Source organism: Heloderma suspectum, chromosome 1, assembly GCF_057233095.1.
Source record: "Heloderma suspectum isolate Gila_16-S chromosome 1, 16-S_ref, whole genome shotgun sequence".
Taxonomy (NCBI): domain Eukaryota; kingdom Metazoa; phylum Chordata; class Lepidosauria; order Squamata; family Helodermatidae; genus Heloderma; species Heloderma suspectum.
The window spans coordinates 362,469,112-362,757,469 of NC_139458.1; the positions used below are offsets into that span (position 1 = coordinate 362,469,112).

Sequence of the window (288,358 nt, forward strand, 5' to 3'; positions counted from 1 at the left end):
GGAGCCTCTCCCAGGGAATGTTTTTAACAAAAAACCTATCTGCCATTCAGTGCCATCTGGTCAATTGCAAAGAGAAGCAAGGGGGGGAGGGGGGAACTCTATTCATAACTCATCTCCTGCACAGATGCTTTGCCATTATCCTGATGTGAACTCCATCAGCACTAAATTATTCCAGACTTACCTGGAACAATGCACACAAATTGTTTAGCTGCATGACTGAGAGCTCTCAGCTGCAAATGTATGTGGCCATGTGCTTGATATTGCACATAAACTGGCACTCACAATGTACAGTCATTTTCTACATTGAGAAAAATTAGACTTCTGGCAGAAATCTAATTAATTTCTCCCTTAGTGGTCCTGACTCTATTTAAGCTGCAGGAGCTTTGTGATTCTTGAGCCAAGCTGTACCGCTCTAATGCATCCTTGGAAAGAGAGGTGTGAAGCAAAGTTCTTGGCTGTTTGTTGTTAAAGACCTTTATGGCACTTTTCACAGCAGCAGATGTGTTATCTGAGCTCTAGTTTTTTGGCTGAGTTCCTCATTTGAGCTATTAGATATTTACATTCCCATGCAGTTTTAATTCATTTAGTTCAGCTTTCCCCAACCCTGTGCTCTCCAGATGTGTTGGACAACAACTTCCACCATCCCCATTAGCCATGAACATAAGAACGTAAGGAGATCCATGCTGAATCAGACCAAGGTCCATCCAGTCCAGCTTTCTGTTCACAAAGTGGCCAACCAGCTGCCTGTGGGAAGCCCACAAGTAGGACAGGAGTATAATAGCCCCCTCCTGTTTGCCTTCCCCCGCAACTGGCATACAGCCTCCAATACTGGAGGTAATACATAGCATTGTGAGTAGTACCAATTGATTGCCTTCTCCTCCAGGAATTTGTCAAGTCCCCTTTTAAAGCCATCCAAATTGGTGGTCATCATTACATCTTGTGGAAGTGAATTCCATAGTTTAACTATGCACTGTGTGGAGAAGTCCTTCCTTTTATCTGTCCTGAATCTCCCACTAATCAGCGTCATGGGATGACCCTATTGGGTTCTAGTATTATGGGAGATGGAAAACAGTCTCCCTATCTGCTTTCTCCGCATCATGAATCATTTTGTACATCTCTATCATGCTAGCTGGGTTGGTAGGAGTTGTTGTTCCACGCATCTGGAGGGCACCAGGTTGGGGAAGGCTACTTTATTTCATCTGGCACATCCACCACGTGTCAAAGCTTCTGCCCTTCTGTTTTGATGCTCTAGAGCTGCAGCCTCCTCTGGTTAACTCTTTTTCACAGAATCCCTGCACTGGCACTGGCACCATGACCCCAGTTAGCAGACTGTGCGCTTTTCTACAAGAGGCATTTATCATGCATTTGTCATTCCATACTCATGGTTGTTTACAGGTGCTTTAGATGATGACGTGACCCTCCAGTTTCACTTCTGTGTCTAACCAGCACTTTGGGTGAGTTTCTTAGAGCAGGGAGAATATGGTACTATTTAAAGAAAGCAGAAGAATATGCTATTTCCACTTGGACACAACTTAACGATTGAAGAACAACAACAACAATTTGCATTATTCTGATATACCATAGTACCACCCAGAGGTTATGTAGCAGAAAAGCAGGAAAGGAAACACTCCTCGTGTAGTGCTGAGATCTCAGATTCTGCGACGAAACCAAACGTAGATACAGCAGATTAACAGCGTCGTGTAGAAAAGCTCTCTATAATCTAAAATGGTGCATGTAACTATCTTGTCCATCCAGTAGACAATTCAGGGAAGAGAATGGGCTTAAGCACCCAATTCACGTGAACTGAAATGAACACTGGGTAGATGTCCCTCCCTCCAGCAGAAGCAGCATTGTGGTTGAAGGCTAAAAGGTTGCCACGTTATCAAGGCAGGTCCTGAATTCAGATTAATTGACAATGAATGGAATAATCCACTGGGCACATCTACTGCACATATCCCATTAAAACAGGAGTGGGCAACTTCTGGGCACCCAGGGGCCAATTTTGCCTCCCTTAACCTATCAAGGGATGCAACCCTGTCCCTACTGTAATTGCTGCCAAATTGGCTGCTGAAATTTGGCAGTGTGGCAGCAATACAGCCACATTTTCCCTTTAAAACAAGGTGTGTGAGGAGCCTGCTACCAGAGAGGTATTTGAGTGGAGATGTTGGGGTTTGACTGTGGGTCCTTCTACGGGCAAAATATGTGTTCTACCACTAAGCTTTCCATCCCTGTAACTTAAAAAATGCTATGGCACTGTGTGTTTCCAGACCATCCACTAGGCCCAAATAAGCTCGGTGTTCTTCCCCCACCTCTCCTATTTCCTTGGGTAGTTGGTCGTCCATGTTCTGACAGTGAATGCAATCCTCCCAAAATATGTTGGCACCAGATAGTATTCCCCCAAAAGCATGCAAGCTAGAGCCGTTTTCTCCTACAAGTCTCTCAGATTATGCTTAGAAACAATTGGGGAGATCTGAGGATCATTTTCTCAACATCCTGTACCCTTGCTGAAGGGATTTGGTTTCAAATTCCCCCACAAAACCCCAGAATATTTTCACAAAGCTGCTTCTGACTCTTCCATAGCTGGAGCCTTTCTAAAGAGTGCAAGATACCTTTTTTCCTCAGGGGCACTAGCTCGTATTGCAAGGAGCCAATCATTTGATAAAAGGCCGTCAACTCCAGAGAACATGGGCTGGGCTGTCACTGAGATGCTTTTCAAAGAGGCATCTGTGCTTAGCATATGGCAACTATTTATTATAGCTGTTGCATTGAGAAACAACAATCCCCATGACAATTGTTTCTCATATATCAAGATGCTTCCATTGCTGTTTCCCACAACATTCTGCTTGTCTGGGATGCGTGTGCCAGTGTTACCGTGGTCCTAGCAGACAGTTGTCTACGTTTTGTCATTACTGAGAGTAAACAGACATGACTTGAGTAGGGAGGTGACCTGCTAATTTAGTCTGGCTTTAATAACGCACTGTGAATGGGGTATTTGAATAATTGGTCTGCAATATTTACCAACCTCCCTTTTGCTGCCACCACCCTTTTCTCCAAAGCAGGCATTTTTTCTGAATCTTCATGCTTATTATTTGGCCAGAATGTGGTTGCAGAGGCACAATACCAGAGGGAACCTTTCATGTGCTAAGAGTCTGGGGGCAATTCATCTCTGTAATCATTTCCCCCACCTTCCAAAGAATAAATATCTTCCATTGTGTCTGGGGTGCAAAGGTATACAGAATATAACCACCTTGGTCCTGCAATGGAGATCAGCACGCCCAGGTGATATGCACACCATTGCAGTGCTCAGCCATACCCACTGAACTTTGTGGACACATCTAATACAGATGGGAGATGCACATCCTTTTCTGGAGCCACAAGTTGCATACAATAATGCACATCTAGAGCTGGGCAAATTTAATCCACAAGGGCAAATCTGAACCAGTGGGGCCAAGATTCAAAGACATACTTGTCTAGTGTTAGAAGCTATTTTGTTTCTAGTGGGTTACCGTACTAGGGAATGAAAGAGAAAACATTCAGGTTTGCCACTTTTGCTAACAGTGAATGGTCGATTTTGTTTATTGAACTTTAAGTTATCTTATAATTCCCTCAATATCTCAGAAAGCTATTTTGATGTTTTAGTATTGTGGACATTTATTTAATTTTAATTGAGTAATTTGGGGACATAGGAAACTGCTTTATACTAAGACAGACCATTGGTCCATCTAGTTTGTCTACGCCAATTGGTATTGAGTTTAATGGAGCTTACTCCCAAGTGTTTATAGGATTCCAACCTACATTAATGGTGAAGCCAGCAGCTTTAATGCAGCCATACCTTATTTCATTCTTATCCCGCTTTTGTTGATCCTAGATTGGTTTATATCAGGAGTGAACAAGGGTTACATCCAATAGAGGCTAATGGCTCCAATTTCCGTGGGGCTCTGTATCTATTTTGGGGATAGGGTTCAGCACATTGGATAGCTCCTTTAGAGTTCTGGTTAGTTCTGACTGAAACCCAGAATGGATTTACAGCCCTACTGGCTACATCTCAGGTATGCTGGGGGGGTTGGGTGTGGCACATGCTCATACACACACACGTATGTGCACACACACAAACTTAATTCTTACCAATTTGGATATTTTCCTACAAAGCATAGAAAGCATAGCTCAATTTTATGCATGTCTACTCAGATGAAAGCCCAGTTCATATATAAATGTATATATGGTAAACAGGTAGAACCTGCAACACAATGTTACAGTGTGGAGGGTTCCTGTTCAGTGTGCTAGCCAGTCAGCCATGCCTTTCTCCATGGTACTCCATTCCATTTGTACCCCCCAACAGTCAGTCATCATTCTGTGGCCACGGAGCACATTCCATCTTCATTGGGCTGCTTTGGGGTTTCCTTCCCTTGTATACACATGCCTTGTATTTCTGAAAACCTCGAAGTTCTCCCAAGACCGTTGATACCTCCTTGAGGTAGCATATAGCCATCATGACCAGTAGCCACAGATAGCCACCAAGTACACTGATGACCATTGATGGCTACTGAACACCTTTCTCTACCACTGAGCTCTGGTCCCTTTTAGAAAAGGCGGAAGCTGTGTTAGCCAGATGGTGTGACATTTGCAAGAAAGGAACACCCCTCACATAGAAGGAGACATAAAGCAAACAGCTTTTGGCTAGCGAAGGGCATAATAATAAATGGCCCCACAATTTTGCTCAGTCTCACTTTTGATATTCAGGGCTATGGAGAGCAAGTCTGGATCTGCCCATCTCATATTGAATTAATCTCATAACACAGCATGCATTAATTTAGCTCCTACACGCTCCAATTTAGCTCATACACACTTCAGGGTGTGGGGGATAGCACATTCTTATTCTGTGTCTCAGTATGGTCCTACATTCATGCTTAAAATTGGGATTTGAAAACAGTCGAAGAGCCGCTCCCCTTGGCACGGCGCAAACAGCTTTTGCTAGAATCGGTGGCAAAGCAGCTCCGTGAGGCAGGATGAATATGTAATCAGCAGAAATAATAATGAACCGCTCGTCAGTCAGCTGCAAAGTGCTGCTTGGTCTCAATATACACATGGCACTTTGTTTAGCTGGCACATTGCTGAAGTCTATTAAGTTAAATTATGAGAAGTGTTTTGAGGCCTTTCAAACCAAATGGGGAGGCTTTTGATGCCTTATTTACATGTGACAATGTAGATGCATGGAAGATTTTCAACCCATGAATTAGCTCCGGAGGAAAACAAATCCACCAAAATAGACACACACACACACCCCCACACAAAAAATAGAGAGGTTGGGGTTGTTTTGCTTTGTTTTGGTGTGTTTTTATTTCCACCCTAATCCCAAAGTCAAGAAACATCCTCATAGAATTTTCTGATTAATTTATTCAAAGAGCTTAATTGATGTATCGCAACATGACGGCCTCATTTACATGGCATTAGAAAATGTAATTGCAGAGTTCTTCAGATGGACAAGCAGCCAGCTGAGTGAACCATCTACCATGTTGGCTTTGGTAGGGTCATTTCTCTGAAATCATCACATATGCCATTCTTTCAACTTCACCCCATACTGTTATTTTTAATAGCATGTGCAATTGGGAAACCTTGTTTTAAATGGCAATCCACTGCCTCTTCATGAACAGGTAATGTACTTCCTGAGAACAGCTGTGGAAACTCCCAGAAACAAGTATATGAAACACCCATTTCTTTTATTGTATTGATTAGCACTGTTTATAAATCGTCTTTCAACAAGCATTGAACGCTTGTTTGCAGAATAAAACCTGTGAAAACATCACTGAAATTTTTAAAAATAGCTTAAAACACTAACAACTGAAAATAAGTACCAGTAACCAGGAGTGGGTGGTGGTGGAGAGAGATTAAAATTCAGTTCTCAAAAGTTTGGCAAAATAAGAGTGTTTTCACTTGCTTCTGAAATGAAACAAGAGAGGGACAAATGGATCTTCCAGGAAAGAGCATTGCATAATTTTGAGGCCGCCACTGTGAAGGCCATGTTCCTTCTAGATGGCAACTGGACATCCACCAAGGATGATACTAGGAGCAGGACCTGATAGACCGATTTTATTTGGGATGGGTGGGTGGAGTGGAATCATATGGGAGAAGTCAAAGCTGCCATCAGTGGTAGGCTTGGTTGTGCACCTGCCAAGAGCCCTTACTCCAACAGGGGCCTACTGACAAGAAGCCCCTCGAGCTGCTCCTCTTCACCTTTGCAAGCTCCTGGCTTGCCCACTTCTAGCTCTGGCCCAGAACAACAGTAGTGGTGAGAAGGAGCAGCAGCAGATGCCACCGCTATTTAGTCGCTGGCTCTCAGCTGGTGAGAATGGTGGTGAGAAGGTAGACCCACTGAGCGAAGGGGCCCATTGGGGGTGTCTTGCCCAAGAGCCCTCAGAAACCTGGAGCTGGCATTGATCAAGATGCAAACTTTCAAAAGTGTCCTCCTGAGTTCTATTTAATGAGTTACTAATGGCACATACAGACAGTGGGCTGGTTCGCACGACACAACAGCCCACCATGAGTTATTTAACTCACAGAGAGGCTGAGGCGCATGCAGGGCACATGCAGGCATCGTTTTGCATATCCAACCCTGCTCAGGAGTTGTCATGTTGTGCAAACCTAGTGAGCATGGATGATGCGAGGGTTAAACAACCCTTGCATCAACCTAGAAGAGAGCATGGGTTATGTGAGGGTTGTTTAACCCCTGCAACCCCCGAGCAGGGGTTGGATATGCAAAGTGGTGGCTGTGGGCACCACTGGTAGCCCTGGGTTAAATAACCCAGAATGAGCCTCGCCGTTGTCGTGCAGACCAGGTCTGTAGATCCATGCCTTACTGACTGGGCAATGTAGGAGAGCAGGAAGTGTTCCAAGAATGGGCCACAAGTTTCCTCCTGCGGACAAGATTGCACTTACTGCAGGAGGCCAGCCAAGTGAACTTTGGGGGTATCATTCTGCCTATATTCTGTCCATTCTGTGGACCTGCCCAGGCTGGAGCATCCTACATATCTGGATAGCAAGGATCAAAAGTGATGAAATAATGCCTTTAGTGCCTACAGCTTGAGTTGTTCTAGGCCAGGGGTGGGCAACCTGATACCCTCTAGACGTTTTGGACTACAACACCCATCAGCCCCAGCCAATGGTCAGGGGTGGTGGGGGTTGTAGTCCAAAACATCGGGGGGGCGCTGGATTGCCTACCCCTGTTCAAGGCCTTAAATTAAGTCATTCTATATTTGTTCCCCTAATTTGTTCAGAAAAAAGCATATAGCACAGCCCCATCAGGGACAGTCTCACTTCAGATGCAAGTAGAAGATCATATCTGAATTCTCTTCCATTGTGAGCTGAAGTATATCTGGACAACAGTGTGGTACAGTAGCCAGGATGTCAGCTGCAGATGTGGGAAGCCCAGGTTCAAACCCTACAATGCTCAGCTCCAAAGCTCTGTGGGTGGGCCTAGGCAAGTTAGCTAAACCTGGGAAACTATGAGGCTAAATGGCTATTTGAGCTCCTTTGAGGAAAGGCGGGATACAAATGTAATCAAAATGGGGTTTGGGCTATATGAAGCAGCACTCCTAATCTCTAAAACAGCTTTCCCCAACCTGGTGCCCTCCAGATGTGCTGGACCGCAACTCCCATAATTCCTTTGCCATTGGCCACACTGGCTGGGAATTATGGGAGTTGCAGTCCAAGGTATCTGGAGGGCACCAGGTTGGGGAAGCTGCTCTAAAAAAGATGCTCCCTACCGTTTAGGGCATTTCTACACCAGCCTAAAATCCTGCATTTAAAATGAGGTTTTCTGCTTCTGTTTTAAATGCAGGATCACAACGACTCCCTTTACACATGCTTCCTTTCCCCCCTCCCCTTCCCCCCTCCTTCTCCCCGTATCTGAGTCATCCATTATCTTCCATTGATTTCGCTCCACTTCTTGCCGCTTTTCCTCTTTTCACAGAAGGAACTCAAGTGGAACACAACGGGGTAATTTGATAGCTTATTATCTGCGATCTATTTAAAAACAGAACGAAGGGCATTTAGTGCAGGGGACGGTCGGTCATGGCATCATGTAAAGAGCCCGCAAACTTTTGTGAAGGAGCAATCTCAATCGCAGGAGAAAAGGTCAGTGTGAAGGAGCCCAAGGTGTGGAGAGTGCTTGGCCTAGTAGCAAATGGTTTCTCCTGAATGGGGTGGGGCAGGCAGAAGGGCTAGAAATAACACTGCGCACCTCATGTGCAGACGCATGAGAAGTTGGCAAGCCGTTCAGGGAGAGCTGTCGGGGGGGGGGGGAGAACCAAGGAGAATGATGAGTATGAAGTGAGTAGACAAGGTCACGCAAAGGGCAGAAGTGCAGAAGGGGAAAGAAAGCCTGACTCACAGACTTGGCCAACATAACATCTTTGTCTTCTTCCACTACTTTTGGGTGCACCTTGTTGGTTTTAAATCAGGAGACGAAGTTCGGTTGTAAAATTTATTCTCTGCCCTCCTTTCACACTTTGAGAAGTTGACATGAAGCTCACAGCAAGGCAGACCAGTCTTTGGTCTGCGACAAGATTGTGGTGCTGACTGCCATTGTTGGAAGGCGTTAGGGTAACATTCTTGTGCTGATGACTTCTCTCTCTCCTTCAGGATCCCATCAATGGAGATGGGGACTTCCGGGGCTTTGAAATGCTCCCCCCCTCACCTCCTGTCACACACATGGCAAGTAGATTATTAGAAGTGGAAAGAGAGAATGCAAAGCTGGCAGCAAAGAACTGAATGTCACACCTCCAAATAATATAACTTGTCAGAACTTAGGCCTAAAACATGGCAAGTGGAAGAGAATAACTGAGAAGCAAGCCAGCCAAGAGTCTCCTTCACCCCTGCTTCAATCCCCTACTATCCTAAGACAGGCTATGCACCCACAACAGACTCATCCTGTTTAAACATTTCTCAAAATGCTCAACAGAAAAAGATTCTAGTCTGGTCTGCCGATAAATGTTATTACTATTAGAAAGTAGAATGGCTCTTGAAAAGTGTTCAGAAACTTCAATTGGTATAAATTTCTGTTTCCAGGAACAATTCAAAGTCTGGATAAAGCTCTATATGGTTGGGGACCAGGCTACCTGAAAGACCTCCTTCTCCCAGACGAGCCTGCCCAGGTCTTAAGATGTTCAGGAGAGGCCGTTCTTTTGAGACCACTGCCATAGGAGGCACATTTGGGGGGACACGAGACAGGGCCTTCTCAGTGGTTGCTCCCAAGCTCTGGAACTCCATGGCAAGGGAGGAAAGTTGGCTTCCTCTCTGTTGTCCTTCCACCAGCAGGTGACAACGTTTCATTCAGGCAGGCCCTTGGCATATAAGCTGATCTACTGCTGCAGCGCTGGTGGTAATTGGTTGGTGCTATTTATTTCTTTTATTACTGTGTTTTTAACAGTGTTTTTAATTTATTTATTTTCATGTTATGTTTAAGAAAGTTAAGATTATGTTCTTAATCTGGATTTTATCGTTAGCTGCCTTGGCATTTGTTGGTGGAAAGGTGCAATATAAAATGAATAAATAAACTGATGCTGCCAGGTGGTTGGTTGGTTGGTGTGAGTTGAGTGGAACACAGCCCTCCAGTTTTGTATGATCTTCTGCACAGGCCGTCTCAATGCCAGTCCGTTTCCAGGTTCAAGCCAAAGTCCTGGTTCTCATCTTTTAAGCCCTAAATAGTGTGGGACCTGAGTACTTTAAGATCCAGCCTCGTCTGGATGTGTACCCCACCTGTGCTCTCTGTTCGACATCAGAGACCTTGCTCCATGCCCCACTGACATCAGAAGCTTAGGGCTTCATCACACGGAGCGTTTATCCTGCAATTGAGATTGCTCCTTCACGGACGTTTGCGGACTCTTTACATGACACCGTGACCCTCCAGGGCATCTCCTGCACTAAATGCCCTTTGTTCCATTTTTAAATAGATCACAGATAATGAGCTATCAAATTACCCCATTGTGTTCCGCTTAAGTTCCCTCGTGAAAAGGGGGAAAGCGGCATGAAGAGGAGCGAGATCGATGGAAGATAATGGAAGACTCCAATATGGGGAGAAGGAGGGGGAAGGGGAAGGGGAAAAAGAAGTGGGTGAAAAAGGGAGTTGTTGTGATCCTGCATTTAAAATGGAAGCAGAAAACGCCGTTTTAAATGCAGGATTTTAGGCTGGTGTAGAGATGCCCTTGGTGGGTCTCTGCTAGGAACAGGGCCTTTTCAGTTGTAGTACCTGCTTTATGGAATGCCTTCCCTAAGGAGGCCTGTTAGGCCCCAACACTTTGGTCTTTCAGGGGCCAGGTTAAGAACTGGCTCTTTAAGGCCGTTTGGGTATGAGTTATCTGATGCTGCTTCTGGTTTTTGCTGCTTCATCTTTTTCTGCTTTTGTTTCAGTTTTTACTGTGTTCATAATGTGTAGTTTTTGAATTGAATTTTGAATTCTGCTATGGATTAAGTTTTGCATTTTGTATTTTTTAAATTGTTTTATTTATTTATTCTTGTGAGTGGCTTTATTTCGTAAGAAATGTGGGACATGTTTTAAAACATAAATAAATAAAATTTAAATAAAATCAATCCCACCCCCAGGTTTAATCTAAATTTGTTTATATGGAATACAAACTTATTGTTAATCCTCCTGTCCTTAGGTATATTTGAACAATATTAAAAAAAAGGACAAGAGAAGAAAGAAGACCTGGTTCTTCCTGTGTGATCTATGAGGTGAGAACCGGTGTATTTCTCCCAATGAGATGTGTGATTTCCAGATTCATATAGAACTCACACATCTCTCTGCTGAGAAGATTCTTTTTTCCATGCTCCCAAACACATGCAACAAGAAGATGAGCAATCTCTCTGGTGCTGCTTTTTTTTGGTAAGCTCCAGAACTTCTATCAATGGAGACGGTGTACAATTATCCTTTCTTCTTTCTGACTTCCTTTTAAATTGGGGGGGGACTTGTGGTCCTCCAGATGTTTTAGCCTACCACTCCCATGCTCTCTTACCACACAGCTGGAGACCTTCATGGAAAGAGGAGCCTTTCCACACGAGGCAGTTATTGTGTGCTCGTCATTCCTTACTCACAGGTTCTTTAGACGACGGTGTGACCCTCCAGTTTCACTTCTGTTTTTTAAGAGCACTTTCCCTGGTTTTTTTTAGAGCAGGGAAAATGGAGTATTATTTCTGAAAGCAAAAGCAAATGTATTTTCCTACTTGTGTAATTGCATTATTCCACTATAGCACAGCACCACCTAGAGGTTATGTAGTGGAAAAGCAGGAAAGGAAATGCTCCTTGTGTAAAGCTTGGATTTTAATTCTGTGATGAAAATGAAAGTACATACAGCAGATTAACAGCCTCATGTAGAAAAGCCCCTATTCTTGACTTGCTAAGAAGCTTCCATTCATTACTAAGAAGCTTCCATTCTGGTACGGTAATTCCTTTACGGGTGCTGTTTTTCTTTTTATTCAAAGGCTTATCTAGAAGTACACAAATATGTCTCAATGAATGCATTTCTAAAATGTCTCCATCAGATAATCTGAAACATTTCATGCCAGAGTTAATTTGACAACTCTATTTGCTACTGACCTGTGAGACTAACTAATTTTGAAGTCACTAGCTAGCAAGAATAAATACGATTGAATGCCCCTTGTGGTAGTTGTGCTAAGATAGCAGAAATTGTCAGATCATGTTTTCTTAAGGAGATGGATGAAAAGAACCCAGAAAAATGGCCCACATTGGTATTGTAATATATATGACCATTCATATACACAATCATTTTGGCATGGTTATGGTGCCTGTGGCATATCGCCAATGTTAATTCCTATTGGGGATATTTATATGTAACTAAGGGCACAGTTCAGACAGAAATAAGTCCTACAACTCCCAGCATCCTCCAGCCAGTACCCTAAGTAACCCACTTGTAATAGACAGTAGTTGTTTTCCCCCACTATGCAATCCTGATGCTAAAGTACTTATTTAGTATTTATAGACTACTGCATATCTATTTTATGATGGCCTTGTAGGCCCCTTCCAACCCTACTATTCTATGATTCTATGATTCTCCATTTTGCACACATACTTTGGGATCTGGAAGATGTACAGTTTTAATGGTCAATTTGCAACTTTATAGTGGCTAACATAATAATCCTGAATTTTTTACGAAACTGGTGTCTCTCCAAATTGGATTTCCAGTTTAGGTGCATTAGCAGCCCTGAAGGAAATGGTGTTAAGCACAGTAAGATTACACAGTTTGATAACATTTGGATTTTTTCTCCTCTTATGCATTTCATTGTTTGATTCATTGAATGATTCTGTTTCTTTTTTCCTTCCTCCTCAGTTTGTCCAGTTTCCCCCAATTGAATTTTTGTTATCTAAGATCATCTTTACCAATGAAGGGAAGCCTGAGCTGTGGTGTGTCGATATAATATAAAAGTTGTTTGTCAGTCATAGCTGTAATTGTATATGTTGCTATAGTTATTAAGAAGTTATCAAGAAGTTAAAAAATAAGTACCGACAATAAATACTCTTAAAATACACTAACAGGGATCCAGAAGGTTCTTTGCACAAATGGAATGTACTTCCATTTGTGCCACACACACACCCCGCTCCAGTTCTGCAGATTCCTCCCTCTATCCCACAGTTTCCCCTGACTCTCAGGAGTGATTTCTGAATTGCTGAGGGCAGGAGGGGGCTCAGGAAAACACCATTGCACAAGTAGAATGGCCAGTCAGATCACATTACACCAGTACTTTTCCAGCTGCACCAGCTGCCAGTCCATATCCGGGCCGATTCAGAGTGCTGGTATTAACATTCAAAGCCCTAAACAGCTTGGGGCCAGATTACCTGAAGGATCTCTTCCTCCAATATGTACCTGCTCAGACCCTAAGATCTTCTTCAGGGGCACTTCTCCAGGAGCCCCTGCCAAAGGAAGTGAGGTGGATGGTTACCAGGAAAAGGGCCTTTTCTGCTGTGGCACCCCAGCTGTGGAACGAGCTCCCTAGAGAGGTTCACCTGGCGCCTACATTATACTCCTTTCGGTGCCAGGTGAAGACCTTTTTATTTCCCCAGCATTTTAACATTCTAGTCTTTTAGCTCTGCTGTTTTAAATCTGTATTTTAAATCTCTGTATTGCTGCTAGGTTTTATTCTGGTTGTACTTTCACATTGTAGTTTTAAGCTTTCATGTTTTATATTGTTTCATTCTGTACCTTCTGGTTTTAATTTTTGTGAACTGCCTAGACAGCTTTGCCTATTGGGCAGTATAGAAATGAAATGAAATTAATAATAGAATCCACTTCTACTTCTCTGGATTCAACCCAGCATTATTTTATTTTGCTCGTGGGTTGAATCCAATGGTGTTATTCTGCTAGCACAAACTTTCTACTGCTTGCAGAAACCCCGTTTTCATCTTTGGCCAAAGGTCGAATCTCATATTTTGATTCTGCTCGTGCAAGCTGTTGCACAAAGCACTGCACAAGGTGTCTGGCAAGCTGTTCCACAAACTGTTGCACAAAGTGCTGCACAAGGCATTCCACAAAGCATTGCACAGTTCATTACGACTTCATCAGGGTAGGTTAGGTGTTGCTTGCACCAGTTGTGCTATTGTTGTGCTAAGGGTTGTGTAACTGCTAGCACAACAGTGCCAACTCTTGTCATTTTTCCGCTAGCATAACATTGGATATAACCATTGTATCTTGAATATATACAAAACAAGCCTTTGAACTTTGCTGGGAATCGTGCCACTCTGTATTGAAATATTTACACACAAACACACACACATCTGAAATGGTTCCTCTGTTTATCTTAGTCCAATGTGATCCTTAGACATCTTCACACTTGAAGCGAAAGGACAAAACAAGGTCCCTTTTATTACTTATATACCCTTTCATTCTTTTTCCTTTCTAATAGCCTAGATCCATCTTTCCTCTACAGTGATATATATGTTATCTGTAGCTATCCAATAGAGCAATGTTATTGACTGGGCAATTTGTTAAATAGGTATTATGAAGTTGGTTACCATGGTGCAATGAGATAACAGAAGCTTTATTCTGACTGGCATTCTCTTTTCTGTTTCTATGTTCATCTGAAAACACAATAGGTTGTACCCAATGTTAGTCTAACTTAAATCCCATTCATTTAAATGGGCCAGCTCTAAGTAGGACTAACGTTGGATACAACCCAATTAAAACAAATGATGGTCACTCACCCAGACCTACTCCAGACTGGATTTCAAATTATTATTATTATTATTATTATTATTATTATTTTAAAGGACACACAGAAGTTTGGGACATGGGGCCCTTTCTGGGGTCTCCTCCACAGTCACCCATGGTGAGGCCTCCATTGTGTCTACACCACCAATAACTCAGATGTTTTCTTACCTCTTTTATTACCTGTCTCCTTATTCGACACCAGGATAAAGAACAGCTTATATAAGGAAGGACGATGACAGGCTACTGACCCTAAAACATGGCATAATGCAGTGCTACTGAAGAGGGGAGTGTGAAACAGAAAAGCTAAATTTAGTGAAGAGCAGCCTCCTGCTGGCATTCGAATGGCAGCTTTATCCCTCCCAGTGTATAATGAAGCTAATACAGGTTCATCCATTCTTCTTTCGGTGAAATTAGAGGGAGCCATACAAACAGAAAGAGGTGTGCAGGCATTATAACTTTATCATGACTTTCTAAAGAGAGTTGGCTCCCTGCTGTGGGGCTGTTCTCACAGCAGTGTGAACAAACAACACCCTATCACCTGCAAAGCTTTAAGGTGAGAATCTGGCAACACTTCACTATTCACAGCTCTCCTTGGAAAACCAAAGGGGAACATTGGTGAGGAACACATGGGGAGAGAAAAGAATACTGCCAAAAATGCAAGTTAAAAGGTACCAATGTTCTCCCTTTCTTAATGAAGGGAAGGTGAGGAAAACGTTTGAAAGGACACAGAGTGACTTCACACATCTAATCCCTCTGATCTCTTTCTATCCATCAGTCTCTGGTTATAAAGACTGGTGAGAGCTGGTGTACTGGGGCAGCAAAGAATGGGAAGCTGGCAAGTTTATTTATTTAAAATATTTCTTGGCTGCCTTTCAGGGCAAAAGCCCTCCCAAGGCAGCTTACAACAGTAAAATACATAAAAACAGTTAAAATGTTAAAAGTGATAAAACATAACAGCAATAAAAACAATAAAAGCCAACAATAAAACCAACAACGTTAACAATAATAGCAGTCATATCAATAGTTCTGAGTTCAAATGTCATCTCTCAGCCAGGGCCTTGGGCCAGCCACTATCTCTTGATCTCATAGAATCATAGAATCATAGAATAGTAGGGTTGGAAGGGGCCTACAAGGCCATCGAGTCCAACCCCCTGCTCAATGCAGGAATCCTAGTCAGAGCATGCCTGACAGATGGCTGTCCAGCCTCGTCTTGAAGGCCTCCAGTGTGGGAGAGCCCGCTACCTCCCTAGGTAATTGGTTCCATTGTCGTATTGCTCTAACAGTCAGAAAGTTTTTCCTGGTGTTCAGCCGGAATCTGGCTTCCTGCCACTTGAGCCCATTATTCCATGTCCTGCACTCTGGGATGATCGAGAAGAGATCCTGGCCTTCCTCTCTGTGACAACCTTTCAAGTACTTGAAGAGCGCTATCATCTCTCCCCTCAGTCTTCTGTTCTCAAGGCTAAACATGTCCAGTTCTTTCCGTCTCTCTTCATAGGGCTTTGTTTCCAGTCCCCTAATCATCTTTGTTGCCCTCCTCTGAACCCTCTCCAGTTTGTCTGCATCCTTCTTCAAGTGTGGTGCCCAGAACTGCACACAGTACTCCAGATGAGGCCTAACCAGTGCTGAGTAGAGGGGAACTAGTACTTCCCGGGATTTGGAAGCTATGCTTCTATGAATGCAGCCCAAAAGAGCATTGGCCTTTTTTGCAGCCACATCACATTGTTGGCTCATATTCAGCTTGTGATCAACAACAATTCCAAGATTCTTCTCGCTTGTAGTGTTGTTGAGCCACGTATCCCCCATCTTGTAACTGTGCATTTGGTTTCTTTTTCCTAGGTGCAGAACTTGGCATTTATCCCTATTAAATGTCATTCTGTTGTTTTCTGCCCAGCGCTCCAGTCTATCCAGATCACTTTGAATTTTGTTTCTGTCTTCCAAAGTATTCGCTATCCCGCCCAATTTTGTGTCATCTGCAAATTTGATCAGCATCCCCTGCACCTCCTCCTCCAAGTCATTAATACAAATGTTGAAGAGCACTGGGCCCAGGACTGAGCCCTGCGGTACCCCACTCGTTACCTCTCCCCAGCTTGAGAAGGTCCCATTGATAAGCACTCTTTGAGTCCGATTCTGTAGCCAACTGTGGATCCACTCGATCATTGTTTCATCTAGCCCACTTTGAGCTAGTTTGCTCATCAGGATATCATGGGCACTTTGTCGAAAGCTTTGCTGAAGTCGAGGTATATGATGTCTACAGCATTCCCACAGTCCACAAGGGAGGTTACTTGATCAAAAAATGAGATCAGATTCGTCTGGCAGGACTTGTTTTTGACAAATCCATGTTGGCTTCGAGTAATCATGGCATTGTTTTCAAGGTGCTTCCAGATGGATTGCTTTATCATCTTCTCCAGAATTTTCCCAGGGATTGATGTGAGACCGACTGGTCTGTAGTTCCCAGGTTCCTCCTTTTTACCCTTTTTGAAGATAGGGACAAGATTAGCCCTCCTCCAGTCATCTGGCACTTCCCCCGTCCTCCATGATTTCTCAAGGAGAATAGACAGCGGTTCTGAGAGTTCTTCTGCCAGTTCCTTTATTACTCTAGGATGCAGTTCATCTGGCCCTGGAGATTTGAACTCATTCAAAGTAATTAGGTGTTCCTTGACCATACGCCTATCGATCTCAAGCTGCAATCCTGCCCCTTCAGCCTGTACTTCGCCTTTGCTAGGGGGGTCATAGACCCTCTTTTGGGAGAAGACTGAGCCAAAGTAGGAATTGAGCACCTCTGCCTTCTCTTTGTCATCTGTTATCATTTTGCCATCCTTATTTAATAGCTGAACAACCATTTCTTTCCTCTGCCTTTTACTATGCACGTAGCTAAAGAAAGCCTTTTTGTTGTTTTTAGCATCCCTCGCTAACCTCAGCTCGTTCTCAGATTTAGTCTTCCTGACACCATCCCTGCAATTCTGTGCTACCTGCCTGTACTCTTTCTTTGTTACTTGGCCTTCTTTCCACTTCCTATATGTGTCCTTTTTTGTTTTCATGTCATCCCAAAGCTTTTTGTGAAGCCACATTGGCTTCTTCTGTTGTCTTCCACCTTTTCTTCTTGTTGGAATTGTTTGTAATTGTGCTTTGAGAATTTCCTTTTTTAAAAACTCCCACCCATCTTGGACTCCTTTTCTCGTTAGCTTCGCTTGCCATGGGACCTTACTTATCATTGTTCCGAGTTTATGAAAATCAGCTTTCCTAAAATCGTTTAGGAATTTTAAACGTTTGACTACCCTTGGCTTTTGCTTCCCTTAGAACCAAGAACTCAAGTACAACATGGTCACTTACCCCCAGAGTTCCTGTAACTGCTACTTTATCCACTAAGTCATCTCTGTTGGTTAGGATCAAGTCAAGGATAGCTGATCCTCTAGTTCCTTCCTCTACTTTCTGTAGGAGGAAGTTATCCGCCACACAAGTCAGGAATTTCCTGGAGGGGCCATGTTTTGCAGAATTTGTCTCCCAACAAATATCGGGGAAATTGAAGTCCCCCATTACTACTACATCATGCTTCCTTAAAACATTGGCTATTTGCTTTTTAAAAGTTTCATCCTCGTCTCCTCCTTGATTGGGTGGCCGGTAGTAGACTCCGACCACCAGGTTCTTTTTATTCTTTGCTCCATTTATTTTGATCCAGATGTTCTCGATGGGGCTACCAAGCTCATCCTCCTGTATTTCTGTGCAGACGTATGTATTTTTCACATACAGTGCAACCCCACCTCCCTTTCTGTTCCTCCTGTTCTTTTTGAACAAGTAATATCCTTCAAATATAACTTGTTCAAAAAGAACAGGATGACTTCTCAAGAGTCATATTGTCATATATTATGTCTTAAATTATAGACATTCCCAAAACTGTAATAAGCCTTCATCACAACTTCAGTCGGATATATATTATGACCACAGGAACAGCTGGCGTTTCATAAACACAGTGTGCCTTATTCAGCTTGAGTAACAGCCGTAAACAATGACCATATTCTTAGTATATCTGCAAAAGCTGGAGCACAAGAGGGATGAAAAGCATAAGAACAGAAGACAGGCCCTGCTGGATCAGACCGAGGATGCATCTAGTCCAGCATTCTGTTCACACAGTGGCCAACCAGCTGTCGACCAGGAACCCACAAGCAGGGCATGAGCGCAGCAGCACCCTCCCACCCATGTTCCCCAGCAACTGGTGCACATAGGCACACATAGGCAAACAAACAAACACCCCAAATATCTAGCAAAGCAATACTATCCTAGGGGCTTCTTGTAGACGTTACACTACAGCCCCAGTGTGGCCAGTCCTTTTCTAAAAAAATGGAAGAAGCTATGTTGACGTTGTCAGCAGACTCACGGCTGGACACCTTTTTCAACCAGCTCCAGCTACTCCAGAAGGAGGAGGGTGGGAGGGGAAAGAGTGACGTGGAATGATGGCTACGGAGAATGTAACGGTAATGTATTGGCCCTTCTGGCTTCAGCAGGACTGTGTTCTCCCTCTCCCTCTAGTGCCTCAGTGCAGAACCTCAGGCTTGGGGGCCAAATATGGCCCACCTGGAGTGCCAATCTGGCTGGCCAGAAATTCTCCAGATGGCCACGCCCCCGTTTCCCTGACCACTGATCATTTGGTGTTTTCCTGTGGTTGTATAGGTAGAGGGAATGACCGTTAGACTCAGCAGGCCCCAAACTCAACTGTCCTTCATTTATCACATACAGAACTGCAGACCTGCGCAGAAGCTGCGCCCACTGCTGCTGCTCCCAACTCTACAGGAGCTGCCAAGGTTGAAAACAATAACTAACCCACAGTACTGCCCACCCCTAGAATATATAACACCTGTCTTTTGTGCTGTTTTCCCCCACCCTACCCGCAAACTAAAAGAGTGAAACGTCTCTCCTAAGACTTTGTTACTGCCAGTAAGAGCTTTAAGGTCAAATACCCCAATGTTTTTGGTGTTTTAGGCCATACCCCTTTTACTTTTGGCCCTGCCCACCACTGGAATATGGCCCCTGGGAGCTTCTCCAAAATGGAATTTGACCCCCAGGCTGAAAGAGGTTCATCGCTCTAGTGTAGTGGGGCTCAGAAGCATCCCATCCTCGTCGCCAGTGAAGTGGTCATGAAGGGAAGACCTCACTGAGCATGCGAAACCAACTTTAATGATTCATGTTTACTGAGGACAGGCCACACAGAAGGCTGAATAGGAAACTGAAAGCTAGAGAACTGACTCTGGCACTTCCTGGTATGGCAAGCTAGGAGGGCCAGTACACTACAGTAACATTAAAACTATCTCTCGCAGGCGCACTCCAAGCACTGCATTACAGTCTTAATATCTGTATTTGCAGCAATTGTTCATTAAGCAGCAAAAGACAGAAACTGCTTAGGCTTTTCCTCCTTAAAATTCTTCAAGAAAAGAAGCTATTTCTACACTGGAGAAGTCAAGGGAGATTATACCAGTGTGGCTTGTTATAAAAATTTATACTTTTCTGTTTCAGGTTATCTGCATTTTCAAACTAGTTTTTGGTGCTATTTTTCTTTTAAGTGAAATGTCCTATCTCCACTCCCCGCAACTTCACCCTTATGCGTCTATTTCTCATGCCTTCCTCCTCCTCTGTTAAGTGTGGGAAAAGCCCTCATTTTGCCAGGGTACAGCTCGCATTGTAAAAGTAATTCAATTTTACACCATAGCAATGACATGATCAAGGGAACTCATCACAGGCTTTGTGGCCAGGAGCATTTAACAAGGATGTGAAAAGTTCTCAAAGCACCTCCAAGAAAGGCCGATTATGACAATAGAGCAGATTACTAAGAGCAGCACAAGGAAGGTTTTACAGGAGTGGACTAAAGTGATTTTTTTTAAGGCTTTTTAATATGATGGTTTTGCTGAAGGTCTGAAGTATAGCTCTGATCCCACCAAAATGGTTTGATTTATGAATTAGCAATGTGGGGCTCCCTACCACATTTGGGGTGCAGCTTCCTGCACAACGTTGAGTTGGGTGCTGGAGTCCCCAGGCTGCAGCATAGGGCAAGCAGCTACAGTTAGGTAATGTTAGACTCTGGATGTAATGGTCTTATGGGCCCCTACCTCTTGAGATGGTAGTGAGCATTATTTCACTGACTTCAAATGTGCTAAGCCAGCCCTGCTGTGCTTGGGGGTCCTCCTGTTCATGCTGCTGAATAGGGGCCCTGATGTCTGCCCCAAAGTCCTGCCCTGATGGCGCCATTGGATGCAGCCCTGAGCAGGAACATGCCACCAGTTGTGCATGCTGAAGTGTACACTTCATGCTGTCAGCTGCATGGAATGGCCAGAATCAGAAGCACTGAAACAGTCCAGAGTTATCTGCCTATGCTTTGGGTCTCTGCACGATGATCCCAGAGAAATCCATAAAACTAGAACTTGGGCAATTAACAGCACACTCCTATACATGTTTGCTCTGAAGTAAACACCATTGCATTCAATGGGGCTGATTCACGAGGAGGTGTGAGTATTGCTGCCTAAATCTCAGCTGCACCAGTGTTTAGAGAGTAGAAAAGTGGTGACCAGCTCTTTTGGGGGCAAGCGTGCCACAAATCGAGTAAAAATATGAAAAACTGCCACCCTAATGTGCCCTACATTGAAAATGTAGCCATTTTCACTTTATTTATTTATTTACAATATTTTTATACCGCTCCATATTTAGAACAGATTTCAGAGTGGTGAACACAGAAGACAAAACAGTAAGAGCATAAAAAGATTAAAACACCACATTAAAACTACACGTGTTTAAAAACACAATGCCAATAAAAACCATAACTGGTCAATTAAGGAATGCCTCTTGGAAGAGTGCTGTTTTCAGGAGGCGCCAGAACCAACACAGTACTGGTGCCTGCTTGAACTCCAGGGGCAGGAAATTCCAAAGAAAGGGGGCCACCATGCTGAAGGCTCTTCTGATGGACTCCAATTGGGCCATAGGTCCATGTGGAACCACCAGGAGCAAGCCCTCCGATGACCAGGCAGGTTGGTAAGGGAGAAGGTGCTCTCTCAAGTATCTTGTTCCCAAGTTGTTTAGGACTTTGGGGTGATCTTGAATTGGGGTGATCTTGCTACCAAGCTGAGGAAAGGACCCAAAGTATCAGGGTAAGCAGAAGAGTAGATCCGTCTCTTTGCCATAGCCAGGATCAGGAACATGCCTGCTTCTCTCTCCAGGGCTGCCACACACTGCCCCTGCTTTTTCCACTTGTGGCACCTGGCTCTCATATGGGCCACCAACCAACTACCACTTCCTTGTGTGGGCAGTCTGTAGCAATATGATTTACTTTGTGTGAGATCCATATGCCACATTACAGTAGCTTCCCAATCAAAGAACATCACCGAAAAGCCAAGATGAGCTGGGTAAAGATGATAGCTTTTCACAGTGGGAAGGCTGTAGAACAGACTCATAGCTGCCCACTATGAACATTTCCCCCCTGTTCCTTTGTGGCAGGGGTGCACAACACATAGGCCAAGGGCCGTATTCATCCTTCATATGCTTCCGGTGTGGCCCACAGAGCCCAGAGTTTCCCTTGTTAGTGCTAGTGCTGGCACTAGAGCTTATTATAAAAACCTTTCGCTTATCTCCACTCTCCGGGAAGCCCTTCATAGGGACTATGGCCAGTGGGCAAAGAGATTCTCCAGATGTTTGCAATGCTTCAAAAACTCTTCAAAGCTCAACCCAAGATGGCGGTGGTCATGTAATGATTTCATAGCTCCCTCAGCTTCCATGTCAGCTGACATTCTGGCTGAAATAAAATGGCACACATATCCATGTTGAAGAAATTCAAACTCAACCTTCTCAGTTTTAGTTAGCTGTTAGCTATTAACTTTTAACAATAAAGATCCAGAGTTTTATTTTGCTGGCGGGAGCATCCCCTATGCAGTGTTCTGCTCAGAATGGTCTCAGATGGGGAGGGGGGAGCCAAGGGGAACCTCCCCTGCTGAGTCCCCCAATCCTGCAGAGCAGATGTTCAGAACATAGGGGACTATAAGGGGAGGGAGAACTGGCAAACATCACCTCCCCCCCCCTTCAGTCAGCAAAAAAGCTCCATTGGATCAAAAGCCTCCTGCTGATGAAAGTCTTTCCACCTACAGGCCTTTGCTGGATCCAACCCAAAGAACCTTAAGCTTTCATAAATATTTTGGGATATAATGTTAAGTACTAATTTGCCAAACTTATTCACTGACACTGTGGGCAGTATCCAACGCTGCCTGCATGCTACTGGGGCCTACTATCACTAGCATAATGGGAAGCTAGCAGTTCATAAAGCAATTGGAAACTAGCGGAAACACTTGTTCCTGTAACGGGGCAGGTCAGCAGAGCTCACAGGAGGAAACTCCGCTGGCCTGTCCAGTTCCAGGAACAAGTGCTTCTGCTTGATTCCAAGGTTGCTTTAGGAAGCGCCAGTTCCTGTCGTGTTAGTGCTTGGTCATGCAGGCTCAACAGAGCGAACAGAGGCGCAGCGGCAGGATTGGATACTGCCCGGTGTCTTCTCTAGACCCAGTGGCATCCAACAGTTATGCTTTTTTCTAAATCCAGCCCTCTCAACGGCAGTTGGATTAGTAAAATATAAATTTGTGAGGGGTCTTGCATGCAATTCTGTGTTGGAACATATGAAGTTGCCTTATACCATGTCAGGCTATTTGTCCATCTAGTGCAATGTTATCTGCTCATGCTGGTGCCTGGTGGCCGCTCTTTGGGGTCTCGGGCAAAGAGATTTCTTTCATATCATCACCTACCCAATCCTTTTAACTGGAGATACCAGGGATTGAACTTGGGGTTTCTGCCTGCACAGCACACTCACCATCACTGAACTGCCTTCAAGGTATGCTCACCATCTCTCTCCTTGAAAAACCTGAATTCAGAGAATTTCCCTGAACACAGAGCACATAGTTAAACTATAGAATTCACTTCCACAAGATGTGGTGATGGCCACCAATTTGGATGGTTTTAAAATGGGTCAGACAAATTCCTGGGGGAGAAGGCTATCAATGGTTACTAGTCCTGATGGCTCTATGCTACCTCCACTATCAGAGGCAGTATGCCTATGTACACCAGTTGCTGGGGGACATGGGTGGGAGGATGCTATTGCACTTATGTCCTGCTTACAGGTTTCCCATGGGCAGCTGGTTGGCCACTGTGTGAGCAAAATGCAGAACTAGATGGACCCTTGGTCTGATCCAGCAGGTCTCTTCTCATGTTCTTATTTCTTCCCCAAATTAATTTCTATGCTGAACCACACAATTGTACTACTACCCAATGTACTTTAAGCAATTTTGCAGCAGCACAGTAAAGTTGGATTGCAGATGTACATAGTAAAGCTATCCCAAGACCACCTCCAGGCTGAAGTCTGCACAGCTCTTGTTAACCAGCATTTTCAACATAACTCTTCCTCGGTTCCATTCGGTTGCTGTGAATTTGGAGAATTCCCCCTCACACCAGTCTGTATCATTAGCGATAATTCACCCTCTCCCATGGAATGGTTTCATGAAACGTATTCCTTTGCCAGGGTTTATTTTTGAACGAAGCCATGACACAGCTTTTTCACATGTGAAAATATTTTGAGTAATTTTTAACATGAATGAGGAATGGTTTTGAAAACAAATCAACTGACTGGATATGACTCACAGTAAAGCTGAAAGAAAACAACCCATCTGTCTATAATACCTAAATATGCACATATGTCACTATAGGCTGTGGGAAGAAAACTTGCTTTTTAATATTCCCAGTTTCTGCAACATGGCCGATTGATGAACAGCTTAAATTGTGGTGGTGATGATGGTGATGATGACAGTTCCTAGCATTGTACCTCCCATTCTGTCCTCGGGACTTTCTAGGTTTGCTTTGAGTGGGCATTCTTAGGACTCACACGTGCTCATTTTCATAACTGATGTCCAAGCAGGGCCTCCAGGCTTCTGTGACATGTTAACAGCTCAGCCATTGGCCAGTGAGAGCTCATGGCATGGCAGTTCAATGTGTTTTGTCCTCTTTTCAAGTTCCTCTGAATTTGAGGAGGGGTCTACATGCTCTGGACTTTATTTTGACACCACATTAGTATCTACAACCAAAGGTGATTCTCTTAGATATCAGTCACACACATGGATGTATTGACAGGAGCAAATATATTGAAAAGTGGGGCCAATGTGTTGTAGAGGTCTGGGACGCGGGAGATCCAGGTTCTAGTCCCCACTCGGCCATAAAGCTCACTGGGTGACTTTGGGTCATTCACTGACTCTCAGCCTAACCTACCACACAGGGTTGTTGTGAGAATAAAATGGGGGGGGGCTATGTAAGTCACCTTGGGCTCCTTGCAAGAGGAAAGAAGGCGGGATATAAATGTAATAAATAAATATTCTACAAGAGCACAGGGAATGCTAACACATTTGCAGAGAATCATTGCAAGCTCGACTAGGAAGATGTTCAGATCAATGTGAATTGAAATCTGGGGCTAATTCACGTGGCCACACTTTCCTGACAAATCTCAGAAGCTTGGTTGCCTGGGAGTGCCAGAAGCATAAGGTTGGACAGAAAGATGGCACAATTATTTCTGTTGGTTCTCAGTACAGTTTCTCATCAGAAATAAGCGATGGAAATAAGCAGTCAGTGCAAATAATGATGCCAAGGTCCTATCTCTAATTCTACCCCCTCTAAAGGGGCAGCCCTGACTTGAGGTATTCTGAGCAGTATCCAACTGTGTCGTTCCATTAGCTGGAGGTATTCTGAGCTGTATCCAACTGTGTCGTTCCGCTAGCTGGAGGTATTTTGAGCAGTATCCAACTGTGTCATTCTGCTAGCTAGCGCAAATGAAGTTGCACTAGTGGAAACTGGGTTCTGAACTATGTGCAAGAGGGGACTCTGACTAAAGACATGATTGCACAGGCGGTTGTGCAACTAGCTGCGTAAGCAGCTGTGCAGCCGCCGCCAAAACTGCTTGCCCAAGGAAGGAAGAAAAAGGGAGGGGGAAGCGCTTGCAGTTGCACAGTGGAAAGATTCGGCATGACTCGGGTAACGCCGTTTTTGTGGAACGACACCAGAGTTGGCAGTGCCATTTGCAGAATGACACTGTTGGAATTCTGCTCTGTCTGCTAGTGGGGCAATAATGATGGCAGCCACTTAGGTTGCTTTAGTCCTATTGACGTGACTGGAACTCAGCTAGTCAGTGCATTTTCCCATAAGCCTCTTAAGGAATCGTTAAACATAAAATTGTTTAATATATACAATTCCTGTTTATCAAATGGCAGACTGTAATGAAAAGCCGGAGGACTGCTCTTTAGCCATTTAATCTGCGTAATGTTGATAATTTCATCAGATCACAAGGAATTGCAAGAGGTGGGAGGCGGGGTTGGGGGGGAGCTTCTACAAGATGAGGACAAGCAAACAATACAGATCAAGCACATTTTAAAACCCTGGACAGTGCTTGCATACATAATCTCGGGGGGGGGGGGCAGTGGAAGGAAAGGCAGAAGTAAGCGGATGGAATATTTTTGAAATCTACACATTCATAGGAGATTAATATTAAATATTGATGGGCGGATTCAGCCAATGTGAAATACTTTAAAATTCCATCCATTTTGATAGGAAAGTTGTGTTTAACTCTCTCCCAGTTAAATCAAAGGGACATAACATGCTGAATTATGCACTTACATATTAGTTATGATGACAACCTTGCTCAGACTTCAAACTGCAGACCACTTTGATTCCTTTTCATCCCACTGCCTAAAATGGAATGAAGTTGAAATTTAGGGTATTTTCTCAAAACTGTATTAAATATATTGAGGCGTGTATAAACCCAAAGGAAATTTCCCTCCTTATGTTTAGTTAAGTCCTAAACCATTCGCCTTAGTGATTATAAAGGCATGGTTTTCTCCCCCTCTCTCCCTCCCTTCCTCCCTCCCTTCCTTTTGTGGTTATTGATAGTTTATTTCTGATTTTTCAGGTTGGTGGTTTTTTTTTTACAATGTTTAACTACCTACACCTCACCGACTCCTAACTCTGTGTTTTGCCATTTTGTGTTAGTGCAAATTGCTCGTAAGACTCAGTTCTTACAGAAAGGGGAAAGGAGTGGGGAGAAATATAGAGAAGGGGAAGTAAAGAGTGAGAGGAGGGAAAAGAGAACAGGAAAGGAAAAGGGAAGGATAGAGTTTTAACAGGTTCCAAAGCTCAAGTCTTATATCAATAAGCTAAACAAACGTCCTGGATTTTTTTAAAAAAAAAACACCAAACCATTGTCATCATTTGGGAATCTATGCCATGATTTTTGTTTGTTTTGCTTTGTAGTCTGGTGTCTGAGATGTGTGGCCTGTTTTGACTACAGTATTATAATAGATTTCTTGGGGAATGATCCACCAGGTATTCCTCCTTTGCAGGCCCATTGAAGTGAATGAGAGGTGCACAAGAGAAGTTCCTAGAACATTTGGTGCCTTTGGGTTGCCATCCTGTGCCCACTTACCTGGGGGTAAGTTCACATGATCACCGCAGCCCACTGTAGCTTATTCAAACCACAGTGGTTTGCAGTGTGTACCAGCAGCCATTCTGAATATTCAGGCTGCAACGAGTGGTCATTATGGCTTATTGTGACGTTCGAACCCAGCAAGGGTGGTTGTTGGTGTGGATAACAAACCACCCATAACCCATAGGTTTGTGGGTGGTTTGTTGACCACAGCAACAACCCACACTTTCCAAATTCAGATGTCATGATAAGCTATGAGCACAGCTTGAATATTCAAAATGGCCACTGGAACACATTGCAACCCACCATGGCTACAATGAACAGCAGCGGTTGTGCGAACCAGCCCTGTGTGACTTACTTTGGAGTAGACATGTATAGGGTGTTGTTAGTAAATTATAAGATGCATTTCTGAGATGGTATTTTGTTCAAAACTAAAATTTCCCAAGTGTATCCCAATCTTACAGTCTAAAGAAGCAAATATTGCCATTCTTCTGCCCATTTAAGGAGCACAGAGGTATCCCACATCCCACCCCGATCAGAGTTTACATATTATTTACACATCCACCCTTCCCAGAGCCTATTAGCAATGTTAATGCTGCACTGGCCTTTGTTTCGTAAATATTTTCCCTCTATTATGTTCCCAGACTATCTGAAGGCCATCGACACATTGCTGATGATCAACTGGGAATCTTCACCTTCTACAATCATCACCTCTTAAATGACCCATGAAAGAGTCTTTGGAGATCAAAAGATCTGCTTCAACCCACCCACCCCCACCTCTCATACCTCTTTGACGCAGCTACTGATGGGATTTAGCACCCATGTGAGATATGGATATGGTCCAGGAGCTGAATTACTTGAAGGCAAGATGAGATGGTGTTGGATTTCTTTCCACTTGGTCCTTTAGTATCACTCACAACATGATCAGAAGTCAAAAGAGAAGGTGATTTGTTTCTAATAAAACTCTTGGCACATTTTGTCTTGAGTCAAAAGTACATTGATTCACTCTTGATTTGTGATCTCAGCTAAACAGTGCAACTAGAAGTTCTCAATTCAGACTTTTCTGCAGAGATATTAATTGGCATGCCTCACTGTCCAAGGCCCAACAAAGTGTTTCCAATGAATGTTGGTTTTCCTTCCCTGCTCATTATGTGGTCGGTGTTTTTAGAGGAATAGGTAAGAATGGTTTTGTAATCCCATATGCAATGACATTGTGAGGGATCATCTGAAGAAAAAAACGGCTTTAATTATCCTCTAATAGTATACAGCAAATCGATTTGGTGAGTCCAATTGGTTTAGATCAAACTTATCACAGACTTTTTATAGACTTATTTCAAAAATTTTCTTAGGATAGCAGCCTTAATGTTGTCTTCAAGGATTGACAAAGAATCCATTCATGTGACCTAACATTGGCCTTGACTATGCAACAAACTCAAATCAGATTACAGCTGTCAGTACAGCAAAGTTTTTATCTGATTGTTCGATCACAGATCAGTTTTTCACTGCACAGTGAAGTGAGTAGAAGAAATTACTCTGGGGTACATACTCAGGATCACTTAATGGCTTTTGTATATCTGACTGCAGTTCCTTCTCCCCCCAGTATCACAAGCTGAAATCCCACACCTGACATTCCTGTGTTTTCTGCACTCTTAAGTCTTTACTGTAAGGAAGTAGCAGGTAGACATTATCCTGGTTTAATTAACCTTTTGTAAAAGTGTGTGTGTGTGTGTGTGTGTGTGAGAGAGAGAGAGAGAGAGAGAGAGAGAGAGAGAGAGAGAGAGAGATGCCCTGGGCTGCTGAGCCAACTTTTCAAAATAAACATTGCAATTCTATGCATAGTCTTATTGAGTTAATTGAGGCCTACTCTCAAGTATATGTGTATAGCAGGGGTGGTCATTATGCAGCCCATTGGCCACATACGGCTCTGTGGCTGCGGGGGGTTGGGGGGGCTATTCCTGCCCCCACCAAATTTCCCACCAAAATGGTGGCAGAAAAACAAAAACAAAAAAAGCAGTGCTTTTGGAAGAAAACAAGACATGTTAGAAGCAGAATTGTACTCCAGAAGCCCCCCAGGAACGTGACTCTCCTTGTAAACAAGGTGCATGTTCCCTGCATGGCATGTTTTCTTCTAAAATTGGGGGGGGGGAGGTTGGGTTGCTGCCATGGTGGCAATTTCAGCTGAGCAGTTACAGTGGTGGCAGGTGCAACCCCCCAGTGGGTTGGCAATGCAGCTCCCCTGACCCCTAGAAGTGGCCCACTGCTGGTATGCAGAACTGCATCCTAATGCAGCTAGGAAATCTGAAATAAGGAGGCTCCATCATGTTTTATGAAGCTGCCATGTGTGGATACTAAGAACCATTCTGTCAAAATAAGGAAAGGGCAACTGAAAGGAAGGAAACCGAAAGATGGTCTGGCCTAAGCGTGGACACCACTCCACTGATGGAATCTGATGAAAAGGGTTAGGGGGTATGTTTTCTCGGAAGCATCTCAAAGAAAATGTCTACACCAAGACCCCAATGTATAGAGGAGCCAATGATCACTTGAGGCCTGCAAGATTACCGGGAAGAGAGACGTTCCCTGTGACACACCTCGTACCTGCAACGATGTTGGCATTGAGTTGGCTTTCGGTCGGGGAAAGAGGGAGTGTGAGAGAGCAGCAGTTACGTTCCCAGCCCAGCGGGTCATTTTTATACGTGCCCCCACCCCCAGCAGAGGACAATGGCTCCTCTTGCTGTGAGAATCCCTGGGAAGCTGGTGTCTGACAATAATGCCCCAAAGCTGTTCTTTTTTTTTTTTTTTTTAAGTGATTCAGTTAGGAGTCATCCATTTTTACCACTTTCCATTTATACCAGCCTCGTCCTCCACCTCGACCCCCCTCCACATACACATACATTTCCCCCCTTTGTTGGCACAGGGTTGCCATCCACCAGCTGTTCACAATTCCTTCACCCTTCTGCCTTTCAGCACCACGCTACCATGAAACACACTTAAGAGCAATTGCTTCCACTTCAGCAGGCCTCTCGGATTCCCCTGCTCATTGAGCTGATCTAATAATAATAATAAAACACACACACACACACACACACACACACACACACAAGCCCAACCTTTTCTCACTCCAAAGCTGCCTTGCCCAAAAGCCACTGCTTAACTTGCAGGGGAAGTTATTATATTTGCTATCACAGCACAATTCAGATTTGCCAGTCTGTCGTCGTCTAATTGATTTAGATTGATCTCTTGAGTGTTTCTCACAGTCTGGGACTATTTGTTCTCTCCTCCGTCTCTCGCTGGTGAGCTGACCTTATCCACAAAGTGAAACATTGGAGTTTTCTGGAAAAGGTTTCTCCCACCAATTCATAAAATACAGATTCTCTCTCTCTCTCTCTCTCTCTCTCTCTCTCTCTCATTTTTTATCCTTTTCTTCTCCCCTCCCCTCCCCTCCCTTCCCCTCCCGCTTTGGTGGTTGTTGCTTCAGTATAATCAGATTTGGGCTCCGACTAGAATTGTACTCAGCATTCCCAGGTCTTAATCAACTAGTCCCAAAGAAAAATCACATGGAATAAAACCTGTAGTCAAGAACCAATGACCTTCTCAGGCTCCGCAAATGACCGGCAGCATAGCAACAGCTATGAATGTATAGGATGATCCTGAGACTCGACTGGCATCTAGGGTGGCCAGGTGTCCTACTTTACAGTGGACAGTCCTCTATTTGGAGGTGACAGCTGTTTGATGGGCTTCCCGGTCCAAGTCTGGTTTAAAGTCAAAGAACCATCAGAAGGGAGAGGCAGCAGGGGCCTTGAAACTGCCCATCAAGAGTTAGCTGGTCACCTGGTCAGTCTTCCTTACTATGGTGAGATGTGTTGTGTGTCAAATTATAGTTATTATTTCTAAATGTGCATTTATACACATACATTACCATATGCAAATGTTATGCAAATTGGTATCCTCTTTGGTCCTCTTTTTGGCGATGTGTCAGCGGCCACCCTGCTAGCACCTGCCATTTTTACTGAAGCCTGTAGTAGCAGAGATAGCACAACATGGCTAGGATCCAAATAGCTAGTTCCATATGCCCAAGGGCACTTCAGGTTGGTGTTCCTTGAACAGCGCCTCCCATGCTGTCCCTACCATTAAGCAGACTGAGGCAACTGACTGCCTCAGGTGGGGGATGCTGGAGGGCGGGGAGCAATGGCAAGGTGTTGGAGGACGGAGTTGTGTGTGCCACACAGACTGCCCTACTTCCCCTAAACTAGCTTGCTGTCCTCAAGTTTGGTGGAGGATGCTGTCTGTACATGGAATAGGGAAGAGAATGCTGTCTTTCACCTCAGGCAGCAAAATATCTTGGGCTGGCCCTCTTGGTTCACACAACACAACAACCCGGAGTATGGGTTGTCATTGAATCGTGGGTTGTTGTGTTGTGTGAACCCCGCCATGCTAACAAACCATGGTTTGTTAATCGCAAACAACCCATGAAGAGAACCCATAGTTTGTTTTTGGGTTGTGAACTGTGGGTTGTTTGTGGTTGGCTGGGTTCACACAATGCAACAAGCCATGATTCAACAGCAACCTATGCTCAACCCAAAGTCTGGGTTGTGTTGTGTGAACCAGGTCACTGAGGTAAGAGGACTTTCTAAAGCAGTTTGACATGTGGCACAGGAATCACTGTTAAAATGTCAAGAAAATCTGTTGGGCAAACCTTAGATGGCACAGAAGTCAGTCTGTCACTCTCTCATTTTAATCTTACCTTTCTTCCAAGCAGTTCAGGCTGGCATCAATAGGGTTACCTTGTTTTATCCTCACAACACAACTCTGTGAGGTAAAGTTAGGCAGAAAGTTGGTGGAGAATGTCACCCAGTGAGCTTCATGACTAAGAGGGGGGTTGAACACGTTATTTTTGGTCACTTGTGGTTTTACATGGTTTTCCTTCATCTGAAAAATCATGTGTAGACCGCATGTGAGTGCCAAAGGAGAACATGAGAGAGTGGCATTGTGGCATTGTGAAAGAGAGGGAAGAAGTAGGAAGGCAAAAAAAAATCTTTCTTCTCACAGCATCTTTCTGGAGAGAAAAATATTTCCATTTTAGTTGTCTATATCACCTGGAAATCTCAGCTAGAAATAATTGTTTATCTGACACTTCAGAACCATAAAGAACTTGTGACAACAAATCTGTAAAACAAAGAATTAAAGCAAATTATATGCCCCGTGGGAAGAAAATGGCCATCCACATTTGAGTGCAGAAAACAAATATCTTACTATATATACAAATGAGAGAAGAGAAGACAGGAAGCCCACTTGAATTGTGCTCACATCTGCATGTGCAACTTCTTGCACATTTGAAGGCAAAGTGGTGGAGTAGCTTTCCCCTTTCATAGAGAACGCTCCCGTTTTCCATAAACAGCAGGATCCTATCTTGGGTTGCATGCACATAAGACAGATCAGCCCTTTCCCTGTATGCAGTGGAACTGTGTAGGTTTAGGTTACTGTGTTCTGCTACACTATGCAGCTTTTCCACTACTTGTAGTTAAGGGATCACTGACCAGAGATTACTATTTTCCTTATCCTCTCCCACAGTCTTTGTACAGTGTATAAAGGGCTGTTTGTATACAACACTCCTGAGTATTTGAACTTCTGGTCTTACAAACTTTCTGACTGACTCTGAGGTGAGGTGAACAAGTAGAGTCATACTAAACACAGGGCAGTAAGACAGTGCCGACTTTTTGAGGGCCCTGGGGCAAGGCACCTCAATGGGCCCCCTCCCTCAGTGACTCTTCCTTCTCGCAGCCATTGCCACCAGCTGCTGTTGGTCCTCATCCTCTTTCTCAACATTGCTACCACTTGCTTGCTTGACAGGCAGACAGTCAGGGAGCAAGCAGGCCGTGGCATCTCCTGCTCCTCCTTCTCACCACCAGCATTGTCTGGGCCAGAGCGGGAGGCAGGTGAACAAGAAGTTTGCAGGTGAGGAGCAAGTCCAGGGGTCTCTTGTCAGTGGGCCCCTGCTGGGGTGTGGGCCCTTGGCAGGAGCCTGATCATGCCAACCCTTGATACTGGCCCTGCAGCAAGATGTCATGATCTGTGCCTTGTTTCTATGCATAAGGCCTCAAATACTGCTATTTATTAACTAGAGCCGTGTTAAAATAACCTTGCTTCTATTTGTCTAAACCAGGGGTAGGCAACCTGGTGCCCTGAGGGAACATTTGGGATTATGGAGTGAAAATTGCCTCTGGTTTTTGGAATATAGAGTTGAAGCCAATTGTGGCAGTTCAACTGATGGAAGCAGTTCCATCAGTGGAACTGGGAGGGGGGGATTCCCACGAGGGTGCCATTGGTTTAAAGCCATCGTATGGAAAGCACCCAGTGCAAATGAATGAAAAATGATTAAAATATTTATTGTAAAAATGAAGAAGACTATCACCCCAGTTTTGGGGAAATTATACATTTCCCAGATACGAATTTAAGCCACAATTTTCCAAAATTAGGAGGAAGAATGCTTGTTGCCTACCAACACAATATTACGAATTCTATAGTTTCCCATTTTTCCTTTAGGCAAAATATATGTGTAGTATGTTTTGTGTTCGGGAAAACAGATATTCTATATAGCGTCATATATTGTCATATATCAATAAGAAGCAGCTATTTCTGTGTGATTTCAGAGTTCACTCTTCTGATTTTGATCGTTATGCGCTACAGTTGTGTTTCAGAGATATTCTGAATTTTTAGTCGGTACGCTCCCCCTCGCCCCCCACCCCGCCCCACATGCACACTTCCCTCTTTTGTTTTTTGGTAACAGCATTTGGCATTTCCCGGACAGCCCGGACTCCATAAGGTCTCAGAGTTTGAATGCTAGAACGGCTTGAACATTGCCTGCTGAGACTGAAGAAGAACTTGAGTGAAAATAATCCTCTTCTTTGTTCTGCTTGGTTTGCTTTTTGTTTGCCTGACAGATGTCCAGCCCCTGTGCGTGTGCACGGAATGGCTCCTCCGAAGGGTTGCCAGGCCTTGTGATCAGTCAGCTTATTGATTTTGGGATATCCCCGTGCTGCTCATTGCCACCACTCAAGGCAGGCGAAGCTTCTAGGCCTGAAACCGCTTGCTCTCTCCCTTTCCCTTCTCCCCACTCCCTTGACATACACAGACTGACACATGATTCAGGGAGACTTCCTATTGTGAAACTCCAGAGGAAAGCAGGTCTCTCCTTTCTTGAGCCTACTGTGCAACTTTAAATGGCAGTGGGTGCCTGATGGTGATGGTGGTGGTGGGGTGGGGGAGGAAATTCTGTCAAACTGGCAGATGTGATGATGTGTATTGATGTGCCATGACATGTCATTTCAAATGGGATGGAAAGCGCTGGGGCCACAAGAGGCCATGTGGTTTGTCTAAGCCTGCCTTTGCTTGGTCTGAATAATGGATGTACGGATGGATCAAAGGTACCATTCGGAATGTGGTGGTGCACCCCCCCCACACACACACAAAGACTCTAGGCTGGATATATCTGCATCCCATTTATTTATATCTGTGACCCATTTACTGATATCATTTATTTAACCCATTTATTTATATTTGCGTCCCATTTATTTGTTTACTTGTTTATTTCTTTAAACAGTGCCACTTTTTGCTGCTCTCAAATGACAAGTCTACTGTTTCAGGAACATAGGGCTGGCCCAAGGCATTTTGCTGCCTGAGGCAAGCAACAAGACGATGCCCCTGCCATTCCATGTGCAAAAGCTGACTGGGTTGGGAGTTGAATTTTTTTTCAACATTGACAATGGGACAGTATCCTCCACCACACCTGAAAGCAGCAGGTTAGCTTCAGGGACGCAGGGCAAACCACATGGCACACAGTTCTCTCCTCCAACACATTGCTGCTGCCTCCCTGCATTTGCCGCCTGAGACAACTGCTTCACTTTGCCTAATGGTAGGGCTGGCTCTGCAGGAACATGAATGTAAGAAGAGCCATGCTGGATCAGACCAGAGGCCTATGTAATCCAGTATTCTGTTCTCACAGTGGCCAGCCAAATGCCTATGGGAAGTCCACATCTAGGACATGATCACAATAGCACCCCCATACACATGCACACGTGCGCGCGCGCACAGATGTGTTCCTCAGCAATTGGTACTAAGAAGCATACTGCCATTGATTTTGGAGATAAAATATAGCCGTCATGACTAGTAGCCATTGATAGCTAAGCTAACTAACCACTGATAGCTACTGATGAAAGAAATTGCCTCAAATTCTCTGTAGATAAAATGAAGTATTCACTATGTGGTTTCCCTGTCAACATCTAACAGGCCACCCCTTTTTTGAGATATATTTATAATGGCTTAGAACCAGGATCTGCCTCCATGAAGGGAACGAACCTTCTGCGAAAAGAGGGGCTCTACCTGCAGAAGGTCCCTCTGTCTGATTTTGGGGGATCCCCCACACACCACAGCTTACCCCTTTCAGCAGGGCCTTCTGTCTGTCTGTAGCATTTTCAGGGGGCTGGAGGGGCTGCCATGGGAAGGAACGGGGGGGAATCCACTTCCATCTGCCCAGTTGATCCAGCATAACTCTGGATCCAACCCCCTGTGTATCAGAGGTTCTCCCAGACAATGAACCCCACAGGTCAAAGTGGCAAGAGCCACTGGAGCATCTCCTAGCTAGGAAATAGTCAATCAAGAGAGTGAAGGGATTCCAGCCAGCCACAGGCCATGTAAGGTCTAGGGAATCCATCATGTTAAGCAAGTCCAATCCGGTACCAGCTTCTGTAAGGCCTGGAAAGTTGCACCAGTACGTGCTGGCTTGATATTAATAGTCTTCCCAGTGCTGCCAAAGTAGAGGCTCCAATTCTGCTCTCAGTCATCTGCTCTGTCGTTGATGGAGCCTTGCATCTAGGTGTGTGTTCTGCATTCTTTGCACAGCTTTCCCTTGGTTCTTGTGGTGTTGCCTCATAAGAGGGTTACATTCTGGTGGGCTCGTGAGCTGGAGGAAGTAGACTCTCTCAGCTGGTGGGGAGATATTCCAGTCATCTGTGACTCTAAGAAGTAATATCATGGGGAGGGCCTGTCTGTATAGAGGACTTCATGTGCCTGCCTCTAGACTTTCATACTGCTGACTCAGGGCTGGTTCACACATGCATGTACATCACTTGATTTCTCTACGCTGGATCACTCAACACTTGCTGACATCCCTGTGGAATGTCTGAACTGACTCCATTGACATAAGCCATGTTTGAATGTAATGAGAAGTAGTGTGAGAATTCTGTCTATGATCTTAGGTCTGCAGTGGCTCATTCACACATGCAAGCCATCACCTGATATTATACAGAAGAACATGTGTGGTGCGAACATCTCAGCATCTGATATGGTGGGCTCTTTGACAAAAAGTTCTCATGCCCTAGTCTTTGCAGGCTGTCTAATATTCCCAATATGGTTTAGAGCACAGGTGGGCAGAAAATAGACCTCCAGATCTTTTGGACTTCAACTCCCAGCATTCCTGATCATTGGCCATGCTGGCAGGGGTTTCTGAGAGTGGAAGGCTAAATCATCTGGAGATCTACCTTCTGCCCACCCCTGGTTTAGAGGAGGTTGTATACTAACTTGTACAGCAGAGTGCACATCTCATATGATTTCAAAAAGAAACATAAAGAGATTGGTGATGGGAAACCAAACAATATCCCCGCCATGAGAGAGCAGACCACTTACCAGGGGTAGTATCCAACTGTGTTGTTCCATTAGTGCAAATGATGTTGTGCTAGTAGAAACTAGGCTCTGAACTATGGGCAAGAGGAGAATCCAACTAAAGTTACTTTTGCGCGAGCACAGTTGCACAAGCAGTTGTGCATTACTCTTGTACCGTTGTGCAAGGGGTTGTGCATTCTGCTTGCATAACCCATTTTGCAACCAGTTACACAAGTGTAATGGGCAACCGCTCGCAAAACGGAAAGATTCAGAGGACCTCTGCTAACGCTTTTGGAGATTGCGGAATGACACCATTGGATACTGCCCAAAGTGTCTGTTGAACTGCTCTGGATAGGATACTCTGGTAAGGAATAATCATTCAGATATGGACTACAAAATAAGAACAACAATTGGAGAACTGGGAGGGGGGGGAATACCACTGGAGAATGCTTGTGCAAATATGCCCTTTATTGCCCTTCCGAGTGATTGTGTCCAGTTCTGAGTTCTTTTATTGTTTTTACTAATTCTTTTTAATTGGAGTTGCTATAGTTGACTTTCATTTATCAGTTCAGTTTATGATATGCAGAGCTCTCTTATGTACTCAGGTCCAGACTTACCACAAAGCAATCCTAGGTGGCTATGTAGGGCAGCACTTTGTAGGGGGGCAGCATTTTGCCGCCACAACAGGGCTGGATACGTGTGTGGATGGTGATATGACTATTATGAATTTCATGGTCATCCTAGAAGAGACAATGATCCGGCTCACACATAATGCTAATTCATTGTTTATTTAACCTATGGTTAAGCCATAGTTTGTTGCCCTACCCAGAGTTTGTCTGGCAAACGATCGAACAAATATTGTTTGTTTCACAACTCCTTTGACCTCTCCCTCCCTGTATCCCAAATGCAGCACTATACTACTGGAATGTATAGTGGTTGAGTTTTTTGCCCACCACCTCTATAGCTTGGCAAAACAATCCAGGAACAAACCATGGTTCTGGGTTCACATAGGGCCAAACTAACATTCTTTTAATTACACATAGCTGAGCTATGTGTGGTTGTCTCTACTCTCCTGCAAGTGCACATAGCCCCAATTTGGATCAGGACTGTGGCACTTCAGGAGAGTTTGAGCTTCCTTCCCCACACCCAATTTTTGTCCCAAAATTCTATCCCCCTGCCCCCGCACAGGGAGGTGAAAAAGAAAAAAGAGTATTCATTGAATGAAGACTTTTTCTTTTTAAAAACCCTCTGCGGGGATACACGTGTGTGTGTGAAATTTCAGGATGAAAATGGGCTTAAACCCTCCTCTCCTCAAGTGCCATGGTCCCAATCTGAATTTCAGGAGTGTAGGGAAGGCAATCACGTTTAGTTCAGCAATGCTTGATTAAAGGGACATTTAGTTTGGTCCACTTAGACCCGGTTCACATGTTATGGCCAATTCCTGGGCTGTTTAACCGAGAAATTAGCAGGGTGCACAGGAGTGAGCATGCTGCCTCCTTCCTGGTCATCACTTCTGCTTTCAGTTAACAACCCAGAAACATCCCATTCCTGGGTGGTTTGGTGATGTGTGAACCCAGAAACTTTGGGTTGCTTAGCCATAAACAACCTAGAGTTAATAACGACAGACCATGGTTTAAACAATCCAAACTTCACAACTCAACAACAAACCATGGGTTCTCTTTCTAGGATGTTCATGGTTAACAAACAATGTTTGTTAGCATGGCTGAGTTCACATAATATGACAACCCAGAATTCAACAACTCATACCAAGAGTTAACATTATGTGTGAACCCAGCCAATCTATTCAAAGCGTGCAAGTAGTGCCTTTTTCTGAAAATCCCAGCTGTTTTTTTTCTCTAAAAAACAAAAAATTTTAAAAAATTTGGTACAAAAAATGGGGTGGGGGCACAGTGGGGCAGCCCTTTGACCCGGAGTGAAGCCAAGTTGTTTCCCCAAACTGATCTTTCCAATCAGATTCAGCGAGTTGTGCCAAGGGACGCAAACCTCATTTTAATGTTGCACGTTAATGCAAAACAGGTGTCATCGTGATGATTGTAATGGGAAGAACAATGCCCTGCCAAAGATCCCTTTAAAAATACATTCCCCCTAATTCTGGTGAAGTCAAAGAGCCTCTAAGGACATGGTAGAGGGAGAGGCAGGGGACCCCTTTCTGTCTAGAGCAGCTGTTAAAACTGTCAAAACAGCCTCTACGTCCATTTGGCCAAAGTAGTAAATGTAGCACTAACGAGATTGTGAGTCTGCTCCACAGCTAGCAAATAAACACCTTCAGTGCTGACATGTTTGTTGCCACATCTGCTTAAGGGATGGGATTAACTATCTGCTTAATGTCACACTTCATTATGCTGCAGTTAAAAGATACCTCCGGCAACACTTGAGAGAGCGAGGGGGAAAACGACTGCGATGCTGAGATTGGTGAGAAGGGTGGGCTTCTCTGAAATCTAAGAGGAAGAGAAATACCCCATGCATGAAAGGTATGATAATAGCTTTGGTTGTTGGCATGTGAGTGATATCAAGTTACACTGAACCGCTCAGAATGAAAAGACCGCTTATTCGCAGAGGTGATAGAGACAGAGATCAAAAGTGGCCAGGATCCGAAGGACTGAGAACGGAAGGGTGTGTGTGTGCTGTGTGCACATTCCATGTAACTTTTAAAGCCCTCTGTGGTAATGGTATAGGGTACTTTGGAGCACTGGTCTTCAGATGGTGAGCCTGGGCACCATGGAGCTTTAAATGGGAAGGGGCAAAAATTGGGCCCCCAGACCTAGATGCCCCCAACACTGTGCATATATTTCTGCCAATTGAAGGTAACACTTCATGCATCGGATGATGCGGACTGGGTCCACGAACGCTTATGCTATCATAAATGTGTTTGCTTATAAGGCACTACAAGACTATCATTTTTTCTGCAACAGACTAACACGGCTGCCTCTCTGGAAACTGACGACGATGATGATGGTGATGATAAAAAATGAGGGAGAGTAGGAGAGAGAGAATAAAGGGGTGGGGGAGAGAGAAGATGAATCCCCCATGGAATCACTGCAGTTTCAGAGGATATAGTGGTGGCCCGCAATTTGGATGGCTTTAAAAGGCGACCAGACAACTTCATGCAGGATAAGTCTATCAATGGCTATTAGTTGGCTATCCTCCAGGATCAGCGTGCCTCTGCATACCAGTTGCTGGGGAACTTGAGCAAGAGGGTGCTATTGCACTCATGACCTGCTTGTGGGCTTCCCGGAGACAGCTGGTTAGCCACAGAAAGCTGGACTAGATAGGCCTCTGGTCTGATCCAGCGGGGCTCCTCTTACGTTCTTATGATACTGCACCCTAAAATACACCCCATTCTCAGTTCATATTGGGGCAGAGGCTGGACATCTTGGCCTTATCGGTGCTTTGCATGAACTGGGAGTGTTTCCCCTATAATACACACAATACTCCACTGTGGTTTTAGGGGAGGGACCCTGGCGCAGCGGTGAGAGCATATGTCGTGCATGCAGAAGGTCCCAGATTCAGTCACCGACAGCACCACTTAAAATGGTCAGGTAGCAAGCGGTGGGTAATACTAGAACCCGGGGTCATCCCATGAAGCTGATTGGTGGAAGACTCAGGACAGATAAAAGGCAGTACTTCTTCACACAGCACACAGTTAAAGTATGGAATTCGCTAGGGATGTATGAAACACTTATCTTGTTCCGTGCTGGGCAATCTGCGGTGAGGGGAGGCGCTCCGTCCCTCCTGCCGGAATCCTCCCCGGCTGGCTCCACTCCACGGCGGCTCCATGGCGGAGTTCCAGCTGCTGCCAAGCTGCTGTGGCTGCAAATGGCGGCCGTCATAGCGGCCGCCATTTGCGCGCTTGCAGTCAGCCGTGATAGGCTACATAAGTATTTATGTAGCCTATCAGGGCAAACAGCAGGGACGCAAATGGCGGCCACTATGCCATTTGCGCCCCTGCTCTTTGCCGCGATAGGCTACGTAAGTATTTACATAGCCTATCACGGTAAAGGCAGCAACACAAATGGTGGCCGCAGCAGCCTAGCAGTGGCCGGCCAGGAGACCAGCCGTAGCTGCCGCCACGGGATATACAAAAGTGACTTACCTTTCGCGGATTATGTTGATGGTGGGGGGGGAGGTGTTCCGACCCTCCCCCCGGAATCCTGGCCAGGGGGGGAGGCGCTCCGTTCCTCCCCCCGGAATCCTCGAACGGCCGGCTGTGCTCCGCGGCAGCTCCGCAGAGCAGCCGGCCAGGCCCGGCCCGGCCAGGCCAGAGCCATCCGCGGCCAGAGGGCTCTGGGTAAAAAAAAACAACAACCACGTACGCAAATGGTGGCGGCTATGGCCGCCACCATTTGTGTTCCTTCTTTTTACCGTCTTAATCTACATAAATATTTACATAGACTATGACGGCGAAAATAAAGGGGAACACAAATAGCGTAGCGGGCGCTATTTGCGTCCCTTTTTGATTCCCCGTTTTAGCCTACGTAAATCTTTATGTAGGCTAGAACGAGGAATCAAAAGGGGACACAAATAGCGCCCGCTATGCTATTTGTGTTTCCCTTTATTTTCGCCGTCATAGTCTACGTAAATCTTTACGTAGGCTAGAACGGGGAATCAAAAGGGGACACAAATAGCGCCCGCTACGCTATTTGTGTTTCCCTTTATTTTCGCCGTCATAGTCTACGTAAATATTTACGTAGATTAAGATGGTAAAAAGAAGGAACACATATGGTGGTGGCCGTAGCCGCCGCCATTGCGTACGCAGTTTGTTTGTTTTTTTTAACCCACCCAACCATGATAGGCTACGTAAAGATTTACGTAGCCTATCACGTCTTTTTTTTTTTTAAACCTAGCCATTATAGGATACATAAATCTGTACGTAGCCTATCACATCTTTTTTTTTTTTTTTTTTACACAAGCCTGGAAATGGCGGCAACGGCAGCTGGTCGGAAGACTGGCCGCCACCGCCGCCGGAGCCGCCGGTGGAGCTGCCGCCGCCCGGAAGATCCGCCCCAGGTGAGTCTTGTCCTGGGGGGGATTGACGGGGAGGGCGGGGGGCAGGCCGTTCCGCCACGGAGTTCGGGGGGCCCGATGCACTGGTATTCCGCCTCACCAAGATCCATGGCGGAATTCTCTGACATCCGTACCGCTGCCGCACCCGCTGCTGCTGTATCTGCCGCCACCACCAGGTAAGCTCCATCCCGGGGGGATTCCGCAGGGTGGGGAGGCCTCTGATTCTTTAGATTCTCTGATTCTTTAGTATCCGGCCTCACTGGAGTCCGTGGTGGAATTCTCTGACATCCTTAGAATTCACTACCACACAATGTAGTGATGGCCGCCAACTGGGATGGCTTTAAAAGGGGATTGGATAAATTCCTGGAGGAGAAGGCTACCAGTGGCCACTAGTCCTGATGGCTATATGCTATCTCCAGTATCAGAGGCAATATGCCTATGTACACCAGTTGATGGGGAGCATGGGCAGGAGGGTGCTGTTGCACTCATATCCTGCTTGTGGGTTTCCCATGGGCGGCTGGTAGGCCAATGTATGAACAGAATGCTGGACTAGATGGACCTTGCTCTGATCCAGCAAGGTTCTTCTTATGTTCTTATGGAAGAACCTCTGCCTGACACCCCAGAGAGACTCAGCCTCTCAGGGTAGGCAATACTGGGCTTGATGGAAAAACAGTCTGACCTGGTGTAAGGTAGTTTCCTGTCTTGCACGTGGCAAGGGAAGATCAGGTACTGGTGGGCCTGCTGTCTTTTAGGGAAGTGGCTCCACCACTCCTGGCCTTCTGATCAGGGAACCCCATCATTTCATGGGACACTTGTTTGCTGACAAACCTCTCTCCTCTGCCAACAACATATTGCCATACGTATTTGGTATCTCTTATCCCTTGAGAACAAGAAAAACACACCTAATGGTAGCAAGTGACTTTAGAATAATTCTTTTGGGCTTGCTTTCAAATTAATCACCCACTTCACTTTATATCTTGGACGGTAAGCTTATTTAACAAGGTTCCATGAACATAAGAGCAGGTGTAGTGATACGTTGAAGCAATACTTTCTCCCTCTCTCCTGGGGTCATCCCATGAAGCTGATTGGTGGGAGATTCAGGACTGATCAAAGGAAGTACTTCTTCACACAGCACATACTAAACTATGGAATTTGCTACCACAGGAAGTAGTGATGGCCACCAATATTGATGGCTTAAAAGGGGGTTAGACAAATTCCTGGAGGAGAAGGCTATCAATGGCCACTAGTCCTGATGGCTATATGCTACCTCCAGTATCAGAGGCAGTATGCCTGTGTACACCAGGTGCTGGGGAACATGGGCAGGAGGGTGCTGTTGCACTCAAGTCCTCCTTGGGAGTTTCCTGGGTGCAGCTGTTTGGCCACTGTATGAACAGAAATGCTGGACTAGATGGACTCTTGGTCTGATCCAGCAGGGCTCTTCTTATGTTCTTAAAAGCATGCTTGTACTGCTGAAGCCCAAGGCCATCTCTTGAGTGGAAGTATCTAGGGGTCACAACCAAATTAGTCTTTTGGACCTGGTGATGGGAGAAACCTAAGAGCTGGTTCACCAGTTCACGTATATTGCTCCGTCACTTGGTTTCTCAGTGCTTGATGACATGCAGATGAATGTGTGAATAGATGCCATGGAAAAACTTCACGACTGAGGGAATACGAAACCTCCATCTGTGGTGCTGCAATATCTTGAACACAGGAATGCGCGGCCATGCCGGCCGGCCAGACTAGAAACAAACAAAGCGACGATTCCCCTGGTGGCCGCTTGTACACATTACAACTGGAGTTGTACGGTGTGTGTGTGCGCGTGCGTTTATTAGCGTTCAAATGTGTAAAAATACAGTAGCAAATCAATGAATCATCGACTGGTCAAAAACCTGTGTGGACAGAGCCAAAGCAGGAGCAGAGAGGGGAACATCCCTACCTCATGTGATGTGCAGGAGCAGCCGATAAGAGGGGGGGGGCTGGTACCATTTCTGATGGAGGGTGGGAAGCTTGAATTCTGCTTTGCAGATATTATGCTGGGCCAGCATCAGCTCCTGGCATCCTTGGGCAACAGCCAGTGAACCAGGGCGCTGGCAAAGCCTCCTGCCTATGTCTGCCCTGGGCTCCCCTTAACGTAACCTTCAGGCCTTATGCTCTGAGCAGCACTGGGCAGCTGGGGTTAACTGCCATTTTGATTTCCCACAATGACCCCAACATAGCGTCGCCCTAGGGCAGGAAGGTTGAACCCCATTCTAGCAGGTTGAAATGCTGCTCCTAAGGTTTAGTGACTAGCAACAGGAAGCTACTCTAGGCTGGTATTCTGAGCAGCACTGGGCAGCTGGGGTTAACTGCCATTTTGATTTCCCACAATGACCCCAACATAGCGTCGCCCTAGGGCAGGAAGGTTGAACCCCATTCTAGCAGGTTGAAATGCTGCTCCTAAGGTTTAGTGACTAGCAACAGGAAGCTACTCTAGGCTGGTATTCAGAGTGTTTTTGCCCCGCCCCTTTTTGCCTTCAGCCCCGCCCATCACTGGAATGTGGACCCCAAGAGCTTCTCCAAAACTGAATTTGGCCCTTGGGCTGAAAGGGGTTCAACACCCCTGTCCTCCGCTACGTAATGGAGCCAAATCATGCGGTAAACTGTAAGGAGAGAAAAACACCTCATTGAAATGCTTTTTTTCAGTGGAATCTGTGTGACCAAGGGAATAATGACACTCATCTTGCCATGAAAACACCTGAAGAGCTAAAAGGCATATTAAGGCTCGGCTCACACATTCTGGGCAGGGTAAGCAGCTGCTTTGTTCTAATAAGTAGGCCAAATTAAACATTATCTCTGCAGCACTCTGTCCCTGGCACAGTCCAGCTCTGCCCCCTGGCCCAGAGAAACCCTCTATCCAAATCTTTTCTGTTAGGGCTGGTGCCCAGCTGCCCTGGGCTCTGTGTGAGGAAGAGTGGGATAGAAATCCAATCAATCAATCAATCAATACATGTCACTGGAAAAAAACACACACCTGCTTTAAATAGCTCCCTGTGACAGCTGTCTCCACTTGCATGGTGCTTCTGGCTAGGCAGACCAGAGAACTTTTTTCACCCCACTGCACGCTCTCTTTCCTTGCCCCCAAAGGTTCCGGGAGGTATTGGAGAAAGTCCTCTAAAGCATAGGGCAGTGAACTTTTGCTTCATGTAAATGGCTGTCTTCTTTTCTTTTTTGCCACATGGAGATAGCTACCACGGGAAGCCATTTCAAGTGGACTCTGCATAACAGACATTTTGTGTAGGGCTGTCATGTTTAGGAACGTAGGAAGCTGCCTTATACTGAGTAGACCATGGGTCCATCTAGCCCAGTATTGTCAACACTGACTGGCAGCAATGGCTCTCCAGGGATTCAGGCAGGATTCTTTCTTAACCTTACCTGGTGGTGGCGGAGGTTGAACCTGGGAACTTCTGCAGGCAAAATGATGAGGGTGTGATTGGGTTGCCTTGGGCCCCATCTACATGGAAGATTTCCTCTGGTTCTACTGCGCCTCACAGACAATCATGGCAGGTGACATTACCCCCACTCCGCGCGAAGTGCGGGTTTTTCTTCCTGAAAAGCCGCTTCTTTGCGAAGTCATTTTGCACTGATTTTCCCGTCACGGTGGCCTCAGTGCGGTTTGGGAGGCCGTGTGGTGGCTTCAGTGCTGGCTGGAGGGAGTGGCACTGATAGGCAGAAGGGAAAATTGTGCCATGAAAGGGTGGACATGAGGAGAGGTGTTGGCTAAACATGTCCCCTCAGAAATAATTAATTTTGTCCCATTCCATTTCACTGAGCATGCAAGTGGGGAGAGGGATGGGAACACGCCTGTTGTTTTAAATCTCCGCTCTTACAGAAGAGCAAAGATACGCAGGACTGTAACGATTTTAAAAGCTGATCACCCCCAAATGAACCTTATTCCTACTGAGAAAAGGTGGACACATGGAGAGGTGTTGGCTAAACATGTCTACTCGGAAGTAACTCTTTGTCTTCCATTGCACTTCACTGAGCACGGGAGTGAGGAGAGTGGTGGGGAGCAAGCCTCTGCTCATTCACTGCCCTGCTCCTAAGCAGTGGATGACATGCAGTTCTACTCACGGGACTCTGCCCACCCAACCCCCAACTAATGCGGTTTCAGGTACCGTTTGCCCTGTGAACGTGGGTTTTTCCTGATGTATACATCACATTAATGGCTATGTTTGCCACGGGAGGAGCAAACCCGATTTTATGAAAATCCGGACTTAAACGGAATTGCCACAAAAAGCATCTCCGTGCAGATGGGCCTTGGTGTTTACATAGAACAGGTTGACTGCTTATGTTTAAGTAATTCAGATGCTATTAGCTCTGTTTGACAACCATAATGACCTAGGATTGTTTGAAGAGGGACATTACCAGGTGATGGAGCCAGTCCTATTTCGGGCATATTTCAGTTTCCATTATGGAAATTGTTTGCACAATGGTGCAACAGGTGGCTACCAGGGAAAGAGCCTTCTCTGTAGTGGCTCCCATCTATAGAATGCCCTTCCCAGGGAGATCAGCTTTCACTGTATATGTTTAGACTCCAGGCTAAGACCTTCCTCTTCTAGCACGCATTTAATTTCTAATCTGGTGCTCTGATTATTAAGATGGCTCTTTATTATTAATAACATTTGAATATTTAATATTTTGATTCTTTGACTTGGACTCTTGCATTGAGCAGGGAGTTGGACTCGATGGGCTGGTAGGCCCCTTCCAACCCTACTATTCTATGATTCTATGATATTTTCACTGTCGTATTTATCATTTTGCTTGTTATTTTATTGTTGTTTGGGGATTTTGTTTTGTTGTTTAGGATTGTAAACTGCCCCGAAGGCATCTGCCAAGGCGGTACATACATTTAATAAACAAACAAATAAAAATGTTAGGCATGCCATTTTTACTTTGCTTTTGTGGGACAAATGTACTTTTTCGGTTTTTAAAGTTTTAAAAACTTCTACAAACGAGTCAATGGAGCATGAGGTTTCTGCATGCAATTGGGAACTGGATCTGGGTCAGGATGGGGGCGCAAGCTGTCCTGCCCTTAGCTGAGGCCAGAGAAGAATTATTCTGGCTTTCACAAATAACCTCCCAAGGGATGCTGGGTAAAGTGGCTGATGGCAGCCATACCTCCTTCCTCTCCCAGCAGTGATGCATATGTTGTTCGCCAGCACCACCACATTGTGGCACGGGCCCGGCTAAGGTACAACCCTTTGGTTGGCAGGTGGAGTACTACTTTGGTTTAGCAAATTGAGAGAGAATGGCTCCACCTTCTGGCCCACTGAAATCCTATCAGCTGGACACAAAAACCACATTGGGGTGTACAAAAGGCTCCATCCCCAAGCTCAACCACAAAACCCTGACGTGAGTTGAACCAAAAGTGCAAACTAACACATTAATTGTCCTGGATTCAGATCAGATTCAAAGTGGCCACTACTGCTAACCACACCACACCCTCCTCCCTGGACACATACTTTTGCGGTGACTGTGGACTTTCAAAGGAGGATAAATAAGAGCATTCATGTTCCCCTTCTCCCCGTGAAGAGCAGGGCTAACAGATGTGCCAACAGAGGCTGTTCTTGGGCCCATAGGCTCCTTGTGTAGTTTGAATTGTGGCTTGGTACCACGACAGTGTCCTGATGTCTGCTTCTGAGCACTTTGGCAGTGGAGTGCTGGAGCTTGCTATAATACCGTAAGATCATATTTTATATCATACGTTATGATAATATTTTAATCCTGGATATGTCCTAGTTGTTATAGCTGATGTTTAAAAACAACAATGACTGAGCTGTCGCGGCTTCAGCAGAAACAATCACTAGTGCAACATGTTTGGTAGTGGCAGACTGCCAGCACTGGATCTTGCCCAAGGTGTTCAGGAAAGGCAAAGAGCTGGGTCTAGATTTACTCACACATAGAGTAGACCCATGGAAGTCAATGGGATTGAATTATTCACGATTAATTTGAGCCCCGTTGATTTTGATGTGTCTGCTCTAAGTACTCTAAGTATGAGTAAGCCTGATTGTGGACACCCCGTTGTCCACAATTAAGACATACTGTAGTTAAACACATTTGTAAGGCCATATTTTTCAACGGAACCTCAGCATGCCAAACTGCAACCTGAATCGCACGTTGAATTTTAAAGATGTGCTCAAAATCTAACTGGGACTGGCAACCCTGTGGGCTGGCGTTAGATGAACGAGGAAGAGAATGGTGTGAATGCTGTACCATATGGCCTACTTAGGACGATGATCCATTAATGCAAAATAAACTCATTATACAATTAAAAAGTGGGATTTCTCTGTCCTCTGTTCCATAACTGTGATGAGTTTGCCTTGGTGTTGACATAGAATGGGCCAACTGCTTAAGTTTAGGGCATTCGGATGTTATTAGTTCAGTTTGACAACCATAACAACCTAGGATTGTTTGAGCAACAATGTTACCTGGTGATGGAGCTAGTCCTATTAAGGTTTTATGACAGCAGCAAATTGTTATGGTTTTAATCTTGCTATATAGTATACTATATGCGACATATAGACTATTAGAATGGTTAAACAAAATCAGGCACAATTACTTCATCATTTCTTCAACCGATTAGACAAACTGCTTGCCTTAGCATGTTTTCATGTAAATTGCAAAGGTAAATGTTGGAAGAAATATGTAGTTCTCGCATATGCATAAGAATCAAATATCGTGTCTCTGTTTGCATGTAAAGGCTCTGTTGATTTGCACTCACAAGGTATCAGCCAGAAATTCTTACTGTCTAGGCAATATTTATATAATTGTACAAAAGTTTATATTTTTTAATTACATTTTTCTCCCACCTTTCTTCAAAGAAGCTCAGGGTGTTATACATTAATCTTTTCCTCCTCACTTTATCCTCACAGCAACCCTGTAAGGTAGTTTAAGCTGAGAGATAAACTGGCCCAAGGGAAGTTTACTGGCTATATGGGGAACCGAAACTGGATTGCCTGGTCCCAGTCCTAGTATAATTTTATTTTTATTTTATTTTATTTATTTAAAACATTTCTATCCTACCCTATATCATTAAGATCTCAGGGCGGCCCACAGATAAAATCAATGTAAACAGTTGTTGTTGTTGTTGTTCAGTCGTTCAGTCATGTCCGACTCTTTGTGACCCCATGGACCATAGCACACCAGGCCTTCCTGTCCTGCGCTCTCTTCCAGGGCGTGCTCAAGTTCATATTCATTGCATCGGTGATGCTATCTAGCCATCTCATCCTCTGCCGTCCCCTTCTCCTTTTGCCTTCAGTCTTTCCCAGCATCAGGGTCTTTTCCAGAGAGTTTTCTCTTCGCGTTAGGTGGCCAAAATATTTGAGCTTCAGTTTCAGTATCTGTCCTTCCAATGAGCACTCAGGGTTGATTTCCTTTAGGATGGACTGGTTTGACCTCCTTGCAGTCCAGGGGACTCATAAGAGTCTTCTCCAGCACCACAGTTCGAAAGCATCAATTCTTCGGCGCTCAGCCTTCCTTATAGTCCAGCTCTCACAGCCATACATTACTACTGGGAAAACCATAGCTTTGATTAGACGGACCTTTGTCGGCAAGGTGATGTCTCTGCTTCTTACTATGCTGTCTAGGTTTGCCATAGCTTTCCTCCCAAGGAGCAAGCGTCTTTTAATTTCATGGCTACAGTCACTGTCTGCGGTGATCTTGGAGCCCAAGAAAGTAAAATCTGTCACTGCTTCCATTTCTTCCCCTTCTATATGCCAGGAAGGGATGGGGCCGGATGCCATGATCTTAGTTTTTTTAATGTTGAGTTTCAAACCAGCTTTTGCACTCTCCTCTTTCACCCTCAACAAGAGGCTCTTGAGATCCTCTTCGCTTTCTGCCATTAGGGTGGTATCGTCTGCATATCGGAGGTTGTTGATAATTCTCCCAGCAATCTTAATTCCAACCTCTGATTCATCCAACCCGGCATTTCTCATGATGTACTCTGCATATAAGTTAAATAAGCAGAGTGACAATATGCAGCCTTGTCGTACTCCTTTCCCAATTTTGAACCAGTCGGTTATTCCATGTCCGGTTCTTACTGTTGCTTCTTGACCCTCGTACAGGTTTCTCAGGAGACAGGTAAGGTGGTCTGGTACTCCCATCACTTTAAGAATTTGCCACAGTTTGTTGTGATCCACACAATCAAAGGCTGTAGCGTAGTCAATGAAGCAGAAATAGACGTTTTTCTGGAATTCTCTTGCTTTCTCCATGATGCAGCGAATGTTGGCAATTTGATCTCTAGTTCCTCTGCCTCTTCGAAACCCAGCTTGTACTTCCGGTAGTTCTCGGTTCGCATACTGCTGAAGCCTAGCTTGTAGGATTTTGAGCATCACCTTGCTGGCATGTGAAATGAGCGCAATTGTGCGGTAGTTTGAACACTCTTTGGCGTTGCCCTTCTTTGGAACTGGAATGTAAACTGACCTTTTCCAGTCTTGCGGCCATTGCTGAGTGTTCCAAATTTGTTGGCATATTGAATGCAGCACTTTAACAGCATCATCTTTTAGGATTTTAAATAGCTCAGCTGGAATACTGTCATCTCCACTAGCTTTGTTGTTAGTAATGCTTCCTAAGGCCCACTGGACTTCACTCTCTAGGATGTCCGGCTCAAGTTCAGTGACCGCACTATCATGGCTATCAGGGACATTAAGATCTTTCCTGTATAGTTCTTCTGTGTATTCTTTCCACCTCTTCTTAATCTCATCTGCATCTGTTAGGTCCCTGCCTTCTTTGTCCTTTATCATGCCCGTCTTTGCACAAAATGTTCCCTTGAGATCTCCGATTTTCTTGAAGAGATCTCTAGTCTTTCCCATTCTGTTGTTTTCCTCGATTTCTTTGCATTGTTCATTTAAGAAGGCCTTCTTGTCTCTCCTTGCTATTCTCTGGAACTCTGCATTCAGTTGGATATATCTTCCCCTTTCTCCCTTGCTTTTCGCTTCCCTTCTTTCGTCAGCTACTTGTAAAGCCTCATCAGACAGCCACTTGGCTTTCTTGCATTTCTTTTTCTTTGGGATGGATTTCGTTGCTGCCTCCTGAACAATGTTACGGACCTCCGTCCATAGTTCCTCAGGCACTCTGTCTATCAGGCCTAATCCCTGAAATCTATTCCTCACCTCCACTGTATATTCATAAGGGATATGATTTAGGTCATACCTGAATGGTTTAGTGGTTTTCCCTACGTTCTTCAATTTAAGCCAAAATTTTGCAAGAAGCAGCTCATGATCTGAGCCACAGTCAGCTCCAGGTCTTGTTTTTACTGACTGTATAGAGCTTCTCCATCTTTGGCTGCAAAGGACATAATCAATCTGATGTCGATATTGACCATCTGGTGATGTCCATGTGTAGAGTCGTCTCTTGTGCTGTTGGAAAAGAGTGTTTGCTATGATCAGCGTGTTCTCTTGGCAAAACTCTATTAGCTTTTGACCTGCTTCATTTTGTACACCAAGGCCATGCCTGCCTGTTATCCCAGTGATTTCTTGACTTCCTACTTTAGCATTCCAATCCCCTATGATGAAGAGGACATCTTTTTTTGGTGTTAGTTCTAGAAGGTGTTGTAGGTCTTCATAGAACCGATCAACCTCCGCTTCTTCGGCATCAGTGGTTGGGGCATAGACTTGAATTACTGTGATGTTGAATGGTTTGCCTTGGATTCATACTGAGATCATTCTATCATTTTTAAGATTGTACCCCAGTACTGCTTTTCCCACCCTTTTGTTGACTATGAGTGCTACTCCATTTCTTCTAAGGGATTCTTGCCCACAATAGTAGATATGATGGTCACCTGAATTAAATTCGCCCATGCCTGTCCATTTTAGTTCACTGATTCCCAAGATGTCGATGTTCAATCTTGCCATCTCATGTTTGACCACCTCCAGCTTACCCTGATTCATTGATCTGACATTCCAGGTTCCTAAACAATATTGTTCTTTACAGCATCGGATTTTCTTTTCACCACCAGACACATCCACAGCTGAGTGTCCTTTCGGCTTTGGCCCAGCCGCTTCACTCTTTCTGGCGCTACTTGGAAATACCCTCTGCTCTTCCCCAGTAGTATATTGGACACCTTCTGACCTGAGGGGCTCATCTTCCGGCGTCATCTCTTTTAGCCTTGTGATATGTTCCATGGGGTTTTCTTGGCAAGAATACTGGAGTGGGTTGCCATTTCCTTCTCCAGTGGACCACATTTTGTCAGAACTCTCTGCCATGACCTGTCCGTCTTGGGTGGCCCTGCACGGCATAGCTTATGGCTTCACTGAGTTACGCAAGCCCCTTCGCCACAACAAGGCAGTGATCCATGAAGGGGAATGTAAACAGTATAAAACAATAAATAATTTAAACGCCTAAAAACATATTAAGCTATTAAATAAGCTAAAACCAGTTAAAATCTAAAACAATAAAACAGTTAAAATAATGTGCTAGGGAATGCATTTAGCCCTCAAAGGCTTTGGTAAAAAGCCATGTTTTTACTTGGCGCTGAAGTGAGACCAATGTCTGCGCCAATTGGGCCTCCAAGAGGAGGGCATTCCATAACCGGGGTGGCACAGCAGAGAAGGCTCTCTCCCACGTCCCACCATAGTGTATGTCTCGCACTGGCGAAATGCAGAGGAGGGCCCTCCAACAGATCTCAGTCCTCGGGCAGGCAAGCATAGGGAGAGGTGCTCCCTCAAGTATCGAGGTCCCAAGCTGCTTAGGGCTTTAAATGTCATCACCAAAATCTTGAATTCCAACCGGAAGCGTATTGGCAGCCAGTGCAATTCCTTTAAGACCGGTGTTATGTGATCTTTGTGAGATGTTCCAGTCAGCAGTCTAGCTGCTGCATTTTGCACTAGCTGCAACTTCTGAGTCATCTTCAAGGGCAGCCCCACGTAAAGTGCATTGCAATAGTCTAATTGGGAAGTTACCAGCACATGTACCACTGTGGCTAGGTTATCCTGGTCCAGGAAAGGCCATAGCTGGCGGATCAGCCGAAGCTGGCCCCAAGTACTCCAGCCCACGGAGTCTACCTGGGGCTCCAGTGACAGGGATGGATGTAGGAGAAATCCCAAGCTACTCACCTGCTCCTTCAGGAGCTTACCCAGTTTCCAGACTCAGGAACCACCAATTCACAGAGCTTCCATCTTGTCAGCATTTAGCTTCAGTTTATTGGCTCTCATCCAGCCCATTATAGCCTCTAGGCACTGGTCCAGCACCTTTACCACCTCAGCCAACTCCTATGACAAGGTGAAATAGAGCTGAGTCTCATCAGTGTACTGTGACACCCCACCCCAAAACTCCTAATGACTTCTCCCAACTGTTTCATATAGATGTTGAACAGTATGGGGGATAGAATAGAACCCTGCAGCACCCTACAGCTTAAAAGCCATGGGGTAGAACAGGAATCCCCCAATACCACTCTCTGGAATTGGCCTGCAGGTAGGAGCAGAGCCACAGTAGCACAGCGCCCCCAACTCCCATCCCACAGAGCCAATCCAGTAAGACACCATGATCAGTAGTGTCAAAAGCCGCTGAGAGATCCAGGAAGATCAACAGGGTAGCACTCCCCCTGTCTTTCACCCGGAGTAGGTCATCAGTCAGAGCAACCAAGGCCGTTTCAGTGCTGTACCCTGGCCTGAAACCAGACTGAAATGGGTCCAGATGATCAGTTTCCTCCAAGAACGTCTGAAGCTGCCCAGTATAATATTCTATGCACTATACTACACTGGCTTAAATGTCTTCCAAGATTCACTTAGTACAGGGGTAAGCAACTTGTGGCCCTCCAGTTGTTTTGGCCTACAACACCCACCATCTCTCACCATTGGTTGTGCTGGCTTAGGCTGATGGGAGTTGTAGGGCAAAATATCTGGACGCCCAGATATTGCCCACCCCAGACTTAGCACATAGCCTCTCAACATTCTAGGCCAAGGTCTAGCACTCCATGACATCAGAGCAGGTAAGCCAATGGAAGCCAAAAGGTACATTAGATCTTTGACTGCTAAAGCCTTCTATCACATCAGCAAATCAGTTACTTCCTTCTAGTTTATTGATTTTGAATGTTCTAGCAGGTTATCAGAAAAGTCAGTTTCCACTAATACAACTGCATGTAGAGAAGGTATGCTGGGTGGAGAGTTTGCTATATGGTGAAGTTGTCAGGGGATTGCACCATCATATTCACAGCTCCACTCCCATTTACCATGTTGTTACTCAATCCATTTCCAATATCTTTGCAGTTGTAGGCTGAACAACAAGCTGCTTATGGAGTGAAGCAATCACATACTTAGTCTGCCAACTGCTAAATTCTAGCAGGTGAAAGTATAGCACTTAAAAAAAAAATCTTTGCAAGCTTTAACTATTCCCTTTTCTCTATACATTTCTACTGCCAAACTGATCAATCCAGCATAATCCAGTCCCATGCCCCACCCTGCTCCAGTATTTCTGCATTTCATCCCTCTGCAGATGCAGTGATATACCTTGCCTTTAGAAATGCAGCTCTTGAGCTGTATAGATACTGGCCAGACAGGTATATTTCTCAGCTAAGGAGAAACTGGAGTTGGGATGGCTTCCTCATCAGCCTGCGTTTTGTAGGCAGCTTAAGGTGCTGTGAAGGATGTCACAAATGTCCATTGTTTTAATTCTGTTCGTTCTGCTGAACTTGCACCCTTCATATTGATCCATTTATCCAGGCTAGGGCCTTGGTTTTTGCAGGTTTCCCCCTCTGGACTGCTGTTTTAAACTGAAATGGCTAGGCCTCATACAGAGCTAAAGACAGAACCTGCCCAACTGAAGTTCAAACCTTGTCTGTGTTAGATGAAACTGGAGATTTAAGTTCCCCTTATTTTGAATTCTACAGATTCTATACTAGAAAATTAAATCCTGAATAACAGTGGCATGATTGAGCCACACAGAATTTCCAAAATAAGAGCATAAGAAGAGCCCTGCTGGATCAGACCGGGGGTCCCTTTAGTTCAGCATTCTGTTCATACAGTGGCCAACCAGCTGCTGAGAGGAAACCCGCAAGCAAGACAGGAGTGCAACAGTATCCTCTCACCCATGTTCCCCAGCAACTGGTGTACATAGGCATGCTGCCTCTGATACTGGAGGTAGCATAGCATAGATACTAGAAATAGCAACAACTGCCCATGTTCGCTCTATGGGCAGTATCCCACAATGGGGCACAACTGATAATGTGAATTACATTGCACTAGCGTAGATTACCTCTAGCACAACACCAATAGCGTTAGGGGACATACCAAGTTTTTCGTGGAAACCTGGCAGATCAGCTAACTCTATTGGCGTCGCGCTAGAGGTAATCTACGCGAGTGCAACATAATTTTTGTTAGCAGTTGCACTCCGTTGGGTACTGCCCTATGTATGTAGCTACTGAATAAAGTCATCATTTATTATAGCCTGATCAAGCGTAATGGCCTAGGGTGAATATTCGCAATGTATATGAAATTATATGTAAACAAACAGTCTTGCTTAGGGGGATGTTAAGAGCAATACCATTTCTAGACTAGTATTTCTTCTACTTTATGAACTATTTGTTCACTCCAAACTGCTGCCCATTAATAAAGATCTTCTGTTTCTCTTAGCTACAGATACTTGACTGGGAAAGGCTTTTTCACTGCAAAGGGACAATAATGCCACCTGGTGGCCAACAATACTACAGCCTTGGTAGACTCTGTTAGCAAAGTATTGTCATTAACCAGAGTTCTTGAGTACAGATAACTTCTATTAAAAGTAACTGCAAAATGCCTTTATAATTGATCACTGCTCAAGAGGATATGGGTAGCCTGTTTTCTCATTCACAATTTATAAGCAGAAACATTGAAAATCTGCAGTCTTTTTATCACAAACTGGGTATGCATTCACTATTCCAGACAAGCAAGTCTTGGAGGAGACTCGGAATCTGCACAACCATGAAATATGGCGTCAAATTTTTTGAAAACAAACTCAACAACTAAGTTTCATTTAATTCTCTTGTTGGATTAAATTGGATCTTTTTCCTGTTTTCCATTACTATGACAGCATCACCTTTTTTGAGTCAGGGCATAAAGCTCTTTTTTTATGTATGAGAGAAACACTCTGCCTGCTACAAAATACACTATATTATTATTATTATTAATTTGCCTGTAAAAGCAGTTGCATGTTTCATTTTGTTCACCATTAGCATTCAATGGAGAACATATCTCACCAAAATCATTACATGCATGTTCAATAACAACTTACAAAATATTGCATCTTCTGATTAAAATGAAGCATTTTGTTGTTATAAAACAAGAACATTGTTTTTGAAAGTTGCCACTTCTCAGCTGAAGGCTAGAGGCAAAGGAAGCATATCCTACCCCTTGTGCTGAACATCTCTGCTGCACAACTGGGAATGACTATTTTATTAACAATGCCTAAAAGTTGTACCAAAAAAGGTAGCTCCAGATTTCATGGTCTGCCTTCCCCACTCTAGGATAAGCTCCAAAGCAGTTACATAAGTATACAGTAGTGTAAGGCCTATTACTAGAGATCTACCAGAGCAATTTTGCTCATTTTTGTTTTAAATGGAAGCTTGAGCAGTGTAGACATGCAGAAAATTTAGAAACTTTAAAAAAGCTCGAAGTTCAAGCTTTAGTAGCACAACAGTATGTTTCTTGGTTCCCTGCCAAACAGTCTCCTGTTGCTCTATGGTTCAGGGCTGGTTTATTTGCTCTCCACCAAACAGTGCCTGATCTGACATCATGTGTTTTCCACCTGAAACTTAAAGAAATGCTAAATGACGTTTTTAAAAAGAACATTTTTTTGGTTTCAATTTTGCCAGTTTGTGTACCAGACAGATTTTGCTCATTTTAGTTTTTTTCACCTTTGGAAAAACAGGATTCAGTGCTAGTTTTGTGTGTCAAACTAATTAAACTAATTTGTTCTATTTTCTCCCATTGCTCCAGCTTTTTGTGTACCAGACCAATTTGGCTCATGTGGGCTGAGATACCAAACCAAGAAGTTCCCAGGACTTCATGAGACTGTTATCTGTCACATGATTCATGGTCCATGTCATGTACTGAACCTGAACTCTGTCTGCATGACTGAAGGAACATGTCAGAAAGACTACCCAAAGGACTTTCAAGAAGAAATGAAGGTTGCAGTAGACAGTTACCTGAGATACAAGAGAAGTGAGACTGTTGAAATGTCAATCGGAATGGGAAGCCAGGCAATAGCCGCTGGGTTGTCCCTTACAACCCTGATTTACTGCTCAAATATGACGCATATATCAAGGTCGAGATTTGCACTAACATCAGTAGTGTAAAATATCTTTACAAATATGTGTACAAGGAACATGACAGTGCAACCATCAAGATCACACAATACAAAGCCATCCTGCAGACAGTTTTCTTGTGTTTGTCACTTCTCTGACATCAAAGTTCAAGTTATTGACACCAAATGCCAAGGACATAAAATGGCTTCACGTTGACCTCTAAATGTGTCTAACATTGTCTTCCCAGAAGTATTACAGTGATTTAAGATTTTAAGTTTAATACATCACTTCATTAAAAAAAATTATCAGTTGATTCTATGTAAAGTTGTTCCAGCTGCAAGGGAAACAACCAAACATATTTTCATCCAATCATTCTCAGACTCCTAGCACCCATGGAGACACGGGCTTTACACTAGTGTTGAGAGAATACTTCATAGGGTGCCAACATGTTTAAAAGACACTACATAGATATCATTAAATACATAGAGACCAAGACACATTGTCAGGGTTCACACAACATAACCCACACTCAAGGGTTGAGTGTGACTTGTCACTGAACTGAAGGTTTTGTTGTCTAAACCTGGCCATGCTAATAAACCATAGATTGTAAACCACGAACAACCCATGAAGAGAACCCATGGTTTGTTGGGTTGTGAACTGTGGTTGCTTGTGGTTAACAACCATGGTTTGTTATTGTGACTGGGTCCAGACAACATAACCACCATTTCAACAACCACCCACAGTTCAGTGACAACCCACACCCAACCTTGAGTGTGGGTTATCGCGTTATCTGAACTCAGTGACTGGGAAGCTCTGGCGTGGGCTGGTCCATGAAGTCATGAAGAGTCAGAAGTGACTGAGCAAATAAACAAAACAAGGATGCATTTGGCATGCAATCCTATGCATGTTTAGACAGAAAAAAGTCCTACAGCTCCCAGCATTCCTCAGAAACACTGGTTGGGGAATGCTTGGAGTTATAGGTCTTTTTTCTGTTTAAACATGCATAGGTTTGCACCCTTAATGTCATGTCTAGTTTGGCCCTCTCTTACCCATGATTCAGGGAAACAAAGGGAACTGAAGTCTAATCAATTCCCCAAAGTAATGGGCATAAACATTTGCTCCACTTCAATAGCTACCAAGATCTGAATACATAAAAGGAGTGTCATGACTTTGTGTACATCCATAGCGAGGTTATGCCTGGAAACCCATTGTGCCAGCAAGTGCTATTCGTGTTGCTCAAGAGGTAGATTACATTGTGCTAGAAGAAGCTTTGTTAGCAGTGGTGTTCTGTTGGATACTGCCCAAAGTGTTAAGGCAGCAGTGGGTCAAGTAGTAGGGCAAACTGAGCTGATATTATGATCTTTAAGAAATTCCTTATATACTGTGGTACTTAACACTTGGCATCTTACAAATGAACCTGTCCCATGAGCAAGATCACATGACTCAAATCCCATTTATATCACAAACAATGTGATATTAATGATGAAACAGACAACTTTGGTTCTTTTCTTTTTTAATACATCAAATGCCAAACCACTGGCAAACATGCATAAAAATTATGGTGAAACACTGAAGATCTTTAACTGAGCAGTGCACCGATTTAGTCTCTCCGCAAGGGAACAGTTTCTTCCTTAATTCCATCTTTTGTGATAATGCAGATTTTTAGTGCATCCCCAGTGTATACATCTCTTTCTGCAGCAGAAATAAAGACATCCTTTACTAGCTGCAACACCTTTTCCAAGGACAAAGACACCTGTTCCACTTTCTGCATGTTCTTGAGGCCAACCTTTTAAAAAGAAAGACATTTTATTCAACCTTTAAGTTTGTCGCTTTCATCTGACAATTGGGACGAAGACTACCGGGACTACTTTTTCATGCCGCACCACAACACCAAGGCTAGCAGGTATCTGGCCAGTTTGTGCCCCTCAAAAACCCAAGCAACGTACGAAGAAGCCGCCATGACACAAAATGGTGTGCGATCACTATATTACTTTAGATGACAGGGGTATGAGAAAGGAAACACAGGCCAAGTTAATATACTCACTTTGGCTCCCACTGCTGGGTATCAAACTACAGGTTAATCACATAACATAAACTGCAGCAACTAATCCCAACTGATCATGAGATTATAGCAGTTTCATATGTTTAGGTAAATCAAGTGATAAATGCAAAAATCACTTGAATGCAGCTTGCAAACACTTTTGAAGGCACATCAAGTTACCCTTGCCTCTGGATTAACAAAAATACAGACAGGGAGCATAAGTAAGGATGGAATTGCTCCTATTTTCCCTTCTACTTAGGACAGCGTTCTTCACTGCAAGGCCCAAGGGCCATCAGCAGCTCTTTGCCCCCCGCCCCTCTCTGCAATAGCTGCTCACTCTCAGCGGGGTCTCCTTAGCTTTGCCTTGTTCTTTGCTTTAGTGGTGGTCTGGCTGTTATCATCTGAGCTACTGGAGGGAGCCTTGGGGTGGAGAGTCAGGAGACTTGACCCTTGCTAGCTGTAAAGTGGCTTTGAGGGGGGGCAGGGAGGGGGATAGGAGAACACAAGAACAATCAGCCAATTAGCTGTGGCTTCTGTCTGGAAAATAGTGAGGACCACTGCCTGTGGCCTGAACATTCTTGTTCAGCCAGAGAACATAACCCCTTTAGGAACTCACACATCTTAGCAAGCCAGCCTACAAAAGCACCTGCCAACCTACTTGCTCACATAATACTTATGTTAGAAATCAGTAGGCTAAGAGGAAAGAAGAACCAACTTGTATGAAGCTACTATGTCTGGGCCTCTGCAGGCAGTTCTTGATCACCATAGGCAACCAGACAAGTGACCACTTAACAAGCCCATTCTCCTGTGTATACTTAGTTTGGAAAGTTAGTTGCTAAAGCTTTCCATTTTTTACTCTTAATTCTTACAAACGCCATCAGTAGCACACAAGGTATGAGAACGCCTTCTCCCTTATAAGGATGAGGCGCTCTTGGTGGTTCCACATGGACATGAGGTCCATTTACAGTCCGCTTTGGTACAGCTTTTAGGGTATTGGCTTCCTCTCTGCAGAATTCCCTGCCAGAAGATGTGACCAGTGTCCACTTTATTGGTATAACTTTTTATATATTTTTATTTTTCTGTATTCTGATGCTTTAAAAGAAACATTTCACCACTTGGTAATCTTTTTTAGATACAGAGCGGTTTATAAATTTTGTAAATCAATAAAATAACTAAACAAACATCAAGCATTTCAGGAATAACTGAACTACCACATGGTGATGTACCACTAACCATAGAGTCATGGCAGAACTCTCACCTGGTTGTCCAGCAGGGGCTGCAGCATGGCACTAGCTGATCCACCAGCTTTGAAAGTATCTCTCTGGTAGGAGCCTACTGGATCAAAGCTGTACACTGCACCCTTCCCTTGAGAAGTGAAAGAAGCAGACATTAGGATCACATGCAGCAACAGTGAAGCTAAGTTCACAGAAGTTCTAACAGCAGGATAATTCTACATGCACTCATTTTTCTCCAGCAGCTTAAGAGAAAGCAGCCATTTCACAGCTGAGGTGAAGGAATATGGTGGACAAATAAACAAAATGCAACCACCACAGGACATCAAAAGCGGAAGAGAAATTATGCAGCTGAGAACACAGTCCAAAACAATGAATTCTAAAAATCCAACCACATAATGTACGTATGAAGATTCCCATATCTCCTAAAAAGTCAGGTGGATTGATTTAAGTTAAGCTTGCAGGTTGTTTAATTCATACATTTCCTGGACAAGCATTAATACCAAAAGGCTGCAACAACTAAAACACACGAGCTTGTAAATAAATAGAACATTTATATGACCTAGGAGCATAATCCATACCTTTTGCACAACAGAGATAGTATCTGCTTAATGGAGCAAGGACTAGTAGCTACTGGGCAGAGCAGCGTTCTCCATATGATAGAGAATAAATGTCCATGCTCTTGGATAACGGTCTAAATTGGTCTTCCACAACCTGGCTGCCCTCCAGATGTGTTGGACTACAACCCTCATCGCCCCCAGCCAGAATAGCCATTGGCCATGCTACAATCCATGTTGTGTGGATCACAACAAACTGTGGCAAATTCTTAAAGTGATGGGAGTACCAGACCACCTTACCTGTCTGCTGAGAAACCTGTACGAGGGTCAAGAAGCAACAGTAAGAACCAGACATGGAACAACCGATTGGTTCAAAATTGGGAAAAGAGTACGACAAGGCTGCATATTGTCACCCTGCTTATTTAACTTATATGCAGAGTACATCATGAGAAATGCCGGGTTGGATGAATCACAGGTCGGAATTAAGATTGCCGGGAGAATTATCAACAACCTCCGATATGCAGACGATACCACCCTAATGGCAGAAAGCGAAGAGGATCTCAAGAGCCTCTTGTTGAGGGTGAAAGAGGAGAGTGCAAAAGCTGGTTTGAAACTCAACATTAAAAAAACGAAGATCATGGCATCTGGCCCTATCACTTCCTGGCATATAGAAGGGGAAGAAATGGAAGCAGTGACAGATTTTACTTTCTTGGGCTCCAAGATCACCACAGACGGTGACTGTAGCCATGAAATTAAAAGACGCTTGCTCCTTGGGAGGAAAGCTATGGCAAACCTAGACAGCATAGTAAGAAGCAGAGACATCACCTTGCCGACAAAGGTCCGTCTAATCAAAGCTATGGTTTTCCCAGTAGTAATGTATGGCTGTGAGAGCTGGACTATAAGGAAGGCTGAGCGCCGAAGAATTGATGCTTTCGAACTGTGGTGCTGGAGAAGACTCTTACGAGTCCCCTGGACTGCAAGGAGGTCAAATCAGTCCATCCTAAAGGAAATCAACCCTGAGTGCTCATTGGAAGGACAGATAATGAAGCTGAAGCTCCAATATTTTGGCCACCTAATGCGAAGAGAAAACTCCCTGGAAAAGACCCTGATGCTGGGAAAGACTGAAGGCAAAAGGAGAAGGGGACGGCAGAGGATGAGATGGCTAGATAGCATCACGGATGCAATGAATATGAACTTGAGCACGCTCCGGGAGAGAGCGCAGGACAGGAAGGCCTGGCGTGCTATGGTCCATGGGGTCACGAAGAGTCAGACACGACTGAACGACTGAACAACAACAACAACAACATGCTAGCTGGGAATGATGGGGTTCTCAGACTATCTGGAGGGCACCAGGTTGGGAAAGCCTGGTCTAAATATACATAATTTGCACAAATAATTAAATACAATACTTGGCTATTATGTTAAATTTATCAAGCTTGATGGCAAGTGTCAAATATTTTTACCTCTGGCTAGTTCTTTTGCATGTGCTTGGGTCATGGATTCACTTTTAAGACATAATGGGCTGGCTTCAAAGGAGGAACCCTTCTGTTGACTGAAGGGGAAGGAAACCTTTGGATCCAAAGCTATGAATGTATATTAATTTGAACTTAAATCTCTGCCCAATTTTCAGGGATCACCCCTCCCTCCATTCAGCTGGGTCCCACAACCCTTGGGAGAGGCACTTCAGGGGGCTGGGAGGAGAAGGGGGCAGGGGAGCCAGCTTTCCCCAGCTCCACTGCACACTTTTCTCTAGGTGGTGTTTTTTTTTTTTGCTCACACCATATTTGTTTCTACAGCTGAGAAGCACTTCATCCTTAAAAGATTTCTTGAGAGCAGGGAACTTTTTCCTTTGAGAAACGGAATGTAAATATTTGAAATGACATTTTTCCAAGGATGTTAAGGCTGCAAACCAAAATGCACTTACTAAGCCCCTCAGGAACACAGTAGGTCTTCCTTTAAAGTAGACATGCACAGGATTGCACCTTAAGTCACCAGCTGCAACTCATACTGCTTGTAAAAGTTGCTGCTACAATGTCTTTGATGGTCACCTGGCTCAATAAGATACTCTTTTTACAGGACCAGGTGAAAATGAAAGACTTCGCAGTAACAACTTTTATCTCATGCCAAAATGAATGCGGATATATTTATGCTAAGGTTTAGTTCACATTAGGAAACGTCTACCATTTAGAGATAGCTAATTTCAGAAACGTCTTAGGAACACAGGAATCAGACCATGGGCCCACCCAGCCCAGTAGTGTTGACACTGACTGGCAGCAATGGCGCACCAGGCAGGATTCTTTCCTAGCCCTATCTGGAGATGCCGGACATCAAGCCTGGGACCATCTACATGCAAAGCTCCACTGAACTACAGCCCGCCCCCTTGGATGAAGTGTCTTCTTTTCCCAACCTAAAGCTATTATCCATCATCTGCAGGAGAGCAGTTTTCCTCATGTCTCTACTGGGAGTGCACATTGGACTTTACCTTCTTCATCCAATCCACCAATTATGTTGTAAACATAGTAAGGGAAGAAGCGTCGGGAATACAGGATTGTAGAAAGCATGGCTGCAATAGCACCTGAACTCATCGTCTTGTTATTGGAATGCTTATACATCTGAAACCAAATAATAGTAATTTAATTAGTTAATTTATGATATTTTTATCACTAGGGAAGGAGATCAGAAGGGTATATTTAAACCTTCCCCATCAGGCAAAGAAATGTTTTAATCTGGCACTCCACTGCACATTTTGGTTACAAATTCAGCTTTCAGAAACAAGCTTACAGGAGCTTTTTAAACAGCTGCTATCATCCAATATTAAAACAGTTTTCTAAATTTTACACAAACTCCAATGGTAAACCCCCTTCCCCCCAGCATATTTACTTTGTAAGCAACCGGCATGCTTTAGGAGTTGTACAGAGGAATAATATTTGGTATTTTGCCAACATGCGAATAGGAACGTCTATGGTTGTATCCAATGTATCACTAGCAGAAAACGTGCAAGAGGTGGTGTGGTTCTCCTAATAGTTGTGTGTTCCACTAGCAGCTGTGCAAGCAACAGAAGAACTACACAACCAGCACAAGCAACACCTAGTATAATTAAGGGTGCAGTCCTGCGAAGATAGTTGGCAGCCTCCGAACTCAAAGGCTGCTGAGTAACCAATGCAGGGCAGCTGGAGCACAGAGGTGATCTTCACCTCCACTCTCCAACCACCCTGCATTTCTGCTAGATGGGCAATTTAGCCCACCTAGCAGTGGCACTTCAGAGGGGGAAGGCAGGAGCCTGGGGCAGCCATAAGAAACATTGTATGGCCAATGCTCCAGTCTCCTCCCCTCCCTGCACCCAGGAATGCCCCCTTTTCCCGTCTCCACACTCTGTTTCCAAGCATGAAGACACAGACAGACCCACCCTAGCTACAAGGGGGAGGGGAGTGCAGTTTCTGGCTCTAAGGTTGGAGCCCTGGTTCTGACCTCGGAGTCCAGAAACCAAACAACCCTATGTCCCCCAAGATGCTGTCTAGGGGCCATAAAATTGTTCTCTAAGTCATAATGAGTTGTAAAAACACTTGGGCAACAGCTTACGAAAGTGGAATCTGAGTACTGGATCTAACTCACACAAGGATGAAAACGGCATTTCTGCAATTGGTAGAAGCTTTGTGCTAGCGGAATGACACCACTGGATACAACCTTTAGACTTAAAGCTATTGCTTTCTTTGCTGATCCTTTGCTAATGTTTGGCCACCTTCATTTGGAAGCATGCACAGTGATCATCTACCTTTAATCTTGCTTCAAGGATTTTAGTAAGCGTAAGACAGTCTCCATGAAATCCACTGCAGCCAATAACTGTTGTGTCTGTCCTGTACAAATGTAATATTGACATGATTTTAAGTAACCTTGACATGGTACATCGATACATTTTCTTATATAAGGATTTTTGTTAAAGCACTTTAAGTTGTGAAAATCTATAAACAGACACATCCAAGCATACCTTCTCATGCAATTTTTCATAAACCTGTGCAGGAATTATAAGTTTACTGCTTAAAATGCCTGGAACAAGGGCTGATCAGGGAAGCACCAATATTGCTTTTACTCAACATGATGGCAAGCAGCTCATGCTCAGTACTACATGGGGGCCACACAGTGTAAACTTTTACTTGTGTACAGCCATACACACAACTGTAGCAATTATATGATTATATGGAATAAACTTAGAGCCAGTGTGGTGTAATGACTAGAATGTTGGACTGGGAATCAGGAGATCCAGGTTTTAGTCCCCACTCGGCCATAGAAGCTCACTGGGTGACTTTGGGCCAGTCACAGACTCTCAGCCCAACCTACCTCACAGGGTTGTTGTTGTGAGGATAACATGGACAGGCGGCGGATCACGTAAGCCACCTTGGGTTTCTTAAGGAGGAAAAAAAGGCGGGATATAAATGTAATAAATAAACAAACAAACAAACAAACTGACACACATGATGATGATGACCACTGGCTCAGATGGCTTTAAAGGGGGATTAGACAAATTCATGAATATGTCTACTGGCAGCTATTAGTTATCATAGCTAGGTAGAACTTCCACAATAATTCCAGCCTGTAAGTCCCAGTAACAGCTAAGGGTGGCCTTTCAGAAGCCATTCCAGTTAATAAGAGTATATGTCAAGGGTATCTGCTAGCCCCCCTTTGATTGAACATGTATATTAATGACATAGTTTCTGCCTTATCTGGCCCACAGTCCCCCCCCCCCCCCGACTAAGAGAAAAAGATATTCCCATTTTATTATACGTGGACGATGCCATTCTTCTCTCATATACACAGGTGGGGCTGCAAAGGCTCTTGAGAGCCCCAGGTGTATATTGCAGAAGAGAGCTTTTAGATGTCAACTATTCTAAAACTAAAATAATGGTCCTTGGAAAGAGAAGGCAGAAATATCACTGGTGTCTAGACTCCCAGCAGCTACAGCAAGTCAGCTCGTATAAATATCTGGGTGTAACGATACAGAATTCAGGATCCTGGACCACCCACCTTAAAGCTGCAGTGTCAGCAGCCAACATAATGGCTAATACTATTTTTCGTTATGCAGCTGAACTTCGTGGTAGGTGAGTAGCGCCCCTTCTTGAACTCTAAATCTAAGCTATTGCCCCAGCTTTTGTATGGGGCAGCTGTATGGGTTTACTCAAACACTGCAGTGCTGGATTCAGAACAACAAATTCTTAACAAGAGCCCTGGGAGTCTCTAGATCTTCTTCTAAAGTGGTAGTACGCCTGCAGTCTGCCTGCTGTTCAGCGAGAACTTTGGTCCAGAAAGCAGCCATTTATTACTGGCTCAAGATAATTTTCCAACAGGCCCCTCCTCTTGTCTTAAAAGGCATATGAGGAAATGGGCTCAGAATCATAGGCTACTAAAATTGGTCACCTTATACCTGAATTGGGATTCTCAGTAGGTTATTTGGCTGCAAAGGACTATAATAGTGCCAGACTAGAAGTTGCACAGAGCTTAGCTGATATTGATTTCCAGGATACTAGCAAGTTAGTGTTCAACTGTCATTCTAATGTATTGTATAAGAAACCTTACTATATATCCTGGGAAACTGCCCCTATATTTGGCCTCCACCTGCCTGCATGACTTTAAGAGACTCTTAATCAAATACAGACTGAATACTTTACTGCTGATGGAAGTCAAAGGGCATCATGCTAGTCTACCAAATACAAATAGAGAATGCCCTAATGGCTGTAAGAAAACACAGGACTTCATTTCTTTCTAGAATGCTCTCTGTATTCAGAACTAAGAACTCAATATCTGGACCCCCTTATTGATAATATTAGAGATTATTCCCCTCTAAAGAAAATTGTATTTTTACTAGAAGGAACAGATTATTACATATCATATCAAAGTGCTAAGTATGCCAAGCTGGCCTTGGCAAAGAGATACATTTTTAATCTGCCTGGTGATACAATTATGTTTTTAGACGTACTTAAACTAATGACCCTCAGTTCCATAGCATGCTCTTATGTTGATAGTATTGATCTCTTCCATTTCATTTTATTACTGTCTTATGTGTTTGCCTTTTTTAATGATTTGTGTGCTAAAGCCTGATTGGCTAGAGCATAATAAAATGTGACTGATTGACAGTGGAACTAACAGTTTAAACTAACAATTTCTCTCCTCTCCCTTAGCAAATTCTGAAGCAATCAAGAGAAACATATTGACAAGGTGAAACACGTTTGATAATGAAACTAGAACTGCTTTTAGCCACTGCTACTCCTTGGAGTGGGCTGGCAATCTGAAGCATCTACATAGCCACCACAAGCCAGGATCCAAGAGTTACCTTAGCTATACAATCTTAGTGATGTTTAATCAGAAGTAAATCTCACTGAATTCAATGAGGTTTACTCTCTAGTGCAGGCACCCCCAAACTGGTGCCTTCCAGATGTTTTAGACTACAATTCTAAGAATTCTTGACCATTAGCCACATTCACTTGGGCTGGTGGGAGTTGAAATTCAAAACATCTGGAGGGCACAAATCGAGGAAGTCTGCTCTAGCGTGCTTCGGATTTCAGCCTAAATGCACCTAAAGACATGTACTGGTTTTTTTCTTTTGCATTTGTACAGCAGATTTCACCATGACACATTCTCTGTACTTTTAAAGGTCTCCCTTGGTTTCAAAAGCTGTTTGCCATGAAGTTTGGAGGGGGCAGGCATTACTATTTGAGAAACACAACTTCAAAGACCCCTGAGCACAGAATATTACCATGTCTGAAGCAGACGGAGAACATATTATGTCAAAACACATATCAGGGATAGGCAAAGTTCTTTACTATAGCACTTTAGTTCAGCTAACATTCTGGTTCATGAAAAAAGGATATATAATTAAGTTTATCAGAAATCAAATCAAGCTTATACAAACAACCAGAAACAATGTGTTTTACAGTTTTATATTCTCTCAACTTATACTTACAATTTGTAGCATTTTGGACTGTCCCGGCTATGAACTGCATATTCTTCACTCAGTCGGGTGTCTGAGGCAACAATAGAGAAATCTTCCCCAGCAATTGCCAATACAGTACTTAAAATAGAAGAGAAAAGGACAATGCTTCTGAATATATTCAGCATTAGCTGGTTTAATTTGGCTCTAGAACCCAAAGACAAGAAATCCAGCAAACCTGTACTATAGGTTTTGCTTTGCAGTTTGGATTGTTCCAATAAAGCAGGGGTAAACATAGTTCCTCCAGATCTCCGGGACTACAAGTCCCATAAGCCCCAGCCAGTATGGCCAATGGTCAGGGACTATGGGAGTTGTGGTCCAAAACTTTTCAAGGGCACCAGACTGCCTACCCCACAATAAACTATTCACAACTGTAGTGAGTACAATTGTGAGTAGTCGCAGGGACTACTCACAATTCTGGAATGAATGTACAACATTGTGGTTTAGGTGCTGCATTACTTAACTTGGGAATTTTCTTTAAATGTTTTCTACTCATGTTCAAAATGTATAAGTAATAGTATGGCAGGAAGCGTTCAAGGAAAAGAAGCCCCTTTCCCTCACCTACCTAGATTGGGGACCAGAAATAAAAGTTAAGACACGTACATAGACAAATGCCGTAGAAACGTGTAGTACTTGCAGTCCACATGCAATGCCAACTCCTGCGTAGCTCCTAGGGTACAAGAGGGTGGTCGTATTTCCTGTTCCCATGCTATTAACCAGAAGTATGGAACCAGAAGTGGTGGTCACACAAACTGCTAGCATTTATCACCTAGTTAAAGTGACAGCTGAAAGTACAATCCACCCAGTTTAGCACACTTGTAAACTATGCCATGATACCAAGAATTCGTCCTACCTTTTTAAAACATATATAAAAGTAGGTAGGACTGTGCCAAATTAGAACAGACTCTGCTACAGAAAGTTTAAGGTTATCTATTCCCTAAAGGTCTCCCCCTTCATGAATTCACCAAACAACTGCACAGGGCTTAATGTAACAAAAGGTTAATTTTTTTTGGCTGCTCTCACTGAGGAAGTGAAGACTTTTTTTGCCTTGCTTTTAATCTGCTCTGAATTTTTTGTCTCCTCCTACAATACTTTCTTCCTTTATTACATTTTAAAGATGCCCAATAACCAAAGTGTATACAAATTGCAGTGTATAAATTAAAAAACAAAATACAAGGTAACAATGGAAGCATGACAATAAAACAAGTGAGATAAAATCAAGAAAAAATCAGCATAGAACATACTAAACTCAAAAGTAAACCAACTGCAACAATAAAACAGTGCAAAGATCTAAAAACATTAAAACAGTTCCAAAATGCCAAGGAAAATAGAAATGTCTTCAACTGAAGCCAAAAAGATCGTAATGCAGATGCCAGGCAAATCTCTTTTGGAAGGGCATTCTACAGACAGCGTCACCACTGAAAAGGCCCTCTTTCTTGTAGTCAACTGGCTTGCCTCATTTCGTGAGAACACCTGGGGAAGGGCATCAGATGATGACCATAAACACCAGGGAGGTGAATACTGGAGGTTACCTCCAAGTAATCCAGCCTCATGCTGTTTAGGGCTTTACAAATTAAAACCAGCTTTGTATTGGGCCTGGAAACAGACTGGCAGCCAGTGCAATTGGCAAAATACTGGCATCATGTGATTGTATCAGCCAGTCCCCATTAACAATCCAGCAACCCTGTTTCGGACTAGCTGAAGTTTCCGGCCCGTTTTCAAAGGCAGTCCCACATTATCCAAATTTAATAATCTTTTTTAAATTGACCCATTGTGATGTTCCATCCTGCTGGTTTTTTGTGTTTTTTTTTTTAATGATTTTACGCGCCTGACCTTTGCCGTTGCGTTGACTGCAATTTTCAGAACTGTATTTCCGTGTTTTTACTTAAGTTAGGAGCCGCTGTATATGGCGGAAAGGTTTTACAATCTCGGGGGAAAGACAGAATGCCCATCCTGGTGCGTCTGTGTGTGTGAGAGACAGAGAGAGAGAGAGAGAGAGAGAGAAACTACCATAATTTCGGCGCTAGGAGGGGTAGAGACGGCCAAGCAGCAAGGCACAGGAAAGGAAGCGGCTCGCAGGCAGGCACTTACCCGCCGTTGAACGTGTAGGGGGAGAAGCGGTGCTGTACGGCAGAGCCCCGTTCAGCCTCACAACCGAGCCCAAGCGCGGGCTCGACATAACCGGCGGTCGACAGCATCGCAGCGCCAGCAATCCGCCACTTCCCCAGGAGCTGCTGTCTCACGGCAAAATGGCGTGGCCGGAAACGGAACTGAGTTTCCGGGCCCTCTCTAGGCGGGCCTCTTCCGTGCCAGCCGCTGTTCGCATTTGTGCGTCACAGCGCCCCCAGCAGTAGGAGGGGTGCTAAAAACCGTCAACCGAATCTCCTGCCGGGGGTGGAGGAGGCCCAGGGCTATTCAAACTGTGAATCAAGGCTGGGGAGCGTGCGGCCCTGCAGGAGTTGTTAGACTGCAGCTCCCATCAGCCCTTGGTGATGGGAGATGTAGGCCACCCGTTCCCCATCCCTGCGTGTGAATACTTCGAATCGAAGCACGCTTCTTGGAGGGAGGGAGCGTGTGTATAGGGACTGCAGGATGCAGAAAGTGAGGCCCGGGACTGGGCAGTGAAATGGAGGCGGGGACGGAGGAGAAGAGACTTCTTAATATAGTCAGGCGAGAGCAGCAACACACACGACCCACACCAGCCCTGCGCTGCTGGCCTAAGATTGAAAGCCGTCCTCCGCGGGGCAGGAGCACAAGGCGGACAGGAGGAGGAGCCGCACTACCCCCCCCCCCCCGTCTCTCTCCGCGCAGCCCCATTTGCCAGCCACAGGAGGCGCACGTGGTTGTGCTCCCTCGGCATCTCTGCAGAGCAGCAGCTGCTGCCTGTCTTACCTGTCTCTAGCCTAGCTTGTCCTCACCCCCCCTCCTCCTTTAATCTCTGTTTTCTTATTTATTATTGCATTTATATCCCGCCTTCTTTTTTTCTTCTAAGGAGCTCAAGGCGGCATTCATGGCTCTTCTCCTCTCCGTTTTATCCTCACAACAACCCTGTGAGGTGGGTTAGGCTGAGAGTCGGTGACTGGCCTAAAGTCACCCGGTGAGCTTCATGGCGAATGGGTACTAGAACCCGGATGTCCCGAGCCCCAGTCCACTGCATCACCCTGGCTCTCTACGGCAGCCTTCCCCAGCCTGTCGCCGTCTAGAGGTGTTGAACTACAGTTCCCATAATCCGCCAGCGGAGCTGTTGCCCAGCCTATCTGGAGGGCACCAGGTCGGGGAAGGCTGCTTTATGGCATGCCTCTACCTCTTCAGGGCAGTCCGGACGCGCCTGCGTGTTTCTCCCTTCCTCTCCCTCCTCGCCGTTCTTCCGCCCTGAAGAAAGCTGGCGGCCGAGGTAACCGTGATCGCAGTCGGCTGGCTCGGATGACGCATTAGGGGTGCGCCGCCAACTGAGCCGAGCGCGGGGGCACAGCTTCGGTCGGGAGAACTTGTGGAGCGGTAAGTCGCTGGGTCCCGTCAGCGTCGCCCTTTGCCTGTCGCTTCAGTTGCCCCCTTTCTGGAGGCCGTTGAGAGGGCGATGGGCTCCTTGGGCGGGTTTCTATAGGGCGGCTGGAGGCAGCGGCGGCGAAGTAGGCTCCAAAAACACGAGCGAGACCCTTTCTGCCCCCGGTGCCCGTAGGAAATTGGCAGCTCCCTTGACCGCTAGTTGGGCCCAACAGCGCCCACTCGCCCGCCCCGCGCCTCTCCGCTCGAGCGGAAGCGCGGGAGGCTCTTTCCCTTCGCCTGTATGGGCAGGATGGGGAAGCCTCTGGCGTCTCCCCCTCTCGGGGTTCTTTGCGTTTTTTGGCCAGTGTGGTCCTCCCGCCCCCACCCCCGAGAAATAGTAACCATTGGTGTTTCTGCACCTCCACTGGATGTGGGACGCCTACAGCCCGATCCTGTGCATGTTTACTTGGAAGCAAGCCCCACGCTGTTGTATGGGACTTACGCACAAGGCAGCGTGCATATGCCAGTTAGCGTTTTTTATTTTTTTATTACATTTATATCCCGCCTTTTTCCTCTTGCCAGGAACCCAAGGCGGCTTACATGATCCTCCTCCTCTCCGTTTTAACCTCACAACAACCATCTGGGGTAGGTTAGGCTGAGAGTCAGGCTAGAAAAAGTGCAGAAAGGGGCAACTAAAGTAATCAAGGGGCTGGACCATCTCCCCTGTGAGGGAAGGTTACAACAGCTGGGATTGTTTAGCTTGGAAAAAAGGAGGGCAAGGGGAGACATGTGTACATAGAAGTGTACAAAATTATGCATGGTGTGGGGAATGTGGACAGGAAGACATTTTTCTCCCTCTCTAATAATACTAGAACCTGAGGTCATCCCATGTAGTTGATTGGTGGGAGATTCAGGACAGATACAAGGAAGTACTTCTTCACACAGCACACAGTTAAACTATGGCATTTGCTACCCCAAGATGTAGTGATGGCCACCAATTTGGATGGCTTTAAAAGGGGGTTAGACAAATTCCTGGAGGAGAAGGCTATCAATGGCTACTAGGCTTGATGGCTATGTGCCACTTCCAGTACCTGAGGCAGTATGCCTATGTATACCAGTTGCTGTGGAACATGGATGGGAGGGTGCTGTTGTGCTCATGCCCTGCTTGTGGTTTCCTGGTTGACAGCTAGTTGGCCACTGTGTGAACAGAATGCTGGACTAGATGAGCCCTTGGTCTGATCCAGCATGGCTGTTCTTATGTCAGTGATTGGCTTAAAGTCACCCAGTGAGCTTAATGGCGAAGTGGGGACTAGAACCCAGATCCCCTGAGTCCTGGTCCAACACTATAACCACTACAACATACTGTCTGTCTGTCTCTCCCCCCCCCATATATATATATATATATATATATATATGGAGAGAGAGAGAGTGTGTGTGTGAGCATATAAAACCAGTTCAGGGAGGGATGGAGGGAAATCTTTCTTTAGCCTAGAAACCTATGCCCTCTTGAACACCGTGAGATTGAAGCTGTTTCTGTGTAATTTTGGGTGTTACACAAATCTCAAGACGTTTTGCAAAAAGGTGCAGTGGAGTGTGGATTGTACCATTAATCTGACTTTGGTGGGCCTGCATTGGCTTTGTTTCAAGTACTTGATCTAAATGGGTTGACCAACATAGAAACAAGAAGTCATGTTATTAATCCTAAACCTCATGGTCAAGTGGCTTTTGAAGTTCTACCGTGATCCATAAAAGGTACTGGTGGAATCCTTGTGATGCCTATGAGAGCAATGTAAATGGCTAATGGTTTCAGTAAAAGTCATAGGACCTTAGGAAGCTGCCTTATACAGAGTCAAACCATTGGTCCTTCTAGCCCTAACAGTGGCTCTCCAGGGTTTCAGGCAGGAGTTTTTCCAGCCCTACCTGGAGATGCCAGGGACTGAACTTTGGACCTTCTGCTTGCACAACAGATGCTCTACAAGTGAGCCATGGCACATGAGTTTGTGCCATTCATGTTATGTGTATTTTTGTGTTTGGTGAAAGCTATAAATAATGGAGTTGTTTTACAGAGAACTGCAATATGCAAGTGTGCATATGCTTTTGTGCACTTATGTAATTCTGCCATCTTTGAAGTTGGAAATAGTGTATGAGTAGGATTAAACTCTGTCTAGCAGTAAAACAATATAAGTAGAAGGGTGTTTGCACCAAGAATTCTGTCTTTGCTTTTGCTTTGACACTGAAATATTTGGTGCATCATTAGTAAGATCATTACATTCACATGGTGTAGTTCTTGTTGGTGACATAAAAATGCTGTTTGGATGGTGGCCTTCAGTGTGTACTGCTAGAGGAAACAAGAGTTTTGGGCACAATCCTATGCCTGTTTAGACTGAAAAAAATCCTACAACTCTAGATGCTGGCTGGGAGTTGTAGGATTTTTTTTTTCAATCTAAACATGCATGGGATTGTGCCTGGAGACAGTGTTTGTGGTGACTTAGGATTGTTTGGTTTCTGGGCTCTGAGGTCAGGAACAGGGCTCCAACCCCAGAGCCCAGGAACCATGCTCCCCTCCCCCTCCCTGTCAGAGCCAACACAGTTCGGGCTACGTCTCCACTGTCAGAAACGGAGCACATAGATGGGGGAAAGGGGTTGTTCCCAGGGGCAGGGAGGAGAGGAGACTGGGGCATCGGCTATACAACACTTCCTATGGCTGCCCCAGCCTCCTTCCCTCCCCCTCCAAAGCCTGGCTGCTAGACAGGCAAAATTATCCATCTAGCAAAAATTCAGGGAAGCTGGAGAGCAGAAGCAAAGATAGCCTCTGTGCTCCAGCTGCCCTGCATTGGATACTTGGCAGCCTCCGAGTTTGGAGGCTGCCAGCTATCTTCATAGGATTGTGCCCTTAATCACTAAATATGGGACGATAGGAATTGTATATAGTATTTTAAGTGTGGCTGTACCATAGAATTATAATACTGGCAATTTTGTTTAATTATTTGTATTGATTTTAATATAAGTACAACAAATAGATGGCATTATTCATCCAATTTAAAGTACTGAAAAACAATTATAAACATTAATACTAATGTATTTTTGCTTCCAGAAATCTATTAATAGGGTGCCAATATCTAACAAATATTTCTGTGTGTTGTGTGCCACCTTTTAAAGTGCAATCCTATGCAAGTGTGTGTTTAAATAATGTGGACAATGGAACTTACTTCCAGGTAAGTGTGTATAAATCACTAACTAGGGAATAAGTCTCATTGAATTCAATAGGGCTGACTTCTGAGTAAACCTGTTTAGGATTTCCCTGATAGTCTAAAAAATCTCACTCAGTTTTATTGTGCTATTTGTCATATTATTCTGATCCATCTTTTATATGTAGGTAATTTTGGCCTTCTCCAGACTTTGGCTACCAGAAGATTTGCAGCCAACAGCAAATAGTTATTAAGGGATAATGCACTCAGTATAGGTATATTCAAGTTGTCTTACTAAATAATTTTAGGACTTCATGATATTATAGTTACATATTCGGTTGATTTTTGTTACAGTTCTGAGTGTCTTATTTTCAATCCCCTTCCAAAAAATTCCTAGCATGGACGTCACTATTTTCATTTCTGCCATGTATCAAGTTGATTCATTTGCCATTTTGTTGCATATTCAGCTGGTTTGGAAAGATCCTTGTTGGAGCTCTTTGCCGTATGCCTAGGTTTTTACTATCCAGAATAATGCTTTCCATCAATTTGTCCAGAACTGATGTTGGATTTGTAGCCAGCTTGTAATTTCTTGGATCCACCACTCCCCCGCCCCCCACGATCCTTTCTTTATCAACTTTGTTTTGGCTACTTTCTCATTCTTCAGTAAAGGGGATGATTTTAGTGGCAAGTTGCATATATTTAAAACAGATCAGCAGTTTAGCATTTGAGTCCTCTAAAATAGATCAGCAGTTTAGCATTTGAGTCCTCTTGACTGCAGCTTAGAGTGAATGATTGAGCACATTCACACGTCACACTAGCCCATGCTGGGAGACTAGCCATGCAGAGTGGGTTGTTCTGCAAGCAACCCACCCTGCGTGGTTAGTGCACCCACTAGACAATTGGGCAAGCAAGCCACTGTGCCTGGCTTGTTTGCCCCTTTCCCCCCCTCCCCTCCCCTCCCCTTCAGTCCTCCACCTGGCGTCCCAGGGGACCTGGCAGTAGACCCATCTTGTCTGCCGCCAAGTCCCCCTTCCTAGCTCGGATCGCGATCCTGATTGTCATTAGAGCCCTTTAAAAAAAAAAATCCAGTCCTGTTTTTGCGCAAAAATGGGACCAGGAACTTTTTTCGCATTTCCTCATCCCTGAGGAACGTGCACAATTTTTTAAAAAAATGCTTCAGTTTCCCGCAGATGCACACGTGCACAACAGCAGAAAAATGAAAGATACTGGCTTGCCCCTCCTGCACCCCTGTATGTTGCAATTGGGAAACATACAGGGGTGCAGGAGGAGCAAGTCTGTATCAAATACCCTTCCCCCATAAGATCCCTCAAGCCGCCTCAGTTTTTAGAGCTGTCAAAACTGAGGCGGCGAGAGTGACCTCCAGGGTGCTTTTAAATTCCTGTAGGCTTCTATGGGAATCTAAAGGTGCCTCGTGCTGAAAATTGGGGGTGGGGTGAAATCCAGCCCCGCCACCAAGGACTGTGTTGCCCCAACAGTCTTGGGGGGGGGGGATTTCACCCCGCCCATGCCCGATTTTCTGCATGGAGTGCCTTTAAACCCCAGTGCAACCCTATGGGATTTAAAGGTGCCCCATGCGGGAAATCAGCTGGGGGGGGGGGGCAGGGAAGGTGAAATCCATCCCCTGCCAAGACTCCTTGGGGCAACACAGTTCTTGGCAGGGGATGGATTTCATGCCTGCCCCCCTGCTGATTTCCAGCATGGGACACCTTTAAATCCCTTAAGGTTGCATTGGGATTTAAAGTTGCAGATTTTAAGAGAAAAATTCATTTAGCTTTATTGAAAATGCTGGGAAGACTACTGAAAACCTAAGTCACTTCCTCCAAAACAATATAGCATGTCTTGTTATAAAATGCCAAATGAAAATGATTAATAAGAAATAACAATTTGGAGATGTAAATAAGTAGAAAAGTAGTGATTGTAATAAAGAGAAGACAATGACAGAAGCAGGTTCACAGTGAATTCTGGGTAACTGTTATAAAAAACTAATTGGCATGATGGTCTGGATAATATCGAATGAGAGTGTCGGGTTGTTGGACTTGAGTAATGAAGAGGTTTGGGACATTATTCAAGGTCAAAAGTATATTTAAAAGTTTTTGGTTATCAGTTAATGAACAAGAGATATTGCCCGAGGTATAAACATTAAAAACCTTGTATAATAATGTATAAAACATTAAAAAAATTAGTACATTTTGAGTAAGATATAATTCAAAATGAATCTTACCTAGCCTGAAAGGTGTATGTTTAAGCCTTCTTTGGATGTTTTAATGTTATGGGAATCCTTTGGGAGCTAAGGCTGTGGGCCCTAATTCACGGGACAACTAGATAATATTAACTCTGAGGCAATATCTATACAGAAACTGTGGAAGTATGCTCTAATTTTGGAATGAGGTAATGTCTTCACCATCAAGATCTCACCAGGCCTGTATTTGGTGGGCTGGTGGGAGCCCAGTTCTGCTGGGGAACAGAGCTCGCAGGGATGACTCTCCTCGCACATCCTCTTTCACAGCAGAGTTGAGAATGCTAGGAAAGAGGGTGCGCGAGGGAAGTCATCCCCACAGTCCTTCTTTCCCAGCTCTTGTGTGTGTTGGCCTCAATGCACATTGGACTGTATGCCTAGCCAGGCAGTTAAATTTGCATCCAGTCCACTGCTGTATAACTCAAATCTTCATCTTTATTGAAACACAACATAAACTGCACAATAATAATCGCAGGATCAATACTTAGCTGTAGAAGGATGAGGTGGATGAATGAGGAATGGAAGAGATGGATGGACGAGGTGAAAAAACAATGCTAGGCCAGGCCTTCAGACTGTAACCCAGAACAGTAACAGACAACCATGTCTCCAGGAGGTTTCTTCCTAAACTGAGGAAGAGCTGGTGCAAACCAGGTTAGTTGCCCCTAGGAAGAACCACTAATTAAAGCATAACAAGGCCTGATCCATACAGGGAAAACTAGAGCAGTTACAAATGTAGGACCTAGGGGGCAGCATAACAAATAACATAATGCCCACTTAGGGCAGAACAGTGTATGCATCTGCACACACACGTGTGCAGTCCCTGGCCTCCCACCCAACACCACATGTGGTTCATGGGGCTGTAATGGTTGCTTACCTCATTAAGACTTTGATAAGAAGAAACCATTTATGAAATATTATTTCCTATTAAACTGTTAACATCTTAATCTTTAGCAATGTTGTCCTTTATAATAAGATTTTTTTCCTTTTATCTTAGCTGATAGTGTTTTGATATTGTGTCTTATTGAAAGTTGATATTTTTACAATAAAAATGAAAAATGGATCCAAAGATTTTTCCCATACTAATTCTTGTTAGTACGAAACCAAATGCTGAACCCTTTTCAAAACAAATTCTGATGTACCTTTTGTTTGATAGCTATCAGTTATAGATCATTATCTAGCAGCCAGAAGCTTCCTAAATACTGGAACTATAGATTGATAATGCTCAGCAAAGTCCAAAATTCATAACACGGGGGTACGGTTCTCTTCCTTCCAAGCTGAGCTCTTTGGTTTGAGACACTGCATTAATGTATGTATCCCCCCACCCCACCCCCTGGAAAACACACACCAGGTAACTCCCATCCATAGCCTTATTGCACGTATGCTTTGTGGACACTTCAAAAACAACATTTAATTAGGTATGGTATGTGGGAGTTTTGGAGGCAGATTTATCAGTGCAGATTTTTAGGACTGGGGTGCAAGGCTGTTTGTACTACTTGCATGAATGGCCTTGAATCCTATGCATATGATGCTAGAGGGAGCACGCACCAATGAAAAATAGTTTAAAGGTGGCTGTGTAACACAGCAGTGTTGTGTGTTATGAGTTTTACTGCAAGACATGCATGTCATGAAACTATTTCTCTCTCTCAGGGTTGGCATCCTTATTTTACTCACCTGGGAGCTGATGTTCTTCCAGATATGTCAAGACTGACTGCATAGCTAGTTGTTGGGATGCTTTAGGGAAAGTGGCTCCTTAAGACAGATGGTGTGAAACTGCTCTTGTGGACTGGACGTCAGGAAATACTCATCACTTGACCAGAGACGTGACTACTACCATGGATCAGAACAACAGTTTACCGCCCTATGCCCAGGGTTTAGCATCCCCTCAGGTAAAGATGTGTGAACTTGGGAGCTTACCGGGGGGGGATTTCAAAGGCAATTCTTTACCTAGTTAAAGGCCTGCAATGCTACATGGGTTGTGGGCTCCAGACTTCTTTCAACCTCTCATTATCCTTTTCCTGCCCCAACTTTCCTACCACCCTTGCTTCAAATTACTTTGTACCTCAGTTCTCCATCCTGGTAAGTGAACAGGCTTTTTGCTGCACTCTTTGCTCTGCCGCTTCAGTGATGGATGGTAGGGCAAGAAGGTGAGGGACTCTTCTTCCTGTGCTCCTGCCCATCATGGAAGCTGTTAGCATGGGTAGAGTGGTGCTTGCTTGACAGACCAATCCCTACCCCAAGCTTACCACAGCCTTTTTGAGATAGAGCTAAGGAATACTTTTCTTGCCTCCCTCCCCCTAATGAACGAGCTATGTTTGTATTTGATCATCTGGAAGCTGCCTCCTTGGATAGAACTGGGGCTGAAAGCAATGGAGCCTATTTTTTCCCTTCCCCTTTCATTTTAGCTGGGTCTTGTGTATAAATGAAGCATTGAACACATTGACCCCTCCACACTGACTACCCTCCTACACATCCTAAACCATTTCCCAGCATTTTGTCTCTATGATACATTCTGAGACCAGCGGTTCAGAATATGATGGGGAGGGAGAGTTTAATTTCCAAATACCTTCTTGAGTTATCACTGCAGTAATAATTTGAATACACTTTTCTAAATAGTTCAGTTAACAGTGAAATCCTATGCATGTCTACTTGGAAGTAAGCTTTGAAGTTCAATGGGACTTGCTCCCAGGTGTGTGTAGGATTGAATCAGAAAAAGTCCTACAACTCCCAGCATGGCTGGCTGGGTAATGCTGGGAATTGTAGGATGTTTTTCTATGTAAACATGCATAGGATTGCACCCTAAATGTACTTATTTGCAAAAAAAGATTTTAAAACAAATAATTTAACTAGATCGAAACTGCCTTGCCTATTCTTCACCGCAAACATGGTTGGATTTCTTAGTTTTAGGGTACTTAAAAATTTTGTTGTGTGTACTCTGAATTTAGTGGTTCTTGCTTAAGGGCTATATAAAGGCATATAAAATGTAATTTACCTTCGAAAACTAATTCACAGACTATGTGCTAGGCTTGGGGCATACTAATATGCCATGAGAAATAAACTTTAAATAAAGTGTCCTGTCCGCCAACGGTAGCTATCCAATTCAGAGGGGCTGCATTGGTACATGACTTCACTGTTCTGGCCTTCCTGTTTTATCAAATTAGCCTGCTTTGGTGGTCAGTTATTCTGGCACCTCTCTGCATTAGGTTATCTGGATTATTCAGGCAGTAGTCCTATGCATGCTTACTTGACAGTAAGCCCTATTGCACACAATGGAGCCCGCCTATGAGTAAACATACGTAGCATTGCACTGTTATTTATTCCTGATGCAGAGAGACAGTGGAATTACCTGCCCTCAGGCAGGCCATGTATAAATGAAAGGGAAGGGCTCCTTGGAGAGCAGGTAGTTCTTACTTTTACAGGCTCTAAAAATAAACCTTTATAGATGTAAGAGTGATGTGTGTCTGCAATTTGAATTTCGAGTGGAAGGTGTCTTGGCTATTCGCAGTTTGGGTAACACTGGCTTAAAAGCATTCCATTGCATATTTAGGAGAAATCCAATTTTGATGATGATCTGTTTTTTAACGTTAAAAACTTGATTCTGGCATATGTGAATCTGTCATTCCTACTATAGGAATTGAGAGTAAAATAAGATGATAAAAATGGCTTTGTAAATACTTACTAAATACTCATTCTGGCAGAGTGAAATCCTATGTGTGGTTACTTGGAGGTAAGTCCCACTGTCCAATGGGGCATACTCCCAGGAATGTGTGTATTGGATTGCAAAAACAACTTTTATTAAAGGGACTCAACGAATACTTAACCCTAATCATGATAATTAAAAATGTTAGTGGTCTATAGCTTTCTTTAATTGTATTCTCTTCTTGTAGAGTGCCATGACTCCGGGCATCCCTATTTTTAGTCCTATGATGCCTTATGGCACAGGACTCACACCCCAGCCTGTTCAAACCACCAACAGTTTATCTATTCTGGAAGAACAGCAAAGGCAGCAGCAGCAGGCAGCAGCACAGCAGTCCACATCACAACCAACACAAGTAGCATCTGGTCAAACACCGCAGCTCTTTCACTCACAGACACTCACCACAGCTCCTTTACCAGGAACCACCCCTCTCTACCCCTCTCCGATGACTCCCATGACCCCAATAACTCCTGCGACACCTGCTTCTGAAAGTTCCGGGATTGTGCCGCAGCTACAGTAAGTGTGTGTTCCCCTCTTCTCCCTCCTGCCATCTTCAATGACATTATTTAAAAATGTATGAAAGCTTCATGTTTGTGTTAGTCATTTAAGTAGTATGGAAGCTACCTACTGATCTTGGCCAGCAAATTTAGCTCTTGGCTGGCTTGGGTAGTTAACTAGTTTATGCAGCAAAAATAAATGCTTCATTAAAATGTCTAAAACATAGACTAAAACCACTTAGGAAACAATCCAGTGTGAATTGCCAGCAGCCTCTGAATTTGGAGGCTGCCGAGTATCCAGTGCAGGGTGGGAGGACAGCGGAGGTGATCTTCACCTCCAGCCGCCCTGCATTTCTGCTAGATGGGCGATTTTGCCCGTCAAGCAGCAGCACCTCGGAGGGGGAGGGAAGGAAGCTGGGGCAGCCATAGGATACATCATATTGCAGCCACTCCGATCTCCTCCCTGCCTCCGGGAACACCCCCTTTTCCCTGTCTCCGGACTCCATTTTCTGAGTGTGGAGAGGTGGCTGGCATGGTTCTCTCCACGCTGGCTATGAGGGAGAGGGGGCAGGAACTCCTGGCTCTGAAGTGGGAGCCCTGGCTCTGACATTGGAGCTGAGAAACCAAACTATCCTATGCCCCCCCCCCCCCCAAGATGCTGTCTGTAGGGCATAGGATTGCTCTTAAACCATACACAGACACATCCAGACACCAGCCCAATTAAGTCTTGCAGTATTTGTAAAACATGCTTGGGCTTTAACAGATGTTTGTGGGCAAGGAGCTCTTGAGTTATGAGGCGGTTACAAAGAGCTTCTCTGCATGCCCCTGTGTTCTGAACTGGTGCACAGATGGAGAGCTCAAAGCCCTCTTGATCATTTTTGGACAATATGATGGGAATACAAGGCAGGAGGTAGACTGTGTAGGCTGACACAAACCTTTGACGCACCTGCATGTGGGACTGAGTGGGCTCCTGTAGTTTTATGATAATGCAATTCTTCATTGGATTCACAGCCTTGGGATTCTTAAGAGAACCAACTGAAGGCTGATTTTCCTGTGCTAGAGTCGCAACTATAGGCCAAATCCTGGAACTACCTTAATTGTCATAACTGTTTGGGAATTGTAGCCAGTCTTACTTAAAAACTAATAGAATGAAAAATTGTTGTAGTGAGGAGAGTAAAGAGGGAGCAAACAATGTATAGAACTGGCGAAAGGTATTTCATTTGTATGTTTATATATGAGAAAACAAACTTAAAATCTTAATGTAGAATTTGTTTGAAGCTTCCTAACTAACATGTTGGCTTGGGCTTTCATTTCATTAAAGGAATGTGTTGTGTTGAATGTTTGGAGAAAAACATTCTGTGAGAAAATGTCTTATTGGCATTTATCCAGACTGTCAATGACCTTTTTGCAGTTCTTATGTAAGGAAGGGTTGCCATTAATTTAACACTTCTTATGAACTTGCTTTCAATTTTTAACAGTAGAAATCCCGCTGGTGTTCTGGGTCCCTTAGCTTAGTTCTCTATCAATCTTGTAACATGTTCAAAATCACTGTAACAAGCAAAATTGGTAGGGCATGTGCATGTAAACAGTCAAAATAATCCGATGTAAATCTGACAAGCCTGAGTGTTTTACTTCAGATCCAGTCACATAATGGGGGATACCTTCAAAATATGGAGGGATCCTAGCTTGCCTAACATTTCTCTAAATTGCCTTTAGGAATATTGTGTCTACAGTAAATCTTGGTTGCAAACTTGACCTAAAAACTATTGCCCTTCGTGCTCGAAATGCTGAATACAATCCCAAGGTAAGGGACAATGGAGAGGTGCCAAGGATTCTTCCACTAGCCAGTGCTGATTACTTTGTACTTTTGCCTGTTCATCTGGCTCCAACATTGAGTTCCATTTTGGGGGTAGAAAGATGGGGTATCAATCAAAGAAACAAGCAAATAAATGCAGGACTCCTTCAGTTTATCCTGCCACTTAAAAGATTTGTTTGTATGGTTTGTGAATAACAGTTCCAAGAAAAGGAGTCTGTGAAGTTGTAGTAGCAGCCTCAAAGAACAGTGTAACAAACATCCAGCCTGATCAGGATTTGCTATGCAAACATGGTACGCCTAGTGGCTGTTATAATAAAACAAAACAGGAGTTGGATCCACCAGGTCAAATGTTCACTGTTGGATGACTGTTATCGCCTTTTAAAACTAAAGATAGGAAAAATCAATTATTAGGTAAGAAGCCAGCAGAAACGGCACTAACAGCACTTGCTGAACTTTCAGTGAATGCAATGTGTTTTCTAGGAAAGGAGTAACAGTTTCTCCCTGTCCATGCTCCTGGGCAAAAGCAGAGTTCTCCTTCGGACAGCACTTGTTGCAGGCAGGCAGAAGATCCTATTTGCTGCTTTAAAATAAAAAGAGGGTGGGGTGGGAGAAGCAGCTAGCACAGCACCTTGCGTTGAATAAAAAAGGAAAAGGTCCACAAAGTGGTGAAGCATTGCATGGTAGCAGGTGGGGAAGTACATTTTTTGACATTTACCAATTTGTTTTAAAGCATTTATGATGAATGATCCTATTGTGCAACTGTGCAGGGGCATTCTTGGCCCCAGCCCTCTGCATACTGTCTGGACACTGGGATAAGGTTTTCCATATATATTCTTGTCACTTCTGTTCTGCTAGGTGAATTTGTTGAATTGTGAGCAGTCTGCACATAACAGGAAATGAGGTTTTCTTGAAGAAAGCTTTTTAGCTTTGGGACTTAAGAACCTGCTACAGTTAAACTGTTAATACAAAACACGTACTGCTTTGTGTGAGTATAGGCCTTGCAGTATCTTTCACAAGCCTACTGAATAGTTTTCTGTACTACAGTGAAACTGGGATCTGAAATGATCCTTCTGAATTAAAGTGGAAATGGTGGCGATTACAAACATTTTACACCAGCCTTCCCCAATCAGATGCCCTCCCATTGACCATGCTGGCTGGGGATGGTAGGAGTTGTAGTCCAGTGCATCTGGAGGACACAAGGATGGGGAAGGATGCTTTACACTATAGCAAGGGGTAAAGATACTTTCTGTTGTATTAGAACTTTATTCCTAAAATACTCAACTATAAAAGCTTTCAAAATTTAAAAGGTGATTGAATAACAAATTGTCACATGGAGGTGATTAATTCACTTCCAAATTCTTGCTAATGTGCCTCAGGATTCCTGTAGTAATAATCTTTGTTCTATGTATTTCAGCGTTTTGCTGCTGTAATTATGAGAATAAGAGAGCCACGTACCACAGCTCTCATATTCAGCTCTGGGAAAATGGTGTGTACAGGAGCTAAAAGGTATGTAAGCATGTACAATATCTGTGCCTTTTCATCTTACTCATACTCAGTGTAGACACTTTCATTTGACAAGGGTAACCAGTTAAGATCTAGCTGACAAGCACATTTATTGCACACATGTGTACAACATTTACTGAGCATTTACTTGGTGAAGTTACAATTGTTTCCTTTACCTTTTCAGTGAGGAGCAGTCCAGGCTGGCTGCCAGAAAGTATGCTAGAGTTGTGCAGAAGTTGGGCTTTCCAGCCAAATTCTTGGATTTTAAGATTCAGAATATGGTGGGTAGCTGTGATGTGAAATTCCCTATCAGGCTCGAAGGGTTGGTTCTTACGCACCAACAGTTTAGCAGGTAGGTAAAGAGTTCTGTTGTTCTCAAGTGGTGAATGCTACAACAGAGTGAATAATGAAGCTGTCATTCCTTTACTCATGCTTTTATCTGCTTAACATGCTTAAGCTGCCTAATCATAGCCTAGAATCTTCCATTGTGTCTTGAATTATTCAGTGCATGCAAATGAGATGTAGTCACGGAACTTTAATCCACCAGTCACTATATAGCCCGTTTAAGGCACTCTGTATCTATAAAGCTTTTTAGGGGGCTCTATAACACTCAAGCAATGGAAGGAGTTCTATTTATTTATGTAGGAAATTATATCTCAAAGGGGGGAAAAGGGGGGCTGGTCTTATTTAAACATCTTTTAGTGAAGTGATGAACAGATAATGTAAATTCCTAGCTGCGTAGTAATAGAAATGAAATCTGAAATTCACCCTACCCAATATGGGTGGCAAAAACATTTTAAAAAAGTTATTGTCTACATACAGAATTCAGAATTGGAGTTGGTTCAGCAACTCCAGCCACGTCCAATTCCTATATGTAACTTTGTATATGTGGCTTGAAACATCCGTTTTGGTATATCCACCATAGGATTTAGTACTAATAACAAAAAAAATCAACTTGTGGCAAGAGGAGGGTTGTTTCCTCTTCTAAACAAACATCTTGATCAACCCACATTAGCTTCAGTTTCATTTATACATTTTACCTTACTATTAAATCTTTTCTTCCAGTTATGAGCCAGAGTTGTTTCCTGGCTTAATTTACAGAATGATCAAGCCAAGAATTGTCCTGCTTATATTTGTTTCTGGGAAAGTAGTTTTAACTGGTAAGTCATATGTGAAAAGTATTGCATCAATTGTACTTAAAGAACCAAACTGTAGTTCCAAAGGAGAATTCCTTCTAGCAAAAATCCGAATTATTTGTGTGTTAGCTTGGGCATTTTTCAGTTTTGAGTTGGTGTATTGGCTTGATGCTATCTGGGCTATAGCATTTGGTATCTTAACTATTTACCTATGGAATTAACATGTTGTAGAAGTTGGTGAACTCTACTAAGTGTCTAAACTATGCATTTACAGCACTGGTCTGTAAGGGGTTTGAGCCATGAACTCTTTCTGCAGATACAATGTGTTATTGTATATGAAGAAAAAGAACAAACCAGTGAGGGTGGTAGCCTCATGTTCTTCATAATGCGTACACTGTGGTTAAAATAGTTTTGCTATTTCCCTCTAGGTGCAAAAGTCAGAGCAGAAATTTATGAAGCATTTGAAAATATATATCCTATTTTAAAAGGATTCAAAAAGACAACGTAACAGTTTCCTGTGCTTATCCAAGAAGTTGGGGCACACTTCAAAAGGTATTGATTATGGCACAGCAGTAAAAGGAGAGAGACTTACACACTGCAACATCACGACTTGGAATATTTTCCCAGTTAGTGCCTGTTTCCCTGATCTTCATAGGAAGAGAAGCTCTCATTGTGTGTTATGTCTATACTGAACTACTGTGAGTTGCTTCATTGCGCTCTCCTTGGAGAAACAACTGAGTTTATTTATATTTTTTAGCTTTCAAACAGTTTTAATGGCTAATCCTTTTTTTAATCTGGAAATCTTATTCTGGCAAGTTAAACTGTATTATCCAACACTTTAAATCCTTTTGGTTACAGTATTGTTTCAACCGTGGATTTTATAACCAGAAATTTTAATTGTCTGTTTAGACTTTCTTTCACATTCCCCGTTTCCAGTGTTCAGCAGGACAGAAACTTGCTAATGAAAACAAATGCCTGTATATATTCCTTATTTTGAGAAGCAATCTGAGTTCTACATGTGTAATTAATGCCATTTATGGAACTTGAGAACGGAATCCAAATAGTAAAACCTGTGATCCTTCCGATTTGCTTTTGCTGCCCTTTTAATGTGCTAAATGCATGCCTGTAGTTTAAATGTACTGAATTGGTTTTTATAAGATTTTTCCTAACAATCCAGTATTAAAGCAATGTGTTTTGCCATTTCAGTGATTATTGTGTTAATTGCCTTCTAAAAGTTCAGTATACAAGCAGCTGAGGCTTGGTCTGCCCAGTCCTCAATTCCTGTGGTGGAGAAGGAGCAGGTTTGTGCTCTGCTCCCAGTCCCATGGAGACAACTAGGTGCTCTGTTCCAGTTCTTGATCATATGGAACACATGATTCACCCTAGCTGTTATTTCCATGGTGATGGGAAAGGAGGCAAGTTTACTTCTCCACTATGTGGAGGTGGTAATTTTAGATAGGTTTTTGTTTCACTGCCACCCTTATCATTAATCTGATTTAATTTAACCCCTATTATCCCTGTTTTTATCTTGCTTTCTTCTGGCCTGCAAATCCTACTCATGAGTCATTCCCTGGTTTAACTGCCATCCTGCCCCTGCTAACGATGGCTGGTTGTTATGTAGACCAGAGTAGGTAGATTGGATTTGTATTGGATTGTCTAGATCACGGATGGGGAACCTTCAAGTCTGTGAACACCTCCCATAGAACCCCCACCCCACCCCCTGGAGAAGGGAAAAGGAGACAGGAGAGTGACCCTAATTGAACTGTAGCAGCGAGGTGGCTGTTGCTCGGCCGGGAGCTGGCTTCCATTGGAGAACATAAGGGTGGAACAAAGCATGCTCACTGGGGAGCTGCTACTTGAAGGTGGTCTGGGTGCCTTGCTTGCCTTTCACCTTTTCTGATGGGAAAGGCTCAGGCTGAGTGAAGCTGACTCAAGAGTGGATGTATATAAGAATGGAGGGGGGCACATGCTGGCTCCATACTACTGGCATGCAGCCAAAACATTCCCAATCCCTGTTCTAGTTCATGATTTGCAAATCTGGATTTTAAAGTGTAAGATGCTTCTGAAGGCAAACTGCCAACTTAATGTCCTCGACTGGGATGAAGTGAGACTTCTCTAGGCACTTTGGAGAGCTTGCTTCCAAGCAGCCCGTAAAAGGATGACTAGCTTCCATGAGCATATCCAGCAGTGCTTTTTTCCAATTCAAGAGTCCCAGAATTAAACTTGCTACCTCTTCTCTCGTTCATGCCCTGAAACAGCTTCTCCATAAGCATGTTTCCATAGTACAGAAAATTATTTACTGGTGTCTGTACAGTAGTGGAAGCTAATCAGTTTTTAAGATAAGATCAAGTGGAAGCTAATCAACTTTAAAAAAATTCTTTCTGCAGAGTTAACTGGCATGTCTCACACTCTTACTGAATGCCCTCCCATCTATTTCAAACTGATGCACGGCATAAAATATGGTTGAATCCAGGATGTGGTTCTCACTGTTGTTGGGGCTAGTTCGTAGGTACACCTTGGATTGGACTCGGCTTTTGTATTCTGTTCTCTCTCCCATGCCTGGGAAGCATGCAGCAGGTGTAGATACTCCCAATGTGTAACAATAAGGCTTCCCACACCCACCCTAAATTAGACTGCCAAAATGAACAAAGCTAGGAATGGATTTTAGTATGAGTGAATTCTGTTCTGGTGCTGAAAACAAAAAGACACTGTTCCTTAATTCTAAATATGTCTCACCCTCCCCATTTTACACCTGACTCCAGTCAGTGGATCCTGGGGTTCAAGTAAAAAACAGAAGCAGGCGCTGCAAGCTTGAAGTCTGCCTCCCCCCGCGTAAAGGACAGAAGGCATGCCATATTAAAACCGAAGCAGCAAGAAAAGGCTAACATCTATGCCAGGGTCAGGCAACCTGGTGCCCTCCAGATATTTTGGACTTCAATTCCCATCAGCCCTAGCCTAGCCATGGTCAATGGTCAGACACTGTGGGAGTTGTAGTCCAAAACAGCTAGAGGGCAGCAGATTGCCTATCCCTGATCTATGCAGTATATGGTGTGTTTGCCTGTGCTGTGAGGCTTCACCAACCTGTGCAGGCCTTAATGGTGCTACTAATCGATTTCCTCTCCTTGGCCCAGGCGATACTATATTATTTGATGACAAATGCCTGAAACAAGAATCTAGGTCTACTTTGGATGCAACACAATCCATGGTTTAACGGACAGTTTGCAGATGACACCAAATTATTTAGGGTGGTTAAAACAAAAAGGGATTGTGCTCCAAAAGGATCTCTCCAAACTGGGAGAATGGGCTTCTAAATGGCAAACACGGTTCAATGTAAGCATGGGTAAAGTGATGCACATTGGGGCAAAAAAATCCCAATTTCAAGTATAACCTGATGGGAGCTGAGCTAGCAGTGACTGACCAGGAAAGAAATCTTGGAATTCTGGTGGCCAGCTCAATGAAGATGTCGACCCAATGTGCAGCCGCTATAAAAAAGGCAAACTCCATGTTAGGCATAATTAGAAAAGGGACTGAGAGTAGAACTGCCAACATCATTCTGCCCCTATAAAAATCTATGGTGCAAGCACACTTGGAATACTGTGTCCAGTTCTGGTCACTACACCTAAAAAAAGATGTGTGGAGGTGGAAAAGGTACAGAAATGGGCAACTGAAATGATCAAGGGGCTGGGGCATCTCCCCAATGAGTGAAGGTTACAACAGCTGGGATCGTTTAGCTTAGAAAAAAGGGGGGTAAGGGGAGACATGATAGAGGTCTACAGAATTATGCACAGTGTAAAATGTGGATAGGGAGACATTTTTCTCCCTCTCTCAAAATACTAGAACCGGGGGTCATTCCATGAAGGTGATTGGTGGGAGATTCAGGACAGATAAAAGGAAATACTTCACACAGTACTTAATTAAACTATTCACTACCACAGGACTTCGCTACCACAGGAAGTAGTGATGGCCACCAGTTTGGATGGCTTTAAAAGGTTTTTAGACAAATTCCTGGAGGAAAAGGCTATCAATGGCTACTAGTCCCGATGTACTACCTCCAGTACCAGAGGCAGTGAGCCTATGTACACCAGTTGCTGGGGAACATTGGTGGGAGGGTGCTGTTGCACTCATGCCCTGCTAGATGGACCCTTAGTCTGATCCAGCATGGCTTTTCTTCTGATCTATTTTCTTATGGACAGGAAACACACCATGAACACATGCACACCTTCCTCATTCCTCTCCTGGTTTCTTAGAACCATATTTTGCTGTGACAGTTGAACCAAAAACTGGGTTTTCCTAGAAACCGAGAATAACTGTATTTTTAAAAGGGTATAAATGAGTCAACTGTTTGAAAAATTGTGGCTAGCTATGGGATACGTAAGAGTTTCACAGCAGTGTAATTAGGTTAGTCTCAACTTAAATAGCAGCTTTATTAGAACATTTTAAAAAAGTCACTCTTGCAGTCTAGGACTGATCTTGCCCCTAATGAGGAAGTATTCATTTCTTTTGTCCAGTCTATGTTTGGTGCAGATGTTCCAAGGATGATAAACACAGCTGTAGGCTTGATCATAGTGTGTGAGACATCCTTATAGTACTGAAGAAAAGCATCCTACTGTTTCCATTTTGTAGAAATCAAACAGAGCTGGAAATGTCCTGCTTCCAGATGAACTCTTCTGTGTAGTGGCTGCCTCGGTTACAGTTCTCAGCACACGTATAGATAGCCAATGTTCCCCAGTCAATGCTTTCTCCAAGGCTGTCAACTTTCAGATGACTAAGAAGTTGTGGCATAACCTTAGGCACACATAAGACATAGGTTGTTTTTTTTCAAGCAAGTTGATCAAACAGAACTGTCAGGTCACTTTCATTCTACAGTACAGAAAGCTTACTGATTACATTTTTATTATATCCTGCAAAAATTTCCAACCAAAAAGAAGAAAGCAAACAGGATTAAATTTTAGGGGGAAAAGTGACCGAGTCCAATTCAAATATTTTCTACATGTTTTTCAAAGCTCGCAACAATTACCTGTCCTAGAAGGGGTTTTTTTTAGCACCTTCTTTTTCAGGGCAGAAGTCCAAGATTATAGCCTAGTAGCATATACTCATATTTAACTGAGAAATATTATTTTTGGAGTAAAAATGCATAGGACTGGGCTGCAAATTAGATTAACACAGATTTTGGCAAGGATTCAAAGAACCATTCTAGCAGAACTAAAAAAGGCATTCCTGGTCAGAGTAAGTCAGTTGTAGTTCAGCCCCTCTGAAATCAATGAAACCTGTGATTTGCAACCAAAAAACACCTTAGCATATTTACTGTTAAAATTCAACTCTACTACCCTTTATGAATACTGCTGCACACAGTTTAACCAAATTTCCATACCTGGAATTCAAATACTCTTTTACCACCGCACGAACAGTTGGGGATATCTGTTTCCTGAGGAATATTTCCCCCTGAAATCCAGATGGGGCCTTCTGCATCTCTGCAGTATCTGATTACCTGATATTCAATAGAGATCATAGAGCTAGAGATTAAACTACACAGAAAGGCCCTAAATCAGAGAAAGGTAGTTGCACTTCAGTCCCTTTGAAATCAATGAACCCTGTCATTTGCAACCAAGTATAATCCCATTGATTTCAATGGCAATTAAACAACTTCATCTGAATTGGGGTCAAAAAGTTTAGTAATAAAGCTGCAATACATAGTGTGGTATATACTGTAATAAGTAGCCCCTTCAATGTTTCCACCTTCGTTTGTAAAATGAACAAGTACATTGTTTTGTTACTATGTGTGTTTTAAACTAATCACATAATAAAAGCAGTTTAATACATTAAAAAGAGTAAAACAGAGCAATAGAGGGAAATGCCAATATCCAGCAGAGATTAAATATAAAGTCATTAAAATCCTGGTTAAATAAATACATATCCTGGCACTGAAAAGACACTGACCTGTTTCGCATGATCACCGTGGCTTAAACAAGCCACAGTGCATGTTGGGCGCCATCTGCCTAATCACTGGCCTGGGCGCAGTTTATTGTGTCATCTGAACCCAGGCAGCACGGCTTGCTGGAGGGGGGAAACAACCCTTAAATAACCCAACAATAGCCCATGTGTTATTTGAGAGTTGTTTCCCCCTCCAACAAGCCATGCCGCCCAGCATAGCACAGTGCAATGAGCTGTGCCTGGGAGGGTGATTAGGCAAATGGTGCCCAGCATGCGCTGTGGCTTGTTTAACCCATGGTGATCATACAAACCAGCACATTAACAGTGCAATACTATACTTGCCTACTTGGAGGTAAGTTCCACTGATTTCAGTATCGTTTACACCTTTCACCAACTAAGGCGACTCATCACAGATAGCCTGGCTACTGTTACCCATGCTCTGATAACATCTGACTTAAGACCAAACATGGGCATAGTCTGAAGCCACATGAGGCAGCCACCGTGCTGAAGCTAAGCAGGTCTCGGTCTGGTCAGTGCTTGAAGGGGAGACCACCTGGGAACCACATGTAGCCACCTTGAGTTCCATGATGGAAGAAAAGTGGGATATAAATGCAATAAATAAATAAACAATTTGTTATGTTTCAACACATTTTCTAAAGCATACCTATGCTAGTCACTTTTATATTGAAGGAAAAAGCTGCCATGCAGGCCATCAATCTGGATTGCTTTGCATTCCTGACCCGGATTTGGGGGGGGACTGTGCCAGTTTCTGAAAATCCCACCCTCCTCCTGGACACTATTCTTCACACAGCTCATGCTTAGACAAATCAATTAATGTTTTATATATTTTGTATTGTTTTATTGTGTGCTCTTTGGTTTTAATTTTTTTATTCAGCTATTGGGCAGTATAGAAATGAAATAAATAAATATATATATAAGTAATGAAGGCTAAGGCTATCAATGGCTACTGGTCACAACAGCACAAGTTGTTTGTGGACTTCCCAGGATAGGAAACACTTCTGCTATTTTGTCTTATTTTTTTTATGCAAAACAATATTAATTTTTCTTACACTTTGGCATTAAGCCCCATCACTCCTCTCTCCTACTTCTAGCAACTTCTCATTTGGATTAAACTTCTGTCCTATACCCCAAATCCAAGTATTTTAGTGCTATGAAGGCCCAATGGTTCGAAAATTTATACTGACAGGATTTTGGACTATACCACTAACACCACTTCCACAGTAACAAACCAAGATCAGGCATGAATGCTGTATGCTGAATGCTGTATGCTGATATTAAAAGCAGCACTAATATTAACCAGGGAGAAGGGGCATTGCAAAAATGCATATTTAATACCTGTTCTGGTTCCAAAGATATTCTCTCTTTAAATTTTTGAAAAATCTTGTCATCTTGGGTTTCATGTTTTGCCATTGCCTCTAGGAAATTCTCATCTAGGGATTCATATGTTTCATCTGAAAAACACACACAATCCAAATTAAAATTGTATCACATTTAACTTTTAATATCACATTTAACACATTTAATTGTATCACATTGCAATCGTATGGGGATATGCAGCTGCCTCCGAACTTGCCTATCCAATGCAGGGCAGGAGAAACACGAAGGGGATTGTTCCCTCCGCGCTTCTCCTGCCCTGCATTTGCGGATAGACAGCCAATTTCTGCTGTCTAGCCACAGGAAGGTGGAGGAGGAGGCTGCCAGACAACACATAGGATATGTTGTACCAGCATTTCTGCCTTCCCCACCACAGAACTCCCCCTGGAACGCCCTGTTTAGGCCACTCTGTGCTTCTCTTCTGAGCATGGAGCTTGGGATCTTTCTGCGCTGCCAAGGCAGCGCAGAAGGGGGGAGAAGGTCAGTTCTCCAGGAACCGACCTCAGAGCACAGGCTTCAAGTTTGGTTCCAGAAAACCCATATATCCTATGTCGTCTAGATGCTGACTAGCGGCCATAAGATTGCTCCCTCCTAGTGTCTTTTTGATAAGATTTCTTGTGTCAGGCTGTCTGGGTCACTGTCAAGTCACTGTCATGAAACTTGATCTATAGAAAGATCAGCAAAGCTTTTGACAAAGTGCCCTATGATGTCCTGATGAGCAAACTAGCTCAAAGTGGGCTAGATGAAACAATGATCCGGTGGATCCACAGTTGGCTACAGAATCGGACTCAAAAGAGTGCTTATCAATGGGACCTTCTCCAACTGGGGAGAGGTAACGAGTGGGGTACTGCACGGCTCAGTCCTGGGCCCAGTGCTCTTCAACATTTTTATTAATGACTTGGAGGAGGAGGTGCAGGGAATGCTGATCAAATTTGCAGATGACACCAAATTGGGCGGGACAGCGAATACTTTGGAAGACAGAAACAAAATTCAAAGTGATCTGGGTAGACTGGAGCGCTGGGCAGAAAACAACAGAATGACATTTCATAGGGATAAATGCCAACTTCTGCACCTAGGAAAAAGAAACCAAATGCACAGTTACAAGGTGAGGGATACGTGGCTCAACAACACTACAAGCGAGAAGGATCTTGTAATTGTTGTAGATCACAACCTGAATATGAGCCAACAATGTGATGTGGCTGCAAAAAAGGCCAATGCTCTTTTGGGCTGCATTCATAGAAGCATAGCTTCCAAATCCCGGGAAGTACTAGTTCCCCTCTACTCAGCACTGGTTAGGCCTCATCTGTGTCCAGTTCTGGGCACCACACTTGAAGAAGGATGCAGACAAACTGGAGAGGGTTCAGACGAGGGCAACAAAGATGATCAGGGAGCTGGAAACAAAGCCCTATGAAGAGCGACTGAAATAACTGGGCATGTTTAGCCTTGAGAAGAGAAGACTGAGGGGAGATATGATAGTGCTCTTCAAGTACTTGAAAGGTTGTCACAGAGGAAGGCCAGGATCTCTTCTTGATCATCCCAGAGTGCAGGACATGGAATAATGGGCTCAAGTGAAAGGAAGCCAGATTCCGGCTGAATATCAGGAGAAACGTCCTGACTGTTAGAGCAATACGACACTGGAACCAATTACCTAGGGAGGTAGCGGGCTCTCCCACACTGGAGGCCTTCAAGACGAGGCTGGACAGCCATCTGTCAGGGATGCTCTGACTTGGATCCATGCATTGATCAGGGGGTTGGACTCGATGGCCTTGTAGGCCCCTTCCAACCCTACCATTCTATGATTCTATGAAAGCTTAAATCAATAATGAAGAAAGCCACTTTCAACTTGGTAGTCTGCAGTAGCAAAATCAACCACCTTCTGACTTTGAATTTACTTAGGGCACAATCCTATGCATGTTTAGGCAAAAAAAAGTCCTACAACTCCCAGGTTGTCCCGGCCAGCATAGCATGCTGGGAGTTGTAGGACTTTTTTTCTGTCTAAACATGCATAGGATTGTGCCCTTAGAATCAACCAGCTCCATTTGAAATACATGGTTTCTTTCTATGAAGTATACTTTTTAATATACCAGCATTAATGCTAGGTCAAGGACAGCTTGTATGCTTTGTATAGGAGGCAATAAAGAAAAAAAAACCCAATTGTGAATTCTTTTAAAATCACATTCTTAGGAGAACTCGTTATCACTTTATTTAGACTTCTCTCTATGTTGTCTTTTAATGGCAAGCCCTCACAAGACAGGTTACAATAAACATGTAAAAAACCCCACAAGTTAACCTAATAAAAACATCAGAGTAAAAACATATATAAAGTATCATCAATAAGGTGGCAAAGTTATTTATATATTAAAAATAATCAGAGAGCTTGTAATAGCTAGTCGACATATCAGTAACAAAAGCTCACTAAGCCATACTCTTTGCTCAAGGCATTCTCAAGAAATAGCGCAGCTTTCAGATAACTGTGTCATTTCTACAACTTCTACTTTATAAACTACCTGAACGTTGCAATCCTATACAGACTTACCTAGAAGTAAGTCCCACTGAAATCAGTGGCCTTACTTCCGAGTAGACATGTACAGGATTGAACTGTAAGTCTTCAAAAGGCTTGCATGATAAGTTAGAACAAAATGATAAGATCAGGATTTTAATTTTCAAGTTAACGTTTGTTCAATCGAATATAAGATCATACTAATTTTAAATATCTGCATGCAAGAGTACAGGTAGCACAGTTATGTATCAATACTGAGAGATTTATCATGATCAAAACTGCACCTCTGTGCTTTTTTGGATTCAATTATTTTCATTTATGAGCTGCGGGCAAACAGCATGTTACCCTTCTATGTACGGTATTTCAATTTGAAACAAGAGTAGATATAATTTAAAAATACCTCTTAAGAGTACAGAAAATAATTCATACTGCTTACGTATATTATCTGCAGGTGTAGATTCCTCATTTTTCCCCAGATCTTCCTGCTCTGTTTCATTGACTTTGGAGGAGTCTGCTTCCTCAGGCTCTCTTACAATTTCATACTCAGGGAAAAGAAATTTATGATCTGGAATCACAATATTCAGCTGATCTACAAAACAAGAACCTAGCATTTTTTCTGTATTCATATTTTGTATTGTACAAATACTATTTTATAATGCTTTCGGGGGGGATTTAAAACTTACAATAAATATAGAAAGGAATAGAGGGGAAAATAAAAGATAAGCCATAGTATAAACAGTGTTTTCTTTAGCAACAAACTGTTAATTCCAGGGAAGATGCATTTGTAGAAAATTGCCCACTAGATCAGTTTTATAGACCACATGTGACAGCAGCTACTTCCCAGTGCTTTTGAAACTGTAGAAAAGGTTAAACTTTCATTAGCAGTAGCAGAGTAATTTGGTGCTATGAAGGTCAGAAAACAAATGTTCACTTTAGCCTGAAGCACAAATAACTTTCTCTATACAACTGTATCTGTGTATGGAAGGCTAGCAGCTGGAGGACCCTGAGGTTCCTCCAGTTGCAGACCCTCTTTCCTCCTCCTTCATCCTTACTGAAACTACTAAGAGGAGGGATTGGAGAAGACAAATATAAAGGGCAATTGAAGAAAGGAATCCTCCTCTTCACACACCACTATGTCTCAACCACTCTTGTATTGATTAGTTAGAAGAGTTATAACACATTGGGCAGTATCATGTACTTAACACTGCGCCTCTGCTGGTTCCGTTGCACTCACGGGATCCACCACAAACACAACAGGAACTAGTGCTTCCTAAAGGAACCCCGGCAATTAGTAGAAGCACTTTTTGCAATACAATAGGTCAGCGGACCTCCCTTCTGCAAGCTCCGCTGACCAATGTCATTCCGGAAACCAGCATTTCCACTCACTTCAGAAACTGCTATGTTCCCATTGCACTAGCGGTAAGTCCCACTAGTGTACGTCCAGTATTGGATACTGCCTGCTATTCTTACACATGCATCCATTGCTTATTGCGCTCCATCTCCACTCACCAGGATAAAGCTTAAGAGAACAACCTGGAGTGTAAGAATGGCAGGAGGAAGGTCCCATCATCTCTTGCTCAGACACATGCTCTCTATCTCGCTCCACAAGCCAATCGTACAGTATAAGAGGTCTGGGAAAGGGAAGGACGAAGTAGTGGCTGGGCTTACTAGCAGGCTACTGGGAAGGTGGAACCTTTACCCTCCTTCAAAATGGAAAAACCGGTTGCCAGCAAGCGGTAAGCACATAACAGTCTCCAGTTTTAAAAACACTATGTCTCCATTTTTTTTCCCAAACCCCTGCTTGCCTCTAGGAGCAAGAATGACATCAGAACCCTGCAGTGACACAACTTCTCGTCCTGTGTCAACGGATACTATGAAACTTTAGTACAGATGGCTGCAAGACCAGTAAGGACACAGGGAAAGGATGGTGAGGAGAGCAGAGGTCAGTAGAATGTCCAGCTTTTGAAAGTGCACCCATACAGAATGCACTGGAGCATTTGGACTTGGGTTTAGTCCACTAACCTCAACAGAGCTGGCACTTTACTCTTAAATCTATTTCAGTGGAAGAAAACTCATGAGTGCCAACAAACACAAATCCAAGTGCGACATTTTCATTGGCCTACATACCCAACTTTAATATTATTTATTCTCCAGTCAAGCATATTTCTAATCACTTACCAGACTGTAAGCATGATACCTTATGTCCAGCTTTCCAGTCCCTAACCTGATGGTCTTTGCTACAATAATGAGCCTTGTGACATTTGGAGCAGGTTTTGGGACCCAAACATCCACAGACTCTGCACAGGTTAGCTCCACATTTCAGCTGCAGATTCACACAGGGCAGCTCTTCTACGGGTGGCTCTTCAGGCGGTGGATCATAGGAGTAAGTGTCATTCTTCCTCGGTAACTGATTCCTAAAGACTTACAAGAGAAAAACACACAAGTACATAATTAACTATCTGAAAGAGAGAGCATAGGCAACACTTTCGTTATTGCTCGTGGCTTTATTTATTACATTTCCATATCACCCAATAGCTGAAGCTCTCTGGGTGGTTGGCAACGATTAAAACCACAAAATACAACACCAAAAAATACAATACGCAGGCTTGAACTAGTCTGGCGCTCTCCACATGTTCTGGGCTACAGCTCCCATAATCCCTGATTACTAGGGCTGATGGGGGCTGTAGTCCGAAACAGCTAGAGGGCACCCTGTGGCCCAGCCACGGCAGCAGGCTAACTCCGGAACAGGCAGGCAGCCACAGCGTCCACGCGCGTCCTTGCCTCTCAGGCTGCCCGGGGCGGCGCCGGCGGGGCGGTAGCAGGCGGGCCGGCGGCAGCCGAAGAGGAAGAGGCTTCTGTGGAAGGCGTCGGGCCGGTCGTGGAAGGGCGCGTAGAGCTGCAGCAGGAAGGCGCACGGCTGCGCGCACTCGCCGCACCGGAGCTCGGCAGGGCCCGGCAAGCCGGCCTCGCCCAGCCAAGCCGGCCTCCCGCCGACCTTGCAAGGGAACTGGTCGCTGCGCAGCCGCCAAGCAGCCGCGCCGTCTTCCACGAAGCCCAGCTCGGCCCGCCGCGAGCCCATGTCCCCCTCTCCGCCGAGCGGCCGCCGCGGAAGGCGAGCCCGGCCAGTAACCGCCCGCGCTCCAAGCCTCCCGAGAGGAGACAGCGCCCCCGGCGGCGCGGCGGCTTACGAGCGTTCTCGCGCGTGGCGGGGCTGTGGCGACGGCCCCTCCCGGTCCCCGCCGCGGAACGCAGGCCCGGAGCGAGTCGCGCGACCAGGAGGGCGGAAAGCGCTGTTTGCGCCCGGAGCGGAGCGGAGGGGAGGGAGCGCCGTGGGCTTTTTCTAAACTGGGGTGGTTTTAAACCCCCCGCGCCCTGCTAAAAAGGGCGGGGGGCGGGGGGCGGGGGGCGGGTGGCAGCACCGCAGCTCATTTCGAGCACCGCCTTCTCGCGCAGCCAGACCAAATGTCCGGGTCTTCCTCCCCTCACACCGCTCCACCCCCGTGCATGAGGCAACTGCTCTAAAACCCCACGCTGAAATGCGGCCCTGCTGCTGTTTCAGAGGCCCTTGTTCACTTCCCTTGCTTTGAGCCCTGGCAGGGCTCCGATAGAGCATGAGTTTGGAAACATTGCATGAAGCACGCTGTTCCCCGAGGGCAAATGTTTCTGGAATACTTGGCTTCCAGCTGTGACACAGTCTGATAATTCAGAGGAAAATGCGATGATTGCACTGAGAGATGCTGTCACGAACGTATGCATAGGAGGGCAACCTCAAAAGAGAAAAATCCATAAGCGTGAACTTTTGTTATATTTGAAACACACACACAGCATCCACTTATAAACGTAACTGATAATGCACTTATATAAAACCTAACCAACCCCCGCCACCCACACAATGCACATTACACTGAAATAGCAATGTGCAACAGTTTAAAGCAACAAAAATTATTCTTAGTTTAATCTTTAAAGAGTTGCATATACAGTTCTTCAGCAAAGGAGATCGTTACCTTGTCATGGTGCTGGAGCTTGAGCACCTCAATGACATCATGAACTAAACCATGAAGGGACACCCAAGACGGGAAGGTCATGGCAGAGAGGTCAGACTAAATACAACCCCTGGGGAAGGAAACGGCAACCCACCCCAGTATTCTTGCCATGAAAACTAAATGGATCAGTACAACCAGAGATATGTTGGTATACCATCGGAAGATGGGACTCCCAGGTCAGAAGATGGTCAAAATGCTACTGGGGAGGAACAGAGGATAAGTTCAACTAGCCCCAGATGTGATGATGCAGCTGGCTCAAAGCCGAAAGGACGGCTAGCAGCCGATGGTGCTGGTGGTGAACAACGAATCCGGTTCTAAAGATCAACACACCATAGGAACCTGGAATGTAAGATCTATGAGCCAGGGCAAATTGGATGTGGTTATTGGGGAGATGTCAAGATTAAATATAGACATTTTGGGTATCAGTGAACTGGAATGAGCCACTTCACATCAAATGACCACCAGATCTACTACTGTGGACAAGACCACAGAAGAAATGGAGTAGCCTTCATAATTAATAATAAAGTGGCTAAAGCAGTCCTTGGATACAATCCAAAAAATGACAGAATGATCTCAGTTCGAATTCAGGGTAAGCCATTTAACATCACAGTGATCCAACTATACGCCCCAACCACAGATGCTGAAGAAGCAGAAGCAGATCAGTTCTGTGAGGATCTGCAGCACCTACTGGATAGTATGACAAACAAAGATGTTATTTTCATTACAGGAGACGGGAATGCTAAGGTGGGTAGTCAAGCGACACCTGGAATTCCAGGCAAGTGTGGTCTGGGAGAACAAAGTGAAGCAGGGCATAGGCTGATAGAATTTTGCCAAGACAACTCACTGTGCATAACAAACACTCACTTCTAACAACCTAATAGACGACTTTATACATGGACTTCACCAGATGGTCGACACCGAAATCAGATTGACTACATCCTTTGTAGCCAAAAGTGGCGAACATCTATGCAGTTGGTAAAAACAAGACCTGGAGCTGATTGTAGTTCAGATCATGAACTTCTTATTGCACAATTTAGAATCAGACTAAAGAGAATAGGGAAGACCCACAGATCAGTTAGATATGAGCTCACTAATATTCATAATGAATATGCAGTTGAGGTGAAGAATAGATTTAAAGGACTAGATTTAGTAGACACGGTCCTGGAAGAACTATGGACAGAAGTTTGCAACATTGTTCAGGAGGCAGCAACAAAAAACGTCCCAAAGAAAAAGAAAACCAAGAAGGCAAGATGGCTGTCTGCTGAGACACTGGAAGAAGCCCAAGAAAGAAGGAAAGCAAAAGGCAACAGTGATAGGGGGAGATATGCCCAATTAAATGCAAAATTCCAGAGGTTAGCCAGAAGAGATAAGGAATTATTTTTAAACAAGCAATGCGTGGAAGCGGAAGATGATAATAGAATAGGAAGGACAAGAGACCTCTTCCAGAAAATTAGAAACATTGGAGGTAAATTCCAGGCAAAAATGGGTATGATCAAAAACAAAGATGGCAAGGACCTAACAGAAGCAGAAGAGATCAAGAAAAGATGGCAAGAATATACAGAAGATCTGTATAGGAAGGATAATAATATCAGGGATAGATTTGACGGTGTGGTCAGTGAGCTAGAGCCAGACATCCTGAAGAGTGAGGTTGAATGGGCCTTAAGAAGCATTGCTAATAACAAGGCAGCAGGAGATGACGGTATCCCAGCTGAACTGTTTAAAATCTTGCAAGATGATGCTGTCAAGGTGATGCATGCCATATGCCAGCAAATTTGGAAAACACAAGAATGGCCAACAGATTGGAAAAAGCAACTTATATCCCCATACCAAAAAAGGGAAGCACCAAAGAATGTTCAAACTACCGAACAGTGGCACTTATTTCACATGCCAGTAAGGTAACGCTCAAGATCTTGCAAGGTAGACTCCAGCAATTCATGGAACGAGAATTGCCAGATGTACAAGCTGGGTTTCAAAAAGGCAGAGGAACTAGAGACCAAATTGCCAATATCCGCTGGATAATGGAGAAAGCCAGGGAGTTTCAGAAAAACATCTATTTCTGTTTTATTGACTATTTTAAAGCCTTTGACTGTGTGGATCATCACTAATTGTGGCAAGTTCTTGGTGGTATGGGGATACCAAGTCATCTTGTCTGCCTCCTGAGGAATCTGTATAATGACCAAGTAGCAACGGTAGGAACAGACCACGGAACAACGGACTGGTTTAAGATTGGAAAGGAGTACGGCAGGGCTGTATACTCTCACCCTACCTATTCAACCTGTACGCAGAACACAACATGTGACGTGCTGGGCTTGATGAAGCCAAGGCTGGAGTTAAAATCGCTGGAAGAAACATTAACAATCTCCGATATGCAGATGATACCACTTTGATGGCTGAAAGCGAGGAGGAGCTGAGGAACCTTCTGACGAAGGTGAAAGAAGAAAGTGCAAAAGCTGGGTTGCAGTTAAACCTCACAAAAACCAAGATTATGGCAACCAGCTTGACAGATAACTGGCAAATAGAGGGAGAAAACATGGAGGCAGTGACAGACTTTGTCTTTCTAGGCGCAAAGATTACTGCAGATGCTGACTGCAGCCAGGAAATCAGAAGACGTTTACTTCTTGGGAGGACAGCAATGACAAATCTTGATCAAATAGTGAAGAGCAGAGACATCACACTGACAACAAAGGTCCGCATAGTTCAAGCAATGGTATTCCCCATAGTAACCTATGGCTGCGAGAGCTGGACCATAAGGAAGGCTGAGCGAAGGAAGATAGATGCTTTTGAACTGTGGTGCTGGAGGAAAATTCTGAGAGTGCCTTGGACTGCGAGAAGATCAAACCAGTCCATACTCCAGGAAATAAAGCCAGACTGCTCACTTGAGGGAAGGATATTAAAGGCAAAACTGAAGTACTTTGGCCACATAATGAAAAGACAGGATACCCTGGAGAAGATGCTGATGCTAGGAAAAGTGGAAGGCAAAAAGAAGGGGGGTTGACCAAGGGCAAGATGGATGGATGATATTCTGGAGGTGACGGACTCGACCTTGGGGGAGCTGGGGGTGACGACGGCCGACAGGAAGCTCTGGCGTGGGCTGGTCCATGAAGTCACGAAGAGTCGGAAGCAACTGACCGAATAAACAACAACAACATATACAGTTTAGAAAGCAGTTACAGCATTGACATTTTGTGGGAATTACTTCCATGAAAGAAAAAGAAGGAGGGTGCAATCCTATGCAGGTTTAGACAGAAAAAAAGTCTGACAACTCCCAGCATGCCCCAGCCAGCCATGCTGGGAGTTGTAGGACTTTTTTCTGTCTATAACTGCATAGGATTGCACCTTAAGTAATTGCTTCATAAATACAATGGCAACCAGTGACTTTTTCATTAAATATTGCTTTTAATGCTATATCCTTAGTTTCTCAGTTACAATGTTTTCACAACAACAAAATAAACATATAAAAGTAACAATTTCCTTATCAAGAGAAACATTTCAGATGTTACTGTGTAAGTCTGCCAAATATTAATGCGGATGGAGGAAGGAGAGGAGTGATATTTATTAAAGAGAACATCAGTGTACAAATAATTCTAAGTATCAATTCTGGTAAAGTTCAAGTGGTGATGAAAACGTTCTGACTCCAGAAGTTCTTTCTCCACCACTGTGCAGTGGTAACATTGTAAGGTGGGAAGTATATTCTGTAATCTTCAGTAACATTCTGTCCATCATCTGCCTTACTTCCAATGGTTCTCCGCAGTTGCAGTGTGCATATGGCAAGCCACTCAAGATTAAAGTCTTGCAGCCACAGGGTTTTGTACACGTATCCTAGATTCTAGAAGGATAGGAATACAGAGCATAATAGTCTGAGACAGATTGGAAGGGCTCACAATATTCCTTTGAAAAACTTAAAGAAGCACATAATGAAGAAAAAGTACACTGCACAAGTGAAACTCTGAGATTAGTTATGCGAAGTATTTATTTATTAATTTTAAAGACATATACCACCAACCCAACATGGTCCTCTGGGCAGTTTGCAAAATTTAGATAATAAAACACCAAGAACCTAAGCATCAAATAGATTAAAAAAACACTACATACCAACTGAATAGATAAAATAAAACCAGCAACAATAAAACAATGCCCGTAGCAGAACATTAAACACTGGTGATCTTAAAAGCAATCTTAAAATGATGTTAAGAAGCTCTTAAAATGTCTAGGAGAATAAAAAGTTCTTCATCTGCTGCCAAAAGGACCATAATGTTGGTACTAGGTAAGCCTCTCTGTGAAGGGTATTCCACAATTGGGGTGCCACCACTGAAAAGGCCTTTTCTTTGGTAACCACCTGCTGAACCTTGGTGGGGACACCCTGAGAAAGGCCTCTAAAGATGACATTAGTGTCCAGGTAGGTAAATATGGAAGGAGGGGATCCTTCCGGTAACTGGTCTGTTTAGGGCTTTATAGATTAACACCAGTGCTGAGTAGCTCTAGTACATCTAACCTTTCTGAAAGGGAAATCCATGCATAGCCCCAGCTGTTGGATCAGGAAAGGAGCCCTGGTGATAAAGGAATGATGACTGGTTTGCATATACTTTCTAATTCACCTGGGGATGGCCATGGGGAGAGCATATAGACCTCTTAGCTGGATTGGGGCAAAAATCTCTACTCATTGTTAAAACAAACAGTGTGATTTAAAGATCAGATACACTGGCCACATTCACAGGAAATAATAAACCAACGCTCTGGGGAATCCTGGCTTATTGTGAACAAGCTGTGTGCTAGTTCACGCACCTCATTCCTCCTGCTTGGCTCCTCTCATTAGTGCAACTGCTTAAATAAGCCAGGCATTTTTTTTAGCATGGCATCCAACCTGGGGATCTTGGTTTGTCATTCCCAAACAAGCCAGGGTTTGTTCTTGGCTTATAAACCCTGACTTCTTTTATAACAATAAACCAGAACCCCATTACTGCTTTGTTTAGGCTTTCATGCTAGGAACAAGAGCCAAAAGACTACGTGCACCATCACTCAGCTCATTCACCATAAGCAGGATTCCCCAGGATCCTGACTTATCCTTCTGTGCAAATGCAGCTAATGAATAAGTGTCAGCCTCCCTGTCATGGATCTGCCGCAAAAGGTTGATGGGTACCATCCTCAATGTGCTTGCTCAAAATGATTACTGAAGAAAATGACTATTCCCCCGCCCCCCCCCCCACTCCCAATGCAAAAGCTGTCTTGGAGCTGCAAGTCCCAAGCAATTAAGCATGTTGCACAGAATGTAATTAGGAATCCAGAGAATTAAATAAATAATAAGGTAACTGGTACTAATACGGAAGATATGAAGTGAGTTCACAATGAACTTTAGGTAATCATTATCAAAATGTAATTGGCAAAGCAGTTTGGATAATATCCAAAGAGAAAATGCAGAATTATAACTCATCACCAGAGATTAAAAGGATTATGTGAGAAAAGGAGAGACATCAAACTGTATTAGTCAGGATCAGAGTGAACTTAAAAGTTCTCACTTATGAATTAATGAGCAAAAAATACTTTGTAAGGCATAAATATGAAATCTGATATATGGATGTCTAGAAAAATGCATGTACTTAGGTTTAAATTGTAAACTTTGAGTAAGAGATCACTTTGCCAAAGACATATATCAAAATTAATTGTGTCTAATTTGAAAAGTGTATGTTTAAGCTTTTGCATGTGTGTTTTGATCATGAAAGATTCTTTTAGAAGTGAAGACTGTGAACTTAGATTTATGAAAAAGCAATTAGTACTAACATATTGGCAGTGAGGTAATATTTAGAAACTGTATAAATATGATCTGATTCGGGGTCAGATAGCTTCTTTGATATTGACGCACTTTGCCTGTGATACTGCCAGACAACTCTGTAGAGAAGTCTTGGTAAGCAAAATGGGCTCAGCAATGCTCCCTTTTGTAACAGCAAGAAATGCTCAAGAAATATAACTTTAATTGCTTTGAAATACTTTACTACTTGTATTTTAACTGGGAATTTATATTTGTATCAATAAAAGAAAAATGGATTCAAAGATTCCTGTAATATAATTACTATTAGTACTAAATCTGGATTGCAACCCACCAAACAGTTTTAGGCGTACACTTTGTTTAGAAGGGTTTTTATCTGCTACAGGGGGTACACAGGCAGCCAAAGGCTCCCAAAGTACAGAACTATAGGCAGATAACTCAAACAAAGTAAAATCATAACACCCCTACTGCCAACTAGGCAGAGAACAAGACAAAAGAACAAGCACTACTGAAATAAGGCAACAAGGCTGGAATCAGTGAAGGTGAAGGGATGAGATATAGTGATAGACAGGTGGTACGTAGTGGAGGACATAATCAAAACTACATTTTAAAGATCCACATGCAATACATGGTAATCTGTATCTTAGTTTTGAATTTATTTGCTAAATATTTTAGGGTGTTTTGCTTCTTTGGTTTTTTAGAAGAACAAAGCATCCATAAGGTTACAGCAGTCAAGGTGGGAATACAAGGTGCCACATTTTTCACTACAATGTAGAAGGAAAGGTGGAAACTGTTAAAAGTGGAAACAAATAGGCATTGAAGAAATATTCAAAGCCATATGAGAGGATTGGCCATTCTATACTGATAGATGGACTAATGCAAACATGGTATATAAGGCCCTGTATCTTTGGAAAAATCTCTCAAATTTCACAGAACTCCATCCATTAACAAGGATACTTACCAAACATTCCTGCAGTTTTACTCAGAGCCTCTTTACTTACACTGTAAGTGAATCCATCAGACCTGGGAAGGAAAGAACAAGAACTAAGCCATATAATCGTGTAATTCTCTGTCCCAAAAGAAATATGAAACGAAGAATACCATTTTGAGCATATGAACAACACGACAGTATTTCCTCTTTTTGCCATCGGTTTTAAACCTCAGCTGACATTCCAAGTAGCCATTCTTCTTAGAAATAATTGAGAAGAACATAAATCATTAAACCTTCAAGTATGCCATTGAAGATGTTGACATGAAAAAGAGCTACCAATATTCTTTCTGATTACCAAGTTATTGGCCAACTGTTTGAAATGTTAAGTTTTTTAGCTATCTATTTTGAAAGCGGAAGTGGCAGCAACAGTAATTATTGACTGAAATCTGGAAGACAGTGATTAATTTACCATTTTCAGACCACATACTAAAATAGAAAAAACTATTTTCCAGTGATTTTATGGAGGCATGCAGAGCACTATTGTACTGTTGGTTTTCTCAATACTGATACAGATTTGGGTCAGAAAGTTAAGTGCTGATATTATTCTTGGTTACCATACACAATAATCACTGGATTAATGTAGAACTATCTAAACTGAGTAAACTGGTTCCATCCATGTACTCGACAGCAACAGTGGAGTATCAGGGTAGCAATCATCTGTGAAGCTTGGTCTACAGAAGGTTTAACCATCTAATTCATTTGCAGGAAATGCATCCTCCCAATTTTAAAGGTCTGGGATAACATTGGAATTCTGGGATAACACTGCTCTCCCTGCCACACTACAGATCATCTGATCCAGTTTGCCAGTGCTGAACTCTAATATAGTTGCAGAATCATTTTTCTGGGGGACTTACACATGCAAACTCCCTGATCTTCAGTTTCCGTGTCATCCATATATATATCCCTCAAGTAATAGCCAGATCAACTCATGTTGTGAATCATGCACTATTTGATATTTTGCAATGGCCTGAAAAACAGGCGCTCTCATGAAAGAAACTGGTGTCATCTCTTTCTAAGCTGGTTTACACTAGAGATGCTCCTGGATCCACTATTACATATGGATTTGTGGTGATGGTGGCCACAACTGCTTTTCATCAGTTAGGCTGGGCGACAGGGCTTCAATTCTATCTGTCAAGGTTTGGATCCAGATTTAGGCATGTGCTGGTGGAATCAGACTTCCCTGCCCCCTCCTCACATGGCAGCCCTTCTAGCCCCATGAACATGCTACGCAGAGGGTTGGGGGAGCCTGCTGAATGGAGTAACTGTGGTTCAGGGGTGGGGAGGGGGATCCCCCTAAATCAATTGGAGGCACCTTCTGTGAGTGGAGCCCTTCTACCAATGGAAGGCAGATGCTGGATCCAACCCCAGATGTGAAAGCAGTAACCATCATTCATATGTTGCCTTCAGGACTAAACACTGTAATATACTCTGCACAGGGCTGCAACCATTGACTGTAATAAGCTTCAATTGATACAAAACCCAGCATCCTGTCTTATAATGGGAGAAAGAGCACATCAGTGTGTAATGATTACACAAAACATCTATACTGGTTGCTTGCTGTCTGCCAAGTTGAGTTCAAAGTCCTGGTTTTAACCTACAAAGTCTTAAGTATTTTGGGTTAAGCCTATGTAAGAGACACTCATCACAATCAGTAAGATCAACTCAGAAGTCCCTCTTAAATTCACCATCTATATACATAGTTCAGAGAGCAAGGATTGTCTCAATGGTTACCCCATCACCACATGCCTCCTTAGAAACTGGGCAAAGTCAAAGTAATTTTTAGAAGCAACACAAACATAATCATTCGATTTGGTTGATTTTTGGTGTGGAACCAAATTAACTAACAAAATAAAAGGAACTACCCCACGGTTAAAACTGCTATTTTAATTTCAGCATCTGTCATGCTTCGTCTGTCATGTTTCGTCATTTCTATTTTCAATATGGTATTTTTACGAATTTTTTTTTTATTTACGTAATACATTAAGGATTTATTGGGTTGTACCCAATGGAACCCCTTCATGGATCACTGCCTTGTTGTGGCGAAGGGGCTTGCGTAACTCAGTGAAGCCATAAGCTATGCCGTGCAGGGCCACCCAAGACGGACAGGTCATGGCAGAGAGTTCTGACAAAATGTGGTCCACTGGAGAAGGAAATGGCAACCCACTCCAGTATTCTTGCCAAGAAAACCCCATGGAACGTATCACAAGGCTAAAAGAGATGACGCCGGAAGATGAGCCCCTCAGGTCGGAAGGTGTCCAATATGCTACTGGGGAAGAGCAGAGGGTATTTCTAAGTAGCGCCAGAAAGAGTGAAGCGGCTGGGCCAAACCCGAAAGGACACTCAGCTGTGGATGTGTCTGGTGGTGAAAAGAAAATCCGATGCTGTAAAGAACAATATTGTTTAGGAACCTGGAATGTCAGATCAATGAATCAAGGTAAGCTGGAGGTGGTCAAACAGGAGATGGCCAGATTGAACATCGACATCTTGGGAATCAGCGAACTCAAATGGACAGGCATGGGCGAATTTAATTCAGGTGACCATCATATCTACTATTGTGGGCAAGAATCCCTTAGAAGAAATGGAGTAGCACTCATAGTCAACAAAAGGGTGGGAAAAGCAGTACTGGGGTACAATCTTAAAAATGATAGAATGATCTCAGTACGAATCCAAGGCAAACCATTCAACATCACAGTAATTCAAGTCTATGCCCCAACCACTGAGGCCGAAGAAGCTGAGGTTGATCGGTTCTATGAAGACCTACAACACCTTCTAGAACTAACACCAAAAAAAGATGTCCTCTTCATCATAGGGGATTGGAATGCTAAAGCAGGAAGTCAAGAAATCACCGGGATAACAGGCAGGCATGGCCTTGGTGTACAAAATGAAGCAGGACAAAAGCTAATAGAGTTTTGCCAAGAGAACATGCTGATCATAGCAAACACTCTTTTCCAACAGCACAAGAGGCGACTCTACACATGGACGTCACCAGATGGTCAATATCGAAATCAGATTGATTATGTCCTTTGCAGCCAAAGATGGAGAAGCTCCACACAGTCAGTAAAAACAAGACCTGGAGCTGACTGTGGCTCAGATCATGAGCTGCTTCTTGCAAAATTTCGGCTTAAATTGAAGAATGTCGGGAAAACCACTAAACCGTTCAGGTATGACCTAAATCATATCCCTGATGAATATACAGTGGAGGTGAGGAATAGATTTCAGGGATTAGACCTGATAGACAGAGTGCCTGAGGAACTATGGACGGAGGTCCGTAACATTGTTCAGGAGGCAGCAACGAAATCCATCCCAAAGAAAAAGAAATGCAAGAAAGCCAAGTGGCTGTCTGATGAGGCTTTACAAGTAGCTGACGAAAGAAGGGAAGCGAAAAGCAAGGGAGAAAGGGGAAGATATATGCAACTGAATGCAGAGTTCCAGAGAATAGCAAGGAGAGACAAGAAGGCCTTCTTAAATGAACAATGCAAAGAAATCGAGGAAAACAACAGAATGGGAAAGACTAGAGATCTCTTCAAGAAAATTGGAGATCTCAAGGGAACGTTTTGTGCAAAGACGGGCATGATAAAGGACAAAGAAGGCAGGGACCTAACAGAAGCAGATGAGATTAAGAAGAGGTGGCAAGAATACACAGAAGAACTATACAGGAAAGATCTGAATGTCCCTGATAGCCATGATAGTGCGGTCACTGAACTTGAGCCGGACATCCTAGAGAGTGAAGTCAAGTGGGCCTTAGGAAGCATTAGTAACAACAAAGCTAGCGGAGATGACCGTATTCCAGCCGAGCTATTTAAAATCCTAAAAGATGATGCTGTTAAAGTGCTGCATTCAATATGCCAACAAATCTGGAACACTCAACAGTGGCTACAAGACTGGAAAAGGTCAGTTTACATTCCAATTCCAAAGAAGGGCAATGACAAAGAGTGTTCAAACTACCGCACCATTGCGCTCATTTCACATGCCAGCAAGGTGATGCTCAAAATCCTACAAGCTAGGCTTCAGCAGTATGCGAACCGAGAACTACCGGAAGTACAAGCTGGGTTTAGAAGAGGCAGAGGAACTAGAGATCAAATCGCCAACATTCGCTGCATCATGGAGAAAGCAAGAGAATTCCAGAAAAACGTCTATTTCTGCTTCATTGACTACGCTAAAGCCTTGGATTGTGTGGATCACAACAAACTGTGGCAAATTCTTAAAGTGATGGGAGTACCAGACCACCTTACCTGTCTCCTGAGAAACCTGTACGAGGGTCAAGAAGCAACAGTAAGAACCAGACATGGAACAACCGATTGGTTCAAAATTGGGAAAGGAGTACGACAAGGCTGCATATTGTCACCCTGCTTATTTAACTTATATGCAGAGTACATCATGAGAAATGCCGGGTTGGATGAATCACAGGTCGGAATTAAGATTGCTGGGAGAATTATCAACAACCTCCGATATGCAGACGATACCACCCTAATTGCAGAAAGCGAAGAGGATCTAAAGTGCCTCTTGTTGAGGGTGAAAGAGGAGAGTGCAAAAGCTGGTTTGAAACTCAACATTAAAAAAACGAAGATCATGGCATCTGGCCCCATCACTTCCTGGCATATAGAAGGGGAAGAAATGGAAGCAGTGACAGATTTTACTTTCTTGGGCTCCAAGATCACCGCAGACGGTGACTGTAGCCATGAAATTAAAAGACGCTTGCTCCTTGGGAGGAAAGCTATGGCCAACCTAGACAGCATAGTAAGACGCAGAGACATCACCTTGCTGACAAAGGTCCATCTAATCAAAGCTATGGTTTTCCCAGTAGTAATGTATGGCTGTGAGAGCTGGACTATAAGGAAGGCTGAGCGCCGAAGAATTGATGCTTTCGAACTGTGGTGCTGGAGAAGACTCTTACGAGTCCCCTGGACTGCAAAGGAGGTCAAATCAGTCCATCCTAAAGGAAATGAACCCTGAGTGCTCATTGGAAGGACAGATAATGAAGCTGAAGCTCCAATATTTTGGCCACCTAATGCGAAGAGAAAACTCCCTGGAAAAGACCCTGATGCTGGGAAAGACTGAAGGCAAAAGGAGAAGGGGACGGCAGAGGATGAGATGGCTAGATAGCATCACGGATGCAATGAATATGAACTTGAGCACGCTCCGGGAGAGAGCGCAGGACAGGAAGGCCTGGCGTGCTATGGTCCATGGGGTCACGAAGAGTCGGACACGACTGAACGACTGAACAACAACAACAACAACCCAATGGAAGCTAGATCAGCCTCATGCGTTCCCCACCCCAAGCTGCCCCACAGGGTTGGGGGACCCTTCAAAACAGTGTTGGAGGTTTGAGGGGGGCTGCAGAGGGCAGGGAGAAATGGGTGAATATCACCTCTCCACCTAGTCCACTGACAGAAGCCTCTGCTGGAATAAAGGGCCTTCCATCAGTGGGGAGACACCAACTGGATACTGGTCTTTACACCTTCTTCAAATATCTTATTGTTTACTAGGGTTTTTTTTATGGTTGGTGTTTTGTATTGAAAGCCTTATATACTTGTAAGAGACCTTACACCCCTTAACATTTTGACTATTGGGTGCTGGATATCATGCCCACTTTTTCTTTGACTCCCAAAAATATACTCACATTTTCATTCTTGCCACAACCCCTAGTCGCACAAGAGCTGCCAAAGCATTTTTCTGCATATCTGAAGACAGGACCTCATAACACTGAGTGCTTCCTAAGCAGGAGGAAGGGGAAGAATTAAAAAGTCAATCCTTAGACCCAAGAGTTAACATAAGCAAAACACTGCACTGTTCAAAGAACACACACCTGTTTCAAGAAGCTGAGAAGCAAAGCTTCGGACTCCAAATATAAACTGCTTCTCAGTAAAGGCCTGATTTGCTTCCTTAGAAAGGTACTTGCAAATTATCTAAGAAAAATATTCAAATATTTATCTTACTAAACACAATACAAAATGTTCAGCATTCTTTCAAAACCAATCCATTGAGAAGGAAAGTTTACAACAGAAATAGAACACCTGAGTCGAAAAATACTTCACAGTGTTTTAAAGAGTTGGACTGGGTTCTAAAGGACAACTTCACAGGTTTAGCCAGTTCCAATAGGATTTCTGACTTTTTTCTACTTTGAATGGCAAATTTCCTATCCTATATCTCGGTCTCCTTTGAAAATCCCCTAGGTTTTCCAAACAGTTTGTAATATAGGATTGGGGCTGGGGGTGGAGTTGTATGAATAACAGAAGATTTTGTGTGGCATAAGGATATGGGAACCCACAAGTAGAAAGGGCTACAGGTAGGGGCTTCTTTCCACAGATAATACAAATCTCAGCTTATTAATTTGATTTTGACATCACTGAATAAATTATATAGGGAGCAATCTTATGTCCCCTAGACAGTGTCTGGGGGACACAAGATATTTTGGATTCCAGGCTTTGACCTTGGAGCCAGGGCTCCAACCTCAGAGCCAGGAAACTGCTCCCCACCCCCTCCCCCTCGTAGCCAGCACAGAGAGAATTGTGCCGGCTACCTCTCCGCACTCACAAAATGGTGGGCAGGAAGGGGAGGAAACTGGGGAAACAGTGTTCCAAGGTATCCCCAGCTACCCCCAGCCTCTTTCCCTCCCCCTCCCCAAAGCCTCTGCTAGATGGGAGAAAACAGCTGTCTAGTAAAATGCAGAGCAGGAGGTACAACGTGCCTCCCACTCTGGATTGGATACACGTAAGCCTCAAAATTCAGAGGCTTACGAGTACCCAGGGTGGATCTGATAGAATTGTGCCCTAAGAGTAGGAGGAATTGCCCAATTATATTTTAAATATCAGCTTAATCAGGAGATACAATGCTACATAAAAAGGAGATACATTTTGTTTTTCTTCAGTTCACATCTATACTAGTCTCTTTCAGCCCATCTCTTTCAGCTACAAGTTTTAACCTCCGGAACCCTAAACTGCTTAGAATATAGGTATCTAAAGGACCGCCTCCTTCCACATGAACCTACCCATCTCCTATGCTAATTATTGGAGGCCATTCTCTGGGTGCCCTGGCCATCAAAAATTAGGTGGGTGGCAACTGGGTAGGGGGCACCTAGATTCATTCATTCATTCTTTCATTCCATTTCTATATCGCCCAATAGCGAAAGCTCTCTGGGGTGTTTACAAAGTAAAATCCTGGTGTTTACAAAGTAAAATCCTAAGCATACAATATAACAACATAATATAAAATCATTACCATACAAAAATATAAAAACGATCTTAATCAACTATAAAAATCCCAGGACCTGTTAAAAAGCCTTATCATAATGCTTGGGAGTAAAGTCTTAACCAGGTGCCAAAAAGGTGACAATGTTGGTGGCAGGCAGACCTCACTGTGGGGAGCATTCCACAATTGGGGGGCCACCGCTGAGAAGACCCTCTGCCTTCTCGCTATCCCCCAAATTCCCTTGGTAGTGTATGGATAGCGTCGTACTGGAAGTGGGACTCTTGTCAGGTATTGTGATCCCAAGCCATTTAAGGCTTTATAGGACAAAACTAGCACCTTGAATTGGGCTCAGAAACATACAGGCAGCCAGTGTAAGTGGGCCAGCATTTGTGTTATATTTTCAGACCTTCTGGTCCCTGCTAGTGTAGCAGCCATATCGGGGGTCAGACTAAGTAGCCTCATGCAGTCTCATGCTTCATGTTCTTGCTGAGCTTTTGCTCTCTGAAATATATGTTTGTAAGCTGACGAGACACAGGAATTTCTTATCTTGTCAACAAAGGCTAAGGTCATAGAATTGTATATCATGTTCTCTGCTGTTCTCTGCTTATCATGGCTACCCTATAACCCATTTCTTGTATTATAAACAATGGTGCTAGGAGAAGAAATGTTGAGGACTGCAACCCCACACGGGAGGAAGAGGAGGAGCCGTTTCCTATGTGTCACAATGTCTATAAAAACAATCTGCTGATGTAAATCGGGGCTTTTGGCTCTTTGGAAATGATTCCAGCCTTAAGCCCGCGCGTTAAATAAAAACTCTTTTTCCTTCACTCCGTGGTCTCTCTGACTCTGAGTTCTGCAACACTAGCAATCTGGCTGCTGCATTTTGCACAAGCTGCAGCTTCCGAACCATCTTCAAAGGCAGCACCACATAGGGCACATTGAAGGAATGTAATTTGGAGGTTAACAGAGCATAGACAGCTGAAGCCAGGTTATCCTTGTCCAGGTAGGGGGGCAGCTGGGCCACCAATCGAAGCTGGTAGAAGGCACTTTGTACCACTGAGCCTCAAGTGACAATAATGACTCCAGGAGAAACCCCAAGCTACGGACCTGCTCCTTCAGGGGGAGAGCAGTGCCATCTAGAACAGGTTAAACACCCTCCATCCAGTGTTGAGATTGATGAGCTTTAGATGCTAGGTTAAGATGTCTTTATTTGACAGGCTCTTAAACATATAATCTGATGCTGCTATGGTTGTTTCTGATCTGCAACTTTTATTGTTGCTTTTACTTATCTGTAAAAGGCTGCAAACTTGTTTTAAGGTTGAATTTTGAGGATTTTTTTTTTCTAGAGTGGGTTACTGAAATTATAAAAAGGAAGACATTAAAAACTCAATTTAAATATATATTCTCAGCACTACCATCTGTCACTGAACCCCTGTGATACTTATTACTGCTCCCACAAAATGAATGGAATGGAGACAGGTGAAAAGACCTTTGCAGTTAATTTTTGTACCTGGTAACCTTCCACAAAGGGCCTGAACATTGCTATCAAGAAAGAGATGACAGCGCTTCCTTTCTCTGTAACAAAGATTTGCTGGGGAGTGACTTGAACTGCATCACATTTTGTAAGCAAGAAACAACCTTCTTCAAAATCCTATGGGTTAAACAAAATTGGTTATTTTTTCTTAATGGGCCTAATGCCAAGCAGACAACCACAGACAGGCAACACCCATATTTTTTATAAACAGGCCTAATATAGCTAAAAACAAGTCCTTACTAACTTTAACAGTCTATCTAAACATCCTCCCATTAAAACATTATTTTAGTAACTGGGGAAAAAGCTTGGGATTATGTTCACTACCCTGAAAAAGTATAGACAGTTTTTAACATTCCATGGTAGCTGGCTCCTTTCTGATATCAAATCAGTAACCTAATGTATGATAAATAACAATAGAGTCCACACGCTCCAAGTTGAGCAATATAGTGGTAATGGAGTTCGGTTACACAATTCCAAATCAAAACCTGTTTTTCAACATAGTGTACCTAAGTCATATACTCCTTGACTAATACAGTACTATTATTTGAGAATGTCTACAGATAATATTCTTTTTTTCCTGCTCCTGTTCCACTTCAGCTAAGGCAAGCAAATTTCAGATCAGAAATAAAAAGTTATAAATTACACAGATACTTTAAGCATGCCATAACCCCACCTCTACCCCCACATTTGAAAAACTTTTTCAAAATAGTAATATCCTGTATATCCAACATAAAAATAACTAAGATTCTGGTGACACCTTAAACCCAGGGGTTTGATTGATTCTCACCATTGCCCCTTAGGACTCTTTACTAGCATGATTTTTTATTCTACTCTGGTGCAAAGCCCATGTTTTCCAGACCAGGGCTTCCCTTGTGCTTTCCTACTGAACTGCCTTATTTGTTGCATTTGCCTAGAGAGATCTTGTACACCCAGAAAGAACACTTTACCAACCCTGGTAAGATGCCTATTGAAGCCCTAAGCTGAATTCCATACAGGTTGTGACCTCCTTCTGTGTGAGTTGCCAGCTTGGGATCCAAGGGAGTTGGTCAAGAAGTGAATCTAAAACAGAGGTGGTCAGAAAGTAGATCTCCAGATTTTTGGACTTCAACTCCCAACGTTCCTGACCACTGGCCATGTTGGCAGAGTCTTCTGGGAGTTGAAGTCCAAAGCATCTGGAGATCTACTTTTTGCCTGCCTGTTGTCTAAGGTGTTGGGAAACAACTACTAAAAAGACTCAAAGGAGTGCTCAGTTCTTTGAATTCCATTGGAAACTCTAAATATATTTTTAGCCAAAACTGTGGTGGCTCTGGGGTCCCTAATAATGGCTTAGCCTCCATTTAGTCTCCTCATCATCACCCATCCAAGCAGCTTTGTCTTGGATGTTTATGGATAATGTGGTGCATCCCATTATTTATAATCTGGCTTGGGGCTAATGTCCCATTTCTGTAATTTTGGACTGAGCTGAGGAAGTCCACAATTTTATAACTTTTTGCAACCAATCTAGAAGTAAAGTCTGTTGGGTTCCCCTTCCTCTGAATCAGGTAACTATAGCTGTCTCTTGCTCTATTTCCTATCTTTTTCCCTCCAGTTCTAACCATTTCTGCTCCTGTGGTCCAGCTTTCACCAGCATCCAAGCTCCTCTGGTCATATAGCTTTCCAATCTGCTTCTCTGCTGTTTCCCTAGTGCTACCTTCACTTCCTTATTTGGCAAAGCTGATTTCTTCAGTCATCATCTTTTCTAGCTATTAGTAAAGTCTGTTAGAACTGGTATACAGGCTCATGTGCCAGGGGATTAGTATACTAATCACCGCATTTTTCTCTGCTGTAATGTTTGCACTTATTCAAGAGCAACCTTTATAAAAACAAATTTTGTTTTATTTTAAATCTAAACAGAGTGTTTGAGCTAAGTTCCCCAATTTAAAAGTAGCTATTCCTCATTTTAGTAAGCACACAGTGCATAAGTCTGTAATGTATGCGTCATACCTCTGGTTAAAAGCCCCATAGACCTGAGTTGCTTGTTACACAGGTACACACACTAATTACATATCTGTGTCTGTGTACAAAGATGCACAGCAACATACCACAGGTTAAGAGTAGGACATAGCTGTAGGGGAATGTGAAAAGGGACAATAGGCTGATACTCTCCAGAGATAAGTGCAGAGTAGTGGACAAAGCTAAAGGGTAAAATGTTGGCAGGACTTAGAGAAGGGGAGGGGGAGAGAGAGAGAGATATTTTTAATTATCTTTATGTTTCAGATTGTTAACTAACCCAGAATCTTCAATGCAAGGAGCCCCAAAAACCATTGTCATGGTTCTCGAGCGTTGTTTATATTTTCTACCCATTAAAATACTGTTATTTTTAAAAAGCTTTCCAAAATACAATACTATACATTGGAACAAGTATGTTAATTGACAAGCATTATTAATTATCATCCCTCAAGATCCTATTTCTCATTTATGCTGGACACAGTCCTGACAAATGGTGAAGTCAACAAGAAATTCCTATAGATGTTAAAAGATCAATATTGCACAGAGAACTTTACCTTCAGGGGTATTCCAGGTAAGAAGATAAACTCATCAGAAAAAACAGCAAGCCAGAAAGTAAAATTGCTATAGACTTCCTCTGGAAAACAAATTAACAATTCATGAATAAGCTCTCTCTTCAAAGTACTTTGCTATTAAAAGAGAAAGTCTGCAAGGTGCTATTTTTTAAAGATAGTATCTTTGAATTGAGGACAAGAAAACTGAATATGTACACATTAATGCTGGAGTCACATGGAAATGGTAGGCACAATCCATCAGGAGCTTCTCATGCATAAACCCCACTGAAATGAAATGGAGCTCCACAAAAGCAGAACTGTCGTTGATGGATTGTGGTAACAAATTATGCAGTGAAAGCAGTCAGTATGAGCACCATTGCCTTTGACAAGCAGCTACTGCAGAATTCCTATTTGCCAAAGAAAGGAATCTTGTTCACAGTTGCACATGCATCATTCCTGTTGGATTAATGAGGATTAGAAGTAATCAAGGCTGCAGCCCAAATCAATTAGGAAACGGGAAGGGAACCAACTAAGAACCAAGAGCTACAGGGCATCTTTATCATGAACTGCAAACTGGTATAAGCTTCACATTGTATTTAAACTAAACCTGTCTGCATGCATGATGGACACTAGGTCACAGTGAATTGGCATATTGGACTTAATACCATTTGTCCACTTCCAAAATAGCTTAAAAAGGGAGATGGGGGGAAGGGGGAAGGGGAAAGCGGAAAGAAGACACCGAGGTTGTCACAGAGAGGAAGGCAAGGATCTCTTCTCAATCATCCCAGAATGCAGGACACAGTACAATAGGCTCAATTCTATCATTTTATGGCACGTGCTAGGTGCAAGTGGTTGCCATTTTGAATATGCAACCCCTGCTTGGGGATTGTTGTGTCGTGCGAACCTGGAGACCATGGTTTATGTGAGGGTTGTTTAACCCTCGCATAATCAACACTTGCTGGGTTTGAACAACACCACAACCCCTGAGCAGGGCCTACGGCTCGTCCTGTGGGTTAAATAACCCATGACAAGCCATGGTGTATCACCCAAACCCAGAGACAGACTCTAAATCCAGTTCGCAGGGAGGTTTGAATGCACAGAATTCTATTTTATATCCTTTTGCAATCCGTAGCTCATCCAGGCCTGCTCCCAGGCTCACCATGCAGAGAACACTTGGGGCCAAGACATGAGAGAACAACCTCAAAGTCTCAACACATTCCTATTTAGGGAATCACATGACTGAATAATGGGAGTAAATCTATGGTTTAATTTTCAGATTTGCAATTATTATAATAACAGAGTGAATTTACCTTTTCTGGAACAGTGTGTCACCTCCAACGCAAGGGCTACAAGGGCTGGTCGCACAAAGACATTAAGCAATTGGTTCCTGTAGGACCCACACAGGAGTATGGAGAGGGCTTGTTTAAAGACAATCTCCTCTGTAGCACCAGGTCCCATTTCTTTGACACAGAGAATCACTTGCCCATTGACAAAGCTAGTAATGTTGGAGTGTAGAGCAAGGGCAGATCTTACTGCTTTGTTGGCACACAGATTATCTAATAAAAATATAAGATGTGAATAAATAATATCTATCAAATATCTTGTTTTTGCTTTCTATTTTGCAGTGAGAATATCAAGGAAAGACATGTCTGGCAGGAAAGTTGAATGGTTTCAAAGAGTGATGTGCAAAAACCTGCCCATCCTGATTCAGAATGGGCTGAGCCTTTCTGAGGCTTTTTGGAGAATTCTCAGCAAAAGCTCAATATTTTTCTGAGAATTCTCCAGAAAGGCTCAGAAAGACTTGGGGAAGCCCCTCTGCTGTCACCACACTTTCCCAAATTTACCAGGTTGTTGAGTGGGGGGAGACAAGGAGGAAAAACAACAGCCATGGCACCTGGCTAAAGGTCTTGCTGAAGTTTCCAACTCTACAAAATAAAGGCTTCAGAGCATACTTGGACCCTCAATTCCTGATGAAGACTCTGGAAAGGCCATTTTTAATTCCTCCCACTCAGCATGTTAGGAGGAATAAGAAAGCTATACTCCTCAAAGTTTACACTGGCAATGCTGGAACAATGTGGAAGCAGCCCTTGGCTACTGTTCCTTCTCCACTTCTTCCACAACCTGGAAAGTTTGGGAAAGCATGAGGAGGACAAAAACTGGCAAGTGAGAATGCTGGCATTAAATCATTACGAGCAGAGGCAGAAATTGGGGGAAGGGGGTTGTGTGCAGCTTGTAATGGCACAGAGATTTCTGAAGTTGGGATGTAAGCATAAAGTTAGGATAATGAAGAAAAAAGGAGAAGGGGACGGCAGAGGATGAGATGGCTAGATAGCATCACCGATGCAATGAATATGAACTTGAGCACACTCCGGGAGAGAGCGCAGGACAGGAAGGCCTGGCGTGCTATGGTCCATGGGGTCACGAAGAGTCGGACACGACTGAACGACTGAACAACAACAACCCGATTCGGTTGTGGAACCGATTCCAGGTACTTGCAGATGAGACTGGAGGACAGCCTGCAGAGGAAGAATCACAGGGGAACCTGCATGAGAGTGAGCAAGAGGCTAAAGGTCAGTCAAACAGAGGCGATGAAACCCAGGCCTACAAGAAGAAGAAGAGAAGAGTGGTAGTACTGGGAGACTCCTTGCTGCGTGGGATCGAGACCCAAGTATGTCGCGAAGACCCGTGGACTCGCCAGGTATGTTGTCTCCCGGGAGGACAGATTAGAGACGTGACTGAAAGGTTGCCTGCACTCATAAAGCCCACTGACAGGTATCCCTTTCTTCTCATCCATGTGGGAACAAATGATACCGCCAAGCGGAGCTACGAAGAGATCACGTCAGACTTTGAAGCTTTGGGAAGGAAACTCAAGAACTTTGGGGCCCAGATAGTTTTCTCATCCATCCTTCCAGTAGTTAGAAGAGGGATAGAAAGGGAACGAAAAATACTCCGGGTGAATGACTGGCTACGAAGGTGGTGCCGACGAGAGAGATTTGGATTCTGGGACCACGGGCTATACTTCCTGGAAGATGGGCTGTTGGCTAGGGATGGGTTGCACCTCACAAAGGCTGGGAAGAATGTGTTTGGCCACAGCATGAAGAACTTCATCAGGAGGGCTTTAAACTGAATCCTACGGGGAAGGGAGATGTAATGTTGGGGGTAACAATGGACGTAGGCGCATGCACTGCAATGGAGAGAACAGCGCTGATAGCGCCCAATAATAGTCTTCAGACACATGTAGGAAGAAAGCCAGACTATGAAGCACATGGTCTTCGATGTCTATATACTAATGCCCAGAGTATGGGAAACAAACAGAACAAACTTGAACTCTTAATACAGGAGGGAAATTATGACTTGATAGGTATAACTGAGACTTGGTGGGATGACTCTCATGACTGGAATACAGCAGTTGAAGGATATAACTTGTTCAAAAAGAACAGGAGGAACAGAAAGGGAGGCGGGGTTGCACTGTATGTGAAAAATACATATCTCTGCACAGAAATACAGGAGGAGGAGCTTGGTAGCCCCATCGAGAGCATCTGGGTTGAAATAAATGGAGCAAAGAATAAAAGGAACCTGGTGGTCGGAGTCTACTACCGGCCACCCAATCAAGGAGAAGCCAAGGATGAAACTTTTGAAAAGCAAATAGCCAATGTTTTAAGGAAGCATGATGTAGTAGTAATGGGGGACTTCAATTTCCCCGATATTTGTTGGGAGACAAATTCTGCAAAACATGGCCCCTCCAGGAAATTCCTGACTTGTGTGGCGGATAACTTCCTCCTACAGAAAGTAGAGGAAGGAACTAGAGGATCGGCTATCCTTGACTTGATCCTAACCAACAGAGATGACTTAGTGGATAAAGTAGCAGTTACAGGAACTCTGGGGGAAAGCGACCATGTTGTACTTGAGTTCTTGGTTCTAAGGGAAGCAAAAGCCGAGTGTACTCAAACGCGTACCCTGGATTTTAGGAAAGCTGATTTTAATAAACTCAGAACAATGATCAGTAAGGTCCCATGGCAAGCAATGCTAGCGAGAAAAGGAGTCCAAGATGGGTGGGAACTTTTAAAAAAGGAAATTCTCAAGGCACAATCACAAACAATTCCAACAAGAAGAAAAGGTGGAAGACAACAGAAGAAGCCAATGTGGCTTCACAAAAAGCTTAGGGATGACCTGAAAACAAAAAAGGACACATATAGGAAGTGGAAAGAAGGCCAAGTAACAAAGGAAGAGTACAGGCAGGTAGCACAGAATTGCAGGGATGGCGTCAGGAAGGCTAAAGCGGAGAACGAGGTGAGGTTAGCGAGGGATGCTAAAAACAACAAAAAGGCTTTCTTCAGCTACGTGCATAGTAAAAGGCAGAGGAAAGAAATGGTTGTTCAGCTATTAAATAAGGATGGCAAAATGATAACAGAGGACAAAGAAAAGGCAGAGGTGCTCAATTCCTACTTTGGCTCAGTCTTCTCCCAAAAGAGGGTCTATGACCCCCCTGGCAAAGGCGAAGTACAGGCTGAAGGGGCAGGATTGCAGCTTGAGATTGACAGGCATATGGTCAAGGAACACCTCATTACTTTGAATGAGTTCAAATCTCCAGGGCCAGATGAACTGCATCCTAGAGTCATAAAGGAACTGGCAGAAGAGCTCTCAGAACCGCTGTCTATTCTCTTTGAGAAATCATGGAGGACCAGGGAAGTGCCAGATGACTGGAGGAGGGCTAACGTTGTCCCTATCTTCAAAAAGGGTAAAAAGGAGGAACCTGGGAACTACAGACCAGTCAGTCTGACATCAATCCCTGGGAAAATTCTGGAGCAGATCATAAAGCAATCCATCTGGAAGCACCTTGACAACAATGCAGTGATTACTCGAAGCCAACATGGATTTGTCAAAAACAAGTCCTGCCAGACAAATCTGATCTCATTTTTTGATCAAGTCACCTCCCTTGTAGACCGTGGGAATGCTGTAGACATCATATACCTCGACTTCAGCAAAGCTTTCGACAAAGTGCCCCATGATATCCTGATGAGCAAACTAGCTCGAAGTGGGCTAGATGAAACAACGATCCAGTGGATCCACAGTTGGCTACAGAATCGGACTCAAAGAGTGCTTATCAATGGGACCTTCTCAAGCTGGGGAGAGGTAACGAGTGGGGTACCGCAGGGCTCAGTCCTGGGCCCAGTGCTCTTCAATATTTTTATTAATGACTTGGAGGAGGAGGTGCAGGGAATGCTGATCAAATTTGCAGATGACACAAAATTGGGAGGGATAGCTAATACTTTGGAAGACAGAAACAAAATTCAAAGTGATCTGGATAGACTGGAGTGCTGGGCAGAAAACAACAGAATGGCATTTAATAGGGACAAATGCCAAGTTCTGCACCTAGGAAAAAGAAACCAAATGCACAGTTACAAGATGGGGGATACGTGGCTCAACCACACTACGAGCGAGAAGGATCTTGGAATTGTCGTCGATCACAAGCTGAATATGAGCCAACAATGTGATGTGGCTGCAAAAAAGGCAAATGCTATTTTGGGCTGCATTCATAGAAGCATCGCTTCCAAATCCCGGGAAGTACTAGTTCCCCTCTACTCAGCACTGGTTAGGCCTCATCTGGAGTACTGTGTCCAGTTCTGGGCACCACACTTTAAGAAGGATGCAGACAAGCTGGAGAGGGTTCAAAGGAGGGCAACAAAGATGATCAGGGGACTGGAAACAAAGCCCTATGAAGAGAGACTGAAAGAACTGGGCATGTTTAGCCTTGAGAAGAGAAGACTGAGGGGAGATATGATAGCGCTCTTCAAGTACTTGAAAGGTTGTCACAGAGAAGAAGGCCAGGATCTCTTCTTGATCATCCCAGAGTGCAGGACACGGAATAATGGGCTCAAGTTACAGGAAGCCAGATTCCGACTGAACATCAGGAAAAACTTCCTGAGTGTCAGAGCAATACGGCAATGGAACCAATTACCTGGGGAGGTGGTGGGCTCTCCCACACTGGAGGCCTTCAAGACGAGGCTGGACAGCCATTTGTCAGGGATGCTCTGACTTGGATTCCTGCATTGAGCAGGGGGTTGGACTCGATGGCCTTGTAGGCCCCTTCCAACCCTACTATTCTATGATTCTATGATTCTATAACCCCCTCAAACAAGGAAGGGCAAAAATATGCTGTTTCAGACCTCAGTGGCTAGCGCAAGTATCCTTGTGAGTCGATTTGAAATTTGTATTAGTTGTATCCCCGATGTAATGCCCACCAGATGTGATGAGCTAAAACTCCCATCATTGTAGTCTAACACCTCTGGAAAGGCTGATGAAACCTTTATTCTTACTTTAGCCTTTGTGAAACTTATTTGTAGTGACCAATTAATAAGTGGCTCGCGAGTCTGGCAAACTACAGGAATCTCTGTTTTGCTACGTAGTATGCCAGATCAAATTTGAATGTCCTTGCAGAATCACCCCAGTACCTCAGCCACATGGCTGCTAGGACAGGCAGGGGCAGGACACTGTTATGTCTACCATACAACCTTCAGTGAGACTCTATCCTGTCCTAGCCTTAAGATTCAAGCAACATACAACATAAAATTACCATGGTGGTGAAGGTCCTACTAGGAAGGCCCTTGCTTAACCTTTAAAAAAATCTTTCCTTTGTAGCATCGCTTGCTCTCTTTACATGCTGATATAAATATGTTTGACTAAGAACAAGTTCGGACAAGTTCCTTGAATGCCATGTCTACCAAGGACATAATGAGGCCACAGCACTTAAAAAAAGATTGCAAGAAAGATTCCTTATGTCCACAATGAACTATAACCATATATTCTTATCCTATGCTCATGCATTACTTGAAGAGAATCAGACATATTTTAGGGCTTTAAAAGGAAATTGTACAGCAGGAGTTCTTGCCTACACTGTCCCAAAACAGGTGCAAAGAATGACTCAGGAAAGGAATGTATGTACAATATTCATAGCATACCAGGCCAATCAAGGAATCCTCCAAATGCCTGAGTTAAACCTTTCAGCCAAAGCGTCTTTTCCACCAGAAGCTCGAAATCTATGGCTGGTAAATTCTGGAGCAGGACAGCAGCAATTAATATCCATGGACTCAGAAGCATGTTTTCTATTTGAAGGAGCTCTATTTTGTAGGCTACGTCACTGACAAATTCCTGAATTTCCTCAGATGGCTTTTGGGGAATATGCCTGAAAAGAAAGGTCCAGTGAGCAGCGGCATTTGAAGTGGGCATCTGGCATTTCATTGTCAATTTTGTCTACTTCCTTGATCCCACAGGGGAGTCCTTCTTTCCTTCGGCAGAGGATCTTCCAGCCATTCCAGAGCAACTCATCTCCTAACCAAACCACTTGTCTCATGTATTATTTTTATGTTAGAGCTAAATGGAGCACTACTTCTACCTTCTGAATAGATTTTGTAGCATTGCCATTTGGGGAGCAAATTTTTAAAAGTGCAAACATTTAACCTTATACTAAAGATTCCCCCCGCCCCCCAAGAGTAGAAATAATGGAAATTCTTGTAGGAGAAAGTCCTTAGTATTGGGGACTTCAAAGCAATACTGAGGAAGTTATGTTCATGGAAAAATCTCCAACTCACACCTGAGGGCTTCAGTCAAAAACTTTGGGTTGGATCCAGACTTGCGCTCTGAGAACCAAAAGGCCCCTTCTGTTGGCAGAGGAAACCAGGTTCCAGCGGAGGCTCCACAATGGAGGAAGGGAACAGGGCAGCAATTTTCACTGATGCCCCCAAGGGATACTTGAGGATTTTATTAGCATTTGGAAGCAAACCAACCTGGTTCGCACCTTTTGAACTAACGTGTGGTTCAAAACACAGTTATTTCCATTTTCACATACCCAGCTGCCTATTTTATGATAAAAATGCTTATAGAAGTGCATATGAATTTTTGTGTGGATTATTTCCCTGCCCTCCCCCCCCCAAATCACAAATCAATGCAGAAACAGGAGGGAATGGACGTATGAATACATGTGAAACTGATACAGACTGAAAACCGACTGATCCATCTATCCCTAATTCCTCCTATCTCATGCAGCCCACAGCACCACCTCAGACACTATTCCAACAGGTCTCCAACACTCCAGAGGAGATTTTCAGGGAGAACAGGAATCAGTGAAAATCACCTCCCCATCCAGCTTATAGAGTTCTGTTTCATGCAAATAATCGTGCTTTAACAACTTGAAAAAAATTGTAACACAATACTGTATAATAAACGAGTAGAGGGGAACTAGAAGTACTAGTTCCCCTCTACTCAGCAGTAGTTAGGCCTCATCTGGAGTACTGTGTCCAGTTCTGGGCACCACACTTGAAGAAGGATGCAGACAAACTGGGGAGGGTTCAGAGGAGGGCAACAAAGATGATCAGGGGACTGGAAACAAAGCCCTATGAGGAGAGACTGAAAGAACTGGGCATGTTTAGCCCTGAGAAGAGAAGACCGAGGGGAGATATGATAGTGCTCTTGAAGTACTTGAAAGGTTGTCACAGAAAGGAAGGCCAGGATCTCTTCTTGATCATCCCGGAGTGCAGGACACGAAATAATGGGCTCAAATGACAGGAAGCCAGGTTCCAGCTGAACATCAGGAGAAACTTCCTGACTGTTAGAGCAATACAACAATGGAACCAATTACCTAGGGAGGTAGTGGGCTCTGCCGCACTGGAGGCATTCAAGACGAGGCTGGACAGCCATCTGTCAGGGATGCTCTGGCTTGGATTCCTGCATTGAGCAGGGGGTTGGACTCGATGGTCTTGTAGGCCCCTCCCAACCCTACTATTATGTGATTCTGTGAACTCTAGATCCAACCCTATATCTTCAGTTCCTTCTTTCTGCATACACCTCAATAAGTAAATGACCTCGTTTTTAATTCTTAAAGCTGTTTTTTTAAGCCTTAATTGATACAGCTCCTGGCTTTCCACAGATTGCATTTCTGTAGTCAATCTAGTGCCAGTTCATACTGCCAGCAACAATGACATCCGCATGCTGGGAAAATGCCATATCTCCAGAACAGAAACAATTCCTTGAGAGCAAATTACTGTATTCCCACTCAACAGATAAGCTACAACTTTGCTTTTGTTACCCTGTAAACTGACTTGTCTGGAAAGGCCCATGTTACCAAAACCAGCAAAGAAGGTGAGATAGTAAGATTTAACTAAGATACTGCAATTGATGATGAAGCTTCAGAGCTCCATGTTCAACATCACCCTCAGTAACAATTATAACCTATGAAAGTACGAATTAGCACAGGTAAAAATAAAGTTCATCCTAAGAAAGCTGATTTCGCTCTCCAGGCGGTATTTACATCTATAGGAAATAATTAATTATTTCAGGAATACTTCAGTTTGGGGTCAGTACACCCATGAAGCATTTAAGCTTGTTTTTGCTGACACTGCAACCCCTTTAACGTTGAGATCTGACCAATGCTGAACACAGGACAGGGGGTCCAATGAATGTTTGGATTGACTGGTCTAACACAGTAAAGTAATTGATCTAAAGTACAGCATAAAAAAAAGGAACACCTCATTATTCAAGTATCTAGTGATTTTAGCATATAGAGAAAAAAGACCCAAATGCCAATTTTGCTCACAAGCCATTAAAATGCAAACATTGTTTAATACCTTGGAACCAGGTTAAATGGACATATGTTGATTCTCCCAGCTGCCAACGTTCTGAGTGATACAGGCTGTCCAAAGAACATATGTATGCTTCCAAAATCTTCACTCAGAATTTTCCTGGCTTTCAAGAGTCCCTATGGAGTAAAAGATAAAGCAGTGAAGATATGTGCATATATACAACATTTATTATTTCATCATCATTTCTATAGCATCACTTCTACAATTTTCAGTCTTAACTCATTCATCCTCACAACTCCTATGAGGCATGTTACTGTTATTTCTATGTTTTCTAGAAGAGAAACTGAAATTGGAAATTGCCCCTGACCCACAGGCTGCATTTGGTTTCCCATTATGAGAACGAACAGCAGCAAGACATGGACCCGCATGCCCCCTCCCTCCCTTCTCCTTCTCTGGAGCACCTGTGAAGAGATCAGAAGCCTCTGCTTCCATTTTAGATTAACTGCAGTTTAGTGTGTTGTCCAAACCCATAACTGTAGTTAATCTTAACTATGGTTAGTTGAAAAAAGTTGAAAAAACTATTATTTGAATTTGGCTTGTTTCAACAAACCATAGTTAAGATTAATCCTAGTTTGTCCAGGTTTAGATGTCATGGCAAGTCATGGTTAATCTAAAATGGAACCAAAAGCTTTCAATCTCCTCCTTTCGACTGCAGAGGAGGAAGGGAGGGAGCATATGAGCCCAAGGCTTGCTTCAGTTTGTTCTCATAATGCTGAATCATGGCTTAGCATTGCGTCTGAACAAGGCCACAGTAAATTTATGGAAAGCAGGGTTTTGAATCCAGAATACTGTCCAACACTCCATCCACAAGGCCACACCAATTTGAACTTGCTTCCTTACCGATGTAGATTCTTTTGGTTTAGGGACTCCTAAAAGTTCATGTGCATAAAGTGATTCTTCCAGTACCCTCTCATAACTGATACTGATTGGGACAAGGTAAATGTCAAACACCTCCCTTTTAAAGAAAGGATCCATCACAATATTGAGGAGACCTATAAGAAGAAGAAAAAATCTATATTTTGTATCAAAACGAATACATAATCTTCATGTAAGAATTAAAGGAATTACTTTTACAGCCTGTGATATATTTCTAGTGTGGCCTTTATTGCTGAACATATTGCTCACTTCCTACCTAGAATAAATCATGTAATTCTACAAAGGCTCTAACTTTCTGACCAACATACCAAACTTTGGAGTCAAAGTCTTGGCAGTGCGACTTCTCGTCCCTTCAAGGTAAAACTCAACAGGGGCATGCCCACTCTTCAGGACAAAAGAGACAAAGAGTTAACAATTAGCAAAAGCAAGAGAAATATATTCATTCATTTAAAAATAAATAATCTAAAAGGTGTTTATTTTTGTAAAACAAACATGTTTATGTAGCAGCTACATAAGACAAAGAGCAAGAACCACATAATCTAACCGCAAGCAAAACGTGTAGTTAGATCAATCAAGTACAAAAATAAATGATAATGTTCCAATCTACAAGAGAGAGACATATTTACATAACTTTTCAATACTGCTACACCCAGCCAATCTTAAAATTCAACATTAAATTACAGGCAATTTTAAAGTTATTTACCTTTAACATAGTTTTTACATATTCAGCAAACACTGCCCAGTAGAGTTTGTTCCCACCAAAAGTACGTCGCATAAAAAAGGCACCTGATTTTCGTAACAGCTCACCAACAATTTTCATTCCTAGGAAATCTAGCAAAGGCATAGAATGCAGAGTAACAAAGTCAATCAATGTCCCTAAAAGGTACTTAGTTCAGTAAGTAGCATGAAAGTCAGCACAGATTTGGGGAATTGCCAGTGTGGGTAGTACATTAGAAACATAACCCAAACATATTTAAACCACAAATGGCAGCAAACTATACCAAGACACCATATTCTGAACTCATAGCGGCTGTTTCCATGACACAACAAACAGCCCAACAGGCTGGAGTGCGTGCGGTGTGTGTGTGGCCACCATTTTGAATATGCAACCCCTCCTGGGGGTTGTCATGTGATGCACACCCAGTGAGTGTGAGTTATGTGGGGGCTAAACAACTTGTAGTCTGTTTTAGGGTTATGTGAGGATTGTGTAACCCTTGCAAAATCCAGGCTCACCAGGTTTGCATGACACGAAAACCCCCAAGTGGAGTTGCCTATGCAATGCGGCACCTGTGGACACCCAGCTTGTTGTGGGTGAAATAACCTACAACAAACTCTGGCATGTCATCTGAACCCAGTTATACTCTATACATTCTAGACCATTAATTTAAATTTAAATTAAACTATGCTCATTTTACATCACAATTGGATTGTGAATTCACAGTTGGATTCACAATTGACTATAGATGTAGTCTATAATCAATTGTGAGCCTTTCTAGATGTTTTCATGGGATTAGCTTCATTTCTTATTCAGTTATTGATTTATATCCCGCCTTCTTTCCTCTTGCAAGGAACCCAAAGTGGCTTACATTCTCCTCCTCCTCTCCATTTTATCCTCACAACAACCACCCTGTGAGGTAGGTTGGGCTGAGAGTCTGTGACTGGCCCAGCTTCTATGGCTGACTGGGGACTAGAACCCAGATCTCCCAGCTCCCAGTCCAACACTCTCACCACTACACCACACTGGCTTCTTATACTTTATATTTGTACTGCACAAGTAGGTAAAGCACACTGTACACAAACCATCCTAAATACGTTAACATAGGTATTTGTTATCATGTTTAATTCATATAGCTTTGCAAAGTTTTTGCTCAGAGGTTACTGTAAGGGTTTCACAATATAGATTCCTTGATATTCTACAATGATTTAACATTGATTGTGTCAATGTACATGAGCCTGTGAACATCTGCATCTTTTATAAATGTTAAAATGCTGCTATGTGTAAAAGGCAGTCATCTTGAAGATCCAAATGGATAATTTCCACATGGAAGATCTCACTCACAGGCTCCAATAATTAAACCCACATGTTTTCTGAAGATGGGTAATTTTCCCTCCTACTGTGGGATCAGGAGGGCCCTCCATTCAGTTGCCTTTGAAATTTTGGTCAGACCTTTTGCAGCTCCCCAGCTGTACAAAACCATGTGATACATTGCATGCACACACAGACAACGAACATACAAAAAATGTTTCAGTCCTATTTATAACAGCCTGGCCCAAGCCCATGTTGGCTAATCCAGTTTACACGAATGCAATATTCACTCTTACACTAGCAAGAATTTTGTAAGGGAAATATTTACCTATTCCTGCAGCAATGACGGGCAAAGCCAAGTCGTAGGTGTATAGCACATAAGATAACAAGAGAAAATCCATGTAGCTTCGATGACTGGGCAGCAGGACAACTGGATGCTCTTGTATTGCCTGCTGTAACTAACAAAGAACAAAATGCTATTTATCACTGGAAAGTTTAAGGAGGACTTTGAGTGTCCTTAAAAAAAAAAAAAAACTAGTCATGCACTGAAATTCTGCAATTGTTTCAGACTTTTTTCTCACAAAAGATAGTTGGAAAGATATATTAACATTAATAACTTTGTAAACAAATGCATGCCTCACCGCACTGAAGTCAGTACCTCGAAAGCATAGTGGCTGAGGGTATGGTGACAGTCTAGATCTCAACTCTTTTCTCAAGTCTTCTAATTTAAATTATATGTATGCGACTCAGTCTTGGTGGAACTCATTTCCTTGCTATCAGATTCCCCCATAATCAGTCAGTCTCAAAGCTGGGCTGCCTTATAGATTCCTCCAAGCAGCTATGAAATTGATGCACAACCAGCCCAAAGAAACAACTCTCGAAGTTGTTCACATGACACGGCAGCCCACCATGGCTTAATTTACCCACGGGGACTGTTGCATCACGTCAGGCACCTGTGAGCAGCATTTTTGCATGGTGCTCTTGGGTGTCTGGCTTGCTATGGCTTGACGTGTCATGCAAACCCAGGTGGCAGAGGTTGTTTGAGGGTTAGACAACCCTCAAATAACCCTAAAACAAGCCCAGGACAGCACAACAGCTCCCACGGGTAAATTAAGCCATAGTGGGCTGTGATGTCATGCACACTGGGTCTATATAAGTGCACCTTTGATCTTGGCCTTTCTTTCAAGAACATTAGTAATTAACACAATAATCTTTTCTCTGAGTTGTAACAGCAGTAGAACCATCAACCTGGGAGACACTTCAGCTCTGTTCTCCAGTTCAACAGTTGCCATGGAAGCATGATACAACACAGTGACATGAGGAACATCAGGCTGAGGCTTGATTCAGAAAAGGCCTATCCACATTCCCAGCATTTTGCCCATATCAACACAATGGGGACATGCGGTGGGGGGGAGGCAGAAGACACAAGAAGAGGAAGGGAGGAAGGAAGGAAGGAAGGGAATAAGCATTTGTATAATACCCAATCAAGAACTTCAAGGGAGAGATGCAGCTAGGCCAAAAACACCTCAAAAATCTTGGGACTTTGGCAACGCTTAATTGCATACTACTGGTCTAGAATATCTATGCAGAGAACGCTTTTTAGCAGCATGTCTACGTTTATACCAGACAGTGAAAGGCTGCTTCTCTCGCATGCATTCCTTTATGTCTCTGTTCCACAGAGTGACAATGGCTTTGGAAGGAACGCCAGTCATGCCAACTGGGAAGGGACCGTAGCTTAGTGGTAGAGCACATAGTCTGCATTCAGAAGGTGCCAGGTTCAATCCCTGACATCTTGAGGTAGGGCAGCAAAACCCCTGCCCAAAACCCTGGAAAGCTGTTTGCCAGTCAGTGTCAACAATCCTGGGCTAGATGGACCAATGGTCTGACCCAATATAAGGCAGATTCCTTTATTCTCATGTTCCTAACCGGAGACTCCTTGAGGTCTTCAATGAATCACTCACATTCCACCATCTTACTAGATCCTCCCCACACCTCATCCCACCCCACTAAGGGAAATAGCTGCTGAAAGCCTAAAGCTCATCAAGAAATAAACAACAGGGTCACAAGAAACCCCTCCACGACTGGTCCACTCTCTTTCTGTCCAGTTACAAACACTAAAACCAGAGTGTGACCTGCCACACACGTAGGCCTGTTGACATATTAGGATAGCCCTGTTGTTCCAAGAACTGGTTCTTATTAAAAAGACCACACTGCACATATTTCTGAGTAAGACTTGGTTAAAGCTAGGTTCATCTATTACGCAAAGTGATTAATAAGCTTCATGTGGCACACGCACGATCATTTAGCTCCTTTTGTCAAAGACCAACATGGATGTAGGACACACCTTTTTGCCCAGGTGGAGCTGAATGTAGTTTATTCTGAGGGCAGAGAGGATATATGGAAGACTTAGACATGAAATGAGATCAGCTTCAATATGTACCTTATGGAAGTAAGCAAAAGGACCTTTTATGTGAACAGGGTGTCTTATGGGGATTTCCCTCAAACAGATATTATATTAGGCTTTATATTTTATGTTAAGATGCATTCAACACAAAATTAGCATTGACTTCAGCGGTATACCTTATGATGTAAATATAAAGTTTATTAGAAGAACAACACTTTTGGGATGTCTGATTTTGGTAAGGACCACAAAAATAGTTTTAGATTTTAAATTTAAGCAACAGGACACATTTCTACACAAGGTGACACAGGTTTCAGCTATGTATATTATGACATAAACAAAAGGTACATTTGGGATTTGGGCCTCAACAGCCACAAGTTACTTATTAAGACTCAAGTTTCTGGAACACATGTATGAAGGTCCAGCTGTTGCAATGACTGGAATATATGTACCTAATCAGGTAGGCAGAACTAACATGGACTCTTGGATTATTAAAAAGGGGTAAGAGTTTGGTTTATGCCTTGCAAGTATGATAGTATCAAATCTGGGTCTCCATATTCACACTCAAAACAATAAAATAATTTCAGGACTAAGTGTTTGTTGGGAGAAAAATGCAAATCCTTGCTTGGAAAATATTCTGCTATCTCGCATAGTAGCAAAGTAGAGCAATTTGAAATTCCTAAGCAAGTAGAAGTTCTTATTTGTTAAATTGACTTTTTTTGTTAACAATTCATTTTATGATTTACACAACAAGTTCCCAAAGCAAAGCCAGGAAAGTCAGACCTTAGAACTTTTACATCACGGCTTTAAATACACACCTAAGTATGTTTACACAGAAGTACTTTCCACAAATAGGTCTGTCATCCCCTGACTGGAGTCCTCCTCAGAGGAGGAGGAGCTAGAGGCCCCAGAAGCCCAGGATACCTAGTCCAGGGGCTGCCACCAGACCCTGAACCCTTGGGGGAAGTGGCTGCCGGGCCATCCAGGTCAGGAGAGAGGGACTCTGCCTCTGAGGCAGAGGATGAGCCACCCCCTGATCCCTGGGAGCGTCATCGCCTCAGGTGACAGGCTAGCAGGGCTCCTGTGCGAAGGAGTGCTCGCCTCCAGAAAAGGTCTCCTCAGGAGAAAAGGACCCCTCAGGATTAGGCTCTAGAAAGGGAGCTCTGATTGCTGCAGCTGAGCTCTGGGTGGGGTCTGGCTGGCTTTGGGCTTAAAAGCCTTCACTGGAAACCCAGCCACCCGTAGAACAACTTGGTCCATCCAGCCTCTGCCATGTATCTTGCCTCCTGAACTGTGCCCTTGTCTGATGCTCTTGTTTCCTGACCTTCTGGACTGCTTAATGACCCTGCTTCTGGACTGTGTAATGTACCTGCCTGATTTACTGTGTTTGACCTCTTGCTTGTTATTTTGATTACTCCTGCTGCTGCCTGATCCTTGTTGCCTGCCTGACTGCCGGTGTTCTGACCTCTGCCTGGATTTTGACCACTCCTGCCTTAGCTTAGCTGCCTTGGACTGAAACCTGTGTGCTTGACCCTTTGCTTGCCAACTTGACTACTCTTGCCTTGCTCCTTGTACGTGCCTACAAACAGCCAAGACTTGCTCTAGAGCAGGACATCTACTCTCTAGCAAGTGTGTTAAGGATTGTAGCCTTACTTGGAAGTAACTCCCATGAATTTTGGTGGAACTCACTTCTAAGAAAGTGTTCTTGGGATTGCATATATCTGATGACATGATGCATGCACAAAGGCCTGCAGGGATAAGCATTTTTTAAAAGTTGTTAACATGTAGTTACTTTGTAGTATACTCCAATCCCTTGTTAACAGCGGCATAATTTGAATCCATTAACATCCGCTTATAGCTATTTATAAAAAGTGGATGAATACAGAAGCTCCTTTTCCATCTTTCTTTGTATCTACAACTCTCTATCTTCAAGGACACTCCCCCCTGCCCCCCCGCCCCCAACTACCCAGTGATTGCTATGTTAATGGGACAATTACTTGACTATGGGTAGCAACACAACCCAAGGGTTCTGAAAAGTCTACTTCAGGGACAACCCACGTTTTAAACTACCAGGCTCTCATGCAATTCTTGCAATCAGCATGCTCACTCCGATTAACCCCGACTGTGTTTGCATGTAATTCTAGCTGTTTCTGTAAATGTTCATACACATACTTACTTTCTGCATACCATCTTCATTCACACAGACACTTGTGAAAAGACATTTAAATAGTTTGCTCAGTGTGAAAGCAAAAAAACGTATAGCTCCCATATGCATGCTGTGCCCCATCTCATCCAGAATTTCTGCTGCTTCTTCTTGTACGATGTCAGGCGATTCACCTGTCTCTTTTGATAGCTAAGCAAAAAATGAATAGCAGTTGTGAATAAAGATGTTCTGGACTTTTTAAGAACATAAGAGCTATGCTGATTCAGACCAAAGATCTATCTAGTTCAGCGTTGTGTTTATACAGTGGCAAACCAGCTGCCTGTGGGAAGCCCATAAGCAGGACATGAGTGCAGTAGCACCCTCCCGCTCACATTCCTAGCAACTAGTATTATGGTACATAGTGACCACCATTTAGCTTTATTGGATGACCCCGGGTTGTAGTATTATGAGAGAGTAAAACTTATCCATATACACTTTCTTCATGCCATGCATAATTTTATACACCTCTCCTTCCAATGTTGTAATATCAGTGTTTAGATGTCAAGAGGATGCGGATCATCCATTTATGCTGGCCGTTCATTAATTTCCAGGAAGCCGGTAAATAATTTCAAAGAGCATGTACATCAGCAAATATTAAACACTGTTCCAGCACAAAATGTGTCCATATAATAGCTTCCTTCCAAAAAGAAGCAACTGCGGGACATTGCCAAAACATACATTTAAAAGAAGCATTAGCTGCATTGCACTGCCAGCAATTAGCTGAATTAGACAATCCCTTATTGAAGAGACATTGTGGTGTCCAATAGACATGAAACAAACATTTTTGCTGAATAAGACATAGCCTAAGATCCATAAATGCGAGAGGTATAAACACCAAAGTGGCAATTCACTTATTAAGGAGAAAGGGAAAATCCAATTCCCTATTCCATTCTTGCTTAAAACCCTGCATATCATATTTATTCACCAAGAGCAAGTATTTATAGACATGGATCACGAGTCACTTAGCCTGCCCAGCCTCAATAAGTACTTCCAATAATGAGGGAGACTCTGATGCTTTAAAAGCACCTGGACCAAACCTAGATACTAATAAATGCTACAATTGCAAGTATTGCCATTCAGCCATAGCTGGCATGTCATATTCGGCATGGAAGTTAGAAAATGACAAAACCCACCATATCTTTTTTTCTAATCTAAAGCCCCAAACATTGCAACCTTTGGTCATGCAGGAGTGGCTCCAGCCCCCATTAATTTTGGTTGCTTTTTTTTTTTTTGCACCTTCTCCAGCTCTACAATATATTTTTAGGTACAGTAATCAAGCTACAATATATTTTTAGGTACAGTAATCAAGCAAAAGGTAGCTGAGACAAGACTCTCTCATCTGGAAAGACTCTCCCCAGTAAATTGCCAAATGGCAGAGAATAGAAAATGGCATGGACGATTATTTCATTGGAGGAATCTCCACTACAAGTCCTAGGGAAACAAATGAAGAGCCTCATAGTCGTAAAACAATTGTTTTACCTTTGGTAATAAACAAGGATATTGCTCACATTATTAACAACAGAGAAGTTTCACTCACCTGTTTGATGACATATTGAACTTGTTCAGATTGCAGAACTATAGTTTTAATGGCACTTGGCTTGCAAGGAGAAAGTTCTTTATAAACAACAGGAGTGTAGCATTTCATTGCATATCTGAGGTCACTTGACTGCCGCCTCTCCTCCAAGATATCTTCAAAGTCATCTTTTTTCTTTGATGTGAGATTTTTCTGCTGGGAACATCATGAATAAATTGTTAGGCATTGGCTGCATTCACACATCACACATCACTCCAAGCCAGAAATGCTGGTTTATTAAACTACAACATGCGTAAACTGCATAGATGTATACTGCCTATTTGCTCCTCCTGTGCTACTCCCACTTACACATATACAAACCAGGCTCGGATAGCTTAGTGTTATGTTCAAACCCGGGATTATGGTTTATTGTACCCAAATAAACCCAGTTCATAAACCAAGAATAAACTCTTGTTCAAAGCTGTTTTATTAATCCTGTTGGGTGCTATAAAACATAATCCCAGGTTTGGACGTAATGCTAAACTATCCGTGCCTGGTTAATTTATACACAAGAGGGAGAAGAAGCAAAGCAGGTGGGAATAGGATGCATGAACCAGCATACAGCTTGTGCACATTGTGGTTTCATAAACCAGGATTCCTGGCTTAAAATAACATGCAAACATGGTTAGTATGTTAAGCTACGTACAGTGCAATCCTAGGCATGCCTACTCAGAAATAAGTCTTATTTCTGAGTCCTATAAGGATTTACTCTCAGGTAAGTACAGGATTGCATGGTGCCACTGGCTTCCTCTATTTGTGCCGAAATTATACAACGGGACCAGAGTCAGGACGTGTTCCATTATAGTTGTTTTCAGGTCTGCTTCCCATACTAATTTTAGCCCCAATGAGCTTCCATGAGACAGACTAACCATTTATATAGTATGGAAACTAAACCTTCCATGGAACCACTCTGGGGTAAGCACGGTAGTTTGGTAGTCAACATACGTCACATTTTCTCGTAATTTATTTTACAACCAGTATGATGTTGATGAGCGGCCAACGGTTCTTTCAGTGCCAGTACAGCTGCTTTGGGATTGAAAAGAAGTAGAGCTTCTTCACATGGAGCTTTTATCGTGCTATTGAGATTGCTCACTCACAGAAGTTTGTGGGCCCTTTAGATGATGTCATGAACCTCCAGGCTGTCTCCTGAACTAGATGACCTTTATTCCATTTTTAAATAGATTGGAGATAATGAGCTATCAAATTACCCCGTTTGTGTCCCGCTTGAGTGAAAAAGGAAAAGCCGCAAGAGGCGCGAGATCAATGAAACATGGAGGACTCAGATAAGGGCAAGAAGGAGGGGGGAAAGGAAGCATGTGTAAAGGGAGCCTGTTGTGATCCTGTATTTTAAAATGGAAAAAGCCCATTTTAATATGGGAATTTAGGCTGGTGTAGAGATGCTCACAGAAAGCCATCATCTGCAGAAAGATTAATCAAGTGGGTAATGGGCCCTATTGTCACCCCTTTAATTTTAGGGTGATGGGGAATTGTTCGTGCCAGGGGTGCTATAGCAATGACAAAAGAATGAAGGACAGGAGGCACCCTTATTTTGTCCTCTTATGCTTATGCAGTTGCATAGGTAGTGAGTCCATTTTATTTGTATGGATGAGTGCCTCCAAACCAACACAGAGCTGGGCCAATGCTGTCCAGAAACATTCACCCATGCCCATTTTTTTGGTAAAACTTTTGAGCAGATAGGGTCCAGTTGAAGGCTTTTAAAGTGTCTAATGGTGCAATCCCATGGCTGTTAGACAGCGGCTAGGTGGCCACAGGATTGGTCAGTTTCAAGGAACCACCTCCTCATCCCCTTGTCCCCGCACTCCATGCTTGTAAGAGCACACAGAGTGGGGGGAAAGGGGGGGCGTTCCCGGGGGCTGGGTGGGGAGTTCATAAGTGCCGGTACAACACTTCCTGTGTGTTGTCCGGCCTCCCCACTAAGTGCTCCAATGTCCTGTGGCTAGATGGCAGAAATCGGCAGGAGATGATCCCTTCCGCGCTCCTCCCACCGTGCATTGGATAGGTGGTCACCTCCAAGTTCAGACATGGACAACTATCCCCATAGGATTGCTCCCTAAGGATATAATAGAGAGCAGGGATTTAGTAGAGTTGTTATGATAGTCAGTGTTTAAGAACCGTCAGATAGCATCAGCCATCTGATGGCCTGGCATGAACCCCATTTGATTCATATGGATATACTGCATGAATTGATTCAGTCATTTGGCATCTTGGTTAGCAATGCGATTGGGTGGTAGAACTGTGATAGTTTTCAGTCTTTACCATCCTTAGGAATGACTACCAACCTTGCTCTTTTCCAAGATTCTAGAATCCTGAAGCCCCCTAGGATTTCATTAAAGAGAGTTATGAGATATGGTGAGACTGAAGTGGTAAAAGCTTTATAGAATTCCCCTGTAAAACCATCAATATCAGGGAATTTGCCCAAGTTCAGGCATTTAATAGAGTTTGTGACCTCTTGTACTGTTATAGGTTGGTTGAACCTTGATCTGTGTTCAGCCTCAATTGTTTTTATATCTAAGTAATCTATGAAGGTATAGCTGAGAGATTAGGACAGGGTTCCCCAATGCAGCGCCTGTGGGGACTTCCAATGGTACCCATGAAGCACTCCACTCCCTGTCCCTTCAAAATTTTATATTTAATAAAAAAAACTTGAAAAACATTAGAGCACCAGGTTCTCCTTGCTGTTCCTGAACCTGCTTCAGATCAGCTGTTCAGTGTGCAAAAAGAGAAGGAAAGAGTTGTTTCCTGGCTCACCTATCCACACAGACTTTTTAGTCCAGCGGACAGCAGGCTGAACTTTGCTTGTCATCATTCATTCATTCATTCATTTTACTGTTCTTATATGATTTTGAGGTGCTGAATCCAATTCCAAAGAGTCCCAACCTGTTAACCTTGGGGAAATTTCACAATATTACATTTCACATCGCATAAGGTTTTTACACTGTTCTTATATAATTTTGATTATTGTTCTTATAAAAATATAGTTTTGTGATTTCCTTCAGCTATGCGCAGTATAGGTCCTACTACTTGAAAACTATGCAAAAACTTGATCAAGAACTATTTATGAAGTTCATGGAAGATGAACACATAGTCAAGCACAAGAAATAACATTTGGAATGGGCTATGGACCGATCAGTTTATCCAGCAGGGCTCTTCTTATGTTTTTATGTTCTCTAGCCTTACTTTATTTGAGGTCCTAGCAAGTAGCTCCATTCCCTTGTTTCCAAATTCATAATAATTGTGTTGTAGATCGATTAGGGAAGATCGTATCTTGCCAATTTCAAGAGCTTTAAGTTCTGCCTGTTTAGCCACTAGATCTGCATGTTTTTTTGCTTCCCATCTGTTTGTGTTCATCAAACAGGGCTCTTTTCTCATTTTTTAGAGAGGGAGCCCTCCTGAATGAACAGCCCCCACATGACAGCCTTCAGTGTGCCCCACAGAAGGTTGGTGGAATCTGTGGCAGGTCAATTGTGCATAAAAAACTGGTATACTCTCAACAATTTTCTCTTTGAAGGGCTGTCTTGTGAGCAAGCTTGGATTCAATCTTCACATAAATGTTTTGCTGTAGGCGATATCCATGCTTAAAATCAATACATGGGAGCATAATCAGAGATACTGATCAGGCCTATGATGGCATCAGTTACAGTTGCCAAGAGATCGGCTGATACCAAGAGGAGATCTCTTCATGACTATTGTGAAGATAGGCCTGACTACGCCTTGTAAGAGGTTTGGTTCAGGTGAGGTGCCTGATGGGACTGAGTGAGCATGTGTGTCTGTCTGACCATGAGAAGGTAATGGTAACCTGCTCATAAGCAAGAAATTCCTATCCACCAAAGTAACTCATCCCTAAAGATAAGAAGGCCGCTGTGCTGATAACTCTGTTGCTCAGTACTAATGGCTTTCTGAGCATGTGTAGTGTGTTTTCTTTGTTCTCCAACTTTCAGTCTGTATAAATACATACTGTTTTCTTTTTTTTTTGGAGAAAGACACAGTTTCGTCTGTCTCTCCCACGGCCGTGATGTGCTTGAATAAATTTCTGACTGTTCAGCCTAACCTGCCTTGGATATTTCTTTAACAATTTGGTGCTGTGACTCAGATCCCAAACGCTGAGGAGAATCGAATCAATTTGGACCACCATTCACTGGACATCTCAGAAGTGCGCACCAAGGTAAGAGCCCTTTGGAAATCTCTAAGTCTGGAATTCAGTGTGAGGCTGCCCGTGGGACGATTCTGCCTTGGCTGATGGGATACCGCCTTTAAAGAGAAAGTCAGTAATTTAAGCGCTCGGTGAGTTTTTGTTTTTGTTAGTGTTTTGGGGTTAGAGGTCTGTGGGATATGGCATCAGGTGAATGGGAATTGCCTTGTATGAATTGAGGAAAAAAACAGAACAAGAGTTGCCTGGTATGAATTGAGGTAAAAAGCACCAGGGCAAATTATAGTCGCTGGAACTTTTGTGTGAGTGAGTTTTCCTTCTTCCCTCCATGGTATTAGCTGGCCGACAAGGCAAAGACCTCCTGAATAAATCATTCCTGAATGAACAGAGATAAAGTGAGTGATCCAACCTTTCCTTCACTTCCTGCCATGGTATGCGCTCCCTTGAGTGTGAGTGACTGATGGTGCCTCCAATTCAGTGAGAGCTGGTCTCTGGCTGTACCTTGGAATTTGGCAGTGCCTTTCATTTCTTGCAGCCTGTGGAGACCTCCTGATTGTTTTCCTGTGCGCTCCTGTGTGAATTGAGGATGGGTAGGATTCTTCCAGAGAAATTCCATAGCCCCAAAAGGGACGCCTTCAATGTACATGTACAGGAATTACGGACCTAAGACTTGCAAGTTTTGGACAAATAGAACTTGAGCCATTCAAACAATTTCCCTTCACTGGGACCTTTGATTTGGACAGAATTGTGCATTTAAAGGGAGCCTTGAAATCTCAAGGTCCAGGGTGGCACAGGGTTAATGAGACTGCATTCTTTGACTGATATGTTGAGACGTCAAAAAGGTCACCTAAGTCCCGGGGAGCGGAGTCTTAAGGACTCCCAAGAAAAACTGAAAGACCAGAACAAATTTTGAAACATCAGAAAAGCCACAGAAATTAAGAGAAACAGTGATCACTTCTTAAAATCCTGATTGGGCTAGCATGAACCAACTCATACGAGTTATTTTGTCCCAAGAAGTGCACACGAGATTAAAGGAACAAGCAAATTGGCCAAATCAAGAACCAGCTGCTTTTAATACTTTTGACCAAGCGTGCATCAGACGCCTAAGAATAATCCCTGAAATTTGTCTGCAGAAAACTGCAGAAAGCTAAAAAAAAAAAAAACAAACAAATCAAAAGTGAGACTAGAGCAGATTATATGGATCGTCTAAAGACATTTTTGAAAAACATTCTAGCATTGCTGCCATTTTTTTGTAGCCAAAGTTAAGCATAAGAAAATAAGTGTCCCCACTGGCCTGGTCAGCAGATGGAAACACTTTACATATCCCCCTCATCCTCAGAACTTCTAAGACAGCTGAGAGGTTTGTAACTTCATCAACACTCGTTTCTTTCTATTGACCAGAGACTTTTTTTGGTGTAAACTTAGTTGTACTATTTTTGCTCCCTGACAGAGTATATTTAGATATTCCTAAGCCACTTCCCTGGTCTTCCAAAGTTGAATCCACTTCCACTGCTCCAAAACAAGCACTGTTCTAAAACAACCTGGGCTTCCTGATTATTCCATTCACTCTTACGTTATGAAAAAAATTATTGTGCTCTTAGTGTGCTTACCTAAAAGCATGGAAATAAGAACTAGTGATATACTACAGTACTTTCCTTGATTCTGCAGCTGCTGCCCAGGCCTCTGAAAATATTGTGTTAAATTCTCCTTTAACTCTCTGGGTACCTCACTCAGTAGCAGCTCTTCTACTTAAAACAAAGACTGCACCTATCTCAATCACGCCTCTTCAGGTATGAAATTTTGCTTCTCTCTAGCATTTGTATTACAGTGCAATGTTGTTCCACCCTAAATCCTGCTTCTTTGCTGCCTGATCCTTCTGAAAGTATCCCTTATGTTTGTTTAGAAGTGGCTGAAGACTTAGCAAAGCCATGTCCAGACATGTCAGATGAGCCACTAATGTAAATAGGTTTTGTCAAATAAATACTTAAGAGATGTGCTGTCTGTACTTCTCATGCTGTAATAGAATAAAATCTTTTGCCTAACTGTACTTCTGCTCAAGTGGCAGAATTTTTTGCCTTCGCTAGAGCTACTGCCTTATTCCTTTCAGCAATAAACGAGTTTCCCGTGACGACTTTTGAAGATGTTGCACAACTCCAAAATCAGGCTGAAATGTTGAAAAAGAAAAGTGGAGAGCGGCTGGCTGTTCTCAGTACACTGACCATTTGTGGCGCTCCCCGGACAGCCGCCTGGTAGTGCCCATGGTCCTTCTTCCCCACCTTGTAGTAACAGATAAGAAGGGTAGAAGCAATTGAGTCAATCCCCTAAGGGGTGAAGGCGCCACAATGATTGAGATCAAGCAAGTTGCATAAATGTGAATAATGTGTTTAATGTACTCAGTAACTTTGGTTTTGCTTTTGCTTTTAGAGAAAATGTCTTTATATGTGTATTTGTGCCTATTGTTCCTGCCATGTGAGAGTCTGAGCCTTTTACTCCTCTTAGGCAGCAATCCTATGGCTGCTAGACAGCAGCTAGACGGCCATAGGGTATGTTGTTTTCTGGGAACCGACGTCAGAGCCCACACTCTTGAGGTTGGTTCCCGGAGAACTGACCTCCCCCCACTTCCGCGCTGCCTCAAAGGCAGCGCGGAGCAGCCCCATCCTCTGCACTTGCAAGAGGAGAATGGAGTGGCTGAAAAGGAGCGTGTCTGGGGGCCTTCGTGGGTGGGGAGGGCAGAAATGCGTGTACACAACCTATGTGTCATACAGCAGCCTCTCCCCCGCGCAGCCCTCCTGCAGCTAGACGGCTGCAATCAGCTGTCTAGCCAAAAATCAGGGCAGGAGAAGTGCGGAGGGAATGATCCCCTCCATGCTTCTCCTGCCCTGCTTTGGATAGACAGTCGCCTCCGAGTTTGGAGGCGGCCACCTATCTGGATAGGATTGCGCCCTTAGTCATCAAATGCCTGTCCTTTGAGTCTGCTAGATAGATTGTCCCATATGCCACCTAAAAGCTACAATAGCAGCAGTTTCTCCCGTGTAAAAATCAAGATGCAATGACTGTGTGTGACTGGCAATGGAGAGTGAGCATTGGCTGAAGATCATCTGTATGGTCATGTATTGGCTAATGTGTTTGAGTATGTATTGTAGCCTAGGATCAACCTTCTGTGTGTACCAGTAAATGTTACTTCACAAAGAAGGAAATGCAAGCTAAACTGAATGTTTGTTGAGGGTTGCTGCATTTGCTAGAATGATGCTGTCAAGATGAGAATGAGATTTTAAAGTAGTCTAAGGAAGTGTAAACTTTTATTGAAAGCCACTAGTGTACACTGAAGCAACAGTGCATTTGAAATCCTATGTGTTGTGCATTGTCCCGTTATTGTGTTAGTTATTATTTACTTGCTTTGTCTTTTCGCTTTGTCTTTAGGCTAGCAAGCTTAATGATATGATTTGTTTTAATTGTTTAATAAACAACTGCATATAGAATTTGTGAGAATTCAAGGGGTGTGTATTAGATTTGGTTTCAGAGGAATGGCAAGCAGTCAGGTGTGAATTTGCCCACAATCATATGCAGTAATAATGCAGTAATCAATAGCACAAGTATGCTGCTTTGCTACAAAGCTGGCAATTTTCATAATTTTAGAGTGTTTTCATGGCTGTATTCACATACGGTGAAAGCCACGCTTTTTGCTACCAACAGAAGGTGAAAACAATGCACCGTAATCACTCTTCACACTGTGTACCTTCTAACTGATAAGGAATGCTTCTTTCTGTACTGCGAGAAACTTATTTTGCTGCCAAAAGGGAAAAGCCTTGGTGAAGGAGATCCAGCAGTGTGTATACTTTCTGACAGTTTTCAATCTTAGTGAGACTTGTTCTATAAAATCCTGAGTGAATTAGCCTGGTACCTGTTCTCGTCTTGAAAGAGGGAAAAGGTGCACTACCTGTTCAGATAACCAGCCCCGAAATATGGAAACCAGAGTGAATGAACTGAGAGTTAAGAGACATATAAGTTCTCTTTAAACATACAAATAGATTTCATTCAGATGAAGAAATGTTGTTCTTTTAAATATGTATTAACAGTTGTGTGTACAAAGCTCTGCAAATTCAACAGCATTTCCAGTGCCCCTACCATCCCCAGCCAGCAGGGCTGGTAGAAAAAAAAGAATGGAGTTTTAAAGAACAAATTAGCCAAAATCTATGCTGAAACTGGACTTAAATGGTGTGATGCTCTAACTTTGGCCCTGCTGAGCATGTGTGCCATTTGCACTGACAGACTGGACTCAGTCCCCATGAGATCCTTATAGGAAGACCCATGAGACTCCCATCTTCAGCACCTATTAAAGAACATCTTACTGACTTGCATTTAAGTGATGAGACTTAAATGAACTATTTAGGTGAACTATTGCCAAACATTAATGAAGTGTGTGAAGGCTTTCCATTCACAGGCTTAAAAAAGGCACAACCTGTAACCTAGAGATTGAGTCTACATCAAAGTCCATCAGAAGAAGTCTTCCTTTGAGCCTCACTGGAAAAGACCCCATCAGATGTTGTTGACCACCCACACCACCACGAAGCTGCAAAGACAGCCTACCTGGATCCCTGCATCCCACTGTAAGAAAGTATTGCCCCCTGGAGACAATGTACCCCAGAACCAGACAATGCTGGATATGCCCTAAAACAGAGCTCATCAGCCCTTTGAGTCATTTTGGACCCCAAAGAGAAGAACATCTCTGGTTGCCATTGTGGTACTGGCTTGTTACCCTTTTTCCTGCTATTGTGTGAAATCTTCTTAGACTTCTGGCACTTTGGCCTCCTCTGGATTACAAAATAGCCACCTCTAAAAGACCAGTAGAGAGCCAAGCACTTGCTGGCAAGTTGAGCATAAGCCTAGCAGCAAGCCTAGCTCCTGTTAGTGGAGAAAGATTTGTCTCAGCATCCACCAGAGACACATTCTCATGATGTGGTCCACCTGCATCCTGCTCCTGCTTGACATCTTTTGTTGCATGAAAGCAAAGAACACTTTCCTGAAAGTAGTGAACCAGATTCCAGTTGACTTAAATATATCCAACTGCTAGATCTGCAGCCATGTGCCAGTCCATGCCCATAGAGGCACACCAGTGATCCAAATCCCACTATATCAGACTAAGGGCGCAATCCTATCGGGGTAGGCAGCTGCCTCCAAACTCGGAGGTGACTCCCTATCCAATGCAAGGCAGGAGAAGCGTGGAGGGGATCGTCCCCTCCGGGCTTCAGCCACCCTGCATTTATGGCTAGACAGCCGATTTTGGTTGAAGAAATCAAGAAATGTAAGAAAAGAAGAGAAAGAGAAATAAAGAGATTGAACAACTGATAACAATACAAGCATAGATAGTGAGCCTGATAGGCTCAAAGGCGGGATTGTGAAGGTAGGCCTGACTAGTCCTTGTAAGTAGTTTGGTTCAGGTGAGGTGCCTGATGGGATTGAGTGAGTGTGTGTATCTGTCTGACCATGAGAAGGTAATTGTAACTTGCTCATAAGCAAGAAATTCCTATCCACCAAAGTAACTCATCCCTAAAGATAAGAAGGCCGCTGTGCTGATAACAGTGTTGCTCAGTACTAATGGCTTTCTGAGCATGCATAGTATGTTTTCTTTGTTCTCCAACTTTCGGTCTGTATAAATGTATCCTGTTTTCTTTCTTTTTTGGAGAGAGCAAAAAAAGCATTATCAGGAGAGGAGTGAGGTGAACCTCATACTGGGAATATCTGCTCCCAGTAATCCCAGCGGGGGGTGCTGGGAGTAAGTTGGGAGTTAAAAAGAAATGCCTAAGGCTGCAGTTATACTTACCTGGGAATAAGCCCCACTGAACTCAATGGGACTTACTTTAAAGTATACACATGTAGGATTGCATGTAGGAGACTTAGGAAACCCAGAGAGAATAATCACCTAGTGTACGCAGGATGCAATCTACCAAAGCCTCTTAAAAACCATCGCCGAGCACAAGCAGAAATCATAAAGGCAAGAGAAGCAGGACCTTCCCTTGGCAACGCTTTAGTTATATACTCTAATACCCTCTGCCCAGGGCTGTCATTGAAAAGTGTTCAGAAACTTCCACTGGTTCAAAATATGGTAGCTAGATTTTTAACCAAGGCCGGGTTTTTGGAGCATGCAACTCCTATGCCAGCCTTCCCCAACTTGGTGCCAATCCAGAGCCAATGTGGTGTAATGGCTAGAGTGTTGGACTGGGAGTCGGGAGATCCAGGTTCTAGTCCCCACTTGGCCATGGAAGCTCACTGGGTGACGTTGGGCCAGTCACAGACTCTCAGCCCAACCCACCTCACAGGGTTGTTGTTGTGAGGATAAAATGGAGGAGGAGGAGGATTATGTATGCCGCCTCGGGTTCCTTAAGGAGGAAAAAAGCTGGGATATAAATGTAATAAATAAATAAAAGATGTTTTTGATTTCAACTCCCATCAGACCAAGCCAGCATAGCCAATGGTCAGGAATCCTGGGAGTTATCGTCCAAAACATCTGGAGGCACCAGGTTGGGGAAGGGTATCCCATGCTATATCAACTGACTGACTCCCAGTTCTTTTCTGAGCCCAAAATGCTGGATGTTACCATTTAAATCCTGCAGGGCTTGGGACCCTCTCTGCTGTGGCATCATGCCTATGGACGCTCTGCCACAAGTGGGTCAGACTGACTACCTTGTTAATGACATTTAGATGCCAGGCAAAAGAAGTTTCTGTTTCAGCACACCTCAGACTTGATTAGCTCTTGCATATTTTCCTCCTGACTTTTTGTTTCTCCTGACTTTTTTTTAATGCTGCTGTTCATTTGCTGTGCTGCTGGTTTCTTTATATGCTTTTTGAAACATATGGAATGGCTGTTTCCATTGTTTCACAGTCTTGAGTGTCTTAGCATGAAGAAACGGTGGATCAATGCAAGCTTTCCAGTTCAGATCCAAAGCATTCACAGCACATGAACCTGTTCCTTTTAACTTCTGCACAGGGGAGATCACCAGATCCTTTGCACAGAGGATATCACCATGCACTGTACCTCAGCATCTGCCAATTCATCAGCAGTTTATGGAGTAGCTGCCAGAAGCCAAGGAACTGGCTGGATAGTTGCAATCACTACGAGAAATTCAGCTCCCACCCTCATCCCCCAGTTTCTTGGCCCTTATTGCCTGTAAGACAATCAGGCCAAAATGGTGCCATGACCGTAGAAGGCACAAGTAACAAAATTTCCCTTTTATTCAAATATTAGAGGAAAACCAGGATCTACACCAACCTTCTCCAACCTGGTGCCTTCCAGATGTTTTGACTACAACCCCCAGCATTCCTGGCCATTGGCCATGCTGGCTGGGGCTGATGGGAGTTGAAAGTCCAAAACATCTGGCAGTCCAAAAGCAGGCTGGGGAAGGCTGATCTACACTCTACACCTAGCAATCTTATGCCACCTTGGATCCTTGGCCCACAGTCCCCCAGCTCACAAATCCTTCCTTGCATATCTACTTCCTTCTTGTCAATAGTGCACAGCCCCTCCTGTTTTACCTCTGCCCTCCTTTCTCCAGATCTGTCTCTCCACCACCAGTGGTTTCCCTTGGGTCAACGTTGTCCCATTTCCTTTAGGCAGCCTCTCTTGGCCAGCCTACCTACAATGTCCATCTCCCTCCATGCCAGAGCACACTGTCCTTTCTGACCTTAAGCCCTGTGAGGTTTCTTCAGACCCTCACTCCTCAATTTCCCATCTCCTCTGCATACAGCCCGGCAGCACTGTTCCCTAGACAGCTTCGAATGTTCATGAGCTAGAATGTTCACACCAGCTAAGTAGCCTTCCTCAAGCATTCATCAAAGAGGACTTTAGTGGCTTGGAGGTTGCCCTCCCCTGCAGTAATCTGGCTTGTGGAGTTTGCCCATTCAGCTCCCTCTACAGGCTCCTCCCCTCCACAAGCTCCATCCCCTGCCCTGGAGGCTACAGAGTGGGTGGCTTTGTGAGGAGGTGGGGAAGAGGATCTTTGATAGGAGATAAGGAGTCACCTATGTGCTGTGTCCTCTCTCAATGGAAAGTGTGTGGGATGAGGGGAATCTCCTTACTATCTCTGATCCGTGATGAGAGGTAAGAAGGGTACTGGAGGAGCGGCAGCTTCACTTGCCCTGTGTCCTCTCCCCAATGGGAGAAGGTGTGGGGCAGGCAAAGCAGAATCACCTCATGAGGGCCTTCTCTGATGGGAGAAGACCCATATGCAGCAAAGCCAGTTTCCATCAGATCGCCAGAAGGATCACCCTGTTGTCTGCATCAGTATGAATGTATAAATTAGCACTAGGGACAAATGCTTAGGGGAGAGTAGAACAGCATTCAGTCCTGTTTTGAACAATTGCTGTGCTCCACAAGAGACTTGCAGGATACAAAAACTTTCTACTGGAATGAGCTATAGTAAATCCCTCTATTTTACTGCTTTACTTCTTTGAAGAAGGGAGGGGGGGAGTCTCCAGCATAATACACACGCCAGCACTTTATGAGAACAGAAGATTGCACAAGCCAGCCTGCAAGAGTAGTCAATTTAAGTACCATCATATTCCCATTAATATTAGAGCAAGACCAAGATCAGGCTGTGCGGAAGTGTTAAGACATGGCTTGCTACAATTTAAGCCTTAGGCATTTAGTCTCCCTATTCTAGAAGGACAATAACGACAACACCACTTCTGCAGCTCCATTTTTGGCAAGAATTTCTTCGGACAGTGCAGGAAGAGATTATTAAAACATACTTAGAAAACGCAATCTGTAATTGAAAAATTCAGTTCCAAAGGTACAGAAGTAGTTGTGAGAAGTTTCTTGGCTGCTACAGATTCTTCTATGACCAAACAGATATATCAGTCTTGTGAAAACCCAGCCTCCCCTGTTCCTAATTATTTCTGAAGTCTGGTTGGTAGTGCTATGTTATATCGTAAGATACCTACCAATCCTAAGTATCACTGTATACACACACAGGCACCACCTCCTCCAACATTTCAAGTGAAGGGGAGGCAGGGATTTTTAACCTCTTGATAAGCCAAGTGTTTGCAGTGCAAGAGCACTGTTTGCAGTTTGCAAGAGCACACCCAAGCTCAAATGAAACAATACCGAGTGGAAAGTGCATGATTGCGAAATAACAATACCCGAAGTAATGATTTCTGTTCTGTGGCAACATACAAAGGGGAACAGAACATTGCTCCCTTCTAAGATAGTATTCTCCACATCCCTCAAAAGTTAAGAAGTGTTCAATACCCTATAAAGTACTCCCAACCTTCATGATCAGAGAGGAAGCCGGATTTGCCACTATACAAGCATGACTGTGGGATAAAAGCACTACTCAAAGCAGCTGCAGCTCAAGTTTTATACCAGCCACAAGCCTGTAACAAAGCTACACATCCTCCCTTGGACAAAAGAGGACAGGAACACAGGATTTGCACTGGATGGTGGGGAGCAAGCTAAATGACAGTTCAGTGGTGCTTAATCCCCAAAACCTGCAGCTGGGAGTCAAAACTCAAAATACATACTCACTGCCACCTTACAGAGAATATATTTTCAAATTGCCATGTCATCATATGTGAATGTTTTAAAGGTGCCGTTACACACATTTCCCAGATGAAAATCTGTGCTTCCCCCCTCCACCCCTGTTCCAGAATATCAGCAACCAGGACTTGAGTACCAGGATCTAGCACCTGTGTACATATATGTACATGCCGAGGAAGCACGTTTGGCACATGGGTTGTATCCCATCTTAGCCTAATATAAGTCCCATTCATTTCAATGGGTCTACTCTAAGGAAGAAGCAGTGACAGATTTTATTTTCTTGGGCTCCAAGATCACCGCAGACGGTGACTGTAGCCATGAAATTAAAAGACGCTTGCTCCTTGGGAGGAAAGCTATGGCAAACCTAGACAGCATAGTAAGAAGCAGAGACATCACCTTGCTGACAAACGTCCGTCTAATCAAAGCTATGGTTTTCCCAGTAGTAACGTATGGCTGTGAGAGCTGGACAATAAGGAAGGCTGAGTGCCGAAGAATGGATGCTTTCGAACTGTGGTGCTGGAGAAGACTCTTATGAGTCCCCTGGACTGCAAGGAGGTCCAATCAGTCCATCCTAAAGGAAAACAACCCTGAGTGCTCATTGGAAGGACAGATACTGAAGCTGAAACTCCAATATTTTGGCCACCTAATGCGAAGAGAAAACTCCCTGGAAAAGACCCTGATGCTGGGAAAGACTGAAGGCAAAAGGAGAAGGGGACGGCAGAGGATGAGATGGCTAGATAGCATCACCGATGCAATGAATATGAACCTGAGCACACTCCGGGAGAGAGCGCAGGACAGGAAGGCCTGGCGTGCTGTGGTCCATGGGGTCACGAAGAGTCGGACCCGACTGAACGACTGAACAACAACGAACACTCTAAGGAAGCCTAACACTGGATACAACCCTTGGGCTCCAGCACGTGCGCGCCACTTTCGAACACTTGTTGATGAAACCAGACTCTGGGCTTTTAACGGTTGGCAGGCAGGCAGCAGGTGCAGCTTCCCCGTATTTCCCCGCCAGAAGAAAGTGCCCCGCATCTACTGAATTGCAATCCTGCCCATAAAGAAGGGGTGGCTACCCAACACGGACCCACACAGGTGTCAAGGGGCGGAGAAACACGCTGCCCGCCGCCCCAAAGGGGGAAGCGACCCCCCCCCCCTCGACTGTCTTAAGGGGCTTCCGAGCGAGCGCAAACCGTTTCCCAGACAACGCAGAGGCAGCCTCTTCCGGCGAGCGCGGCCGCTCTTGCCCCTCACGAAGCAGCCCCGTCACCACCCGAGGCGCCCCCGACCCCGACGGGCAAGAGGCACCCACCGAGTACATAGGGGGGCCTCGCCGGGCGGCCGCCACTGCCGTCGCCATCGTCGCCAGCTGCTCCTGCCGGTGACCGGCTGCAGTCACTCCGCCCTAGCTGGCTCCCTCCGCCGGGGACCGGCAGCGCCCATTAACCCGCCCCTACTCGTCCGTCTCCTCGCCTCCCTGCTCTTCGAGCCAAGCCCGAGCGAGAGAGTCAGCCAGCCGCGGGGGAAGGGCGGAAGTGCCCTGTGGGCGCCGCCATCTTGGTGGGGACGGTGGCCGCGCGAGGTCAAACTCGCTCCTGCGCGCTGTTCGACCGCCTGCTCCCTTCGGATGGATGGCGCGAACGAGCGCGGAGGAGGGCTGTGGCATGTCAAGAAGCCCGGGTGGTGAGCCCCTGTCGGGGGAGAAGGAAGGGGGAGACGCGGCTGAGAGGGAGAGTTTCGCATCTGCAAGCCGCCTGCTGGACACCGTCTTGAGCTCCTTGTATGACTTCGGTGCGTAAAAGGCCGCGTGTCTCCCGAGTCCGGCGGGGAGGTCGTGCGCGACTGACCTGGCTGGAGCTGCTGCAAGCTCCTCTCCTCCCTTCATCCTTCTCCCTTCCTCTTCCCCCTCCACCCCGGCCGACCTCGTTCTCGTTTCCGCGGGTCACACTGATTCAGACGTTACAAAATTCAAATCCGTGAAGCACTGCCTTGGCGGGTGACCCGTGTGGGTGGATCCTCGTGGGAGGGGATCGGCTACGACTTGTCCCCGGTCGTTTTTCTGTGTGCTGGTGCCATCGTTGTGGTTTTTGTTTCTGTTAGGGGGCAATCCCATGCACGTTGGCGGGGGGGGCAGCCCTACAACGCCCAGCATTCCCCAGTCAACGTGAAAAAAGCATGGCTGGCTGGCGAATGCTGGGAGTGGTTTAGACAGAGAAAAACCCTGCATGCTTAGGGTGGCGGCTTTATTTGATTTCTACCCCACCCTGCCTCCCAAAGAAAAGTCTTTTTGGGCTCGCTGCAATTCTGCGGTGCCCCCCAAAGCATTTGCAAGCAGAGCTGCAGGTTTATGCCGGAAATCTGGGAACTTTTTCTAGGTTTTTTTATTTGCATAAATAGCAATTTGCGTAATTTGTGCCAATTGTGGCAGCAAACTATGCAGATTGCTGCTGCATTTTGTGCAAATTGCAATTTAGGCATGTTTTTGCAGACAGAGCCAGGCCAGCTCGCAGGAAAACGAGCTGAAGTCCAGGGGAGAGTAGAGCTGATGAAAGCTCAGTGAGTTCCACCCCCTGGACAGATTCCTACAACATCCCTACTTCTGAGTAGAAATACATAGACTTGCTCTGTTAGATAGTGATTTTTTTTTTAATTTAAAGTTATTTTTAAAGGCCTGGACATATAAAAAGCTCTTTACTAGGGCCAAAAAGACATTAAGGGCACAATCCTATGCAGATAGGAGGCCGCCTCCGAACTGGAAGGCGATCACCTATCCAGTGCAGGGCAGGAGAAGCACAGAGGGGATCGTCCCGTCCGCGCTTCAGCCACCCTGCGATTGCGGCTGTCTAACTGCAGGAGGGTTGAGCGGGGGAGGTGTCGTAAAGGCATTTCCGCCCTTCTTGCCCCGGAACTCCCCTTTTTAGCCACTCCGCATTCCTCTTGCAAGCATGAAGGATGTTGAGGGAGGCCGGTTCTGCAGGAACCGACCTCGGAGCGTGGGCTCTGAGGTCAGTTCCCAGAAAACCAGATATCCTATGGCCATCTAGCCAGTGAGTAGTGGCCATAGGATTGCTCCCTCTGGGAGGCACCAAGCAATCCTCTCTGGGGAGGCATTCTGTAGTCAGGGTGGGGGAGGAATCACTGAAAAGGCCCTTTCTCACATGACCACCTTCTGTATCTCAGATTGTGCAGATGCTCAAAGAAGGGCATTGGGTGATGTTCTCAGGTCCTGGGTGATCAGGGACATATGGGAAGAGGTGATCCTTCAAGATACTGGGGTCCTAAGCAGTGAAAAGGTTTAAAGGTCAAAACCAGCACTGAGACTCACTGGAACTCAGTGCCTCTGCAGGGTGGGGGACCGATTTAGCTGGTCCGCCCCAGGAGGCTGATGGATCCGGATGGTTTCCTGACGGCTCTTGGAGATTTTCCTGCTGCCTTGGCAGGCGATTATGTTGAAGCCCTGGCTGATCTGTGGAACAGGGAAATGGCTAGGGTGGTAGACACAATCACTCCTGAGCGTCCCCTCTCACGGAGTGGAGCCAGACCAGCACCCTGGTTCTCTAGGGAACTGGCTGCGATGAAGTGAATGAGACGGAGACTAAAGCGACGTTGGTGGAAAACTCGGAACGAGTCCGATTGAACACGGGCTAGAGCTTATTTGAAAGCCTACTCCGTGGCAGTGAGGGCAGCAAAGAAGTCTTTCTTTTCTGCCACCATTGCATCTGCAGGGAGCCAGCCAGCGGAGCTGTTTCGAGTGGCCAGGGGCCTTCTGCATCCTGGCCCATGTGATGAAAATTCTGACCACTTGACAGTCTGCTGCGAACAATTTGCTCAGCACTTTGCTGATAAAATGCTCAGATCCGTTCTGAGTTGGATGCTGTAGTTGATGCAGATCCTGTGGATGTCACTTTGGCTCTGCTTGTTCAGTGTTGATGGATTCTTTTCAATTTGTGCAGCCCGAGGATGTGGACAGGATCCTTGGAGCGGTGAGAGCCACCACATGTATGCTGGATCCTTGCCCCTCCTGGCTTATTAAAGAGGCCAGAGGAGGACTGGCTGAATGGATAACGGGAATGGTTAATGCCTCTTTGGAACAAGGTATTGTTCCATTATGCTTAAAAGAGACGGCTGTGAGACCTCTGTTGAAGAAGCCTTCCCTGAATCCCACCATACTAGATAACTATCATCCAGTCTCTAATGTACCATTTTGGGGCAAGGTATTAGAGTGTGTGTTGACCTCCCAGCTGCAGGGGTTCCTGGATGAAATGGATTATCTTGATCCATTTCCATCTGGTTTCAGGCCTGGGTATGGGATGGAGACAGCTTTGGTGGCCTTGGTAGATGACCTATGCCTGGAACTGGACAGGGGGAGTGTGTCCCTGTTAGTTCTGCTGGACCTCTCAGCGGCATTCGATATCATCGACCATGGTATTCTTCTGGGACGCCTCGCTGGGATGGGACTTGGGGGTACTGTTTTACAGTGGCTCCATTCCTTCCTAGCGGGGTGAACTCAGAAGGTGGTGCTGGGGGATGCCTGTTCGACTCCGTGGCCATTAGCTTGCAGGGTCCCTCAGGGTTCTGTTCTGTCCCCCATGCTATTTAATATCTACATGAAACCGGAGAAGTTGTCCAGAGTTTTGGAGTTCGGTGCCACCAATATGCTGATGACTCCCAACTCTACTACTCCTTTTCACCAGATTTCAAGGAAGCTGTTTCTGTCCTTAACCAGTGTTTGGCATCTGTAATGGACTGGATGAGGGAGAATGAATTGAAACTTAATCCAGACAAGACAGAGGTGCTCCTGGTCAGTCGAAAGGCAGATCAGGGAATAGGGATTCAGTCTGTGTTGGATGGGGTTGCACTCCCCCTGAAGACTCAGGTTCACAGTTTGGGGGTGCTCCTGGATTCAGCCCTAAGCCTAGACACTCAGGTTTCAGCGGTGGCCAGGAGTGCTTTTGCATAGTTAAAACTAGTGCGCCAACTGCGCCCGTTCCTGGAGATGTCTGATCTGGCCACGGTGACGCATGCCTTAGTTACATCCCGTTTGGATTGCTGCAACGTGATCTATGTAAGGTTGCCTATGAAGGGTGTTCAGAAACTGCAGTTCGTTCAAAGAGCTGCTGCCAGACTGTTGACTGGGGCTGGTTACAGGGAGCATACAACTCCCTTGTTAAAACAGCTTCACTGGCTTCCAGTCTGTTTCCGGGCACAATTCAAAGTGCTGGCTGTGACCTATAAAGCCCTATATGGCTGTGGTCCATGTTATGTGAAAGACCATATCTTCCTTTATGAACCTGCCTGTGTCCTGAGATCTTCCAAGGAGGCCCTTCTCTCAGTCCACCACTATCACTAGCACGTTTGGTGGGAACCCAGGAGAAGGCCTTCTCAGTGGCTGCCCCACAGCTGTGGAACACCCTTCCCAGGGAGGCTAGGATGGCTCCCTCCTTGATGTGTTTCCGGAGGCAGACTAAAACATTATTGTTCCAGCAGGCCTTTGGGACATAGTTGGAACCTGGGAGTAAGCTGCTAAAACGCTGTTTTAAAATGCTGTTTTAATGTTTTAATATAATTTTAATTGTATTGTTGTTGAATTTATATTTTAACTTTTGTATATTTTCATACGTTTTAATTTTTGTAAGCCGCCTTGTGTCCTAGTGCTGGGAAAAAGGGGGGTATAAATAATAATACTTTGAATTGAGCCTGGAAATGTACCAGGAGCCAGTAAAGATGACAAAGTTCTGGCATGATATGCTCGTATTGCCCAGTCCCAGTTAGAACTTGTGCAGCCTGAGTAAACAGGTGCGCCTTCAAAAGGTTATTTGAAGTTCATCACAAAGTTTCTGCCTTTTGGACCATACATGGGAGAGCGTTCCAGAGGGTGGGCGCCACTACCAAGAAGGCCCATTTATGTGCCATCACTTGACGACATGCTGTTGGTTGTGGGGCGACCAACAAGGCCTTCTTGGATGATATCAGGGGTCAATTCGGTGCATATAGGAGAAGACCATTTGCTAGGTCTCCTGGGCCCAAGTTATTTGAATGCCTACAACAAAGCCTTGAACATGGTTTGGTAACTAATACGCAGCCAGTGTGGTTCTTTTAATGCAAGTAAAATGTGTGTGTAACTAGATGCTCCACTGAGCATCCTGGCTGCTGCGTTCTGCACTAGCTGTAGCTTCCAGACCTGGCACAAAGGCAGCCACACATATTACAGTTTTCCCCAATTGGATGCCCTCCAGATATTTTGGACTTCGATTCATATCAGCCCCAGCCAGCATAGCCAATGGTCAGGAGTCCTGGCAGTTGTAGTCCAAAATATCCGGAGGGCACCAGTATGGGGTAAGCTGGGATTTTGTTTCGTGTTTGCCTTGTAACATCCTTGTGAGACAGGCCATTGTTCCCTCTGTATAGATGGGGAACTGAAGCTAAGAGGTAGTGCCATTTGAGGCCATCCAGAGCACCATTGAGTCAGCTTGGCCTGGAAGGTAAGGCTTTCCGGATCCAGCTTTAACTACTTGACTATTGAGTAGCCCAATCACATGCTTGCTTGCTCAGAAGTAAGTCCTCGTGAGTTTAGTGAGGCTTATTCCCAAGGCAGTATGCATAGGACAACATCCTAAACATAGGGTCAGGAATCATATTTTCATATATTTCCCCACAGTCCCATCCGTTTATAGAAAGTGGGGTATGTTTTGTATATGTCTCTGTGTGGTTGATGTAACATGTGTACATTTTTAAAATAAGTCAGTGCACTCTAAATTTTAAAAAATGAGATGGTATCCAAATCCCTTCAATGTATTGGTTTTAGTTAAATAAGAAGACTAACAAGTGTTTTGTTCGAAACCATAGGTGAATCATTACCGGATGGAAAGAAAAAGAAAAAGAGCAAAAAGAAAAATTCACAAGAGAAGTTAGCGATGACGGCCAGTGATATTCTATTGGAAGACAGAAGTGTGAATCCTGAATATGGTGGAGTAACTCCAGGCAAGAGGAAGAATGCATCCAGCTTCTTTGACAGCTTTAAAGATGACTGTATTAATCAGAAAAAGACTGTCACAGAATCTAACCACACTGATGCTGCCCCACCTAGACCTGCTCAGGAGGGAAGCACAACAGAGATCGAAGTTGTGACATTCCACGGTCGACATCAGAAGAAGAAAGCTAAACTTGAAATGGCTGAAGATGGTGACTCCAGGGTAAGGGTAATTAGATTCAAATCAAATCATGTACAGAAGCAGAGAATTCAGCAGCTAAAGTTGCTTTTTCAAAAATAATACAAATCAGTTCAAAAGACTTACTTAGTCTACCTGTTCACATGTTCACTTGTGGCATGTGGGTGGCCAAAGAGAAAACAAGAACCATCACTGCTGATTTACAGAAGCTACTCTTTCTGCTTACCTGGAGGCAATTCTTATTCGGGTGATATGGGGAGTTGCTGTTTACAAGCCTGCGTTAGTTTACAATCGTCTGTCTAAACCGTGTGGTCCTAAGCAAGTCAACTTGGTAGTAAGACTTACTGGCCAGCTTAATAATAAGCCAAGATATGAACAAGGCTTCTGCCTGTGCATGCAGCCCCTTTGCTCTTCTCTTCAAAGCAGGAGCAATCAAACTAGGAAGCCATTAATTAACGAGAGATTTCTGTTTCTTCTGAACTGGGAAACAGCACATACCAGCTTTGGAACATGCCAGGATATTAAACCAACTTCAGACTGACTTAATATCCTGGCTTGTTCCAAAGCTGGTAAGCATTTGTCTCCCAGTTCAGATAAAGGAGTGGGATTTGTTTAAAAGTCCACTCGTTCTCATTTTGACTGTCAAAACCTGACATATATTGTCTTAACCAAACATAGTATTTGTCTATCTACTAATGTTGATGCTTCACAGCCTGTTGATATAAACTGTATCAAATGCTGCTGATAGAACAATGAAAGCAGGACAAACATACTGATTCGTTTTCTGACAGAACAGTTCTGTGGTGGTGGTGGTGGTGGTGGTGGTGGTGGTGGTGGTGGTCAGGAGATTCCATGGCAGAACAACTGCCACATCTAAGTCCAAGGTGGGAGGGCAGCATTTTCTGTTTTGTTTTTCTTCCATTTTTTCCCCCCTTCACCTCACATTGATTAACCACAATGGGAGGGAATTAACTAGGCCAACTCCAGGGCTGGTGTAGTTTTGGGTTTCGGGGAGGGGGTGTTGGAAATGACGGGGCTTAGGATGCTACAGATCCACTGCCTCTCCCAACATGCCCCTGGAATGTCCTGTTTTGGTCCCCACCGCCACAGCATTGGTTGTTCAATATCTATATGAAGCCACTGGGAGCAGTCATTAGGGGATTTGGAGCCACATGCCGTCAGTGTGCTGATGACATACAGCTCTATCTCCCTGTAACATCTGAATCAGGTGAGGCTGTGCAAGTCCTGGACCACTGCCTAGACTCAGTAATGGGCTGGATGAAGGCCAATAAACTGAAGCTGAATCGTGGCAAGACGGAAGCCCTGTGGGTGAGTGGTTCCCAAGTCTGGGAGATCAGCTCATTGCCTGTTCTTTATAGGGTTGCACTCCCTTTGGAAGATCATGTTCATAGTCGAGGTATACTTACTTCCGCTGCTGTTGCTGGAGGCCCAAGTGGCTGTTGCAGCTTCAGCTGGTTCATCAGCTACGGCCCCTCCTGGACAGGGACAGCTTGGCCACAGTGGTACAGGTGCTAGTAACCTCAAGACTAGGGATGTTAGAGAATTCCGCCACGGATCCCAGGGGGGGCGAATTCCAGTGAATTTGGCCTCTCGGAATCCATGGCGGAATGGAGTCCCCCGCCCCTCCACCCCGCGAAAGCCCCGCAAAACGGAGCCCACCTGGCGGCGGCGGTGGCGGCTCCGGCTGCTGCCAGGCTGGTGCGGATGCAAATGGCGTCCTGAGTAGGGGACGCCATTTGTGTCCCTATGGTAGCCCGTGATAGGCTACGTAAATATTTACGTAGCCTATCACAGATAAAACAGGAACGCAAATGGCGTAGGGGACGCCATTTGTGTCCCTGCTTTAGGCGTCATAGGCTGTGTAAATATTTACGTAGCCTATCACGGGCTACCATAGGGATGCAAATGGCGTCCCCTACTCAGGATGCCATTTGCGTCCGCACCAGCCCGGCAGCAGCTGGAGGCCCCGCTGAGGGTTGGCTCGGCCGGCAGCTCCACGGCCTGGCCATGGAGCGGAGCCAGCCAAGCAGGATTCCAGCGGGGAGGAACGGATCGCCTCCCCCCACCTGCGGAACCCGGCGGAGCCAGGTAAGTGGGGTTTCGTACACCCTTACTCAGGACTGGATTACTGCAATGCAGTCTGTTCAGGGCTGCCCTTGCAGCTGATCCAGCAGCTGGAGCTAGTGCAGAATGCAGCAGCTTGGCTGTTGGCAGGAGCTGCCCCTTTTCAGCGTACAACTCCTTTGCTGAGGGAGCTGCACTGGCTGCCTATTCGCTACCAGGCCAGGTTTAAGGTTTTGGTACTAGTGTATGAAGACCTAAACAACTTGGGACCAGGATACCTGAGAGATCCCCTATCAACCAGCCCGGTCACTGAGGTCATCAGAGGGCATGGTCCTGGATGATTCTACATGGACCTATGGCCTGATTGGAGTCCACCCGGAGAAGAGCTTCAGTGTGGTGGCCCCCTTTCTGTGGAACCTCCTGCCTCTGGAGGTCAGACAGGCACCAACACTGTGTTGTTTCTAGCACGTCCTGTAAACATATTTACTACAAGAAGCGTTCCTTGACTGACCAGCTGCAGTTTTTATTGGTGCTCTCTTTTTTAAAATAACAATTTTTAATATGGAGTTTAATTTCTTTTCTCTTTTTATCATTTTATCTATTATTATTATTCACTGCTCTGGAATCCATTCAGATGTGGAGTGATATATAGATGCTGTAAATAAAATTAAATAAATCAGTGAATAACTAAATAATCTGATGGGCTCAATCCATCAATTTTTCTAACAAAAACCTGGTATAACAGTTTAGAGACCACACTGAGTAAAATTATTGGCCTATACAGGCTCTTGGAGATATGATTTTAAATAGGTCCTTTTCCAGCCTTTCAGGGGCATTGTTTGGGCTGATTGCAGCTGTCTGACAGTAGCAGCTAAAACAAGTCTCCTTGATCATTATCCATCCCTATATGGTTCCAGCCTAGTCTATCTTAAGGAGCGCCTCCAACAACACCAGGGATGCTGCTCAACGAGATCGGCCTCAGAAGGCCTTCTCTCTGTCCCATCAGCCAGGACAGCTAGGCTGGTGAGGACTAGGGAGAGGACCTTTTCTGTGGTGGCCCCCACTCTGTGGAACTCCCTCCCTAGTGACCTCTGCCATGCCCCCTCTTTGATGAGCTTCCACCAGGCTTTGAAAACCTGGCTGTTCAGGCAGGCATTTGGGATGGGTTAGGGTTGTTGTTGTTGTTGTTTAGAGCAATGTTGTTCTGTTCAGTGGATTATGTAAATTTGTTGTATTTTGTGTTATCTGTATTGTACGCTGCCTAGAGTGGCCATGTAGCCGGCCAGATGGGCAACAATAAATATAGGTAGGTAGGTAGGTAGGTAGGTAGGTAGGTAGATAGATAGATAGATAGATAGATACTATCGTATGGCTATAAGAAAAGGAATGGTTGCTTTGAGATATAAAAAACTGCGTCCATAAGGCCCACATTGAACAAAACAAACATGCTTTGGCTATCGGAAATCACATCCCAGCATTTCAAGTGTTCTATCATCGGGTTGTATTTTATTTAAAATAAACTGAAATGAAAGTGAATGGGGATTTTAATATATCTATTCCTATGTTAACTGTGCTGCGTTATCTCACAGTTATAATTGTATGACCTCCCTGAAGGCTTCTGTGGCCATTGCTGGTCACAGCTGTTTGCAGTAGACCAGCCTTCCTGCAGCCTAAAGACCTCCAGGTGTGTTGGGCTGCAGCTCCATCATACCCAGCCAATGGTCATGCTGGCAGGGAATGATGGGAGTTTCAGTCTAACACATCTGGAAGCCGTCAGATTGGGAAGGCTGCGTTGGACAGTCTGGTTCCATTCGAACCTCACGCTTGTATCTAATGCACAGTTGGCCGTGCTGGCTGATAATTATGGGAGGTGCAGTCCCAGCACATCTGGAGGGCATCATGTTTAGGAAGGCCGGCTCAGGATCCACGTTTAGCCCCACCTTGTATTAGGAAACTGGCTGGGGATTGGCTCAGAGAAGTGGCATCATGAGTACTGCTGGACTGCCAAGTAGCAGCATTGCTCAAGAATTAAGCAGGAGCTAAATGGATATAATTGCTGGGGTTTTCTCATCAGCTTGCAGTGCAGCGACAGGTGCTACAGAGGAGCGCATAGGGCTCTTGCAGTACTGGTTCACATTATGTGAATGTTGCAAGGGGCATTGTACAAAGTGAAATGGAATTTGGCTAGAATAGCAGTTGGCATCCTGTAGGAAAATAGCTTTGTGCATGATGACGACTATTGTGGTGTTCTGTCTTTTTTTAAAAAAACTTGTGCCAAGTTAGTCACTGCAGCATCTCGTACGATTAACCATTCACAGAACAGGTTTTTTGGTCATGTCTCTAACCGTGAGCTGGATACCCTGCCCCCGAGCCATTTCATCACTGGTGCGGCATATTGAGGAGGATGCTTTTTGTTGTATTCGTTTAGTGACTGTCCATTCCCCAAGGCTATGAGGAGGCAGCATTTCTCTATTATTCTAAAAGCCTTGTAAAGTAGATCACTGTTACTCTCATTTTACAGATGACCACCTGAAGCCAGGGGGACTGGGACTTGCCTGGAGGCATTAACTGTGCAATCCTATACATGTGTACTCAGAAGTAAGCCCCATTGCGTTAAAGGGGCATACTCCTAGGTAAGTGAGTATAGGATGGCAGCCAGAGCGAGCCTCTGGTGAGGCAGGTGCTTAAACTAGATTCCAGGCTCAAACACAGAATTATATTGATCTGGTACCTCGATAAACAGACTCCTGTGACTTATTTCTCAAATAGTAACTCACCTCCTGGCTCCAGGCAAACAGACTATATCATGGATAGAGATGTGACCATTCATACCCGTGTCATGAGCAGATATTCCTAATCAATAGCGAACTCCTTTGATAGAAGTGATGTTGATGCGAACTCTGGTTATTGAGTTACGTTTCTTAAATTTGTCTTTCTCCTTATCCAGAAAAGCTCTAGGTGTTCATAAAATTTGATGACACACTGAAAAAGTAAAATCATTGCTGCAATCCAATAAAACTGAATTATACACAATAAAATACCAATCCCCAAATTAAGAACCTTGGAGCAGAGGATGACTACATCTGAACTACAATACGTAAATAAATGATCACTGATGGCCAGCCGAAACACCTTGAATTGTTTTCTCATAACTGTAAGCCTGGGCTCAGTTGGGCCTTGGCTGGAAATATATTTGATAGAATGGGGGGGCATGCCCCTGCTGATCTTGCATAGATGGGATTCTCTGACCAAAACCAATGAATTTGGAAAGATCAATAATCAATAATGATCAATAATGAAAGATCAATAGATTTGGAAAGAGAGAGTTTATTCTCTGGCCTAAAGTATGTAGGACTAAAACAGAGTTAAAACATGTTACGAGTAGTGGCAAACAGATACTCAGTTTTCTCCAGCGGGAGGAGTACAAACCAGAGAGGCTTCTACCTCCCAGTGTTTTGAATGCTGCTGTGGCAGTGACCTAGGAACCCTTGGAAAACTAACTTTCCCATGGCCAAGCCCGTGGTGCCTGGTGAAGAACTGACAACCTGGGAAAGCTACATTTCTCAGAGCCCTGGTGCCTGGATCACTGCCATAGCAGTACTCTATGTGCCAGGGAGGGGGGGAAAGGTGGAAAAGATAGCAATCTCCCTCTTGTCTGCTGACATGTAAGGAAGCTTGAGAGCTCACAAAGAGAGCAATGGGAATCCGTTGCACTCCTGGTGATGACATTGAAAGTGTGAGAAAGTCTGATTTTGTTTAGTCTGGGCTCAGACTTAAGTGGACAATTTCCTGATATTTTAGGAAAATAACTTAGTTTGCCAAGCCCAATTAGGCAGTCAACTGTGTTATTTATTTATTTATTTATTTATATTTATATTTATCTATCTTGTATATATCTCCTTTTTGTCCTCGCTGCTTCGACATATATTACTCTTGAGTTGAGTGAGATTTATTTCCTGATACATATGCTTAGGATTATAGCCTTAATGGATTTGGTAAAGAGCACTAGAAAGCCTCACAAGGGTTTTCATTTTATGCAGAAGGTGCACTCGATTGCCATAGCTCATATTGGAAGCTGCACAGCGACCAAGCTCATTGATGATGACAATTGCAAGCCTTTTCTTGGCAAGAGCTTCCACACATATGGAGGATATATTGGCAATAGTGTAAACAGTATGGCTCCGCCACATTGGCCTGCATCATTACAGGAATGTGAACCTTGGGCTTGAACTCTGCCTCCCCTCGTCATGCAGGGTGGCAAGGAGGTGGTGTCTGGAAGCTTTTGCGTCCATTTTAGGCTAACCATAGTTCAGCATTATGTCCAAATCTTGACAAACCATAGTTAGTCTGCTATATAGACATAGTTAGTCTAACCATAGTTGATGTGTTAGTCAACTATGGTTAGCTGAAACAAGCCAGCTTCAAATCATAGGACTGGATCAACTCCCCCCTCTCTTTCCAGCCCCCAGCACTACCTCCCCCACTGTACCAGAGGGTTCCTCAACACTCACAAGCAGGTTCTCAGGAGAACAGGGGGACTGCAGGGGGAGGACGGAATTGACAAGGATCACTGCTTCCTCCGTCCCACCAGTGGAAATGCTCAGCTGAATCAGAAGCCTTCTGAAGATGGAGACTTATGCTGGGTCCAATCCATATTTTATGGTGCCAGCATGTTTCAACTAAGAATAGTTAAGACGAATCACACTTCAGGGTTTGGGTGACACACTAAACAACTGTGGTTAATTGAAATTGGAAGCAGAATCTTCCAATCTGTTCATGGCCATGCTAGAGGAGGAGAAGTGTGGGAGGAGTGCATGAACCTGCGTGTAGCACAAAATCGGGGTGGGGGGTGGGGGGGTTGTAAAATTTGAACAGATGAAAAGAAAAAATGTGGCTGCATAGGTTGGTATATATCAATTTGAACGCATAAATATGAAATGTAGATATGTGAAAATACAGGTTCCGAAGAACTATACATAAACGTCAACAAATATCCAAGTAAGTATCCATTTGCAGGTGGCATCTATACACCACCCATTCAAATGTTGAAAGTATGGTAAGGTCTTCAGTCCACTGCATTATAGAAGGTGAACGTTTATCCTTCCAGTGTTGTAATAATCAGCCTTTTAGCTGTCAGAAGAGTGTGAAGAATCCATTGGCGCTGAACAAGCATTAACTTCCAGGTAGCAGGTAACATGAAATCATTGCTTATCACCATGTCCAAATGAGGCAATATCTGTGTTCCAATTCTGCTAGGTTATTTATCCTAATTACTAACCATGCCCTATTTTTTTCCTAGCGAGTGTCACAATTGATCTTTGTATTGTCTTACAGTTTTGCATAGCCTTTCCTCCTTACAATCTTCCTGATAAATCATAAGGTTTTATGTTGTCCTGCACTTTTATTATTTCAAAACAACAAAAATAGACCATTTTCCAATAAAACATTTGTTTCCCTGTCTGTCTTCTCCAATTTTAATAATGTTTGTGAGTTTCAGCATAAATACCCGTTCCCAGACCTTCAGTGTCCATTCTCTTATTGACAGGATGGCTTTTTTGCTTCCATTTATAACTGATTGCAGTTCTAGCGCCCTTTAGCAAATTAATGATCATTTTCCAATCTTCTTGAGGTACCTCATTCTTCACATATCTCATAACTCACATATTGTTATCTCACAAGTCAGATTATATCCTGTTGTTTCATTTATATTTCATTTCATTTAAATGTTTCAGTATCTTTTCGTTTCCCAGGATGTTAGTATTTTAGGGTGCCATCCTATGCACGTTTAGATAGAAAAAGGTCCTACAACTCCTACATGGGGAATTGTGGATTGTGCCCTTAAAGATCTTAATATTTGAACAATACCAAAAGAGATGTGAGTTCTGTCAGTGTGAAGCAGATTTCATTCTTACTGATTTCAATGGGAGGAAAAGTAAGCACGTTACACATGTTGTCTGTGTTTGTCCATACATTAGGTATGCAAAAGTCTGAGATTTTTTTTAAAAATAATGTATTGGAAATTAGTTTTCATATATGTCCGATTTTAGGTTTACAGCACAATCCTGTGTGTGCCTGCTGACACATAAGTCCCACTGAATTCAATGGGGCTTACTCCCAGGAAACTGGGTATAGGATTGCAGCCTTAGAACACAATCCTACCAGACTGATGCTCAGTAGACAAATCTATCCTATGCAGGGCGACAGGAGCAACAAAGGCTTTTTAACTACTCTGTTCTCATTTCCCTTTTTCTGCTAGATGGGCCTCTGAGTCATCTAGCTGACATATAGAGACAGAGACACTACACCACCCACAGTCCCACCCCCAAAAACGTGCTATGACCTTGGGAGAGGAGCCACCATGGAGCTTTCCGTGGTCATGAGAAATCTGAGTGGGATTTCCACCACCACCACCACCCCGGTCATAGTTCTGTCCATGGCCTTGGAAGATAAAATCCCCAGTGTCTAGGGACTACAGGATTGTTCTCTTAATATGTTTGTTTAAATAAAGAATATTGCTGTTCTCCCTTAGTAAGAGCTTTTGTAAACATCTCTTTCTCCAAATTCTTGTTGTGGTTCAAACCAATTAATTTTCACTTAGGCCAAAACCCTAAAACACTTGACTATCTATCTTTACAACATACCCTTTGTCTTTTTAAAATATATACATAGGCAAAAAATACTGATCAAGACAAGCATGTGGACGGAAAAGAATTCAACTTGGAAAAAGTAAGCCATTTTACCTGTTTAAACTTTAAAGGCATGCAGGTTGTTTGTGTCTCAGAGAGGCAGCAGATAAAACCTTCCAGAATTCAATGCCTAATACTAAATCTATCCCTAAATCTTACTCTGCCCATCTTCAAGAGGTGCAGTATTTGGATAACTGCTACTAAAGGATGGTTGTATGTGTCGCTTCTGCTTTGTCAAACATGGATAGCAGCAGTGTCTGTTGGTTGGTTCTCCCAAACTGGAACACAGGGCAGATGTACATGGGAGCTCTCTCTACATCCAGGGTTTGAATCACAGGCTTGTGGGCCAAAGCCAACCAGCCTGGAGTCCCCCATCTGGCCTTCCAGGGCTCCTGAGATGGCCACTCCCCTTTTCCCAGCTGCAAATTGGTGGATGGTTTCCCAGCATTTGTATGTTTCTTTCCCCATTCTAAAAGGTTGAAATGCCTCTCCTAAGGCTTAGTGTCTGGCAGTAAGAGCTTTGAGCTAAAATGTGGTGGTATTTTTGGCCCCACCCCTTTTGTATTTGGCCCCGCCCACCCCTGGAATGAGGCCCTGGTTTGCATCTTCAAAATTAAATTTGGCCCTTGGGCTGAAAGAGGTTTGACGCCCCCCTGCCCTCACAGATATTTTCGTTCCTTGTGTTGTCCAGACTGATTTTGCTGTTTTCCTGTAGAACATCTGGGGGTGGGGGTGGGATGTACAAATGTGGCTTGTGGAGATGGGATGCACAGAATCAGAGCCCTACAAAAGAAACATGTGAAGGAGAGATCTCTGGAAAAATACAAAGCAAAACACAGCACTGTCCTATGCATGGTTGCTTAGGAGTAAGCTCCGCTTTGTCAGTGGGCTTCCTCCCAGGGAAGTGTGCACAGGGTTGCAGCTCAAGGCAAATTATTTGCTTAGCAGCAGTCATACATGTCCTCCGCCTGGGACAAAGCAGAACAAAAGGAGGATGGGGAAGAGACACATGGTATGGTTTGGGATGATAAGATCCATGGGATAAGGGCCCTGAGGAAAGAAAGAGGGTTCCAGGGGCTTTTTTTTTCTTTTTTCTTTTCCTCAAGTACTGAGAATCAAACACAGATAGAGTACGTTGCATTGGTCTGAGGCAGCAGATTGATGTTCAGAATCTTTGGCCCATTGGGACACCCTGTGTGTATGGGGGGTGTCAAGGAACGCTTCCTGCATCCCCTGACGTTCTTCTGTTCCTTTCGAGAGGTCCCCCCCTTATACCAGCTGAAGCCATGGCATGATGTTGTAACCCAACCTCTGCTCTACAGTTCTGTTTTTCCGGGGGCGGGGGGGGGGGTGGCTTTCTGCCTAAAGTGGGTGGAACTACCCTGTGTGGTTTAGTCTAGCCACCTTTTGGCTAAAATGAACACTTGCACTGGTAGCATAGAGGTTGCTAGATACACAAGCGTACCCCTCGCACCTTGATCCCATGCTCAGTGGTAGAGCAGATGCCTTCCACGTTGAAGGTCCCAGGTTCAGTTCCCAGCATCTGCAGTTTAAAAGGACCAGGTAGCAGATGATGGGGAAAGACCTGCCTTGCTCAAGACTCTGGAGAGCCGCTGCCAGAGCCTGACTTGGGATAAGGCTAGTGGAGTCTGGTGGCGCCGATGTCAGTGGGGTGGTAAATCCGCTCCAGGCTTCAGTCAGAGCTCTAAAGGAGCTATCCAAGATGCTTCTGCACCTTGGATAGCCGCTTTAGAGTTCTGACTGGTTCTGACTGAAACCTGGAGCGGATGCACTACCCCACTGACATCAGAGCCACCAGCCTCCACTGGATAAGGCAGCTTCCTATGATAATCCTAGGATTGCATTTTCAGGCACATGTGGGCAGTCAAATATTTCTTGGTGGCAAGATGTGTTCTGTCTTCAGCTCTAAATGAAAAGAAGGGATGTTGGGGGAGAAAAGCTCCTCCCGCAAACCTCAAGAAGAAAAATGTGAATGGTGTTTTGCAGTGGTTCGAACGAATGCCCCATCACGACCTCATATCGCATGAATTTTGGGCTCCACGCCACGTTTGTATCCAAATGTTGACTACGTTTTCTCTGGAAACACAATCACATCATGCCCATCATGTGTTTGCAGATATTTTTTTAATGATGTTGTTAACTGTTTTTGTAACATCACAGGCCCGCTTGGAGGTGCACCGGTTTGGGATCACTGGATTTGGGAAGAAAGAACAGCGGGTTTTGGAGCAAGAGCGTGCTATCATGCTGGGGGCTAAGGTATTACGTCTTTTTCTCTGTTGTAAAGTGGGCTACAAAAGAACCAAAAGAGGATATCTTTTTTCCGTCCATCAGGACTTTGGGGGAGGGGGGGGGGGACACTTGGTGTGGCAGTGAGAAGCTGTGGCTCAGTGGTAGAGCAGCTGTTTTGAATGCAGAAGGTCTCAGGTTCAATCCCAGGTTCGATCCCTGGCATTTCCAGGTAGGGCTGGGAAGAATCCTGCCTGAAGCCCTGGAGAGCTGCTGCCAATCATGGAGGATAAGACTATTCATGGGGGAGAAGGCTATCAGTGGCTACTAGTCCTGATGGCTATGTGCTACTTCCAGTACCAGAGGCCGTGAGCCTGTGTACACCAGTTGCTGGGGAACATGGGCACAAGGGTGCTGTTGTGCTCATGTCCTGCTTGTGGTTTTCCTGTGGGCAGCTGGCTGGCCACTGTGTGAACAGAATGCTTGGTCTGTTCCAGCAGGGCTCTTCTTATGTTCTTAGGTTCAGTGAGTGTTGATAATACTGAGCTACATGTATCAATGATCTGACTCGCTATAAGGCAACTTCCTATGGTCCTAAGCCCATGGCTGTAAACGGAGGCCACTGCCAAACAGCTGAAAAGTGGTGGGATGGTGCTCATGATTTTCCAGAGGAGAAGTGGGTGGGAGGGTGAGTATAAAGCCTTTCCTCTGCCTGCCTCTCACCTCAGCCATTTTCCCCACAGAGGGACTTGCTTCTGATGGAGGGTGAAAGCTCTCAGGGGGAAAGTGGTGGGTGGGGAAAAAGGTTAATTTCCTCCGCCATCTGCTGCTTCTCTGCAGAAAACCGTTCCTCATACCCCCATGGCTGTTTGGCAGGAACCCACATTCAGAAACGCAGATCTGCCATTGTTAGTGGCCTTAGGTAGCACTTTTCAGTGGAGAGAGAAAGGCACTCTGCATGTGCTCAAATGCACTCTGTGTTGTTCACATATTCCAGTTCTGAGCCCTGTCATTTAAAACAGATTTCAGGGCTCAACTCTGTCGAGCCCCTTGTTCAAATGAAGCCCTGGCCCTGCTGGAATTTGCAGTGCCAGGAAGACATTAGATTCTAAATGAGGAGCGGGGCTTTCTTGTATGCGTTTCTCACAAAGCAGTCCCCAACTCATTTTTGTCATAAGAATCCTGTGGACGTCAGTGAAATAAGTCAGAATGGTTTGACGATTGCAAACCAAATTCAGACATGGACATACTTTAAAAAGTCACAGCTAGAGGCCTTTTTTAATGGTATTTCTACAGAAAGTAATCACATTTAGGGCATAGTACAGTGCATGTTTAGACAGAAAAAGTCCTACATGGGGACTGGCTGGGGAATGCTGGGACTTTTTTCTGTCTAAACATGCATAAGATTGTGCCCTTAGATACTTTAATATTTTAAAGACGCATAGACCCTTTCTTTACAGAAGGTTGCACTATGTGTTGTTACATTCTTTGGGCTGCCTTTGACTTCTGTGTTTGTTTACATGTTTTTGAAAGTGGTCCTTTTGAAACTATTGTTGCAGCCTCCTAAAAAGGAGTATTTGAACTACAAGGTTCTTCAAGAGAAGATCAAAGAAAAGAAAGCAGCAAAGAAGGAAGACAATGTGATGGTTTGTATGAAATACTCCCTGTACAAATAAAATGCGATGCCCGACCTTTTGCTGGCCGAAGCTTCAGGTCCCACAACGATGGACACACTGGAAAATCTTCAGCGTCACAGTTTCTAATGAGGCCACAGCAGTGCCCCCAGTTTGGCTGGAAAACAACAATACAATGGCCTTATATACTTCTCTGGCAGGGAGATACCACTACCGTGAAGGTGGTTACCCCACAATGAGGCTCATCCACTGCACTCCGGGTGAGCTGATCCCTGCGACTTCTCCAAATGCGGGAAACCCATCTGCACAATTTGTTCGTACTTAGCATGGTGGTTGGTCCGTTCCTGGTTGCATTTGGGATCCATTGACTCAAGAGGCGACTGGCTGGGCACTAAATTACTCTTGTTGCTCTTCATTAACAGGAAAATAAATCTGATTCTCTCAAAAGGAGAAAGAAAAAGGGGCATGAAGAGAGGTGAGTAAATATTGATAAAACTACATCAATAAGCAGTAACAAACTGGATTTGTTTTCTTTAGTTTTGCTAATGAAATAACTGTAACTGTAAGTCAGGTTGGGAGCCATAAAGCTACTTTAAGGTGTGCCCAGTGGGATCATTGGCCTGTTTCGCACTTAATACTAAACCATAGGTTTTAACACTGGGAACAAGCCTCAGGTTCATGCACTCCCCCCCTCCCTTCCTGGTTTAGTTGTAAGGAGAAGATAAGAAGCTTTCACTTCTGCTTTTAAACTAAGCTTGACAGAACTCTGGTTAGTTTAAGCAAGGGCTTAAATCTTGGTTTATTCAGACAAGCCAAGGTCAAACCAAGGTTTATGATCCTGGCTTGTTAATAAACCATAGTTTATAAACTAACCAGAATTCCATGAATCCAGTTGAAACAGGAAACTTACTAAATGGGTAAGCAGATCCTTCTGACAGCACCAGAAGAGGGAAGGGGGGCTTGCTGCTACTCATACACATATTGCTGAACTATGGATTAGCACTGTGTGCAAAACAAGTAATTGACTTTTTTTTTTTTTTTGCAACACAACCATATTCCAATCTGCTTTTGAAACTGTTCAGTTTCAAAATTGGATTGCCACATTACATAGATGCTGTTTGAGAAACACAAGCACCACGTCCCCTTGGGCACTTAGAACTGGTTGCATTGTTCATTGGATCCTGACCTCATTTTTTCTTGAAGTCCTGTGTATCAAAACAGATACATGCTGCTGCAGACTCTTCAATGCAAAACTGTGAGAGCATGTTTTCCGCCTACCCCTTTTGCTTTTTAAATAAATAATTCCAGCTTCATTGATGTGTTCTGATTGAAAATGTATCCATCTAAAATGTCTCTCGTAAAACCCAATGAGGTTAGGAAAATGTAGTTTTGTTGTTGTTTTTATCATCTCATTATATTATATTATATTATTTTATTTTATTTTAAAAAACAGAAAATCCAAGAAGAAGACAACAAAGCAGAGCATATTGCCAACAGGGCAGGTTGGAACATTTAAAAATGGGACTCTGATTCTTCGTAGTTGTGACATAAAGAAAATCAAATCTTCCAAAGTGATGAAGTGACATTGCTGCATCATACTGAACAGAAAATGAAACGAATAAACTTTGTAGCAAAAGAAGCTTTTTAAAAAAAAAATTAAGTTTTTTTAAGAGCTAAAAGATTGTATGGGAATCTGGTTTTTAAACTAATATTGTATTATTAAGTAGTGTACAATAATCAGAAACACATCAGAAAATAAATACATCATTGCAGTGTTATCTGAATTATGCAGTTCTGTTCCAATGAATATGTTCTTCCGCTTTAACAGAAATTCAGAATGTCACAAAATATTAGGAACATACTTCTTTAATAAAGAAATCCCAAATAAAGCTTCCCAGTGTCTTGAAAAGACAAGAAAAATGTAATCACAGAAAAAGGTTGCGTGTTGTTCTTATTCTAGAATACCAATAGACTATACATTGGGCTGGATCCAACGGGGACCTATTGCTGGTGGTGAGGACCGCTGGTTCCCGCTGCCCATGTGGTCAGCCCTGGCGGCGGCAGCATGCGCAGGGGCCCTGCCACTGGCAGGGGCGATGTAGCCCTTCTTGGGGGCAAGCCCCCAAACAACAGGAAACGCACGTTTCTGGAAGGCGAGACCTGCCCCTCCCAGAAACTTGCATTTCCAGTCGTTTGGGGGCTTGGCCCCAGAAGTGCTACATCGCTGCCGCTGGTGGGGGCCACATGTGCATCTCCACCACGGGGGCCAGCCGTCATTCCCCAGGAACCAGGGGTGCTCGCTGCCAGCAGTAGGTCCCTGTTGGATCCTGCTCATTGAGTCCAACTGAGCTTTGCAAAAAGGCAAGGGGCTTTTTTTTCTATCTTATATAACAAAGTAGAGACCTATTACATTTTGCTGAAAGGGTTTAAAACAAATTCTCATGCGGTTTAATGAACTTCTTTAAAATCTGTAACAGTGAGGAAAGTAAATGTTATAATCGAGTGCCATTTACTGAAATCTGCATCGTCTGAAATAGTTATGTAGTGCAGAAAGAAATGCTACCTGCATTGAAGGCCATGTGTTGTTCAGGTGGCTTTAACGGTCTCTAGCTGTGGTAGAGGTTGATTGTCCAGAGAAGAAAACAGGTTTATGAATATTTCCCACACCTCTTTTATAAGATGGTAGAAACTGAGTTTGCAAAAAGCTTCTGTTTTCTATCCCTGTGTGCTAACCCTTTGCTGGCATTTGTGTACCAAGACTGGGTACCAGGCTAGGCTGCCTGCCTGAATAGTACAGGATGTTGGTGCCCTGCAGAAAAGGTTCTTCCAGTTTTCATATAATAATAAAGAGGATGTCTGTCTGCCCATCCCCGCCAAAGCACTAAGATGGTGGAACCTGTGACACCTGAAACTTGGCATACATCCTAAGGGGACCCTAGGGGTGTGCATCTTAGGGTATTTTGTTTTTAAAATACTATTTTAAAATACATTAATTTAGGGAGCAATCCTATGGCCCCTAGACAGCATCTGGGAGGGCCATAAGATTTTTCAGATTCCTGGATCCAAGGTCGGAGACCGTGTCGGATCCAGAAGTCCAAGCTCCCCTCCCCGTTGCAGCTGTCACGGAGAGAACCATGCTGGCTGCCTCTCCGAGGCTGCAAAAGCAACCTCGGAGAGGAGGGAAAGGGGGCGTGCTGGTGGGTGGGGAGGGGAGGGTACTGGGGAGGCTGGCTGATGAAGAATCCTCTGGCCTCCCCAGCCTCCTTCCCTCCCACTCCTCAGAGCCCCAGCTAGACGGGTGAAAAATGCAGAGCGGGAGGAGTGTGGAGGCAAAGATAACCTCCGCGCTCTTCCCGCTCTGCATAGGATGCCTGTCAGTCAGCCTCCAAGTTCTGAGGCATCCCAGTACGGATGTGCCCGTAAACTGATGTAAATATTCCCATGTGGTTGAAGCCCGCACTGACATCTTCAGCCACTAGGGGCAGATTTCCCTAACCAGCACATAGTTTTGCAGTCCATACAGTGTGAACTGGGTGAAATTAGTAGGCTGAGAGAGTTATACATCTTCTCCTTGCCCCTTGGCAGTCCCCCCTAAAGGGAATGGAGTAGACAGACCCCCTCCCTTCAGGGCCTAAAGGACGCATCATGGCAGGGGCTGTGAGTAGGGATGCCAGCAGCCATGGCTTCGTTCAGATGGGGCAGGCACAACATGCCCGACTCCAACAGCTGTACATTTGCTTGAAGGCTTTGCTGTATCAAACAAAAGGCTATTCCAACCTGTGCAAAGCCGGGCAGTTTGCGAAGTCTTAATAACCGGGTGGGGTGTCGAGCGACATAGCTGTTTTCTCCCACAATGGCTGAGACACAGCCAACAGTGTGGTCCCTGCTCCATGCTGGGCTTGAATGCAGAGAGTTCCAGAGCTTGGAGGGCTGTTTGTATTTAATTCTCACAAGGAACTCATGATTCCAGGCTTGCCTGCAGTTTGATGAGGCCACTGCCATTTTAGTCAGCTCTGCTATTTCTGAACATGCAACATGATTTGTAATTTTTGCCTGCCTAATCCAGGGATTTCTGCCAGAAACTCTTTGGCCACATTTATGCATTCTTTCCAGCCCAAGATCAAGAGCATCCACAATAAAACCACAGACTTTCCTTGATTGCCTGCACAGCGGCATTGTTTTCGGTGGAACCACGCCAGGTCCAAGCAGACTGGCACTCACTGTTCTCCCCACTTCCTCCCCCTTCGTGCCATTTCAGCCTTTTTCCTCCTCAAGTGCACCTCATCTGCTGAACAGGAAAGAAAGGGGGAGAAGCAATGGGCACCAGCCTGATTCCATTAAAGAGCAAGAGCAGAAAGCCCGTGGATTGACTAGCAGGCCAGGTCGGCCCAAAATAAAATCTCCCTCATCCATGATTTGATTGTGGATGAGGGGGCTGACCTGGCATGTATTACTGAGACCTGGGTGGGGGAACTGGGAGGGGTCACTCTCTCCCAGCTGTGCCCTCCTGGGTATTCGGTGTAGCACCAACACCGACTTGAGGGTCGGGGAGGGGGGGTTGCCGTGGTCTATAGGAATTCAATCTCCCTCTCCAGGCTTCCTGCTCATTCGAGTGCAGATCTTGAGTGTTTGTACCTTGTGTTGGGTACCCGGGACAGATTAGGGATTCTGTTGGTGTACCGCCCACCCCGCTGCCCATCAGACTCCCTGCCTGAGCTGACGGAGGTGGTCTCGGACTTGGTGTTGAGGACCCCTAGGATGATGGTCCTGGGGGATCTCAACTTCCATGCCGAGGCCGCTGTATCCGGGGCGGCTCAGGACTTCATGGCCACCATGACAACCATGGGGCTGTCCCAACATGTCATCGGCCCAACGCATATAAAAGGACACACGCTTTATCTGGTTTTCTCGACTGGGCAGGTGGATGGTGATCTGAAAGTGGAGGAATTAACATCTGTCCCTTTGTCATGGTCAGATCACTTCCTGCTGAGGTTTAGACTCCTGGCGACCTTCCCCCTCTGCAAGGGTGGAGGACCTATTAAAATGGTCCACCCCCGGAGATTAATGGATTCCGATGGATTCCAGAGGGCTCTGGGGGATTTTCCTGCTGGTATGGCTGGTGCTCCTGTCGAAGCCCAGGTCGCTCTGTGGAATGCAGAGATGACTCGGGCGGTTGACACCATCGCGCCCAAGCACCCTCTCCCTCTGAGCAGAGCCCGGCCAGCTCCTTGGTATACACCTGAGCTGAGGGCAATGAAGCAAGAGGGGAGACGGCTAGAACGCAGGTGGAGGAAAACTCGTGCTGAGTCTGACTGAACACAGGTAAGAGCCCACTATCGAGCCTACTCTGTGGCGGTGAGGGTGGCAAAGAGGCAGTTCATTTCCACCAGCATTGCATCTTCTCAGTGTCGTCCAGTGGAGCTTTTCCGAGTGGTTCGCGGCCTGTTACATTCTGGGCCAGGGAGAGAGACGGTGGAACCCTCGGTAGCACGCTGTGACAAGTTTGCACAGCACTTTGAGGATAAAGTCGCTCAGATTCGTCATGAATTGGACACCACCATTAATGCAGTTCCATTGGTAGAGGCGTTCAGAGCACCGTCTGGTCCAGTTTTATTGGATGAGTTTCAGTTACTGAGGCCTGAGGATGCGGACAAGGTGCTTGGCCAAGTCCGATCGACCACTTGTGTGCTTGACCCTTGCCCTTCATGGTTTATTAAATCAAACAAGGAGGGGTTGTCTGGCTGGGTCCAGGAGGTTGTAAATTCCTCCTTGAGAGAGGGAGTGGTGCCTGCCGCTTTAAAAGAGGCAGTAATTAGACCACTCCTGAAAAAGCCTAACCTGGACCCAGAGGATGTTAACAATTATAGGCCAGTGGCCAACATCCCCTTCCTGGGCAAGGTGCTTGAGCGGGTGGTTGTAAGACAGCTCCAGGCACTGTTGAATGAAATGGATTATCTAGATCCATTTCAATCGGGCTTCAGGCCTGGTTTTGGAACGGAAACTGCCTTGGTCGCCCTGTGGGATGACCTCTGCCGGGAGAGGGACAGGGGGAGTGCGACCCTGTTGATTCTCCTGGACCTCTCAGCGGCTTTCGATACCATCGACCATGGTATCCTTCTGGATAGGTTGTCTGGGTTAGGAGTTGGAGGCACTGTACTACAGTGGTTCCGCTCCTACTTGGATGGCTGATTCCAGAAGGTGGTGCTGGGGGATTATTGCTCTGTGCCATGGCAATTGTGCCATGGGGTTCCACAGGGCTCTATTTTATCCCCCATGCTGTTTAACATCTACATGAAACCGCTGGGGGAGGTTATCCGGAGGTGTGGGCTGAGGTGCCATCAATATGCAGATGACACCCAGCTCTACCTCTCTTTCTCATCAAAACCAGGTGAGGCAGTGGCTGTTCTGAATCAGTGCCTGGGCACGGTAATGGACTGGATGAGGGCTAATAAACTGAAACTCAATCCAGACAAGACAGAGGTACTGTTAGTGGGTGGTTCGTCTGCCCAGCTAGGTGATATTCAACCTGATCTGGAGGGGGTTGCACTCCCCCTAAAGGATCATGTTCGTAGTTTGGGGGTGCTCTTGGACCCAGAACTGTCACTTGAGGCACAGGTGAACTCAGTGGCACGGAGCACTTTTTATCAGCTTAGGCTGGTATACCAACTACGCCCTTATCTGGACAGAGATAGCCTAGCTACAGTTATCCATGCTCTGATAACTTCTCGTCTGGATTACTGCAATGCGTTATACGTGGGGCTGCCTTTGAAAACGGTCCGGAAACTTCAGCTGGTCCAAAATAGGGCAGCAAGATTGTTAACAGGGACTGGCCTGCGAGCTCATATTATGCCAGTACTTTTCCAGCTGCACTGGCTGCCAGTCCATTTCTAGGCCTGATTCAAAGTGCTGGTGTTAACATTCAAAGCCCTTAACAGCTTGGGGCCAGGTTACCTGAAGGATCGCCTCCTCCCATATGTGCCTGCCCGGACCTTAAGGTCATCATCAGCGGCCCTTCTCCGTGAGCCCCTGCCAAAGGAAGTGAGGCGGGTGGCTACTAGGAGGAGGGCTTTTTCTGCTGTGGCACCCCGGCTCTGGAATGAGCTCCCTAGTGAGGTTCGCCTGGCGCCTACATTGTATTCCTTTCGGCGTCAGGTGAAGACTTTTATTTTCCCAGGCATTTTAGCATTTTAGCTTTCTAAATTTTTATCTTTGCTGTTTTAAATCTGTATTTTAAACTCCTGCACTGCTGCTAGGTTTTATTGTGGTTGTATTGTTATATTGTGGTTTTAATGTTCTATATATTTTAAATTGTTTTATTGTGTGTTGTTTGGTTTTAATTTTTGTGAACCGCCCAGAGAGCTTCGGCTATTGGGCGGTATAGAAATGAAATAAATAAAGAGAGAGAGAGAGAGAGAGATAGCAGGGACTGACAAAAACAGACGTAGAAACAGGACTCCAGTCCAGTGGCTTTCAGCAGCATTTCTAGGAATTATGAGGTTCCTTGGAAGCTTGTAATGGTAGCTGCCCTGAAAGACGGCTTTGTCCGCTGCGTTCTTGCGCATCGTCTCGGTTCCCATTATGTAACAATGGGAGGAGCTGTAGCGTACTGGCAGGGCAGCACTTTGAATGCAGAAGGCCCCATCTTCAATCCAGGTAGAAGGATCAGGTAATAAATATTGGACTAGACGGTCAGATAGTATAACCAGCTTCCGCATTGCTGAATTCTGCTGCCTGTATACATTATGCAAATTTGCACAATTTTTTACCATTTTTTAAAACCTGTTTTGCCTCCTTTATTCTGGTTTTGCTTGTCATCAGAGGGCCCAAAGTCCAGACAGGCTGCTGAGGTTTCAGCAGGCATGGTTCCATATGCTTTCAAGCCCGTCTTTCCAGCCAGAAGGGCTAGGCTAGATGTTTTTCTTTTAAAAAATTAAATTGCAGCCTATCCCCTCCCCATAGAATTACAGCCTACCCCCCCCCAGTCTGGAAGCGACTCATTGGACTGAGCCATAAATTAAGGCCGTCATATCCTAAAACATGTTGGCAGCAACTGCTAGCATACGGAAGATGCAAAGCACTAGGAATTGCTCCTGCATAAGCACCACAGAAATGGATGAGTGTTGTGCAAAACCATGGCCAGAAGGAATCTGATATAAAGCCATCTCTAAAACCATCCTGGCCTGGTTTTAGAGATGGCTTTATATCATTAGCAGACTGGGATACAGGGCTAGGTAACCTGGAGCCCCCTGTATGATTTGGACTACAACTCCCATAACCCCTGACCATTGGCCATGCTGGCTGGGGTTGATGAGAGTTGTAGTCCAAAACATCTGGAGGGCATCAGGTTGCCTACCCCTGCCTTATGGGCTGCTCTGAGCTTCCATGTAAGGAAATTTGGGACAGAAATGGAATGAACCCAACCTTTTGGGGTCACTAGGCACATTTGGAGTGTTGAGTGTTGGCACTCTCAGAAAATGGCTGCCATGGGTGATGGGTGTTACCCATTTATAAAATGGCTGCCATAGCAAGGGCATGGCCTGTCACAAAATACTCATTTCTCAGAAGGCAAACTGGTGAGACTAAATGAAAAGTAACTTGCTCAAGAACCTAAGTATAAGGCAGAGGTGCATTCTGAGCTCCAAAACACAAAAACACTCTTGAGCCCAAATAAAGATTGCACTGGAGGCCAGCATGTAGCCTTGAAGCATGCCAGCCTCCCAGTGAAAATATAGTAATACTTAAAAAAAATACATTTAGGAGAGACAGGGCATCTGAAGTCCCCAAAAAGACATGTCTGCTGGCACATTGGTACCCACAGGCACCACGTTGGACACCCCATGAACAGACAAACAGGTTGCCAAGCTTCCAGTATCGCTATACTTTTATTAGGTGTGTAAAAGAGGGAGTTTCAGTATCTGAAGGCAACCTGCCATATGCTATAAAACTTGGATTATGAATGCCCAGAAGATTAACTAACTCCCTTTCATTTCAGTAAGGCCTGCACAGAAGATACAAGAAGATTGTGCTTGTAATCCTCAACATGAATCAACAACAAATGTTTTGTCACTGGCTGAACCTATTTCGGAGAGCATATGAAAACAGTCATGTTTTAGCAGAAAATAAGTGAGACAATGTCATTGGATTTGTTGGCAGTGTAATAAGAATTTATTTAAAATCTGTAAAACAGCATAAACTCATACTTTGTTTTCCAAAAGGATAATACACAAAAGTTTGACTTTGAGACAGTAAGACAAAAAGCATTTTGCTTCCAATTCAAAAAATACAAACTTTGCTACAGGTAGAAAATTAGAAAAAGTTAATTGTTTTTGTTTCCTTCCTTCTTGATCTGGTAACATATATGAGATGTATGTTCCACCAGATCTAAGGATATAAACTATGGTACATGACAAAACCAAAAATGCCATGATATGGAAGGGAAACCAGAGTAAATAATGTTGTTTTTTTTACATAACCAGACATAAACATAACATGACTTTCTTTCCAATTTTTTTTGCCAACATTTAAATTAATGTCTTCCATGCTTTTTATAACAACTCGAGAAAAAACAGCAGTTCTATCTCATGCATTAATTCTATAACATTTTCATCAAACTGTCTCTGGGCTGTGCTTCCATTCACTATTTTTTTTTAACAGCTTGGTATTTTTATTGACAGCATTTATGTAACGCAGGATGATGAACTGTGAAACCCAGAAGTGATCCTGTATCTCTTAATATTGCACGGCAAAAAGAAATTCTGCTGATTTGGCTTCCCCCATCGAAGTGTTACAGTGACAAAGAATCCATGCCAATTGACCTTCTCTCTGCCCTGCATCTCTTTTCCTATTCAAGGGAAAGGATCACCTTTGAAGACCAGCTCTTGGCAAATCAAAGGAAACAGTAATGGGTGTTCACTCATTCTTTTCCAAGGAGAAGTATCAACCTGGTACAAGTCTGATGTTTGTGCACACTTCCCTTTCCCCTGCTATTCAGTGGGAAGGGAAAGTAAAGAATGAACCTGGCTGTTCTGGTTCATGGTATCATTCTGACCGCCTGGTCACTTCCCCTCATCCTTTCCTGAGACAGACTGGATGGTTAGGGGGGCTTAGAAAAGCCTGACTTGTACCTTTGTGATATTTCACTCTGGAAAGTAAAGTCGAACAGGCCCAGTGTCTTAGGCTAAGATGATGAGTACTCTCAAAGGCAAGGTATGATCATGCATACTTTTCTGCAGTTTTAAAAAGAAGGTTCTTGCAAATCTTCCATGTAAGAAGAACTTCTGTTTTGAATCTTGGTATGCGCTTGGGAATTTGCAGTGGAATGGTCAGCATCACATTGGATTATTCTTTTTACAGCCCCTCCCTCCATGTTAAAATGTTACAGACACATGAAGGAAATGTTGTACTCCCTATATCAGGAATGTCTGCACCGAGGTGATTGTTTTCAAGGTCTATCTGTTTACTCGAATCAAACGTGACATTGGAAAATGGTGTTCTGATTTGTTTGTAGCAGTAGTTATCCATTGGAATCTCTTCCTGCTGAAGATGAAATGCTACCAATGCTGGACTGCAAGACATGGGTGCTATAGGTAGAAACTTATTTTGGAACCCCACACTTCTCTGACTCGTGTATCACAGGCTCTCCTTTGCCTGTACTCACAAAATCACATGGAAGTCGTCATCCATATGGCATGTTTTAGATATTGCTTCATAGGGAGAGGCAAAGAGCATATCTAGTGTTGCATCTTAGATCTGTCGCCATATAAAAAATAAGATTCTTCTTTTTTATGCAGGGAAGATTTTCAGGTATTTAAAATTCCCCATGACTGGGAACATGGCAACTGATTCTTCTACTGTATATTGTGGAAACAGATGGCATGTTCTGAGCTATAGAGGATTTTAATGAGAGTCCAGTATATGGAGCCGACATTGGTCATTCTCCTTACTGTTCTTGGCTTATTACGCCACAGTCCTGGCCCAGGTTCTACTCTTTGCTATGCTGACAGCCAATGAAAGTGGCTTCTGTGGGGCAATACAAGGGGTCACATTTGAAATCCATTTACAACGTGGATGGCCCCAATTCTGTATCAAGAGTCACAGTGGGAATGTGTGGCACCGGAATGCAAACTCTGCACACAATTGGGCCATTCATGTGGATGGACAAAGGTGACCATGTCAGCCTTTTCTCACCTAATTGGCACCCTCACTTGTGGCAGGGCGCTGACCATGTGTGTGTGTGTGTGTGTGTGTAAGTAACTACGTGGATGTCATATTAGAAACATCTACTACATAAATTAATCCAGCCCCAGGTTGCAACCCTGTTCAGATCAAAATACATACTAAAATCCATTTCCATTATTGTGTGAAGGTGCAGATGGCTTCGTGTAAGTGTTCTCTGGGATTTTAAAAAAGCGTGGATAAGCTTATTTCACTTTAAACAAATTCGTGCTTGGTTTTGCTGTTCTGTTTGATTCTCAAATAAATATTGTCAATAAAAATAGGTAACTGCTTATTTTTTAAAAAAAGAGGTTAAACATTAGCAATAAGGAGCCACCTCCCCTGTATTGTTTTATTGATTTGATTCAGTAATTTAAATTCTGAAAAGACTCGCTGAGGTTATGAGATCTTATTTCTAGCACACTCTACTGCATTTCCTACATTAATGTTGCAGTTCTCTGTTCAGGGATGCTATAAAGGTAATAACACCTAGGATTAGGTTTAGCAGAACTGTACCATAACTCTGAACAAGAGACTCTCCTGTTGGAATTCCTGTATATTTTCTGTTCTGTACCTTCTAGCCTAAGCAGCCAAACTAGGAGTGAGGTTAATTGTGTGAACGCAGTTAATATGCATGGGGTTTTTTTTGTTATGTAAATAGTAGCTGCAGGGAGGCCTGAGCAGCTAACTTCAGGGACACAGGAAGCTACTGCCTGGCTTTCATCCTCGTATTGGTGCCATTTCTTTCCACGCAGGCAGCACCTTCAGAGAGGACATTTTTGTCAGGACTGTGGCATGGGGAAAGAGTTAAGCTCCCCCTCCCCACCTCCTATGGTCTCAAAGCAGCTTAAGCTTTGCCGTGGACACTATGTACTCAACTGTAACACATTACACAATTGATTCAATTAACATCATGTCTAATTGGCCACCAGTTCATATACACACCTCTCCCTGCAAACCCATAACGTAAAGAGAGAATCCTGCAAGCCATGTGAAGGCCCAGTTTTTGTGATTCCAGCCAAAGCACACACACACGCAAAAGAAAGGTGCAAAATCTGCTGGCATGCATACGGGCCTCAGCATGGTGCATCAATCTCACATTACATTCTCTATCCGGTAGAGAAGTGGGACGCACTTCTAGCCCTCCACCACACACAAAGTCCTGGTTTGCACATAACAACCAGTGGGTTGTCAGGACTGAGTGGCGCCAAGCGAGAGCACCATCTTCCATGTGCTCATCACCTTCTCTTTCAATGAACAATGCCAGGAATGCAGAAACTAGGTTGTTTAGGAGTTAAACAACCCAGAGTTAACCCACCAACAAACCACTGGGTTTTTTATTGAAAGCAGAAGTGACAAGCATGCAGGAGGCAGCGTGCTTGCTCATTCCCACTAGATACAATTAATTCTTGAGTTAAACAACCCAGGAATTGCCGTTATGTGCAAACTAGGCCTTTTGCCAGCACAGTAAAGCTGTAATCCTATACCAGCTTCCCTAGGAACAAAGCCCCACAGAACTCAATGGGCTTTACTTCTGAGTAGACATGCATAGGATTGTGCTGTAAGTGTATGAACTGGGCTTACATTCTAAGCAAAGCAGAGCTATGGTTGTGTAAATCTGAAATACCATGATTGTAAGGAAATTACCTTGCATTGCAGTGGGTGGTTGAACCTTAATCATTTAAAAATTCTTATCCATATTAAAAGAAGAGGATCAAACAGCACATCTCTTCTTGCTCTAAAACATCTAAGGAACTTGGAAACTAAGGTGTGGTGGGTTTTGGGGGGCTGAACACATTTTTAAAAATCTACAACACTACAATGGAACTGGACCACTGACCAATAACGGACTACGCCAGTACATTACAATGCATTATTTACACTAAGATGGATTGGTATGTATACATAATACATTACATATTAATACTTCTCCTCCTAAACTCTGATATAGCTTGTCTCATTTTTAACTTTTATCTTTTGCACAGTCCAATACATTTTGGGCACAATCCCACACAAGATTAGCCACACTTAAACCCACTGAAATCGATGGCCTACCTGGCCTTTCTCTATATACTTTTTTCATTTTACAGTGGAGATTGACATGTTCCTTGGCCTATCTTTTCTCAATCCGAAACATCCAATTTGCATGCAGGCCTGGATAAGCTGTTCAAGCCAACAAACCTAAACCCACTGTCCTATTTTTCATCAAGGGTTTTTTTTCTTGAGAAAATGCCCCCCTCCTCCAAATCAGAATGAATGGCAGGTTGTCAGACACAATAAGGTCAACAAAGTTTTAGGTTTGTTTGCTTTTTTTTTAACTATTAGCAGAAAAGAAACGATTTGAGCAACTGCATATTTCTGCACAGTCTGTTGACATGTTATACCATATCATTTTTCTTAATTAGTTGCACCAAGTATAAAATGGGGCAACTTTGTCCAGGAAAAGAATTAAGAGGAAGAATGATAAAGGATGATTCTCTGTACTAAACAGTGGCATGCTTTAAATGAAAGGATTCTAATAATTTTTCAAAACATCTCCCCTGCCCCCCGCAACTCTTCAGTAATAAAGACAATCTAAGGATGTGGATTCAGCATTTAAGACCTTGTTGAAAGCATTAATACGGTGTCTACATTTGGTCTTCAAAGCCCCTTCACCTATTTACCACTAAATCTTTCAAGATCTATGTGCAGCCCTAAAAGGCATGGCACAGCCCCATCCTGCTACACTTGGGAAGAAAGAGTAGCAGAAGAAAAGTTGTGAGGACAGCTTTTCTCTGCAAAGCTTCTGCCTGCTGTCAGTTCTGCCACTGACTTGAAGGAGGAAAAGGGCAGCCGATGCCTCATCCCACTCTGCCGCCTCGTGCTACCGCCTCGTGCTATGGTTTCATCAGAGCCACACACAGAGTCTATTGCACAAAGCCATGCACAAAGCCCATTGGCCTGAACTGTCTAGAAAAAGAGTTAGCCGGTGCTGAGGCTCATGCTGCCCAAAGGTGCGGTTAGTTCCATGTCAGTCTTCCAAGATTTATGCTAGGAGGTTCTGGAGGACATTGGCCTGAATGATCTCCCTCCCTCCTTCCTTCCCTCCCATAAATGCCCTTGGGTCCTACAGAGCTACAGTACAAAGGAGTCTTCAAAGGGGATAGAGGGCAATTTAAGGGCTACTTCTTCAAACACTGAATTCCCTACCTTAAAAAAGCAAGAGATGGGGAAGTAGGCAGATAATGATGGGTTCCGTAACATCATGAAGTAGGGTTGCCAGCAGACTCCGTGTGTGTGTGTGTGTGTGTGTATGAATTTGGGGTGCATGCGTGCAATTTTTTAAACTCTGACCCAGATGTCAGTGTTGTCACTAAAAACAAAACACCTGGGTGGTTGCCAGAATTGTGTAGCCTATACATGTACACTGAGGCATCAGATAATTGAACTGGGCACTGAAACACCATTTCAAGCCATTCATATGCATGGAAAATATATGAATCTAAGTCAGTCTTGCCCATCCTGGGACCCTCCAGATGTGTCAGACTACAACTCTCATAATCCCCCAACTAGCCCCCAGGAGCACATGAAGAAGTAATTTGATTCATTTGATTGGAAAAGTCTTGGGTAATTCACCTGCGGCTGAGTGGACTGCCCCCAAACTCACTTAGATGATAACTAACTTGAAGTATACACAGCTTCCCCCTCATGGATCACTGCCTTGTTGTGGCGAAGGGGCTTGCATAACTCAGTGAAGCCATAAGCTATGCCGTGCTGGGCCACCCAAGACGGACAGGTCATGGCGGAGAGTTCTGACAAAATGTGGTCCACTGGAGAAGGAAATGGCAACCCACTCCAGTATTCTTGCCAAGAAAACCCCATGGAACGTATCACAAGGCTAAAAGAGATGACGCCGGAAGATGAGCCCCTCAGGTCGGAAGGTGTCCAATATACTACTGGGGAAGAGCAGAGGGAATTTCCAAGTAGTGCCAGAAAGAGTGAAGCGGCTGGGCCAAAGCTGAAAGGACACTCAGCTGTGGATGTGTCTGGTGGTGAAAAGAAAATCCGATGCTGTAAAGAACAATATTGTTTAGGAACCTGGAATGTCAGATCAATGAATCAAGGTAAGCTGGAGGTGGTCAAACATGAGATGGCAAGATTGAACATCAACATCTTGGGAATCAGTGAACTAAAATGGACAAGCATGGGCGAATTTAATTCAGGTGACCATTGTATCTACTACTGTGGGCAAGAATCCCTTAGAAGAAATGGAGTAGCATTCATAGTCAATAAAAGGGTAGGAAAAGCAGTACTGGGGTACAATCTCATAAACAATAGAATGATCTCAGTATGAATCCAAGGCAAACCATTCAACATCACAGTAATTCAAGTCTACGCCCCAACCACTGAGGCCGAAGAAGCTGAGGTTGATCGGTTCTATGAAGACCTACAACACCTTCTAGAACTAACACCAAAAAAAGATGTCCTTTTCATCATAGGGGATTGGAATGCTAAAGTAGGAAGTCAAGAAATCACTGGGATAACAGGCAGGCATGGCCTTGGTGTGCAAAATGAAGCAGGACAAAGGCTAATAGAGTTTTGCCAAGAGAACACGCTGATCATAGCAAACACTCTTTTCCAACAGCACAAGAGGTGACTCTACACATGGACATCACCAGATGGTCAACATCGAAATCAGATTGATTATGTCCTTTGCAGCCAAAGATGGAGAAGCTCTATACAGTCAGTAAAAACAAGACCTGGAGCTGACTGTGGCTCAGATCATGAGCTTCTTATTGCAAAATTTCGGCTTAAATTGAAGAACGTAGGGAAAACCACTAAACCATTCAGGTATGACCTAAATCATATCCCTTATGAATACACAGTGGAGGTGATGAATAGATTTAAGGGATTAGACCTGATAGACAGAGTGCCTGAGGAACTATGCATGGAGGTCCGTAACATTGTTCAGGAGGCAGCAACTCAATCCATCCCAGAGAAAAAGAAATGCAAGAAAGCCAAGTGGCTGTCTGATGAGGCTTTACAATTAGCTGAGGAAAGAAGGGAAGCAAAAAGCAAGGGAGAAAGGGGAAGATATATCCAACTGAATGCAGAGTTCCAGAGAATAGCAAGGAGAGACAAGAAGGCCTTCTTAAATGAACAATGCAAATAAATTGAGGAAAACAATAGAAAGGGAAAGACTAGAGATCTTTTCAAGAAAATCGGAGATATCAAGGGAACATTTTGTGCAAAGATGTGCATGATAAAGGACAAAGAAGGCAGGAACCTAACAGAAGCAGATGAGATTAAGAAGAGGTGGAAAGAATACACAGAAGAACTATACAGGAAAGATCTTAATGTCCCTGATAGCCATGATAGTGCAGTCACTGAACTTGAGCCGGACATCCTCGAGAGTGAAGTCAAGTGGGCCTTAGGAAGCTAACAACAAAGCTAGCGAAGATGACAGTATTCCAGCTGAGCTATTTAAAATCCTAAAAGATGATGCTGTTACAGTGCTGCACTCAATATGCCAACAAATTTGGAACACTCAACAGTGGCCACAAGACTGGAAAAGGTCAGTTTACATTCCAATTCCAAAGAAGGGCAATGACAAAGAGTGTTCAAACTACCGCACAATTGCGCTCATTTCACATGCCAGCAAGGTGATGCTCAAAATCCTACAAGCTAGGTTTCAGCAGTATGCGAACCAAGAACTACCGGAAGTACAAGCTGGGTTTCGAAGAGGCAGAGGAACTAGAGATCAAATCGCCAACATTCGCTGGATCATGGAGAAAGCAAGAGAATTCCAAAAAAAGTCTATTTCTGCTTCATTGACTATGCTAAAGCCTTTGATTGTGTGGATCACAACAAACTGTGGCAAATTCTGAAAGAGATGGGAGTACCAGACCACCTTACCTGTCTCCTGAGAAACCTGTATGAGGGTCAAGAAGCAACAGTAAGAACCGGACATGGAACAACCGATTGGTTCAAAATTGGGAAAGGAGTACGACAAGGCTGTATATTGTCACCCTGCTTATTTAACTTAAATGCAGAGTACATCATGAGAAACGCTGGGCTGGATGAATCACAGGTGGGAATTAAGATTGCCAGGAGAATTATCAACAACCTCAGATACACAGATGATACCACCCTAATGGCAGAAAGCAAAGAGGATCTCAAGAGCCTCTTGTTGAGGGTGAAAGAGAGTGCAAAAGCTGGTTTGAAACTCAACGTTAAAAAAACAAAGATCATGGCATCTGGCCCCATCACTTCCTGGCATATGGAAGGGGAAGAAATGGAAGCAGTGACAGATTTTATTTTCTTGGGCTCCAAGATCACCGCAGACAGTGACTGCAGCCATGAAATTAAAAGACGCTTGCTCCTTGAGAGGAAAGCTATGGCAAATCTAGACAACATAGTAAGAAGCAGAGACATCACCTTGCCGACAAAGGTCCGTATAATCAAAGCTATGGTTTTCCCAGTAGTAACGTATGGCTGTGAGAGCTGGACTATAAGGAAGGCTGAGCGCCGAAGAATTGATGCTTTCGAACTGTGGTGCTGGAGAAGACTCTTACGAGTCCCCTGGACTGCAAGGAGGTCAGCTCAGTCAATCCTAAAGGAAATCAACCCTGAGTGCTCATTGGAAGGACAGATACTGAAGCTGAAGCTCAAATATTTTGGCCACCTAATGCGAAGAGAAAACTCCCTGGAAAAGACCGTGATGCTGGGAAAGATTGAAGGCAAAAGGAGAAGGGGACGGCAGAGGATGAGATGGCTAGATAGCATCACCAATGCAATGAATATGAACTTGAGCACACTCCGGGAGAGAGTGGAGGACAGGAAGGCCTGGCGTGCTATGGTCCTTGGGGTCACGAAGAGTCAGACACGACTTAATGACTGAACAACAACAATACACAGCTTAGTTTAAAGGCATGCCTGGTGTTCTTACTGAAATCTATGGGAATGCAGAGAAAGCCTCATCACCATTAGGCAAATAGCCCAAATATACTATGCTTCAGTAATTCTGCAAGGATCATATGGTCCACCTTTGTAATCTGTGTTCCTTAAACAGCTTCGCTACTGAAAACATCCCCACTGTTAGTGGAAGTAAAACAGCCACATATTATCTTGATCTCTCTAATGTCTGTTATCAATAAAACATACTAGGTTATTGTGTATGTCTGCCCCAGGGTCCTTCTGATGCAGTTTGTTTTGATGTTATTTTATCATTACTGCAGGGCCAGGATGCCGCTGTTGTCCCTGCTTCCACATAAGAGTAGCATAGAAGCAACAAGGAATAAAATACACCAGCCTAAAATACTGTATTTAAAATGGGGCTTTCTGCTTCTGTTTTAAATATAGGATCATGATGGATTCCTTTGACACCTGCTTACCCCGCCCCCACTTTTCCCCCTTATCTGAGTCTTCCATATGTTTCATTACACAGCCGCTAGATGGCGCTGTGGTCTAGCTCCTCTTATAGCTGCTTCCTCTTTTCAAGAGGGAACTCAAGCAGAACTCAAGTGTGGTAATTTGATAGCTCATTATCTCTGATCTTTTAAAAAATAGAATAAAGGTCATTCAGTGCGGGAGACACCCTGGAGGTTAGTGGCATCATCTAAAGGACCTGCAAACTTCCGTGAGTAACCAATCTCAAAAGCAGAATAAAAGCTCCTTGTGAAGAAGCCCTATATGTGCATGTGACAAACCACCACATATATCAGCCATTAAGAGCATCGATCACTAGTTTATGATCAGTGCAGGGGAGGGGAGGACACCATCGTTCCGTGTGCAAATGCCAGCAGTTTGTGCTCATGGCATCCAGTTCACAAGCTCATTTAGTCTGCTCAGGGAAAAAAGCAGTGCGGTGTCTTAGCTGCATGAGTCAGCTCCAATTCTATGCCCTTCTAAGTATTTGGCTATAGAGAGGAGGCAGAGGTTTGATGATGATTATGATACTGCTTAAGATCTGTGTAGCACTTTCAAGAATTCAGAGTGCTTCACATGCATTACCTAGGTATAATCCTTACCAAGGCCCAGTAAGGTAAGTCAGTTAAAGATAATTGTGTTAGCATAAGTTACATATTTCTAACAGCTCTTTTTAAGGCTTCTTCCTACGTTTCATGTTTTAGGTGCACACCTGAGATTGTTAACGTGTTCACCTAAAAATGTAAAATGTGAATATGACAAACTGGTGTTTGAAAGCAGGTGTGTCAGGCAAGTATATTAATCACAGAGCTGGAATTGGCTGTTGCTCTCTGTTGGGTGTACATACACATCTCAGTGGCAAACCCGCTGTGGTGAAATGGCCCTTTGGCAGAAAGGAGACTGAGATTTACCCATCTTGTTCTTCTCGTAGAATTAGAAGGAAACAGAGATGGAGAGGACCATTTGTTTCTCCACAACAAAGAGGAATTCCCCTACTTACTGCATGCATTCCGTTTGGTTCTCTAAACCTGTGTTCACCTTCCTCATTCATATCTACAAGAAAAGTCTAGTGCAGGTGTGCCACAATGTGGACTAACAAAAAAAAAAAGCAGAAAGAAGTCCTAAACAAAGTACTCTGTGGCAGGCATAGGAAATTCATTTCAAATCCTTTTAAAATTGTACTGCAAGAATTTAAGTTGCTAGGGATCATTTGGAGAGAAGACGGAAGTTCATTTCTAACGTTTTAAAATAAACCCCTAATAAGAAAAATCAAATGCTTTCTGGTGTCAAACTTGTGTAACAATTCATACGTAGTCTAATTGTGGCACTCACATCCACCAATGATTCCCACACATGTATTAAACAGGACAAACATCAGTGGGGTTACTGTGTGTCTTGGGCCTACCTTTTGGCTTTGGCCCTGAATCAGACGTGGAACACTCTTAGACTCTTGCATTTCACTATTCCCACCACTCACCTTCCCAACTGCCTGTGACCCATACCCATAAAGCTTTTGGAGAGCAAAATGGCTCTCCAGCCATTTGGGAAACACTGCTATCTGCTGGCCTATTAAGAAGAACTTCCAAAGCCATTGTTATCACTACAAGTTCTAAGTTCATACAAGGCTGGTTCACAGTGAGCAGGGTCCATAACATGCTAGGTGAGGTAGGCTTGAAGCAGACCCTGCTAAAAACAACAGCAACAACAAAACCTCTGGACAAAAGTATGACAAATTCTTAGACAAGAAAGTTAAGAAATAGAATAGTACAGTTTGCTACTTTCAATGGATCACAGTTCTATAAACATTTTCAAATTAAAATACCATAAGAAAAATTGCTACATCTTAAAAGAAAGCACCTTTGCTTGCAGGCTTAAGAGGAAAAACGATTCTTTTTCACTGGGTCACATCAAAATGGTTCCTTCCTCTAATGGAAGTTGCTTTCTCTAATGCAGGGGTGGGCAACTTGTGGCCCTCCAGCTGTTGTTGGACTGCAACTCTCATCATCCCTTACCATTGGCTATGACCGCTAGGGCTGCTGGGAGTTGCAGTCCAACAACATCTGCAGAGAAACAAGTTGCCCACCCCTGCTCTTCCATCAGTGGAAAGAATCTTTCAGTCAGAGGACAATTCTTCTGACAGAAAAAGGAACCTTTCAATACAACCCACTGTTCATCTTTCTTTGCCTGTCTCAATACAAAAAGAAGCCCCATCTTTGTGCTTCTTGTATGATTGGAGGAGACAAGAGTTGAAAGAAAAGGCGATCACAGGTATTGTAGGGAGATTTGAATTGCTTGGGTTTTTTTTCCTTCCATTTCTTCACAGTGGGTTGCCACAAACCTCGCTGCCCTTTTTAATCCTTCCTCAATAGTTCTTCATTATTATGGCACTTTCTTCATATCTACAAGGAAGGTACATCCGAGTTCCACATCAAATGGCAAGTCCTATGACATGGATGCATTTGGACCAATCCAGATGAAATGCTTCTGGGTAGTTATAGTACTGGTGTGAAGCCTGACCATCAAAACCCAGTGGTGATATAAACATGGCAATCACAAAGTCACGAGTGCGTCATATTCAGTTTCCTCCTCAAAATAAATGCATATAATTCTGCTTTGCCCCAGATTTCCATGTAGTAAAATCTGCACCAGTGACCATCAATATTTTCAGACCTGGAATCATAACTAGAAGAACTCTGTATGTATGGCTTGAGCGGAGGATGCCTACCATGAGGTTTTGAATTTGCTGGACAATACATTTATGCATGCAATGACAGGCCTATTCTCCATGATTCCGATGGGCACACACTCAGCTATGAGTTATGATACATTTTCTTGGATGCTTCTTTAAGCCGTTTATTTGGCCATCATGATTTGCCCAATGCATCCTTTATTTTATTTAGAGTTCATGTAAAGGAAGAGCTGCAAGTTGTTGATGGTAATTTCCATCCCACATTTGTTAACCAATGGCTGAATTTGGACAATCTTTCCCAACCTCATAAACCATGGTTCATGAAGCCTGGAATGAGCATCAGGGCTGAGCACTCTTCTCTCACCCTTCCCCTCTCCATACGAACTGGCTTTGATGCTTAATTCCTGGCTTGTATTAAAATAGACTTCCCCATTATGTTCAAGCTGGGGAACTATGGTTTAATCTCAATTAATCAGAATAATAAGCCAGGATCAGATCCTATCTTATTATCCTGGTTAGTTAACAGATTAACCCAGACTTCCCTGGTTCCCTGTTAAAGATAGTCCAAACTCAGTTTATCATCCAAACCATAGTTTATGAAGCTGAGAACGACTGTCTGAACCCAGCTACCAAGGGCCAAACTATATATGATGATAAATGCATCTTTGCATTTCATATGCACGGTTTTAAATGCAAATAGCAGCTGGTGGGGGTGGGGATTTGATAATTATCAGGATCACAGCAGGCAGGGAGGGGGGAGTTTAACCCTTTCCTCCCCTGCTGCACAAAGGAAGAATTTACACCCACGACTAGCAGAAGTACTCATGAGTGAGAAAGTTCTTCAAAGTCCATTTTGCCAAATTGGAAGAAGATGAAGACAGGAATCGTATAATGACAAGAAGGTTAAGGGGGGGGGGAAACATGGGTACAGGAAGAGGGTATAGAATCACATAAAGATGTTAATGATCTGTTATTATTGAGTTGATATGGGATCTAGATTTCATTTGCTCCATATCCCCAAACCTGTGTTTTAGTGAGTTGATCTTTGGTCTCTCCTAAAGACCTGTTCTGCTTGCAAATCGTTAGGTCAAAATGTGCTGTATCAACCAGAAAGATAGAGCAGCACTGCATGAACTTTAGTCAAGTGCTGCAGGCAGATATACCAGTGCAGATATTTAGGATCAAAGCTGTCGTCCATGAGAGCAACTCTGGAATAAGTGGCTTGTGGACTGCAGCATATATTGCTTTAAAAATTAAATCCTTGGTCACAGTGGAATCAGTGAGAATTATGCTACTGACCTCAATGGGATCAAAATTCATTCTATTCCTATTCCATCATGTCCACATTTGTAGAATGAAAGTGACCCAGAAGTCATTTAGTTCCAGTACCTGCAACAGGCAGGATCTTCTATGATACCCAAACTCCACAAGCAGAGCCCTCAAGAGGTTTTGTACTACACCTCCCATAATCCCCAACTACTGGTCATGCTAGCTGGGGCTTATAGGGTGTGTAGTCCAAAACATTTGGAGAGCACCAAGTTGCCTTCTCTGCCCTATAGCATGTGGGTTGTAATCACCCACATTAGTATGTAACAACCAGAGACCAGGATGGAGCAAAATGTACCCACAATAGATTAATCCAGGGAAGGATAAGGGTAATTAACTCACATTGCATAATCAATGGTGTTTAAGTACAGTTAACCTTCTCTGGCATGTGCCACAAAGGTGGCTGTTGGAAAATGAACTGTGAAAAGGAAAATGAGGCATTCTTTAAAAAACCGTTCACTGATGTGACTGTCTTCAAATGGGCAGGCCAATGAGGTTTCATGCAACGACAGCAAAAATGCACAGGATGTTCGGTGATATAAGCATTCTTGAAACAATGTAAAATTTTAAAAGGCATGTAAACTTTGAAAAACAAGAAAAACCATATCTACTAACCAATTTTGATTTTTGATCTAAACTATGGATGCTTCTTAAAACTGACTTACGCCAAAAGCTATTTAGAAAGATTATAAAATCCAGCTCAGATTTTAAGTAGCAGGAGCTCAATTGCTTGGCAGCTTTGGTGGTCTTACAGTCTGAGGTACCTCAATGCCTGTGTGCAGAGTCACCTACAAGGGAGATAAAGGAGCAAGACTTAAGAACTGAAAATGAAATATAAAGCAGGAAACTGTTAGCTACATCGTAGGTTTTGTAGTATTAGGAACCTGTTAAAGTGGAAGGGTTTTTCATCAGTTTAGGGCGCAAGGAATGGAAGCTACATTCCCTGCAAAGGAAACGTTCCTATGCCCAGTGAGCACAGCTGAGATCAGATTGATTTGGAATGAGGCTGCACTGAATATTCACCAGTTTCAATATTCTCATCTGAAGTCGCCCTTTTGACAAATCAGAACTTTTTGTCAAAAATAAAATAAAATAGACGAACTATGCCAAAAGTTGATGTTTTCTAACCTTGCCATTCCCAGGCAATTCCTAAAGGGGCACATATGAAAGAGCTGTACCAGCCTTCCCCAACCTGGTGTCCTCCAGATGTGTTGGATTGCAACACCCATCATCCCCAGCCAGGTTTTGATGGGAGCTCTCCAATCTCAGGCAGGCCTGAAAAAGCCATGCAGTCCACAAACTAATCCCAAACGATCCAGATCAGCCAAATTCTCTTTATATAACCTGTATCCATCCTCCTTCTACTCCAAGTGATTGTCTAAAGCCTGCCCCCACCTGGAGTCACATGAGTTAAGAGAGAAGATTTACATAAGATATATAAAGGGTGGTTGGTAATTTTAGCTACCTCCTTTACCCAATGATTTTCTTTATTCAAAATGTCTAGCTTTGAGAAATCAAGAGCATCATGCAGATCTGTTCCAGTGCAGCCACCAACAGAAATACCATTCTAGCTTATCTCACTGTCCTAATTGGGCGATGTGGATAATGGAAACTGTACAGCACATGTCTGGTGTTCTTTGACTGTAATTCAGTTTATATAGGCAGACAGATTACCTTTGGTATACATGCAAGATTTGTAAGATCCATGGGAAAATAATTTTACCTGCACATTTCGGTTGAGGCTTAATGCAGGCATGAAGACGCCCTCCACATTTTCAAATGCTGGAGGTCCCTGCTGTTGCCCATTTATGTAAAAGGTCAGGGTGTGCTTGTTGAGGTCCAGAAGAACACCTACAGTTGCACCTTTAGAAATACCCCCTTCTGTCCTAAAAATCAAAGAGGCAATAATGTCTATGTTAATTAATCATGTTGTGCTTTTCTCGTATGAAACCACAAGAAAATAACATAATTGTTACTATTTGGTAGAGGTGAACTTGAAACAAATATTGGTCCACACTGAAAATTTAGCAAATATCCTAAATTTGAAATCACTGAATTACAATTGTCAAAAATGTACGTATCTTAATTTTCAGTGCTGAATATGGTCCCACATAACATCATTTCAGTTTTTGGCTGGTGAAACTTGATAAGTGCTTGGATTCAGCACCCAAATTAACATGTAATGCAAAAATGTAGTTTCAAACTGCAGAAGTTCTGATCAGAATTTCTGATTATATTTGGTGTTTCCATGTTCAATATGATTTGCATCAAGTAGATAAGTAAATTATGTTCTGTGTAAAGGAAAGCTCTATATGGCAAGTAACTAAGCCTTAGGAAAGACACTTCAATCTTTTTGGAATAGGGGGGAAACTAAACAAAAGCTGGGAAACCCCCAAACAAATGGTGATTGGGGAAAAGGGGCCTGGGCCTGAGTTTCTGCAGCTCTGATCTACAATGTAGCCAGCCCAAACTTGAGCTCACCACTGACCCTGACCCTCCTGCAGTGGGGAGGGTTAGGTTCTTGATCGTGATGTGAGTTGTATCTGAATGTACTTGCGTGTGTGCTCGTGTGCGCACATCTGGCCCTGCCAGCTCAGCAGATGCCACCAGATACAGCCCTCAGGGCCAAAAAGGGTGCTCACGCCTGCTTTAAAGGGACCGTGGTCCTTCCCCCTTTTAAAATAAGGGCACTGTAATTATTTCGTTTATGTATTTGTTTGTTTGTTTATTTATTTATTACATTACTATCCTGCCTTTCTTCCATTGTGGAACTCAAGGGGGCTACATGTATGTCAGGGTGGATACTGAGCCCATAGAGCCCCAGAGTAGTTCTGATTCTGAGGAGAACCAACCACCTGTGGGAGAGGAGCTTGCTCATCTTTCACAGGCAAAGTGGCAGGGAGAGATTCCTCCTGCCTGCATTCCTGAGAGAGATAGTGACCCTGGCAGTGAGAGAGCAGGGGAGGGGGTCTTGCTGGACGCTCAGCGCAGACAGAGGGAGCAGCGCCTGATGGAGGGTGCCATCCATCCTTCTCCATGCCGAGAGGCGGCACTCTGCCCGCTTGGCGCTAAAACAACGGTCGCATCCCGAGGATCCCCGGGTAAGAGGGAAGACCTCTCCATAGCCCATAACTTAAAAGTTTTCCCGCTCTTCCCCTTCAAACAGGGGCCAACTGCCTTACCTGGAGCTTAGGCTACTCTGCTAACTACCCCAGTGCTGTTTCCTTGCTTAGTCGCTGGTGATTAGCATCTGAAAGAGTCATTAAGTTGTAAAGGAATAAAGCCTTGGAAAGAATCCCTTTCGTCTGTGTTGTGAGTTGGCTATTGGAGGGGACTTAAAGAGGCAGCTGGGGGGCTCCTGACAATGTGGTTGCCAGGTGGTCTCCCCTCCAGGCACTGACCAGACCCAGACCTGCTTAGCTTCAGCAAGGTGGCTGCCTCATGTGCCTTCAGAACATGCCCTGGGACCTATGCAACAGGTACCATGACATGGTCTGTGCATCAGAATGGTAATGTGGTTTATTTGTGCTATTGTTTTTGATTGAAGGTAAATGGGAAACATAAAAGCATGAGAAGAGCCATTCTGCATCAGACCAAGGGTCCATCTAGTCCAGCATTCTGTTCACACAGTGGCCAACCAGCTACCCATCACACAAAACAGGTACTTAGATGAAACAGGAAATGAAGTTGGCGTATAGTATATCACTGTTATTAATCACCCTTTATAGGTTAAAGTGACAGGAGCAACTGTTTAAATGACAGGATCCAATGATGATTATGGATTCAGCCGACTGCAACATGTGAGACTAATTTGACATTAATGCGCATTTCCCTCAGGGGAGTTGGACTCGCCCGGCAGTCTATGGTATATAATACCACTGAGCAAGAAATCAACTGAATATGTGCAATGGCCATAGGCACTCACACTTTGTTAATGTCAGTGGAGTTTTGTGACAAAATTGCAATCTGACACACGGGGCATAATCTTAGCACCACTTTTGAATGAGTCTACAGAGGAAGAAAAACAAAACTCTCCCAATTCTCTACAATGTGGACTAACAATTTCTAACTCATTCGAGTGATAATCTTTGCATATATAAATGCCCAGAAATAAAATGTTAACAGGGACGTTATAACCTGCTAACTTCAATAGCAATGGAAGTCTCGTATATAGTGATCAACATTCAGTCTGTATTCTGTAGTGAGGATGATTGTTACTAACCAGCACAGTATATTTTACAAAGAAGCTATAATAACGAGTGCTGTGCTGAATATGTCGATTCTTCCATTTCAGGGGCGGGGCAGGGGGGGATGAAAACTCTGGCAAAAGAGGCTGGAGAGGTGAGAATTTTGAATAACTTGGGGAGGAGGACAGGATTTCTGCTTTTTAAGTGTAGGTGGCGGCTGAGGAGTCTTCTTTCTATTTTTCTTTTTTCATTTACTTTAAAAAACACCCCCTGCACTTTGAGAAGTCCAGGACTCTTTATAGAGAAATTTCCTCAACCTGGCAGCTCTTTCTGAACTCCCATGAGACCACGTGACTTCGTCCTCTCCTACAGGCATTCAGGAAGCACTCCCGGGCTGCAGAAGCTTCTTTGCAAAGCAAGAGCAAACGGGGCTTTTAGAGCTTTAGAAAAAATCTGTTCTTCTTCGCAACAACACAGAGCAAGCAAGATAAGAGTTTTTTTAAAGCTCCAAAAGTCCCATTTGTTTGCAGTAGCCTGGGACTTTTTGCAGAGAAACTTCTGCAACCTGGGAATTCTTCCTGAATGCCTATACAAGAGGGTCGTGCTGGTCTATGACCGTAATAAAATTGATTGATTGATTGACTGATTGATTGATATAGGAGAGCATGAGGCCATGTGGTCTCATAGGAGTTCAAGAAGTGCTGCTGGGCTGGAGAAGCATGTCTGTAAAGAGTCTCATGCTGGGGGCATTTTTCAAGTAACAACGCCCCCCCCCCCAAGAAAGAAGATCCTTCAGCCACCCCTCAAACTAAAAAAGGTATGTGGAAACCCAAGGAGAGCATTATTCAACATTTTCCCCCTCCCTGCGAAAGAGGCAGAAAAAACAATGTGTCTTTCGCACACACAGAGAAAATTCTTGAAAATAGAGGGCAGGATTCAGCACAGCACTAAAAATAACCTCCTCTTTTGGTGGGGTAATACTTTAATGGATATATGGGCATGAAATAAATATAATATACCATTTATCAGGATCTCTATCATGGTGCCTGTGAGCACTCTTTCAAAAAAAAATTTTTTAATTAAAACCTTGGAAAATGTTAGGGCAGTCTTCTTTCTCTCCCTTTCTAGCCTTCCCTCCCCCCCACCTCTTTAGCTCACTGTTTCTCCCCCTCTTAGCCTCTGCCCTTGCTCTTTCTGTACCCCTTTGCCTTCCTGTTTCCTGCCACAGCCTTTAGTTTGCTACTTTTCTCCCCAGCTCTTTGTCTTGCTGTTTCTCCCCACTCCCAGCCTTGCTCTTTCTCTCCGCTCTGCCCATTTGCCTTGCTATTTCCTCCTCTTGCCCAGCCTCTAGCCTCACTGCTTCTCTTCCCCTGACACCCCTCTTTAGCTCACCTTTGACTTGCCAGGCCCCCATGACAGCCATTATGTGACTAGCCACATCCTCCATTTTGTGGTGGTGCCCACAGCAGTTTCTCAAATTCCCAAACGTGCCCACAGGTCCAAAAAGGTTGGGGACCCCTGCTTTAGCTAGTATGGCTGCTGTTGAAACAGTTCTGTATGACGTTGTTGTAAAAAGAGGAGGGGATCATAGGGTAGGATTTAACAATGTCCTACCACTGGCAGCCAGCACTGCCAATTCCCAGTGCGCGCATAGCCCCTACCATCAGCAGCGGTGATGTCATGCTTCTGGGAGCAAGTCCCCAAATGCACGTTTCTGGAAGGGGCAGGTTGTGTCTTCCACAAACTTGCATTTCCGGTCGTTTGGGGGCTTGCCCCTGGAAGTGTGACATCGCTGCCACCAGCAGTAGGGAGCTGCACGTGCACCAGGAACCAGCAGTGCTGGCCGCCAGTGCTGGGACATCACTGGATCCTACCCATACTTAAGAACTAGCATACAGAAAGAACACAGTGGACTGGAAAGCCACAGTGAAAGCATAAACATATTAGCCATTTACAGTGGATTGTTATGTAGTAAGTCCTACAGCATTTGACATCTTTTTATGAGTGATTTACTTGAAGGCATAAAGAAATTAGGAGGCATGATAAAGAATGTTCATGGGATTAAGATTAAAAACAATCCTGATAAATTGGGCCACTAGCCTTTAAACAACAAAATATGTTTATTTCAAAAAGGGTAAATGAAAGGCTCCTGGTTCTTTATTTATGGCATTTTGTACCAGTTTCTGTATCTATGGTGCCTTCCCTGCAGTACTGGTTTCCCTGTGGCATTCCCCTAAATTGGTGGGCATGTCATAGGCTTCCTGTGCATGTGAGGCAGGGTAGGTGGTGAATGGTGCTTCCCCCTGGAGGGGTGGGCCCCACTTTGGTGCAACACTCCCATTGGTCTCAATGCTCCTGAAGCTGTGGAGCATGACTGTGCTGGTTGGTCGGTTGCCTGCCAGTCATCTGCTGACCCATCTCCTATGTTAGTGGCTTGCTCCCCCTTCTCCCTCTTTGGTTTCACTGCTCTTTCCTGTGCTCTCCTCCCTTCTGTTTTATTCTTATATGTTGTTAGAACTAATGGGGAGTGTACAAGACTTTTTGTAAGCTGATACAACTATGATGGAGTATGCAATAAGTATACTGTACTAGAACAAATGGAAATGTGCAATAATAATTGTGGGCTGGATCTAATTATGGCTTGTATGAGCAGAAACATTTCTGTTCATGCAAGGTGACCTCCCTCCCCCAAATTCCATTGATTCCTTCCTTCTGCTGCAGACCTCAGTACCCCATCCTGGAGGCACATTTTGTGAATGGCAACTGCTAAGGTAATTATCACTGTCTGTACTTTTTGCATTTCAGTTCCTTCTGACTGCAGTTTACATTCTCCCCCACCCCTCCATATATAAATCTGCCAGTTTCATGTATCTGATGAAGTGTCCTTGACAGCTTATGCCAGAATAAAGCTATTTGTCTTTAAAGACCCCCAACACTCTTCGTTGTTGTTGTTTCAATTACATCTTGTGTCCACAATAGCCTAACATGGCAAATCAATCTTTTTATAGTTGAAATATCAGGTGACAAAGATTGCTGATGTGCTGAATGATGGAAAATGTAAACGCTTTAATGAGCATAAGTGTTGAATACATTCCAAGAACCTTCAGCACTTTCAGTATTTTTAATTAAAGAACAATGGCTTGGTTCCTAAAATAAATTAACATAAGGCAGTTCACAGTGGGACAGTTTCCTCTCCCTTCCTCCCTCCTCCAGCCACCTGCTCCCCCTGAAAAGCCTCTCCAGAGGACTGGGGCTGCCCAAAATCACAGAGCCTTTTTAAGGAACCCCAAAGGATAACAAAATATAACACCTCCTTATCTCCCCAAAGTTTATGGTTTATATTTGAATATGAGGTTATATGTGCAGTACAGTACCCTTTGGTAATATACTGCTATTTTTTTCACACCAGCAAAAATTGTTATCCCCAGAAATTGGCAAAACCGAAACATGCCAGCAATTAAGGAGTAAATAACAACAGTTTGGCGAACTGCCCAGCTGTCTAAACTGAATGAAGTTGTTAGACTGAAGGATGGTGGACACATCACAGCAAAAATTACTAAGACCACCCTTGTATCGATTATGGGAAACAAAATCATGGCATTGACATTAATGTATTCAATTTGCTTCTATCTGATGTCTGTTTTGTGACATCTTAGGATTTGTCTTGCATAAAGGCGAATGTACATGGTCATATTTTTATAATATATAATTTGAATTAAAATTAACTTGAAAAAATGTGTTTTCCCTGGGTGTTTCCAAAGAATAGCTTTTCTTGTGCTCTTGTGCTATTTCACAAAATAGGTTATGTGCCTAAAACCCAATATGCTTAAGAACACATCCATAAAATAGGTTTCTAGGGCACTGGATGTGTGCTGCCATCTTGTCAGAAAACAACCATGGCCTGAAAACAGCATAGGCGATTTCAAAATGTTCTAAATTTAGTACAGATTAACATTATTTCTGCTCTAAATCAGGGTTTTAAAGGGGCAGAGATTAGTGCTTTTGATTTGTATTGTTTTTAGGACATATTACTCTCAGCTGGTTTTAAAAAATTATTCCAAACAGAGTGAGGAAATGGAAACATTCTCATTGACCTTAATCACTTTTGACCTGGTCTCAGTTGATCTTTCCATCCTATAAAGGAATGCAAACTGATAAAGGGCAGCCCCACATAGAGCCCATTACAGTAGTCTAATCATGAGGTTACTAGCACATGAATCACCATGGCTAGGCTGTCCCTATCTAGGAATGAGCAGAGTTGGTGCTCCAGGCCACCAAGGTCTGGGCCTCCAGTGACAGAGATGGATCCAGGAGCACCCTCAAACTATGTACCTGCTCCTTCAGAGGGAGTGCAAACCCATCCAGAACAGGCAAATAGCCCAATTCCTGGACTTGGGAACTGCCAACCCATAGGGTCTCTGTCTTATCAGCATTCAGTTTCAGTTTATTTGGCCTCATCCAAGTCATAGCTGCATCCAGGCACCAGTTCGGAACGTGCATGGCCTCTCCTGATCCAGATGTCACAGAGAAATAGAGCTGGGTGTCATCAGCATACTGGTGACACCTTGTCCCAGATCATCTGATGACCATCCCAAAGAATTTCAGTAGCAAATTCCTAGTTTTCCTGTTGTGCTAGTTACATTGTGCAAGCATTCATTTACATTAGCACCAGAATGGGGAATTTCAGGCCCAGGGACCAAATCCGGCCCCTCTGGGGGCCAAATTTGGCCCTCTGGGGTTCCCCGGATGGCCATGCCCCCTTCTCCTGGCCCCCTTTGTGCAGTTTTTTTCCCCATTCTAAAAAGTTTGAAATGCCTCTCCTAAGGCTTAGTTACTGGCAGTAAGAGATGTGAGATTAAAGCTCTTACTACGAGCAAGAGCTTATTTACTATCCTGTATACCAATGGAATGTGGCCCCTGAGACCTTCTCCAAGACGGAATTTAGCCCTTGGGCTGAAAGAGACGCCCCACCCCTGCGCTGGCACAACATCACTAGCAATAGCCCCTGGGCAGTGTTGGATGCTACCTTTTTTTTTAAAAAAAAAAATACTTTTTATTCTATTTTTCATCTTTATAAATGTAATGAACAATAACAAACTAGCCATTATCTACAGTTTCCAACAATACAGTATTCTTAAGAGGACACAGCAATAACAAGGGGAAAAAAGGGGGGGGGAGAAAAAAAGGGGGGAAGGAAAAAAGAAAAGAAAAAAAGAGAGAGGGAAAAGAAAAAATATAAACAAAGGAAAGACAAGGGGGAGGAAAGCAAAAGGGGAAAAGAAAAAATATAAAAAAGTTACGTCAAGGGATTAAATTTAGACTGGATTACACACAGACTTCAAGTATCATTCTATTAAAAATTATGCCTATATCATTGCCATTATTACACTTCAGTACAGCATAGGTAATCAACCTTAAATTTCAGTGTCATGTCATAACACAGAAGGAAGCATACAGTTCATTTCCACTAAGCATATATTGCCCTTCAGCTAATGTATAATACTAGGGCTTAAATATTGAGCCAACTACAAATATTACTAATCAAAGTCCCATAATAATAAAGGTAATATTAATAGTAAGAAAAAGAAAAGAAAAAAAAGGATAAAAAATAATAACAAATCACTAATATATTTTATACTATCTATATTTTAAATAATATCATTTCTAGATATATATATGAATGTGTACATATCTGCACACACTCAAATAAAAGTTGTATATAAAGTTTTATATAAAGGATATCATTTCTAATATAAAAAAGAAGTAAGAAGAAAACAGGAATATATATAAACAATCCTCCTCACTGGCGTACTGCCCAGCCCTTGAAGCCTAAACAAATCCAAAGAGCAATCTTGATTGCAGAATTCTCAGCTCATGAAGCTGGAAAAGATGTCTCCTGTATTTTACTTTGTATGCCAGCTAACCAAGCCACCGCCAATTCATAATTTAATTTTTTTTTTCATCTGGCCTTCAAAAAGAATACAAAATGTAGCAGGATATTTGATATGATAGTGTAAATTCATTTGTCTTGCCTGATTTCTCACTGATGCTACCCTTGATTTATAGGTGGGCGGTGCAGACCCAGGCTGAAAACAAAGTATCTGCAAATGTCACATCTAGTTTGGCCCGTAGGTATAATGTCAACACATGTCAACAGATCTTCACAGCAATAAGCCTCTGATTCATGAGAAAAGTTGGCATAAACTAGAATGTATAATGCATGTTCTTGAAATTATGGAAAGGAGTATTCACTGAAGGTCTTCTTAATTACATGGCTCTTGAGGAAATGCGGTGTGTGCGTGTGAAATCTCACTTACTGAGAAAATGAGAGAAAACGTATTGAATGCTTACCGATTGGTGTGAGAATTGCAGTGCATGAACCAGCTGCGATTGTTGTCAACATACATTGCCCAGGCCTTGTCATCCTTTCCTAGCATCATATCCTTGACAACATTAATTCTAGCAATTCCAAAGGCCGGATCTGGATGGTTATCGTAACGGTCTACGTGAAGTTCCCAATAGTGGACTCCCTTTGAGAAAGCTGCTGTGCCCAGAACAACACGGTCATCATAGCTGCTGCAGGTGGCAGTCTGGTTGTCATTTGAAAGGACTATGTCCCTATGAGCTGAACAAGGATCAAATGTAAACCAGGCCACTACAGAGGAAGAAAGATGGCATAGATTAGAAGGATGCAACAACCGGGACTGGTGTGTTATGTTCCATCTGGGAAACGTAGCACTGTATTAGCAGGTGAAGAAGGATACCATGAGTTCCATGACGGAAGAAAGGTGGGATAGAAATGTACTAAAGAAATACATCACATTTAAGTTCCATTGATCTCAATACCTGAGAGCTAAGCATGTGGTGCTAAAGTTCTATGGAATCTAGGAACCCGTTCAGACAATCAACCTATCCCAGGATAAACTCTCTCACCCCAGCTAAGCTTGGTCACTTTATCTTTTTCAAGTAGTAAGGAGAATATTGCCATGTGTTCACTGCCAATGTGTGGTAAAATATGTGAAAATATATATGGTAAAATGGCTGCCTGTATGGGCTTAAGAATTTAACCCATAATGAGAGGTGGTAATGAATTTCTAGTATTATGCTGACAACAGCTGCATAGATATCACTAGAAACTGCAGCCCCAGACTCCCTCTTTCATAATATCAACTGATAAGAGTCATTATGCTGCACATTTCCCTGCCCCTATTCTGTTTTACTGGCTGTTCCTTGTGAGGGTGTGGCTATTCGCACTGTAATGCCTTCATCTTGTAGCACTAGACATTACCAGGAAGAATGAGATGCGAGAGAAAAATCTGGTCTTGGCAGCAGCCACACATCTGCTAGAATATCTAATTCTGGCCTTAGCAGTCAGATTTATGGTATGATGCAGAACTTCCAAATTGTGCTACATAAATAACAAAAAATATTTGAGCTTGGAGACAGATCTTCATCTCACAGTCCCAAGTTATTAATACTGAGAATTTAATTACAAAATATTCCTTGATTTGAAGTCACATATTGCTGTAAAATATTTTACTTTGTTAGTGGCAGGCTTTATTATAAATGAGCGCTATTCTCTGCAGCCTTTTAAAGAAAGGATCTTTGGGAACAAATGTTTTTTTTCTTGACAGAGTTTGGCAACATTAATAAGAAAGAGACAATGAGATGAACATGTGTTTCATGATTCATGAAAGTTAAGTATCATTAATGAAGATTAATTTATTTGGCTGCCCATATGGATAGCAAGTGTAATTACATGGAACTGAAGCATGAATTAACATCCATATTTTATAAGACATTGCTAGGAAATTATTTCCATAGAGGAAAAAATGTAATTAAGCTCTGGAATTCATCGCCGATATAAAATGGGGGGAAGGGAATGCAAAAGCAAGGGGCCTCTCCCTCAGTGACCCAGTCTTGTTGCCAATTTCAGATCTGCTTTAACAACGCATGAAAAGGATCTCAGAAGATATTTCATTTCCATACACATTCAATCCTTAGCCTTATTTCATTAAGTCATGCCAGATTGTGCTAAAAATAATCAGATTTGAAGTCACAGCTGGAAAATATATATATTTTACTCAGACACCAGCCTCATCAGGTTTTTAGGGCAGCAATCCTCCATGGAGCGATATACAATTCAGGGGGGCTGGTGGCTCTGATGTCAGTGGGGCTGTGAAATTGCTCTGGGTTTCAGTCAGAACCAATCAGAACTCTAAAGGAGCTATTCAAAGTGCTGAACCCGATCCCTGAAATCCCACTGGTACAATTTTCAGTTTCATAAATGTCATCATTTTTCCGACATCCGAGACTTACATTTTTCCAGCCATATTTGAAGTGTTGAAGTGTTAAATATCGCTTTTTGATAACATTGTGAAATTAATTGATTTCACAAACTGAAATGTGAATTTTAACAGGTCTAACATGTTCCAGGATTTTCTAGAAGTTATGTATTTTCCCCTGATACAAACTTCCATTTTTAAAAAATCTCAAAACCAAGGAAGCTCCTGAATATCCTAAGGTGTCCATCCTAAATTGCTTTTATGTTGGATTATATTCCCCCGCAGTCACAGCCAGCCTTACTAGGACTACCTTTTCTGAATTATCAAGGCCAAAAGTTGTTTCAAAGTATTATGGACTTTTACTAGGAGAGGTCACCTAGCACTGAATGCAGGATTAAGCTGTTACTGAATCCTGAGAGGCTACGTAAGCAAGAGATGAAAACACATTAATTGTACCTGTCACCTTTGAAATAGTTATCTGTATCAATAACATGGCGGCAGCGAGGGGGGGGGGTACTGCCTCTCTCTTTTCTACCAGGCAGTGTTGTTTCAGATAATTTTCAAAATGTTAAAAGATCTGATTGGCATTTATTTAAGATCAATGGCGATTAATTTGTGAAAAGAAAGGAACACTGAAATTTAGTTTAATCAAGATATTCGTGACAGATTTGAGGTTCTGCCCTCCGCCCCGCCCCATCCCCGAAACACTGACACTGGACCTACTGAAATCCATTAGCAGATCTGGCAAATATTGGAAATTTCTCAGGCCGTGTTGGGCTTTGCCATCACGGACCTATGCAAAGAGCCAGAGGCATGCACATATCTTGCCATGATGCTTATGGATGTCCCCGGTGTTCACTAGGGGCGTGTTTCCATGCTATCGGCTTCACTTTGTTTGCAGCTATGTAGCAATGTTTCCCCAATCACATCTTCTCCTTTTCCAGTTTCCACAGTGCTTAAAGTCCCAGCTTATCATTGCTGTTTCCACTGAGCTCTAATCAAATTATTTTCTTGATGGCCAGGTGGAGTCTGAGTGGAGTCTGGGTTGGGTCTGATTACCTCATCAGTGTTCCCGCCTCCTCAGCCGTGTTTCAAGGACAACGGAAGGAGAAGCTAATGGAGGAGTACAGGATTTTTAGAAAGGAATCAGCTTTGCTGTGAAGAGAGGCTTTCCCCCTCTCTCCCACTTTCTTCTTTCCCCTGAAAGCCCAGATGCACCTGCATTTCAGGAGCAAGCCTCATTGAGCACAATGGGAGTTACTTCTGAGTAGACACACATATGCTTGTGCTGGGAAAGAGAGGGGGAGAACACAAAGAGGGAAACCAGCCCCCATTTTAACCCAGAGAACCTCATTGACCACAGTGGGAGTTACTTCTGACAAGACACTAATGGGTTTGTTGTGGGAAAGAGAGCAAAACCAGCCCCCATTTTAATGCACAGGATCTCTATATGGAAGCTGTGAATGAGTTACGTCCTAAGGCAATGGACCAAAGTCTCAAGATTGCTCTTAATCACATTTAAGGAATTGGGCTTAAAAGTGTGCTATTTCAATTGAGGGGGAATCTCTGTAAGTTCTTATGTAGGCATTCAAAGGCAAGCCTCATTCAGCACAATGGGAGTTACTTCTGAGGAGACACTAATGGGTTTGTTGTGAGAAAGACAGTAGTACACACAAAGACGGAATCTAGCCCCCATTATAACTCGCAGGATAGCTATAACAAAGCTGCGAAGTACTTTCTTTCTAAGGCAATTCATTGGAGCCTTGCTTGGTCAGCTAAACGCACTTAAGGAATTGGGCTTTAATGTGTGCCATTTCAGTTGAGGGGGAATCTCAGCCTCATCCACCATATTGGCAGTTACTTCTGAGGAGGACACAGAAGCTTCCATATAAAGATCCTGTACATTAAAATGGGTTTGTTGTGGGAAAGAGACTGAAACCAGCCCCCATTTTAATGTACAGGATCTCTATATGGAAGCTGTGAAGGAGTTACGCCCTAAGGCAATGTCCAAATCCTTTTCATTGTGAAGAGAGAGGCACAGGGAAAAGAAAACTGGATGATGATGTCAGGGAGGGGGTAGGTTACAGAGGCAGGATCCCGCCCACTGGCCTCATCCAGCCCACCAGATTGGTCCAGGGGGGATCTTGCCATAGGACCAAAACAAGTTCAATAACCCTGCTTTAGAAGGAGCTTTACACATTTTTGAAGTTACTCACCATCAGAAGTCTGTAAAACAACAGTCTTGCTGTAAGGGCCTACTCCTGATGAATTAAAGGCTTTAACTCTTGCATTGTAGGTACTGTTGAAATGAAGGCCATCAATAGTGCATAGGGTCTCCTTACCAACATACACTTCCTGAAAAACAACAAAAAGGCAGGATCAGAGTTCACCAAAGTCTTTTTAACCTGGGATCTCATAATAAAACCTCAGATATAAGCTGCATGCAATTTCTTTTGCAGGACAATTATTACTGTAAAATTCAGCAGAGTTAAGGCCATGCAAGGAGAATTCATAGTGAAAGGCATGTGTGATTCAAAAAGAAGTGTTAAAAAGATATGGTTCTCCACCCCCACCCCACCCCCAGAAAGCCTGCTTTGGTGTCATCTGTATGTAATCTAGAGAACCTTCAAAGTACACATATGTAAGGAAAGACAAAAGAACTCCCACGCCCAATAAAACAGCCGCTAAATCATGGGTAATTATGTTTTAACATATCCATTGTCCCAACAAATATTTACAAGTGGAACCCTCACATGCATGCTGAAGAATTTATTCTAATTAATTTATTCTAGCTTCATCTCTCCTGGGGTCTCTGCAATACATTTCACCAACAAAACACAAACGTGTGTGTTGAGATGCTCATCCCTAACAAAACTCTGCTCAGCTCCTCCTAATGATACTAGCCTGAATGCCCTTTATTAGGAGTATCATTATTTACTCATTGGTCATTATGCATTTATTATATTATTATATATTATATTATTGTATTTATTATTATCTTTATTGGGCAGTATCTAATGCTGGTAATTCGCCAGCTCTAAACACGTTGCACTAGCAGGAACAACCGCTAGTGCGACAGGAAGCTTGCACTGGCGAGCACAACCAGAAACTAGCTGAAACTACCACATCCAGAGCAGGACAGGTCAGCAAAGCTCCCTTCTGCAAGCTCCACTGATTTGTCCCACTCCGGAAGCACTTGGACACTGCCCTATATCTATATCTATATAATATATAATATTATTATATTATTTATTATCATTCATTATTTATTACATTAAGAGTTTCATTTATTAGGAGGAACATTAGGAGGATCTGGGCAGTGTTTTGTTAGGGATGAGCATCTCAACACACTCCATTCTTGAAATGGAAACCGAGAACGCCTGCGTAATTCAGCCCTCTTCATCTTCCAGCACTCATTCCAGCCAACAGACCCTTTCTGCCCTTGACTGGGGTCTCTTCTGTAACAGGGGGAAAGACTGAATTCAAAAACATTTTCAGTTCAATACTAAACATGCTCTTAATAGGACAGGCTATATAAGCGTTTGCCTAAGAAAGCTGGACACAAAGCCATGGGGAGCAGCAGTCTCACTCGAAACTGGCCGCCATCTCCGTCATCAAGTTCCAAGATGTACCCCTCCACCGGGTTGTGGCTAAAAGGAGGCATCCTCCAGGCCAGCGTCACACTGTTGTTTCGGGTACAGCACTTCTCCAGCTGCAGCAGTGGGACCGGCGGCACTGAAACGGAAACTAAGCACAGATTAGTGCAACTCTGCCCTTACCCATCCGGCTGTGTGTGCGACAAGCAGCACAATGTTCACGTGGCAACTCAAAGTCTCCAAAATCGCAGCTGCTGCTCTCTCGCCGCTGAACTCTCAAGACAGTCTGGAGAACCGTAGCCTCGGGAATAGCAATCCCAATTCACACTCCCTTCCCCCCCCAAATCAGAGGTGCAGAATCTCAGATCCGGCCTCCCAGGTTCCTCGGATGGTCCCACCCCCCTTTCCCCCAACCACCAGTTATTTAGTGGTTTCCCGGCTTTTGTCTTCCATTCTAAAAGGTTAAGATGCCTCTCCTAAGGCTTCGTTACTGGCAGTACGAGCTCTAAGCTGAAATGTGCTGGCATTTTGCCTCAACCCTTTTGTATTTGGCCCTGCCCACCACTGGAATGTGGCTCCCCAAGAGCTTTTCTGAAATGGATTTCAGTTCAACACCCCTGTTTTAAATCATGGTGAATGTCTACAGCTGCCTTTACATTAAAGAATCAACCCTCAGTCCTCCCGCTGTAGACACTTTCCGGGTTACAGCGGCTCCCAGACGGTGATCACGTGATTGCTGAGAGGGGAAGTTTTTAGTTTTCAAGGTTCCATAAAACTCAATGAAACAACACCATCTAGTGGCTGTTGTAATCGCGTAACATTCCAACTTAAAAAGATAGTTCATTAGTTCCAGATCTTTTTGAGATGGAATAACCAGGAAATACCTCTTGATGTGCCCTGGAGGTTGACAACATCATGAAATGGGCCCGCAAACTTCCGTGAATGAGCAATCTCAATAGCAGGATAAAAGCTCCGTGTGAAGGAGCCCTATATCTGGTAAAGTGCTGAGCAATGAATCTTCAGCCATGCCATCATCTGCTTGCTTCATTACACATCAGATTGGTTTATGATGCTGTCTCTCCACCCATCTCTTGGACTGTCTGAGGTAGAATGGTGAACCACAGTCTGGTCACATAATAACACCATTGGACAACAGCTTTGGTGTGCATTCAGCACACACTGTTCACCCAGTAACACACATCTCAATGTGTTAAATGTACTAAATGTTCATGGGACTTAGCAACAGTGCATAGCTAAGATTATGCTCTTTATTTGTATCATACACTCTTTGACTTAAGGCAACTTTGATTTTGCCCATTTAGCACTTGATCTCCGAGAGCATAGCTTTTCTTGGTTGGCTGAAGGGGAAATGTAACCTTGGTTGATACTGAGCAGGCTGGCATTTCAGTAAGTGTAGTGGAGTGTCCTGTCATGTTTCTGTCCTGGGTAAAAGGTGCCACAATAAATGTGTTTCATGTCTCTATAGACAAATGCTGACTGGTTTTGGCATTTGGTATGAAAAGGTGAAATTCAAATTAAGATTGCCCTCGACAGATACAGCAATGTCTGGAAGAGGGTGTGGCTGGCCCAGAAGCCTGCATTGGGTGGAGCACCGCCAAAACTAAGCCAGGTCTTAGGAAGGACTCATGTTAGAACAGCAGTGCTGCATTTGTGGCTTTCATAATAATAGCAGGATGAATCTGTAGAAGTTTGGAAACCAGTGCAATAGTACTGTACTGGATCAAGAAGCTAAGAATGGATACAAAAAATGAACAGCTCAAATTGCAGAAGCTGAAGGAAGTACTGAAATGTATATGGCCTTACTTTACATCTTTGTGTTTTGATTTACCTAGAAAATGGATCAGGCTGTACCATTATGAACATTCCAATGCGCAAATCAATGTGTAATTAAGTACTGGTGTCACCAAGCCCAATTAAGTATTGGTGCCACTTCTCTGAGATAGGGTGCCATAAGCTTCATATTTAAGTCGACTGCAAAATTCCTACATACTGGCTGAAGAGCAGGCCCTAAACCTGAGATGTTATGGGGCCAGGTAGGGCTGCATTGGCTCCCTTGGCCATCTGGGTCAGCGGGTAGGGCTTGTAATGCTGCCTAGGAAGCATCTCTGGGTAACAAAATTCAGTCTGCAACTTTTCCAGCAGACCTCCTGCCTCAGAGGTGCTAGAGGTGAGGCATTGGAGCCTGGCCTCCCAGAGTCCTGGTCTGAGATCCTTGGTGCCTTATAGCTAGTTAACTAGCTACCACCAGGTCTACTGTTAAAAGGCCAACAAATAGGCTGCACATTTCCAAATGACTTACAGATTATGTTATTAATATCCCATTCAAGCTTTCTGTGCCATAACACTGCCAGTGCATCTATTTCTCAAGCAATGCTAAATCAGTATTTCCTTTCTCCATCATTTATTACTGATGAGATTATAGGTTTGGGAAGGAAGGTTATTGGCAAGAATGCCAATGGCAAGAAATGTGCACACACATTGCCAGGGCAGTTTTAATGCAGCCTGCTCCTCCGTTCATTGTCCTTAGTGCAAAACGGTGTGTAGATAAGGGCAGGTGTTCATCTCTTGGTGACCCATGCAAGCTCAGTACGGTTGAATAAGGACAGAAGCTTGGTTTGAAAAAAATCCCGAGACTTTAAACAATCACTGACAAGTGTATTATTAATTTAAGCTTAAAGATATCTAGTCTAATTAATTATTAGACAAAATGAATTATTGATTTAAGCGTAAAGCTACTAGTGCAGTGACCACCCGAGCAATCTAACAACCTGAAGCCCATCACAAAAGAGTGTCACCCACCTCTTTTCTCCAGTTTCCTACAACTTATTAGCTGGCCAGTTCTTTATGCCCATCTCCCAACCATCCCACACCCTGCACAAATGGCATATGCAGAAATGCAACTGTCTTGCAATAGAGGTCCAGCTCCCTGCATGCATGACCATTACTGCTCTCCAGAGAGGGTGCTGAGAGGAGGAAGGCACCACTGCCTACTGGGGCCCATTAGACTGGTGTATCCTCTTCAGAAAAGCAAGCAATCATGGACATTCTCTTACAGGAATGAATCTGAGCATGTGGACATGTCTAGCAGCTCATAGTCAGAATGGGAACAGTCAGAACAGGGGGAGGCTCCCTCCCTAATGAGCTCAGATATGGCAAGGCCTTCATCCCAAGATCTTGACACACAGATGGCTCAGCCTGAACGGCCCCCCTTTCCTCCTCCATGAGAACCCAGGTTTCAGGGGAGGAGGAGAGGGAGGGACGTGACCTGAGGGATACTAGGGTCCGTCGCAGAAAAAGGCAGAAAAAGTTAGAGGCAGAGCTCAGATGCTCCACCAGGTTGGCTACGTGTGAAAGCCTGCGTAGGAGGGAGCCACCGTAAGAGAGGAGCCTCCCTCCGAAGCTAGTCTGGCCAATAAGTTCTTGCTCAGACTGCTGGCAACTTCTCTAACTTCCGCTTCTGCTCTTTTATTGGTATTTGTAATTGTGTGGAGTAGCTGCTTTCACTGTAGTCTGAAAGTTTCCTGGAATTTGCATTTGTAAGGAAGCTAGTTGTTAACCAATAAAATAGTGAGCCTGAAGCCAGGTATCCTGGATTGTGTTGATTGCAAAGGGGGAGGATAAAGTAACGTGACATCATCGGCAGACTACTCTTTTCCAGTTGCCAGGGTAGGATGCTGTCCTTGCTGTGGCAGCAAAAAGTCATTGTTCACTCCACTGAATCTACTTCACTCCATGGGAACAGGTTGCCTCTCCTCCCTATGCACTGTCATCTCAACAAATCCCTCCCTACCCCCATGATTATTCAGTGTAAAGACAGAGAGAGAGAGAAACAGAGCTTCAAGTGACACATTTAGCATCACATCTACTTTAGAACTCCTTAGAGAGCTTTTCTACATGGGGCTGTTAATCCACTGTATCTATTTCCAGTTTTGTCGCAGAATTGAGATCCGAGTACTACACAAAGAGCGTTTCCTTTCCTGCTTTTCTGCTACATAACCTCTAGGTGGCACTGTGGTATAGTGGAATAGCACAAATACACAAGTGGAAATAACATTTTCTTTCACTTTCTTTAAACAATACCACATTTTCCCTGCCCTAAAAAAAACTCGCCAAAAGTGCTGTTTAAAAATGGAAGTGAAACTGGAGGGTCCTACGATGTCTAAAGAACCCGAAAACAACTGTGAATAGGGAATGACAACCTTACAATAAATGCCTCATGTGGAAAAGCTCAGAGATCCTGCTCCAGACTGAGAAGGCAGCTGCAGGAATGGAAATGAGATATCGACACAGACCCCAATGTAATACAAAGCAAAATGGATTGTCACTGAAGAACAAAGATAACTTTAAGGAAGAATAGCACCTCTCTTTATGCTGAATTATGACCCAACCAGACAGGAAGACATCTGCTGTCACGAAAACGGCATGGCCCCTTTCATGCTAGAAACACTTTAGTTTCCGAGGCATCTCTGTGCTGCTGTTTGTTTTAATCTGAATTGCTGTTCTGTTTCCACACAGCAATGAATACTGCACTGTAATCCCCTGTATTTATTGCACGATTCTGTGCCAAATGGCAATATTTAGAGTGGGAGGTGCATGAGGAATGGCTAGTTGATTTTAAGTCACATGGGCTGTTCCTGGGCACATGGGCAGAGCATTTTGTGTGCAGGGTCAGTGAAGCCACTTCTGGGAACATAGAGCATGATTTTTCTTAGATCTTGTCCACTACTCCTGGGATTTTTTTTAAAAAAAAGCTGTTCTAGTTCTGATATGTCATTGAAATAGGGAACTGCCCACAAGGAATTGCCATGGGGGGGTGGGGGGAGAGGAGAAAATCAACAATTCTCTCTTTCCCCCTTATATTACAATAGTGCAGCCTTCTCCAACTTTCCAGAAGCGTTAGACCACAACTCCCATCATTGCCAGCCAGTGTGGCCAACTGCCATGTTGTTATACTTGTAGTCTCACAGTGCAGCTAAACAGGTGTGCAGAGCAGCACAGCTAAATAGGTGTGCATTTGTGGATAATTGTTAAAAGTCCGCATCACACAGGTGCGCTGATGGGTAAATGTACATTGGCCACACCACCCAAAAAATGAATGACCATTTAAATGGCCAGGTCAAGGAAGATTGGGAAAGGAAGAAAGTCACCTATTTCTTGCTGCTCACAGACTCAAAGCCACTGCCCCCACCAAATGTGAAGGGGAGGAAGAAAGGGTGTATTTTGTCTAGGTGCAAACTGTGCCTCGGAAACTAATTATAAAGTCCTTTGGACGCAATAAATCTGACTATAGAGCAAGGTTTACAAGGCACATACACTTGTTCAGAGACTCTCTCTCACACACAGTCTCATACATATTGTCCTCATACTTCAATTGCCATGCTCACATCACCTCTTTACCTTTCTCCTAATTTCCTACTTGAGCAGAAATTAAATTCTGGAAAATTATACATTTCCTGCATCTGAAATCTGAATACTTTAGGGTGCAAACCTATGCATATTTAGACAGAAAAAAAATCCTACAACTCTCAGCATTCCCCAGCTGGGAATACTGGCTGGGAAATCTTGGGAGTTGTAGGACTTTTTTTTGTTATCTATACATGCATAGGATTGTGACCTTAGACAGTTGGCAAACTCCTGTTTTGATGGTCAGTATTCTTGATAGGATCAAATAGCAAATGACAGAAACTGTCAACCATCAAGTACTGTGAGAATTTCACCAACAGTTGTCAAATATCAAATACTGTCATATGTCAGCTATCAGATGCTGTCAAAAACTAAAATCTGTATTGAATACTAAATGCTATTGCACATCAACTATTACTACAAATACATGTACAACCATCCACATGACAACCATCCAAACTGTCAAATACTAATTATTATTGCAAATTAACTTCTGTTATAGAAATGTAATAATAATAATAATAATAATAATAATCTGTCAAATACTAATTATTATTGTCAACTATCAAATACATGTAAATACTTCACAGTCAAATGTTATCACATATAAACTTCTGAACTCAAATACTAAAGTAAAATATCAAATACTGAAGTCAGATGTATAGTTCTGACATCAATTATAAAAATATTTAAATATTTAACAGTATTGTAGAAAATATTCAACACCAAAATGTGGACAGGACAATTGTAAGGAACAAATTAATTTCAGCCCTAGATCTGCATGATTCCATATGGTTCTACCACACATTTCAGTATGTGGTGATGGCTTTACAGTGCAACCTGTACATGTCTACTCAGAAGTAAGACTCATTGAGTTCAATGGGACTTACTCCCAGAAAAGAGGGTATAGGATTGCAGCCTTAAAAGGGGATTAGACATATTCATGGAGAATAATTCTATCAGTGGTTACTAGTCATGATGACTATATGGAACCTCTAGGTTCAGCAGTAAGATGCCTCTGAGTATGAGTTGCTGGAGAGGGGGTGTGAAGGTTTGAGGCCTACAGAGGCAAAGGGAAAAAAAGGTCAGGCTTAGAAGCCTGGAGTTTTCTGTTTGGAGGGGGTAACCCTGAGAGGAGCAGTTTCATTTCTCTGGTTAAGTGTCAGGTTCATTTCTCCACTTAAGTTTCATTTCTTCAGGTTTGAAGCAGTACTTTTGGTTTTGAGGGAGGAGGGTATATAAAGAGAGTGAGAGCGCCAGGAGGAGCAGAGACAGCCAGAGTCTGAAGAGCAAGCAGGAAGAAGCAGCCTAGAAAAGTCTAAGGACAGCAAGGGTAAAGGAGCTTGTGTTTTGCAACTTTTATTTTCTTTTAATGCCTTTTGTATCACTCTGCTCTATTGTGTAAATACCTTTAGTTGGAATTTGTTTGCTTTAATTTACTAGTGAACTGTTGTGGTTAAAACCTGTGTCTAGAGTGCCAGTCACCCCACATCTGCAGCCTAAACCCCACGTTACTGGGAAGGGGAAGTTTAAAAGAAGGAAGGTGGGACTCTTAAGGAAACAAGAGATCCTTAAGGAGTTGCTCAGGGGGTCCAGGCCATAAGGGGAACCTTGACAGGGCGTATTGTCCTCATGTCCTGGTTCGGGTCTTTCCAGAGGCCTCTAGTTTGCTTCTGCAGGAAACAGGATGCTAGACTAGATGAGTCTGGTCTGATCCTGCAGGCCTCTTCTTATATTCTTTAGAGAAGAAACTTCCGAAGAACATGGGTAAGCACGATAGTCTGTGTTGGTGACTGATTTGTAATTACTGCTGTTATTGATCTGCAGTGCTCCCAAAAGGAGCAAAGCTCCTTTTTATGGTTACAGCTATGTTAAGAAACTTTTTCACTTCAGGAAAGAGCAGATTGTCCCGGTTTGAAGGCTTTTTTAATCTTTTCAGATGTCTAGCATTATCTAATGCTATCTATAGTCTGAGCTTGTTAGGGTCAAGGGAGGAGACACTGGCGTTGCTCAACACACAAATAGTTGGTTACATCTGGATAAGAGACTCCCATCTCTGAGGCCTATCTTGGCCTCACCCTAACCACTGCTGTTTGAAATCCTGGTGCAAAAGAGAGAGAAAGAAAAATGGAAAAGGAAGTCAATCTACAAAAGCTCACCCCTACATTTCATCTGAATGAAGTCCAGCTGATGAATTGACTGCAACAATGGTTCGCTATCCAAAGTCAGATCAAATTCAGCGGATACTTTTGGTTCCAGCGCTCCTTTGACCCACTGCTCCTGAGACACTTGGACACGTTTGATTAAAGCATCTGAAATCTGAAAGGGAAACATTTGCTGTCCAACTGTACAAGGCAAAGCCACAGAACAATTAGTTAGAAGCAGGGGTATTGGTAGGCATTTAAAAGATTGGGGACACAAATCTGCATATGCTAATTTATATTTACATATGCAAATTTAGAAATAATTACAAGGATTCATTTGAATTTCACAGGAGGCAAAATCAATTAATTTCTCATCCAAATCACCTCAAATAGAATAAATTCTACCATCAGTTCACACCCTGCCCCAGATCATCCGAAATCATTTCAAAGACAATAAATTCTTCAGTTACTTTGCTCTCTGTCTCAGATCATCAGAAAAAAGCCTTTTTTCATTGGTTTCGAAGCTTAATTGCCATGCAGGGAAATATTTTGTGTGTGTGGGGGGGAGTGTTGCAGCATATGGAAATAGGAAAGCTGATTCTTCCATCCTTAGCTGCAGTCCTCCTAGAAATGGCAATTCAGCTGAGAAGCTTGTATTGGGGCCAACAGACACTCAGAGCTCTGTGGAATAGATCCGGAGCCCTATGAAATAAGATCGGGACCAGCCCACCAACGCTCCTGGTTAGAAATGACCATGACTGAAGGGCTTGTCATTCCAGGCACTCAGGGGATCAGGACATCCTGGGCTGGCCCAAAGTCATCCCCTCAGCTTGTATTGTTGTGATCCAAGACTTCCACACCAAGTGGCGATTCCTTTCACTTTTGTACACTGGGTGGAATGGCACATGATGAGGAAAATATGGGGGAGTTTAAAGCAGTGTAGATGGACCAACTTCATATCAGACGAATCCACCTCTCCCTAGCTTTCTCCATGGCAATGGATGGAGTAGCCCATGTATGGTTGTGCCAGGCCTGTGTGTGCATCAGCGAGCCCGTGGGTCTCAAATGATCACTTCAGAAATATAGTCCTTTGTAAAAAATTTGCTCATTTACCCCACAATTAGAAGACAACATACCTGCAAAAATCCAGAAGGGTCATTTTCTCTGATTACTTCGAGACAATATTCCATAAGCCCTGTAGACTGACGCAGTTTCAGAGTACAGTGATTTATCTGGTCCCACACAACCTAGGGAGGGGAAAACTCTGTGTATAGTGGACGGTCCTCTCAGCTTCCATTGAATTAAAAATCATTTCAGAAGCAGCAGCAGAAAAGTGAAGAATTTGTTGGAGCTATATTTGCTCTAGCGGCCATCTTGCTACTACCTCATCCACATCGGCTCCACTTATTTGCTCTGGATTGTAAATGTTGATAATGAGTTTGGCAAGATGTCACCTATGGCAAACCTCATTTTGCAAGGAAAGTTAAATGTCCTGGACTAATTTCTTTTCACAGCTGAATATGCCGAACCTAATGGGTGTTTAATTTGTGGGCTTTACAACTTCTGACTTTCAAGCCTTTAATGAAAGTAACTAAATTCCAGTGTGTTAATCAGGAATAGCTATGTAGATTAATGCTACTACAGCAACAAACGAAGAACCCCAAATCAAACCTGCACACTCATTTTCTTGAATTAGCATTCATTATGGACAAGAACAGTGTGCTATGCCTCTGAATACGCTGGGGAACAACAGCGGGAGTGGGCTATTGCTCTCATGTCCTGCCTGTGGGCATCCCAGGGGGAAACAGAATGCTGATCTTGATAGGCCTTTGGTCCAATCCAGCAGGGCTCTTCTTATGTTCTTGTGTTCTTTGTGTCATAGTTTTAATGGTGCAAAATAATTCAGTTAATTCATGCTCAGCTTTAAGACAATACATTCATGAAATTGTAACCTTCATTTTTAATGGAGTGTCTACATTCAGAGGCAATACACCTCTGATACTGGGAACACACAACAAAAAGCTGAGATGGAAGAATTAGTATCTGCCAACTGGTTACATTCATGATATGACCTTTGGTCCCACACATCTTCATAGCAATGTCAACTGAACTGGTATATTGGCCCCAGGAGTGTAACCAAGTCACCTGTAGTATTAGAGTGGCCTAGAGATCCATAATGCTTGCTTAAGTTCATTATTAGTGCAATTCCCTTGCTAGTAAGCCTCTGAGCCTGTGAAGATGAGTCAAAGGGCCGATAGCATGTCCTAGCACATTCCATACTAATGAGTGAATCAAGATGTGCCTGGGAAGTGAAATGTGTTTATGCTGAGCTGCATGTGGCTGTGCTGGGAACCACACAATGCTAGTCTGTGCTGGAAATGAATGCTAGGGGGTGCTTGTTCCTGTTATGCTGCCTCATTGCTAATATGTATGGTATAAAACCCACTGTACCCCATGGCTCTGGGTTCAGAGAAGCTGTCTGATCCAACCATTGTGTACTCCTGTGTGCTGTAAGTTACCAATAAAGTACTCCTTGTAAGTAAACCTGGGTGTGATTTATCACTATCTTGGCACCTCTAAATTAAGAGGTCGAGGCCAAGGCTGGGGCAATACAACTGGTGGAACTTATCCAGTTTTTAGCATGATGGTAAACAAATCAGGGGTAGGATCCAACACAGCCATGCCACAGTTGATTTTGTGCCAGTGTAAGTAAGCTCTAGAACAACAGCAGTAGCATAAGCTGGTGCGATGGGTTTTCCTGGGGAAACCTGTCGTACCAGCTTACACGACTGTCGTAGCGCTAGGGTTGGCGGAGAATTTCTCCCTGAAACTTCGGGGGGCCGAGCGCCAACGTGTTCAGTCCCCCGAAGAAGTTTCGGGGAGAAATTCTCTGTACCCCCCCCGCCCCCCGCACCCCCCCCCCAGGACGGGACTTACCTTTCCCAAATGTCCCTCCTGGCGGCTGGTCCCGGAGGCGGTTCGTCGGGTCTTCGTCATGGGCGGGGGCGGCAGCCAATCTTTCGACTGGCTGCCGCCGCTGCCATTCCAATAAAAGTAAAAAAAAAAAAACGCCCCCGTGATAGGCTACGTGACGATTAACGTAGCCTATCACGGCTAGATTTGCAAAGTCAGCCATGATAGGCTACGTAAATCGTCACGTAGCCTATCACGGGTGACTTAAAAAAAAAAAAAAGCGTGTACGGCTAATGGCGGCCCCCATAGGGAGCCGCCATTCACATTCCTTATTTGGTCGCTGTAGTCTACGTAAAGATTATGTAGACTACGGCGAAAATAGGGGCAACGCTATTTGCGTTGCCCTTATTTTCGCCGTAGTCTACGTAAATCGTCATGTAGCCTATCACGGCTGACTTTGCAGATCTAGCCGTGATAGGCTACATTAATCGTCACGTAGCCTATCACGGGGGCATGGTTGTTTTTTTTTTAACTTTTTATTTCGCGGCCGGGCGAGGCGAGGCGCCTCCTCCCCGGCCTGAATTTCAGCCGGGCGAGGCGGGAAGCCTCCCCCCCGGCCTGAATTTTGGCCGGGCGAGGCGGGAAGCCTCCCCCCCCCGGCCTGAACTTTGGGGGGAGAGCAGTGAAGCACCTCCCCCCCACCGCGAAAAGCTGCGAGACCAGGTAAGTGGCTTTCGTGCACTCCTACGTAGCGCTAGAGGTCACTTACGCTAGTGCTACGTCAGTTGCGTAAGTGCAGCAGACCCATTAGATACTGCCCCAGGACACCTGCTCCTGTTCCTAAAAGGTATCATGGCAGACAAGACAGATCAGTGCGGTTGCATCATCAGCACTTGATAAACCAAGGAGCTGCTCATGGGTGGGTAAGCAGCCAAAATGAGCCCTGGACTAGGCATAATCCCTAATATACCCTCCATTGCTTAGAAGACCATCAAGAAGAGTCAATTAAGGGAGTAAACAGTAATACACTGTGGCTGGAAGAGAAGCATCTTGCCCGGGGTGGCTGGGGGAGGCAGAGTGAAGTGGGAAAATACCACTTGCATTGTTAGCATGGGAGTGTGTTGCGGAGCTGCAGAGAGTCACGTAGGATGTAGTGATTGAATTAGTGCTAGAGAACGGTGGCTGATTAACTTACTGCGCATGAGTCACAGTGCCTAGCAGGGCCCTCGTCTCTGGAAACTGGAAAACCTCCTCTGAAGAAAGTTTGTAGCCCCTTGACTCAGCGCTGCACCAAATACTGACCAAAGTCTAAATCATGTGCCTTGTTTACTTGTTTGTATAAGTATCAAAGTCACCTATCGTTCTGGGTCCAGTCCCGAGGGGCCACACTGGCAACTCTTGACTGCACCACAACTTGATGTTCTGGTAATAAACATCCGCTCAAACAAAAGTCAGTGTCTGTTCTCTGGCCGAGCCCGGCAGAAGGGTAAAATTCTGCAACAGGAGGTAGGAGGAGATTAGAGGCCTGTTGCTTGGGGTCCACCAAAAGGTGGAGTCTGGCGTGTTTTGAATCTCCATTTACTCTTAGTAAATTCCTTCCCCAAACAAGCATTAGTAATCACAGTGGAGGCTGGTGGCTCTGATGTCCGTGGGGTGGTGAATCTGCTCCAGGTTTCAGTCAGAACCAGTCAGAACTTGGATACCTCCGTTAGAGTTCTGACTGATTCTGACTGAAACCCGGAGCAGATTCACCGCCCCACTGACATCGGAGCCACCAGCCTTCATCAAGTAAAATCTCATACAAGTAAAAGATCTCAGGAAAAGTGCAAGTAAAATCTTCAGGATTTGGCCAGTTATTTTCAGGGGGACTGCCTGACTTTTCCTGATAGGCAGGGAAAAAGAAAGGGGAAGCATTGCTTTAGCACAAACATTTGTATAGCCATGCTCTCTGGGTTCCTCAGAGCTCATCTGTCTGCTCTTATTTACAGTGGCTCAAAGACGAGGGCTTCTTTCAGCACTGATCCCCAAAACCCTGCTTGGGATGGAACTAGGTGTTATGGGGAAAACATGGAAGTCCCAACCTTATGTTTCTCTTGCAATATTAATGCAGGGGCTGGGGCATGTGCAGGGGGAAATCAGCCAGGGTAAGAGGTGTATTCAACACTTCCTCTGCCCACTTAGTCTTTCCTGCAAATGCCCTCCAGGCCACTTAAAACTCAGCAGAGTTCTGAAATGTAAGCCCAGCCAGAGGTGGTAGGTGGTGCACAGCAGTGGAGAACTTGTAGGGAATAATCCACAAACACAGGACAGGTTAATCTGCTGGCACCATATCTTCCCAGCTAACATTCCCCAGCTAACTGGGGAAGCCCAGGTGACTGTGGTGTCCAGGAGTGCTTTGTACCAGCTTAGGCTGGTACACCAACTGCGGCCCTATCTGGAGAGGACGGACCTTGCCACAGTTATCCACACACTAGTCACGTCCAGGCTGGACTACTGTAATGCGCTATACATGGGGCTGCCTTTGAAGACAGTTTGGAAACTCCAGCTTGTGCAGAATGCGGCCACCCAAGTATTGGTGAGGGCAAGGCGATTCGATCATATAATGCCTATACTGCACCAGCCGCGCTGGTTACCGGTGTGTTTCCAAGCCCAATTCAAAGTGCTGGTTTTGACCTTTAAAGCCTTGAATGGTTTGGGACCAAGTTACTTGAAGGACCGCCTACACGCATATCAGCCTGCACACACTTTACGATCAGAAAGAGAGGCCCTTCTCATTTGCCCACCCATGAGAGCAGTCAGGTGGGTGAACACATGTGAGAGGGCCTTCTCTGCAGTGGCCCCACTTCTTTGAAACAAGCTGCCCTTGGAGGTCCGCCATGCTCCATCACTGCAGACTTTAAAGAAGTCCTTGAAAACATATTATTTTACCTTGGCCTTCTACTGTTAGAGGCCTACAACAACAGGAAGAGAAGAATAGTAGTAGTGGGAGACTTCTTGCTGCGTGGGATCGAAACCCAAGTATGTCGTGAAGACCCATGGACTCGCCAGGTATGCTGTCTCCCGGGAGGACGGATTAGAGATGTGACTGAAGGGTTGCCTGCACTCATAAAGCCCACTGACAGGGATCCCTTTCTTCTCATCCATGTGGGAACCAATGATACCACCAAGTGGAGCTACGAAGAAATCACGTCAGACTTTGAAGCTTTGGAAAGGAAACTCAAGAACTTTGGGCCCAGATAGTTTTCTCATCCACCCTTCCAGTAGTGAGAACAGGGATTCAAAGGGAAAGGAAAATACTCCGGGTGAATGACTGGCTACGAAGGTGGTGCCAATGAGAGAGATTTGGATTCTGGGACCATGGGCTATACTTCCTGGAAGATGGACTGTTGGCAAGGGACAGGTCGCACCTCAAAAAGGATGGGAAGAATGTGTTTGGCCACAGCATGAAGAACTTCATCAGGAGGGCTTTAAACTAAATCCTACAGGGAAGGGAGATATAAAGTTGGGGGTAACAATGGACATAGGCTCATGCACCGCAATGAAGAGAACAGCTCTGATAGCGCCCAATAATAGTCTCCACAAACTTGTAGGAAGAAATCCGGGCCATGAAGCACATGGTCTTCGTTATCTACATACTAATGCCCAGAGTATGGGAAACAAACAGAACAAACTTGAACTCTTAATACAGGAGGGAAATTATGACTTGATAGGTGTAACTGAGACTTGGTGGGATAACTGTCATGGAATACAGCAATTGAAAGATATTACTTGTTCAAAAAGAACAGGAGGAACAGAAAGGGAGGTGGGGTTGCACTATATGTGAAAAATACATATCTCTGCACAGAAATACAGGAGGATGAGCTTGGTAGCCCCTAGAGCATCTGGGATAAAATAAATGGAGCAAAGAATAAAAGGAACCTGGTGGTCGGAGTCTACTACCGGCCACCCAATTAAGGTGAAGATGAGGATAAAACTTTTGAAAAGCAAATAGCCAATGTTTCAAGGAAGCATGATGTAGTAGTAATGGGGGACTTCAATTTCCCCAATATTTGTTGCGAGACAAATTCTGCAAAACATGGTTCCTCCAGGAAATTCCTGACTTGTGTGGTAGACAACTTCCTCCTACAGAAAGTAGAGGAAGGAACTAGAGGATTAGCTATCCTTGACTTGATCCTAACCAACAGAGATGACTTATTGGGTAAAGTAGCAGTTACAGGAACTCTGGAGGAAAGCGACCATGTTATACTTGAGTTCATGGTTCTGAAGGAAGCAATAGCCGAGTGTAGCCAAACCCATACCCTGGATTTAGAAAACCTGATTTTAATAAACTCAGAACAATGATAAGTAAGATCCTATGGCAAGTGACTAACAAGAAAAGGAGTCCAAGATGGGTGGGAGTTTTTAAAAAAGGAAATTTTCAAGGCACAATTACAAACAATTCCAACAAGAAAAAAAGGTGGAAGACAACAGAAGAAGCTAATGTGGCTTCGCAAAAAGCTTAGAGATGGCCTGAAAACAAAAAAGTGCACATATAGGAAGTGGAAGGAAGGCCAAGCTACAAAGGAAGAGTTCAGGCAGGTAGCACAGAATTGCAGGGATGGCATCAGGAAGGCTAAAGCTGAGAACGAGCTGAGGTTAGTGAGGGATGCTAAAAGCAACAAAAAATCTTTCTTCAGCTACGTGGATAGTAAAAGACAGAGGAAAGAAATGGGTGTTCAGGTATTAAATAAGGATGGCAAAATGATAACAGATGACGAAGAAAAGGCAGAAGTGCTCAATTCCTACTTTGGCCCAGTCTTCTCGCAAAAGAGGGTCTATGAGCCCCCTGCCAAAGGCGAAGCACAGGCTGAAGGGGCAGGATTGCAGCTTGAGATTGATAGGCATATAGTCAAGGAACACCTTGATAGGCATATAGTCAAGGAACACCTAATTACTTTGAATGAGTTCAAAGCTCCAGGGCCAGATGAACCGCACCCTAGAGTAATAAAGGAACTGGCAGAAGAACTCTCAGAACCACTATTATCTTTGAGCAATCATGGAGGATGGGTGAAGTGCCAGATGACTGGAGGAGGGCTAATGTTGTCCCTATCTTCAAAAAGAGTAAAAAGGAGGAACCTGGGAACTACAGACCAGTCAGTCTGATGTCAATCCCTGGGAAAATTCTGGAGCAGATTATAAAGCAATCCATCTGTAAGCACCTTGAAAACAATGCAGCAATTCCTCGAAGCCAACATGGATTTGTCAAGAACAAATCCTGCCAGATGAATCTGATCTCATTTTTTGATCAGGTAACCTCCCTTGTGGACTGTGGGAATGCTGTGGACATAATATACCTCAACTTCAGCAAAGCTTTCGACAAGGTGCCCCATGATATCCTGATGAGCAAACTAGCTCAAAGTGGGCTAGATGAAACAAGGATCCGGTGGATCCACAGTTGGCTACAGAATCAGACTCAAAGAGTGCTTATCAATGGGACCTTCTCAAACTGGGGAGAGGTAACAAGTGGGGTACCGCAGGGCTCAGTCCTGGGCCCAGCACTCTTCAACGTTTGTATTAATGACTTGGAGGAGGAGGTGCAGTATTTGCAGATGACACAAAACTGGGCTGAATAGCTAATACTTTGGAAGACAGAAACAAAATTCAAAGTGATCTTGACAGACTGGAGCGCTGGGCAGAAAACAACAGAATGACATTTAATAGGGATAAATGCCAAGTTCTGCACCTAGGAAAAAGAAACCAAATGCATAGTTACAAGATGGGGGATACGTGGCTCAATAACACTGCAAGCAAGGAGGATCTTGGAATTGTTGTCGATCACAAGCTGAATATGAGCCAATAATGTGATGTGGCTGCAAAAAAGGCAAATGCTATTTGGGGCTGCATTAATAGCATAGCTTCTGAATCTCGGGAAGTACTAGTTCCCCTCTATTCAGCACTGGTTAGGCTTCATCTGGAGTACTGTGTCCAGTTCTGGGCACCGCACTTTAAGAAGGATGCAGACAAACTGGAGAGGGTTCAGAGGAGGGCAACAAAGCGCTTTTCAAGTACTTGAAAGTTTGTCACAGAGAGGAAGGCTAGGATCTCTTCTCGATCATCCCAGAATGCAGGACACGGAATAATGGGCTCAAGTTACAGGAAGCCAGATTCTGGCTGAACATCAGGAAAAACTTCCTGACGGTTAGAGCAATATGACAATGGAACCAATTACCCAGGGAGGTGGTGGGCTCTCCCACACTGGAGGCATTCAAGATGAGGCTGGACAGCCATCTGTCAGGGATGCTCTGACTTGGATTCCTGCATTAAGCAGGGGGTTGGACTCAATGGTCTTATAGGCCCCTTCCAACCCTACTGTTCTATGATTCTATGATATGACTAGTGCTGTTGCTGCTGTTAACATCATTGTTGGTTTTATTGTTGGTTTTAATTGTTGTTTTAATTGTTGGCTTTTATTGTTTTTATGTTTTTATGTTTTTATCACTTTTAATATTTTAACTTTTATTTATTTTGTTGTAAGCCGTCTTGGGAGGGCTTCTGCCCTGAAAGGTGGCCAAGAAATATTTTAAATAAATAAATTCCCCTCTTGCAAATGCCCCACACGTTCTTGCATTTATGTTTATCCCAGCAACTGTTGGATTGAGAAAACATTTCCCAAGAGAACGTGCAATTTTGCCCTCAGTCTAATGCAGGAGTGGACAACATACGGCCAGTGGCAGCAGGTGCCCATTGGGGCTGGTGAGATTCTCAATATTCTACTGAGTCTGTCGGAAGAGGGCCAGAGAAGATCATGCGTCGCAATCAGCGAGTGCAGCAAATGCATCAGAGCAAGTGTACCTGTTTGTGGGGGGGATCTCTCTGCCACAAGTGGGTGGGGAGAGGTGGAAGGGCACTGCCTATGGCTTCCAGATAATTTTGGCCTTCAGCACCCATCAGCCCTAGCCAGCATAACCAATGGTGAGGGATCATGGGAGTTGTAGGTCAAAACATTTAGAGGGCCACAACTTGCTCTCCCATGATCTAATGGGTCTTGACTTGAAGTTGAGGTATTACTCAGTGGATAATATCCCAAAGGAGTCCATGTACTGATGGCATTTGTCAGTGGGGTTTTTTTTTAACTCACCTTTAGCTTGTGCTCACGCTCTTTGGTAACTTTTGTGAGCAGTTTTGCCTTCTGACGAGTCAAAGCATCCACCAGAGCATCACACTGAGCAACTAGACAAGCTTCATAGTCCAAGCCATTTTCCTTGAAGACAAAATAAAAAAGAAAGAAGGAGGCTCACTTCTGTAGCAGAAAGGCTTGCCTTATTCAATGCATTGCCTGCATTTCATTTTTCTATTCTTTTCTAAAGGGTTTGGCAGATCAGGCCGCTTGCGTGATTCTTTACAAGTTGTAGCGTTCATAACAGCTTGCTGTAAAATGTCTACAGGGATACTATCGAGATGATTGTGCCAGAAGATTGATATACCCTAACCTTTAGCATATTTCATTCTCCCCAATTTGGGGAAATGTTACTGTAAAACAAGACTGGCTTTCGTGCTGTCTGTGGAGGCACAGCGGCCAGGAATGCTTTTAAATGCACCAACCTAATTTGCACTTCTTGAACTAACATGCTGGTAAGAACACCGTTGTCCTTTGGATTGAGTTCTCAGCTCAGAAACTTCACACAAAAATACATATATTAGGGAAATTCTGTACAAAAATGCATATTTTAGGAGAAATTGCATACGAAAATCGACGTTAATTTTTGTCTGTGCATTTGCTTTTTTAAATTGCAGACTGATGTGTAAATTGGATAAAATGGACTTAGGACTGAATACATGCAAACCTGATACAGACCAGAAATAGACCGAGTCATCCATCCCTAGTCGCAGTTCTCTGTTGCCATTAAAGGTAAAGGTGTCCCCAACCAGTCGTGTCCGACTCTAGGGTGCGGTGCTCATCCCCGTTTCTAAGCCGAAGAGCCAGCGCTGTCCGAAGACGCTTCCGTGGTCATGTGGCCGGCATGACTGAACACCGAGGTGCACGAAACGCTGTTCCTTTCCCGCTGAGGCGGTACCTATTTATCTACTTGCAATTTCTTGCTTTCGAACTGCTAGGTTGGCAGAAGCTGGGACTGAAGATGGGAGCTCACTCCGTCATGCAGCACTCGGGTCTCGAACTGCTGACCTGCCGACCTTCCAGTCTGCAGTTCAGCGTCTTAACCACTAAGCCACCGCGGCCCTTCTGTTGCCATTAGTCATGCGCAGAAATTGTGCTGGGGCTGAGTTTCAACAACTGGGCACTCTAGTGCAGATGCATGAACCACGCAGTTTTTAAAATGCACACCAAGTGAAAACAATGCTAACTTTTGTGGCTGAAAAAAACCTCAGGTTCTGGGCATGTGGAACTATCTGCACGATTGTTTTGATTCTACCTGAAAATCATCTCCATAGGTTGAGCTTTTACTACTCTTCTATAAGCAAACTATGGAAACTATGGACATCTAATCAGAAAAGGAAATATTCATTCTGTGGCATATTCAGGGGGCCAGTCCATATACACCAGTATAGTAAGAGTTTCCATTTCCAAACACCACTGTTTGGTGTTTGGTATAAAGGAAATCTTTATAACCAGATTGACAGTTGACATCCAGATTCTAAACACAATTGCCTGAAAACAAATCCCATTGATTTCAATAGCGCTTACTTCCTAGTAAGTGTGCATAGGATTACAGCCTTAAATAATATAGTTATTTTATTTATTTATTTACAAAATTTATTAGCTGTTTTTTGTTATACAATAATCTAAAAGTGGGGTAAAATACTAAATCACAATAAAATCATACAATAAATCATTCAATAAAATCATACAAACCCCCCCCCCATTAAAACAGGAGAGAGTAGATACACAGATGAATAATGATTTACAAAACACAGTAACACAGATTCAGTCAAAAGTCTGGGTGAACAAATAGGTCTTCAGCTGGGACCGAAAGCTTATAAGGCTTGACACTGACCATATCTGAATGGGGAGGGAGCTCCATTGTTGGGATGCCTGTATCAAGAATACCCTCTCTTGGGTTGCTACATATCGAATCCCTGGCACGTGTGGCACTGTTAAGAGGGCATCCCCAATAGATCTCAATATCCAGGCAGGTACGTAAGGGAGAAGGCGTTCCATCACCAGTGGAGGTTGGTGGTTCCAATTTTGGTGGGGCTGTGAATTCATTCTGGGTTTCAGTCAGAACTCTAAAGGAGCTCTCCAAGGTGCTGAACCAAGGGCTCAGCACCTTGGATAGCTCCTTTAGAGTTTTGGTTGGTTCTGACTGAAACCTGGAATGGATTCCCAGCCCCCCGAAATAGGAGCTACCAGCCTCCACTGTCCATCACTCAATTCCACAAATGTTAAAATGTCAAAATAATGATTCTTATACTCCCGGGGAATGCTGGGAGCTTTTTTCTGACTAAACATGCATAGGATTGTGCCCTTACTCAACCAGTTTAGTCATGACCACTTGATACAAAATCCCAAACAGCAAGAATCCTGTAATTATTACCTGTATCTGCTGTAAAATATTTTTCAGCTGAACCAGAAATTCCTTCGCTTCCTTTGCTTTATCCGAAATCCCATTTAGAGCCTGAGACAGTTGCGCCTGTAAGAAACAAAGTCCAGTGAAACAAAATATATGATTATGGTCAACCTCTCCAATTAATGCCTAAAATACGTACTTTTTATTCCAAGTGTTCCAAGGCTTGCTAGAACTGGGATTTTATTTAAAGAAAAAGATCAAGACTTATTAACTTTCTAAATTATTTCCATTCAGGATTATTTTGGTCCTGTAGACACTATAAAGCAGCAATCCTGAAATCTTGGGAAGAGCAACTGAGGGGCCACTGGATGCTGTGGACCTCCCTTGCCACAAGTGGACAGGGTGGCTGGGTGGCCATTTTACATAGGACAGTCCTCTACTGGAACGTGTCCTCTGTTTGATAGGCTGACCAGTCCAAGTCTGGTTTAATGTCAAAGAACCATAAGGAGAGTGAGCAGGGGGCCTTGAGGGTGCCCATCCAGACATAGCACTGGGCAGCAGGCAAAGCAGGCACCTGGTCACTTTCTCCACTATGGTGAGATGCCTTGTTTTTCTATTTAAGTGATAGTTATTATGTTTAAGCTCGCACTTATTCATACCAATTTGCATATGCAAATGTTATGCAAATTGGCACCCGCTTTTATCGTCTTTTTTGATGACATAATTCCTCTTTTTTGACCATGAGTAAGTGGCCACCCCACAGAGAGGTTCACCGGTGGAGAGGGATGTTTCCCACCAGAGGCCTCCCCAGCACTGAGGTGGGATGCTCAGCTGCTATTGTTGTCCTGCTGCTGTGCTCCATTGGCAGTGGGGCTGAAAAGGGGGCATTCTGGGGGCATGTTGGGGGGCATATTGAGGAGGCCTTGGATCTACCAGACCCAAAGCCTCCTCATTCCCCTGACACCCCCACCCTTAGAAAGCCTGGAAGAGCGGAGTTGGAATACTTATTTTGCCTCCCATTAGTGTCAAAGGAAGGGGGGAATTAAAGGCCAAACTGAGGAAGGGGACGACGGATGGACAGACCACCCCACACATGCACGTGCACATTCGGTCCCAGCCAACACAACCTGGCAGGGGTGAGGAAGTTTCTTTGCCATGGAATCTCCCCTCTGCCACCATTTTAGGATTGCTCTGCCCATCTCTTTACATTCTTAAGGCTACAGTCCTATGCACACTGACCTAGGAGGCAGCTCCACTGAACACAGTGAGATTTGCTTCTGAGCAAACACACAGAGGACAGTTCTGTTAGTCAGAGGCCACATTCTCAATAGAACTTTGCAATACTGTTGTTTTTCCTTTCAGGATCCTGACTATGGGAATCAGAATTTATGTTAACTTACTTGTTCTCTCATTAAAAGAACATTAACTTACATTGTAAGATTTAGGGCCACGCTACATGTTACCTGCAAACACATGTACCTGCAATCTGATAGATCTTAGTTTAGCTTGCAAAGCTATTTCAAGGGGAGATGTTTAACTTGCATTTGCATCCCAGCAGGGAAAAGGGCTATTGGAGCTGGGTGCTTTTGATTTAGGAGAAAGAAGCAATGGGTTGGGAAAGGGGTTAAACACCCCTTTCCTCCCACTACTTCTCCGCTCCCAAACAGCCAGTCCTAAAGCAGAAAAAAAACACCCCTGCTTCTGGGCTGTTACGTCACCGATATTTGCATGTAACACATAGTTTTGCCTTAAAAAGCTGAATCTGCATTTAGGTAATCAGTTTATGCAGGGCAGATTTTCTTTTTCTTTCATTTTATTAAAGTAGGAAATAATAATTTACATCTTATGAATAAGAAAAAGAAGAGTGAATATACACAAGCACACATCACACAATAAAGTTATTCCAAGAAAGAAACAGATATATGGCCAGCTGTGGTTTGAAATGTGTTATTCCGGAACATTGTAAATAAAGTTCACTCTTCAGCAAATCCATTTGTCTCTTCTTCAAAATGAGATTTCCTGATGTTGGCAATGTTCCAACTTTTAAAGTTAACGTTACTGAACTATGGGAGTGGTAGACGTTTCATTTCCAGCTAGCTGACGGTGTGCACGTTCTCACAAGACTGTGGCCCTGTTTGCACATAATAATGGTGGCAGATTGTGGGTTAATTAACAATTTACCAGGTTGGTTGCTGTGTGTGAGCCACTTCCACTTTACATAATCAACCTTTGAGTGGGTCGATCAGAGGGTGTGAACGTGACATGCAAATCTGGACACAATGGATTATTCATGGGTTAAACAACCCAAAGTTAACTTGAGAACTAATCATAGGTTAACTTTGGATTGTTTAAGTGGAGCCTCCTTGTTGCTTTGCTGTTGTGCTGCTTTACAACAACCTCTGTCTGTCTGTCTGTCTCTCTATCATCACAGCAGAGGGCTCAGTCCAGATTGGGACCATCACACAGGAGGTTGCTTGTTCCCCCTGAACCATCTTCTTGCTGAAAATCCCCCTTCTCATATTTACTTCTATTTTTGGACTGCTCTCAAAACCCAGTTCTTAAGAGCTAGGCCAGCACTATATATATATATATACTCTGCCTTTCCTTTTGGACTTTCTGGGAGTCTTTTTTGTTACAATATTCTTCTGCCCGTCTGCAGGCCATCTACTGTCACAGAAGAGTGCATGTGCCTTGGTAGATAGCCAGGAGTGTCCTAGAAAACAAAATAATTAAAGAGCTGACCACGCCCTTGTAAACCATATACTTTTCCTGCAGCCCCCAAGTTCTTTCACAAAATATTGGATGGATTTTCTTTGAAGCTCAAGGATGTAAATGCCACTGCTGAATTGTGCAATCCTTGCCATGTCTACTCAAAAGTAAGCTGCACTGAGTTCAATGGGACCTTCTCCCAGGTAAGCGTATAGGATTACAGCTTAAAGCAATGAATAATTCCTGACAGCAGCTATTTCCCCCAGGTTTTTCTTAACCACTTGCACCTGGCTCTGTCAATAACAGCACAGGCAGTGATGGGCTCCCTATTGATTCTACAAGTAAGCATTAATTCCACTATTTCTCCTCAGATGAGCATTCATTGTTTATTCTGTCTGTAATAGCAGCAACAGATGAATATTGATTTCCCTCACTTGATCTGGTTGCTGACTGCAGCTTACAAATTGCTGAGTATGGGAGGCTTCAGGCCTACTGAGGCCTGCTTTCTACAGCTGAGACCCTAACTCTGAAGCACGGGGAGACACTGTTCCAAAGGCAGTTTGGTGGTACAGCCCAGTGGAGGCTGGTGGCTCCAATCTTAGTGGGGCAGTGCATCCGCTCTGGGTTTCAGTCAGAACTCTAAAGGAGATATTTGCACCTTGGATAGCTCCTTTAGAGTTCTGACTGGTTCTGACTGAAACCCGGAGTGGATTCACCACCCCACTGACATCAGAGCCACCAGCTTCCACTGGTCCAGTCAATGGTGTAGTGGGGCCAGGGCTCGCAGGGCTGAAGTGCTGGGATTTTTGGATTAACAGGGATGATGAGGTCATCTGCCACTCCCCTCGGGCTTCCCTGTTCCCTCTGAGTTAAGCTGCAATCCTCACAGTAGCTGTGTGGAGAGGGATCTTGAGCTAACCACTACACTGCCCTTTGCCAGCTCCCTGTTCTACTACTGATCCTAATAAAGTGGATATTATACACTGCTGCTCTTTGGATATTATACACTTGCGCATGCGTGCGCATGAACACACACAGACATGGATCAGCACTGCTGCCTGCATGTTTGGACTCTCCTTGGGGGCGTGGCTACAGGGATTCTCATGATGAGTGCTTGCACTTTAAAATGTACCACTACAACACTGGGCATAGCCCCTCCCATAAAAACCGCTTTGCTGGATCAGACCAACATCCACATAGTCCAACATTCTGCTCTCAACAGCTTCTTGGAAGCCACCCTGAGTGCCATTTTTCTTGGTAGAAAGGCAGGATGCAAATCCAATCAATCAATCAATGAATCAATAGTTAGTTCACAAGCAAGGCAAGAAAGTGTGCCCATCCCTTGTTTGACAGGCACATATCCTGCCAACAACCAGTGCTATAACTATGCATTGCTATGCTTGGGGCAGCTCACCCCAAATTCTGTGCACGCACCCCCACCCCACCCCAAAGTAGCTACCTCAGGACCGAGCCTCACTTCCCCCACTGTCATTATTCACTGGCTGCATGTGCTTTGCTGTGTTAGGCTGTGTTTGCAGATCCAAAGAAAAACTGCCAGGGGGTCACTCAGCTTGGCCTGCTGCACTCACTGTGTCCTTGACCAACTATACCCCCTTGAAAGCAAGTCTGATTATTCAGAAGTGCAGGTTTCCTTGCTTTACAACTGTTTCTATGTTCCTGATACGTTAAAGCAAAACAGGCAACGAAACAAAACAAAAACCCTGTTTGCCAACCCTTTAAAACAAGAAGAAAAGGAAGACATTCTCTGAGCATATGCAGTTTCACTTTTTAAACTCACTAACTCATAGCACCGTCATGACTACAGGGATAAAATGGAGTTTGCTTCTGCTGCCCTGATGCTCATCAAGTAAGCACCATTTTGCTGTAATTTGTTTTTAAAGGATAACATATATTTAAAATTAAAAATCATAAAATGAGCGTCTGTAACTAGCTACATGCCCGGCCAGCCACTTCCTGACTAAAAAACCTGTCATACAGTAAAATGTTGTTTGAAACTGTCTATCATATGCATGGTTCTTCTTCCCCTTCTAATTCTTCAACCTCCTTCATAAGAACATAAGAAGAACCCTGCTGGATCAGACCAAGGTCCATCTAGTCCAACATATGGTTTCCATGGCCTGCCAAAGTCTTCTGGCAAGGGTGTGATGGCAAGAGCCCTCCCTTGCAGCTTGCCCCCTCTTCAAACTGGTATTCAAAGGAGGACTGCCTTTGAACCTGGGGCTCCATTTAGCTAGGACAGCTAATTATCTGTTGACAGACATGTCCTCTACGAAGGTCTCTAAACCCTTCTAAAGCCATCTAAACTTTTCAGCGATCACCACATCTTGTAGCAGAGACTTCTACAAATGAAATATTGATTGATCTGATTTGTACCCTGCCTTTCTACCAAGAAAAATGACACTCACCGTGGCTATATACATTGTGTAAAGAAGAGGCACTTTCTTTTGCCTGTAATGAAGCTGGTGCCAATCAGTCTGGTGAAGTATTCTTGTATTATGAGAGAGAAAGAGAGAGAGGGAGAATTCTCTTTATCTGTTCTTTCCAAACTCGGTATAATTTTGTAGACCTCTTCTCATGGCCTGGATTCTTCCATCTTCCCTACCTCATCTTTGCCATCTCCCTCTCCCCACCCTTGCCTAGATTCTTGAGCCTCCCTGAACATCTAGCAGGGGTGGGGAACCTCTTTCAGCCCGAGGACCAAAGCTCTCAGGGGTCATGTTCCAGTGATGGGCAGGAACAAAGGCAAACGGTTGAGGTCAAAAATGCAGGAAGTACAAAAAACACCAGCATATTGTAGTTTACAGCTCTTCCTGCCAGTCACTATGAGAGGCCTTTCAACCTTTTTAAAATGGGATGGGGGGGGGAGGGATTGCACAATAGCTGGAAATCACCAAACTACTGGTGGTGAGGGAAAGGTGACAGGGCCAGGGAAAGGGGGTGTGGCCGTCTGGGGAACATCGGAAGGTCAGATTGGGACCCTGGGCCTGATGTTCCTCACCCCTGCTATAGAGCAATGTTTCACAGTGCCATCCTATACATGCCTACTCAGAATAAACCACGTTGTATTCAATGGGACTTACTCCCAGATAAGAGGATATAGGATTGGAGCCTCAGGTCTGAGTGCTGCCTAAGCTTAGATAGTGAGCTCGTTGTCTGCTTTAGCGGTGTGGGTCCCTAACCCTAAAGAAAGCTATTTTCAGTTATCACAGTCCTGCCAGGAGTGACAGCTGACTTACTGAGTGACAGCTGACTTACTGAGTGGCGGTATAAATTAAAGAGTGTCGCAGTAGAAGCCCCAGCCCCAGCAGCAGAATTTGTAAATGTATCTTACTTTATCCGAGATCAAATTCCCATTATTCTGGGTGCTGAAATAAATCCCTTTTTGCTGCCTTAGGGACCACAAGTTTCATAAAATTACAAGGCTGGAGGAAACTTGAAGGGATCTACACTTGGTTTGCTTGTTCTTTGTGGATTACCACATTTTCTTACTTTATGGCCACTACAAGGGAGAATGCTTTAAAGGCTGCCAAATTAAATGCAGAGAGCTTTGTGTAAGAGCTACACAGCCACAACGCTGCACAAGACTCCAGAATTCTTTGCACTATGCCCCCCCGCCCCCCTGAAGAAGAGCTCTCAAGAGCTCAGAAAGCATTGGATGATTAAATAAGTTGACATTTTCATTTTTGAGGGACAAGCTTCTTGACTTTTATCTATTGCAGGAGTGGACAACTTGGGGCCCTCCAGTTGTTTTGGCCTACAACTCCCATCTTCCCTCACCATCAGTTATGCTGGATAGGGCTGATGGGAGTTGTAGGCCAAAACATCTGGAGGGCCCCAAGTTGCCTACCCCTGATCTATTGAGTGCTGCCTTCTTCTTGGACGACTACGTTTTTTGGAACTCTGCTGCTGTATTCCTCTCTGATGTGATGAAACTCCATATACCAGCCTTGCCTTTTTAGTTGAAATTAGAAGTTTTGAACAGTGAGGTTGCTTGCTTCTGCAGGAAGTGACAGAAACCTCTGGCTCTTCAACACCATCCTGTGTTATTTTTATTATATGCTTGGAGGTCACCTGAAAGGGGTCCAGGGGGCATTGGGGGTCCTTGTGCCATTGATCTTATCTAATTTGGTCAGAATCTTCTGTACTCCAAAATCGTAACTTTTGAGTCTACATTATTTAGATTACAGTGCCCAAAAGTGAATAGTAGGCTAGAGCAAAGTTTCTTATGACAACAGTGCCTGGAGAACATGGATAGGAATGTATGGATTGTGTAAAATCGGTCCCATCTGTATTTCATGGGTTGTCAGGCACCTTTTGTTCCATTGTCTGCCCATTAACAGACTTGGATTCTTTTAGTTTCCGAATTTGTACAAATGTGAATTTGTGCAAATTCACACATGCAAAAATGTTTAAATTCCAACAAAATGCTCAAATCCCCCTCCCCTGTGTGCATTTGCACACTTTAGTCTATGGGAGAAATGTGCATTTTCGGTTGTGGGGTTTTTTGGGGGGGAGTTGCATATTTTTCTATGATGAAATTTGCACAAACTTCCTGAAGGTTAGAAAAATGGTCCACAAGTCTACAGAATCCACTTGACAGGGGAAAAACTGGTCTGCTGAGGAAGCCATGGGTCAGATTAATAAAAATACAAACTCATTTGGTTTTGTTGTGGATTTCTCCCACATGGAATTTGTCCTACACATGGAATAGTCAAGGAATTTCCCGTGATCATTTAGACCACACACTTCCTGTTTAAATCTACATAGCTAAATTGTGCCATTTGGAAACACAACATTAGATCTGCTTATTAAATGGCTTCCAAATGATTCAGAAGATTATTTAAGCCCAGCAAAAAGGCTGGCTTCCTAGACATATGGGCAGGAGGAGGAATCCATTTGCAAAATGGTTGTGACTAGCATATGTTCATGATGGGTGAATGCTCTCCGTCCCCTCCCACAGTTATATCCATGCAGGGACTCATAAAACCTGATGAAATGAGCAGACCAGCTCAGCACATGGCACTTTTTATGTTTGAGTCATTAAGATGAGGCTCAGAAGGCTGTAAATTATGGAGAATGGTGGCACGCATAAAAGCCGCTGCAGCCAGTTTCAAATAGGTGATGTTAACATGCAGTTTACTTGAAAGAGAACACACAGTGACTGAGGCTCTTGGCTCACTGACATCATATTTCCACCCAGCCAAGGATATTGCACAAGGATAATTAACACTTATAGCAGCACACGATAATCACCATTATCACAAAAATCAGTTAATTGTGTGTTTCATTTTCTAATCTCTCTCCAATATTTACAACAAAAGCATGAAAGAGCATTGGAGAAAACAGCATCTCCTCCTAGAAGCAAATTGGACACTGACTTCAGGTGTCCAATTTTATAAATTAAAATAGAGGAATTATGTGGAAGTGTGCCTTGATCAACCAATCACTTTATGCCAAATGTTTTCAAGGATTGAATAAAATAAAAAAAGCAAAGTGTAATTTAAATTGTTGATGACTCCTCCCAAATACTATTTAACCTAGAATACTGAAGTCATTTTATTAACAGCCCATTGGATTTTAATCATGCATTCAGCATTTTTGCTTTGTATAGAGTGTTAAAATCTCAGTTCCATTTGTCATCATAACATCCCAGTACAGTAAATATGTATTATTTCTTGTAGGTAATGCTGTTATAATTGCTTGCCAATTGGCTCTTTGGACTCCAGAGAGGAAGAGGGAAGTGACCTAAGCTCTCCCACCTTCTATAACAACAGTGTTTAGCATTAATATAGTGCTTTGAAGCATACAAAGTGTTTTGCATACATTGTGACAGTAACCATTACAATGGCCCTGTAAAGTAGGACAGTACTATAACTCCCACATTGCAAATGTGTGGGGTGGGGTGGGGGGCTGAGACCGAAAAATGGCGGCTTACTTATAGGGTGTTCCAGATGAGGCTTTTATTGTGCTATTGCCCTGCCTCATTCATGGAATTTTATAGGCTGTCCAGATGTTGTCATCTTCCATTCGTAACCCTCCCATGTTTTCCCCATGCTTCTTCTGTCTTATTTTCTTATCACCAAAAATTCTTTAAGGAGGGAAAGATAAAACAGCTGCACAGTGCCTTTGGATTGGGAGCGCTACGAACCGTCTCTCTGGAAGCACCCAGAGTCAGGTGAGAACTGAAGCAGGGACTTCCTGGTTCACAGCTTGAGGTTGGATCCAGACTTCATCTCACCTAGAGTAGACCTATTGAAATCCATGGGTCTTGCTAGTCATGATTAACTTAAAGCTGCATTCATTTCACTGGGTCTCCTTTAAGTATGACTAAGTCTGGACCAAACCCGTGGTCCTGTTATTACATCAACTGCTAAGAGTTCTGAATTGCTAAAGTCAAACTCTTTATATCTTTGTTGGGAATTCAGGGAATCCTTCTCTTATTCATTTCAATTGGATTCATACTACAGAACATCCTGGAGAATTCTGCCCATGTGCAAGAGGCGGATCTGACTCAATATTGCTGTTCTTTTGAAAATGCTTGCAACTCTGCAATAAAAATTTGATGAGGTTACCCCAAAATGAATGTCTTTTGACTGGAATACATAATGTGAGCTAGGGCCATAGCTCGGTGGTATGGCAGCCTAGCCTGCATTTTGCATCCTCCACAATGCAGGTGTGAGGGAGGCACTGTTGTGTCCAGCTCCAGGGAAGAGGTGGAACTTGTGCTGTGCCAAAAGCTGTCCTCCAATTTCCTGAAAGTTTTCTTCCCTCATTAAAGAGGCTTCCATTTTTCTGCCTCATTCTCAGGGTGTTTTATAGCTTATTTTGAAGTTGTTTTGGTTTTGAGCTTAATCACTGTGAGGCAGCTGAGGGTGCTGTGTGTGTGTTTTCTTTCTTTCTATTACACATCTCTCCATTGCAGCCTCCCAGGCTGCCTGCACTTCCTGAACTGTAAAAGCTCTATGGGAGAAAGCCCTACGGGAGAAATAGGCTTTAATTGAAGTGTAGGAAGCCAAGGAGGCTGCACACTGCTGGAGAGATGAGTGTACAATGCAGGATAAGACACACTCCTCAGCCACCTCATAAGTAAGGTAAGCACAAGAACCCCAAACCCAACTAATGAGAATTACTCTGAAATTATCTTCTTCTTTGAATTTCTTTTCTGTCAAATTGAATGAGAACGGTGGGGGAAATGCAGGAGAAAATTTCAGCACAGCACTAATATGGATGCATTTAGGGCCATAGCTCAGTGGTAGAGAACATGTTTTGCATGCAAAAGGTCCCAGGTCTTTCTATGCTGCTGAGCAGTTTGGTTGGGAGCACCTGCATTTGCTTGGATTTATTTTGGGACTTGGAGGAAATAGACATTTCTATTTATTTCCCACCAGGAGAGACAGAGTACTGTCCCTAGAAAAATGGAGGCAGATAGGGATACATTGCAGAGGCCTACAAACTGGATAGGGAAGTTGGCACTGGGCATCCTGGGATATTGAGCTAAATTGGACAGGAACAACCACTTGCCACTGGAATCCCTGCCAAATCCAGTTAAGAAGTTGATTCAAACATTTAGAAAAAAAGTACATGTCACTACAATCCTCAGCAGGAGACTATTACCCCAGAATACACACAGCAGATGCATTTTTGAATGTACCCCACATACAAATGTCCTTGGCCAAAGTTAGAATATGGGGGGAATGGCTAGGCTAGCAGTTTTCTTCCTGGCATGCTAGTTTTTCACATGCAGGGAGATTTGCACATGATGGTGGTGACAGGGAGTGCATTCAAGCCATCCTGCATGTGCATGACTGAGCTGGAATATTCCCCTGGGGGATGCACCATGTATACCTTATACATTATTTAGCAATAAAAGTACTTCATCACAGTGCAATATGAATAATCAATAAATACTTGGTTGGCCTTGCTTCCCAGCAAAGATGGATGGACTTAATTGGTTTTCAGATCAATTTCAAGATCATCGTGTCTGCTTAAGAGTAAAGAAAATATAATTGCATTCAATATAAATCATACCAATACTATACTAGGATGCTACCTACCAGATAACTATGAACTGTGACCCTGTGATATAATATTAAAACCAATATAATTTACTTCAAATTCTAAAGCCTTATCAAATGGCTAATATTTGGATGAGCTGTAGATACTAAATAATAATGATAATAAATGGGGGAATACTGTGAATGGACCAAAGTATCACTTATTTCTCATTCTTTAATGAAATCATCCCAATTATTTAAGAGCCAGTTATTTAATCCACCTCTAATCCTGCAATTCTTAACACATCTTGGTTATTCATCCATCTTGTGATTGGAAAGGGAATCCAGAGACTGTTGATGCTAACTGTGTTTTTGCATGGACTGGTTTGTTTGTTTTTTAATTAAAAAGTTGCAGGAATCCTTCTATAGGGGAACTACTGCAAGCATCTTCCTAACAAACTCTAAATAAGCACTGATTGCTTTACTAAGCAAAACTTAGTGAGAGCTGCCTAGGCAAGTGGGAGGATTTATTTATTTATTACATTTCTATACCGCCCAATAGCCAAAGCTCTCTGGGCAGTTCACAACAATTAAAACCATTAAATACAAGGCAGTAAAATGCAATATAAAAGTTTAAAACTGCAGGATAAAAAATAAAAATAAAAACCACATAGAACCTAGCAACAATGCAAGATTTAAAGTTCCAGATTTAAAGCAGAAATTGAAAGACTACAATGCCTTGAAAAGTCAAAAGGTCTTCACCTGGCACTGAAAAGAGCACAAGGTAAGTCCCAAGTGAGCCTCTCTGGGAAGCTAATTCCACAACTGGGGTGCCACAGCAGAAAAGGCCCTCTTCTTAGTAGCCACCCACTTAACTTCCTTCCATGGGAGCTCCCGGAGAAGGACCACTGAAAACAATCACAGGGTCCAGGAAGATATATATGGAAGGAGACTATATACCATATATAGTCCATATACCATATTCCATATATATATGGAAGGAGACTATATATAGTCCATATATATGGACTATATGGGGATATAGCTCATATAGTTTTATTTGTCTCTTACTGAGGTTGGCTTGACAAAGTCACTATTGTCCAACTTTTGTTCCTCATCTTTAATAAGCACTATAGAGATTGGAAAGAACTGTGCAGCTTTAAATCACTTGTTAAATGTCTGGGATGAAACTAAGATTTTAAGATGCACATTCAAGATGTAGAACACACATTAAGCACCCATTTATGAACACAATAAGGATGGTTAAAAAACAGTGACCCATTTCTAAAATGAGAAGTACCAGGGCAGAATCCAGCCTTAAAGCTCCATGCTATGCTGCGGTGACCCTGTTCCCCAAACCTTCCTGCCTGGGTTAGCTCAGTGGTGATATATATGCACTCTAGACCTCCCCAGAGGCACTCTTTTGTTTATGGCCTGTTCATGGGACTGTATCCAATGTTGGTCTTACTCAGAGTAGATCCATTGAAATGAATGGGACTTAAGTTAGTCATGACTAATTTAAGCCCCATTCATTTCAATGAGTCAACTCAAAGTAGGATTAACATTGGATACAACCCATGCATTCTGAAGCTGAGTGCTGCCATTCAAAGCATAGTCTTTCTGAAGCTGCTGAAATTAAATCCTGGACAAGCTTGGTTCAAGGACACGCTTTCCCTCATGCTTATTTAATCTATAGTGCTGAGATTGTCGCCTGCAGTCCTGACTGCCAGCAAACTTCGATCCTGCTGTAGTCCCCACAGTGGAGGCTGGTGGCTGTGATTTTGGTGAGGTGTGAATCCATTCTGGGTTTCAGCCAGAATCAGCCAGATCTCTAAAGGAGGTATCCAAAGTGCAGAACCTATTTGGGGGTTAGGGTTCAGCACCTTGGAGAGCTCCGTTAGAGTTCTGGCTGAAATGCAGAGTGGATTGACTGCCCCACCGACGTAGGAGCCACCAGCCTCCGCTGGTCCCCAGGAGTCGATGGCAGGCAGCCTGGCTGCGCCCGTGTGCCTGCTTGGCTGGCTCCAGCGCTGGCCAGCAGGCGGCGCAGGCAGGGCGGGACTGAGCTCGCCGAAGACCCGGCGGCGCTCTCCTTGGCTTACCTTGTGCTGCTTCCACATGGCTCCCAAGGCCTTCACCTCGTGCTTGGCGTGCTTGCCTTCTTCCAGGCACTGGTAGCAGACCGGGCTCCGGCAGGTCACGCAGTACATGCTGTAGTTCTCCAGCTCGTGATCGGCGCAGGTCGGGGGCTTGCGCGCCGCTGCTCCGGGCGCCTTGCCCCCTCCGCCGCTCGGCCCGCCCGTGCCGCTAGGAGCGCCCTGCTGACTGGGCTGAGGCACCAAGCGGTGCTTGGCGAAGGGCCCCCGCGACGGGTGGCATTTGACCTGGCAAGCCGCGCAGTACAGCACCTCGCACTGCTCGCACATGACGGCGGCCGCCTCCGGGGGGCTGCGGTCGCACAGCTGGCACTTGGCGGCGGCCGAGGCGGCGGCCCGGCCCTGCTGGTAGCGCTGCACGATGGCCTCCAGGAGCCGGTTGCGCTGGAAGCCGCGCAGGCCGCGGTGGTCCAGCGAGGCGCTGCGATGGCACTGCGGGCACGTCAGCGACGAGCTGGTGCCTCCTCCCCGGGGGGCCGCCGCCGCCGAGCCCGGAGGGGGCGGCACCAAGGGCAGCACCCGCACCCCGTTGGGAGACTTAAGGCTCGGGGTGTAGGAGCCGTAACCGCTGTCGGTCTCGCTGTGCAAGCTCAGCTTGTCCGCGTGGTCCGCGCCGCCGCCGGCCCCGCCGCCGGCCCCGCAGTCATAGTCGAGAGCGGCTGGTCCGGCGGCAGCCCCGGCCCCTGACGCCGCCGCAGGGCCCCGCGGGTGCAGCATGGCGGGCAGATGCTGCTCGGTCTCCGGCGTTTGCACGGCGATGGTGCGGGCGCAGGGCAGGCAGACGTTGTGCGAGCAGGGCAGGATGATGGGCTCCCGGAAGAGCGAGCCGCACACGGGGCATTTGAGCTCCTCTTCCATGGCTGCGGCAGGCCCTTCGGGTGCAAACAGCCGAGCGGGGAGGGGGCGGGGGATGGAAGCGGTCAGCGCCAATGCGGCGGGGGAGAGCCGGTCTCTTCGCGGCTTTCAGTGGCGCCCTTTCCCTCCATCTTCCGCCGTCGCTTGCTTGCTTCCTTCCTCCTTCCTGCTGCTGTTCTCACAGCTGGAAAGATGTCGGAGCGGAGTCAGATTTCAGCACCGCGGCAGGGGCGGACAGCTCCCGGCTGGGCGGAGGTCGGCGAGTTCAGCACCGCGGCGGGGATGGACAGCTTTCCCAGCGGGGCCGCTCGGGCTCGGTTCAGCACCAGCGTTGGGTTGGACAGCTCCCCGGAGTTTTGTTCAAGCCCGCTGATGGCCGAGGGCTCTTGTCGGCGCGCAGCTGCTGAGTTCTGCGCTCAACATAGCGGGGCTGGAGGGCGGCGGGGGGGGGGGGGATCTCTCCAGCCTCTGCAGCTGCTGCCGCAGCGGGACTGACCTTGCCTACTTGCAGCCAAAGAGATGGAAGACGGCTATTGTTTATTGCAAAGGAATCTCCTTGCCCTCCGTGTATGCGGTTAGCGTAGTGGTCCGCTTGCTTGAATTTCCGTTGCACAGAGTAAAGGAGAGAGAGAAAGAGAGCGGAGGAAAAAGAACCGTAAAAGGGGGCGGGAATAGGTTTTTCAGCAAATAGCTGATCGCTTACTATGTGACTGAGGAGAACGAGTTTTATTTAAAGGGAGATGTCTTTATATGTTAGGTTTCTGCGTTAAAAAGCCATTATTTATATTCAGGATTGAACGTAGTGGGGGGTTTCTTTACCTCTAATAGCTTTCTTCTCTTCCAACCCCCGCTCCCAGTGGGAAGAAAGGGATGCTCAAATTGAGGAAGCTTGAAATGAGAGAACAAGCCCCAAATACGTTTTTCTTTCCACATCCCTTATCATGCTGAAGCACAAACTCAAGCCACAATTTAAAAAAATAATGCCAGGCACCATTAGCTAGAAGAATAAAAGAGAAGAGCTTTTATAATAATAATAATAATAATAATAATTGTTGTTGTTGTTGTTGTTGTTGTTGTTATTGATGGTACACAGGGTGGATCGTGATTGGGTGGCAACATTCCATACACAAAAAAGATGTTGGAAGTGGAAAATAGAAATGCACCACATCACTGGCAACCAAATCCAGATTTGCTTCAAAAATAAATCAGAGTTGACAGCTGAGTGTTTTCTGAGTTGGAAATAACTATCATTACAAGAAAGCACTAGTAGTAGGATATCCTTATCTGGTTTTTCTTTCTATATATCCTTAGGATGATGGAAAAATGGACTGTTATAAAAAAAGAGAGAGATGATAAACAGCCATTATTTTATGACTTGAGAGAGATTGTAGTGGTATTGTAACCCAGGCATTCATGGTGGAGAAAATAAACTGAATAGGCTGGTTCAAAAATACTACTACTAATAAATAGTCCTATCCTTTTATTTTGTTTGTTTGTTTTGTTTTGTTTTGTTGAAGTGTGTATGGATATTCTAAAACACACTTGAAAGCAAGGGAAACAAAAAGTGAAAGAGAAGTGAAGCAGCATAAAACCAGAATGGGCTAGAATGTTGTTGCAAACACAACATACTGCTTTTCTTTTACATCTGCTGCCTGGATCTGAGCACACTGAATTCCATATATGGCCAAAGAGAAAGGGCAAAGAAACAATGTATACTTCAGGAGGGGATTAATCAAATGAACCTTCAAAACAGTTCATTTCAGCTGGAATCGAACCAACACACCTATACAACAGCATGACCTTTTCAGGATGTCCCCCCCCCCCCACTTCCTGGCATGTCAGCATGAGTGTAGCCATGGAAAGCAAATGGGAAATTCCCCAGCATCCTATGAAATGAAGGTATGAAGCCTTTATGCATATTCCTGCAGCTGCATCATCATCACCTTCTTCTTCATCATCATCATCTGTATCACTCTACCCCCAAATGTTCCTGGCAGTTCATGAACAGTTCTCTGAATGGTGCAGGGCTGTGATCAGAAAGAAATTCTGAAACCCACACAAGTTTCTGCAAGAGACTCTTCCTTAACACCAAGCTCTTCTTTTGAGAAATTCCTCTGAACCAGATACAACTTGTGCTCATTACAAATCTCAGTTCTGCTTGACATAGCACACAAGATGGGGCTGGGTGGGGCTCACAGCTGATTGTGGGCCCCATAAATTAGTACAGGGCATAAAGAAATGGCAAGGAAACAGACAGAAATCAGGAGAAGGCCTGGTCTGGCTCAATGACCATAGGTTCTCTGGCCTTGAAATGCCCTTGTTTGTTGGTGATTGTAGCTTCTCTGTGGCTTGACAGAAAGAGGCTATCCTTGAAAAAAAGACATTTAAGGTGCAGTCCTGACTTCCGGTCGGAGCCAATGTTGCCCTGGTAGCGTTCTGCGGAGTCTCCATGGGATGCAATCTCAAACACCTTTTAAAAGGTTGAAAAACCTTTTTATCTTCCCCTGGAATGAAAGGGGAAAGCAAGAGCAGCATTCTGGATGAAGCCTTGGAAAAACAGCTCTTTTTGCTATGCAGCAGAGAGGCTAGACTATGAGGCAAGTCTGCCAGAGATTAATCACCGCTCAAAGTTGTTTTGAAAACGCCTATCTAATTAGGAGAAACCAGGGCTGCCGTGCCCCAGTGTAGGTTTTAGTGTTTATGGACTAAGGAATACCAGCAATATTCAAGGACCTACAAGATTTGTTTAAAAAGAAGGATGGCAACACCAAGGAGGAGAAAAGTGCCATCGAACCCTCCCACACCTCTCTTGGCAAAGGCTTCGAGAAGCAATGAAAATATAGAGGAGTTACTTGCTCTGATAAAAGCTTTGTCTTTGCAATCTGCTGAACAGGCTAAGAGACTGGATTCAATCCAAAATTCCATCACCACCCTGCAAGGGGCTGTGGATTTAATTAACAACTCTTGGCAAAAAATGGAGATGAAGGTTAATGAGCTGCAAGATTGAGTGGCAGCACAGAAGACCGTCTCGCAAGCTTTTCATAATAATTTTTCTGCAAGAATCTCACAAATGGAGGCTTTCACATGCAGAGCAAATGTGCGTATTATTGGTATCAAAGATTTATCTACTGATATAAATTTGTTTACTTTTGTAGATAAGCTCCTGCATGAGATACGTCCTTTGTCACCTGATTATGTACTTGATATTGAGCATACATTCCTTGTGCCAAATGCTAAAGGGACTGACTATATGATTATAGTTCAATTTGCAAGAGTCTCCACAAAAAATCATATCCTGCATTTGGCAAGACAGGGTGGAAATCTTTTTTGGGGATCAAAACAAGATAAAGTTATGTTATTTCCGGATTACACCAAAGAAGTTGTTGATAAAAGAAGGCTATTCACCAAGGTGAGAAATCTGGCAAAACAAATGAATCTACACTATCATTTAAAATATCCTGCTACGTTTTGCATTTCCTCTGAAGGTCAGATGAAGAAGTTTCTAAATCACAAAATGGCAGAGGTGTGGCTAATTGGAAAAACACGTGAGACTTCTGCTCCAGCTCCATGAACTGGAATTTACAAACATGTTTTGTCAATTGGCTATGTTTACTCTGTAAGGCCAGAGATAGCTGATTATGTATATCTGTTCTTTTTCTTTCATCCTTTTCCTTCTTCTTCTTCTCTTAAAATGGATGTGATAGACTGTATTTAAATCTTCCATGTGAGGGTGTACAGAAATGTGCACACTCATTTATATATTTAGAAATGATACTATCTAAAATATAGATAGTATAAAATTTATTAGTGATTGTTTTATTTTTTATTTTTTATTCTTTATAATCTCTTTATTTTATTTTTTAATTATTATTATCAATATATCAATATCATGATACTAGGATTAGTAAATATTTTTCACTGGTTGTTCTTAAGCTTTATCATTATATAGTAGCTAAAAGGCATGATATGGCCAATGGAAATGAATTCTAAGCTTGTTTCTTTGTTATAAGCCTGAAGACACAATATTGAAATTGATTATTTATGCTGTATTGACCTGTAAGATTGGTATAATCTTTAAGTAGAGTGATATTTGAAATTTATATGTAATGAAGTTTAAATTTAAGTTTGTCATGTAAACTTCTGTTTATATTTTGCTTTGTTTTCCTCTCTTTTTGTGTTTCTTCTTTTTTGTTTCCTTCCCCTTTGCTCTTCTCTCTCCTTTTTATATTATCTCCTTTCTTCTTCTCTTTCCCCCCCCTTATTTCATTATTGAGGGGTCCTCTTAAGAATACTGTAATGTTGGAAACTGTAGACGATGATTATGTTGTTGGTGTTCTTTGGTTCATTTATAAAGATAAAAGTAGAAGAAGAAAAAAGGTGCAGTCCTATGAATGTTTAGACAGATAAAAAGTCCTAAAGCTCCCAGCATTCCCCAGCCAGCATGGACGTTTTTCTGTCTAAACATGCACAGAATTGTACTTGTATATCTATTCTAAAATAAATTATTTATTTATGCTAAAATAAATTATGTATTTGTTTCTAGAATCTAGAAACTTGTTTTCAAGCTAAATTTGGCTGTTGTAATATTCCATGGTGATTTGCCACTCAAAATCAGCAGCAAACTGGCAATTTTGTTTGCCAGCATACCACAGAGTTCCATGGGGCACTAGTGGGAGCAGGAGGAGAGGGGCGTGGAAGGCAAACATGGCTCCCAAAGTTGCCCTCCCCCCATCTAAGACAAAGAGTCATGTCGCTTCTTTTGTGTTTTCACAAGTGATACAACATTCGTGGATGCTGTTAACATGCAGTAGTAGGCAAAGTATTTATTTTCAGATTCTTCTGATTTGACTAGTAGTCCAATCACAGAAGTGGAAATCCCCTTAACTTTTTCTTGTCCTGTGGCAAACCCTGGCATATCTCAGTGTATGTATTCATAGTTTATGACCCTGGAAAGGGAACTTTTGGCATAATGAAGATATTTTGAAGAAACTGATCTCTCATGCTGTCAACATACTGTTTCTATATGTTATATTTGTGTTCCTTATTCCAGGCTCTTTTCAGAGGTTTTAAAGGTCAGTGTTATACATTTAGGACTAGGCAAAATGAGAGCAGAGGGTGGTGGAGTAATATAACATGATGCACTCCACTGAATACTTGGCTTGCTTATTTAACTCTCAAGAGCTTTTGATTTCAGAGGACTTCCAGAGACCAACTGCAGTCTCAATCCCACAAAATGGCAATGGGAGTACCATGACAGACAGCAGAAGAAGAACTTTTCCCCCTTTGGCAAGTGGAGGCACAATTATCGTTCCATTAGAAATGCAGAGGTGAAGGACTGCCATCCTGCTGTCATGTTTAATGCTCCTAAGGGCCAGAAGAGAAACTAATGAAGCCAAGGAGGAGGAATGGGCTTCTAGGCTAAGAAAATACGGCCTCTGGAGGAAGCTCTCCTATTGAAAAGCCTGGAAGGAGCTTTCTCACAGCTACAGTATTTTATAGCCTAAATCTATCTATCTATCTATTTGTTTGTTTTATTTCATATCTATAGTGACCAATGCCAAAGCTCTCTGGGCAATTCACAAAAATTAAAACCACAAAGTACAGCATAAAAAAATATAAAAGATGAAAGCTTAAAACTACAATATAAAAGTACAACCAGAATAAAACCTGGAAGCAATGCAGAGATTTAAAATGCAGATTTAGAACAGCCGAGCTAAAAGTCTAGAGTGCTAAAATGCTGTGAAAATAAGGCCTTCACCTGATACCAAAAGGAGTACAATTTATGCGCCAGGTGAAGCTCTCTCGGGAGCTCATTCCAAAGCTGGGGTGCCACAGCAGAAAAGGCCGTCTTCCTGGTAGCCAACTGCCTCACTTCCTTTGGCAGGGGCTACAATAACACAATAATCAAATATTACATTGCTAAAAATAAGTCAAAACTACTAGCATGATAAAACCAACAACTGGAAAGACCTTTTTTTTTTTTAGGTAGGTCTTTATTAATCAGTGGAAGGCAAACAAAGATGTATTTTCTTTTGACAGTTCTCCCTTGGCAAGGCATTCCATAAAGTGCTGACACTGCAGAAAAAGCCCTGCATTGATTCCTCATTAATCTTACCCTCAAACACAGAGGAACATGAACAAAGGGAGTGCCTCCACATCCCAAGGAGTGTGGAGGAACATGTGAGTGGAGCATTCCTGGTGGGTACACAATTCCCTGGCTTTTGAAGTTTCAGGTGTGATTATCAGAACCTTGGACTGAACCCAAATCCATGAAGGCAGGGGACCAAGGCTTCGTTCATTCCTTCTACCCACACACCCAGAGAGCACACTGAGTCAAAGTGTTCAAAGAGTCAAATAATCTAGTGGCAGAAGGAGAAAAGTGATTTGTCTTTGCAGCCTGCTCAGGCGGAAGCCCTTGAGGGAACGGGTGCTCCATGCTAGTTGGCAACCCCACTGGTTCATTGAAGGCAGAAGGAATTAACTGGTGATTCAAGGCTGAGCTGAATACTCAAACCAAGTAACTGAGTGAAGCTTGAAGCTTTACATGTTACGGATGGGAAAGGAGAGGCAGAGTGGGGGTGATTTCCCTGAGACCATCCAGGGAATCTAGGGCAGAGAAAAGATTAATTTTTTATTTCAATTAATTAATTAATTAATTAATTACATTTCATTTCTATACCGCCCAATAGCTGAAGCTCTCTTAAAGCTGAAGCTCTCTTAGAGCCAGTGTGGTGTAGTGGCTAGAGTGCTGGACTGGGAGTCAGGAGATCCGGGTTCTAGTCCCCACTTGGCCATGGAAGCCCATTGGGTGACTTTGGGCCAGTCACAGACTCTCAGCCCAACCTACCTCACAGGGGTGTTGTTGTGAGGATAAAATGGAGGAGGAGGATGAGGAGGATTATGTATGCTGCCTTGAGTTCCTTGGAGGAAAAAAGGTGGGATATAAATGTAATAAATAAATAAATAAGCAGGGCTGAAGAACCCCTTGGCCACATCCAGACCACCTGGGGTCCCAACCTGGCCCTCTGAGGTTCTCCCTGAGGTTCTCGCCTCACCCCCTCCCTCCTTCCCCCAACCACTAATTGTTTGGTGGTTTTGCACTATTTTGGTGGTTTTGCAGCCCTCTCCCTTGTTGCTATCTTCTGAGCTTCCCTCGGAGTAGGCAGCTGGAGGAGGACCTTAGATGCTGAGCGTAGTGTACGGGTAGGTTCATGTTGGGAGCGGTGCTCCCTCAGGTATTGTGGTCCCAAGCTGTGTAAGGCTTTATAGGTTAAAACCAGCACCTTGAATCAGGCTTGGAAACATACAGGCAGCCAGTGCAAGCAGGCCAGAGTCAGTCTTATATGTTCGGGCCTTCTGAAATGCCTCTCCTAAGGCTTAGTTACTGGCAGTATCAGCTTTAAACTAAAGTATGTTAGTATTTTGAGCCCCACCCCTTTTTCCTTTGGCTCCACCCTTTTGCATTTGGCCCCACCCACCACTGGAATGCAGTCCCCAAGAGCCTCTCTGAAACTGAATTTGGCCCCCTGGGCTGAAAGAGGTTCAACATCCCTGATTTAAAGGCAGACCTTATTTGTTCCAGTCCAAGATTATCCATTATGCCACACTGGCTCTCAAAGAAGATGGATCCCAGTCTCCCAAATACTCAAGGTGAGAGAACAAAGGAAAATAACATTATGATGAAAATGTCCAGCACTTTCATTACCAGTTCCTTATTCCCACAACTTCTCAGCTCTTTCCCTAATGTTTCTTTCTCTAGAATCTATTCTAAATATTCTAAGGCCATTTCTAGGTGGGTTTTCCAGATGAATGTTTCATTGTACAGGAAATACACAGTAATCACTAAGTTCCCAGAGGGTATCCAAACATCTTTCCTCCCCCATTTCCACATAATTCCTGACCACAGTCTTTAACACCATCATTTGCTAGGCAGGGTAACAATCTACTTCATTTCCCCCCTTGCCCATCTCTTCTCCCTCTGGGTTAGCATTGCATTTCCTGATACAATAGGAAGGATGTAAGAAAAAGCAAGGCTTTATATTTGGTATATTACCCTCCTTATAAGAACCTACACATCCTCTTTCATGTTTTACAAACAAACTTTGATCTGATATCTTGCTTGAAGACCCCACTTCTGACAGCCAGGGCTTTGATCATGAATCTCTGAGCCTGGTTCAATAAATGCTTCTCTATTGTTAGTTTAGTGCCAGCCTGTGAAACCATCTACACACACACACACACACACACACACACCAAGACAATGAAACTCAGCAAAAGCCACAGGAAGAAAATACAAAAGGAGTAGGGAATAATTTCCCAGTAGCAACGTATGGCTGTGAGAGCTGGACTATAAGGAAGCCTGAGTGCCAAAGAATTGATGCCTTTGAACTGTGGTGCTGGAGAAGACTCTTACGAGTCCCCTGGACTGCAAGGAGGTCAAATCAGTCCATCCTAAAGGAAATCAACCCTGAGTGCTCATTGGAAGGACAGATACTGAAGCAGAAGCTCAAATATTTTGGCCACCTAATGCGAAGAGAAAACTCCCTGGAAAAGACCCTGATGCTGGGAAAGATTGAAGGCAGAAGGGGGACGGCAGAGGATGAGATGGCTAGATAGCATCACCGATGCAATGAATATGAATTTGAGCACACTCCGGGAGAGAGCAGAGGACAGGAAGGCCTGGTGTACTATGGTCCATGGGGTCACGAAGAGTCAGACACAACTGAACTGAACAACAACAACAACAAAGGGAATAATTGCCATTTGAACAAAAGTTCAAACATAGCAGATAAGATAGTTCATACACATAGTGGCACAACAGTTTAGTTGCTCAGTGAGTTTTGTCCTTTATGCTCATTCCTTGTAACTGCTTTCTGTCGGGTTTTTTTTAGGTCTTTATCCTTTATCATCACATCTTACAGTCTCTTTCTATTTTCTCCCTCTTGACTTTTGCTTTTTCTGATCCATTTCTCCTCACTTTGCATTCCTCCCCTGAGTCCCCGCTACTAAGAATCAACATGAATTTAAATTCTCCATGATTACAGTCTTTGACTAAATCTCAAGTTCCAACATGCATACCTCATTGGTGCAAATTCTGATGGTACAAATCATAGAATCATAGAATAGTAGGGTTGGAAGGGGCCTACAAGGCCATCGAGTCCAACCCCCTGCTCAATGCAGGAATCCAAGTCAGAGCATCCCTGGCAGATGGCTGTCCAGCCTCGTCTTGAATGCCTCCAGTGTGGGAGAGCCCACCACCTCCCTAGGGAATTGGTTCCATTGTCGTATTGCTCTAACAGTCAGGACGTTTTTCCTGATGTTCAGCCAGAATCTGACTTCCTGTCACTTGAGCCCATGATTCTGTGTCCTGCACTCTGGGATGATGGAGAAGAGATCCTGGCCTTCCTCTCTGTGACAACCTTTCTTCTCAAGGCTAAACATGCCCAGTTCTTTCAGTCTCTCTTCATAGGGCTTTGGGGAATCCTGATGGGGAACTGATGGGCAAAGCAACATTTTTAGGGCAATGCATACAGTCAGTTAACAGAGTAGGATTTTACAGCTTTCTGCATGATTGGCTATCATTTGTGTAAAGTCATGATCACAGAGCCATTATCAAGGATTATTCTTTCTTATCACACCACCCCATCAAGAACAGCTTTGGGTTGAGACAAGATGAGAAAGATGGTCCCTGATAGTAGTTCTTTGATTCTGGCTTAGCAGTCAGAACAGTGTGTTGCCACTGTCCTGACCCCAATGTTGACTCAGAACCAGCTTGGAATAAGAATCCTCCATTCTAGCCTCAAAAACGCTAGAAGTCATCCAAAAAGGCAAGATGTCCATTCCAAAGGTTCAAAAACTGTACATCCATTCAAGTAGGTGATCAATTCTGCATCACCTCTGGCTGAGTCTGTTGTTTATTGCCTCTTTTACTTATCTGCTATGTCTTGCCCTCTATCCCTCACTATCACTTGACAAAACTTGAAATATGCTCCAGCTGCCCATCAAGAAAGTGTCCAGCCAGGAATGTATTCAGCTGTATGTAGGGCTTCTTTCTCCCCCTCCAGTGGAAACCTCAATGGAAAGAAAAATAACAAAGTCAGGTTCCACCTCTGACCTCTTTGAAAGTTGTTTTTTTTTTTTAACATTTTAAATCCAGAGACACCAGGGACACACCATATTTTAATTGTGAAACTCAAGACTAGGGGTAGGAGGTGAAGTTAGAAGCCACTGAGTTGTAGGAGTCTTTTCTCCAAAAAATCCTCATTGGCAGGTTGTAGTCTTCTGATTCTGTGCCTTCCCCCCACTCAGGGCTGGTGTCAAGGGTAGGCCTGGTTGGGCACCTGTCAAGGGCCCACAGCCCAGCAGGGGCCCACTGACAAAAGTCCCCTGGAGTTGCTCCCCCTCTTCACCATTGTAGTGTGCTTGTTCACCTGCCTCTCACTCTGGCCCAGACAACAGTGGTGGTGAGGCAGAGGAGAGCTAGATGCCACGGCCTGCTTGCTCCCTGGCTCTTTGCCTGTCAAGCAAGCCAGTGGTAGTAATGGCGAGAAAGAGGATGAGGAGCAGTAGCAGCTGGTAACAATGGTGGTGAGAAGGAAGACTCACTGAGGGTGGGAGCCCATGGAGGGTGTCTTCCCAAGGGCCCTACAAAACCTGGAGCTGGCACTGGGACCGCTCCCTGCTGCTGAACATCCTTTCCTACACCTCTCTCAATCCATGCGAGAAAGGCCAGGCATGCTGCACAACTAATCTCTATGCTCCTCCTCAGCTGGCCCTTCAGCTAGCTGGACACTCTTTCTCTATGTCTCTAATATTTGTGAAGTTTTGTTCTGTCTTTTAACCAAGTTTTGTTGAACCTTGCCAAAGGCTTTGAATACCCAGGTGTTTCTACTCTCCCGCCCCCCACCGCTGTGCGTGCGCGCACACCTCTCTTTCTCCCTCTCCCTCTCTCTTATCCGTGAATGAAAACCTCTCTCTTTGCTCCCCAAACTCTCATAGAATCATCGAATCATCGAATAGTAGGGTTGGAAGGGGCCTACAAGGCCTTCGAGTCCAACCCCCTGCTCAGTGCAGGAATCCAAGTCAGAGCGTCCCTGACAGATGGCTGTCCAGCCTCGTCTTGAATGCCTCCAGTGTGGGAGAGCCCACCACCTCCCTGGGTAATGGGTTCTATTGTCGTATTGCTCTAACAGTCAGAATGTTTTTCCTGATGTTCAGATGGAATCTGGCTTCCTGTAGCTTGAGCCCATTATTCCGTGTCCTGCACTCTGGGATGATTGAGAAGAGATCCTGGCCTTCCTCTCTGTGACAACTTTCAAGTACTGGAAGAGCACTATTATGTCTCCCCTCAGTCTTCTCTTCCTTGCTTGCAAGGAGCCCGTGAAGGCTTGAGTGAGGCCAGCAGCGGCAGCTTGCAATTTCATTCCATTTATTACATTTCTATACTGCCCAATAGCCAAAGCTCTCTGGGCGGTTTACAAAGATGACAAACCTTAAAAATACAATATTGTACATAATATAAAAATCATTTACAGACAAATATATACAGATAACACATATATTCCAAGCTACTAAGAACTAATTACTGTACTTCTGAAGGCAAGAATGGAATTAATAGGGAAAAAATGAATTTTTATTTCACTGCAATGAGGGCGGGCTGCCGCCATTGCCACTGGGGGAGCTGCCGCCAGCTCCTAGGCCCTCTGGATGCGCACCAGCAGCCGTCCTGCTCCGGGGAATGGGGAGCCACCTCCAAAATGGTGACCCCCTACATTTCTGGAAATACAGGGAGTTGCCATTTCAAAAATGGGTCCCTCCGTTCCCCGGAACAAGACAGCCACTGCGTGCATGCAGAGGACCAGGTAAGGAGCTGGGGGCTGGGTGATGGCAGTGGCGTAGTGATTGGGCCTCCAGATCGCTCCGAAGTGCTTCAGAGTGACCCAATCTGCTTTAGGCCACTTCATTCCCCCTCCACCTCAATTCGGAGGTGGCCTGAAGTGGCCTGAGGCACCCTGCCTCAGCTTAAAAGTTCAGGCTTTGGGCCAAAGTGGTGCACAGCCCTACTAGTGATGACATTTAAAGCCCTAAGCAGCTTGGGACCTCGATATTTGAGGGAGCACCTCCCCCTATATATGCCTGCCCAAGGATTGAGATCTGTTGAAGGAACCCTCCTCTGCGTCCCACCAGTGCGAGACATACATTATAGTGGGACGTGGGAGAGGGCTTTTTATGCTGTGGCACCCTGGTTGTGGAATGCCCTTCCCTTGGAGGCCCGATTGGTGTAGACATTGGTTTCATTTTGGTGCCAAGTTAAAACATGGCTTTTTATCAAAGCCTTTGAGGGCTAAATGCATTCCCTAAAGTAGCACACTGTTTTAACTGTTTTATTGTTTTAGATTTTAAATTGGTATGAGCTTGCTTAATGGTTTAATATGTTTTTAGCTATTTAAATTATTTATTGTTTTATACTGTCTAAATTGATTTTATCTGTACACTGCCCTGAGATCCTAATCTAGGGCAGGATATAAATGTTTTAAATAAATAAATAATAGAAAAGCAGAGGCTGAATTAGCAAAAAAAGGGCAAAAGAATCGTGTAATCTTTTTAAGTTATGCAAACTGAACAAATATGCATTTTGCAAGTTTTACAGTGTAATCCTGTACATGACTACTCTGAAGTGAGTTCTGCCAGGTTCAATGGGACTTAGCCCCAAGTAAGTGGGCACAGAATCACAGTCGTGGGGCACAGTCCTATGGGTTCCATCCTTGATGATTGTAAGCCCCCAAATTCGGAGGCTTGCAATCTTCCTATGCAGAGGGGGAGAAGCGGCAGAGGTTATCTTCGCCACACCATCCTCCTGCCCTGCATTTTTCACTAGATGGGCTTTTTTGTCCATGTAGCTGAGGCACTTCTGAGGGCCAGGGAAGGAGGCTGTAGAGGCCTCAGGATAACTCGTATCCTGGCCTCTCCAGTCTCCTCCCCTCCCCGCCCACTGAAGCACCCCCTTCTCCAAGGTTGAGTTCCTGACCTTGGAGAGCAGCTGGTGCAGTTCTTTTCATGCTGGCTATGAGGAGGAGGGGAAGCGGGGGCAGAGCTCCAATTCCCCCTTGAAGGTTGGAGTGCTGTCTCCAGCCTCGGATAGGGGAATCTGAAATATCCTATGGTCCCTCAGACTCTGACCAGAGGTCTTAGGACTGCTCCCTCATTCTGTTTTAAGTTAAGCATTGGTAGAACAGAGATATGCAGGGCACTGAAGCTCCACCCTGTGGCCACTGAAAAGCTTATTTCGAAGCCTGTACTCCATATGGTCCTTCAGATGCTGATGGACTCCAATTCCCAGCCTTAGCCAGCATAGCTAATGGTGAGAGATGATGGGAGTTACAGTCCAGCAACTCCTGGAGGGCCAGATGTTCTTCATACCTGCTATATTCACAGCTATAAGGGCTTTAAAACATACTTTTAAAAATGAAAGTGGATATTCACAGAAACCTGAATTCTGCACTGAACACCAAATTCTGTGCTTTTTCTGTTTTTGCACAAGGATATACAACACAGGTTAAAGGAAGGGTGGGAGTCCCAAGATTTTAGCATGCATATTAGCCAGCCCTGGACAATCTGGCTGTCAGCTGCCCTCCACAGATGGCAGGCATTAATCTCAATTTGTTTCCTTTTGCCTATGGGACAGCCTGTAAACCAGTCATACTTTTATACAACCCTAAAGGAAAAAAGTGCAAAGGAGGAACCCTTACCTTTAAATCCCCTCTTCACCAATTCTATCGTTAATTGTCTTTTTTTCTCCAGTTCATTCTCTCCCCTCTTTGCAGCAATTTTCAGTATTTTTGTACACAAACCCTACTTCAACTTCTCTGCCCACATCTCCACCAGAACCCACTCATTTACAACAATGGCATCCTAAAACCGTAGCCCCCTCCAGAAACACCTGCCCTTCATAGAATCATAGAATAGTAGAGTTGGAAGGGGCCTATAAGACCACCGAGTCCAACCCCTCCTGATTTTAATTTTATTTCTTAAGATTTTGAAAAAAATACTATTTTTAATGTGGAGGCTAACATACTGCAAAGTAAAGGGCTGCTCACTAGTGCCATCTTCATTTGGATTCGGGGAGGGGCGTATTTTGGAGCTCAGACCACACCCCTGCCTTTAGTAGCTCTTGGGCAAATTACTTTTCTTTTAGCCACATCAATATTTCTGGAAAATGAGTGTTTTGTGACAGGCCATGCCTCCCATGGCAGCCATTTTATGAATGGGCAGCCCCCCCAGCAGCCATTTTGTGAGAGGCCCCATGGCACAGTCTCAAAAGCCCAAATATGCCTAGCAATCCAAAATGGCTGAGGACTACTGTTCTAACTGGATCATAACACTGTTCACCTTTCTTCTTTTCTGTATTTAGTTACATATGAACATAGGAAGCTGCCTTTCAATGAGTCAGACGCTTGGTCCATCTAGCCCAGCATTATCGACATGGACTGGCAGCGGCTTTCCAGGGTTTCAGGCAGGAGTTTTTCTTGCCCCACCTGGAGATGCCAGGGATTGAACCTGGGAGCTTTTGCATGTAAAGCAGCTGCTCTACCACTGACCCATAGCCCTTCCTCATACACTTACTAGAGAATTATACAGCACATGCTTGCTTTTCTGTTTAGCCCCCATTTCACGTACACTGGCTAGGCTGTTTAGTCACTGTTTTGTATATCCTTGCTAGGATTGCTAGTGTCTATGGTATTTTTAAGATCGCATTAAATTTATAACATGCTGGTTTTCATATCCATTCATTCAACTGTTTTTATCTCACATGCTTTAATTCCTATCAATAAATCTTAGTATTCCTTTTGAAAATTTAGCTTTGGTATCTTTATTCCTCAAACCATTCAGTGTCTGTTTCAGTCACACATAGGGCACAGTCCTATGGGAATGCACGTCAGCCTCCAAACTCAGAGGCTCACAGGCAACCTATGCAAGCAGGAGGAGCGTGGAGGTGATTATAACCTCCCTCTTGCCTTGCATTTTCACTAGACAGATGATTTCACCCTTCTAGCTGGGGCTTTGCTGAGAGGGAGGGAAGGAGGTTGGGGCAGCTGGAGGATTCTTTGTAAGCTGGCCACCCCTGCCTCTTTCCCTCCCTACCCACAAAACTGCCCCCTTTCCCTCCTCTCTCAGCTCACAGTTGCAAGCTCGTAGAGGCAGCCAGCATGGTTCTCTCCACACTGGCTGCAAGGGGGCGAGAAGCTTGGAGGTCAGAGTGCCTGTCATAACAGAGTGCCCGTTTTTATTCTGTCATAAAAACAATGCCAAAGCTGCTATCAGAGATCCTGTTTGTTTCTGCTGTCACCAAAAATCACATTCATTGATTAATTTCATTTATTTAATTTTTCCAACCTTGGGTGCAGCTTGGACTTCTGATGGTCCTCAAAGGCACCACTGTTATGTGATGCTATCATTTCTCATGCTTCAGCACATACAGTCAGGGCCAGAAATATTGGAGCAAGGATAACTGTTTTGAGAGTTGGCCTCTGCACACCACCACATTGAAGTTGAAAGGAAACACACCCAGATGGGAGCGAAGTCAGGACTTTCAGCTGTAATTCAAGGGGCTTGACAAAAGTGGGGCACTAACCATTCAGGAAGGACAGCCAGTGGCGTACACACACACACCCCATTGTTGCTGGCTCATAAGTAATGGAACAAACCACCATCATTTCAAACTGAAGGATCGCCTTTAATACCTGGATGAAAATCCCTTGCAGTCAATGAGTGCCTGAAGTCTGGAACCCGTGGACATGACCAAATGCTGAGTTTCCTCCCTCGAGATGCTTTGCCAGGCCTTTACTACAGTTGCCTTCAGCTGCTGCTTGTTTGTGGCTCTTTCTGCCTTCAGTCTTGCCTTCAGGAAGTGAAAAGCATGCTCTATGGGGCTGAGATCAGGTGACTGACTTGGCCATTGAAGAACATCCCACTTCTTTGCCTGGAGAAGTGGGTAGCTTTTGCTGTATGTTTTTGGGTCATTATCCATCTGCAATATGAAGCAGTGCCCTATCAGGTTGGCAGCATTCGGCTGAATCTGAGCAGAAAGTATAGCCCTATACACTTCAGAATTCATCCTGCTGCTTTGATCAGCAGTCAGGTCATCAATAAACACCAGTGACCCGGTTCCATTGGCAGCCATATATGCCCATGCCATAACACTGCCCCCACCATGTTTAGCAGATGATGTGGTATGCTTTGGATCATGAGCTGTTCCTTTCCTTCTCCATACTTTTCTCTTCCCATCATTCTGGCACAAGTTAATCTTGGTCTCATCAGTCCAAAGAATCTTATTCCAGAACTGGGCAGGCTTTTTTAGGTATTTGCTGGCAAAGGCTAATCTGGCCTTTCTGTTCTTGAGCGTTACCAGTGGTTTGCACCTTGTTGTGAAGCCTCTGTATTTACATTCATAAAGCCATCTCTTGACTGTAGATGTTGACAGTGACATACGTAACTCCACAAGAGTGTTCTTGACCTGACTAGATGTTGTGAAAGGGTTCCTCTTCCATGAGCAGAATTCTGCAGTCATCCACTTTAGTTGTCTTCCGTGGTCTTCCAGGCCTTTTGCTGTTGCTGAGCTTGCCAGTTAATTCCTTCTTTTTCAGGATTTATTTGTTTATTTATTTATTTAATTTATTAATCGCCCATCTGGCTGGCCACCCAGCCACTCTGGGCGATGTACAACAAGAACCATTTAAAACAATAAAATACTACATTAAAAACATAACATTTCTAAAAATACCCTAACCCACCCCAAATGCCTGCCTGAACAACCATGTTTTCAGTGCATGGCGGAAACTCATTAAAGAGGAGGCATGGCAGAGTTCCCTGGGGAGGGAGTTCCACAGAGTGGGGGCCACCACAGAGAAGGCTCTCTCCCTCATCCCCACCAGCCTAGCTGTCCTGGCTGATGGGCTATCCTGGCTGATGGGACAGAGAGAAGGCCATCCGAGGCTGATCTTGTTGAGAGGCCTGTCTGGTGTTGCTGGAGGCGCTCCTTGAGGTAGGCTGGGCTGGAACCGCATAGGGTTTTAAAGGTCAAAACCAACACCTTGAATTTGGCCCAGAAAACAGCTGGTAACCAGTGCAGACCTTGTCTTTCAAGGGTAGCCGTACCCCATTCAACACCAGGTCAACATCCCCCAACCTCCCCTTGTCTCCCACCAAAAGTACAGGGTTCAGCTTCAGCTTATTCTTCCCCATCCAGCCATTCACCGTCTCCAGACATTTAGACAGGGATTCCATGGCCAACCCTGGTGAAGATTTGAACGAGAGGTAGAGCTGTGTGTCATCCACATATTGATGACACTGCACTCCAAACCTCCTGATGGCTTCACGGCCAGAAATATTGGAACAAGGATGAGTGTTTTGGCAGTTGGCCTCTGTACACCACCACATTGAAGTTGAAAGGAAATGCACCCAGATGGGAGTGCAGTCAGGACTTTCAGCTGTAATTCAAAGGGTTTGACAAAAGTGGGGCACTAGCCATTCAGGAAGTACAGCCAGTGGCATACACACACACCCATCGTTGGTGGCTCATAAGTAATGGAACGAATGGCTGACAAGCAGCTGCATGGCCTGGTGTGGCCTTTTTCCTGGATACCCCATAACCAATCAAGCAGATAAAAAGCCTGGAGGTGGTTCTGAGTGTTACATTTGCATTTGCTAGCTGTTCACTGGAACTCCCAACATGAGGTCCAAAGAGGTGTCCATGCGAGTGAAGGAGGCCATCATTAGGCTGAGGAAACAACATAAACCCATCAGAGAGATAGCAAAAACAGTGAGAGCGGCCAATACAACAGTTTGGAACATCCTGAAAAAGAAGGAATTAACTGGCAAGCTCAGCAACAGCAAAAGGCCTGGAAGACCATGGAAGACAATTAAAGTGGATGACCGCAGAATTCTGCTCATGGTGAAGAGGAACCCTTTCACAACATCTAGCCAGGTCAAGAACACTCTTATGGAGGTAGGCCAAAACACTCATCCTTGTTCCAATATTTCTGGCCCAGACTACAGAATCATAGAATCACAGAAACCTAGGGTTGGAAGGGGCCTACAAGGCCATCGAGTCCAACCCCCTGCTCAGTGCAGGAATCCAGGTCAGAGCATCCCTGACAGATGGCTGTCCAGCCTCATCTTGAATGTCCCCAGTGTGGGAGAGCCCACCACCTCCCTAGGTCATTGGTTCCATTGTCGTATTGCTCTAACAGTCAGAACGTTTTTCCTGATGTTCAGCCAGAATCTGGCTTCTTGTCACTTGAGCCCATTATTCCGTGTCCTGCACTCTGGGATGATCAAGAAGAGATCCTGGCCTTCCTCTCTGTGACCACCTTTCAAGTACTTGAAGAGCACTATCCTATCTCCCCTCAGTCTTCTCTTCTCAAGGCTAAACATGCCCAGTTCTTTCAGTCTCTTTTCATAGGGCTTTGTTTCCAGTCCCCTGATCATCTTTGTTGCCCTCCTCTGAACCCTCTCCAGTTTGTCTGCATCCTTCTTCAAGTGTGGTGCCCAGAACTGGACACAGTACTCCAGATGAGGCCTAAGCACTGCTGAGTAGAGGGGGACTAGTACTTCCCATCATTTGGAAGCTATGCTTCTATTAATGCAGCTCAAAAGAGCATTTGCCTTTTTTGCAGCCACATCATATTGTTGGCTCATATTCAGCTTGTGATCGACAGCAATTCCAAGATCCTTCTCGCTTGTAGTGTTGTTAAGCCAGGTATCCCCCATCTTGTAACTGTGCATTTGGTTTCTTTTTCCTAGGTGCAGAACTTGGCATTTATCCCTATTAAATGTCATTCTGTTGTTTTCTGCCCAGCGCTCTGGTATATCAAGATCACTTTGAATTTTGTTTCTGTCTTCCAAAATATTAGCTATCCCGCCCAATTTTGTGTCATCTGCAAATCTGATCAGCATTCCCTGCACCTCCTCCTCCAAGTCATTAATAAAAATATTGAAGAGCACTGGGCCCAGGACTGAGCCCTGTGGTACCCTGCTCGCTACCTCTCCCCAGTTTGAGAAGATCCCATTGATAAGCACTCTTTGAGTCCGATTCTGTAGCCAACTGTGGATCCACCAGATCGTTATTTCATCTAGCCCACTTTGAGCTAGTTTGCTCATCAGAAGATCATGGGGCACCTTGTCGAAAGCTTTGCTGAAGTCGAGGTATATTATGCCTACAGCATTCCCACAGTCCACAAGGGAGGTTATTTGATCAAAAAATGAGATCAGATTCGTCTGGCAGGATTTGTTCTTGACAAATCCATGTTGGGTTCAAGTAATCACTGCATTGTTTTCAAAGTGCTTACAGATGGATTGCTTTATAATCTGCTCCAGAATTTTCCCAGGGATTGACATCAGACTGACTGGTCCGTAGTTCCCAGGTTCCTCCTTTTTACCCTTTTGGAAGACAGGAACAACATTAGCCTTCCTCCAGTCATCTGGCACTTCACCTGTCCTCCATGATAGCTCAGAGAAAATAGACAGTGGTTCTGAGAGTTCTTCTGCCAGTTCCTTTATTACTCTAGGACACAGTTCATCTGGCCCTGGAGATTTGAACTCATTCAAAGTAATTAGGTGTTCCTTGACCAAGGTGTTCCTTGACGTAGATTGGTCTCTGACTCTTCTCTCTTTGCCCATCTTGTGCAAGCAAGATCCTTCTATGCCACATTGAAAGTAAATGGAAGGCAAACAGCTTTTCAACATGAAGTCATCAATCTGCTGAGTTCCTTTCCTGCTTTCCCACTACATAACCTCTAGGTGGCGCTGGGGAATAGCAGAATCATACCTGTGGAAAAAATGCTGTATTTTGGTTTCACAAATAATAGTGCATTTTCCCTGCTCTAAAAACTCACTGAAAGTACTGTTTAAAAACAGAAGCAAAATTGGAGGGTCACAATGTTATCTAAAGAACCCATAAACAACTGTGCCTCATGCAGAAAAGCTCAAGCTGGTGTCCAATGAGGATTTACTGAATTACCTTTTTAAAGGTTAACGCATTCTGGTAATTGTCTTCTTCAAGGGCCAAGACACAAGGGCCTTTTGAGAGCCAGAACTCCAAGGGAGCACTTCTTCTAAACAGGAGAACTAGAACTCTTACCTTTGAAGAACAGACACTGCCAAAATGTTTTGGGCCTTTTACGTATCAGAAGGCTAAAAGATATGATGCTGGAAGATGAGCCCCTCAGGTCAGAAGGTGTCCAATGTACTACTGGGGAAGAGCAGAGGGTATTTCCAAGTAGCGCCAGAAAGAGTGAAGCGGCTGGGCCAAAGCCGAAAGGACACTCAGCTGTGGATGTGTCTGGTGGTGAAAAGAAAATCCGATGCTGTAAAGAACAATATTGTTTAGGAACCTGGAATGTCAGATCAATGAATCAAGGTAAGCTGGAGGTGGTCAAACATGAGATGGCAAGATTGAACATCGACATCTTGGGAATCAGCGAACTAAAATGGACAGGCATGGGCGAATTTAATTCAGGTGACCATCATATCTACTACTGTGGGCAAGAATCCCTTAGAAGAAATGGAGTAGCACTCATAGTCAACAAAAGGGTGGGAAAAGCAGTACTGGGGTACAATCTTAAAAATGATAGAATGATCTCAGTATGAATCCAAGGCAAACCATTCAACATCACAGTAATTCAAGTCTACACCCCAAACACTGATGCCGAAGAAGCTGAGGTTGATCGGTTCTATGAAGACCTACAACACTTTCTAGAACTAACACCAAAAAAAGATGTCCTCTTCATCATAGGGGATTGGAATGCTAAAGTAGGAAGTCAAGAAATCACCGGGATAACAGGCAGGCATGGCCTTGGTGTACAAAATGAAGCACGACAAAAGCTAACAGAGTTTTACCAAGAGAACACGCTGATCATAGCAAACACTCTTTTCCAACAGCACAAGAGACGACTCTACACATGGACATCACCAGATGGTCAATATCGAAATCAGATTGATTATGTCCTTTGCAGCCAAAGATGGAGAAGCTCTATACAGTCAGTAAAAACAAGACCTGGAGCTGACTGTGGCTCAGATCATGAGCTTCTTGTTGCAAAATTTTGGCTTAAATTAAAATTAAATTGAAGAACATCGGGAAAACCACTAAACCATTCAGGTATGACCTAAACCATATCCCTTATGAATATACAGTGGAGGTGAGGAATAGATTTCAGGGATTAGACCAGATAGACAGAGTGCCTGAGGAACTATGGACGGAGGTCTGTAACACTGTTCAGGAGGCAGCAACGAAATCCATCCCAAAGAAAAAGAAATGCAAGAAAGCCAAGTGGCTGTCTGATGAGGCTTTACAAGTAGCTGAGGAAAGAACGGAAGCGAAAAGCAAGGGAGAAAGGGGAAGATATATGCAACTGAATGCAGAGTTCCAGAGAATAGCAAGGAGACACAAGAAGGCCTTCTTAAATGAACAATGCAAAGAAATTGAAGAAAACAACAGAATGGGAAAGCCTAGAGATCTCTTCAAGAAAATCGGAGATCTCAAGGGAACGTTTTGTGCAAAGACGGGCATGATAAAGGACAAAGAAGGCAGGGACCTAACAGAAGCAGATGAGATTAAGAAGAGGTGGCAAGAATACACAGAAGAACTATACAGGAAAGATCTGAATGTCCCTGATAGCCATGATAGTGCGGTCACTGAACTTGAGCCGGACATCCTCGAGAGTGAAGTCAAGTGGGCCTTAGGAAGCATTACTAACAACAAAGCTAGCAGAGATGACAGTATTCCAGCTGAGCTATTTAAAATCCTAAAAGATGATGCTGTTAAAGTGCTGCATTCAATATGCCAACAAATTTGGAACACTCAACAATGGCCACAAGACTGGAAAAGGTCAGTTTACATTCCAATTCCAAAGAAGGGCAATGCCAAAGAGTGTTCAAACTACCGCACAATTGCGCTCATTTCACATGCCAGCAAGGTGATGCTCAAAATCCTACAAGCTAGGCTTCAGCAGTATGCGAACCAAGAACTACCGGAAGTACAAGTTGGGTTTTGAAGAGGCAGAGGAACTAGAGATCAAATCGCCAACATTCACTGGATCATGGAGAAAGCAAGAGAATTCCAGAAAAACATCTATTTCTGCTTCATTGACTACGCTAAAGCCTTGCATTGTGTGGATCACAACAAACTGTGGCAAATTCTTAAAGTGATGGGAGTACCAGACCACCTTACCTGTCTCCTGAGAAACCTGTATGAGGGTCAAGAAGCAACAGTAAGAACCAGACATGGAACAACCAATTGGTTCAAAATTGGGAAAAGAGTACGACAAGGCTGCATATTGTCACCCTGCTTATTTAACTTATATGCAGAGTACATCATGAGAAACGCCAGGTTGGATGAATCACAGGTCGGAATTAAGATTGCTGGGAGAATTATCAACAACCTCCGATATGCAGATGATACCACCCTAATGGCAGAAAGCGAAGAGGATCTAAAGAGCTTCCTGTTGAGGGTGAAAGAGGAGAGTGCAAAAGCTGGTTTGAAACTCAACATTAAAAAAACGAAGATCATGGCATCTGACCCCATCACTTCCTGGCATATAGAAGGGGAAGAAATGGAAGCAGTGACAGATTTTACTTTCTTGGGCTCCAAGATCACCGCAGATGGTGACTGTAGCCATGAAATTAAAAGACGCTTGCTCCTTGGGAGGAAAGCTATGGCACACCTAGACAGCATAGTAAGAAGCAGAGACATCACCTTACCGACAAAGGTCCATCTAATCAAAGCTATGGTTTTCCCAGTAGTAATGTATGGCTGTGAGAGCTGGACTATAAGGAAGGCTGAGCGCCGAAGAACTGATGCTTTTGAACTGTGGTGCTGGAGAAGACTCTTACAAGTCCCCTGGACTGCAAGGAGGTCAAATCAGTCCATCCTAAAGGAAATCATCCCTGAGTGGTCATTGGAAGGACAGATACTGAAGCTGAAGCTCAAATATTTTGGCCACCTAATGCGAAGAGAAAACTCTCTGGAAAAGACCCTGATGCTGGGAAAGACTGAAGGCAAAAGGAGAAGGGGATGGCAGAGGATGAGATGGCTAGATAGCATCACCGATGCAATGAATATGAACTTGAGCACACTCCGGGAGAGAGTGCAGGACAGGAAGGCCTGGCGTGCTATGGTCCATGGGGTCACAAAGAGTCGGACACGACTGAACGACTGAACAACAACAACAAACCCTCCATTTGGAGAGATGGAGGTGTGCCTCTCTTTTTTTGGCCTTCTTTGCTATTTTTGGTGGTACTGCCCTATTCTTTTGCTCTTGCTGCACTGAATTTGACAGCCCTACACAACACACACAAGGTCATCCCATTGCTCTGATTGTGATTGGCTTTCCCAGGAATTCAGGGAAGAAGCAATGATGTAATTGCCTGTCATAACAGATGTGGTCATGGTGGGACAGCCAATGGTTGCAGTAGGGGTAAAAAGAAGTGCCCCAGAATTTCAAAAATATTATGATATTATGAAACATGTTTTTTGAAGTATGTTCGTGCCTTAAGCAGGTGCTATTTTGCAAATGGGCGTTGAAGGTCAGCCACTCATAGGGCAGTAAATTAAGTAAAATAATCCACTGGGTACTTCTATTGCACAACTCCCATTGAAATGAAAGAGAATCATGCAAGTGTAGAGGTGGGGATTGTGCCTCTTATGTGATCTGCGGTGTACACTGGTATAAGTGATAGGCAAATGCACATTGATGGAGGATATATATTGTTAGGGGCCTTAACTATTCACTTTGCTTTTCTGTTAAATATGTAGCAGTAGCAACTGTTTGAAAAATCAAATACCTTTCGTATTAATTCAAGCAGAGCTTTTAAACATCTTGTTGTGGCTTGAGTGTTTGGTAGGGGAAAATCTCTCTTATGGGTGTTTTTATATAGTTCTTGTAACATCTGGTGTCCTCGCATGGGGTGAAGCATGTAATCCTCACAGGGTTGGCTCAGATTAAGTAGTTGTTATGGGACAAATAGGATTTAGCCCTCCTGTTACTTCATCATGCTCGGAAGCCTCAATAAGAGTCTGTACTCCGATATATGTATAACTACCATTGGCACTAGCCGTATTAGTTAGACTTGCTATACATACGCAGACACACATATATAGGCTTGTTCTATATAAGAAATCACACATTATGCCATGTTTACTCCAAATAATACTATGTATTCCTTTATGCCAAATCGGCCTTCTTGTAATATTGCATGCCAAACAATGCCATGTATTGTAACCAAAGGTGCTTCTAGACAAGGCTTTGATTGTACAATTGCCCTGCCTTATCCATGGAATTTTACATAGGGTCCAGATGATGTCATAATCCATTTGTAGTCAGCCTGTGCTTTCCCCAAACTGCAGCAGAACAGTAATACAATTCCTCAGCAGGTTTAGACTGGAAATTGAAGCATGGTGGGAATTATCCTTGGGGAAGGTGGATGATGTGATGTAGATGCTCCTCCTTTCTCCATTGCTTGACATGCATTTCCAGTTGCAGAACCACGTCATCTTCTGCAAAGCAAATCCTTTCCCATTTCCCCAGGCTTCTCTGAGCTTATGAATTAGAGAGAGATCCCATTAAATACACCAGCAGTTACCTCTGAGTAACATGTGTAGGATCTGGCTGTAAGGCTGCAATCGTGCACTTATCAATTATTTGAAATTAATTTTTTAAAAATATTTCAAAATGTTACAATGCTGGAATAAGGAAACTGAAATTGTGCAAGAGCTGCCTATTTTTATTTTTTCTAGAAACGGATAGATTAAAGAGACATATAGCTTGTCAGTTTGAACTGCTGCCTTCCCTTCTCCCTTTGAAGAAAGAGAATGTGGAAACAATGAATCAAAGTCCCTTCAAATGTTGAGAGAAGGAGTGGTTGGGGATATACTGAAATTCTGCAGTTTTCTAGTCTGGCTGTGAAACTGAGCAGAAAAATCAAGCAAGCCAGTTTCTTAGCAGGATTGTGAAACTGACCTGAAAAATCAAGGGCTAATTCAAAACTGACTAGAAAAAAGCAAGCAGGCCAGTTGGGTTGAAAAACAGACCAGAAAAACTCAGCTCCATCATAACTTTGTTTACTCAGAGGTAAGGCTACAATGCACCTGGCCTGTGCTGCAGAAAGTCTTTTTTATATATATAAATAATAATTTCAAAACACACACACAAAACAGGGTGCTTAAATGGTGCTGAGAAAGGGGAGGGGACAACACTGCTCAGTCAGATAGGTTGTGCCCACTGTGTGGACAGGACATAATGAGATTCACACACCAAAAAAGTGCTAGACCCCCTGAAGTGTAAGACTTTCCTACACAAGGCATTTATCGTGTGCTCATCATTCCCTATTCATGGTTGTTTATGGGTTCTTTAGATTACATCATGATCCTCCAGTTTCACTTCTGCATCTAAGCAGCACTTTTGGTGAGTTTTTTTAGAGCAGGGAAAATGCCATTTAATTAGGAAAGTGAAAGAAAGCATGATTTCCTCTTCTGCTATAACACAGTGCCACCTACAGGTTATGTAGCAGAAAAGCAGGAAAGGAAATGCCTCTATGTAGTGCCCTGATCACAATTCTGTGTTGAAACCGAAAGTAGATACAGCAGATTAACAGCCTCATGTAGAAAAGCTCTTAGACAGCTAATGGGAATTCTGCTTTTAGGTTACAGCAAAAGAGCAATGACTGACAGCACTGGGACACCTCCATCTGGAAGCACCCCAGCTCTCCTGATATATGCGACATATTGCAAAATATGCATGCATGAAAACAGGGAAGTGTCCATACAGCCGTAAGACTGCTGATCCCATTGTGACTACACGAACACAAGTGGGCAAAGGCATCTGGGCCCTTTAAGAATAGTATAATGCTTGAAGTAGTAGCGGCGCAGACAGAATGGACCAAAGACACAGCTGGATTATCGGCAGAAAACTGCTGCCTAAGGCTCATAAAATACAGTGGGAAATGTGATTGTTTCTGCAGATTTAGCACTAGCTATGGTGCAAATGGCGACAGACCTTGCAACAACTAGAAGAGTATCCTATGTTTAGTAAATAAGCAGCTCCCTGCCTCAACACCCCTCACCAGGCAATCTTTTCACTATACAAAGGAATAGACCCAGGGCCGCAATAAATATCCTGGATCTTGAACGGCTTGAAAGCTCTTATGATGTCATGCAGTAGAGCTGCTGGCAGTTTTATGTTATTTATTCAATACATTTCTTGGCTGACTTTAAGACTGCAGTCTTTCCAAGGTGGTTTGCAATATAAAACTTATAATTCAGTGTCAATATACCAAGTTCATAATATCATAAATCAGCTTTAAACAAATTTAAGAGTTAGAAGCCCAATCCAAAATTTAAACAACTAAAGCAACATACATATAAAAACCCTTTCAGTTAAAAGCAAAAGAAAACAAATAACAGTGCAATCCTATACCCACTTTCCTGGGAGTAAGTCCCATTGAACTCAATGACACTTCCTTCTGAGTTGACACATATAGGATTGTGCTTCAAGTTTGTAAAACCCTCTTTAAAAGAAGAACAGGTGAAGCCAGCCATAAATCTCTCAGGAGGGAATTCCGTAGGGCAGAAGCCCCCACTGAGAAGGCAATATCTCTAGTGCCCACCAATCTAGGGACAGATATTAGAGCCTTTGACCTTAACACATGGCCAGGTTCATAATGGTATAGGTGGCCCTTCAGGTAACATGGACCCAAATCGTTTAAGGCTTTAAAGTCAAAACCAGCCATCACGTATCGCAGTTCTGGGTAATAGCTCAGGTTACATAGTTTGGGATTGTATATACTACTACAACGTTACTGTAAATAGCCACTGTGTTGATTCTGTGTTAGCATTTTGCACTCAGGGCTTTTTGCTTGATTGATAGGCTCTTTGTGACATAACCCTCCTTCAGGTCCACCTGCATCCACTTTGGGACAGCTGACCTCACTGCCCCACAAACTTCAGCCCCTAGATCAAAGAGACGCCAAACATGTCTAATTGGTTCCCTTTACCCAACCAGGAGAAGTACCCAGGAAATATGAACACTGTTGGTAGTGCAGAAAGATGAACAAGACGTGGGATTTTATAATTTAAAAACAAATTAAAGTTTATTTAATACAAGAGATGTTATATCTTAGAATTAATCACGCAGCCCTTGGTCTTACCCGGCCTACTCTACTCCTTCTAATTCCTATTCCCACAACCCCACTACCTAGATGTAGCTTCATCAAATCCTTAGGCCCTATCTAACCAGCTACCCATCTGCCCCTGCCTTTTATAAACTCAGTCTCCTCACACATGCAAGCCCCTCCCACCATTAATTCACTTTCTACCAGACAGTTAACCCTAACTTACCTGGGTTCTATTTAACACAGCTAACACATATAAACATTAATATAAACTCTACATGACGAGCATTGTGATTTTGTCACAGTCTTATAGCCTAACAATAAATCTCTCCTCCCAAATAAAGGGCCTCTCCATGGTATTATCCCAAGAAATGAGTCTGAAAACAAGAACTCATACATACACTTAACAGATCAGATCAAGAAAGGAACTTGAGCCATTCCCCTACACTTCTGTCAAACAGAAGAGATGGAAAATGTGTCCATTGGTCAGCAAAAGCGAGCTAGTATAGAAATCTCCATTTTCAAAATATTTTGCAGATGCTACCAGGCTCAGTCTGGCTGCCGTCAGAATCGTGTTGGCTTCCTGTGCCACCTGGAGTGCTGATCAGAGGAAAGAATTATAGAGCTCTAGCCAAAGCATTGGTACTACAGCCCATAATCCTCCTGGCCTGGGAAGTCAGGTGACAGCAGGGGCCCTATCTGATGCCACTGTCTGATATAAAGCTTCCAGAGCAGCTACCTTCCCTCAGGGTCAAACTACATGATATGTTAAGTATGTAGCATGTAAGTGACTGGCTCCTTGGGTTTTGCTCACAGGTAAATGCTCAGGGCCCTGGGCTGGATTAGGTCCATGTGCATGGTTAGGGTGGGGGCAACTATTGGTGGCAATGCAACTTAACCTATCGTGTAGTTTGACCCAGTCTGAGCAACAGAGAAGGCCTTCCAGTGGCTGTGCTTAGGCTGGGGAACTTTCTGGGGAGGCCCAGCTTGCCTCCCATCACTTTTTGGCAGGCATAAACAGATCAGTTCAAGTTTTAAACTCATGGCATTTTAGCATGAACAACTTTTATCTGCTGTTTTATTCTCTGTAACTCACATCCCTCGTATTTTATTGCCATTTTCATTTAGCGTTGGCTGCTTTGAGCAATTTAAATGGAAAGGCAGAATAAATATGTTTTAATATACAGGAAAATAACCGTGTTGATGTGGGAGGGCAGTGGACTCCCAGCCTGCCTTTGGCTTTCAGACTGCCTGAGGTACTCACCTGCCCTTGGTATCACCTGAACTCCCGATACTGCCCTCAGAGAGAAGACCTGAAAGTTCAGATCTTCCCTGATGATGCTGGATTCCTTACAGTGCAAGGGTTACATTGATCCTGTGCCCCCTTCTAAAGTGTTTCATTTACTGAAATGCTTGCCAAGAATAGCAGAAAATGAACAAACTGCTGAAGGAAACAGATAAGAGATTTAATTGCTACCAGGCACCACTCTACCTCAGACTGTGTTGGCTGGCAAGCTGTTCACAAATCCTTCAGATTCCCCTGGATATGTAATTTTACTAAATGGGAAATGTCTTTTCAGAAGGAGGAAATGGGGAAAAATATGGTTTTAAGTCTAGAAAATCCTGCCTATACTATGTGCATGAGTTGGGATTACATTTGTCAGTCTCTTCCAGTTCTACAATGAGAAGACAGTTGCTTGTTTCAGTAACACACACAAAAGAAAAGAAACCCAACCTGGCATTTACCATGCAGCAATGTACTAACAGCAATCCCATCCTCATGTTATACCTGCTGGATGGTACAAATGCCTCTAAATCTCCTTGGGCTGTCAGAGAGTACAACCCTATACCAGAAGTAAAACACCATGATACCATGTGCCAGCAGAAGGCTACCATTGCTGTAGCCCAGGGGTACTGAACCTCAGCTCTGCAGTCCAAATCCAGCCCACTGTTAGAAAGTCTGGTGTGATGTACAGCAGAGTTGCTTTATATAGAGAAAGATGGCAACACAGCATTTCGCATTGGAGGCAATTAACAGAGGCTAGAGCCAGCTGAAAAGAAGTTCAAATTAACTTACTTTATTAGTGCTTTTATACACATCATCAGAGAAAGCTATCTAAACCTGTTTAATTACAAGCACCCCCAAAGCTGGGTGTGTTGAGTGTAAGTGAACAAAGACATGAGATATGGTTACTTGCTTCCTCTCTGGAGAGAGCCGCATGGTGCTTGCTTGTTGCAGAGGAGGAGGAAGGAGCAGGAGGGAACAGGAAATAGGAACTGATCAATACAGGACATTTTCTATCACCCCGTAGTGTTTGGAACCATGTGGAGTTGTTACTATTATTGAACACCCACTTGGGCCCCCAATCTGGCCCTCCAGGTTTCCCCAGATGGTCACATCCCTTTCCTTGGCCCCACCCCCTTTTCCCAACCACTGACATTTGCTGGTTTCCTGGGTTTTTGCACATACACCCATTCTGAAAGTTTGAAATGCTTCTCCTAAAGTTACTGGTAGTAAGCACTTTAAGCTAAAATATGCTGGTATTTTGGTGTTTTGCCCCTTTACCTTTGTCCCTGCCACTTTTGCTCCCCCCCCCCCAAGAGCTTCTTTAAAATTGTATTAGGCCCTTGGACTGAAAGACATTCGACACCCCTGCTATAACCTTTTCACTAGCAGGACTCTGCCAGTACAAGGGGGGAAACTGGGTATGGTTGGGGGTGTAGAGAGGAAGAAAGAGGCCATTGTCAGCATCTTCTGTTTACTCAGGCATCAATTCTGTCTCTGATGACAGCAAAATATTATACCTGGAAAAGTGGTGGTGTCAGTTAAAACACTGACTGATCAGTGGAGAACTCAAAATAACTGCGGCCCCCTCCCAGACTCCTTCCCTGCTCCCACAACCATAACAGAGAAGAAGCTTGTGATTCAAAATAAGTTTTTTTATTCTCAGGATAGATGACAGATAGGAAAACACTGCCCCTCCAATTGTTACTCACCTCAGACATCTCCATGATGAGGGACACTGCAGGCAAGCACAAAAACAGACTTTTCAGAAATGGAGAAGAATATAATTTTTTAAAAAAACTCTTTGAAAACATAGTCCTTGCGGACCGAACAGTGATATACTGCAAGGTAAATATTGCAAGCATGTTTGTTTTTTATTCTGAGCACAGAATTTGTTTACACCAAAGAAAGCAAGTTTATTCTCTTGCACAAAATACAAGAGGGACACTTTGTCATGTTCCTTCTTTGCCAAAGATTCAGAAATCTAAGACATAACTCTAACAAACAGTTAAATAAGTTCCCCTGCCCAGAAATAGTCCTAATCTGGTTGCCTTCCTTTCTCCTGTGACTTTGGGCTTAAACAGATGAGAAGACAGAAGACCCTGACTAGATTTCCTATCTCCTTAAATGTTATGAGAGAGGAAACGGGTGGCCTCCATCCATGTAACCTTTCCCTAGTAGGGCAAAGAGCAGTAGGGAATCACAGTTCACTGGAAAAACTATACTTTTCTAGTTAGGCCCTTAAATTTTCCAGGTTGCTTCACAAGCCTCCTTTCGATCGTATGCAAGGTGAGTGGCCCTATGATTTCACTGGCTGCTGTCCCTCTGGTCTTCTCAATATTTCCTCCTACAACTTAACCTTTCTCATCTGTGAGCAGCTCATTTTCTCCTAATTTCCCTTCCCATGAGCCATTGCTCTCATCTTTCTCTACATCTTGTCTCTTTGAATTCAGCCTTTTATTTCTTGCTTGAAAAATACAGTGCTGGACTACCATTATAGTAGGTAGGACTAGAGAAATTAAATTACTCCCAGCTCGTTCAGTAGCCTAGAAAAACTTGCCAGCCTTACAGGAAAAGGAAAAATCTCAGGCCGAAATCCTATGCCTGCTTGCTTGGGAGTAGCATGGCCAGAAGCAAAAGTGGACAGGGCTCCTGCACCTTTAATAGTACAAGAGGGAATTTCAGCACCTGTAGCTTGCATCAGCCTACTGAATTCCCTCCCCTACATCTTTAAAGGTGCAGGAGCCCTGTCTGCCTTGGTTCTGGCCATCTTTCTTGGGGGTAAGCCCAATGGAACTTAGTGGGACATACTGCCAAGTAAGCATGTCACGCATCTACATCTCCTTATTGTAGATCAGGGGTGGGAAACTTGTGGCACTCTGGATGTTTTGGCCTACAGCTCCCATCAGCCCTTGCCAGCATAGCCAATTGTGAGAGATTATGGGATGTGTAGGCCAAAACGCCTGGAGGACCACAAATTGCTCACCCCTTTTGTAGATGTCTACAAGCTATTTATTTCAAGATAATCTCATTGAAGATCCATCCAAAATAATGCTTATTTATTTATTATTACAATTCTATACTTATTTTTTTATTTTTTTATTTATTACTACATTTATATCACACCTTTTCCCCTCTTGCAAGGAACCCAGGGTGGCACACATGATCCTCCTCCTCTCCATTGTATCCTCACAACCATCCTCTGAGGTATGTTAGGCTGAGAATCAGTGACTGGCCCAACATCACCCAGTGAGCTTCTTGGCTAAGTGGGGACTAGAACCCAGATCTCCAACACCCTAATCACTATACCACACTGGCTCAATCCTAAATTTATCCTAAAAATTATCCTAAATTTATACTAAATTGTTTGAAATACCAGGATGCTTAACTATGGCATTTAGTGTGTTTTCAGCAATATATAATTGGCAGGAGTGGAATAATCTAGAACAGAGGTGGTAAACCTGTAGCCCTCCAGCTGCTGTTCGATTGCAACTCCCCTCACCCCTGACCCTTGCCCATGCTGGCTGGGAGTTGGAGTCCAACAACATTTGAAGAGCCACAGGTTCTTCACTCCGGATTCTAGAAGATTATAATAATATAATGGTATGTACAGTGGTTCCCAGACACAGGAGATTCAGGTCCATGTGTGGCAGCTAGAGTTGCCTCCATTTTAAAGGACAGAGGCTTTGTACCTTTAGCAGCTGTGTGACAGACAAAAGAGGAATCAGTTCAACCTTTCCTGGTAGGGAGATGCTATAACAGGGAAAGGAAAACTGCCTTGGTTGCATTTCAGTTTGTCATTCATTAAAGGCACAGCACCTGCATCAGGAAAAAAGGTGCCAATCCTAGCAAAAAAATGTGCAGCCCAAGGTCACATTGGGCGTTATGTGTACTGCAGTTTAGATGCCCCATACTCTGAGCATTATCTTTCCTACTCCAGGGAATTGGGGAGCTTCCAGCTTGCATCTTTTTCTTCCTAAGCTGTCACCTTTTCTTGCTGAATGAGGTCCTGTCGCTTTAACAGCTAATATTAGTCATAAATTCAACAGATGCAGCTTTTCTTGTCAGAGAGATATAGCAGTAGGGAAAGATGGTGCATTCTGCTTATCATACAGCTATAATGAGCACAATCCATCTCCATCAGGAGAAAAGCGACTCCGCTTTTACCGGCAACTCCACTTTCATTCCACTTTTAAGGAAGGGGGAATTGCAGTATTGCTAGTCCCATGGAGCCATGGAATGAACTTTTGTTCCCAAGTTCAATTCAAAGTTCTGGTCATTACTTTTAAAGCCCTAAATCAGCCTTCCCCGATATAAGGGAAACGCCCTGGAGGGTCATGGCATCATGTAAAGAGCCCGCAAACTTCTGTGAAGGAGCAATCTCAATCGCAGGATAAAAGCTCCCTGTGAAGAAAGCCTAAGAGTGCAATCCTACGCATGTTTAGACCAAAAAAAAGTCCAACTCTGAGCATGCCCTGGGTGGTCATGCTGACCAGGGGATGCTGGGAGTTGTAGGTCTTTTTTCTGTCTAAACATGCATAGAATTGTGCCCTAGAGGTGCTTCCAGATGAGGCCTTTCTGGCACTATCGGCCTGCCTCATTCATGAAATTTTACAGGGGACAGAGAAGGTTCCAGACATCATCATCTTCCATTTGTAATACTCCTGTGTTTTCCCACTGCTTCTTCCAACTTTTTTCTTCCCAGAAAAAATATCATTAAGAGCATCTCTACACCAGCCTAAAATCCCGCATTTAAAATGGGGCTTTCTGCTACTGTTGTAAATGCAGGATCACAACTCCCTTTTTCATGCTCTTCCTTTCTCCCCTCCCCTTTCTCCCTCCTTCTCCCTGTATCTGAGCCTTCCATTATCTGTCATTGATCTCGCTCCTTTTCTTGCAGCTTTTCCTCTTTTCACAGAGGGAACTCAAGAGGAACACAACGGGGTAATTTGATAGCTCATTGTTGTTGTTGTTCAGTCGTTCAGTCGTGTCCGACTCTTCGTGACCCCATGGACCATAGCACGCCAGGCCTTCCTGTCCTGCGCTCTCTCCCGGAGCGTGCTCAAGTTCATATTCATTGCATCCGTGATGCTATCTAGCCATCTCATCCTCTGCCGTCCCCTTCTCCTTTTGCCTTCAGTCTTTCCCAGCATCAGGGTCTTTTCCAGGGAGTTTTCTCTTCGCATTAGGTGGCCAAAATATTGGAGCTTCAGCTTCATTATCTGTCCTTCCAATGAGCACTCAGGGTTGATTTCCTTTAGGATGGACTGATTTGACCTCCTTGCAGTCCAGGGTACTCGTAAGAGTCTTCTCCAGCACCACAGTTCGAAAGCATCAATTCTGCGGCACTCAGCCTTCCTTATAGTCCAGCTCTCACAGCCATACATTACTACTGGGAAAACCATAGCTTTGATTAGACGGACCTTTGTCGGCAAGGTGATGTCTTTGCTTCTTACCATGCTGTCTAGGTTGGCCATAGCTTTCCTCCCAAGGAGCAAGCGTCTTTTAATTTCATGGCTACAGTCACCGTCTGCGGTGATCTTGGAGCCCAAGAAAGTAAAATCTGTCACTGCTTCCATTTCTTCCCCTTCTATATGCCAGGAAGTGATAGGGCCAGATGCCATGATCTTAGTTTTTTTAATGTTGAGTTTCAAACCAGCTTTTGCACTCTCCTCTTTCACCGTCAACAAGAGGCTCTTGAGATCCTCTTCGCTTTCTGCCATTAGGGTGGTATCGTCTGCATATCGGAGGTTGTTGATAATTCTCCCGGCAATCTTAATTCCGATCTCTGATTCATCCAACCCGGCATTTCTCATGATGTACTCTGCATATAAGTTAAATAAGCAGGGTGACAATATGCAGCCTTGTCGTACTCCTTTCCCAATTTTGAACCAATCGGTTGTTCCATCTCTGGTTCTTACTGTTGCTTTTTGACCCTCGTACAGGTTTCTCAGGAGACAGGTAAGGTGGTCTGGTACTCCCATCACTTTAAGAATTTGCCACAGTTTGTTGTGATCCACACAATCAAAGGCTTTAGTGTAGTCAATGAAGCAGAAATAGACGTTTTTCTGGAATTCTCTTGCTTTCTCCATGATGCAGCGAATGTTGGCGATTTGATCTCTAGTTCCTCTGCCTCTTCTAAACCCAGCTTGTACTTCCGGTAGTTCTCGGTTCGCATACTGCTGAAGCCTAGCTTGTAGGATTTTGAGCATCACCTTGCTGGCATGTGAAATAAGCGCAATTGTGCGGTAGTTTGAACACTCTTTGGCGTTGCCCTTCTTTGGAATTGGAATGTAAACTGACCTTTTCCAGTCTTGTGGCCACTGTTGAGTGTTCCAGATTTGTTGGCATATTGAATGCAGCACTTTAACAGCATCATCTTTTAGGATTTTAAATAGCTCAGCTGGAATACTGTCATCTCCACTAGCTTTGTTGTTACTAATGCTTCCTAAGGCCCACTTGACTTCACTCTCGAGGATGTCCGGCTCAAGTTCAGTGACCGCACTATCATGGCTATCAGGGACATTCAAATCTTTCCTGTATAGTTCTTCTGTGTATTCTTGCCACCTCTTCTTAATCTCATCTGCTTCTGTTAGGTCCCTGCCTTCTTTGTCCTTTATCATGCCCGTCTTGGCACAAAACGTTCCCTTGAGATCTCCAATTTTCTTGAAGAGATCTCTAGTCTTATCTGTGATCTATTTAAAAACAGAACAAAGGGCATTTAGTGCAGGAGATGCCTTGGAGGTTCATAGCATCATGTAAACAGCCCGCAAACTTCGAGCCGTCTCAATCGCAGGAGAAAAGTTCCATGTGAAGGAACCCTAAGGAAGAAAAGTCGGAACAGGCGTGCAATGCCTTTGGAATGCTAGTGCTAGGAGTCCTCTGTCTGGAAGCACCCTTAAGCTGAATTTCTATGCACACGTACCTGGGAGTAAACCCCACTGAACTTAGTGGGACTTACTTCTGAGTAGATTGCACAGGAAGCTCCTTTAAAATGGAGTGTTGTGGATGGAGGTGACTTGGAGCTTGAGTTTTGATTTTTTTTTAAACACATACTTCTTTGTCCTATAGTCATATTTCCAGCCTCCTGTGCCGTCTGATTCCTGTCCCATTCCCCTGTGTGTTCTGCTCAGCATACAGCATACTGTGGGTGCTTATTAATGTTCAGCGGCAGCAGTATTTTCTGTTCACCGCTCCTGCAGCCCCCAACCACCAGCTGTTGTGTCTTGGACATGTGTCCCCTTGTGCTGTCCGCCCCTCTCTCATCACTGCTGTCTAGGCTCTACTCTGGTTTCCAAGCTGCTTGCCAGTTCTTTTTACTGTCCATCTGTAGCTGGACTCCTTTGTTACCAGAGACAGAATAAAAGGTAGGGGGCACATGCACATAAGAAAGAAGGGGAAAAAAACAATAAAAGCCCTCTCAGGCCTGCAGATGGGCTTCTGCCTCTTGGCTATAAATCCTCTTCACAGCAGAACAAGAGCAAAGAAATCTGTCAGGGCCTGGCCTAGCCAAAAGCCACCTTTCCAGTCCCTGAATGGTTTTGATGTTAAAAAGAAAAGAACAAAAGCTGTTTTAGAAACAGAAATTGAACTTTCCTGTGTGATGCGAGGAAGGAAGAATAGTTCTATGGCAATACAGATATAGCAGTGGCAGACTGACTGGTTCCAGAGATGGGAATTGATTTTTGTAAATTGATTGAGATGCGGAATTGATAGAAGGCACTGGCAATTTTGTTTGGAAAGAGAAAATGGAATATCTTGCGCACAAATGTATACGTATCTACAAGGATGCTCAGTGTTGATTTTATTGGACAAGGAGATTACAGCTATGTGAATGTGCTAGATGGATTGGAAGGTGGAGGTTTGAAGAAGGCAACAGGAAAAAAAAATATTGCCTGTGTGTAGTAATTCGTCTACACTCCTCAGGGAATTTGTCCCCCGAAGTCCATAGCAGCTTTATCGGAAAGGACTTCAGGGCAGGGATTGTCTTTTCTTTTTTGATGTATACTATGTTTTGGTTTGTTAGGGACCCATAAGATGGCTAACTACTGTAGAAATTAAAACCAGCTTTTAAAAAATTAAGAGAAGCAAAAAACAAATAACTGTAACCAAATGTTAGCAACAGTAAAAACCAGGGCATATTCAGTTACACTCATTTCAAATGCCATCTGCAAAAGCAATGTGTTTACCCAGCTCATATCAGTAATGATAAAAAGCAGGGGAGCCAAGCAGATCTCCTGCAGAAGGAAGTTCCACAGCTTGGATGCCACAATCAGAAAGGCTCTATTCTGTGTGTCCACCATCTGCACACAGCAGAGGTGCACACAAGAAGTGCCTCAAATGAAGGCATGAATGATTAGGTAGCTTGGTTCATACGGGTGGAGGCGGTCTTTAAGGTATCCCACGGTATTCTCTCTATTTATTATTTATTGCATTTTTGCCCCGCCTTTTTTCCTCTTGCAAGGAACCCAAAGCGGCTTACATTATCCTCCTCCATTCCATTTTATCCTCACAACAACAACCCTGTGAAGTGGGTTGGGCTGAGAGTCTGTGACTGGCCCAAAGTCACCCAGTGAGCTTCCATGGCCGAGTGGGGACTAGAACCTGGATCTCCCAGCTCCTAGTCCAACACTCTTGCCACTACACCACACTGGCTCTCATACACCACACTGGCTCTCTCTCACTCTCGCTTCATTATATTGTCCACTTAAAACATAAGAAGTGTTCTACTGGATCAGACTAGAGGCCTATCTAGTCCAGCATTCTGTTCCACAATGGCTAACCCATATGCCCACAGCAAGCCCACAAGCCAGACATAAGTGCAATAGCACTCTCCCACTCGTTTTCCCCAGCGACTGGGGAATTGCCTCTGATACTGGAAATAATAATACAGCCATTGTGACCAGAAGCCATGGATAGAAGCCTTATTATCCATGAATTTGTCTAATACCCTTTTAAAGCCATGCAAATTGGTGACCATTACTTCATCTTGTGGTATGGAATTCCATAATTTTACTAAGTGCTATGTGAAGAAATGCATCCTCTCGTCTGACCTGAGCCTCCCATCCTTCAGCTTCATTGGATAGTCTTAATATTATGCATCTGATGATATAGGTTTTTGTCTATGAAAGCTTATGCCATGGGGCGGGGGTGGGGATCATGCCATGATAAATTTGTTAGCTTTTATGATGCTTTAAGACTTTTTGTAGTTTTGCTTGCAATAGCCTAACATGGCTACTGTTCTTGACCAAATGTCTGCTGAGACATCTGAAGTCTTTGTCATAAACAGATCCTGAAAGAATATAATAGTTTCTTCTATGGAAACATACTGTTCCTTCAGTCTGTGAAGGATTTTGAAATTGATCAGTTCTGCCTCATACCTTTCACCCCAATTTCCTCAGACATTTTACACAGATGAATACATAGCAACCCTGGGCACCCATCCATTTCACATTTTTCCTAGAGCAATTGCCCATGGCCAATAGCATAACAGAGAGAATGCACTGATCTAAAGAAAAAAGAAGCCAGCTTCAGGAAAGCAATTTAGTGTTTAGCAAAGGGATAGCTAACCTTAAATAACAGAGACTGCTTGAGGAATCTCCCACTTAACTTTGGTTCCATCTTCTGACTGCTTCCTACCAAAATCCTATGTTTGCAAGTCCCTCTGCAACAATGATTTTCGGAGGGGGGGGTGAAGGAGGGACGGACAACAAAGAGATACTGTGAATGTTACCGCTCCATGGCTTCCTGTGCGAAGTCATGGATCCTTTAGAATCCTTTGGAGACTAACAATTCTACATAGACTCCTTTTTTATCTATGTTTTATTTTATTTTTATAAATGAAATAAACAGTACCAACAGTATAATCAGAATCTTCAGTTTCCAACAATACAGTATTCTAAAAAAAAGAAAAAAGGGAGGATAGCAAAAGAAGGAAGAGAAAGAAAGAAAAAAGAAAAAACAGAATTATATTAAACTACAGTAAGAACAAACTACATATCCAAATAGCCTTATAGCACAGAAATAGAAGCAAACAATTCATTTCCATTGGCCATAAATTACCATTCAATTAACGTGTATTAATGAACATTAAAGGTTTAGCCAACAAGGAATAGTAATAATACTAATCCCATAATGATATTAATAATAATACTAATAAAAAGGGGGGGAAGGAAGTTTAAGAAGAGGATAAAAACAGGAACAAATCATTTGTATATTTTAAGTAATATCATATATAAAGATATATTTATATGTGTATACACACATACACACACAAATATGCACTTTATTACAATACAACATAAAAAAGAGGAGAAATAAAAAAATGCAAACATTTATTTTGGCATATTGCCCAGAAATCTTATCAGCTAAAACCCAAACACTTCAAAAGAACAGTAAAAATACCTAAGTTCCAACTCCGGAGTCTGAGAGAGTTGGTTCTCTTAATTCTACATAGACTCCTATGGAGAAAATAAGACTCACAAGGGATGTTTCCAGACAGAGGGCTCACAGCTAACACACAAAAAGTTTTGTACAGCTATTCCATCTTTTCTTCCTTAATGTTTTGTTTTTCTTGTAAGAAACAAGATGGAAGGAGCCGCAGGAAAACATGGGATACAAATGGTACATCATCTGGACTTCTTGTAAAATTCTGTGAATGAGGCAGTGTGATTGCACAGTAAAAGCCTTGTCTGGAAGCAGTCAAGGACTCCTGCAGTGGTTTGTGTTATGGGAGCACCACTCAGCTGAAGATTCAAACCATTAATTCTTTCAAGGTCAATACATTAAATCAAAGTGACATGGAGCAATCTTACCAAGTCCCTACATAACAACATGGTTGAATATTAAATATTTCTAGTACGTCGTCAAAATAAGTTCAAATGAATTCTAAAACATTTTATGCACAGGACTGCCCTGAATAAACAAGCAACCCACATAATTCCCAGGGGAGCAATATAGCTAGAAGTATGCAATCTGAGAGGTGTGTTCCCGGTTGCTGGCACAGTTCTTGGACAGTGTGCAGATGCTTGGCAAACACCAAGATGTCTTGGGTTAGCTCTTCCAGCACATAACATTCAGAGTCGTGGATGATGAGGCAAGCAGGCAATTCAACAAGGGTTTTGCAATACATGTCTGACAATTAAAATGCAGTGGGTTTTTTTTTATGTGCTAGGATACCTTAGTGGAGATCGGTTTCTATTTACTGAGAAGGATCCATTGTCTCTGCAAACGTGTTACGATACATTTTTGCAGCCACAACCCTGATTATTTGCATGCTTACTAATGATGCAAATCAAGATGCTATTGTAGGGCTCAACTGTCGCCATGCAAGTATAAGTCTAACTTTCTAAAGAGGACACAAATTTACATAAATGTGCACATGTTGATCTGGTACTGAAAAGTGTTAACTAAGTATAAAAATGGCTGATTTAATCTGGGAGAGGCCTACAAGAAGAGCCCCTAGAAGACACCAGACTCATAACCGGCATTATATTCCAGACTCTTGACCCCTGGGCGAGAAGACCGTGAAGTTTGATTCTATACTAAATGATGTTATTTCACTAACTGAGACTCTAACTGAGATTTTTCAGGACTGTCTTTGAAGAAGGAAAAAAAATGCAGCTGTCTTTACAAGCGGCTTCACAGAGCTTGCACAAGGCCACGACGTGCTGGCAGAGTGTCTAAATGAGATGAACAGCAGAACTGAGCATGCTCATATTCCTACTGAGAGGAGGAAAAGTACTGTTTTGACTTCTCGTGGTGTACATCTGCTGATAAGAGAAGGTCCCTACTTGATGCTAGTTGGGCAGGGAAGTGTAGCCCTGAGCACGAGTGACAACTAGGAGGAGATGTTTGGGTGGATATGACCAAAAATAGCCAAAGATGACTGGGAGTTCAAAGAAGATATACCAAAGAGAAATGCGTCAATCAAGATAGCATGCCCAGATGGTAGACTTTGGGTCATATGTCGGGTCATATGTTCAAAGTAGCCTATTTGTACTGGTGCCAGACACGTTCCCCAGATACATGAAAGAATGGGAGATAGATGGGACACCTTGTTTCTGATTGGTAAGCACATGTTCTAACCATGTGCACCCCATTTTCTATTGGAGGCTCATTGTCTCATTGCTCCTTAGGCCCCACCTTTGACCAGAGCAGGGGTATAAAAGCCCAGGGAATGGGAGCTCCGGGGTGGTGCTTTTTGTTCCTGCTACTGCTGCTGCTCCACTTCCCTCTTTCTGCCGTGCCACCAGACCCATGGACTTAGGTAACTATGGACCTCTTTAGACTCTTAGACTTTGGGACTTGGGATGATTTCTTAGTTTGGGACTTGGAGTGATTTCTGAGAGTGGCACTTAGAGTGTTTTTTAAGCTTGGGACTTGGAGGTTATACATATCTGAGGAGGGGATTTGGAATCCCATCTTCAGAGGTGACAACTGGAATTAGTCCCAAGTCCTGAGTTTTCTGTGCACTTCAACTCCTTCCTCTCTTCTTCCTATGCCTAGAGGAACTTAGTAATGCTTCAGCGTAAGTTTTGTATTCAAGTAAGAAGCAGGAGGAGGCCACGGGAGAGTTAACACATAGGTTGAATTGTTTTCGTTTAGCTTTGAACCGCAAGTAGTAAACAGGAGTAAGTTGGAAAGAGGAGTCGTAACAATGTTAGAAGCTCAAGCCATTATCTTATTGGCCAAGTTCATAGTACCAGCTTTGGCAATTGCAATTCTTTTGATTTATCTTTTGTTTATGTTGCATTCTCTTTCCCTGTAATTGGAGAGACAGTTTCTAACGCTCATATAACCACCATGCCATTTTCGTGGTTTTGTATTTTTCCCTGACTTTTCTGCAATAAAGCCATAAATATGGTTTCAAGTTACAATCTCATCTGTAGTGATGTTCTGTGGTGACGTTTACCTGTTGGGATTAGCCTGGTTACCCACTGGGGTGCTTCGGACCCATTTGGTGCAGCTTATGAGGTTAAATGGCACTGAATTTACATTGGTGCATTGGCTGGGAAACCAGGCTGTTCCCACGGTATTTTCAAGGACAGAGCTGGCAGAGCCGGGCAAAGCCAAGCCACTCTGCAGACATAGTTGTTGAATGTTTACCGTGTCTAGAGATTGACCCCATGGTTGTCTCCATAATGCTGAGTTTATTGAAAAGGTTGTTTCATGCAAAGAAATTCACCCCAGATAATATGGGGAAGGACACTAAAGCCCCTCTGACTGATGTCTTAATTGGTAAAAAGAAGCTTCCAATGGCAGTGAAATCCAAACTGGTACAGATTTGTGAACATACAGGATCTAACCCTTGGGGAAAAGCACCCCTTCCTGTACCGTTTGAAGAGGATAGTGTGAGTAAGTTGCTTGACCAGTATGTGGAGGAGGAAAAGGTGAAGCCAGGTAGTCTGACAGAACTGAATGCATGTCTTTGGCTTATGACTATTGGACTGGCAGAGGCGACTGAGGAATGGGATCAGGCAAGGCTAGCTTTGATAAGCAAGGCAGGGGACTATGAGACATTGCAGCTGAAGTGTGAACGTTTTGAGAGGGAATTAAAGCAAGCAGCAATTCAGAACTTGAGCTTACTCACAGAGAAAGAGAGACTGAGGTAACAGGTAGACCTGTTGGGATCTAGCTGTAATCAGCTGGAAGTGCAACTAGAAGCATTCAGTGCGAGGAATGCAGACCTAGAAGATGCCATTAAGGTGCAGTTGTGACGCAGCAGTTGAAGAAACAGCAGACTGCACAGAAGTGTGAGGAGAATCATGCCTCATGCATAGCTCTGATAGATAAGCTGAAGGGAGATTTACGGGCACAAAAGACAATTTGTTCCATAGTTGGAGGACCTGCTTTGGATGCCAGTGGAGATAATTTAAAATGTTTTGAACGGGACTGGGAGAGTAGTTGTTATCAAGAGAAAATAGTGCCATCTGCTCCTCCCTTACCATTAACAGAAGGGAATGGGAATCCCAAGCATGTGAATATCATCCTGAGTAGTGGCACTAAGTATGAGGAAGAACCCACCACTCAGACTCCTGTCATTACTACACAACCTGCTGCCCCTTTTCAGAAGCAGATAAAACGTAGGAGGACTTTAGTTTCTTCAGAGATGGTAGACAGGGGAGACACTGAGATGGAAGAGTCAGTCGAGGAGTAAGTTATTACTCCTCAGATTGTAGTGCAAGTCCCTCCAGCCCCCACTAGGAGGAAAGTCACTGAGACAGTGTCTAGGCATCTTACAGAAACAGAGAACCAGGCTTTGGTAAAAGTGCTTGGTCCCTTAGATGCTGAAAATGTGTATAAATGGGCTGCTATGGTTTGGTCGCAGACACAACTGGGTGTGCAGGATGTTGTAGATATGATTCTGGTTTGTGCCCCAGGTGTAGGAAAAGTGATGCAAGCAAAATGAGAGGATGCCAGAGGGGACTGGGTAGATAAAGGTTTGGACTCCAGTACATATTGAACTATGCTGGTAGTTAGTTCATGACTATAGCTCAGAGGGGACGACATTTCCTGACTTGTACTCAACAAGATAAAGAGACGGTTGTTGTTGTTGTTCAGTCGTTCAGTCGTGTCCGACTCTTGGTGACCCCATGGACCATAGCACGCCAGGCCTTCCTGTCCTGCGCTCTCTCCCGGAGCGTGCTCAAGTCCATATTCATTGCATCAGTGATGCTATCTAGCCATCTCATCCTCTGCCGTTCCCTTCTCCTTTTGCCTTCAGTCTTTCCCAGCATCAGGGTCTTTTCCAGAGTGTTTTCTCTTGGCATTAGGTGGCCAAAATATTTGAGCTTCAGCTTCAATATCTGTCCTTCCAATGAGCTCTCAGGGTTGATTTCCTTTAGGATGGACTGATTTGACCTCCTTGCAGTCCAGGGTACTCGTAAGAGTCTTCTCCAGCACCACAGTTCGAAAGCATCAATTCTTTGGCACTCAGCCTTCCTTATAGTCCAGCTCTCACAGCCATACGTTACTACTGGGAAAACCATAGCTTTGATTAGACGGACCTTTGTCAGCAAGGTGATGTCTCTGCTTCTTACTATGCTGTCTAGGTTTGCCATAGCTTTCCTCCCAAGGAGCAAGCGTCTTTTAATTTCATGGTTACAGTCACCGTCTGCGGTGATCTTGGAGCCCAAGAAAGTAAAATCTGTCACTGCTTCCATTTCTTCCCCTTCTATATGCCAGGAAGTGATGGGGTCAGATGCCATGATCTTCGTTTTTTTAATGTTGAGTTTCAAACCAGCTTTTGCACTCTCCTCTTTCACCCTCAACAAGAAGCTCTTTAGATCCTCTTCGCTTTCTGCCATTAGGATGGTATCATCTGCGTATCTGAGGTTGTTGATAATTCTCCCGGCAATCTTAATTCTGACCTGTGATTCATCCAACCCGGCGTTTCTCATGATGTACTCTGCATATAAGTTAAATAAGCAGGGCGACAATATGCAGCCTTGTCATACTCTTTTCCCAATTTTGAACCAATCGGTTGGTCCATGTCTGGTTCTTACTGTTGCTTCTTGACCCTCGTACAGGTTTCTCAGGAGACAGGTAAGGTGGTCTGGTACCCCCATCTCTTTCAGAATTTGCCACAGTTTGTTGTGATCCACACAATCAAAGGCTTTAGTGTAGTCAATGAAGCAGAAATAGACGTTTTTCTGGAATTCTCTTGCTTTCTCCACGATCCAGCGAAAGTTGGCGATTTGATCTCTAGTTCCTCTGCCTCTTTGAAACCCAGCTTGTACTTCTGGTAGTTCTCAGTTCGCATACTGCTGAAACCTAGCTTGTAGGATTTTGAGCATCACCTTGCTGGCATGTGAAATGAGCGCAATTGTACGGTAGTTTGAACACTCTTTGGCATTGCCCTTCTTTGGAATTGGAATGTAAACTGACCTTTTCCAGTCTTGTGGCCACTGTTGAGTGTTCCAAATTTGTTGGCATATTGAGTGCAGCACTTTAACAGCATCATCTTTTAGGATTTTAAATAGCTCAGCTGGAATACTGTCATCTCTGCTAGCTTTGTTGTTAGTAATGCTTCCTAACGCCCACTTGACTTCACTCTCGAGGATGTCCGGCTCAAGTTCAGTGACCGCACTATCATGGCTATCAGGGACATTCAGATCTTTCCTGTATAGTTCTTCTGTGTATTCTTTCCACCTCTTCTTAATCTCATCTGCTTCTGTTAGGTCCCTGCCTTCTTTGTCCTTTATCATGCCCGTCTTTGCACAAAACGTTCCCTTGAGATCTCCGATTTTCTTGAAGAGATCTCTAGGCTTTCCCATTCTGTTGTTTTCTTCAATTTCTTTGCATTGTTCATTTAAGAAGGCCTTCTTGTCTCTCCTTGCTATTCTCTGGAAATCTGCATTCAGTTGGATATATCTTCCCCTTTCTCCCTTGCTTTTCGCTTCCCTTCTTTCCTCAGCTACTTGTAAAGCCTCCTCAGACAGCCACTTGGCTTTCTTGCATTTCTTTTTCTTTGGGATGGATTGAGTTGCTGCCTCCTGAACAATGTTACGGACCTCCGTCCATAGTTCCTCAGGCACTCTGTCTATCAGGTCTAATCCCTGAAATCTATTCATCACCTCCACTGTATATTCATAAGGGATATGATTTAGGTCATACCTGAATTGTTTAGTGGTTTTCCCTACGTTCTTCAATTTAAGCCAAAATTTTGCAAGAGGAAGCTCATGATCTGAGCCACAGTCAGCTCCAGGTCTTGTTTTTACTGACTGTATAGAGCTTCTCCATCTTTGGCTGCAAAGTACATAATCAATCTGATTTCAATATTGACCATCTGGTGATGTCCATGTGTAGAGTTGCCTCTTGTGCTGTTGGAAAAGAGTGTTTGCTATGATCAGCATGTTCTCTTGGCAAAACTCTATTAGCCTTTGTCCTGCTTCATTTTGTACACCAAGGCCATGCTTGCCTGTAATCCCGGTGATTTCTTGACTTCCTACTTTAGCATTCCAATACCCTGTGATGAAGAGGACATCTTTTTTTGGTGTTAGTTCTAGAAGGTGTTGTAGGTCTTCATAGAACCGATCAACCTCAGCTTCTTCGGCATCAGTGGTTGGGGCGTAGACTTGAATTACTGTGTTGTTGAATGGTTTGCCTTGGATTCATACTGAGATCATTCTATCATTTTTGAGATTGTACCCCAGTACTGCTTTTCCCACCCTTTTGTTGACTATGAGTGCTACTCCATTTCTTCTAAGGGATTCTTGCCCACAGTAGTAGATATGATGGTCACCTGAATTAAATTCCCCCATGCTTGTCCATTTTAGTTCGCTGATTCCCAAGATGTCGATGTTCAATCTTGCCATCTCATGTTTGACCACCTCCAGCTTACCTTGATTCATTGACCTTACATTCCAGGTTCCTAAACAATATTGTTCTTTACAGCATTTTATTTATTTATTTATTTATATACTGCCCGATAGCCGAAGCTCTCTGGGCGGTTCACAAAAATTAAAACCAGACAACATTATTGTTATTAACATACAATAAAACAATTTAAAATATATAGAACATTAAAACCACAATATAACAATACAACCACAATAAAACCTAGCAGCAGTACAGGAGTTTAAAATACAGATTTAAAACAGCAAAGATAAAAATTTAGAAAGCTAAAATGCTAAAATGCATCGGATTTTCTTTTCACCACCAGACACATCCACAGCTGAGTGTCCTTTCGGCTTTGGCCCAGCCGCTTCACTCTTTCTGACGCTACTTGGAAATACCCTCTGCTCTTCCCCAGTAGTATATTGGACACCTTCCGACCTGAGGGGCTCATCTTCCGGCATCATCTCTTTTAGCCTTGTGATACGTTCCATGGGGTTTTCTTGGCAAGAATACTGGAGTGGGTTGCCATTTCCTTCTCCAGTGGACCACATTTTGTCAGAACTCTCTGCCATGACCTGTCCGTCTTGGGTGGCCCTGCACGGCATAGCTTATGGCTTCACTGAGTTACGCAAGCCCCTTCACCACAACAAGGCAGTGATCCATGAAGGGGAAAGAAAGAGACGGTAGCAGAGTACTATTTAAGATTCCAAGGTGTAGGTGTAGTTTTGGAACATATAGATCTAAATGAAGAAGGGAAGCCTGATATGTTACCAGCTAGGTATAAAGATGTATGGTTTGAAGGACTGAAGTATGGTATAAGGTTCTGATGGGAACAGAGGACCCAATGCAAGTTCCATTTGAACAGCTAGTGGAAGGAGCCAAAAGAGCAGAATGGTTGTTGGATATGAAAGATAGGGACAAGAAAGATAAGAAAGTTGCTGTAGTAACATATTCAAATCGGGCAGGTTGTGAAAATAATGTACTAAGTGAGCAAGATGCTAAGGGGAGGCAGGATAGGCCC

The 288,358-nt window shown here is 43.9% G+C and overlaps 6 protein-coding genes and 1 long non-coding RNA gene across 27 annotated transcripts; 3 read left to right on the plus strand and 4 right to left on the minus strand.

Moving 5' to 3' along the window:
- The first annotated feature begins 32,336 nt into the window (after nt 1–32,336).
- LOC146359766 (uncharacterized) lies at nt 32,337–56,931 on the plus strand. The gene is made up of 4 exons (XR_014786762.1): nt 32,337–32,640; nt 38,712–38,834; nt 41,274–41,370; nt 56,313–56,931. It is a non-coding gene; the product is annotated as an uncharacterized LOC146359766 (long non-coding RNA).
- A 1,190-nt stretch (nt 56,932–58,121) lies between these two features.
- On the minus strand, nt 58,122–71,210 carry PSMB1 (proteasome 20S subunit beta 1). Of its 2 annotated transcripts, none has more exons than XM_084828074.1 (6): nt 70,734–71,210; nt 67,403–67,510; nt 64,223–64,304; nt 62,933–63,062; nt 59,920–60,026; nt 58,122–58,406 (listed from the first exon to the last, which is right to left on the minus strand). In XM_084828074.1, the coding sequence occupies exons 1-6, from the start codon at nt 70,859–70,861 to the stop codon at nt 58,221–58,223; spliced, it is 741 nt and encodes a 246-aa protein (XP_084684200.1). In that variant the 5' UTR covers nt 70,862–71,210; the 3' UTR covers nt 58,122–58,220. The 2 variants fall into 2 exon arrangements, with proteins under 2 accessions (XP_084684200.1, XP_084684202.1); XM_084828076.1 differs by lacking the exon at nt 70,734–71,210 and adding an exon at nt 69,521–69,675.
- On the plus strand, nt 70,881–86,215 carry TBP (TATA-box binding protein). Of its 5 annotated transcripts, XM_084828072.1 has the most exons (10): nt 70,881–71,058; nt 71,498–71,560; nt 74,010–74,130; nt 78,008–78,246; nt 80,245–80,570; nt 82,268–82,355; nt 83,782–83,873; nt 84,055–84,222; nt 84,936–85,030; nt 85,435–86,215. In XM_084828072.1, the coding sequence occupies exons 4-10, from the start codon at nt 78,193–78,195 to the stop codon at nt 85,512–85,514; spliced, it is 903 nt and encodes a 300-aa protein (XP_084684198.1). In that variant the 5' UTR covers nt 70,881–71,058; nt 71,498–71,560; nt 74,010–74,130; nt 78,008–78,192; the 3' UTR covers nt 85,515–86,215. The 5 variants fall into 5 exon arrangements, with proteins under 5 accessions (XP_084684198.1, XP_084684199.1, XP_084684197.1 ...); XM_084828073.1 differs by lacking the exon at nt 71,498–71,560; XM_084828071.1 differs by lacking the exon at nt 71,498–71,560 and having other exon boundaries at nt 70,881–70,927.
- Nucleotides 86,216–89,405: 3,190 nt separating this feature from the next.
- On the minus strand, nt 89,406–97,946 carry PDCD2 (programmed cell death 2). Of its 3 annotated transcripts, XR_014786761.1 has the most exons (7): nt 97,614–97,946; nt 97,011–97,253; nt 95,269–95,421; nt 92,294–92,409; nt 91,280–91,511; nt 90,378–90,494; nt 89,406–89,791 (listed from the first exon to the last, which is right to left on the minus strand). XR_014786761.1 is itself a non-coding variant. In XM_084828068.1 (6 exons), the coding sequence occupies exons 1-6, from the start codon at nt 97,909–97,911 to the stop codon at nt 89,633–89,635; spliced, it is 1,062 nt and encodes a 353-aa protein (XP_084684194.1). In that variant the 5' UTR covers nt 97,912–97,946; the 3' UTR covers nt 89,406–89,632. The 3 variants fall into 3 exon arrangements, 2 of the variants coding, with proteins under 2 accessions (XP_084684194.1, XP_084684193.1); XM_084828068.1 differs by lacking the exon at nt 91,280–91,511 and having other exon boundaries at nt 95,269–95,397; XM_084828067.1 differs by lacking the exon at nt 91,280–91,511.
- Nucleotides 97,947–102,247: 4,301 nt separating this feature from the next.
- On the minus strand, nt 102,248–151,426 carry GNPAT (glyceronephosphate O-acyltransferase). 10 transcript variants are annotated; one of them, XM_084828100.1, is made up of 16 exons: nt 151,151–151,426; nt 135,568–135,759; nt 134,004–134,180; nt 129,755–129,884; nt 128,104–128,231; nt 127,709–127,784; nt 127,365–127,516; nt 126,510–126,640; nt 123,849–124,072; nt 118,200–118,445; nt 116,893–116,972; nt 114,326–114,466; nt 111,434–111,533; nt 111,248–111,341; nt 105,598–105,659; nt 102,249–102,701 (listed from the first exon to the last, which is right to left on the minus strand). In XM_084828100.1, exons 2-16 carry the CDS (start codon nt 135,673–135,675, stop codon nt 102,658–102,660), a joined length of 1,893 nt encoding a protein of 630 aa, XP_084684226.1. In that variant the 5' UTR covers nt 135,676–135,759; nt 151,151–151,426; the 3' UTR covers nt 102,249–102,657. The 10 variants fall into 10 exon arrangements, 8 of the variants coding, with proteins under 8 accessions (XP_084684231.1, XP_084684229.1, XP_084684228.1 ...); XM_084828099.1 differs by lacking the exon at nt 151,151–151,426 and adding an exon at nt 150,616–150,810 and having other exon boundaries at nt 135,568–135,756; XM_084828098.1 differs by lacking the exon at nt 151,151–151,426 and adding an exon at nt 150,616–150,810.
- FSAF1 (40S small subunit processome assembly factor 1) lies at nt 150,905–171,055 on the plus strand. 4 transcript variants are annotated; one of them, XR_014786768.1, is made up of 7 exons: nt 150,905–151,094; nt 156,150–156,496; nt 165,227–165,283; nt 167,425–167,520; nt 169,050–169,384; nt 169,547–169,599; nt 170,578–170,914. XR_014786768.1 is itself a non-coding variant. In XM_084828107.1 (7 exons), exons 1-7 carry the CDS (start codon nt 150,935–150,937, stop codon nt 170,705–170,707), a joined length of 930 nt encoding a protein of 309 aa, XP_084684233.1. In that variant the 5' UTR covers nt 150,905–150,934; the 3' UTR covers nt 170,708–171,055. The 4 variants fall into 4 exon arrangements, 2 of the variants coding, with proteins under 2 accessions (XP_084684233.1, XP_084684232.1); XM_084828107.1 differs by having other exon boundaries at nt 169,050–169,136; nt 170,578–171,055; XR_014786767.1 differs by lacking the exon at nt 150,905–151,094 and adding an exon at nt 153,162–153,398.
- Nucleotides 171,056–192,482: 21,427 nt separating this feature from the next.
- Nucleotides 192,483–241,573, minus strand: TRIM67 (tripartite motif containing 67). 2 transcript variants are annotated; one of them, XM_084832176.1, is made up of 10 exons: nt 240,642–241,573; nt 227,843–227,938; nt 225,427–225,549; nt 216,533–216,643; nt 215,418–215,571; nt 207,822–207,979; nt 206,449–206,587; nt 202,299–202,602; nt 193,484–193,646; nt 192,483–192,548 (listed from the first exon to the last, which is right to left on the minus strand). In XM_084832176.1, exons 1-10 carry the CDS (start codon nt 241,551–241,553, stop codon nt 192,483–192,485), a joined length of 2,226 nt encoding a protein of 741 aa, XP_084688302.1. In that variant the 5' UTR covers nt 241,554–241,573. The 2 variants fall into 2 exon arrangements, with proteins under 2 accessions (XP_084688302.1, XP_084688311.1); XM_084832185.1 differs by having other exon boundaries at nt 215,412–215,571.
- Between the last annotated feature and the right edge of the window lie 46,785 nt (nt 241,574–288,358).

Excerpts from the sequence above, each read along its gene's own strand:
- PSMB1 (XM_084828074.1), bottom strand. The coding sequence starts at position 70,861 with ATGCGTCATCCGAGCCAGCCGACTGCGATCACGGTTACCTCGGCCGCC. Across the intron at positions 64,305-67,402 it reads AGTCCAAAATGCTACAAATT|GACAGACACAACAGTTATTG; the intron begins GTAAGTATAAGT and ends ACATTTGTACAG. Across the intron at positions 58,407-59,919 it reads AGCCCCTGCTGGACAACCAG|GTTGGCCTCAAGAACATGCA; the intron begins GTGAGAGTTCTG and ends TCTTTTTAAAAG.
- FSAF1 (XM_084828106.1), top strand. The coding sequence starts at position 153,233 with ATGGATTCTTTTCAATTTGTGCAGCCCGAGGATGTGGACAGGATCCTT. Across the intron at positions 156,497-165,226 it reads CTGAAGATGGTGACTCCAGG|GCAAAAAATACTGATCAAGA; the intron begins GTAAGGGTAATT and ends ATATATACATAG. Across the intron at positions 169,600-170,577 it reads AAAAAGGGGCATGAAGAGAG|AAAATCCAAGAAGAAGACAA; the intron begins GTGAGTAAATAT and ends TTTAAAAAACAG.
- GNPAT (XM_084828098.1), bottom strand. The coding sequence starts at position 150,663 with ATGGCGACGGCAGTGGCGGCCGCCCGGCGAGGCCCCCCTATGTACTCG. Across the intron at positions 135,760-150,615 it reads GAGGCCCCCCTATGTACTCG|CAGAAAAATCTCACATCAAA; the intron begins GTGGGTGCCTCT and ends TGATGTTCCCAG. Across the intron at positions 111,534-114,325 it reads CCTTTGTGGAAGGTTACCAG|ATAATTTGCAAGTACCTTTC; the intron begins GTACAAAAATTA and ends TATTTTTCTTAG.
- PDCD2 (XM_084828067.1), bottom strand. The coding sequence starts at position 97,911 with ATGGGCTCGCGGCGGGCCGAGCTGGGCTTCGTGGAAGACGGCGCGGCT. Across the intron at positions 97,254-97,613 it reads CGCCCCGGGCAGCCTGAGAG|TCTTTAGGAATCAGTTACCG; the intron begins GCAAGGACGCGC and ends TTCTCTTGTAAG. Across the intron at positions 90,495-92,293 it reads TATCTTTGGAACCAGAACAG|GTAATCAGATACTGCAGAGA; the intron begins GTATTAAATATG and ends ATTGAATATCAG.
- TRIM67 (XM_084832185.1), bottom strand. The coding sequence starts at position 241,553 with ATGGAAGAGGAGCTCAAATGCCCCGTGTGCGGCTCGCTCTTCCGGGAG. Across the intron at positions 206,588-207,821 it reads GAGATGGCGGCCAGTTTCGA|GAAGTGTATGTTGGTAAGGA; the intron begins GTGAGACTGCTG and ends GTTGTTTTTCAG. Across the intron at positions 202,603-206,448 it reads TGTTTTACAGACTTCTGATG|TGGCCTGGTTTACATTTGAT; the intron begins GTGAGTAACTTC and ends CTTCCTCTGTAG.
- TBP (XM_084828069.1), top strand. The coding sequence starts at position 78,193 with ATGGATCAGAACAACAGTTTACCGCCCTATGCCCAGGGTTTAGCATCC. Across the intron at positions 82,356-83,781 it reads ATGCTGAATACAATCCCAAG|CGTTTTGCTGCTGTAATTAT; the intron begins GTAAGGGACAAT and ends TATGTATTTCAG. Across the intron at positions 83,874-84,054 it reads GTGTGTACAGGAGCTAAAAG|TGAGGAGCAGTCCAGGCTGG; the intron begins GTATGTAAGCAT and ends TTACCTTTTCAG.